Genomic DNA, 242,465 nt, shown 5'->3' on the forward strand with positions numbered 1-242,465 from the left:
CTAATAAATTTGAACTAATAAATAACAAAATATTGTATTATAACCCAAACTATAAAATAAGTATCCATGGACCCATACTGATGAAAATAAATGGTTGAAATAAATGGTTTATAAATAGGGAGAGGTACCTAGGTGACTCAGTGAGTTAAGACTCTGCCTTGGCTCAGGTCATGATCTCAGGGTATTGGGATCAAGCCCCACATTGGCCTTTCTGCTCAGTGGGGAGCCTGCTTCCCTGCCCTCCTCTCCTGCCTCTCTGCCTACTTGTGATCTCTGTCAAATAAGGAAATAAATAATAATCCTTAAAAAAACAATAGGGAGAAGAGACAAATCTCTTTTGTCTCTTTCAAATAATTTGTTGAAGAATTCCAAATAATTTGTTGATACTCCCCTCAAGAGGTAGAATTTAATTTTCCACCCTGGAAAATTAAAATTTCTCCACAGCGGAGATACCTGTCTACCTTGGCCAGGTGATGAAAATTAACATCAACATGATGAGTCATCTTTATATAGTATCATGAGAATGGCACTATGTGTAGTGGTCTTCTCCTAAAAACACATGACCTCTTTCTGATCATGAGAATTAAAGCAATCCAAAGTTGAGAGAATTCTGAAAACAAAAACTAAACGAACAGAAAAAAACCTGACTAGTATTTCTAAAACTGTAAGGTCATTAAGGCAAGGAAAGTTTGAGAAACTTTCAGAGACCAGGTGAGGCTAGAGAGGTATTATGATTAAATGTAGTATCTTGGGTGAGATCTCAGAACAATAACAACAAAGGAATTAGAGAAAAACCGGTAAAATCTGAATAAAGCATTATGTTATTTAATAATAATGTACCAATGTTTATTTTTAACTTGTGATAAATGTACATAGTGATACAGATTGCTAGCAATAGGGGAAACTGGGTGAGGAGTACACAGGAGTTTTTTGTACTTCCTTGCAACATTTCTGGAATCTAAAACTATTATAAAATTTTTTAAATTATTTAAAAAATAATAGATCAGTTCATATTCTAAAGAAAAGCCCCACTAAAAAGAATGATGTGGCTTCATCCATTTCAAAAACTTAACATCAAAAAGTATACTTTAGAAAAAATGGATTTTATGTAATTTCTTTATTTTCTATATAAAGTAACAAGCAGCTCAGTGTCATCATCTGGACAACTTCTCCCATTATAATTAATTGCAAGTTAGTTGTATTATAAGATTTGATTGGCCTACTTAGAATTTTGGTTCTTCCAATCATTAATTAAACTTACAAACTAATGCTTGTTCTTACATGTCTTGGCAGAACAAATTAATACTATCTGAACAAATTAATAGCTTAGGTTCCTAACTCCTGTGATTTTGGCAGGTTATACTTCACTTTCTAAAGCCTGTACATAAGGGAATCAGTAGGTAAGGATCTACTCTCCTATCAATCCACATACAGAGTTATCCTTAATGAGTGTTAGAAGAGGGCCCTGAGGAAGAGCAGACCTCATCATGTCTTCTTGTCAGAGCAATGAGAAGCTGGCCCAGTGCCCTAGTAAAAGACCTAGATGGAAACATCAAACACAAATCCTCACGATAAGGAAGCAACTCATTTACTCAACAACACTCTTAACACCTAAGCTAAGAATATATATAGAAACAACAGACACTGAAGTTTTCCATTCTTCAAGGGCAAAATAGCAATATGTTAAACAGAAGGTATAGAGATGCTAGAGATGAGTTCTTTAAATATGCATCTGGGTATTCAACTAGGACATCAGAGCAGTATGTAGTAGGAGTAAATATGAGTTTTATGAATAAACACTGATCACATGCTTTCCATTTATTGACTCTTCTAGGCTCTGCAAAGGACCTAAAAATGATCAGGACACAGTCCAGGCCCTCAAGGCACTTGCTGTCTGGTAAGTTAGATAAGGGAAGTATACCATTAGTTACAAGCATAAAGCTGAGGTTAATACGTGCCCCAAGAAAAGTACAAAATGCTCCTGGAAGTCATAGAGGAAGACATTAAATCTGGTTATGAATGGGGAAGTAGACAGCATTTTGAGATAGGTTTAAAATTGTGGCACAAACTAGAAAGCTTTGGATGGGGGTATTATAGGCAAAGGAATAGCCTCAGCAAAATCATTCAAGTTTGTTTGTTTATCTAGGGTATATGCAAATAAATCTTAGAAAATGTGATTTTTCAAATTTAAATTTGATTAATTAACATATAATGTATTATTGTTTTCAGAGTTAGAATTCAGTGATTCATCAGTCTTATATAATACCCAGTTCTCTTGATTTCATCTGCCCTCCTACATGTCTATCACCCAGTTACCCCAACCACCAACTCCCCTCCCCTCCAGCAACCCTCAGTTTGTTTCCTATGATTGACTAAGAGTGTCTCATGGCTTGTCTCCTTCTCTGATTTCATCTTGTTTTATTTTTTTCCCCTCTTTCCCTACAATCCTGTTTTGTTTCTTAAATTCCACATGAATCAGATCATATGATAATTGTCTTTCTCTGGTTGAGTTAATTCACTTAGCAGGGAAATGTGACTTTTAAAAGGAATTGAGATAGATTGCTAAGTCAAGGGAAAAGAGTGAGATGAGGAGCATTATGTTTATGTGCTCTTAACACATACCCCTTCAGTTATAAGAAGTAAAATAGTACTGTACTGTGGAGAGATCAGACAACACTTTAATCAAAGTGATCAATATTAACATGATGCCATACCCCCGAGAAGGGTATCACATTTCTATGTAGTTTTCTAGCTAGACATCTAGTCATGAAGAAATCTGAGTCTAATCATGAGGAAACATTAGACAAAACTAAACTGAGGAATGTAGTATAAAATAACTGACCCATGTTCTTCAAATACATCAGTTATAAATGACAAAAGTGGGGAGTTCTCCTGACTGAAGGAAATTAAAGAGACAAAGCTAAATGCAATATATATGGTCTTGGATTGGAACATGAACTGGAAGAAGAAATGCTAGAAAAAACAATCTTGAGACAACTGAAAAAATTAAAATATAAACTGTACATTTTAGAAAACAATCTTGATTCAACTGAAAAAATTGAAATATAAATTGTACATTTTAACTGTACATGTTAATTTTCCTGAATTTAATAACTCTTCTGTAATTATATAACAGAATATCCCTGTTTTTAGGGAAAATGCACTAAAGAATTAGGAAGTAAACAGGCATGATGCAAGCCATCTACTCTTACATAATTCAGAAAATATATGTGTATATATGCATATGGAAAGAAAGCAAGTGATAAATGTAGCAAAATGTTAAAAATCAGTGACTACAAGTAAAGGGTAGATGGGGTAAGGGGAAATTCTTGAAATCATTCTTGCACCTTTCTTGCAGTTTTAAATTATTTCACTTTAGTCAACCCGTGTTTTGATTGGAGTGTTTAGTCCATTTACATTCAAATTAATTATTGATGGGTATGTATTTATTGCCATTTTGTTATCTGCTTTACAGTTCTTTTTGTAATTCTTCTCTGTTCTTTTCTTCTTTTGCTCTCTTCCCTTGCAGTCTGATGACTTTCTTTGGTGATATGCTTGGATTCCTTCTCTTTATTTTTTGCGTATCTATTACCAGTTTTTGATTTGCAGTTACCATTAGGTTTATATATAACATCTTATGCATACAGCAGTTTATATTAAGTTGATGTTACTTAAGTTTGAACCCATTCTAAAAGCACTAAATTTTTACTCCCCTCCTCCCAATGTTTAAGGTATACGGTGTCATACTTTATATCCTTTTTTGAATCTCTTGACTATTTCTTATAAATATACTTGATTTTACTGCTTTTGTGCTTTCACCTCCATACTGGTTTTTTAAGTGATTAATCCACTATTTTGTCATGTTTATATAATTATGTGAAATTTTTCCCGTTCCCACTTTTCTTACTCCTGCTTATGGTCTTTCTTTTCCACTCAAAGAATCCCCTTTAACATTTCTTGTAAGATTGGTTTAGTGGTAATGAATTCCTTTAAGTTTTGTTTTCTTGCTATTTGCAATGGCATGGCTAGATCATAAGGATATACTGCTAAGTGAAATAAATCAGTCCAAAAAAGACAAATACCATGTGATTTCACACATATGTGGAATCTAAGAATCAAACAAATGAAAAAAGAAAAAAAAGAGAAAAACAAAACAAACTCTTAAACATAGAGAACAAACTGGTAGTTGCCAGAGGGGAGGTGGGTAGGGTGATGGGTGAAATAGGTGAAGGGGATTAAGAAAACACTTACTGTGATGAGCACTGAGTATTATATACAATTGCTGAATCACTACATTATACACATGAAACTAATATAACACTGTATTAATTTTACTGGAATTAAGATAAATATTTTTCATTAACAAGAACTAGTAATTTCAAAATAAGAACAGCTTTAGAGTAAAGACCCTATAAAACATTAAAATCAAAAGTATTTTCACCATAAAGTTTCATAACCTATTCCTACTAAGGTATACACATTTTTACACAGGTATAAATTATTATTTTATATAGAACTTAAAACTTTGGGATCTTCTTTTTCACTTAATATTGCCTTATTTAAACATTTCCATGTATCAACTTGATCGCATATCTATCATTTTTAATAACTATATAGTTCTTTATCAGGTAACCATTTTTCTATTAGACAGTATTGTTTCCAATTTTCATAATTATGGTATCACTCCTATGACAGTATCTATAGAAATTATTTCCTTTGGGAAAACTTCCTAGGGATTTTAGAATAATTCTGTAGAACAAAATCTTAAAAAAAAAACTGTACTGTTGTTTTTTTTTTTAGAAGATTTTATCTATCTATCTATCTATCTATCTATTTGACAGAGAGAGAGAGAGCAAAGGCAGAGATGGAGGGAGAAGTAGACTTCCCACTGACCAGGGAGCCTGACATAGGACTTGATCCCAGGAGTCCTGGGCTCATGATCTGAGCCAAAGGCAGACACCCAACTGACTGAGCCACCCAGGTGCCTCAAAACCATACTGTTTTAGATGTCAGACTTAAATGGATTGGTACCTACTCATGCCAAAGGACATTTCCATACTTCTTAATATGAAGTCAGTTTTGAAAATTGCTCATTAGCACATGGTACCATTGACAGATTACAGCTCACAGATACACACACATACACCATTCACCAAGCCTGCAGAGCAAAGCAAATGGAGAATAAGCTTTTCTAGTTGACACAAAGCAATGAAGACCAAACTTGTTTATGTTCAAATGCATAGGTTTTGGTAAATATGTCTTATTCTGATAGAACTCCCGGAATATTAATATAGGAACTGCTTAGTTAAAAAACAAATAAAAAAAGATACATACTTTGACTATAAAAGTGTTGAGAAAGCTTGAGCACCAAAAGAATAATAACTGTGTATGTAATGATAATTATGTCAGGCTAAAGATCAACTTGAGTGAATGACTGTAAACAAAGAACACCAGTTAGCAATTTCAGCAGTTAAGAACTGGTCTGTAAAGTGTTAAGAAAAGCATGGCACTTCATGGAAACCTACCAAGGAGGTATACAACATGGAGAAACACTAACCAAGAACTATAAAACGTGAGGATATATACAAAACGTAAGCACTTGAATTCTTACTAATACAAATGAACAAGAGTAAAGTTTTCAAAGAGATTCCTAGCACAATGGAAAGTTTAGGGATAATGGAAATAATGCATATCCCAGCTTTAAAATCAGTTACATGGGTACATATATTTGTTGAAACTCAAACTGTTCACTTAAGTTCTGTATGTTTCATTCCACATAAGGTAGGTCCCAAAAAAATGCAGTAGAAAGCACACAAAATTAGGTGCCAGAAGACCTGCTTGGCCATGAACTAATTCTGTGAGCTTAAATGTCATATAACCTCAGGTTCCTCATCTGAAAAACAAGGAGACTGTGTTAAATGATCTCTTTAACACAGTTCCTAAGTTCCCGACCAGAGAGTCTAATTGATAATTTCTTTAAAGTAGCAATGAATTTTTTGAAATTAATAGCCTGACTTAGGTCTTTAACAATTTTAACCTAAGCAGCTTCAATTATATTAAGTAATACATGAATATATTATCATTATAAATAGAAATTCAAGTGATATAGATAAAGCAAATGTTCCCTCTGGCCCCCTTCTCATAATCCTAGAGGGGAACGTCCTGCCAGGTTGTTGCATATTCATCTAGGCTGTTTTGTTGTTATGGCTAAAGAGGCAGTATTGTTCTGTGGCTAAGTATGAACACTGGAGTAATGCTGCCCAGGTCCACTGCCCAGTAGTACCATTGGCCAGTGTAGAACCTTGCTGAAGTCACCCCAACTCTCCATGCTTCAGTTTCCTCATCTAAAAACAGCAGCAAAAACAGCAACCATTCATGAGTTGTTGTGAGAACTTCTAGATATGACACACAAAAAACAGAAGAGAGCCCAGTACCCAGGAGTATCAGTTATTACTGATAAACTGTTCACGATTTCATAATAAAATATCTACACTTGCTTCTTTCAATACAATTGAACAATAAGTAATTTAAGCACCCTAACTCAAAAGAAGCCACTCAAAATGCCACATTAAATACAAAGGTACTCAGAAAAATCATTGCTCTTGAGCCAAAAAGTATTCAAATGGTACATCTTGCAAATGGAAATCAGGTCTATCAAAGTTCTATTACCAACAGTTCAGATTTTTACTTAATATGGGAAGTATTAAATGGGTGGGGGAGAAGGGAAAACTGAAATTCAAGAAAGCCACATTCCAGCCTTGTTTCTGTAGGTCTCTCCCAACAGTGAAAATCAACAAGCAGTCATGATACCTAAGGACCCAAGGACAGCAGGAAGCATAATTTGTCCTACAGGCTGATGAATGACTAGCTTTGTATCTAGGCTTATGGGCAGGGGTACAATGTGCTTGCTCTAATACTCATTCTGCATTTACTCTGTAAAAGATTTTCATTTCCTAAACCAGAATTCTTTAATGAAGAAAAAAGCCTACTAGCTGTTTATTATTTCAGTGACACAAAAATACACAGAAACTAAACTTTCAACTCATACAGGGAGAATGAAGTACCACCTTTTCTTCCAATCAATTTTTAACCTTTATACACAGTGATAACAGCCTGTGCCAAAGGTTCTTGATCCTGCCTACGTAAAAGGGCTTTAACTGATACCCAGTTAGTCCACAGGTCAATAGCCTTAAATAATGAAAATATGAGGACCCTGACTGCCGATTTATACGGTTCCTGGCTCCTGCTGGGGTGGACCCTGCACTAGCAGGTGATCCGTTTGTTCCCATGACAACCTACCCTGCACAGACTGCACCCATGTAGTGCCCTGCTGGAGATGAGAGACACCACAAGGGTAGGGAATAAGGCCTGGACTTGCCCTTTAACCCAACCCAAGCATGTTTCCCTGCCCTTCCTGGCTAAATACCATATCAACCTGTTTCCAAGAGCAACAGATGAACTTGGGTAGCAGAGTGAACTATGGTCCTTATGGTGTGATTTGAAGATCCCTCTGCCCCCAAATTACCCTTCTCCTTAAAAGTGACTGATAGCCTGTATTTGAAATGTATTCCTTTAGCTTAATAAGCATTATCTTAGGGGCACCTGGGTGGCTCAGTCAGTTAAGTGTCTGACTCTTGATTTCAGCTCAGGTCATGATCTCTGGGTTTTGGGATTGAACCCTGTGTCAGGCTCCATGCTGAGCACTGGGCCTGCTTGGAATTCTCTCTCTCCTCCCTCTGACCCTCCCTCTACCCTGCTCATGCTCTCTCTCTCTCTCTCTCTCTTTCTCTCTCTCGGAAAAAAAACAAAACAAAACAAAACCAAAAGCATTGCTTTAAAATGTAAATGTCCTTAGGATACTTTGTTAATATAGTAAGTCATCCAATCAGTCATTGTCACCATGGCATGAGTTCATTTCATCCACTTCTTTCTTTCTACCAGCTGGCCGAGATTGCCAAATCTAGGGGATGAGGGTTACTGGGTTATGCTTTATTGTTGTTATTCTATTTTTATCTTTGACTCAGAAGAACTTAAAAGGGAGGGAAAGATATTTTTGGAGCATGGGGCACTACCAGAGAAGGGATTTGAAGAGAGGGAGTACATAGAATGGGTAGCTCCAGAACAACAAGAGGGCCATGATCCCTCAGGGCAAGGAGAAGGAACCAGGAAATGAGTGCAAACTCAAAAAACACCATTACTTCCCAACTTTGGGACCAGCCTACTTCAGGGAATTCTACTCCAGATATAGGCAATGAATAGACTGCATAAACTTGGCTTAATTTTCAAATTAATAGCACTGAGATTAATAGAGGGGCAATTTTCAGGGCATAAACTGAATTTAAAATAACCCAATAACCACACAAAAAAAGCACAAGGAAAAACTCTAAAACCCACACACATGTATACATTCTATCATGTACATAACTATATTTCAGTGAGGAACAGAATTCTAAAGTTGCAAATGATACAGAGAAAATAACTTCATCTATATATTTCTCGTACTTCACTAAGGCAACTAAAGACTGTAGTAGTCCTGTATGATGACAGAGGGTGTGTATGGGGGAGGGGATTATCTTCCCACATTGGCCTGCTCTCCTGTGCAACATTTCTTATAGGCATGACCACAGCCATATATGGAGCGGAATAAGGACAGGACATGCACAGCTGTTTGTCTCCCAAGGATGGAATTGCTGGCCTCCTCTCTTTAAATGTGGGCTGAGCAAATGTGTGAGCCAGAAGCTATGAGCTAGCTTCAAATAAATGACTGCTTCCTAGATCTGCCTGGCTGGTAAAAATTACTGGGGTGCCTATTTAAAACAAGCCATCCCTCAGAATTCCAATCCAAAAGGTCTGAAAAGGGCCCGGGAAATTGTGTTTTTCACTGGTACTTCAGAGGATTTTTGAAATCAATCAAGTCTTGTAAACAGAAGTTTTGTAGTTTTGAAATCTGCCATTTAAGAAAGAAAACCATGCAGAGGGCAAGGCCAGTGGTGTTTCTTCTCTGAGTTTCGGAATATGCAATAGGAATATGACAACACAGATTATTACTTCAGGATCAATCCACTGCCTATCTTGAACAGAAAATTTCCACAATATCCACAGGAATCCAAGATAAAGAGGTATTTTAACTCTTATGTATAAAGGCTGATTAATACTCACAAACTCACTGCATTTAGTGAAACATACAATGAATATCTTAGTGTCACACAGCTATTCTTCCATGTGCTGGTGGTAAAGTCATAGCTCTACCACCAAAAAATAAAAAATAAATAAATGCATCTCAATACTATAATGGTACAGCCAGAGTTCTGAGATAATAGACTAAAGCTAGTTAATGCAGTAGATACTACTGAGAACATTTTTAATATAACCCTCAAACAGAATACAACTTTTCAAAAGAATTCCTATACCATACAAGTACATTAAGAATTCCAACCAGCAGCTTCACAAATACATGGTGTGGGCCTGGAAGGGAAAATAGGAAGATAAAAACAGCAGTAATGTAGATAATGGTTAGGATTATAAGTGAAGTTTTCTATATTATTTTCCTTTATTTTTATTTTAATATGGATGCAATAAGTAAGGAGTTAACTACTGTTAATGTATTACTTTCTATTTACCCATCATTATTTTGTCAAAAATAGTGATGGGTAAAAAAAAGCAAATTAAAATATTCCCTAATAACAACTGAGTCAGTTTACTAAAATTGTTTCTATTAATGCGATATCATAGCCCATCAACATATTTCTTTATAATAAACTTCATTTTTGACATGGAAATTCTATAAGAGGCACTGAGAGTCTTACTTTTTATTTTTTCTCTCTTTCTCAGAGAGAGAGAAAGCATGAGCAAGTGGAGGGGAGGGGAGGAGCAGAGGGAGAGGGAGAAAGAATCTTAAGCAGGCTCTCTGCTCAGCATGAAGTCCACCATGGGGCTCAATCCCATGACCCTGAGATCATGACCTGGGCCAAAATCAAGAGTCTGATGTTTAGGGGCTCCTGGGTGTCTCAGTTGGTTAAGTGTCCCACTCTTGGTTTCAACTTGGGTCATGATCTCAGGGTTGTGAGAGTGAGCCTTCTGTCTGGCTCTGCCCTCAGTGCAGAGTCTGCTCGAGATTCTCTATCTCTCCTCCTCTGCCCCTCCCCCTACCTGTGTGTATGCACAGGTGCTCTCTCTTGCTCTCTTTCTCTCACTCTTTCAAATGAATAAATACATAAAATCTTAAGTAAAAAGAGTCGGACTCTTAACCAACTTAGCCACCCAGGCACCCCAAGGCATTGAGCATTTTATCCCAATTTCTGAAAAAGTATTTTATACAGTATGAAAACAGAATTAAATGTTTACTAAATAGCACCAAACATTCTGAAAACATAAAATATGCAACAGAAGTCTCTAAAGCAGAGGGAAGAGAGAGGTTAAAGTCAAGGGACAAAGTACACAACACAGAGGAGTGGGCAGGACCTGCTGCATGGGAATTCACTGCATACACGTAGCCTGTGTCTTTGCTGCCACCTTTACTGCCTGAGGATGATGGCACCTGGGCCCCCAGAAAGTACACTGTGGTTAGTCCTACATACCTCCTTCCCAAAACAACAGGGCACACCGGCAGAAGTGTACTGCTGGTACCATCCCATCTGGGCCTCATGACCCTTTTATGTTTTGATCCAGAGGGAGGAAGAGAGAGTGCCTAAAGGTGGGACAGGAAGAATCTTCACAAAGAGGATCCCAGGTCCAGAAAGGAGAGCCTGGGGGTCTGACAATGAGTGAAAACAACTGTTATTAGTGGGAAAGGCCAGAATCCAGTCTTGTAATGGTGGGGAGAATCATGGCCAAGAGAGGGAAATAGAAAAAGAAAAAAGATAGAGAACCCAAAGAGAAACTGTGAGGACTTGCAGCCTTGCTGCTCTGCAGCTGAGTGCAGATAGATGGACAGATGCTGCTGCCTGCGGGTCTCTGATGACGCTATTCTCAGGCAGGTTGGATGAGCTCATGCTTTCCTGTCTGGTATACCTCATGAGGATTTTCTTGTTTGACCACGGCTGACTAAAGGATCTTTGCTTCCAGATCATTTGTTAATGGAAGTGTAACTTCACATAAGAAAGACAGGTGCTGAGTCCAGGCCAATGGGAAAAACTGAACTTACACATCTCACCCACAATTTAAAAATATAGTGTTTGAAATCTGTACTGAAATCAAAGATGGCTTCTCTTTTCACTTGGCTTTCCTACATGACAACTTTGCTGCTTAATATTTTCATTACAGGGGCACCTGGGTGGCTCAGTGGGTTAAGCCGCTGCCTTCGGCTCAGGTCATGATCTCAGGGTCCTGGGATCGAGTCCCGCATCGGGCTCTCTGCTCAGCAGGGAGCCTGCTTCCTCCTCTCTCTCTGCCTGCCTCTCTGCCTACTTGTGATCTCTCTCTGTCAAATAAATAAATAAAATTAAAAAAAATATATTTTCATTACAAAGATTTAAGTTGTAATCAATAAGAAATTTCTCTTCTTATACTTTGGTTTGAAGTTTGATATTCTTATTTTTGAGGATAATAATTGGGTCTTATCGTTACATCTAATGAAAATAAGGAAAACAAAAAATCTATTTTAAAAAGACGAGCAATAGGGGGCGCCTGGGTGGCTCAGTGGGTTAAGGCCTCTGCCTTCGGCTCGGGTCATGGTCCCGGGGTCCTGGGATCGAGCCCCGCATCGGGCTCTCTGCTCGGCAGGGAGCCTGCTTTCTCCTCTCTCTCTGCCTGCCTCTCTGCCTACTTGTGATTTCTGTCTGTCAAATAAATAAATAAAATCTTAAAAAAAAAAAAAAAAAAGAGAGAGAGACGAGCAATATGTGACAATGCACAATAATTAGTTTTTCTCTAAAAGTCTGGTTCTCCTGCCCCTAAGTTTCAGAGAGAGGTATGGCTCAGAAGAACCTTTTTGTCAAGTAAAAATGGCCCCAAAAGTGTTTACAATTCTCATTTGATTTTTTTCTGTAGAAAAACAGCAAAAATGGTTATGGGGACTTTAAATAAAACTTTCGTTATATGCAAAGGAAAAGATAAGGCTAAAATACACCCTTCCCACTGGGGATCTGCTATCCCTGATTAAAAAACTGTAATGAAGCCAATCCTGGCAAGGGCAAGGTGCTAGCAAAAGGAACCCTCTCCATTTCCTCTTACAAATACCCACAGCAGGACTTTCACAGTTGCTAGGTAGTTAGCTCTCTCTCTCTCTCTCCTTCTGTCTCTCTCTCACTGTTTCTCTGTGTGTCTCTTTGTCTCTGTTTCTAGATTCCTCTGTGTATGTCTCTCTTTCTCTAATCCCCACATCCTTCAAAAGACTGTGTGGAAGATAGTCACAATAGACATTGTGACATACACAAACCCTGTATATTCCAGAATTCATCAAAGTAGTATTTAATGTTTCCTAGAAATTACAAAGTATTATAACTCTTCTGGTAGTGCTATTCAGATGCATGACTGTTCCATTTTAAACTAAACTAGGGAGAATACTTGAAGAATTCTAACTTCTAGCTCCCCTAGTAATGTACATTCTTTACCATCCAAATCTGTCATAGCAGGAAGCCACTCCTATAAGAGCTAATCATATCAGCCTATACAGTATGAGTCAGGATGCTCATTCCAGTTCCAGACAACCAAAGTCCCTGTCACCTATCACCTGTACTAGGAACATCTGGACTCAGAGTATTCCCATGAAGCTTAGTGAGTGACAAGACAGGCCAGAGAGGGAAACCAGGAACTCCAGACAGAGCCCAGGAGTAGAGCTGGTGATGGTCGAGGGTCCCAATAGGCGTGACTGGTATTTGGCTTTCACAAGAGGCAAAGAGAAGGAAGCACACCACGCCAGGGAAAAGATTATCTGGGGCTTGGTCATAGGACATGACAAAACCAGTCACCGGCCATAATAAAGTGAGCCAAATCAGATCTTTTTAAGAATCACTGGTGGTAGGGATAAACAAATACATGTACATACATAAAACTATGCATGGGAGAAAAATTCTAGAAATTATCAGATTAAGTATCTAGTCTCATGTTTACTCCTTACAAACTGGGAGCCTTAGGCAAATCGCAAACTGGGAGCCTTAGGCAAATTGCTTAACCTCACTCAGCCTCTTTGGACAGCTCCAAAGGAGGTAATACCCCTCACATCTGCTGCAGAGGTTTAATGGACAGATGTGATAAAAGGATAAAAGGATAGGTGTGAAAGCAGTTTAAAAACCACAAAGTTCTGAAACACACATACACAGTGTTCTAGACCTGTGACATGGGCTTCTTTCCTCTTTGTTCCACACCTGAGGGACACTCTGGACTAATAAGAGGAACAGTGGTTTGTAATGCTTCAACTTTCACCATGGAGGGAAGTACAGAAGTATCTAGGCTGGGAAAGTATCAGAATCTATGAGCTTTTAAAAGCATCCTCCTGCTAGACTCCAATGCCCTGCTGTATCTCTCCCCCCAGCCCCAAGAACACAGAGTGAGAGTCATTCCTCCAGTCCAAGAGTATTTTCAGTTACTCATTGTCAACATGATATCTGATTTATGTTGTAAGTTGAAACTGGAGGACTGGAGACCACAAGGCCCACAGATATACTTCCTTTGGCTACAGTATGGCCTACATGAGTACCTCTCTGCTCCTCCTCCTCAAATTACACATGCCCTCTATAGTTCTTAACATTTAAAAATCTGTAGAGTTCCATAAAAAATTTAGTTTTCTAGAATCTCTTGAAAAATTTAAAAATCTAGCAACACTGGGTCCAAGTTCCCACAAGGCAACACTCAAATTTTGGGATCAGAATCACAGAGAGATTGTTAAAACAAGGCAGAGGATCATAGGGGAAAAGAGAAAAAAATGAAACAAGTCAAAACCAGAGAGGGAGACAAATTATAAGAGACTCTTAATCTTGGGAAACAAATTGAGAGTTTTTGGAGTGGAAGGGGGTAGGAGGGATAGGGTGTTTGGGTGATGGACAGTGGGGAAGGTATGTGCTATGGTGAGTGTTGTGAATTGTGTAAGCCTGATGATTCACAGACCTGTACCCCTGAAACAAACAATGCATTATATGTTAATTTTTAAAAAAATATGGAACACAGGACCACACTCTCAGAATTTCTGATTCCATAGGCCTGGGATACCCTGAAAACCTGCATTTCTAATAAGTTTCCAGGCAATTCTAATGCTACTGGTCTAGGAATCCTACTTTGAGAATTACTTTGCTAGATCACTGCATGGGCTGCTCCTGGTGAACAGAGACGCACACTCCAATTTGCCATAGCCCCCACCACCTCCTATTGCCAGAGACACATGTATCTGTTGTCATTCATCATGCTTTCTCTGGTGTTGTTCTTACACATACAAAACCACTTAACTAAATTAATGTGCCTGGCCTCCTAGGCATTTGAGTTAGCAACTTCTGCTACTTGAGAGCAATAACCCTGCCTTACTTCTATACCCACTTCTCCCTCTCCCTTACCCCTTTCTCTTTTTCTGTCTTTCTCATGCATATACACTCACCATCCCACAGTGTCTTTTTTTTTTTTTTAAAGATTTTATTTATTTTATTGGACAGACAGAGACCACAAGTAGGCAGAGAGGCAGGCAGAGAGAGAGAGAGGAGGAAGCAGGCTCCCTGCTGAACAAAGAGTCCGATGCGGGGCTCGATCCCAGAACCCTGGGATCATGACCTGAGCCGAAGGCAGAGGCTTTAACCCACTGAACCACCCAGGCGACCCCCAAACAGTGTCTTAACATATTATTCAAATAAATTAGTTGTTTCGACTTCCTGCATTAAGTCAGAACCCTTCCAGGCTTCAACTTGAAGGGCAGTGAGACTTTTAAGCTAGGAGCTGGTTTAGTCAGTCATCTTTTCCCTTGTCTTTTGGATCCAGACTTTAGAGCAGGTCTATACTGCCTCAAATGTGGATGTGGGAGCAAAGTAAAAAGCAGAACACTACACTGGGTCAGGCATTAAGTTCTCCTGAGACCCACTTCTGCTTATTTTGCTTCTCAGCCCCTGTACTTAGTCCCAAATCCTCTAAAACGAGCTACCATCCAGTGTGAAGGCAGGGGACAGGCATGGGTGATGACTCTAGGTCCCTTGTAACTTTCTTTTCTCTTTTAGGAACAGAGAGGAGCAGAGGGAGAGGGAGAGAATCTTAAGCAGGTTCCATGCCCGACTCAGGGCTTGATCTCACAACCCAGAGATCATGACCTTAGCAAAAATCAAGAATCAGACGCTTAACTACCCAAGCATCCCTGTAACTTTGGTGAGCCACCCAAGCATCCCTATAACTTTCTTTTCTTTCTTTCTTTCTTCTTTTTTTTTTTTTTTTTTTTAGATTTTATTTATCTATTATTTGAGAGAGAGAGAGAAAATGAGGTTGGCAGGAGAAGCAGACTCTGTGTCAAGCAGGGAGCCTAATGTGGGACTCCATCCTGGGTTCCAGGATCATGGCCTGAGCTGAAGGCAGTCGCTTAACCAACTGAGCCACCCAGGCGCCCTATAACTTTATTTTCTATGAACCCATTAATGAAGGCTTGGAACAAATTTTGTGCACATTTTGAAATCCATCAAAATGCAGGCCAGAATCTTCTCCCTAGTGTCCACCCCCTACCTGCACATGCTCTATCTTGGCTCTTTGGTCCTAAGCCATGGTTTATGTAAAATGGTCTCAAATTTAATTTTCACTAAGTTTAAAAGTTTCTCTTTTCAATAATGAAATATAGGCAGTTCATTCCAGATGCTCTGTAAAGGATTCCAGTCTTTAAGGCCAAGATATTTAATCTTTCTTTTATGGGCTGACAGCAAATGAAAGAGTCTGTTTTGCCAAAAGGGATACGAAAGTAATTTGTGAAGACCCAACCCCATTGAAATATTCTTGAAATATGACAAGAAAGAAACATCTAAATTAACTATTAGAGGCCTTTCTAGCACTGTCAAAAATAGCCTCCAAGTAGTATTATTATCACTTCCATTTTATGGAAAAGGGCTCTGAGGCTTATAACAACCTCTGGGGATTATACAGCTATCAGCAAAGACAGAATCAAACTTACTCTCAAGCCCATGACCTCCCCATTACCAATTCATCTTTACTATCCACAGGTCTTATACCAAGGGCATGTCCTCCCTCTACACTGACTCTAAGAAGCTTAAGAATTCAAGAGGCTGAATATGGCCCAAAATGTTAAAGCATAAAATAGAAGACCACATGGTGATTTCTTCTTAAAACAATGAGAGAAACAGAGAATCAGCACACAGTGAATCAAAGCAAAGATATGCAAACATGCTTTTATAACTGACAAATGACTCTAAGGGCAGAAAGGCTTTGCTTGAATGTAATAACAAATCTTTAAAAAGAACAGATCCCTCAGAAGGAGATAGAGAAGTAGCAACACAAGTAAAAGAACCTGAAACAAAAGCTATCAAAGCCCATTAAGCACTCTCCAAAGACTTTTGACCTTTGATGAAGAGATGCCTAAAACCATCAATTTCAGGAAGTCCAAAAGCCATGAAGGGAAAGACCAACAGATTTAACCACATAAAAAATTAAACATTTCTATAAGGTAAAGAATGCATTAGAAAAAATCAAGACTAGTGAACATAAAAGAGGAGAACCTATTTCAACACACTTTAGAAAAAGGGTTAAAATTACCACTCCCATGAATATCCCTCCACCAAAAAAATGATCAAGGACAAGCAACACAACCATAACAAAAAATGCATGGGAGAGGAAATGAATAGACAGATCATGGAACAGGTAATGCAAATATCTCAAAAACATACAGAAAAATTCTCTACCTCACCTGCAGTCTGGAAACATACCAAAGTAAAGGAACACTGTTTTTATCAAACACAGTGAAGAAAAACAAAAACAAAACAAAACAAAAAAACTAAAAATATCAGTACATCAGGAATAGGAAGGGTACAGGGAAACAGACACTATCCCACATTCCTTGGGCGGGGGGTATAAGAATGCTACACATACAGGAGCACCTGGGTGACTCAGTCATTAGGCGCCTGCCTTCGGCTCAGGTCATGATCCCAGGATCCTGGGATCATTGAGCCCTCCATCAGGCTCCCTGCTCAGTGGGAAGCCTGCTTCTCCCTCTCCCACTCCCCCTGCTTGTGTTCCCTCTCTTGTTGTGTCTCTCTCTGTCAAATAAATAAAATCTTTAAAAAAAAAAAAAAGGCTACACACATCATCCTTGAATCATAATGCAAACAGCTGTGTATAACAAAATAACTATGCCCCAAAATTCATGTATAAGTGGGCCCATGCAGTTCTAACCTGCGCTGCTCATGGGTCAACTGGGTTTCTTTGTAAACTTCCATTTAGCTTTCCAAGTGGTATAACACTTGAAACAAATTCATAGGTAAGATAATGACTCTTAAGTTATATACAATAAATATAGATGACAGGAGATAATGGTTTCAATTCATTAAAGTTACCGTGTTGACTAAAATAATGCTTATTTAATGATCCTATGAGCTGGGGGTAGTAAGTTTAGATGCCTTTTGTCTTTAAACCAAAGAAGAAAACAGCAAGACTCTTTTCCCACTTATTTTTTCACCCTGTAGTCAGAAAACAGTCTCCCAACATGCTAGAATGTAGATGTCCTTTGATCTTTACTTAAATTTTTGACATTTTTTACTTAATTTTTATTTTAAAAATATTGCACTAAAATATACCTTGATTATGGAGTTATTTGGCACCCTCTTAAATTCTGAGTAGGATATTAGTGTCTTGCTGCCCGAATTCCAGCCTGACTTGCATTTTTGGTGCATAAGCTCAGATAACGTAAAAATGTTCAATATTGAAATGAATCTAGACAACAAAACCTTCTTATAGTTGTTTTTCCATGGTAGTCTATAGGTTTAAAAAAATGTAGCACACAATGTCATTCATGGCGAGGATGTTCAAAGTTTTAGAACAAATTGATGATGATAATGTATATTTTTTATTTGTGCCATTTCAAACTTATTGTCTGCGATGGGCAGGAAAATATCAGCCAAGTTGCAGTATTAGTTGACAGACAATATTTTCTGAAATATCAAAGAAAACCATAGCTATGCCCTTTAGCATATCTATCTGGGTTACTCTTTAATCAACAAGAAAATAATTCAGAATTGATGACAGCCATTTATGAAAACAATATGATTAAATTCTCTTATTTGAACACACACATAAAGCTAAATGAAAATAAAATCTTCATAAACTAGGTTACTCTCTATAGGCAAAGAACATTCAATAATGTAAGAAAAATAAATATATTTAAAACAATAGTAATAACTTACTTATCAACTGTCATTAAGGGAGTACTTTGTGTTATATGAGATAATGACAAACCAAGATGTAAGCTGAAGGTACAATCAGGAGAAAAAAATCCACATAAGGAACAACCTCTGAATAAACTGCCATGCTGAATACTAGTGCCAGTCATAGTTTTTTAAAGTGTTGAAATGTGTTACATAATTATCGAGTAAGATTGGACACATTTGTTTCCAAAACAAAGTAAGCTAGCAAATAACCAGCATATTCACTTTGGTAACAGGGGTACAGTGATATGCATTTTTGGATGAAAATATAAATGATTAGCTAAGCTATATTTTACAGGTAGCTCAGCTTGTCAAAATTTAAAGTCTTAACAATGTACACAACAATGAAAGGCTGCTTATTTAAAACCTTTATATAATTAAAAAGTCATGATTTAAAGGCATTCACAGTTATCCTGATGATATGTTTTGTTTGGATTTTGTTTCAAAATGAATGAATGAGCAAATGAGCCTTCTAATCTCAAATCAAATCCTTCAACATTCACCAGTAGGGGATGACTGAATAAATTCTGAATATCCATATAAACACTGTATAGTTATTAAAAAGAATAAAAATAGCATTATTTGGGAGTTAGTAAAGGTAGTGGCTAGCCCTATGGACTCAAGAGCCACATTGCCCAAGTTCAAATTGCTGCTCCCACAATCAGAAGCTGTGCAACTGAGGACAAAATAATCACATCTCAGTTCCTCATCTACCCACCAAAGATACTAGTTCCTATCTCATATGGTAGTTGTAGAGTAAATGAGATAAAGCATAGGACCTGGCATCTAGCACATACTGGAATGATGTCCATACTTTCTGTGGGGTGGGGGCTAGAACTGTACACATTTGATAGCATAGGTCTATTTTAATTAAAAATACTTTACAGCACTGGGCACCTGGGTGACTCAGTTGGTTGAGCATCAAACTCTTGATTTTGGTTCAGGTCATGACTACATGGGTCAGGAGATAGAGTCCCATATCTGCCTCTGCACTCAGCAAGCAGGAAGTCAGCTTAAGGATTCTCTCCTCTGCCACCGGACTCCGCTCACACGCATCTGCGTGAGTGTGCTCACTTGCACGCGCTCTCTCACTCTAAAATTAATAAATAAATCTTTAAAAATATTTTAGAGCATTTATTAAATATAGTTGAGCTTTTAGAGCATAAAAATATTTTAAGCACACTGTATAGTGTATGTGTTTGGCGGTGAGAGGAAAGAACATTTTAACTTTTTCTTTGCACATTTCAGTCTTGTTTGGCTTGTTGCAAAGAACATGTATTGCTTTTACAGTTTAGAAGAATAATCCAGTAACTTTTTGGAAGTAGGGTGTGTGAGGGTACTAGCAGCAATGGAGGCTACAAAAGCATAATTAAAGATTGGAGAGTAAATCTGGAAACAGAAGTTTGGCAGTCTAGAGCACAGAATGCACAATGGAAAGCAGCAGGTATTGGGCTGATGGTGACCAGAGGAAGGGTCATCTGTGCAAGGAAAAGGAGTGTGGAGTTTATCCAGATGTACGTGGAAAATTATGTAGAAAAAAGAAATGCAAAGTATAGGCTGTACCCCAGCAATGTGAGAGATGAATTCCACCTCTTCACCAAAACACAAACTTTAATGTGGCTCCCTTTTACTCCTTATCAGGATAAAGTCCAAACCTAAGTCCATGGGTCTTATCACCAGCCTTCTCACTCCACCCTACTTCAACCTCAAACTCTACTCCACCGACAGTAAACCACTTGGGAATTTTTAGAAAGCTCTGCTTTCTCCAGGTTCTAAGACCTTTGCTTAGGCTGCAGCTTCTGCCAGCAGTGCCCATCCCCCATGCCATTCTTGTTCTGCCTGACTAACTCCTCAGAGCTCAGCTAAAACACTCCACTTCCTGGGAAACTCACCTCAGTCTCCCAAGGCTCAGTTTCCCTTCTAAGTACTCCCATATCACCCTGGAACTAACCTAAAAAGAGTAGTTTTGACATTTATTCGTAACCGTCCATTTATTGCCCACCTTGCCAACTAGACTGGAAATCCATTAAGGGCTGGTACTTGATATTATTCCTTGCTCATTCTTTGGTACCTAGCACAGAACACAAAACACAGATATCTATAAATAAAAAATAAAAATAAACAAATAAATGGATATCTTTAACTATATAAACCATCTAATCCCCTTTCTTATATTTCATGTTTTCCCAAAAAGTTTCTGCTTTAATTTCCTGTTTTCTATGTGTTAGCCCATAGGCAGAGAATCCTCAACAGGTTATACCAGTGCAAGACTGGATGCATATGACAGTCATATTGCTCACTGAAAACTAACAAATTGGCATCAGGATTTTATATGTCAATCTTGTATCCTGGTTAATTTAAGTTCCACCCTAGAGGAAAAAAACCTCCAGGTGCTGACAAAAGCAGATGTCTGAGCATTCAAAATGAAGGGCCACAAATCTAAACTATGGCAAATTACTACAGCAAAGGCCTTTTGGAAGGACTTTCCTGCTTACATCTGGACCTTGATTCATTCATTCATGCAGCAAATTTAATAACTCCCACCAAATGGCAACCTTCATTCTAAGCTATGATAATATTGCAGGAAATAGGATAGACAAGCTCTACATCATAGAATTGCATTCTACCGGGGATTAGCAGAGGGAAAGATAATAAACATGTAAAAATAAGATGATTTTAGGTAGTGCTAAATGCTGTAAGGAAAATTAAGCAGGATTAGAAATGATTAAAGTTGAGGGAGAAGGAGTGAACACTCCTTAGATATATGATCAGGTTAAGGCTTCTCTGAGGGGTGAACATTTGAGGAGAGTCTTAAGTGATGAGACTATTCTTAGTCGGGCATTAGAAAATCTGGGGACAGAGGATTCTAGTCCTACAGAAGAATAAATGCAAAATCTCTAAGATGGAAATGAGTTTGGAATATTCAAACAAGATAGAAAATCAGTATGGCTGGAGCATAATGAGCAAAAAATATGATATGAAAGCAACCAGAGGGTAGGTATAGAATAGATAATATAGGCTATGATAAGGAGTTTGAGTTTTACTCTAATGCAAAAGAAAGACATTGTGAAGTTAAGTAGAGAAGTAATGGAATCTGATTTATATTGTTAAATGGCAAATGACAAAGAATGAACTCTAAGAAGGCAAGAGTGGACAAAAAGGGGCTGTTGTCACAGTCCAAGTCCAACTTGGACTAATAGTTTGTCCTAGGATAGTAGCAGTAGACCTGATGAGAGAAGTGATTGATCAGGTTTTGGATAATATTTTGGAGACAGAGTCAATAGGATTTGAATTTAAATTAGATGTTTGAGGGAAGAGGAAAAAAAGAATCAAAATTGTGATCTTTTGGCTCCTGTCAGAAATTCCTGCACCCAGGGCTCCTGGGTGGCTCAGCTGGTTAAATGTCTGCCTTCAACCAGGTCATGATCCCAGGGTCCTGGGATCGAGTCCTGCATCAGGCTCTCTGCTCAGAGAAGTCTGCTTCTCCCTCTGCCCCTCCCTTCCACTCATGCTTGTGTGCTGGCATTCTCTCTCTCTCAAAAAATAAATAAGTAATCTTTAAAAAGAAATTCCTGAACCTGTTTGCTCTTAAAAATCAGCGTTCTGCTGGAAAACTTCCTTTAAATAACCACAACAAAAATTTCTGCTAGTGTATGACAATATTTGAATTACCCATATCAATTTATTGTAGAGAGTTCAAGAAGTTTATTTTGTGTTAAACTAAAGCTTTTCAGCTTCTGATTTTTTTTTTTGCAGTCTAGAACACAGCTCATTTTCTAGAGACCCAAATGCTTAGAGAACATAGGCTTGTATCCCTTTATAAAGTATAATTTCCTTGAAATACTATAGATCTTTATGCCCAGAGCTTCTATTAGTTATCACTTCCTTATTTTCCTTATGATCTTATTTTCTTATATCATGGCCATACTTTGTATCACTGTTTTATGAATGTTAAAACCAAGGCTTAGGAAGCCAGGTAAATTATAGGAGAAGAAACAGAATGGCAAGCCTGATTTCCTTAGTCAACCCCTTAATGTATTCATTCACCTTCTGTGAAACTCAGGAGATAGTATGTCTTTAAAGAACTGTTCAAGGCTACAGAGCGATTCTTTTTCTCCTGAACTTAACTCCTCTGATGTTTTATATATTGCCTGGTGATAGTCTCTCACAAAATAACACTTTAAAATGTTATGCTACACTTATTACTATGCACAAATCTATAATATATATGCAAAATGTTATTAGAAAAATAGCAAGCAGGAAAGACTATAACTTCATAGCTAAAAGAACTTAAAAAATTCACAGTACATATTTATTGTGTTAATAGAACACTGTTAAGGATGGAAAGTACTTAGGGGACACAATAAACCATACTCCTCTTCCTACCAAGTTGTGAGCCAACTGAAAAACAGACAAAAGAGTAAACAACTGAGAACTATCACTCTTATTGATAAAGCTGATGCTGGGAACAAGCAGCATCATGGGCCTCCCAACACTGAACTCTGGGACCCAGGCATACATATCACTGAGTCACAGACTAACAGAGCAGGACAAGGGAAACTCTCCCCTCCACCCATTTCAAAGACTTGCTCCTGTAAAATCTGCAATATAAAGAAACAGAGCAGAAGGCCTGATTCCTGATGGCAACCTCACAAGAGTGAGGCTGGCAAGGAGCTGAGCTTTCTCACCTAGTTTCTCACCATTCAGCATCTTACCAATGGGGAACACACCAAGATACCCAAGAGGCTAAGAGCATTAATAGAAACCCCTGCAACTATACCACATTGCCCACATAATTTTATTGTCTTAACCTTAGTAGTCTCCAAACTGGAGTCAGTCTACCATAGGATTCTACAAGTACTTCCAAGGACAACACCGATAATTTTTAGGAAATCAATTCCATTTATCCAACTTTTACCTACTCTTTCTTAAAACTGAGCTGCCTAAAATGTGACTGAGGTTGAAATGTCACAATAATTCTGTTTTTCCAACTCCCTTTAAAAACCATTCTTTTCCCACTTAAAAAAAACAAGCATCCTCTCACTCATCCCAGATCTTACCATGGCAAATGTTCCCATGCACAAAAAGCCTCTGAGTCACCAAAAGATTTTTTAAAACTTTTTAAAGATTTAAATAAAAGATAAAACATTATATTGACTTCTAATATCTATGTCAATATTTAATTTAATCGAGGCAGGATAAACCTATAGGAAGATTTCCTGATTTTCCTTATTTCCACATATTATGTTAAGAGAGAAGTATGGTGCTAGAATTGGGTATTTTGGTCGGTGTTGGGGTGTTCTGAGTTTTTTTTTTTTTTTTTAAAGATTTTACTTATTTGTTTATTTGAGAGACAAAGAGCATGCACAGGGCATAGGGAAAGGCAGAGAATCCCAAATAGACTCCACACTGAATCGGATGCAGGGCTTGATCTCATGACCCTGAGATCATAATTGGAGCTGAAACCAGGAGTCAGACACTCAACCAACTAAGCCACCCAGACTCCCCTGTGGTGTTCTAAGTTTTATCTACAGTGTAGAGTGGGATGGCAGGAGTTACAATTTTTGTCCACTGACCTTTCCTCTTCCATTTCCCGATAATGCCAAAGAAAACTGTTGAGATAGTCAAGAGAAATACTGACGGAGGTTGAGCCCTACTTCAACTGGGTAACAAACTCACAGCAAGATTTCATATATCTATCTGTGAAGTCAAGTATGGATGATTTGTGGAAAACATTCTGGTAAAATACCAGTCAACTACAAGACAGTAATGAGAAAGAATTTGATGTAAAGGCTCATTCTATGTCTCAGTTACATATTTCAGATGATTTCAAGGAAAAAGATGTTTAAAAATTCCAAATTTCCATCAACAGATCAATGTTACATGTAAAAGAAACATGTATCAGAGATAAGTCAATGTTTTGTATTTTCTTGAGAAAATATTTTCATTAGTCTTCACCTAACAATTATTGAATATAGTAATCTAAAATCATTATCCCACCGATGTCATTGTCACTTGTTAACCCTTTCACCTCATTATCCACCCCTATCTTTTATGTAGATTTAGATAGATAGTTTTCTATTATAAATAATGCATTTAAAAATAATTACTTAATCATTTTTGGTAAGCCCTATACCTAATAGTTTTATACCCAAAAAAATACCATTTTTTTTTTCTGTCATTTCCTATTCTGTCTCCTAACAAAAATTACATTCATGAACTAATGGTTGGTGGCGGTAGGGGAGGAAGGACCTCCAACCATTTCACAGAGAGACATATTTCCAATAAAATTTTAGTTCTCTTTAGTAATGATGTATAATTTATAATGTAGTTATGATCACTTACTTACTAATAATTGTAATTATAATTCAATCCAAAATAAATTTTTTAAAAAAGATTTTTATTTATTTATTTGACAGACAGAGATCACAAGTAGGCAGAGAGGCAGGCAGAGAGAGAGAGAGAGGAGGAAGCAGGCTCCCTGCTGAGCAGAGAGCCCGACGCGGGGCTCGATCCCAGAACCCTGGGATCATGACCTGAGCCGAAGGCAGAGGCTTTAACCCACTGAGCCACTCAGGCGCCCCCAAAATAAATTTTTGACAGAAGCTTTCGGTAATAGAAAATTGTTTAAATTATGAACAAATTTTTATTGCAGAAAATGATAAGGTAAGCAATAAAATATATCTGGACATAAAATACATTTTTTAAATTTTTGTGGGGAAGTAAAATGAAAATGCAAACTCAAAGAGAAAAAATAATGTAAATTTTTGTAAAAATGGATGATAGTGAGTATTTGATTTCTATGGAATTTCATTAAGTGTATTTCAACACTTTTTATTTTAAAATATTCGTGTTTACTTTAACCAGAAATTACATCTTTTGCAACTAAACTTGGGACAAAAAAAATTTTACAAGTCAACTTAAAAATTAATATTTAGGGGGTATGTCAGCAAACTGTATGGAGACCATTGCCTTAACCCCTTCAGCTAACCCTTTGAAATCCACTTGGGATATGATTATCCTCCATGGATAAAAAGTCAGCATCAGGGCAGTGCTGCTCCCCCCTTCATAAGGTCATTTCTCCAAATACAATGTTCACCTCTCTTTTGAGGTCTCCTGGGGTCACTGGTAAAGTGTAGATTTTGTTCCCAGAATACCCTGAACAGGACACAATAGCATAACCTTAAATCAACTCTAATGCTGTTCTGTGTCCAAGGCTATAACTGATAACCTATTCTAGTCCATCTCAAATTATGTCCCCTTACCTTTTTCAACATTAACAGAAGTTCTAAAAGAATGTCAAACAATAACATCAAAATATTCTCTAAAAATTAAGAACAAAAAAGATGTGTTCAGTTTGATTATGACCCTCCCCAGTACCAATTTTCCAGGGAGAAATGAAAAGTTTAGGTATTAAATTATGTTCTTCTAAGTCATAGCCCAAAATAATCTGTACCAACTTCCTATGAAATCTAAAATTACTGTCCCACACTGAACTTTCATGATCTTGTGAATTAAAGTTCAAACAAAAGGTTTTGTCACTCCCTAGCAATGAACTTAGCTCCCAAAATTGAAGCTCTCCTTCCCCCAAAGGGCCTATCTTGTTAAGCTCACCCCAAACATCCCCTGACATAGGCAGGCCCCTGTGAAACTTATGGTATTCTGAAGTAGCAGAGCAGAAAGCACACCTTCTGTGGGAGGCCTAGGAAAGGGGAAAGGGAGAAGTGGGCTGCACACACTAACACTAAACTTACACATCAGGAAACTTGCTACTGGCCTGGAATAGAGTATTGAGAGTTATGATAGTGGCACCCAATCCATACTTCAAGAGACATCTGATGTAGAAGTGTTTTCCCCTAAAATAAAGAAATAGAACAGAATTACAAGAGATGGGCTCCCTTATTTAAGAAATATTTATTGAGCACAAATTTCTGAGCTAGATTTGCTGAGAGATTCATAAGCAGGTCAGAGCTGGATGCTGACTAATGACCAACCACTAATATTTGTAACATATATGTATATGGATAGGTCACATATTTTAGGTTTTTGCTGCAGCAGCACCCTACTTCCAGTACCAATTTTTGTATTAGTGTAGATTACGTTTGTTTGCTAGCAAACAACTACGAAAATCTCAGTGGTTTAGAAAAGCAGAGATGTATTTCTCATTTATACTACTGCGTATGTTAGCTGAGGGCTCTTTTCCACTTTCTCCTGACTCTTGGCCCCCTCACTGATAGAAGCAACCCCCATCTGAAATATTGTTAGTGTGACAAATTAAAGAAGGCCACAAATTCTTTGTCACTCTTCTCCCCAGTCTCCATCAAGAGGTGGAGTTTGTTTACTCCACCCTTTGAAACTGAGCTGCCCCTGTGAATGCTTTAACCAACAGAATGTGTTATTTCTATGCCTAAGACTTACAAGACCTGGAAGCTTTTACACTTCTGAGACTCCTGAAGCACCATGAAGAAATCAGACTACTTTGCTGGAGAAGCCATGTGAAGCGAAGGCCCTGGGATAACAATGTAAAGAAGAAAGGCTTGGCCATTCTAGCATCCCATGCAAGCTCCTCAGTACTCCAGCCCCAGAAAATACCTGGCTGGAACCACAAGAGATCCCAAACAAGATCAGACAAATGCTCATGAGCCCATTCAATCCACAAAACCATGAGTAAAATATTAAAATAGTAAAAATATTTTTAAAAATATTAAAATAGTACTGTTTTAAGTCATCGAGATTTGGGGTGGTTTGCTATGCAGCACCAGATAACTACAACATCCCTTCACTGCACCAAAAGGAAAGAGCGTATGAGAAATTAGGCATTCTTAAAGCTTTTACTTGTGACACAGGCCACTTCTAATCAACATTGCACTGGCCACACTGAGTTCAATAGAGTAGGGAAATGTAAGTCTACTCTGTGTGTGGAAAAAGAAATGGAAATATTTGGTGGTTGGTAACTATTATCTCCCAGAGAAAAGTCAGGGCTGAAGAGGTACACGCTCCATAGAGAAGACAAGTAAATCAGTAAGTAGATAAAACGTCAAGAAAAAAGAGTAAGGAGAGAAGAAAAGAACATAGATAACAAGAGATCCTTGTAGATGACCTCTGGGCAAGGTAGGGATGAATATAAGGAAGAAAAGAAAGGTAGAAAAGATTTAGAAAAGAAACATCTACAGAGGCAAAAGGAGACATTTAGGGATCCAAAGGAGAGTTTCAAGAACAGAACAGTCAAAAAGAACATAAAATAAAATGGATGGTGTAGGCAAGGAATTTGTAGATATTCAGAGATCAGTGTGAGCTGATACAGTCACAGGCCTGGGACAGAGGCAGAATTAGAGAAGTAAATGAAAGATAATAGATAATAGAATTTGGATGGTTGGAAAGGAAAATGAAGGGCACTCTTACTGAGAAAGAGAGTAAAGTCTTGAAGTGGGGAATAAATTTAGCAAATGGGAGAACAGGACTAGATATTATAAAGGGAAACACATCAATGTAATAAAAGTTATGTGTAAAATAGATTAGGTTTGCTGCAGAAGGGGAAGACAGGGAAGCCATTTGTGGATTTACAGAGACCTTTGACTGCCAGCTGAGATTTCCAAGTGGTTTCCTTTAAATATCTGAGCACCACTGAAGACAGGGTGCCTAAATAAAGGAATTCAGTATACAGAACTAGTACCTTCATGTGGAATGAAGAAGGGAAAGACAGAGCAAGCCATCAGTGAGAAAATTACAGTATTCAAAGCAGGAGTAGGATACTCCTACTGGGAGAATTTGTTACCTGCTGCGGGCTAGGGTGAGAACTCCCTTAAAAATCAGTTCAGGAGGCTTAAAATAAGTTGCTCAGAGAACTGGGGGAAAAAAAAAAAGGTTGGAGGGGAGAGAGTTTCAAGTGTGGAGTTGAGATATTTATGTTATCAAGGATATTTAAAAAATGTTTTTTTTACTCCCGTGGCAGACAAGGTTGGGTAACTACCCAACATTCCCCACCCTTCTTTCTTGACAACAGAACTTCAGCGCTGCTCAATTCCTCTCTTCCCTCCAGACCATCAGGGAAAAGAAATCTACACATATATGATTGACCTCCAAAGTAAATCCTGATTGGTTTAAACCAACTGGTTTAACCACTCAGCTAGCATCATCTTTCTAGGGAGTGTGTGGGGTGGGAAGAGGGTTGTTTTTTTAGTGCCCCAATGCCAGAGGTGTGCTACTGACATTTAATGGGAAGAGACCAGAGATGCTAAATGTCCAGCAATGCATGACACAGTCCTGCATAAACACTGCCAAAAGCTAGATAAACTCTTACCAATCATGGTAGTCCCAAGCTCCTTGTCAGTTACTGTTTCAGGGAATAGTGACCCACTGGTGAATCACATATAAGTAGTAGCCTGCTATGAAATCTCTGAGGTAGTTTCTTCCTATTGCTGATGTCATCCCAACTGTGTGACACCTGCTACTGCTACAAGCATCCATCTTCTCCCCAAAACCAGTTTCTTCCCAATCATCCTGTTTCCATCATTGGCATTTCCTGTAAGTCCTCAAGCAGTTTTGGCTTTTAACCATTAACCTCAGGATGACTACTCACTCAGATCTGCCTGGGACAACTAATTTTAATCCTGTTCTCCAGGTGTAGAGTGCCCCCTTTCAGTTCTAGGAGTATTTTTAGATTGGATGCTAGATTATAGGGTCACTTACTTTTCCCAGCTAAACACTGTTCATTCTACCTCAGGAACGTAACTTTAAGGCAGGCGTAAGCCAAACTATGGCCTGTAAACTCTTCCAACACTTCTGGAGATTTAAAAAAAAAAAAAAAAATGTTGAAATGGTTGAAAAAAATCAGTATTTCATGACACCTAAAATCTCAGTATCCATAAATAAGTTTTATTGTAATACAATCATGCTTATTCCTTCAAGTATCTTTGTGGTTGCTTTATTATAACACAGAGGAATAATTATGAAAGTGCCTAAAATACTAATGTTTGGCCCTTTATAGAAAAGCTTGCAGACCACTGTTCTAATGCCACTTAGTTCTAAGTTTCCTAATTTCTTGCACAAATACCATAACCTATTAATTTCTTTTCCATTCTTTTCTCACTCCAATCCTTAATATCCCTGGTAATCTTTCTAGAGAAGTTTTCATCCTGTCCTTTGCCGCTGTAAAATCTTCGGTGGCGGGGAGTATTAAGTCGAAGCCTATCTGATCACTTAAGATTACTAACCTAGTCTTCCAAACTTCGCTCCTCCTGACTACTTAAAGCTTAAATGGACCACTTGCCCGTTTCCCTAATAAGTACTTCAGCTCCTATCACACGCCCCCCATTGCTTGCCCATGTCTCTCCATCGCACCGGTTCCTCAAGATAAAACCCAAACTGTCACGAATACACTTTCATTCACTCATCACACCCGTAGTTCACAGCAGGTTGTTCTTGAGGTGGGCGTTAGGGAACTCACTGACAACAAAGAAAACAGACTGGGGCAGGAAACAGCGAGTCAGAATTGAGGTAAGGGCCCCAGATGAGGCTTCAGAGGTGACATTCACACCAGATTTTTTAAGGCCTTGGGAGTCCTTAAACTGTAAATACAGCTGAATAAGAGAACAGAAGGGCCACCTCATTCTATGCACTTCCCTACCGCCACAGACTATGATTTAAGTTATAACACCTTTAGTCTTAAACCTGAAAGAAAATTCTACAAGAGCAGCCGTGACCAAAACCACCCGGGAGTGGTTGCTCGGTGCCAGCGCAGACAGCAAGTAGATTCCGGATGCCCAACAACCCCGGTGAGGGCTCTGTGACTTCATTCTCCGCCAGGAAGACTCCCGCCGGCAGCCAAAACTTTTGGGTGGTAGCTTTGTCTGCGCACCCACGCTCCAGGCTTCCCGACAGGCGCTACGGCACCCGAGTGAAAAAGAGACGCCCCTCAAAAGTTTGCGCCAGCAATTAAAACTACGTCGTGGCCTCCCACAACCTGCGCCTTCGAAAAGGCGACCAGACCAGACCCCGCCTCCGCTGCAGGCTAGGCGCACGTGAAATCCCCATGCGGAGCGACAGCGACGAAGCGGGAGTTCGCGGAGGCGAACTCAGGCCTGGGAAGGGAACGGATTGACCGCGCACGCGCATTGCGAGGGACCGGGCGGAGCCTGCCTTCCAGACTGGGTGCAAAGGAAAGGAGAGCGCGTGGCGCTCCGGAACCCGCGCACGCGCCCTAGTCTCACTCAGCCTTTGCGCGCGCGCGGCCGGCGCAGCATCTTTTCCTCAGGCCCGCCCCTCTCTTCTACTTCAGCAAGCCGAGGCGACGAGCGAAAGCAGGGAAGTGTGGGGCGAGGTGGGCGGGGCGTCGCACGCGAGCGCGGCCTGCTAAAGAAGGGAGGGGGAGGGAGAGATCCAAGACAACGTTACCCCGTCAACACCCAATGGAGAGCAGGCTTGACCCCGCCCCCTCTCCTCATGTTATTGGCTGCGAGGCCCCAGATGGGCGGGGTTGGTCGTGGGGTTGGGGAGGGCAGGGGGCGGGGAGGAGGAGGAAGGCGCTGGCGGGCAGTGATGGCGGCGGGTGATGGGGACGTGAAGCTAGGCACCCTGGGGAGTGGCAGTGAGAGCAGCAGCGACGGCAGCAGCGAGAGCCCCAGCGGCGCGGGAGCGGCAGCAGAAGGGGGCGGCTGGGCGGCAGCAGCGTTGGCGCTTTTGACGGGGGGCGGGGAGATGCTGCTGAACGTGGCGCTGGTGGCGCTGGTGCTGCTGGGGGCCTACCGGCTGTGGGTGCGCTGGGGGCGGCGGGGTCTGGGCGCCGGGGCCGGAGCGGGCGAGGAGAGTCCCGCTGCCTCTCTGCCTCGCATGAAGAAGCGGGACTTCAGCTTGGAGCAGCTGCGCCAGTACGACGGGTCCCGCACCCCGCGCATCCTGCTCGCGGTCAATGGGAAAGTCTTCGACGTGACCAAAGGCAGCAAGTTCTACGGCCCGGGTGAGGAGTTGGAAGGGGAGGGGGAGGACCTCCTACAGCTCAGGTGCGACCCCCTTATGATGGGGAGGCTCTGGGCTCTGGGTTAGTTTGCCAAGCCTTCTCGACGTCTGGACCCCTACGCCTTGGCTGCTGCACCTGGGACGGCCCGCCCCCCACACACCCCCATCCGCGGGCACCTCCAGCTTTAACCCCCTGAAGTCCGGGTTTCAGTGTCGCCCCAGGAACCAGCTCTCAGCTTTCATCTTTCTCCCATCCCGTTCTTCCACGAAGCTTTTTCTTGCGCTGAATTTTTCAAGATCGTTTCAGTTGTCGCCCATCGCGCTGGCCCACAACCTTCCCTGAGCTTTCTGATTCCTGGGATGGGTGGGGGCAAGAAGGACGGGAGATATTTCTAAAGTAGGAACCCAAAGCTGTAGGCCAGGTAATTCACAGCTTTCATTTATTTACTCTGTTTTACCACTGATCTCACTTTTCTCCCTACTATTCCCCGTAAGGCCACGTTTAGGTACACGTAGTTCCAAGTCCCCACCGTTTAGCTTGTGAAGTCTGGAAATATAAGCAACCCCTCAGACTTTTTTTTAAACCAGTTTTAGTATGGAGATGCTTTCCAAGATTAACAATGTATGTAGGATGAGGACAGACCAGAATGTAGATCTTAATAAAGACTGGCAAGGATAGTCTCCCTGAGTTTTGGGGGTGGAGCTCAATTACCGAGCAGGCGGGCCTGTCTGGTTTCTTTTTCTTTTTTCCTTTTCTTTCTTTTCTTTTCTTTCTTTCTTTCTTTCTTTTTTTTTTTTCTGATAGTGGGAAGGCAGGTATTGAAATAGACGCTGATAATGACTTACTGTGTTTTCACTGAGCAGAAAAAATTTAAAAGCTCTAAATCCACACCCCAGTACACCAGTTCTGCAAGTTAAAGATTTTTAGAACTTTACTCTCAGAGAACCCTGTGTGTAGGATGGTTGGTTAGAAACGCTTTTTCTACAATGTAGTTATAGCTTACATTTCAGATTATGCTAATAAACTTGAGTTCAGACTTATGGAATCTGCTAGTATACAATAAAATTGAGCAACATTGTATACATCTTGGTTATGTACTGATTAATTCTAAGCTTAAAAAAAGTAACTACAATAAAAAATAAGTAATAAAATTAGGGACTTAGAGTGACCTGGTGTTCAAAAGAGTACATCCAAGCCTTAAAGTCAAATGGGTTGGCAAGTCTAGAAAACAAGTTGGTTTTCTTCTTGATTTAATCTGTTAGTACATGAGAATTTACTGGCACTTGCAAATACGTACTTCTGACTTAAGTGCTTGGTGGCTAGAAGATATTTTAGAAGTGCTTTGGTTTGCTGTTAAGTGGTATAGAGATAAGAAATTGGAGATTTTATGTGTTGAACTGTTTAATTTCTTAGTTGCTTTTATTTTTGTGTGTAGATCTACATTCATTTTAACCAAGTCTTAGTGCTCTGGTTGTATAAATATGAAAAGCAGATGTCTACCTACTTAACTCTGCTGAAATGGTTAATACTTTTTTTATTTATTTGTTTACTTTAAAGTATATGGGACAAGAGAATAGGGAGTAGGCCCAAAGATAGTAATTAAATGGGCAAACCAAATTAAATAATTTTTTTAAGTCAAGAATTTACACAGTATTTTGTACCTGAAGTTTTTTTTCATTGATATTCAAATGTATGTGCAGAGATTAGAAATTGTGTACTGGTTTAGATTTTTAATATAGCACTTACCCAACTAAAAAATCTGCTTTTGTAACCCCTATTCAAAAGGACAATGAAACATACAAAGTATTAGTGCAAAGAAGCATATTAGTCCTTGCACATTATGCCTTGCTACTATCTGAAAATAGCTAGGAAAGGCTGTCATAGACACAGTTTAGCAGCCTCCAGTGGCAAATGTTCTGCAACAGAAATTAAAAATTAAGATGAGAGTCATAGATGTGATGTAAATAGCCTTTGTGTGGTTTGAGCATTGAGGGGGCTCCTCAGATAACAAGGGAGAAGTCAGTTTTAGGTTGGCTTCCACCAGTTCGCAGGTCTTAAAGAACAGGCTTAAAATAATATAATATATAATATTATTTTCTAAGTATTTATTGATCAACCTAATATAGGTGTTTGGAATGTTATATTATGGAAAGGAACTTGAAAGTGGCCAGATCATCTATGGGCTTGGAGTATGTTGATATTTCACATTAATAGAAGATGTAACACTTTTTCCAAAAGTCTTGAAGCCAAGTTTCTATGAAACGAATATAAGTTCAGTTTGGGTTTTAATTTTTATTTTCATCCTCAAGTCAGTTGAGCACTTTTTTTTTTTTAATTTTACTTATTTATTTGACAGAGAACCCAAGTAGGCAGAGAGGCAGGCAGAGTGAGAGAGGAGGAAGCAGGCTCCCCACTGAGCAGAGCGCCTGATGTGGGGCTTGATCCCTGGACGGTGAGATCATGACCTAAGCCTAAGGCAGAGGCTTAACCCACTGAGCCACCCAGGCACCCCTGGTGAGCACTTTGTAAGAGAATAATTCAGAAGCAGTGATCTTAGCCTGACAATCTTAATAGTTTGAAAGAATGAGGTAAGAAGTCAGAAAACCTCTTTTCTATGACTAGCCAATATCTACTCCCATTTCACAGTATTGGTTTTAGAGTTAATTATTTTGTGAGTCCTTTTTTCCTATGTCAGAAATACTGGTTTCTTTCTTCTTCTTCTTTTTTTTTTTTAATACTGTTTTCTTAGTAATTTTAAGGTTCAGGTTCTTAAAAAAATATTGACAATTTAGTGGAGTAAACACATGTTGGCAAACAGTTGGCATTAACTACATTTGTCATCATTAAATTTAGTAACACTTTGGGCACTTGGCCAGCATGTGAGGAAAGTGGTCATATAAGAAACAATGAATATGGGAGGAGAAAGGAAATAAGGTTTGTTAAGCACTTACTACATTAGATCCATTAGTCATCTCCACACTGCCTCAGGGAGGTTAGTAAGTATTCCTGCCCTCAGATGGGAGTCTGAAGTGTAGGTTTTTTGGGTAAATTGGCTTGGGTCATACTGGCATGGCATTCAAATCCAAATATATTTAACCCCAAAGCCTATTTGTACTTCAGGTAAACTATGTTCTGGGATAAGCTTTGGGAGAATCTTAACTGTTGTTTTTATACCCTCTCCTGGTTCCCATTAGGTTTTAAAGCCTCAGACATGCTTGCATGGCTGTATGTTGCACTGTCCAATACGGTATCCACAAATCCCATGTGGCTTTTTAAGTTAATTAAAATTAAATACAATTAAAATTGACTCCCTCCATCACACTAGCCACATTTCCACTACTCAGTAGCTACATGGCTACCATATTAGTGCACTTTATGTAGTATTTCCATCTTCCCAAAGAGTTCTATTTAACAGCATTGATTCTAGAGGTCAGGGTAGAAGGATGAGGAAACTCATCCTTCTATTTATTGAGCTATTATCTCATTTCATTTTCAAACAGCACTAAGAGATAAGTAATGTTTCCATTTTACAGATGTGGCAACACATCACATACTCCGTGGCAAAACTAAAAATCAAATAGTCTGTCTTCACAGGCCATCCATTCCCATTGTATCACTGCAAAAATAATTTTGTATGGTTCTAGAGTTCATAGAGTAGAAGACTGGAACAGATAGTGTAATTTTAAGTAACTTGATTTAATATTAGTACAATGAAATTGTACCAAAATAGTGGTGGTGGTGTTTTTTTTTTTTTTTTTTTAAAGATTTTATTTATTTGACAGGGAGTCAGCAAGAGGAAGAACACAAATGGGGAGTGGGAGAGGGAAGATCAGGCTCCCCGCTGAGCATGGAGCCCCGATGTGGGATCATGACCTGAGCCGAGGGTAGACGCTTAACAACTGAGTCACCTAGATGCCCCCACAATAGTGTTTTTACGTATTCTAATAGTTTATCCTGCATTTCTGAAATTTAAATATATTGCTTCCCCCTTATTCCAGGTAGCATACTCTTTGATACAGACCAAAGCAGTATTTACTCCAGCTTACCTTTTGAATTCTACTGGAAAAGAAAAAGTCATATATAAAAGAGGTACCCCATGAGATATAAAAGAGGTAATCTTTAGGAGGATGGGGAAAGGAGCACATCTGCTTTTCAAGTGTTTTTCCTCCTTTTTTTTAACTTTATCTTCAATATATTAACTTTTATTTATAGTTTGCAAAATTGCAGTTGATGCAAGAGTTGCAGCATATAGACTAGGCCCAGCCTGACCTCTTCCTTCATGGATGTACTATTGACACTACTCAGCTCTCATCCCAGCTACTTGCTTTGAGGCCAGCTGGATCTGTTTGGGCTAATGGCCATACACACCCATTAACTTTCAGTAAAATAAAAGGATCAGCTAAGTTTTCTGATGAGTTTTGATACTCTGCTCAAATTTATACTAGTTATTTCTATAATGCCTACTCTGAGTTCAGCATCATTTCATTGTTTTTAATCTTTAAGGGAATTGTATTTGTGTTAAATGCTAATGCTAAAGTATTAAAGGATAGCTGAAAGCATATATGAAACCAGAATATGTTATTCATGCTGGAAGAAAATAGGTTTAGCAACATCTGGAGTTAGCTATTCAAATTCTTTAAATAATTCTTTCAATAATTTATGACCCAGATGTCTCTTCCCCTCAGTACCCATGACAGACATCACTAAATAACTGCTATAGCCTTGGAACCTGCATTCTGTTTCAAGATCACTAACATGGGACTTCATCTCCATTTTAAATACAGAGAAGGAATTCCCTGGATTTCATTGCATTGTTGCTTAAATAAAATGAGTTAACTGAGTTTTCAAAACAGTTGGGGTCCTACCTGTATAGAGTTTATAGTATATTTGGGAAAACAGACAAGAAACAAGCATTCAGTGTATAATTATTATTTGTAATTAAGTGTCCTATGAAAGAAATGCATAGGATCTATAATAGAGGGTAACAAAGAACTTTAGATGGTCAAGAAAGGTGCTTTCCATTTATATTAGTTTATCAAGAAAAAGGGTTTGATATTTAAGCAAAAACCTAAAGGAGTGACCTATACAAAGATTGGGTGTGAGAATGTTCTGATGCCATCTAACACTCAATCTAGAACTGATCATATTGTGTTAATCAGCAGAGAAAGAAACATCCTTAACTTTATTAATTTTGAGAATTGACCTCAGTCTTCGTTTGATTAATATTAACACAGTGATTCTTTTTCTGCCCTGTTTTCCACTGATCTGTGGTTTATTATTCCTTTATAATATAGCTAGATTTTCTTTTCATTGAATCTAGTATCAACACTTCTTTAAGATTTTATTTATTTATTTGAGAGAGAGCACAAAGTGGGGGTGCAGTGGGGCAGAAGGAGAGAGAGAAGCAGACTCTCCGTGCATCAGGGAGCTGGACTCAGACTCCAGGCTCCATCCTAGGGCCTTGGGATCATGACCCAAGTGGAAGGTGAAGGCATACACTTACCCACTGAGCCACCCAGGTGCCCCTCAACACTGTTTTTAACAGCTTAATTGGTTTATGTTTTATTGTTACTTACACATTTAGATATATTTCTACCTTCTTATTTAGTAATTTAGCTTCATACTTCGCTTTTTTCTCCCTTTTTTCCTTCGCAGATTAATTTTTTTTAGTTCTTCCACTTTTTAATCCCTACTTATTTGGATATATCTGTTAACATTCTTTTAATGATACTCTTAAAGGTTTTGCTATAGAAGACCCTATTCTTCTACAGAATATAGGAATGTTAGCCAAACATATCTTTGTGAATTAAAAAACTCTCTTTAAAACACTTTACTGTGATTTAAGAGAATATTTCTTAATAAATACACAAAACTACCATGTATACAAATGTGGATGGTGTCCCTTGGAGTTGTATAGTATACAGCCATATGTTGTGGCCCTGGTTTAGAAAACTTTTACTCTAAGCCTTCTCTCACCTATTATCTATGGTATTGTATTACTCTTAGACTTGTAGTTCTACTCTATTTTTTCAAACTCCTCCTCCTAATTGATTTAAGTATTACCTTTTTTTATTATTAGCCCTCATTTAAATTTACCAACATAGTTGCCATTTTCTTTATTCACAGTCATTTCTTGCATCTCATTCCTTTGTTCAGGGTTCAGCTCTCATTTTAGTGAGGTGTGCTCTGTAGTTTTCTTATTGACATGCAAAAAAAAAAAAAAACTGTCTCCGTATGCCCTCATGCAGAAATAATAGTGTAGGTTTCGGATATAAAATTATAGGCTGGTTGTTTTATCTCAGATCTTCAATAGTAGTATGCCACTGTCTTCAAGTCTGCTTTTGGTTTATTTTCATTCATTAGATTAATCTGTTTTTCCTTTGTCTTTGGAATTTTACTAGGATTTGCCAAGGTGGGGATTTTTTTTTTTTTTTTTTAAACATGGGCCAGACTCTACTAAAATTTGAGAATGTGTGTCATCCATTTATTTTAAAAAATTTGAACCCATTACCTCTTCAATTATTGCCTCCCCTGTTGTCTTCTAATAGGTAAAGACCAGCTTTTCATTCTGTCCTTCATGTTTCTTAATCTTTCCTTAAGGTTCTATCTGTAATTACTTCAAAATTTTAAGCAAACATACTATAGTTTTTTAATCTGCTTGTATTATTCTGGGGATGCCAGTTCTCATCTGTTACATATGCTCACTCCATGGTGGTTTGTTTCTTCATGTAGTTTGTAATTTTTACTACAAAAACTTAAACCTTCAGCAATTACAGTCTTTTTTATTTCTTGGAGATTTTTTTTCTATGCGCTTCCTTAAGTCATAGGTTGTAGAAGTCTTCCTGTAGAGTAGTTTAGATATATTTCTAAATAGGGCCTCAGGAAGTTTTTTAAAAACTGTATTTTTATTAGATTATACATATTCAAAATAGAATGTTTTAAAGCATGTTCTGTAAAAAACAACCCAGTTACCACGTTCCCCTTCCTAGAAGTGAGGAACCAATCTGAGTATTGTTCTGGAGCAATCACCTGTAAGTATAAGCATGTGGATATGCACTCCCTAGGTACTCCCACCCCCCCCCACACACACACATTGTTGCATATTGTACAAACCTTTCATATCTGGAGAGCCTTTGATCTCAGCATAAAAAGAGTCATCTTATTCTTTTAAGTATATGCATATTCTGTTACATTAATATATCATAATTTAACTATTAACATTTGTTTCCAGTCTCTTACTAATAATATATAATAATATAGTGTTGCTATAAATATGCATGTACATGTCCTTTTATACATGTGAGTGAACTTTACAAATTCCTAGAAGTAAAAACACTGAGTCTTAGGGTATGGGACATTTTTTAATTTGGGTACTTATTTTTGGATTGCCTTCCAGAGAAATTGGAGCAATTCATACTTCATGAAAATGCCTACTTCTCACCCCTTTGCCAAAAGTATGATATTAAACTTCTTGGTCTTTGTCAATCTGAGAATTTAAAATGGTATCTCAATATTTTTAAATTCACATTTCTCTTTTTTAGTTTGGTTGGACACTTTCAGAATTTTGAGTCATTTATGTTATCTATAAATTATCTGTTCATACATTCTTTGCCACAGTTTTTCAATTATGGTATTGGTCTTAGAGGTTTTAGGTGTTCTTTAAAAAGTGAATCAACCTTAGCTGCAAACATTTTTTCCTAGTTTGTCTTTTTACTTTATTTATGGTGTTTTTGTAAACCATACGGAGATTTGGGGTTTTGTGTATTCAAATTTATCTTCTTTTTATGGGTGCTGAATTTTCTATCACAAGTAACTTAAAGATTTTTTTAACTAAAACGATTATTTTTAAAAATAGTATTTTTTAAAAATACTTTTATGATTTGGGTTTTTTAGTTCCATTTGGAATTTATTTTAAGATGTGAAATAAGGATTTTTTTTTCCTTTTTCCAATTTATTTATTTTCAGAAAAACAGTATTCATTATTTTTTTCACCACACCCAGTGCTCCATGCAAGCCGAGCCCTCTATAATACCCACCACCTGGTACCCCCAACCTCCCACCCCTCCGCCACTTCAAACCCCTCAGATTGTTTTTCAGAGTCCATAGTCTCTCATGGTTCACCACCCCTTCCAATTTACCCAAAAGCACATACCCTCCCCAGTGTCCATAACCCTACCCCCCTTCTCCCAACCCCCCTCCCCCCAGCAACCCACAGTTTGTTTCGTGAGATTAAGAGTCACTTATGGTTTGTCTCCCTCCCTATCCCATCTTGTTTCATGGATTCTTCTCCTACCCACTTAAGCCCCCATGTTGCATCACTACTTCCTCATATCAGGGAGATCATATGAAAGGATTTTTACAGGAAATTACTTAGTTACCCCAACACTATTTATAGAATAATTTTTCCCCGAGCACTTGCAGTATTACCTTTATTGTTCTCTAAATTCCAATAGATATTTAAGTCCACGCTATTTCTTTTTTTTCCCACATTAACATTCTTGATTATTAATCATCTCATGAAAAATCTGCACAGTAACCAGAGATAAACCTACTGCAGCATCTTTACTCTTTCTGTTATCCAACCTTCAGCTCACTTTTTGTCAGCACCAACATTGACTTTTTCAGTCCCTCTGACTTTCTTCATTCTGTTCTTGTGTTCCTTTCACTGTTTTCTTGATGTCTTTTTCTTCTCAAGACAGGCCATGTCTTGCAAGTCTATGTTTGGGTTCATTTTTCTTTGCATAATCCAAGGAATCATAAATCATCCCAAAGCCAGTTGTCCTACCACCACTAAAATGGGTTCTGAATCCCAAATACAAATATGACATCTGGTTTTATACATTTTGGTTAGTTTTTCCTGAATTTCTGTCTTAGCTGCTGTTGTCTTTGTGGAGTGAAGGACATCAATGTCCATCTGTTTCTGCTGAAATAGTCAGTTGGTCATGAACATCCTCAGATAGTTATTGTGTCGTTCATAATGGTGGCCAAGCTTCAAGCATCTGGGGAGGAAAAGAACAAGTCCATGCTATTTCTTCACCTTAGAATCCTCATTCTCTAGGGGTTGTGTAAACTCAGTTCCCACTCTCACATCTTCGCAGGCCTGGGATTTTTACTTCTCTGTCTTCCTGGTCTCCACCCTAGCTGTAAGCCCTGGGGCCAAGGCTGCTGAGGTGGCCCCACAGTATTGCTGACAGCTTTCTAGTTTGAATTTCAAAAACAAGATTGAGTTGAGGGAAGTATTTTAACTGCCTAAAGTTAGGGCCAAACTAGATAGATACTTTAACCATTTTATACCAGTGCTTCTAAGATTTGCCCAATGTTAAATGTTGGTTGAAGCCTCTAGAACCCAAGCATCTTGGCTCCTTGAGGAGTGTTCTTTCATTTTGACCACACTACCTTCTCTCTAAAAGTCTTTGGACTTCCTAAATTTAAATATAAAAAAATAATATTTATTACTTGGAATTCTTTTAATCACTTTTATATTACGGCTTCATTTATTCCAAAGCCATTGTGATCTTATTTGGAATAAATTACTCAATACCAAGTATAATTACGTTTTTTTTAAAAAGTTGTTTTAATAATCACAAAAGACTTGTCAAAATAGACCAGAAAACCAGGCTGTTTATAAACTTCAGTGGATTATAGTTTGTTCCTCAAAGCTATGGTTTTTATATCGTGGAAATAATTGAAATATTCATTCTGGAATTTTCTCATCATAAATACTAATGTAGGTACACAGCCATCCTAATAATCACAATATTATCAAACATATTTTAGATATTTTATTTGCTCCTGGAATTTTCTATTTATTAAATTACTCTTTAAAACATTTTATTACAGGGCGCCTGGGTGGCTCAGTGGGTTAAGCCGCTGCCTTCGGCTCAGGTCATGATCTCAGGGTCCTGGGATCGAGTCCCGCATCGGGCTCTCTGCTCAGCGGGGAGCCTGCTTCCCTTCCTCTCTCTTTGCCTGCCTCTCTGCTTACTTGTGATCTCTCTCTGTCAAATGAATAAATAAAATCTTAAAAAAAAAAAAAAACACTTTCTTACTGGCGCACCTGGGTGGCTCAGTGGGTTAAGCCTCTGCCTTAGCTCAGGTCATGGTCTCAGGGTCCTAGGATGGAGTCCTGCATCGGGTTCTCTGCTCAGCAGGGAGCATGCTTCCCCCTCTCTCTCTGCCTGCCTCTCTGCCTCCTTGTGATCTCTCTCTGTGTCAAATAAATAAATAAATAATCTCAAACATTTTCTTACAGTGACCATATGTTTTTGCCTTTTCAAAAATAACATTACCACATTCTACCTGATTATATTAAAGTAAGCAGTTTCAGGATTCACTAACTAGTAGATTTATTGAATTTTGAACTTTAAAAATCTATGTGACAGTTGTGTTAAGTCTTAGAGTCTTAATGAAATCTGAATTCTAGTATAATGTCATTTTGATGTATTTAACATTATTTTTGAAAGATTATTTTGGGGCGCCTGGGTGGCTCAGTCGGTTAAACATCTGCCTTCTGCCTAGGTCATGATCCCAGGGACATGGGATTAAGCCCACAGTGGACTCCCTGCTCAGTGAGGAGTCTGCCTCTCTTTGTCCCACTGCTCTCCTCCTTACCACCCCCAACTCATGCTTTCAAATAAATAAATAAAATCTTTTTGAAAAAAAGAAGACTTACTATTAAAATGATGCCTTAGAACATTTGTTATATAGGTATATTTAAGAGAAGCTGCTTTGGTTGAATAATTGTTCATTTTTTGTAGCAAGAATTTTCTTGAAATTATAAGTCCACCTTTATATCAGCAAATAGAGTCAAAATAACAGTTTATATAAGTACACTGGCTTTTTTTTTTTAATTACAGCAAAAGACTTCTTAACATTTAAAATTTGCTTTCCTTGGGTAGTTCTCTGTTATTTTAGTATTATAGATAGCCAAGTATGGTTATCAAAAATTGGAATCTGTAACATTAATGTTTGTTGGTAAGGAGTGTGGAATGGGGAGGTATTACTGGCTTCTCAGATAACACTTCTGGTTGAATCATGAATGCAAAGAAATGTACTTTATGTAGACCTCAGATCCTTCTTTCTCTGAGCACATCCATCTAGTTCCAATTCTAGTTGTTAATGTTATGTTCTTTATGATCTTACAGGAAAAAATAAAGAAAACTGTTCAAAAAGATCTTTTCAGAAGTTAAATGCTTCCTGAGGGGAATCTTAATGTGGAGAAGATAGCTTACATATAGTTTAGAGGGTGGGATAATATGTTAATCATGGAATCATTATTTTCTATTCAACAATTAATAAAGCATCATTTTTCCTAGAAATGGGGTTGGATTATTACCTGTTGACTCAAGTTCACGCTTACTAAATCAGCCATCTAAAACCAAAAAAAGAACCTGTTTTAGAAGTTTTGTTTTTACGTTTATTCAGTGTTGAGGTCTCCTTAGAGAAATTGGCAGAGAATTTTATTAGAGAATCCATTGGTACATGATTAATATACTCAAAGATGGAAGATTTTCTGGTCTCTGTTTTCTATAATGACCATTTTCTTCTCCCCTTTTTACCATTTAGATGTGTTTAGTGGTTTATACTCTGAAGTACCCTGAAGTAGATTGACTTTTGCAGACTAGGGAGGTAAATATAATAAAATGATAAGAAAAGCTGTCGATGTATACAGCCTTTTTGTTAATCCTCTTTCATTTTGATTTAACAGGTATTCCAAAGTATCTGTTCCCCAGAGATTTTGCAATTAATGAAATCCTCCAATTTCCAGGGTTGTCATTCCATCTTTGGGTTTGTAGATCCTGTGTGTTTTCTCAAGTTTATTGTGTTTGGGGTAGAAAAGTGGAGATAGTACTTCTGAAGTCTGTTGGTAATTTTAGGCAAGTCACTGAATCTCCCTGCTCCTGTTCATCTGCCAGGTGAGGAGGGCAAAAATTGTTCCTTCCACTTTGCAAGACTGTGAGAGAGGAAAGTCACATTGCTAGAAAATGTTTTAAAAAGTTGAAAACTATCGTTTTACATGTAGGTTTTTACAGCCCTGATCAATTTTATTTTTTATTTCGTGTGTATGACTCGTCGCTGTTTTGTCATCATTACTTTGTTTTGGAAAAAAAAAAAATCACACTAGTTCTATCTGTCTCTCTTATCTATCTATGGCCTCCATCTGGGGAAAAATAGCTATTGGCATAAAGCATGTGGAGTTATGCAGAAGAAAAAAAAAAAAAAACCCAAACTACTTTTCTTTTCCCTAGGGACTGTTTGTTCTTGCTTAATTTTCAAAGTTAATATTTCTCTAAAATAATTCCAATTTAAGGAATAATATTGAATTTCTTTCTCTTAAATGCTAAATACCCAGGGAGCCTGGGTGGCTCAGTGGGTTAGGCCTCTGTTTTCTGCTCAGGTCATGATCTCAGGGTCCTGGGATCCCCACATCGGGCTTTCTGCTCAGCAGGGAGCCTGCTTCCTCCTCTCTCTCTCCCTGCCTCTCTGCCTGCTTGTGATCTCTCTGTGTCAAATAAATAAATAAAATCTTTAAAAAAAAAAAAAGCTAAATACCCTCTGCAAAGTCAGTTGATACAATGGGCAATGGTTTGAAAGTTATAAATTTTGGCCGGTTATAATTAGTGTCCCAGTTTCTTATGTAGAAGCCAAATTTAAAAGTTTAAAATGGTAGCCTTAGTGTACACTGATAGGAAAGTGATTAAATTGTAGGTATGTATATTCATTCAGTATGAATGTGTATAACCATTAAATAGTACTTGCGAATGTCACCTAGGAGGTTGGGGTACCAGGTGGTGGGTATTATAGAGGGCACGGCTTGCATGGAGCACTGGGTGTGGTGAAAAAATAATGAATACTGTTTTTCTGAAAATAAATAAATTGGAAAAAAAAAGTAGCAATATGGAAAATACTTAAGAATAGAAAAAGCAGGATAAAAATGTACTTTACTGGAAAGAATTACCTTTATTTTTGTGTTAATGCATCAGTACCTAATAATGCTACTTTTTGGGGGGGAGGGCAGAGAGAGACAGCAGGAGAGAGAACATAAGCAGGGGAAGCAGGAGAGGAAGAAGCCGGCTTCCCACTGAGTAGGGAGACCAATGCAGGTCTCGATTCCAGGACCCTGGGACCATGACCCAAGCCAAAGGCAGACACTCAACCACTGAGCCACCTGGCGCCCCAATAATGCTGGTTTTTAAATTTATCAGAAATGCCACTTCTGGTTCCATGCCATAAACTTTGCAGAGAATGACTTTCTTACACCTCATGAACTTCATGGTGCAGTGTTTTCTGTAACTCAGATTAATGTTGATAAATGTTTAGATTATTGTCTATTTAAGTAGATTTTGAATTCTCATAAATGTACAACACATATCTTACTCAGATTCTGACACATAATCTTCAGTTTCCTAAATGTTTTCAAATACGAATATGGATATAATCATTACGCTGCTCATTTAAAAATTAAGGAATTTTCTTGTTTACTTATCCTTAGAAAGTATTTTATTTTTTTAACTGAACAATAAGCTCTCTTACTGACCACTCCATTGCTCATAATAGTATTTCTGGTTTTAAAATCATTTTCTCTAAATTACCTTTGTCATATACAGAAAACTGTAGCCTCAGGGAGAAAAAATGGTGGGGTTTTTTGTTTGTTTGTTTGTTTTTGGTAAAATTTGGTATTTTGGAAATCTTTTCTTTTTTTAAGTATGTATGTATTTACTTATTTATTTAAGTAATCTCGTCACCCAACATGGGGATTGAACTCATGAGCCTGAGATCAAGAGTTGCGTGGTCTTCCAACTGAGCCAACCAGACACAATTTTTTTTTTTAAGATTTTATTTATTTATTTGACAGAGATCACAAGTAGGCAGAAAGGCAGGCAGAGAGAGGAGGAAGCAGGCTCCCTGCTGAGCAGAGAGCCCGATGTGGGACTCGATCCCAGGACCCTGGGATCATGACCTGAACCGAAGACAGAGGCTTTAATACACTAGTCACCCAGGCGCCCAACACCACTTAATTTTTAAACCTACATTTTAAACAGAACAACTTAAATGATCTGCTGTGTGGCCTAATATGAAGGCAGAAATAACTCTTAAAAGATATTTATTACAAAAATAATTTTTTAACAAGTACACAACCAAAACCAGAAACAGACCCATAAATACCGAGAACAAACTGATAGTTGCCAGGGGGAAGGTGGTTGAGGGAAGGTTAGTGGGAGATATACAGGCTTCCAGTCATGGAATGAGTTAATCATAGGGATGAAAGGGACAGCATAGGGAATATAGTCAATGGTATTATAACAGTATTGTATGGTGACAGTGGTAGCTACACTTAACAGTAAGCAAAGCATACTGTTTAGAGTTGTCTTATCACTATATTATACACCTAAAACTAACATAACATTATGTGTCAACCATACTCAATTAATAATAATAAAGAAAAGTAGTAGTAAGAATAATAATTTTCTAAATAGCTGGACCTTACCAATTATATGAAGTAAATTTTTTTCTTTTCATTCCCCAGAAAAGGCTGCCACTGTTTGTATTCTGGTTTGTATTCTTCCTGGTGTTTTTCACACATATACAAACACATGTGTGTGTATTTTTTTAATTCAAAGCAAATCGTATTCTATATATACATACTCTTCTGAATTGCTCTTTTCAGTTTCTCTATTATGGACTTCTGTGTATACATATAGAAATACTTCATTCTTATTGATAGTTATGTACGTTATTCCAGTAAATTAATGTACTATAATTTAACCAGTTTCTTGATAGGGAAAAGTAAGTTTTTTCAGTTCTGTTTATTATATGTTTTAAAGAACTAAAGTGTCTTTTTTATCATGTATTTGGGTGGAGATTTTGCTCACCATAAGTGAATCTGCTCAAAGTAAAGGATGAAGATTGAGAGTTACTACTTATTTGAAATTGCAGCTAATATTTTAGAAGAAATTTATTATGTTTCTTTTTTTTTTTTTTTAAGGAGGGAGGGAAGGAGAGTGGGAGGACAAACAAGCAGGGAGAAGCATCAGAGAAAGGGAGAAGCAGACTCTTTGCTGAGCAGGAGCCTGATGTGGGGCTCCATCCCAGGACCCTGAGATCATGACCTGAGCCGAAAGCAGATACTTAACCAACTGAGCCGCCTAGGCACCCCCAGTTTTACTCTTTTTCTACTTTATGCCAGGCACGTGGTAGGCATTGAGCACTGACGTGAGTAAGACAACTGCTGCTCTCAAGCACAAACTTTAGGAATGGCTCATTTCTGTCGGCATAAACATTGTGCCATTCCTCCCTAGAGAGGGTAGTTACTAATTCCTTGGAAAAAATCCTATTCATTTTGCGTCAGTCAGAGCTGTTGGTGCGCCTGGGTGGCTCAGTTGGTTAAGCGTCCAATTCTTTTTTTTTTTCTTTTTTTTCTTTTTTTAAAGATTTTATTTATTTATTTGAGAGAGAGAGACAGTGAGAGAGAGCATGAGCGAGGAGAAGGTCAGAGAGCGAAGCAGACTCCCCATGGAGCTGGGAGCCTGATGTGGGACTCGATCCCGGGACTCCAGGATCACGCCCTGAGCCGAAGGCAGTCGTCCAACCAGCTGAGCCACCCAGGCATCCCTAAGCGTCCAATTCTTGATTTCTGCTCAGGTCATGATCTCAGGGTCATGAAATCAAGACCCACTCGGACTCCGTGCTGGGTTTGAAACATGCTTAGGATTCTCTAGCTCTCCCCTCTGTCCCTTCCCACACTACTCCTCACACTCTACCCCCCCAAAATAAAAATAATAAAAACTTAAGAAAAAAAAACAAAAAACCTGTTCCTTAATAGGCACATCTCCTATTTCCCAAGAGCTGTGACAAATAAAAACCATTGTTTAATGACTTTTCATTGTTTAATGGTAATTGTGAATATATTCTGGTAGTCAGGTGATACTTATTTTGAAAATGGGTCATATTTCTGATAAAATCATTCAGCAAAGACCTGTTGAGCATCTATATGTGCTATACGTTGAACTAGTCACTGGGAGTACAAAGATGATAGTCTCTGGTTTCATATGACCTACTTTGAAAAAGAGAAAGAAGAGAATATTTTAGATCCATGGTTGACTTGAATCTTTAACAAATGCTCATCTAGTGGATGTTCTTTTGATTATTTTTAGATGGCCACAATTAATTAACAGCAATCGGTGAAACATTATCTCCCCTCAAACAAACCAGCTTCCAAACCTAACTGCTTAAGTTTCCTCTTCTCCCTAATATGTTATACAAGTATACATTATACAAACACAAGTTTTGAGGTATCTGAAATTTAAATTTTAAATTTAAAAAGTGAAAAATTTAAAAAGTGAAAAACTTTATTTTGATCTACAGGCAGATTTCCAAGAAGTTTCTTCTCATTATCCCTTTTAGTATCTGTCATGTTTTGAAATTAAGGCTATGTACCAAGTATGAGTCATTATGAGGTTTCCTTTATTTGGCTTTTTCCTTTGAGGCATTAAATAATGTTAAGGTAATGTCAATAATTTTTTTTTTCCTCCCCACCCCCTCAGCCGGTCCATATGGAATATTTGCTGGTAGGGATGCCTCCAGAGGACTGGCGACATTTTGCCTAGATAAAGATGCACTTAAAGATGAGTATGATGATCTCTCAGACTTGAATGCTGTACAAATGGAGAGTGTTCGAGAATGGGAAATGCAATTTAAAGGTACCTTTATTTTGTCGGGTTCTTTGAAAAGAAAGTGTGTATTATTTCACATTCCTTAAGAGTCTAAGGAGATCTGTTTCCATCTCCATCATTATTTGATGATACAAAGCTAAATAAGAAAATGATTGTTACATATTATTTAAAAATCCATATTTAAAAGTTGATTTGTTACAAACTATAACAAAACTGTGATTCCTTTAGTCTTATAAGACTTTTTAATTAAGATATAGTATTTTTAAATAATAAGCTTCTATTTAAAACTGAATTTTATTTTGGATATTGATACTATAATTTATTCCAAAATGATTTCATTGATTTTACTCACAAATCATAATGAAAAAATGTCTTTCCCCTTTATTATGCCCTTGAGGCATCCAGTAGTACCTCCTGTGTGACAATCCAGATAGCTATTTATGTGACCTGTGCATCCCTTGGAAACACTTCTTCTGACTTCTTGGCATTTGAACCAGTTCTACTGTAGGAAGCAGTCCTCCTATCTTACCCTGCTGTTTTGTCAGTTAATTCACTTAACCTAGGTTCAAATTCCCAACCAAGAAATAAGTAAATATGGATCACCTTGGACACCACAGTGTTCTAAATTAATACCTGACAACATAAAACAAGCAATATTAACAGAGATGTAAGAAAGGAGTTTAATAGGAGAAAGAATAATGCTATGACTGGAGCCACACACTAGCTCTTAAAGAACACAGGATAATAAGTAACAAATGACTTTGTTTTTCATTTGGTTTATTTTCCTGGAGAGTACTAGCCTGTGTCACATTTTCTCTCTGAGAATATTTTCTGGTTGGATCTACTTACCATGATCTCTTAGTGATTCTGATGAAATGTCCGTTAAGAACTGGTATATATGGAGCACTCTCCTGCAAAGCATAGTCCCCATGCTTTGTAAATTCCTTATTCCCATTTTCTTTTGTTCAAGCCTTACATGAATGCAAAGACCAGCCAAGGTGAGCAATAGGAACAACTTAGCCTATTGTATGTAATTCTAAAAGAGGCAAACACCTTCCGCATTGTATGATGGCATAGAGCAACAAATTTGATCACTACTGATTTTCTTTTGATGTATTTTTCAGAAAAATATGATTATGTAGGCAGACTCCTAAAACCAGGGGAAGAACCATCAGAATATACAGATGAAGAAGATACCAAGGATCACAATAAACAGGATTGAACTTTGTAAACAACCAAAGTCAGGGGCCTTCAGAACTGCAATTCTTATTACTCCCTTTCACAGAATGTCCGGCGTCTTTGGGTTTGGTTCACCTGCTGCAAAAAACATTCAACAGATTCTATACAAGCTAAATGAGTCTCACTATGAAGATTTGAATACTAGACATTATTTATGCTGCCAAACTCATTTGTTGCAGTTGTTTGTAATGTCTGGTGGGGCATCATCATCCTGAAAAGGAGGAAACGGACTTTTTTTTAAAGAGCAAGAAAGTTACAAGGTTACTCCTTCCTCCCTTCCTTCCTTCCTTTCTTCTTTCCTTCCTTCTTCCTCCCTCCCTCTCCCTCCCTCATTCCCTCCCAGCCTTCTTCTTCTTTTTTTTTTTAATCAAAGACAACCAGATATGTATTTGCTACTTAAATGTACAAATCTCCTTAAAATCAGCAAGGGATTCATGTGCTGTGTTCTTGTTTAAGCTTTGAGGGAAGAGACCTGGGCAGGAGAGGTTGGGGTACCCATCAATTTGAGTAGTTTAGGTTACTGAAACATTAAAATGTGAATTCCCAAACTTCTCTTTTTGGGTTTTGTCAGGGAAGAGAAAAAAACCTTTATTTCTAAGAAATTAGGAGAAGGGGTTTCAAGTGGATCTAAGTCAAAGCTAATTCCCCAGTAGTAATATCATTTGCAACTAGTGTTTATCCCTTCCCTTCCCCTAGATCAAATCAATATTAATTGTGCCTTATTTCACTTACATAGACTTGAATTATTTTAGGGAAAGCCCCTATGTGAATTCAGAAGTCACTACAAGCAGCATTGAGACTGAAGTTGGGATATTCTGTTGACTGCAAAACCTTGATGTCATTCTGTGTATATAGAATGTAAAAGGAATATTCAGTGTTACTGCCACATATGTTAATATACACAAACTTAATTAGCATTGTAATGGCCAAATGCATTCCCTCCTGCTTTTTCTCTTTAAAAAAAAAAAAATTGAAAAACAAATCAACTCTGTCCCCCAACAGCTGCCTAATTTTAGGAGTCTGACCCTCACATCTCATTGGTGTGGGTGCATGGGGCCGTAGTATGGGTGTTGTATGGGTGTGTCCGAATGTGTGTGAGAGCGCCTTGGAAGGGACTCTGCAGATACTGTAAATATCAGTACCGTTTTAATAAAGCATGTACAATAAACCAAAATAAGCTTGAGTTGGACTTTATATACAAAATGTAAGCCAGTGCATTATGATATCGTAGTCAGGATTGTGCATTTGATTCAAGATAAGGAAAAATCTTGGAAATGAAAAGCAGGCACTGGTTAAACAAGTCGTACACATTGTACCACATTCACTGTAACTTTAGGAAGAAATTCCACTTTGTGGAACATTCTCAAGAGATCTGAGATTATTCAGGTAAGAATTGATAAATAAAAATGTACATATTTTTACTTTATATTTTGATGCCAACTGATTATACTAGAAGTAATAGCACCAGATGGTAGTTACTGAACACAAAATAATAAAGGATATTCTACTGATAGGTACTGAATCCTTCTATTATTCATTTATAAAAACCCTATGTATGTCAGGTACTTGATTTCATCAGAACTACTTAGGTTCTTTGTTGGGGACAAGTTACACCAAAAACGATAATTTTATTTAACAAGTCACCAGTTAAAGAAAAGACTTAGTCTTAAGCATAATATATGCAGAAGCCATCAGAGAAAGGGGAAATTTAAACTGCAATAATAAGCTAAAGTATGTAAAATACTACATTCTATTATCTTTGGTCTTGGGATGTTTTGTAGAAAATGATGAACTTCAGCCAAATCTTTGCTGAAGACTGGTTGTAAAGACTGAAGAGTGTTGGTAAATGCTTTGTGTGTTTTTATGTAAAATATTTTCTAAACAAATTTGTAAAAGTACATATCCTCTGTAGTAAACATATAAATATATATATGAATCATTTGAGCCTAAAGTTCATAAGTAAATCTACACTTGTGAATAGAGAAACCCTAAGTATCCATGCAGTAAAAATTATGCAGTCTGTTAAGAAAAATGAGTAATTTTGTGTTTTGGACTTGAAATAAACCGTGTTCTACAGACAATTCCTCAATTTTAATTGAGTGTTTCTCATTCTCAGGTAGTTTGCTGGGTAGGCTTGGAGTAAGGGGATGGGAGCTGTGGTGTTATTTTTGCTGATTTCCCCCTTAACCTCTATTTTCCTAACTTTCCTGATGATCAGAACCACTTTAAGTGCTTTATATATAAATCCTTGGTCCCCAGTCCAAACCTACCACACACTGAATTAGAAGAGAATGGTTTTCAGACTCTATTTGTAAGAAGTGCCATGGTAATTCTAGTGGTCAGGCACATTTGAGAAACCATTCTAATCTTTTCAAGTTATATTGTCCATCTTTGTCATCCACTTGAAATGGAACTTACTCTTGGGTAATTTTAGTCTAATTTCCTGTATTTGGTTTCATCATTCCCTAAACTCCTCAGAGTTAGTTTATCTGGAGATTGCACATAAAAAATTTTAATTTGATTTTTTAAAACAATTTCTTTACTCAGATTTTTATCTTTTGGTACCCTCTCAAAGTTGACATGTTTTTCAAATCTATACTGTTTGTACTAGTCACTTTCTCTCCATTAAGAAATGGGCACATTCAAATACAGATCAAGTTTTTAAAAACTTGACTGTGATATGAAGGCTTAATATTTTCCTGACAGTAATCAGTAATTCTACCTGCCTTTTTTTGAAATCTGTAAAATCCAACACTATACTTACCTCTATCTATAATCTGGAAAGCTAAAGTTTATATATTGAACTAGGACTGAAAAAAACTTTTCTAGAAAACAATCAGACTCCTTATCTGATTATTCCATTTACTTATTAGTAACTGGGAGTGCAGCAAACTGCTAGAAATGTATGTCGTTGGCATGTTAACGCAGTGTAAAACCTTACAGAGTTTTTATGGATCAGAATAAGCTGGTACTAAATATATAAACATACATATAAAGTTTGTAAGTTGCTTTGAGCATAATGGAAGTGAGTCATCAAATATTATAGTGATGGTTCTTTTCCTCTGAGTTAAGAGCAAATACTTGGGGCACCCTGGGTGGCTCAGTCAGTTAAGCATCCAACTTGATTTCAGTTATGGGATCGAGAGCCCCATTGGGCTCCGTGGTTGGCGGGGCATTTGCTTCTCTCTCTCTCCACCTCCAGATCATTTCCCGCAAGCTCGCATGTGTTAGCGTGTGCTCTCTCAAATACATATTTTTTTAAAGTATCAAATGCTCAAAGATAGCTTTTGAGTATGTGTGTCCCACTAAAGTCAGCTCTCAATTTGGTAAATTCTGATAACAGATTATGACCTATTTGTTGTGGCAAGAAAGTTCAAATAAAGACCATCTAATTTTACTATTTTTAGGCAAGAATCATCATTCCCAGGCAGTATCAGAAAAGGCTATATCTCCTTACCACACTTCTGTGAGTCAGACTTTGAGGAGAGCGGAGCTAGATTTCAGCTTCACATTTATTATACCATCACTAATGACAGAGAGCTTACTCCATTCAAGGGCGTACTTGACATGCTGTAAACATGCTGGTTCGTTCTCAAGACTTTTCTATCACTGTATCTGCATAGGACCCAACTAAATTAACCAAATCATGAAGTTTGGTGTAAGAAGACTGGTAAATATTTGTGTATTTATTTTAGAAGCATGATTTTAATGGCTGCATAGTATCATTTCCAAATAGAATTTTCAGTGAAAATGCAGGATATTCCATATACGGTATGGTACCAACTTGATTAAAGAAAATAACAAAGTTGGGAAGCTACATCAGCAATTTAAAAACTAAACTATGCTTTTCCCTGATTATAAAAGTAATATATGCTCAGTGTATAGAAAAGGATTAAGATAATAACCAAGAGTTAACCAAACAACCTTTCCTACATCTCTCCAGTTCCTTTCTATGCATAGGATCACAGTGTTCTTCAAGGCTTCAGACAAGAGGTATCCATCCAGTCATACTGGACGTCTGTACCTCGACCCTCAAAATGAATACATCATTTTCCCCCTAAACTTGCTCTTATTCTTATGTTCTCTGTCAGGGAACCACTGCTATAATCTCCTGATTTACCTTCCAACCTCCCTTGTTCTCATCAGATTCATAGTCCCTGTTGGCAATCTAAAATGTAAATTTGACCTCATTTCCTTAAGGCCTTCAGTGGCTCCCTATTTTCTAAAGAATCAAGACAAGGCTTATGCCCTCTTCATCAATTCCCACAGCACATTCTGTTACATAAAACAACTTGTATCTTCCAGAATATGCCCCTAGCGACTTAACCTGCTCCATTCTTCAGTCTGAATTATACTGTCCTCCGCACCTTCCCAAATTAACTGCCCTTCTAGATGATTTGTTCCATCTTAGAGACTCAGGCTCCGACTCAACTCCATGCCCTAGAATGAATGAAGGAGCCCTCCATTCCACGCCTCCATAATATCATATATACCTTTGTTTCAGTGATTTATTATTGTGTTGTAATCATCTGTCTCCCCTGATGAGCCAGGGACCAGAACGTACTCCTATTTGAGGCCCAGTTTTTCCCAAACTTAGTACACTGCTGGACACACAATATTTGCTCAAAATGTTTTTTGTTAAAGAAATTTATAAAATGAGAGAGTAGACAGACTAACAGTTTTAAAATGGGGGCTCCAAGGAAGCATTTTTAAAGGCTCAGAAAAGAGCCTAGGAACTGCATGAGAGCAGCACCTCCACTTGGCTTTGCCTCCTGGGCCTGCAAGTAGGAATTTATAGTCTGTCCTACAGAAAAAACATTCAGAAACCACTGGTCTAGATGATGTCTAGTACCCTTTCAGTTTGTGAATATATCTCAAGAGCTATGCAATCAAAAACATCTAGCAATACTTACTCTACGGCAGCAAAATACAGATTTATCTTCGTGGAACAAGTAGATGAAGGCGTAAGCCCACAGTGCAACCCTGACCTGAGTGCCTATCTAATTAAAATTGTTTTGCACCAGCTGCAGTGTACAGGCTGCATCAAATGGGTGACCAAAGAAGAAACAGAGAAAAGGAGAGGACTTCCCTTTTCCCCCTTTATAACTAAAAACATTCATCAGTGCCTTCAAAGTCCCACCCAAGGAGTTCTTTGCCCCCTCCACTGTGGCCCCTCCAACCCCCACCTGTATCCCCACTACTCCCATCACAGAGGTACTCATCGCAGTTGCTAGTCTATTCCAGTGGTAATTTAGAAAGAGACAAGTTGAATTGATCTTGCCCAAAATAAACTGCGATGTAATAAAAATACAATGAAAACAGTCCAACGTGCTGCACTTGCCTAGGAAGAAATGCCATACGTGTAGAGGAAGACCTTAGCCCTTAAAACCTGTGCCAACAGTGAAAAAGGAGACAAAAGCAAGGTAACATAGGAATAAATCACCTTTCTTATGTAAGAAATGCAGGAGCGAGCATTTTAATTCCTTCTGTGTTTCAGCTGTGTCTGGTGGAATGAGTTTAGGCCTCGAAGGAGGTCTGCTGCTTTGTGGTGACCTTGAGCAAATTTCTGAACTTGTCTGAGCCTAATTTTCCTCATTTGTAAAAGGAACCAATAACGCCTACCTCAAAGGTAAAAAATAAGATAAAGGCCACCACTGACCGCATGACATGCACTACACATTATCCCTTCTTCCTCTGCTTTGCAGTGGTAGAAAACCATTTGAAGTATCTTTTTAGGTGGTATATAATTTTCTTTAAAGTGGAAATATGAATAACCTTTTGTTATTCCTAAACCTATATTCCTAAACCTATAGTCCTAAATCAGAAAAATGTTTACTAGTTTACTAGTATGTTTACTACTATCTATCAGTAACAAAATACTCTCTTTAGTAATTTAAACTTGTGAGATGGAGGTTATCCTGAAATCATTTGTATAAATTAATCTGTAGGTGAGCTATAAGAGACAGAACTAAGTGATTATAGTAAGTTGAAAACCCCTCATTGCCGACTACCGTCACTGGAGAACAGAGAGCACGCTATGCATAAGTTAACTCTCTTTAGGAGCAAAATTGCAAATGCTGGATTGCAATGAGGTTACCAGTGTATTTGCTGTTTAGCGTCACAAATTTGTGTGCATTTTTCAGTTAGCCTTATCTCAACTGCTACCCAGTAACTCAGGATCATCTCATGACTCAACTTGTGTTAAGCAAAACTAGTGACTGGAACAGCTTTAATACATTGCAAATGTACTGTCCAAAGATTTTCCTCAAATGACCGAGTCTCCTAAAGTAAATTCAAACCTCAATCATCCTAAATGAAATAAAAAATCACAAGACCCACATTCTCTCTAACATATATATTCTTGAGCTGTCAGAATTCAGCTCAAATTGGAATTCATTCATAATGGCTCTGTGTCAACTTGAGGAGTTGTCTGGTGAAACACTAGTCTAGATGTTGCAGTGAAGGTATTTGTGTGATTAGTATCTATAGTCAGTTGACTTTCAGTAAATAAGTAAAATCTTTTAAAGTGGGGAGTGGGGGGACTGGGTGGTTCATTCAGTTAAGCATCTGCCTTCAGCTCAGGTCATTATCCCAGGATCCTGAGATGGAGCCCCGCATTGGGCTCCTTGCTCAGCGGGAAGGCCTGCTTCTCCCTCTCCCTTGGCCTGCCACTCTGCTTGCTTGTGCATTCTCTCTCTCTCTCTCTCTCTCTCTCTATATATATATATATATATATATATATTGGTTCCTTTTACAAATGAGGGGCACCTGGGTGGCTCAAATTGTTAAACATCTGCCTTTGGCTCAGGCCATGATCGCAGGGTCCTGTGGTCAAGCCCCTCATCAGGCTCCCTGCTCAGTAGAGAGCCTACCTCACCCTCTCCCTCTGTTACTCCCCCTGCTTGTGTTCTCTTGCTCTTTCTGCCAAACAAATAAAAAATAAGTAAGTAAATAAATAAATGAATAAAATCTTTCATCAGTTGACTTTAATTAAAAACAGATTCCCTCATAATGTGAGTGGCTTTTATCCAGTTAGTTGAAGACCTTAACAGCAAAGACTGAGATTTCCAAAAAAAGAAGTAATCTGCCTCCAGACTACAACAGAGAAACCCTGCCAGAGTTTTCGGCATGTTGACCTGCACTGTAGATATTGGGCTCAAGACTTCAACATCAACTCTTACCTGAATTTCCAGCACACCAGCCCTAATGACAGACTTGCCAGCCCCAACAATTGTTTAATCCAAGTTCTTAAAATAAATTATTCTCTCATTGTCTGTCTACCTATCTTCTATAGAGACAAATCTCTCTCCATATAGATATTTAATTTCTAGACATCCAGAGATTTAGATATATCTATATTTATATCTTATGTTCAAAGATTTAGATATATCTCTGTCTGTCTCCTGTTGGTCTGGAGAAGCTAACTAATACACTACTATTTCCTAATTATTGATATACATGAACCTTTAAAATTTTTCATTTTTGTAATTAAATGACAAATCCCCTCTTAACTTGGTTCAATACCTAATGCTTGATCTGACGGGGTCACCTGGACTTCAGTTTCTGAACTTGAAAAATATTTTAGCCATGAAATTACCAATATGTCTCCCATTGTTCCATATACAATCTGAAATAACTTTTCATCTATGAAATAAGATTTCATCAGAAGTCATGACACAGGTGCTTGGGTGGCCCAGTCAGTTAAGTGCTTGCCTTCAGCTCAGGTCATGATCTCAGGGTCCTAGGATTGAGTCCCACGTCAGGCTCCCTGCTCAGCAGGGAGTCTGCTTCTCCCTCTCCCTCTGCTACTGCCCTTGGTTTTGCTCTATCTCAAATAAATAAAATCTTAAAAAATAAAATCATGAGACAGACCAAGAGGAAAGATGAACACAATTCTTCTGCTCTCAACAATACCAAAATCAATGTGAAATTTAGGAAAAGAACATACTCTAATAATTTTGGTCAAAATCACTTACACTGACCCCAAGATTGATTTTTTTAAAATATTTAAACAATAATTTAGAAATTTAACAGAAGTAACATGAAATCACTTTCTTTTTTGAGGGGGTGAGGGAACTTCAAACATTTCAGCTAAGAGAATGTCTAAAATGACCCTGGCCCACCTTCCATTCTTGGTTCCTCTCCAAAGACTACTATGATTTTCCACTCAGTGTGTATCTTCTTCTTCTTCTTTTTTTTTTTTTTTGAAGCCTTTGTTTTTGTATGACTGTGCCTGTAGAAATATTGCAAAGCTTTGGTTCCAGAATCTGCAGACTAACTGCCTCAGTTTAAATCCTAGCTGCGTGACATTAGGCAAGACATTCAACTTCTCCATGCCCTCATTTTCAAATCTCTATGATGGAAATAGTAACAATACTTAATTCCTGGGGTCATTTTGAGGATCAGCAAAGCACTGAGAACAGTGTCTGGCACAGAGTAAGCATTATAAAATATTAGCCATTATCATTGTCCCCTTCCCTGTTTTTTTAAAAACATAAATGATATCCATCCTATACTATGTTATTTTGCAAACTTGTTTGTCTAACCCATTTATGTACTTTTGGAAATATTTTCGTATTACAGATAAAATCTACCTTTTTTTTCCCAACTACTTCAAGTCTCATTTTCCATCTAATGATTTCAAACAGTTCCTTCATACCTAGAAGAAATATCTATGTTTATGCAAAGAGTTTATCACTTTTTCTACATGATTCAGTAAACTAAAGTATTGGGGAGAGAACCCTACTTGGTAAAAAGCATTATGGGACTATTTGTACAGATATCATCACTGAGTATCAGATGGGGAAGGAGATAAGACCCTGCCATTGCCTGGGCCAGACCTCTCACCACTTTTGGTATCCTCCATTCATTTTTGAGCCTTGGCTTGCATTTACTAAAGAAGATGACCCAACAGAGATACAAGCAATAGGCCATTAGCAAAGTTACCATATTCTGGCTGTCCTATTTATCCCTTCTTCTTCCAGTGCTGCCTCACTGCCATGAGTAAACTTGTGTGTTTATTCAAAGAAAGGCCAGGGGAAACAAATGATTGGCATGGTTGAAGGTGATGTTTACGTTGTCCATCTGATTACTTCTGAAGTTCCTTTTTGAGGAAATATCCTCCTGTGGACCCAGAAAGGATTAGAAATTGTTGCTGCCTCATCTTGTGATGTTGGCATCCATCCCCAGAGGAGGCGTTGAGAGCACATCGGAAAAGGGTGAAGACAGAATAGGTAGAGTGCTTCTCTGATCTTCCCAACATTATCCTCAGGTTGTTCCTTAAATGGATTCCCTTACAGTCCTAGCACCTGGAACAGGGCCTGGCACAAAGAAGCATTCAACAAATGCTTGCTGATTAAATGAAAGATTCAATTAGACCTTTTCTTTCCATAGCAGATCAAAGAATATTTCACATTTTTTAAAAAAAGGGGAAGGAGTTCTTGTAATTATCAGCATCTCTGTGTCTCTCTCCTACCCTTTCCTAGATCCTCACCCTACTACATGACCTGGTAGGGGCAGAAACTGAGTCTTATCTGTCTCTGCCTCCTTAGCCTTAGGACAATATCTGCTCATAAATATTAATAAGTGAATGAATGGCTTTTAACTAATTTAGGTCTGTCCAAAACCACACTTAATCATTAGGTCACCTCCAGAAATACGAAAGCCCCTGAAGTTGCTCCGAAAGGATCACTCCAGCCTCTCCCCAGAACTTTCTCAGGCTGGATCAGAACTTTCTGAGACTGGATCAGAACTCCTCAGCTTGTGAATCTTTTAGGAATGGGGGACCAAGGCAGAAGTGTCTGCGACATTTTGGCACTTTGCCGTCTGCCAACCTGAAAAGTACTCCTCATTCTTAACCAGATGGTTTTTGAGCTGATACTTCTTCCCAATCACATGCCTGTACTGATGCAATTGTGTTCCAGAGGTTATAAGAGGAAAGTTGCTGGCGATCATATCTAAATGAGCCAATGCCTTGTTTCTGTTTATGTGGCAAAGGTTTTCACAACAATCAGCCTTCTCAAGAAGTATACACACAGCTTGTCTGACCAGGCTGCGGTGAGAAACAAAGCACAGCAATGGTCAGGTCGAAAACACTCTTAGTACTGGGAAAGAATAACATCACCGTCAGCATACTCACCAGGGGTCTCCAAGGATGACAAACCTGCGCCTTATAAGACAAAGCAGGAATTTGAGTACTGGTGAGACTTTTCAAGTGAATCCTGAGACTTGATGAACGGTGCATCGCTTCATCTTCAGAATGCAACATTCCAGTGAACCCAGCGATAGTACTGAACTTTTCATCTTTACAAGTAGGACTGCGAAGGTGTCAGCTGACAAGCAGGATGAAGGTTAGAATGGTGAACTGTCAAATAATCACTTTTTTTGCCTACTGCGCTTCCCGGCGCTCCCATTGTCTAACTCAGTTGTCAGAAAGGAGGCCAGCAGCAGATTAGGGGCTCCAATCCATTCCAGACACCAGATGTAAGTCCCCCAAGAATCCTGGGGAGGAGAGGGCTGATCTGATTTGTTAGGCAAGAAAATGAGGCAACTCCAAAAGAGGACAAGGCCAAAACAGCATTTTTCAAATGGGGAAATCTTCCCCTGCCTTCATTCCTAGGAGCATAGACTTTTACTTTCCTGGTGAGATCACAAGAACTAAGTCTGTCAACTCCAAACACCTAGGTATGGACTTTTCAGAGAATGTTATAACTCCAACTTCACCCTGTCCCATTCCATTCTGGATATGGTATTTAAAGTAAGAGAATTCAAAATTCTCCTCCAAACTGGCTTCATTTCTGAAAATTAACTTTGCAGTCACCAGGAACTCTCTCGCAGTGAAGTTCAGCCAAGGCCTTATCTTGCAGAAATAAGCATGTACCATGAACTTCACATAAGGAAGCGATAATTTCACATAAGTCTTACCCATGGGCCTTAGATAAATTATGGCTGTAGTCTATTCAAAAGTCACACTCTTTATGTGTCTCCTTATCGAAACAGGACCTAAGTTTATGGAGCTCTAAAAATGAATTTCTTACCTGGCATCCACCAGGATATTGCAGTGGCCTAGAAATAACTCACTGGAAAGAGTCAGGCAGACATCCTCTCTGGAAGCTCTCAATCCTTCTGGAATATCTGTCACATGAAAATTTTGTTCCTAGCCCCTTTGCAACCATATGGAGCAGGTATATATTCAAACCATGTGCTCAAGAATATACAGAATTTCCCTTTCTTATAACCCAGCTCAAATCTCTATTTTGAATTTGCATTTCCCTTTGTGATCGACGTAAAATGGCCTCCAATTCTTTGCAACTCACATCAAGAGGTGAAATTTATTTCCCCATCCCTTGAATCTGGACAGGCCCTGTGACTTGCTTGGGCCAACAGAATGTGGTAGAAGATCGTGTGATTTCTGAGCCTGGATTCAAGGGGTGTCACAGCTTCTTATCTTATCCTCTTGGAAAGCTTCCACCGTCATACGAAGACCAGGATGAAAGACTTGTGGAAAGAGGCTCAGCCGTCCCCTAAGGTCACCAGACAAGTGAGTGAAGCCATTTTGGCCGGTCCAGCCCCAGGCAATCCCCAGATTACTGCAGCTGCTTAAGCAACACTAGGCAATAATGGCAGAAGAACCACTGCAGGTAAACCTTGCCCATTGCCAACCCATAGAAACTGAACAAAGAAAGAAGGATGTTTTTGAGCAATTAACTTTTGGGGTGATTTATTATGCAGCAAAAGATAACTGGTACATCCCCGGTGGTTGAAACCATAATCTTGGTCAATTCCAGGAAAGTAAGTTTGGTTTAATTCAAACAATTCAGAACGTCCTCATCCACAGCTTTCTCCCTGAAGAGGATACTAAAGCTCTACACAGCTCCTATATCTAAAACCTGAACAATGCATTTAATATGGTCAAGCCATTGTATAAAACTCTATATCCAACAGATAATACACTTTCTTTTTAAGACATGAAAAATTTACAAAGAACATTTCATGTATAAGGTCAAAGGGAAATCTAAATAATTCTGAGGGCTTGCCATGCAGTAAATTATCTTACCATAATACAATAAACTTAGAAGTTAACAACCAAAGGATACCTTTTGAAATTTTTATATATTTAGAAATTTAAAAATATTACTAAATATAAGGGTTTCAAGTGATAATGGAAACACTATATATCCAGATTAAGATATTCACCTGTATAGTACTTAGAATGAAATATAGCTTTAAATGAATTTTTAGGAAATAAGAAATATTAAAATAAATTCTCTAGGTCTTTAAGCTATTTTGGTTTTTTGGGTTTTCTGGAAGTTGTAATAAAAAATATGCTCATGCGGTATTGTAATAGTGTTGTATGACAGATGGTAGCTTCACTTGTGGTGAGCATAGCATAAGGTAAAGAGAAGTTGAATCACTATGTTGTATACCTGATACTAACATCACATTGTGTATAAACTATACTTTAGTAATAAAAAAACAAATATGTTCATGGTACTGGGCCTTCAGTTTTTCTAAAGGTTGCCACCCCTTTCATTTCTTGATTGACTTTGAAAGTCTCTAGGTCTTCTCTACTACTACAGAGAATATCTGAACGTCAGGCCATGTAAAATTTTCTGTATTAAGTTCTGGCCTGCTCAACTTCTTAAAAAAAATTCATCTTTACTGAGGAATAATTGACATGTAAAACTGTAAGATATTTAAAAGCTTCATCGGGATGATTTGATATATGTTTACATTGTGAAGGAGTTTCCTCATCCAGTTAATTTCCACATCCATCAGGTTCCTGCTCAACTTTTATCAAAAGTCCAATCGAAAGAAATATGCAAGAAGTACATCTTAAAAAGATTTTGTTTATTCATTATTCATTGGAGAGAGGAGAGCACAGTGGAGGGGAGAGGCAGAGGGAAAGAGAGAAGCAGACTTCCCACTGAGCAGGGAGCCCAGTGTGGCACTCAATCCCAGGACCTGGAGATCATGACCCGAGCCAAAGGCAGATGCTTAACCAACTAAGCCACCCAGGTATCCCAAAAAGTACATCTGAAAGAACAAATAGTTACTCCACTACTTTAAGCTATTTCATTTTTATTCCCTGGATCATCACAGAACTGCATATGGAATCTATCATCTTCCTTCAGATCACCTTTTTGAATTATGCATACTGTTACTCCTTTGTCTGACATAGAAAAATGGTGGAAGAAACTACAGACAGAACCTGCTACTGTATTTATTGGAGAATATTGTTAAGGATATTCATGTATCACATAATGCCCATATGTGAAAACCTACATAAATGCCTTATAGAACTAAATAGCAGAATACAGAATAACAGAAATTGAATTTCATTTTAATAGTATGTAAAGTTTTAAATTATCATGTTTGTCTTTATACCTTGGTTATTAAGCACCTCAAAAAATTTTGCAATCCAATTTTAATAACTATGTATTACTTTATGACCTATTAGTCTGCATGTTATCCTAGCTTTACACCTTTTTAAAAATTTCCATATTGTATGCGGTTAAAATTTTTTCAATTACCTCAATTCCTTTATAGAATGAAGAGAAATAAATCTTTAAATATATATATTGAAGTTTTGAGGAGTCATTGAACTAGAGTGTAATCTTCATATAAATGTATATGTATGGGGGCGCCTGGGTAGCTCAGTGGGTTAAGCTGCTGCCTTCGGCTCAGGTCATGATCTCAGGGTCCTGGGATTGAGCCCCGCATCGGGCTCTCTGCTCAGCGGGGAGCCTGCTTCCCTCTCTCTCTCTCTGCCTGCCTCTCCATCTACTTGTGATTTCTCTCTGTCAAATAAATAAATAAAATCTTCCTGGGTGGCTCAGTTGGTTAAGCAGTTACCTTCAGCTCAGGTCATGATCCCAGCGTTCTGGGATCAGGTCCCACATCCGGCTCCTTGCTCGGCAGGGAGCCTGCTTCTCCCTTTGCCTCTGCCTGCCATTCTGTCTGCCTGTGCTCGCTCGCTCTCCCTCTCTCTCTCTGATAAATAAATAAAATCTTTAAAAAAAATGTATATGTATGGACTTCCAAGCTAGTGAGTTATATCTAAGATATCATTTCACTCCATTTAGCACTTTTCAGTTTTCAGGACAAGAATATTATCCACAGAAATGGATTTTCTTACCAGTCTCAGGCTCTCTAGAGGTTATCAGTTGGGTGACAGACATCTTAATATCAGATGTTTCTTGTAACCTCTGTTAACCATTGGTCAGGGGTAACCTGAGGGACAGCCAGGAAGGAAGACGGGAGCCATGACCCTCTCCCGCTTTCACTGGACAGCTCTTTTGTACATAGTAATCCTCCTTCTCAGGGTGCCAGAATATTCTTGATTCTATGAATCAGATAATTCTGTTTCTAAGAGTCAGATAATATTGATAGCTGCTTCTCCCAAGGGAAATGGGATTCATCAAATAGGGTCAGACAAATCAAACTGAAATTACTCCTGAGCAGACACCTTTTTTTGAGGAATCCATCCTATTTCCTGACTTAATAGGTTTAAAGTAGGGAGAGGAGGGCATCAGCTAGAAGAAGATCAACAAAGGCATATTTGGAGACTTAGGATGATCCACTGGGAAAATGGTGCTTGTGGTGTGGGGAAGAGTAGAAAAGCATGGTTAGCAAACTGACACAATATTGAGGCACCACAACACACCCATTAGAATGAGAGACACACTACACACTATCAAAATGCAGAACACTGTCAGCACCAGATACTTTTGAGGAGGTAAAGCAACAGGATCTCTCATTTGTTGCTGATGGGAATGCAAAATGCTACAGCCACATTGAGAGATAGTTTGGAATTTTCATAGAAAACTAAACATACTCTAACCATCACATCCTTTGGTACTTAGAGTTGAAAGCTTATGTCCACACAAAAACCTGCACATGGACATTTATCACAGCTTTATTCACACTTGCAAAACATGGAGGTAACTGTGATCTCCTTCGGTAGGTGAGTGAATAAATAAACTGTGGTATGCCCAGGCAGTGGAATATTTATCAGTGGTAAAAATAAATGAGCTCTCAAGTCATGGAAAAACACAGAGGAAATTTAAATGTATATTATTACAAGAGAAAAGCCAATCTGTAAAGGCTACATACTGTATGATTCAACTATATGACATTCTGGAAAAGGCAAAACTACAGAGACAATAAAAAGATCAGTGGTTGTCAGGATGGGGGGTGAGGAATGAATAGGCAGGGTACAAAGAATTTTCAGGCAATGAAAACACTCTATATGATACTATAATGATGTATGCATGTCATTATACATTTGTCCAAACCAGAGAACATACAAAACCAACAGTAAACACTGAAGTCAACTGACTTTGGGTTAATATGATGTGTCAATGTAGGTTCAACCTTGGTTAAAAAAATGTACCATTGTGGTTAGTGATGTTGATGTCACCTGATGCATGTGTGGGGGCAGGAGGGCATATGAGAAATCTCTGTACTTTCCTTTTATTTTATTGTGAACCTAAAGCTGCTCTAGAAAAAATAAAATCCTTGTATTTTTTTTAAAGCATTTATAGAAATGCTTTGGGAAACCCTCTGAAAGGGTACACAAGAAATAAATGGAGGAAGTGGGAGAAACATGTGAGAAGGAAGATTTTTCTTCACGTAACTGAAATAAATTTTGAGCCATGTGAAGGTAATATCTATTCTAAAAAGAAATAAAAATATTTTTAAAATATATTGAGAAGGGTGCCTGGAAAGCTCAGTTGGTTAAGCATCCAACTCTTGGTTTTGGCTCAGGTCATGATCTCAAGGTCAAGGTCTCAAGCCACCCCTGAGTTGGGCTCCATGCTCAGCATGGAGTCTACTTGAAATTCTCTCTCTCCCTCTGCCCCTCCTCCCACTCATGCACTCTCTCTCTCTCTTACAAATAAAATAAATAAAAATCTTTAAATTTAAAAAAAAATCCCAAAATAAAATTTGAAAGGCATAAATGCTAGGGAGTTTCTTTTAACATGATTAAAGTGTCATTTACAAAAGGAGAGTTTGGCATCAGAGAACAGGATAGAGAAGGATAGGAGGAACTAATGGCTTTGCTAGACACTTTGAAAGCAGAGTCTTAAGCTTTTATCTGTAGCCCTGGCTAGTGGCTTGTACCTGGTAGGCTCTGATAACATAACTGTTGCAACTATGGTGGTTATTGCTGTGGTTAATGATGATTATAATGTTGATGATGGTGAGGACATTGAGAGTGATAATACCATATGGTATAGTGGGGATTCAGGAAGCTTTTGAAGTAATCTACACAGAGATGATGTTTTATGCATATCTTACCTACTCCTCTAAATTGTGTCGTCCTTTCTGATAATATTGCTCTAGTTCACAGTGCTTATCATGCTGCCAATTTTCATTCTTTCCCATCAAAAGGATTCTTTATACAGTGAGGTCAGCCATGTTGTTCAAAAATCCATCTCCTTCCCAGTATCCCACAATGAATTCCAAAGGCTGCTCAAATCAAAACTTCTCACTGGTTGTTTTTCCTGCCTAAATACTTTTCCCTCCCTTAATCCAATATGACAGCACTTGTCTTCCACTCCAACAGAAAACCTGCCTTTTCCTTAAATGTAGTTGCTATAGGAATCTTTGTCCTTTCTTTCTGCCATATTTTCATCTCAAAATTCTGTTCAAGCAGCACCTTCACTCAAGAAACATTCAGTATAACATATTTTTAAAAATCCTGCCAAGAGAGTTAAGATGGCAGAGTAGTAGGACCACCCTACGCTCACCTAGTCCCTCAAACACAGTTAGAGAAACATCAAATCATTCTAAACAACCAAAAAATATGCAGACTGACAGAACAAACTTCACAACTCGAGGAAGAGAAGAGGCCTCATCATGGAAGGTTGGAGGTGTGGAGACATGATTTGGGTGAAAAGGATCATAGGTGCCACAGGAGGCAGAGAATCCTGATCATGGAGAGAGGTGAGAGAGGAAGAGAAACAGAGATGGAGGGAGAGAGAGAGCAAGAGCAGTGCACTGGGAATCACACGGGAAAACATTTCCCCAAAACCACTGGCTGGGAAGACTAGAGGGTCCTGGGATCAAGCCCTGCATTGGGCTCCCTGCTCAGCAGGAAGCCCGCTTCTCTGTCTGCCACTCTGCCTGCTTGTGTTCCTGCTGTCACTGTCTCTCTCTCTCTGTATCAATTAGCAATAATCGCGCCTCGGATAAACCTCATTGGCTACGATACTGCCACTGCGCTAAGCTGAAAAACTACTACACGCTCTCTCTCTCTGTATCAAATACATAAAATCCCTTAAAAAATAATAATATTAGGGGAATTTAGCACCCCACTCACAGCAATAAGTAAATCATCACAGCAGAAAATCAGCAAGGAAACAGTGGCTTTGAATGGACTTAATAGATATATTAAGAACATTTCATTAAAGCAGCAGAATACACGTTCTTTATGAGTTCACACGGAATATTCTCCAGAACAGATCACATACTGGGTCACAAACCAGACCTTAACAAATACAAAAAGGTTGAGATCATACCATGCATATTTTCTGACCACAATGCTATGAAACTTGAAGTCAACCACAAGAAAAAATTTGGAAAGACCACAGATACATGGAGGTTAAAGAACATCCTACTGAAGAATGAACGGGTTAACCAGGAAATTAAAGAAGAAATTTTAGAAATACACAGAAAATGAAAACATGAGAGTCCAAAACCTCTGGGATGCTGCAAAGGTAGTCATAAGAGGGAAGTACATAGCAATACAGGCCTACCTCAAGAATCAAAAAAAGTCTCAAATGTACAACCTTACACTTAAAGGAGCTTGAAAAAGAACAGCACACGAAGCCAAAAGCCAGCAAAAGAAGGGAAATAATAAACATTAGAGCAGAAATAAATGATATAGAAACAAACAAAACAAAAAACCCCCAGAAAAACAGATCAATAAAACTAGATCAAAGAAATTGAAGGACAAAAAGAAATGGAAAAAACTAGATCAAAGAAATTGAAGGACAAAAAGAAATGGAAAAACATTCCATGTTCATGTACTAGAAGACCAAATATTTTAACAATATTTTAACAATATTGGTCTTCTAGTACATGAACATGGAATGTTTTTCTAGTACATGAACATGGAATATTTTAACAATATTTGGTCTTCTAGTACCAAATATTGTTAAAAATTTTTCCCTTACCTCTGGTGACATGTCACTAGAAGAGCAAATATTGTTAAAATTTCTACATTACCCAAATACAATACTTAATCCCAAAACCAGACATAGAGCCCACTAAAAAAGAGGATTACAATATCCCTGATGAACATGCATGCAAAATTCTCAACAAGATACTAGCTACATTAAAATAGCCATTCACCATGATCACGTGGGATTTATTCCTAGGCTGCAAGTGTGGTTCAATACTTACAAATCAATCAGTGTGATACACCACATTAATAAAATAAAGGTTAAGAACCATATGATCATCTCAATAGATGCAGAAAAATTCTAGAAAGTACAGCATCCTTTCTTGATAAAAACCCTCAAGAAAACCCTCATGAAATTAGGGATAGACAGAACATACTCAATATCATAAAGGCCAAATAAGAAAGACCCATTGTTGATATCATCTTCAATGGGGAAAAACTGAGAGCTTTTCTTCCAGTGCCAGGAATAAGACACTCCCGCCTTTGTTTTTTTAACATAGTACTGGAAATCCTAGCCTTAGCAATCAGACAAGGCAAAGAAATAAAAGGCATCCAAGAGTCAGCAAAGAAGAAGACAAACTTTCATTCTTTGCAGACAACATGATACTCTCTGTAAAAAACCCAAAATACTCCACAAAAAAATTGCTAGAAATTATACACAAATTCAGTAAAGTTGCAAGATACATAATCAATATACATAAATTTATTTCTATACACCAATAATGAAGCAGCAGAAAGAGAAATCAAGGAATCAACTCCATTTACAATTGCACCAAAACCCATAAGATGCCCAGGAATAAACCTAACCAAGGAGGTAAAGGATCTGTACTCTGAAAACTAGAGAGCACTTATGAAAGAAATTGAAGGATAAAAAGAAATGGAAAAACATTCCATGTTCATGTCCTAGAAGACCAAATATTGTTAAAATATTTGGTCTTCTAGGACATGAACATGGAATGTTTTTCTAGTACATGAACATGGAATATTTTAACAATATTTGGTCTTCTAGTACCAAATATTGTTAAAAATTTTTCCCTTACCTCTGGTGACATGTCACTAGAAGAGAAAATATTGTTAAAATTTCTACATTACCCAAAGCAATCTATACATTTAATGCAATCCCTATGAAAATACAAATAGCATTTTTCACAAAGCTAGACAAACAATCTTAAAATGTGTATGGGACTATAAAAGACCCTGAATAGTCAAAGTAATATTGAAAAAGAAACATAAAACTAGAGGCATCACAATTCCAGACTTTAAGCTATGTTACAAAGCTGTAGTCATCAAAACAGTATGATACTGGCACAAAGACAGACACATAGATCAATGGAACAGAATAGAAAACTTAGAAATGGACCCCAAAACTCTATGGTCAACTAATCTTGGACAAAGCAGGAAAGAATATCCAACAAGGAAAAAAAAAAACAACAACAATCTCTTCAAGAAATGGTTTTTGGGAAACGGAACAGCAACATATAGCAGAATGGACCATTTCCTTAAAACACATACAAAAATAGACTCAAAATGGATGAAATACCTAAATGTGAGCCAGGAGTCCCTCAAAACCCTAGAGGAAAACACAGACAGCAACCTTTGTGACCTCAGCCATAGCAACTTCTTGCTTGATATGTCACCAGAGGTAAGGGAAACAAAAACAAAAATGAACTATTGGGACTTCCTCAATATAAAAAGCTTTTGCACAGCAAAGGAAACAGTCACCAAAACTAAAAGGCAACTGTGGAATGGGAGAACATATTTGCAAATGATATATCTGATAAAGGAATAATCCAGTTAAGAAATGGCCAGAAGACATGAATAGCCATTTTTTCCAAAGAAGACATACAGATGGCCAAAAGACACATGAAAAGATGCTGAACATCACTCATCAACCATGGAAATATAAATCAAAACCATGATGATATACCACCTCACAACATTATAAATTTAATAAACATAATAAAATTAACAACACAGGAAACAACAGATGTTGGTGAGGATATAGAGAAAGGGGAACCCTCTTACACTGTTTGTGGGAAGCAAACTGATGCAGCCACTTGGAAAACAGTATGGGTTTTCCTCAAAACATTAAAAATAGAACTACTCTCTGATCCAGCAATTGAGCTACTAGATATTTACCCAATGGGTACAAAGATACTGACTCAAATGGACACATGCATCTCCATCTTTATAGCAACATTATAAGCATACCCAAATTATGGAAATTATGGAAAGAGCCCAAATGTCCATCGACTAATGAATGCATAAAGAAGATGTGGTGTGTGCATATACATGGTCTATATATGGACATATGTATATATAATAAACTATTAGCCACAAAAAAGAATGAAACATCTTGCCATTTGCAATGATGTAGATGGAGCTAGGAGAAATAAGTCAGTCAGAAGAAGACATATCATATGATTTCACTCATATGTGGAATCTAAGAAGCAAAACAGATGAACATAAGGGAAAGAAAATAAAGAGGGAGGCAATCCATAAGAGATGCTTAACTATAGAGAACAAACTGAGAGTTGCTGGGGGGAGATGGGTTGGGAGATGGGTGGAATAGGTGATGGGGATTAAGGCAGGCACTTGTGAGGAGCACTTGGTTTTGTTGTAAGTAATGAATCCCTAACTTCTTTTTTTTTTCTTAAGATTTTATTTATTTATTTGACAGACAGAGATCACAAGTAGGCAGAGAAGCAGGCAGAGAGGAGGAAGCAGGTTCCCTGCTGAGCAGAAAGCCCAATGTGGGGCTCAATCCCTGGACCCTGGGATCATGACCTTAGCCAAAGGCAGAGGCTTTAACCCACTGAGCCACCCAGACACCCTGAATCTCTAACTTCTACTCCTGAAACTAATATTACACTACATATTAACTAACTGGAATTTATATAAAAACTCAAAACATTGAAAAAATGAATTGAACCCTCTAAAAATAAATAAGATAAAGTATTTGCAATTAAGAAATTTACAAATGGTGGAAGGATATGAGAACATTCTAATCAACTATGGTACACAGTGCTTTTTTTTTTTTCCCCAGAGTGCTTTAAAAGAGGTCTCAGCTTCCTGTGGGAATATAGAGGGCAACACAATCAAAGAATAATACAGAATCCTTAGGTATCTTCAGAACGTTCCAGTTAAAAAATGTTTCTTATTTAACCCTCACAATAAGCCTTTCAGGTGGTTCTGTTTTTCTAGTTCTTAACCTAAAAAGTTGACATCAATAAAATAACAAAACAGAGTACGAGTTCTGGAGGTAACAAAATGGGTTTTAAGTTCTGGCTCTGCCACTCATTAGGCAAGTCCTTGAGCAAGTTATTAACCTAAGATGCAGTTTCCTCACACAAACATTAGGTTAATAACAGTACCTACCACACAGGTTTGCTCTACAGATGAAATGAAAAAAAGTATATAAAAGCCTTCTCATGGAGTGTGATAAACAAGAAGCTCAATACTCTTGTGCTCTTTCAACCCTTTTCTTATTCCACAACCTTCTCTGTAAGGCTGCCTCCAACTCACTCCTCTTGGTTTCAGCCACTCAAGACCCACTCCCCTCTTTCAAGCTAGATAATATTTTCCAACTGATTGTGAGCTTTTGCTTCTCTGTCTCTATAAACTACATAGTCCATACTTTGTTTTACATTCAAATCTTTTTTATAGTGGTAAAATATAAGTAACAAAAAATTTATCATTTTGACCATTTCTAAATGTATAATTCAGTGGTATTAAGGATAGGCACAACATTGTGCAACTATTTCCAAAATTTTTTCATCAACCCAGAGACCCTATTCCCATTGAGCAATAACTCCTCATTACCCCCACACCTCTAATTCCTAGAAACCCTTATTTTAGTATGTTTCTATGAATTTGCCTAATATGAAATATTTTCCTATTTTGAAATAATACAGTATTTGTCCTTTCATATCTGGCTTCTTTCACATAGCAAAATGTTTTCAAGATTTATCCATACTGCAGCTTTTATCAGAATTCAATTCTCTGGGGGAGGGAGGAGCAAGATGATGGAGAAGCAGGAGATGTAAGTTTTGTCTGATCCCAGGAGTTCAGCTAGATAGTTATCAAACCATTCTGAACCCCTACAAAGTCAACAGGAGATTGAAGAAAAGAATAACAACAATTCTAGGAACAGAAAACAACCACTTTCTGGAAGATAGGATATGTGGAGAAGTGAATCTGAGGCTATATATGGGAAGACAGACCATGGGGAGAAGGGCCAGCTCCTGGCAAGTGGTAGAGAAGAAGAGCACAAAATCGGAACTCTTAGAAGTCTGCTACACTGAGGAACCTAGCTCCAGAGGCTAAGCAGTGGGTGGAGCCCTTGCAGGGAGAGTGTGTTCTCAGGACATGTGGGAACACAAAAAGACCAGGAGTGTCTGAGGGTGGCAGAGCTCCCAGGTATTGGATCAGGGAAGCCAGCTGTAGAGATGGAGCTGAGCACTGGGCTCTCAGCTCAGGGTTACCATAAACTGTGATCCAAGGCACTTTTGGGCTATATGTCTTAGAACAGGAAACCCCACAAGTGGCAGATTCTGGAAGACCCCCTACTTCCTCCTCCAGGAGGAGTGGCATGGGAGTATGCTGTAGGAATTGGCTGGGTTTGGCTACTCCAAACAGGGCCATGTGCCAGAGATAGAAATGCTTGGTCACAGGCTGGGTGAGCATGGAGTGCAACCGGAGACCAGAGAGACAGGAGGGATTGATTGCTTTTCTCTGAGGGTGCACTGAGGAGTGGGTCCCTGAACTCTTGGATCCTCTGGGTGGGAGATTGGGAGATGGCCATCTTCATTCCCATCCCCCAAAGCTGTATGGAAATCATTCAGGGAAAAAAAGCTATGGAGAGCAAGCCAAGCAGATTATTGATACTGGCCCCTGGCAAAGGCAATGCAATTCCACCTAAGGCAAAGGCATTTGAGAATCCCTGCAGCAGGTGCCTCCCCTAGAAGAATGGCAAGAACATCCAGCCAAGACCAAGTTCACTGATCAATGAGAACTGTGGAACTCTAGAGCTAGGGGAATGCAGTGCATAGAATTCGTGGCTTTTTTTCCCATGATTCTTTAGTCTTTCAAAGTTAATTTATTTTATTTTATTTTTTCTTATTCTATTATTTTTTAATTTTCCTTTCCTATTTTAACTTAAAACTATTTTTTCTTATCAATACCTTTTAAAAAATCTTTTTAAATTTTAATTGTTATAGTCATAGTCTATTCCTTCTTGTATTTAACCTTATTCTTTGTATACATATAAGTTTTTCTTTATTTAAAATTTTGGGATACAGTTTCTTCTAATAGATCAAAATATATCCTAAATCTAGCATATGGCTTTGTTCTAGTCTCTAGCCTAATCAAATTCTCCCTTTTTTTCCTTTTTTCAACCAACCTCTTATCAATTCCTTTTTTAGAATCTTTTTAAATTTTCATCTTTACAGTCATATTCCAGCCCTTCATCGTGTTTGCCCTTACGTGTGTGTGTGTGTGTGTGTGTGTGTGTGTGTCCTTCTTTAAAATTTTGGGAGAAGGTTTCTTCTAACAGACCAAAATACACCCCAAATCAAGTGTGTAGCTCTGTTCACCAATCTATATATTTTTTCCCCTCCCCCTTTCTTCTCCCCTGGTTTGTGTCGTTTCTGATCTTCTGATTTGGTTAGTGTATAATTTTCTGGGTTCATTGCTACCCTTTTAGCATTTTGTTCTCTCATTCTTCTGTTCTTACCTGGATAAAATGACAAGGCAGAAAAACTCACCTCAAAAAAAAGAATAAGAGGCAGTACCAATGGTAGGGATCTAATCAATACAGACATTAGTAAGATGTCAGAAATAGAATTCAAAGTGATGATTATCAAGATGCTAGCTAGGTTTGAAAAAGGCATAGAAGATTCTAGAGAAAACTTTCTGGAAAAATAAACTCCCTTTCTGGAGAAATAAAAGAACTAAAATCTAACCAAGTTGAAATTTAAAAAGGCATTAATGAGGTGCAATAAAAAATGGAGACTTTTACTGCAAGGATAGGTGAGGCAAAAGAGAGAATTAGTGATATAGAAGACCAAATAATAGAGAATAAAGAAGCTGAGAAAAAGAGAGATAAATAGCTACTAGACCACGAAAGGAAAATGCAAGAGATAAGACACCCTAAGACGAAACAATATTAGAATAATTGGGATCCCAGAAGAAGAAGAAAGAGAGAGAGGCAGAAGGTATATTGAAGCAAATTATAGCAGAGAACTTCCCTAATTTGGGGACAGGAACAAGCATCAAAATCCAGGAGACACAAAGAACCCCCCCTCAAAATCAATAAAAATAGGTCATCATCATCTAATAGTAGAACCGCCATCTAATAGTAAAACTTACATCATCAAAACCCCATCATCTAATAGTAAAACTTACAAGTCTCAGTGAAAGAGAAAATCCTGAAAGCAGCTTGGGAGAAGAGGTCTGTGACATGGAATTGTAGAAATATTAGATTGTCAGCAGACCTATCTGTAGAGACCTAGCAGGCCAGAAAGGACTGGCATGATATATTCAGACCACTAAATGAGAAAAAAAATATGCAACCAAGAATACTATATCTAGCTAGGCTGTTATTGAAAATAGAAGGAGAGATAAAAAGCTTCCAAGACAAACAGAAAACTAAAAGAATTTTCAAACACCAAACCAGCCCTACAGGAAATATTGAAAGGGGTCCTCTAAGCAAAGAGAGAGTCTAAAGGTAACAGACCAGAAAGGAACAGACAATAAAAAGTAACAGTCATCTTACAGCCAGTACAATGGTAAATTCATATCTTTCAATAGTTACCCTCAGTGTAAATGGGCTAAATGCCTCAATCAAAAGACACAAGGTATCAGAATGGATTAAAAAACAAGACAACCCATTTATATGCTATCTACAAGAAACTCACTTAAGACCCAAAGACACCTCCAGATTTAAAGTGAGGGGTGGAAAAAAATTTACCATGCTAATGAACATCAAAAGAAAGCTGGGGTGGCAATCCTTATATCAGGTAAATTAGATTTTAAGCCAAAGACTGTAATAAGAGATGAGGAAGGACACTATATCATACTTAAAGGGTCTGCCCAACAAGAAGATCTAATCATTTTAATATCTATGTTCAACATGAGAGCAGCCAATTATATAAAGCAATTAATAACTAGAAGTGCTTGGGTGGCTCAGTGGGTTAAACCAATTAATAACTAAATCAAAGAAACACATTGACAATAATGCAATAATAGTAGGAGACTTTAAAACCCCCCTCACTGAAATGGACAGATCATCTAAGCAAAAGATGAACAAGGAAATAAAGACTTTAAATGACACACTGGACCAGATGGACATCAGATATATTCGGAACATTCCATCCCAAAGCAACAGAATACATTCTCTAGTGCGCATGGAACATTCACCAGAATAGATCACTTCCTGGGTCACAAATCAGGTCTCAACTGATACCAAAAGATTGAGATCATTTCCTGCATATTTTCAGACCACAATGCTTTGAAACTAGAACTTAACCACAAGAGGAAAGTTGGAAAGAGCTCAAGTACATGGAGGGTACAGAACATTAAAGAATGAGTGGGTCAACCAGGATATTAAAGAATTAAAAAAATTCATGGAAACAAATGAAAATGAAAACACCATTGTTCAAGATCTTTGAGATAAAGCTAAAGCGGTCCTCAGAGGAAAGTATATAGCAATACAAGCCCTTCTCAAGAAACAAGTAAGGTGTCAAGTATGCAACATAACCTTATACCTAAAAAAGCTGGAGAAAGAATAGCAAATAAAGCCTAAACCAAGCAGGAGAAGAGAAATAATAAAGATTAGAGAAGAAGTCAATGAAATAGAAACCAAAAGAACAGTATAACAGATCAACAAAACTAGGAGCTTATTCTTTGAGAGAATTAATAAGACTGATAAACCCCTGGCCAGACTCATCAAAAAGAAAAAAGAAAGGACCAAAATTAATAAAATCATGAATAAAAGAGGAGATATCACAACTAACACCAAACAAATACAAACAATTACAAAAACATATTATGAACAACTATACAACAGCAAATTTGACAATCTGGAGGAAATGGATGCATTCCTACAGACAATAAACTACCAAAATGGAACCAGAAATGGAAAACCTGAAGAGACCCATAACCAGTAAAGAGATTTAAGCAGTCATCAAAATCTCCCAAAAACAAGAGCCCAGGGCCAGATGGCTTCCCAGGGGATTTCTACCAAACATTTAAAGAATTAATATCTATTCTCCTGAAACTCTTCCAAATGAAAGAAAACTTCCAAACTCTTTCCAAACTTTTATGAGGCCAGCATTACCTTGATCCCAAAACCAAAGACCCCATCAAAAAGGAGAATTACAGACCAATATCCCTGAAGAACATGGATGCAAAAGTTCTCACCAAAATACTAGCTAATAGGATCCAACAGTACATTAAAAGGATAATTCACCACAACCAAGTGGGATTTATTCCTGGGCTGCAACTTTGGTTCAACATCCACAAATCAGTCAATGTGATACAATACATTAATAAAAGAAAGACAAGAACCAAATGATACCCTCAATAGATGCTGAAAAAGCATTTGACAAAGTACAGCATCTTTTCTTAATCAAAACTCTTCACAGTGTAAGGATAGAGGGTACATACCTCAATATCATAAAAGCCATCTGTGAAAAACCCACGATGAATATCATTCTCAATGGAGAAAAACTGAGAGCTTTTCTGCTAAGATTAGGAACATAGCAGGGCTGTCCACTATCACGACGGCTATTCAGCATAATACTAGAAGTCCTAGCCTCAGTAATCACACAACAGAAATAAAAGGCATCTGAATCTGCAAAGAAGTAGTAAAACTCTACTCTTTGCAGATGAAATGATACTTTTTGTGGAAAACCCAAAAGACTCCACTCCAAAACGGCTAGAACTCACACAGGGAATCAGTAAAGTGCCAGGATATAAAATCAATGCACAGAAATCAGCCGCATTTCTATACACCAACAGCAAGACAGAAGAAAGAGAAATTAAGGAGTCAATCCCATTTATAATTGCACCCAAAACCATAAGATACCCAGGAATAAACCTAACCAAAGAGGCAAAAAATCTACTCAAAAAAGTATAAAGTACACATGAAAGAAATTGAGGAAGACACAAAGAAATGGAAAAACATTCTGTGCTCATGGATTGGAAGAACAAATATTGTGAAAATGTCTGTTACCTAGAGTAATCTACACATTTAATTCAATCCTTATCAAAATACCATCAACTTTTCTCAAAGAAATGGAACAAATAATCCTAAAACTTATATGGAACCAGTAGTGACCCCGAACAGCCAGAGGAATGTTGACAAAGAAAACCGAAGTTGGCGTCATCACAGTTCCAGACTTCAAGCTCTATGACAAAGCTGTAATCATCAAGACAATATGGTACTGGCACAAAAACAGACAAATAGATCAATGGAACAGAACAGAGAGTCCAGAAATGAACCCTCAACTCTATGGTCAACTAATCTTTGACAAAGCAGGAAAAAATATCTAATGGAAAAAGACAGTCTCTTCAACAAATGGTATTGGGAAAAGTTGACAGTCACATGCAGGAGAATGAAACTGGACCATTTCCTTACACCACACACAAAAATACTCAAAATAGATGAAAGACCTCAATGTGAGACAGGAATCCATCAAAATCCCTGAGAAGAACACAGACAGCAACCTCTTTGACCTCAGCTGCTGCAAATTCTTCCTAGAATCATCGCCAAAGGCAAGGGAAGCAAGGGCAAAAATGAACTATTGGGACTTCATCAAGATCAAAAGCTTTTGCACAGCAAAGGAAACAGTTAACAAAACCAAAGACAACCAACAGAATGGGAGAAGATATTAACCAATGACATATCAGATAAAGGGCTAGTATCCAAAATCTATGAAGAACTTATCAAACTCAACACCCAAAGAACAAATAATCCAATCAAGAAATGGGCAGAAGACATGAACAGATATTTCTGTAAAGAAGACATTCAAATGTCCAACAGACACATGAAAAAGTGCTCCACATCACTCAGCATCAGGGAAATACAAATCAAAACCACAGTGAGACATGACCTCATACCAGTCAGAGTGGCTAACTTTAACCAGTCGGGAAGCAACAGGTGTTGGAGAGGAAGGGAACCTTTCTACACTGTTGATGGGAATGCAAGGTGGTGCAGCCACTCTGGAAAAACTATGGAGGTTCCTCAGAAGGTTGAAAATAGAGCTACCCTATGACCCAGCAATCACACTACTTGGAATTTACCTTAAAAATACAAGTGTAGTGATCTGAAGGGACATATGCATCTGAATGTTTATAGCAGCAATGTCCATACTAGTAAAACAATGGAAAAAGCCTAGACGTCCATCAACAGATGAATGGGTAAAGAAGATGTAGATATATACAATGGAATGCTATGCAGCCATCAAAAAACCCTGAAATCTTGCCATTTGCAAGGATGTGGATGGAACTAGAGGGTACTGTGCTAAGCAAAATAAGTTAATCAGAGAAAGATAATTATCACATGCTCTCTCTGATGTGAGGAATTTGAGAGGCAGGGTGGGTGCCCATGGGGGGAAGGGAGGGAATAATAAAACAAGATGGGACCGGGGAGGGAGACAAACCATAAGAGACTCTTAATCTCAGGAAACAAACTGAGGGTTGCTGGAGTGGAGGTGGGCAAAAGGGATCAGGTGTCTGGGTTATGGACACTGGAGAGGGTAAGTGCTAAGATGAATGCTGTGAATTGTGTAAAACTGATGATTCAGAGACCTATACCCCCCAAACAAATAATACATTATATGTTATTTTAGAAAAAGAATTAGATTCCTTTTTATGCTGAGTATTATTCTACTATATGGATAAAACACATTTTGTTTATCTATTTAACTGTCAATGGACATTTAGATTATTTACACCTTTTGGTAACTGTGAATAAGCTTCTATGAACATTGGTATGCAAATATTTCTTTGAACCCATTTTTCATTCTTTTAGGTATATACCCACAAGTTGAATAGGTAGATCAATGAAAATTCTGTTTACCATTTTAAGGAAACGCCAAACTGTTTTCTACAGAGATTGCTTTGTTTCTACCAGCAATGCATAAGAGTTTAAATTTTTCCACAACCTCACCAACAACTTGTTATTTTGGTTTTTGTTTTTATAATAGTCATCCTCGTGTGTATGAAGTGGTGTCTCATTGTGGTTTTGATTTGCACATTTCTAATGGCTAATGATGTTGACCATCTCTTCATGTGTTTACTGGCTGGTTATATATTATTTTTAGTGAAATGTCTCTTCATGTCTTTTGCCTATTTTTGAATTGGGTTGTCCTTTTGTTGTTGAGTTGTAGAAGTTCTTTACATACTCTGGATATCACTCCCTTTTCAGATATATGACTTACAAATATTTTCTCCTGTTTTGTAGGTTATCTTTCCACTCTATAGTATCGTTTGATGACACAAGTTCTTAATTTTGATGAAGTCCAATTTATCTTGTGCTTTTGGTATAATACTCAAGAAACCATTGTCTTCTAATTCAAAGGCATGAAAAATTTCCCCTATATCTTCTTCTAAGAGTATTATACTTTAGGTCTTAAATTTAGATCTTTGATCCATTCTGAGGAGATTTTTTTTGTGTATATATATATACAAAAAATATATATCATCTTTTCAACAAATGATGCTCGCAAAGCTGGATATTCACATCTGAAAGAATGAAGTTGGACCTCTCTCTATACATATAGATGTATATGTATCTATGTATAGAGAGAGGTCCAACTTCATTCTTTCAGATGTGAATATCCAGCTTTGCCAGCATCATTTGTTGAAAAGATGATCCTTTCCCCATTGAATGGTCTTGGCACACTTGCTGATAACTAATTGACTATATATTTCTAGGTTTATTTCTAGACTCTCTATCCTATTTCATTGGTCTATACATTTTGATTACTGTAGCTTGTAGTACTTTTTGAAATTGTCTTCCTACTTTGTTCTTCTTTTTCAAGGTTGTTTTGATTGCCCATCATTTTTATACAGGTGAACTTGAATATGTGGCAGATGCATTCAAGAAAAAAAAGCAGAAAACTCAAAACTCATCCTATCTCATAGTTCTTCAACTTTGGCAAGGTCCCAGTCAATGTCTTTTTAGTCGGAGTGGTTCACTTTTTACTCATAGAGATATAATACAGCTGTGATCACAAGTATAAATAAATGGTCAAGGCATACAGTATTGCAATAAAGGGATTTATGGAAACTCCATCAGGGTACTCTATTGGAAAGAGCACTTAATAAGGAGACCAGAATCAGGGTTTTAGTTCCAACTCTGTACTTCAAAGCAATGATACTTTAACAACGTAACTCACTTTTCTAGGGCTCTTTAATTATTTTCATTGATCTATAAACTGATGATCATACCCCTGCCTGGTGTAACTCACAGTGATATACTGTGATATCACTTGAAATGATATCTTGAGCCTCAAGAGATATAAAGCATATGGTCCTATACAGCTGGGCATTCTAACATGGAAGCGATTATGCTTCACATGACTGGTCATTCATCTCGCCAGAGCCCTGAAGGTCTTCATTTGGTCAGGTCCTTAATAACTGTTAAATAAAAGTTTCTCATCATAAAAGTTCACAGATACTCCAAAGTTTCAACTTCACAATACCAATAGGAGTTTGTCTAGTTTTATTTTTATTATTTTTAAAAAGATTTTTTTTTCAATTTATTTATTTTCAGAAAAACAGTATTATTTTTTCACCACACCCAGTGCTCCATGCAATCTGTGCCCTCTATAATACCCACCACCTGGTACCCCAACCTCCCACCCACCCCCCCCCGCCACTTCAAACTCCTCAGATTGTTTTTCAGAGTCCATAGTCTCTCGTCTTTTATTTTTAAGTGATCTCTGCACCCACCACGGGGCTCAAACTCACAGCCCTGAGATCAAGAGTTGCATGCTCTACAGACTGAGCCAGCCAAATGCTACAGGGTTTGTCTGGTTCTAGGTGACAGCTTTTAGCCCATCACATCTCATGTTGACAACCAAGAGGAAGTAGTGCTCAGTAAGACTACGTTAGTCCATCTATTTCGAATGTGAGGACCCTGTGAGAAATGTGGAAGCCTGTGGAAGCCTATGGAGATGGAACTCAAACACATCTGGGAAAATCTCCCATTCTATCTCCTAAAGTAAAACAAATATACTATTGCTTATTCATTTATGAGATTGCCTTTGGCTGGTGAAATTTCAAGAGCTAGTCACAACAGGAGGCCTTTTTGAAAGACAAAACAAGCAAAAACAACAAAAGCTCTCCCTGTTAGTTGTTGGTTTCACTTATAAGCATTTGCCAGGACCCTGGCAGCAAGTCATTTGGGGGCCCTCTTGACAAGATTCACACATGATCCACAGAAGGTAGAGAGAAATCTCCTCATCTCTGCATGGTAATTAAGGAGGACAGATGGCCCTGTGATTATTCAACCATATGTAGGTCAAGACTAAATGAATTAATAAGCAACTTAATTCTCAGCCGCCTCCAAGAGCTTATGGGGCATCTATGAACAAACAATTGCCATACTATCCTGGGAAACAAGAGCTAGGAACAGAGAGAGATTACATTTCCCTTATGGTACACTAGGTTCCACAGCCTGGGAAGGGATGTCTCAGTTCATCTACCACACATGTCTTCTATACTGTATCTGGGTTGTTAAAATGAGTCAAAAGTTATCAATCTTAGTTTCCCATGTATAAATTATATAACTGCAGCCTATAGGGTCTCTTTCTCTCTCTCTCTCTTTTTTGAAGTTAGGCTTTCCTTAATCAATCACTATAGGACTGAGAAGCTAAGGTATTAGAGTGTAGAGCCATCAGGAGAAATGTAACAAGATAGGAAACACATGCTGGGGGCCAACGGAGGGATCAGGGAACAAGTTCTGAAAGGGCTCTGAGAAGCAAGGGTCTGCCAAGGCAGAGATTAAGCGGGACCTGAGAAGAAAAACGGGAACCAACTGAGGGGAAGAAAAGGCCAGGAAAACTGTGTGCAAAAGGCAGGAAGCAGTGCAAGGCACACACGGGATGGTAATCAAACCAGTATGACCAGATATTGCAGGGGTATTAGCAGAGATCAGCTGGTACAGGCGATTAGCAGCAGAGCCCTGGATGGCAGCAATGCTGCATGCTTATAGGAAAACCAGTCTGCTTTTCTGAGTGATCCTCCCTGAGTCCACAGAAAAGACACTAAAAACCTTGCAGGAGTGTATCCTGGGAAAAGTAGTTTCCTCCCTCCTCTTTGCTCTCCACTCCCCCAGGGGGAGTAAGTGGTGAGACAGGCAAAGGAACTGAGCTACCCTGCTCAGCTTCCCTCGCCCTTCCTCCTACCCAGCCAAACTCCCTAGAACTGACCAGTTTTCCCTTTTCATCTCCTTGTCCTCTTCTAAATGCTGAGCTACTTTCCTCTGAGGAGAGGCCTCCATTTGTCCAGCTGTCTATGGATGGGCATGTTTAATTTTCTGAGCAAAAGGGTATTAAACCCAGGTGTCAAACCCAGCATTATTGATGGTAAATAGATATTTTGCTCCTTTTTTCTCACTCCGGGGTGTATCTGAGTTGGTTTGGAGGACTGCAGGAGAAGGAGCATAATTTGCCTCCTGCTTAAAACCCCAACATCCCAAAGTCTGGAAGACACAGATAGAATAGATGTACAGGTACAGATATAGATCTAGATATATAGATACAGTTTCTAGTACTATTTGTCTTTACAGAAAAACATAAAGGGGATGTCACAATGAGTCAATAGTAATAAATCTTAATTTCTTAGCTACATGAAGCTTAGAAACTTAAATTTTTCTTTTTAGTAACATACATATAGCACAAAATTGGAAAGGAATACAATAGGGTAAAAAGTCTTCCTCCTCTCTAACCCTCCAGCTACCCAGTTCTCCTCCCCATAGGCAACCTTTATTAAACACTTTCTTACTTATCCTTCCAGGGTTACTCAATTTGTATTCAAGCAGATATGCGTATTATTTTTTAATCAAATGGTGGTGCTGTGAGCCTTGCTTTTTTTCATTTCATCTGTCTTGTAGATTATTCCTTAAGGAATATCCCATTATTCTTTATCAAATGCTGAGTTGTACTACCCAATTGTATCCCATTATATGGCCGCACTATATAACAATCAACTCCCTTATTGTTGGACATTCATTTTTAACTTTATGCTATTAAAAATCATGCTTTAGTGACTAGTAGGTACATCTTTGCAAACATGTGCAAAGTAACAAAGGTCACTATTTACCTTATTTACCAGGCATGACCTTTGCTATCCCTTCCCAGCTTCTGTTCTAGCCACAGCCGCTAGCATTTATCTGCTATCTTACTACTAAGGTACCAACTATAATCAGATATTAGAAGTTGCCGTATTTAATGTCTTGAATTCTCTCAGAGATTTAAAAGAATTGTAAAGGAAACAAACACAGGTGGCAGTTGACCTACTTAACTCTTTGATACCACTCTGGAGCTACTTAAAATAGAGGTGACATGGAACACAAGGGAAGAGATTCATAAAATACATGTTGTATATGGTCCATATAAAATAATTATACCAACTTCAAAGCAATCTTTAGAGCAATTTTAAAATTTGAGAGCTATTTTAATTGCATGGTAGATTAAAACCAACATAAGTTAAAGCAAATTTATGCTTCCTTTTACATTTTTCCTTTAGTTATAGCCTTGCTATCCTTCCTAGTGTCTTCCCAAATAAAGGCCCTTCCAGTACCCTTTCATCACACTAGCAGAGTTTCTTATTTTGATTCATGCTTATGTCTCCAAATTATCCCTTCTCTCCCAAATAAATTTCATTCTCCTCTGCACCTAATTTTTCATTCACTCTCAGAAATAAAGGATTTGATGAATTAATTTTCACCTGAGTGGCTAATTTTTTTACCTCCTAGAAATACTTAAGATTTTTAATAGTAAGAGCAGGTTAGTACTAGAGAGTAATTTACAGGCATTTTCATTTAAATATTGGAAGTAGAATAAGGGCCCATAGATCAACATAACATGCCCAGTGATAAGCAGAACCAGAGTTTGAATGCAGACCTACTTAAGTCTGAAGTCTGTACTTGCCTACCTCTCATCAATGTTCAAACATTTTTGGTTGAAAAACCTTGAAAAAAAATTTTTTGCTTGAAAAAAATTTTCAAAACATTTAATTTTTTCATTTTAATAGTTGCAAAGGTCATAATTTCCAGCATATTATAAATACTGAATTTATAATTACAAATATCACCTTTTAAGTGAATCCAGTGAAACCCAAATACTATATTTATATCCGTTTTTTAAAAGATTTATATATTTGAGAAAGAGAGAGAGAATCATCAAGCAGATTCCTTGCTGAGTGCGGAATCCCATATGGGACTCAATCTCAGGGTCATGAACTCAAGCCCCAAGTTGGGCTCTGTTCTCAGTGTGCAACCTGCCCTCTGACCCCCCCACTCATGCTCGCTTGCTCTCTCTCTCTCTCTCTCTCTCTCTCTAAATAAAATAAAATGTATGAGCAAGCTCTTAACATTTAGAAAAGGTATACCTTCCTCTTTTCTCCTTGAGCTTGTATTTCCATTCCATTTCCTCCGTATTTTTATCATCATATATGTTAATGTTTGAAAGTCTTTATTTTTATTTCAAGTTTTTATTTAAATCCTAGTTAGTTAACATATATGGTAAAAGTGGTTTCAGGTGTAGAATTTAGTGATTCATCACTTACATATAACACCCATGGCTTATTTATCACCAGATATATATCTATAACAAAAATATGTATATATTTTAAAATTTCATTTACTTTCTTCTGACTTAAGTAGTTTTAATTGATAAAATTTTTTTCCTCTGGATTACAAATATACATAATTGATGAAGACAACATATAGATACACAATTTGGTAATTATTAAACATAGGTAGTAAATTTTGTGTTATTAGTTAAGGTAATACAAGATACTGCAATAAACTTCAAATTCTTGATGACTTAATACAGAAGACCACTGCTTGATAATACAGAGTCCCCAAAGGGATTAGGTGGTGAAACAGATACATAGGCTCCTCCCCTCTTGGGGTTCTTCCCATTGCCCAAAAAGGAAAAAATGAGCATGGCGATCTCATGTAGGCAACTTTAGAATTGGTGCCCCTCACTTCCTCTACCTTCCAAAACCCAGAACCAGTTTTATTGGCAAACCAGAAACATCAGGAAGATGGGCTTGCACCAGGGAAAGGAGAAATGGGTTGTAAACAACTTGACATCTCTGCCACACAGTTTATTGGAAATAATTGTCTTGAGAAGAATTGTGATCCACCTTTTTAAAGAAACCTAATGAAAGAGAATGTTTTCATCTGCTAAGAACAAATTTCTCTGGCAGCTATCTTTAAAATATTTCTTGTAGAGGTGCCTGGGTGACTCAGTCGTTAAGCGTTTGCCTTCAGCTCAGGTCATGATACCGGGGTCCTGGGATGGAGCCCTGTGTTGGGCTCCCTGCTCTGCTCAGTGGAGAGCCGGCTTCTCTCTCTCCCACTCCCCTTGCTTGTGTTCCCTCTCTCACTGTCTCTTTGTCAAATAAATAGAATCTTTAAAAAAAATAGGAAATTTTAAACTTTTTATCAGATGAAATAAGATGAGGACAGTAATTAGATTTTGTATGACTTGATAAAAACATGTTCTTTCATTAACAAACTGATCACCAAGCAAAATAAACAAAGCCTTTCTCTTAACAAATACTTTTAAAGATAAATTCAGCAAATCTTGAATTTATGAGAGTTCAATGAATCATTAAAGATTTCACTGATGTTTGGGATTGGTAAGGCCTTTTCTTATAAAGTGGGAGGGTCTATCAGTAACTCAAGCATATTATTAGAGAAATCAATTTTAAATCTTTTTTAAAAACCACTCTGAGAAAGGTATTCAATTTTGTAGAGCTTGAATACTACCTGGAAGAAACCAAAATTAAAACAAAAAGAGCACATCCTGCTTTTTTACTGAGCAAATATGTACAATATACTGGTAGAAACCATTCTGTTAACCAAATCATATATTAATTGGTCAAGTTTAAAAAAAGACACATTGTACACAATTCAGAAAACTGGTAAAGTAAAAAGCCAGAGGTGCTTCCTGTTAATTGTGTGGCATATTTCCTTCAAGCTTTTTTGGTACTAATATGCCATTATTTATGAATACTATAGTATTGTTAGTTGACAATAATAATCTCAAGGTAATACAAAATTTATAATCATGTTCTAGATAAAATGTTCAGCTTAGTTTTTATTTACCATACCCCATTCTGGGAAAACATTTAAATGCATAAATTATATTGTTCCATAATCATAATGTTCCTCCAAAAGAGGATTTACCATATCGCACTCAATGTGTATATTTATTCTACTAGACCATCCATTACTACAGAGAATATCCATGATACAAAAAGCTTACAGTCTTAACCAGAAGAATCTAATCTTGCTTTTTTAATAGTTAAGAATTATTGCAGTTGACTTTTAGAGTCAGTGTCCATACATTTCAATATTTCAGACTGTTGTTAAAGAACGCTATGGGTAAGATGAAGAGCTTGGGGTCTAGAACTCAAAACTACTTGGAATTCAAATTCTTGCTTTGCCATTCAACTAACTGTGTGATAACAATTTGCTCTAATTATAAGAGTAACATCTAATTATAAGTTTCTCATGTTTCAGGCAGAATCCATTGACTTGTGTGATTTAACTGTACAGCTTAGGTTAGCCAGACATTTAAACAGACTTATCTTACAATTTTCTTGTTTACAAATAGAGATTTAATCACAAATAATGCTAATTAAGTATGTCAAACCTTAAAAGGACCAAAAAACAAACAAACAAACCCAAAGCAATAGTATTTTTATCTTTAACCACACACAAATCTTAATGCTGTTACTATATTTACTAATAACTAAGAACAGTTTGGCATTGCCTAACGAGGTAATCATGAGTTGTTGAGACACATATGACTATTAGGAATGCAAGAGTAAATGATTTAATTATATGTCACCGCAAGATGGAGTGAGAGTTCAACACACACACACACACACACACACACACACACACACACACTCTGTCAAAAGACTACAGATTTGACTTATTCCATTCTGCCATCTAGTGGTGATACAATTAGGTATTACACACTATTGGATCAGTCTTGTGCAAGAATAAAATAAAAATAAGCAATTTCATAAGAACTAAAAAAATAATTGAAAGACAAGATTAAAGCATTAAAAAGAAAATGGTAACATCACTTAGTACAGTGGCAAGAATAGGAAGTCAAGGAGAGTCTGTCAGAGTGGAGAGACGGCCAGCTTTCCCAAGCTGGCAAAACAAGTTTAAAACAAAAAAATCTATTTTAAAACTAAAGAATTCTAAATATGGCCTCACCTATTTCTTAAAAAGTAAGTAGTTTGGATTTAAATAATATTAATGCTGCTTTTTTTCCTTATAAAATTGAAAACTGCAAAATCATAAGGAAGGATCTAAGGTCTCTAGGCACTTACAAAAATTTTGGGTAGGGCTATTTAGATTTATAGTCAATAATGTTTTTATTTTCATTGAATAACAATGCTTTTATTTGCTTGAACTTTTACACTTAAAATTTCAGGAGTAAATCTTTTTTTTAATTTACCAAAAAAATATACATACTTTGTAAAACATACAGAAACAAAATTAAAAAGCGAAAGGTTTATGTTCTTGATAAGTAAAAGAGCCCTATAAATCAATCAGAAAAAGATAGTCACAAAAGGAAGATAAAGGATATGACTAAGCCATCTACAAATAATGTAGTTTATAAATAATAAAATTATCACTCACTAGTAACCTCATTAAAATAATATTTTTTGTTTCTCAGTCTATCAAAGAGAAAGAGTTATAATAACCAGTGTTGGTGAGGATATAGGAAAGCAGATTCTGTTGGTGAAATATAAACTGTGCAACCATTCTAGAGTGTGTTAAATGGGAATACATGTTTACCTGGAATTTCAGCTCCTGAGAATTTATCCTCGTATTACAGGTTTCTCCTGTTATCTGAAAGTAGTGTGTTCTTAGGAAAGCTTTAATAAGCTGAAATCATGTAAAGAGAAGTATCCTTTCCACTTTCCTCAAGTTCTCATTGTACCACTTTTCTTTTACAAAAGGCCTACCTTAGTACAGGTTTTTGATAACTGAAAGAAATCCAAGGCAGATTTTTCCCTTTTATGACAAAAACCATTACTATACTAAGGTAAGTCTTTCATAAATGTGAACTTCCCTGCAACTCCAATTTGATATATACACAAAGATTTATCTATAGGGATGTGATTAAATTGTCGTTTATAACAGCTCAAACCTCACCACATTAACATTCAACAGGAGATTAAATAAACATAAACTATGATATAACATGAAGTATATGTTGGAATTTTATGTGACTTGTTAAAGTCATGGTGTAGAAATAATGACATCAATAAGTGCTCACCTCTAATATGTGGAAAATCAAGTTATAACACTATGCGTATAACATGATACTGATGGGTTTTTTTTTTCTTTTTTGAAAAGGTACTTTATTTTCTTCTTTGTGCTTTTCTAAATTTCCCAATTACATGTATCACTTTTATTTATAATCAAAATAATGATAAAATTTCTAAGTACACATCATAAAACTCTTGATTACTATATTTTCATATAAAATATACAATTTTCCAATCAAATTTACATTTGGATATTTAGGTGAGTAGAAATAATCTTAAATACAGGTTTCAGATGTATGGGTTCAATACAAAAAGGATACCGAGAAAATTTTTTCGATCTTTTCAAGAGACCCCCTTAAAGCTAGTAAGTATGATCTGGAAATTTCTCAGTGAAAAGCAAGAACTACATATCTACTTAAGAAAACATTTAGAAATTTATTATTCTAATCCTTTAGTTGTTTTGCTCCCTTTCCAACATCTCTAAGTAAAATTTATTTTCTGAATATTCAAGTTTGACTGTTTCTTAAAATTAACACAACAAATGACCCCCAAAAATTAAATACAAAATTATCATTTATGCATGGGTAATAACTACTGAAAATCTCTTAGTTCCTGATGAATAGCCCATTTATCCAAAGATTATATGTATCTCAATGTTGTCATTCTATAAGAAAAAGACATCAAAAAGAAAATAATAATTTAGTTTTATTGAACTAGCTGCTCTGCCAAGAAAATATACGTGGTAAATAAAAATGTATAAGTTTATAGCTGAAACTCTATTCACAAAATACAATGGTCCTCTACTAGCAGAATTTGAATATTAAAGCTTTTTAATTATATTCTAAACAAAATAATTAAAAATCAATTCCAATAACTTAGAATAAGTGCTTTATTTTTTTTTAATTCCCACAAAAACTGAAACTATCATTTACATCAGTTGCAAGAGCAATAAAAATTAGAAATCAATTTGCTATAACTCTCGAAAACATGAGCATAAAACAAAACTAAAAGAAACAAAAAGGAAAAACTAAGTACTTCTTTTAAATTGAAGATAATCTGACTGCCTGTGACATACTGACCTGTAGATGTACAAACAGCAGATGTTTTCAAAGCAGGACAAGATTTAATTGATTTAGAACAATATTCCAAACAATCCCAAATAAGTTTTCAATTGCTTGTTCTGGTTTATTATAGAGTCACAAAAAGTAAATCTCTTCTAATAGGTAACCAGCTGATGCCAGTTCAGAACACTCCACACCAACACAGCATTAACTATGGAAATTATGAGGTATGACTACAGGAAAAAAAAAAAAAAGGAAAACCCAGCACCCAAAATGCACATATTTTATACTTCAATATAACTGCAGTATAATTGTATTTTGGTTAAAAAAAAAAAAAGGTTTCCTTAAACTATATGTCAAAAAGAAAAGCAAATGTATCACTTTATATTCTTTTTTTGAATTCAAAAAATATATACGTAATCTTCCTTTGTTTTTGATAAGTTCAAATATGAATTGATAGCAGGGTAATTGGATTCTTTAGGAAAGCTCTATAGAAGAGATGAATACAACATACTGTATCTTCTTTAAGAAGTATGAGCTGAAACCTTAGGCATTCCTTGTATTTTTTTGTATATATTTAAGGAATGCTGTCCTTGTAAACAATTACTTTGAAAAAGAAATACTGAGACCAAAATACATTACTAGAGGATCTCTATAAAAGGTCACCAAAACTATCCTTGCTCATGACATCAGGGAAAATGTTTTTAGAATTTATCTTGTTAGAAAAAAAAAATGCTACCACTTTCTTCCTTTTTCTTTTTTGTGATTATCACAATTAAACATCAGAAGATTTTTCCCAAATAAATGCTGATGCAAATGTTGATTTCAAGGGCAAACAACTTTCATAAGAGTCTATTTCTCAGGCATTTCACCATCTGTTGAGACTGAGGCAGCACTGTTCTGGTGTGAATTGTCACTGGACTCCTGTGAAGTATTCCTTCTGGAACAGCTTATTGGGACCTGAAGCTGATTAACAGATGTAGGCTTAGCAGCACTTGGTGGCTTTGTAGAGGAATTAGATGGAAGTCTATGACGACTACTGTCCTCACCAGAAGTAGATGAATGTCTTTTTCTTCCAAATTCCTCACTAATAGGGGGCTGCAAATTATGAAAGAGAGTTTAGTGAAAATTTTACCGTTTTTCCTCCTTCCTGATCTAAGGTCAGACTTTTTCAACAAAAAAGGAAACTATGTTGGCATTTCAGTAGATTTTATTAGAATAACAAAAACTTTACAGCAATTTAAGGTATTCAATTTAAATTTCCTCCTTATATAACTCAATCTACCAGTATTTGTTCATTCTTTCACTCAACATATATTTATTAAGACTTTCGTATGTTTTAGGACTTGACCTACATTGCAGGGCATACATATAAGGCTTGATTCCCTGCCTCCAAGAAAATGTTTCAAAGAGGCTATTTTCCTTCTTTTTTCAACTTCTGTCAACTGCAAAGCATTTATAACTCTAGTCCCTTCCAACCCTAAACTCCTATGCTAGGCTTGTTTGAATGATAATGTTTAACAGATGAAAGAAAGCAGCAGGGGGAGAAAAGAGATACCAAATCAAATAATCTTCAGTGAGTCTGAAGGTTTATCCAGGATTTCTAGGATAAGGAAACCGGACAGCATTATTGATGGTACTAATTTTAAACATTTTCAAACATTAATATCCATTAAGCTCCCAAATCCCCTCAGACTGTAAGGGGGGGTTAGGCAATAAAAAGTTATTCTGCATTTAAAAAACATCAGCATTTAAGACCTTTCCAGTTACAAAGATTTGGGAGCCCAGAACTATACACCACCAGCCTAATATTTTCCTTTGGAGACAAGTTAAGACCATAACCTCCTTCTCCAATTTTCCATTATATTTAAAAGCAGAAGCCTGAATTCTTAGTTTCTGTTCAGATAGGGCAAAAGTCACTATCACAGAGCAAGGATGTCTTTGTGACAGAACTGGCTAGGCCACTCTAGATACACCTTAATTCCAGAGACAGGCACTTCTATTAATTTCGTCCCTGGGCCATGAAACCTATTTACACAAAATATAAAACAAACATATTACAATATAAGCAGAGATGGACCTAGAATGCCTTTCACCTCTCTCTCCTCTGTTCTTTTGATTCTTATTTCTTTTTCCTCCTTTTCCTTTATCTTATTTTCTTCTCATTTTTTAATGCTTTCCTTTTCCTCTTGATATCAAATGTTTAAGGCTTTCTCTTCTGTCTTTATATATGTATGTAACATTCTTGTCTTAATTTTATTATGTGGGGAAACTTAAATCCATGTTATATCAGCATATATTATGAAAAGTATAGAATAAAATTATAAAGAAAGTGAAAAATTTCCAAACTGCTAGTGAGAAATTAGTAACATATCCATATAAAAGTTACTAAATCTATAAAATGTTTAATTACAGGGGCATATCAAAATTAAAGGGAACTGACAATTGTGCTGTGCTTACTTAAGATGTTACCTAAGATGTTAACATTTGGGAAATCTGGATAAACAGAGTATATGGGAGTTCTCTGTACTATATTTACACCTGTTTTAAAGTTTGATTTCAAAACTAGAAAATGACCATTTCAAAATAAAAAGTTAAAAAAATAAAAATTGTAAAACCAAAGTTAAGAAGTCACTGATAGCTCAAAACATGAAGGTAATAAAAAGACTACAGAAGTAAGGACTTAAAACTTATGGGACGCCTGGGCAGCTCAGTGGGTTAAGCCTCTGACTTTGGCTCAGGTCATGATCTCCGGGTCCTAGGATGGAGCCCCCACATCGGGCTCTCTCTGAGCGAGGAGTCTGCTTTCCCCCTCTCTCTGCCTGCCTCTCTGCCTACTTGTGATCTCGCTGTCAAATAAAGAAATAAAAATCTTAAAAAAAAAAAAAAACTTACATCAACGCGGAAGTCTTCTAACCTCTTAAAGCTACAGAGGTATTCCTGAAGTTTTGGGTCAATAGACTGTGTCTTAGATTGAGAATATTTTAGATAAGCCCAAAACTTTTCCAATCCATATAGCTGACCTAATAACAAAAAAATATACACAATTAATTATATAGAATTTAAAAAACGATTCATATTAAACATGACCCCATCAGCAACTAACCATTTATCTTCCAGCATATACTTTATCTAGATCTTGAGAATAAGACATTGTAATAATAATGGCAGCTAACATTTAGTAAGCATTTGTTATACAACAGGTATTATTTAAGTGGTTTTTATGTATTAAACTATTTTGAACCATATAAAAACCTGTAATATAGGTGCTCTTATGTATATTACTGATGAGTAAAATAAGGCTAACAAAGTTAAGTAACTTAACCAAAGTCACACAGCTATCAGGTGGTGAAAATGGGATTCAGATCTACGTATGAATCTAGCCCAAAATTTGCACTGTTACCCACCGTGCTAGTCCATCTTTCCAAGTATATGTGCTGATATTACAAAGAATTTTCATGTAATGGAACATCAGTGAGTATTATCTTCATGTTTGTCAAGAGAAGAATGGTAAAATACTACTCCATAAAGGAAACACTTGGGCGTAGTGATTTTCCAACACCTCATAGGAATGACCTTCTTATTATACTTTACCCCATAACCTTCAAGAACCGTAATAGTGGCCTGAAGCTCTTAAATGTCCTACTCTGAAGAAAATAGTTATGAACGCCTTCCCTTTTTATTGACTCAGGTTTACAATTTGCAAATAAAATAAGATTATTGCAGTTTTTTGTTTTGTTGTTTTACCAGATTCGTAGTCTTTTTTGGTTTCTTCTTGGAAATCCTTAAAAATTTCTTGTCTGAATTTTTTTTCCAGTCCATAACTATAAAATCTGAACAGACACTCTAATCCATACCTGTGGAAAGGAAATAAAAGGTTTATAATAAAAATTTTGCCATGACAATGTAAACATCTATGAGATAGAAGCAAACATGACAAAAATTGCCCAAGCAAAAAAATAAAGGCTTAAAGTTGTATAATTTTTAGTATGCAGTTTTTTTTTAGCTGAAGTGGTTATTTAGTAATCCATATATGGTTTTGGTATTTTTGTTCACTCAGCCATAGCACCTCATGGACATATACTGGGAACCTGCAAAATGAAGCAGCCCGTGGACAACTATCGTGTGGCTTTGGACAGACAGAGGATCTCTCCTTGATATTTCTGGAGACATGGTCAAAAGATTTAGAGACATTGGGAATGCTTTAGATTTTTTCCAAATCAAGGTTATAATGCATGGTGTTAAATCCTTCTGAACATAATCTTTACTAAAGAGAGAGAAGACTATACTCTTGAGCCCTAGACCTTATGTTAATTGATCCATTCAACTATAAGTGACAAAGATAATTAAATGGCTCCTACCAGATCTTCCCTGCTTTAGTTATAAAGTACATTTCATAAAAGATATTCTGCTAAAATAATTGTAATCACTACAAAAATCAGAAAACAAATTTCCTTGTATTCTTCTATAACTACCTAAAGAACCCAAGACAAATTTTGGACTGTGTTAAGCAAACTACATGGGCTCAACCTTTAATTAATGGTGATGAGTAGAACCCATAAGAATGAACAAAGTCAGCAAGATAACAGTAAAAGGACCAAGTCTAGCTTATTCCACTAAAACATGTCACAATTAAAAGATCCCTCAGTTAGGATCCTTAAGTTGTTCTAAGTACCTTAGTGGAATAAAGACTACAATTTCTTCATTACCGGTAACATAATTTTGCCTAGCTTTTATTCACAATAAGGGGTGTGTGTATGTGTGTGTGTGTGTGTGTGTCTTTTGTAACTACTAGCTTATTTTCAAGATGGAAAGTGATAGTCTGTCCAGAATAAATAAGTTTCTTGGCAAGCCACCAAGAGAAATGTAGGACTACCAATTGTACACCCACCCACTGACCTGAGCTCTTTGCTTTGGTAGCCTTAAGTGATGCTCTTCTTTGAGCTTGTATGACTGAAGGCTAAGGACTAAGGACTAAAGAACCACCATCTCAGAAATGACAAATCTTCCTTGATACCTCTTTTATGGGAAATTATATTGATATTTGTTAAACATTAGTTTATCTTGGTAAAGGCCAATAGACTATTACAATATTTGGATTTTGAGTCTTATTTTTTATTTTTATTAATCTTTATTATTTATTTTTATTAATCTTATTTTAACCAATTCCAAAGACCAAAACTATGACATTAATAACAGCCCAACTATGCAGCATAACTGCTGGAGTGAAGAGCAGGGGCAAATGGCCAGCCTCTTGGTTGTTATTTACTCATTTACTCCTCATTATGAGACAGCTTAGATGGAAAACATAAAGGTTGAGAAGCAGAAAGAGCTACATTTGCATTCTAGGCCTGTAATTATATCCCTAAAAATGGGGATAACAATATCCTACTTTTTAAGAATAGATGACATAATGTTTGTAAAGCACTTAGACCAGAGCTGGCACATGCCTTATTGAAATCATCTTACTGCTAAATTTAGTCAATGGATAGATTAAGTATTGATCTTTCTAATAACAGTAAAATTTATTAAGCACTTACTGTGTATCATATGTTAAGACCTTTACATGTTCTGTTTTGCTTAATCTTCACAATAACCCTCTGAGTGTATCTACCATAATTTCCCCTACTTTATAGATAAAGAACCTAAATCTCACTGGGAATAATAACTTGTCAAGCTCACAGTAATTAATAGGCTGGGATTCAAATTTAGGTCTGATTTCAAAGCCTTCAGACACTTAACCACTATATTATACTTCCTACAGAAGAGCTAATCCAGGCTAGTCACGAACATTGCAGAAACAGACCCAAAATGATGTGTTAAAAAGCTACTAGAAAAATACATGGACAACTATAGGAACACAGAAGAACTCCCAACCTAGCCTTGGATGGTCACAGGCATATCAGAAGAGTTATTAGAAAGTCCTGAAGACCAAACAAAGTATTTGCAAAAAGAGCAAAATATCCTGAGATTAATTATAACAGTGAACGGGGTGCCTGGGTTACTCAGTCGGTTAAGCAACTGCTTTGGCTCAGGTCATGATCCCAGGGTCCTGGGATCAGTCCCAAATCAGGCTCCTTGCTCAGCGGGGAGCCTGCTTCTCCCTCTGCCTGCTCTGCCTGCCATCCTCCCTGCTTGTGCTCTCTCTCTGATAAATAAATAAATAAAATCTTTTATTTATAAAAAATATAAATATTTTATATTTAAAAATTAAATAAAAATTATTTTATAATTATAACAATGACTTTCAAACTTTCCTATATCCAATATTAAGAAAAATATTTTATCTGGTGACTAAGTTAACACAACACTCACACATATAATGTGTGCACTTAAAAACATAGATAAGTTTTGCAACAATTCTTAAATTTGCATGTATGTATAAATTGTGAAAAAATTTAGCCTTACTATGTTCAGTGCAGTCTGATATTTTTCAAACCAGTAAACTGACTTTGCAACCCATTAACGGGTAGCACATCACTGTTTCAATGAGAACATCAAAATCAGAAATAGCAAATTTTGCCCCTTTGCCAATTCAGGTAAACTGGCAGTAGCTATCAAAAGTTTGATAAGACTGTAGATCTGAATTCAAGAATAACATTAAACAGTGCTGGGTTTGAATAGGGATGTCAGTAATAACAGAAGAGAGAAACAGAGGTAAACATACTATGTATCTGTCATTCCTGATCAAGATAAAGATTCTGGGAGAAAACTAAATAGTCTTTATTTTTATGTATGTCAGGGCAAATGTAATTTATTCCAGAAAAATTTATTTGCAGCATCTTGTATTCCTCTGAAAGATTACAATAACTGATTGACAATATATTCTTATTTAAGACTTATAAGTAGAACGTGAAGAATGCTAAATTTGCGTAAACAGTGAGTGTAAAATCCTTTTTTCCTCTTTCCATCTCTTCTTCCTCCTACCATTTTCCAGGAATAGTGTACAAGAGCCTACTTCATGTTTCTTTTCACCCTTTTAGTCTGGTATAAACACTCTCAAAACTTATTCTGAACATTTCTCAAAGAAACAAGGTCTAACCTGGATGAAAAGAATGAGATAGCAAAGCAGAGGGAGGAAGAAGAGAATATATATAGACATCTAGAGACTAGAGTTTGGGTCATTCAGAGAACACATTCTGTACCACTGTTGCCTAGAGAACTAGAGCACTAGCAGGAAAAAGTGAGATTTGATAGATGAGTCTAGTCATATCATAAGAGGCCTTATTTTTTCTTGGCTCAAGTCATCTTCACAACTAGTTTGGCTCTAAGTATTTATCAATTTGGGGTGTATATGCATATGCAAGGGAAGTCTCCAGTGGCTCTTTCAAATTTCATTTGGCCTTTGTGCCAGCCCCTAAGATGGCTCCAAATGATCCTACCTCCAGATATTCACAACCTTGGGTAGTCTCCTCCTACTAGACATGGTACCAGGGTCTGTGTGAACAATATAACATGGCAGAAGTGATAGTATGTCACTTTCAAGCATAGGTTATACAAGACACCAAGGCTTCCATCTTGGAAGTTCTAAATCTTTCTTAGACTATTTGCTCTGGATGAAGTCACGATGCCCACTGAGAGAGAGGCCTATGTGGTGAAGAACTAAAACTTCCTGCCAACAGCCATGTGAATAAGCTTGACTCCTCCAGCCTGAGTCAAGTCTTCAGAGACGGCATCCTGGTCTAACACCTTAACTGCAAATGAGACATCTAAGTCAGAACCACCCAGCTAAGCTGTTCTTAAGGTCTTGACCCTTAGGAACTGTAAACTAATAAATACTTGTTGTTTAATCTTCTGAGTTTTGGGATAATCTGCAATGCAGCAATAGGAAACTAATATTGCCCTCTCTTTAGTTATGTTGTGCTACATTCATAGTTCAAACAGGGCTACTTCAGTACTAGCTTTTGTGTCCTTTTTTTGAAAACTCCCTTTAACTGTAAAAATGTGAGAAAATATTTGACCTGTAATTTTCTTTAGCATCTTCCCAAGCAAGTTGTCTAAATTCCTCATACATTTTTTTATTGAAGTGATCTCTGAGGAAAAAGGACCAGAAACGAAAGAGGGTATTCATTTCTTGGGACTGGCCAATTCCCAAGCGTTTTCTCTCTGGAAAAAGTTAAAATAATAAAACATTTTTTTGTTAAAGAAACTTATTAAAGTCAAAACAGCAGACATTTTACATAACCTAAAACAAGGAACGTTAAAACACATTAATCTCCAAAATGTATTTGGGTTTCTTCTAAATAAGGGACAGATATTAATCCATTTCCTGACTCATTGCTCAAATCTAAGCATTCGTCAATACTAATAAAAATATGCTAAACTTTATTTCTTAATGAGTTAAGCTACAAAACACATGAATACTTACTTAAGGTAATTAAAACAAAATAAAAGAATATCTTAACCTGATATTAAATGTCACATTTAAAAATATATTTTAGTTTTAAACATAGCTACATAAAGGACAAGCATCTTACCACTTAGACATCTTCGACGATACTTGTGGTACACTTGTTGGGTAAAGCCATTTTCCTTCAAAAGTTCATGAGAAGGGTGCTGGAACTTTGGGAATGATTGAGGAGTACATCCATAACTTCCTACTAGTGGTGCACCTTCTGAAGGTGAAGCATTTGAACTGCTGTTTGAGGAGGGGGGAAAAAAGCCTTCAAACTGAAATATCAAGAACCAAGTGTTTAAACCAAGTGTTTAAACAATTTGTGCTATTTGTTCGTTAATTGCATCTGAACAGTGAAAAGACATTAGTCCCTAACACTAAACTAATGACATAAAAATCTAATTGCTATTTATGTTTAAATAGCATATTTAACAGGTATATTCAGAAGATGATAAAGAACATGGTTATAAATTCTCAAATTAAAGCAGTAAGTAGAAGCAGATACCTGAATAGCTAGCTTACTCCTCTTCCAGATCTATTATTAATTTCTTATGTAGGGGAGAAATTTTTAATTTTCATGAATAATTAAGTAAATGAAGTAAGTTGGATAAATGAAAATGAGAAATAATATCTGGTACAAAGATAACAATTTCATGAGTCCAGAGACATACTTGCAATTCTGTACATCAATTTCATTTCTGAAATATCTCTGGAATTGGTCTTTTCCTTTTTGTCTGCATTCCATTATTCAAATTCAGTCTTCCTTCCTCTTTCACTCAAACTAACTGGTCTCCTAATTTTTCCAATCTCCCTCCTCTATCCTACCACCAAAGTGATCTTCCTGTGTTTTGTTTTTTGTTTTTGCTTCAAAGTGATCTTCCTAAAACTGTGATCTAAATCAGTGGTTTTCAATGTGTTGTCTGTGGATGCTTGAAGGGGTTCCCAGGAACTCTTCAGAAAGTTTGTTACACAAGACCATTTTTCACAATAACACTAAGGTATTATTTGCCCTTTTCACTGTGTTCACATTTGTACTGAATAGTTACTAAAGCAATGGTGTAGAAAACCACTGATGAAAATTGAGGCAGTGGCACAAACTTTACATACTAGTGATTGTATTATTCACTGATGCCAGTTTCAACTTAAGATTCCTTGATGGAGCAAAAAAAAATTAACTATGTGAAATCTCAAGCCTTGAGTACCTGTCTTACTGCATGTGACAAAATGGAACAAAAGCTTTAGTTTTATAGACCGTTCTGGAAATGTTTCACAACAATGTGAAGATACTTAACATTCCTGATCTGTACACTTAAAAATGATTAAAATAGTAAATTTTTATGTAGTTTTAAATCACAATTAGAAAAAAATGGGGGGCACCTAGGTGGCTAATTGGTTAAGTGTCCCAACTCCTGGTTTCAGCTTGGGTTATAGCCTCAGGGTCCTGGGATCGAGCCCCAAGTCAGGCTCTATTCTCAGCTCAGAGTCTGTTTGTCCCTCTCCTTCTGCTCTCCCCCATCCCCCACCACTGTCCACTCTCTAAAAAGAGAAATAAAATCTTTTTTTTTAAAGGGATGAAAGCATAAAGCACCTTTGCAGCATTATCAAAGTATAATGGCTATTTTTATGGACTGAATGTGTCTTGAATTCCTAGCTCCTAATATGAAGGTATTAGGAGGTAATTAAGTCATGAGGGTAGAGTTCTATTGAGTGGAGTACGTGCCCTTATAAAAAGAAACACAAGATAGCTTGCTTCCTTTCTTTCTGCTACTTGCCATGTGAGGATACAAGAAGATAGCCATCTGCAAAGCAGGCCCTCACCAATACCAGATCTGTTGGCACCTTCATCCTGAAACTGTGAGAAATAAACTTAAGCTACCCAGTCCATGCCATATGTGTTAGAGCAGCTCAAACTGAGACAGTTGTCTTAAGTCAAAGCACTTGTGTGATAAAGTTGTGAGCTGACCTAATTGATTTTTTCATGGAACACCATTTCTAACTAGAAAACAAACAAATTATGGTTATTCAGACTTCATTTTGTGTCAGATATTTCCTGGAAAATGAACAAAATGAATCTGTAATGTCATGGAAAACTGAGCTTTAAAGCAAATGTTAGATTTTTGAAACCTTGTATTTGTCACCAGGAGCCTGATAGTTTCCACTAATATTTAGACTTTTCTAATGAAATCAGTGGTGATTTTTTTTAGGAGTTTGTATATGCATGTCTGCGTGTATGGTAAAATATACACAACATTTAATTTTAATCATTCTTTTTTTTTCCCAATTTATTTATTTTCAGAAAAACAGTATTCATTATTTTTTCACCACACCCAGTGCTCCATGCAAGCTGTGCCCTCTATATTACCCACCACCTGGTACCCCAACCTCCCACCCCCCCGCCACTTCAAACCCCTCAGATTGTTTTTCAGAGTCCATAGTCTCTCATGGTTCATCTCCCCTTCCAATTTACCCAAAAGCACATACCCTCCTTGGGGAGGGTAATTTTAATCATTCTTAAACATGCTTACTATTCATCAGCATTAAATATTCTCAATGTTATATAACCACAACCACCTCTACCTAAAACTTCTATATCATCCCTAACAAAAACTCTATTAAACAAAATTAGCCCTTCTTCCTACCTTCAGCTCCCAATATCTTCTATTCTACTTTCTCTCTTTTAATTTGATTATTCAGCATACCTCACATACAAGTGAGAAGATACTCTACTCACCCTGAGTCTGACTTATTTCACTAAGCATGTTTTCAAGGTCTATCTATGTTTTTGTTGCAATAAGTTAAACCTTCATTCTTTTATATGGTTGAATAATATTCCATTATATGTATATACCATATTGTGTTTATGCAGTAATCTGCTAAAGGACATGTGTTGTTTACATCTTTTGGCTGTTATGAATAATATTTGTATAAACATGGACTTAAAAATGTTTGTTCAACTCCCTGTTTTCAATTCTTTTGGATATAACCCTCAGGAGAGCAATAGCTGGAACATATGGTAATTATATGTTTTAACCTTTTGAGAAAATGACGAACTGTTTTGCAGTGGCTGTGGCAGTTAATATCTTCACAAACAATGTTCAAGAGTTCCAATTTCTCCACATCTTCACAAACATTTATTTTCAGGTGTAAACATATGTATTTATTTAAGTATGCCCATGGGGCCTAAACTCATGACCCTGAGGATCAAGACCTGAGCTGAAATAAAGAGTTGGGTGCTTAACCAACCAAGCCTCCCAAATGCCCCATATTTTCAGCATTTTAAAAAATTATACATATTAGATAACTCAGGCTGCCATAACAAGATACCACAGGCTGGATGGCTTAAACAACAGAACTTTATGGTCTCACAATTCTGGGGGTCAGAAGTCTATTAGAAGGTGGAAGAGGGGCAATAAAACATCCTCTGGACTGAAAAGGTACCTTGAGACCAAAAAACAAACCAAGCAACTCCAAACTGTTTAGCTTTTTATTTAGGGCAACTTACTGACAGGAGGATCGGGTGGACAGATGATCTTAGCACTATAGCAGCTATTTTCCACAACGTCTAGAACTTAATCTATAGAAATTATAGGGCAGGGGGATCATTGTGGGGAGGTTGAAGGGCAGTTATCTAAAGTAGCACTATATGTGTGCCAGAGGGATCTCTACTATTCATCTGAAGTGGTACAATCTGTACACCTTCCCTCATTCCAGCTAGAGAACACATTAACCTCCAACAGGCCTGGAACATGTGGCCCTGTGGAAGGTCACTGTGCAGACAAGAACAAGATAAAAAGCAAAAGATGGAGTCACTATTGTCAGCACTCCTACAAAGTCCAACATTAAAGTGGCAGCAGCATTGGTTTCTTGTGAGGCTTCTCTTTCTTGCTTACAGCCAGCCACTTTCTCTATGTGTCTTCACATGGCTTTTCCTCTGTGTATATATAGAAAGAGATCTCTCGTGTTTCTTCCTCTTCTTAAAAAGACACCAGTCCTAATAAATTAGGGGCCACTTCTATGACTTCATTTAACTTTACCTTTAATGGGTCTCCCTGTACTATCTCCAAGTATAATCACACTGGGGGTTAAGACTTCAACATTTTAAGGAGAAACCATAATACCATGCTAGTAGGTATGAGGAGGTATCTCACTGTGGTTTTTTATTTGTCTCTAATGACTAATGATATTGAGCATCTTATCATGGGCTTATTGGCCACTTGTATATCTTCTTTGAAGAAATTTCTATCGAAATTCTTTGCCTATTTTTGAATTAGGTTTTTTTAGTTGTCAAGTTTTTGAAGTACATTATATATTCTAAATATTAATCCCTTAACAGATACTTGATTTGCAAACTTGATTTTCTCCTATTGAATAGGTTGTCTTTTGACTCTGATACATAAAAGTTCTTAATTATAAGGGGTACCTGGGTGGCTCAGTGGGTTAAGCCTCTGCCTTCAGCTCAGGTCATGATCTCAGGGTCCTGGGATCAAGCCCCACTTCGGTCTCTCTGCTCAGCAGGGAGCCTGCTTCCCCCCTCTCTGCCTGCCTCTCTGCCTATTTGTGATCTCTGTCTGTCAAATGAATAAATAAAATCTTTAAAAAGAAGTTCTTAATTATAATGAAGTATAATTTATTTTTTTCTTTTGTTACCTGTGCTTTTGGTGTCATAGAAGAAACCAATGTCAAATCCAGGGTGATGAAGATTTTCCCTTATGCTTTTTTCTAACAATTTTATAGTTTTTTTTAATTTATTTATTAAATAAATAAATTATTTATTTATATAGTCCCAGATGTGGGACTCGATCCCAGGACCCTGAGATCATGACCTGAGCCGAAGGCAGCAGCTTAACCCACCGAGCCACCCAGGCGCCCCCAATTTTATAGCTTTAACTCTTAAGTTTAGGTCTTTGATCAATTTTGAGTTAATTTTTTTATACAGGGTATAAGGTCTGGATCCATCCTTATCCATCCTTTTCCATGTTGGATATTCAATTTTCCCAGTAGCATTTGTTGACAAGATGGGCTTTTTCTTTACTGAACAGTTCTAGCACCCATTTTGAAAATAAACTGACCAGACATATGAGGGTTTGTTTCTAGGCTCTCTGTTCTATTCCATTGGTCCACTTGCCTGTCCTTATGCCAGGACCATAATATATTTTTTTTATTTTTAATTTTTTTCTTTTTTGTTTACAATTTCTTTTTTTAAAGATTTTGTTTATTTATTTGATGGGGGGAGGTAGGGGAGAGAAAGCAAGCACAAGCAGGGGGAGCGACAGGTACAGGGAGAAGCAGGTTTCCCGCTGAGCAAGGAGCCTAATGTGAGGCTCAATCCCAGGACCCTGCAATCATGACCTGAGCTGAAGGCAGCCACTAAACTGACTGAGCCACCCGGTGCTTTAGTTTAATACTGTAGCTTTGTAGTAGTTAGGAAGTGTTAGTCCTCCAATTTTATTCTTCCTCTCTAAGACTGTTTTGGCTTCTCAGGACTCCTTGCAGTTTCCTATGAATTTGAGAATAAGGTTTTCCATTTCTGTGAAAATCATTGCCAGACACACAGAACAATGGAAGAGAATAGAAAACCCAGAAATGAATCTTTTTTATGGTCAACTAATCTTTGACAAAGCAAGAAAGAACATCCAATGTAAAAAATGTAAATGTAAAAATCTAATATAAATGTAAAAAATGTAATGTAAAAAAAACAGTCTCTTAAACAAATGGGGTGGGAAAACTGGGCAGCGACATGTAAAAGAATAGAACTGGACAACTTTCTTATACCATACACAAAAATAAATTCAAAATGAATGAGAGACCTAAATATGAGACAGGAAACCATCAAAATCCTAGAGGAGAACACAGGCAGTAACCTCTCTGACATCGGCCATAGCAACTTCTTACTGGACAGGTCTTCAGAGGCAAGGGAAACAAAAGCAAAAATGAACTACTGGGACTTCATCAAGATAACAGACTTCTGCACAGTGAAGGAAACAATCATCAAAATTAAAAGACAACCTTTGGAGTCGGAGAAGATATTTGCAAATGACATATCAGATAATGGGTTAGTATCTAAAATCTATAAAGTACTTATTGAATTCAACACCAAAAACAAATAATCCAGTTAACAAATAGGCAGAAAACATAGACATTTTTCCAAAGAAAACATCCAGATGGCTAACAGACATCACCAGCAAAATACAAATCAAAATGAGATAACATCTCACACCTATCAGAAAGGCTAAAATAATAACATAGGAAACAATAGGTGTTGGTGAAGATGTGGAGAAAAGGGAAACTCTCTTACACTGTTGGTGGGAATGCAAATTGGTATAGCCACTCTGGAAAACAGTATGGAGGTTTCTCAGAAAGTTATAATAGAGAACTACCCTCTGACCCAGCAATTGCACTACTAGGAATTTACCCAAAGGATACAAAAATACTGATTCAAAGGGGCACATGTGTCCCAATGTTCATAGGAGCATTATTAATAATAGCAAAATTATGAAAAAAGCCCAAATGTCCATTGACTGATGGATAAAGAATGTATGGTATGTAAGTATGTATGTGCATATACATATATATGTATATACATATATATATGCAATGCAATATTACTCAACTATAAAAAAGAATGAAATCTTGCCATTTGCAACAACATGGATGAAGATAGAGAGTATTATGCTAAGCAAAATAAGTCAATCACAGAAAGACAAATACCATATGACTTCAATCAGGTGTGGAATTTAAGAAACAAAACAGATGAACACAGGGGGATATTTAAAAAAAAGAGAGAGAGGCAAGTCATAAAACAGACTTTTAACTATAGAAGACAAATAGAGAATTACTGGAAGGGAGGCTGGTGGGAGTATGGGTTAAATGGGTGACAGGTATTAAGGAAGGCTCTTGTGATGAGCACTAGGTGTTATATGTGAGTGATGAATCATCAAATCCTACCCATGAAAGTAAAATTACACTGTGTGTTAGCTAACTAGTATTTAAATAAAAATTTGGAAGGAAAAAAAATTTTGGAAGGAAAAGGCTGTTGGAATTCTGATAAGGATTTTGTTGAAGCTATAGATCACTTTAGATAGCACTAATATCTTAACAATGTTGAGTCTTCCTATCCATGAATATGAAATGTCTCTCCATTTATTTAGGCCTGCTGTAATTTTTTCAGCAATGTTTTGTAGTTTTCAGCATACAAAACTTTCACCTCTTTGGTTAGATTTTTTTTTTCCCCTAAGTATCTAATTCTTTTAGGTGCTAATGTAAATAGAATTGCTTTCTTAATTTCCTTTTCAAATTGCTCAAATGCTGGCATATAGAAACACAACTGATTTGTGTTTTGTACCCTGCAACTTTGCCAAATTTGTTTATTAGTTTTAATATCTTTCTCATTGATCCTCTGAGGTTTTCTATATATGAAATCACACTACCTGTGACTAGAGATAATCTTACCCCTTCCTTTTTTTTTTCTTGGTTTAGTTGTTTTTTTAGATTTTTTTTTTTAATTCATTTGAGAGAGAGAGCATGCACAAGCAACGGGAGAGGCAGAAGCTGGGGAAGAGGCAGAAGCAGACTCCCAGCTGAGCTAGGAGCCTGACATGGGGCATGATCCCAGGACCTGGAGATCATGACCTGAACTAAAGGCAGATGCTTAACCATCTGAGCCACTCAGGCAACACTTACTCCCTCGTTTTTAATTTGATGTCTTTCTTCTCCTTCTCTACTAGCTCTGGCTAAAACTTTCAGTACAACTTTGAATACCAACAGTGAAATCAAATATCCTTCTTATTTATTTATTTATTTGACAGGGAGACAAAGAGCACAAGCAGGCAAAATGGCAGGCAGTGGGAGAGGGAGAAGCAGGCAGTGCTGAGCAGGGAGCCTGACACGAGGCTTGATCCCAGGACCCTGAAATCACGACCCAAGATAAAGGCAGAGCCTTGTCTTGTTTCTGATTTTAGGAGAAACAAATTTCAGTTTTTCACCATTGAGAATGATGTTAGCTGTGGGTTTCTCATAAATACTATTTACCATGTTGAGGGATTTTCCTTCTATTCTTAGTTTTCAGACTTTTTAATCATAAAAAGATGTTGGATTTTGTCAATGTTTTTTCTATGTCAACTGAGATGATCACGTAGTCATTTCCTTAATTCTTTTTTTAAAAAATCTTAAAATAAATTAAGAAATAAATAATTTTTATTATTTAATAATATATAATTATATAATAATTTTATTATAAATTTAATTTTTATTTTAGAGAGAGTCAGTGTGTGCAAGCGTGGGCAGGGGGAGAGGGAGAGAGAGAATCCTTAAGCAGACTCCCCTCTGAGCTCGGTGCTTGATGTGGGGCTTAATCCCAGGACCCTGAGATCATGACCTGAGCTGAGATCAAGGTCGGCTGCCTAATCAACTGGGCCACCCAGGTGCCCAGTCATTTCCTTAGGTCTATTAATATGAGTATTACACTGATTTTCTTAGTTGAACCACTCTTGCATTACTGGGATAAATTCCACTTGGTCATGGTGAATAATCTTTTCAACATACTAACGGACTTTTTAAAAATTTATTTTTATTTATTTATTTTTTTAAGTAGGCTCCAGGCTCAACATGGAGCTCGAATTCACAACCCTCAGATTAAGAGTCACATGCTCTACTTCTGCATCTTTATTCATAATTCACTTCTGCATCATTCACTTCTGCATCATATATTCATACTTTTATTTTCTTGTGATGTCTTTATCTGGTTTTGGTATCAGCATAATGTAGGCCTCATAGAGTAAGCATTCCCTTCTCTTCAAATTTTTGGAAGAATTTTAAAGAGATTAGTGTTAATTCTTTATCTGGTAGAATTCACTTCAAGTGGAGCCATTGGTCTGGAATTTTCTTTGTTAGGGGAAGTCTTTGATTACTGATTTGATCTCTTTTATGCATGGGTTCAGATTGTCTATTTCTTCTTCAATCAGTTTAATTTGTATGTTTTGAGGAATCTGTTCATTTCTTCCAGGTTGTCTTATCTGTTTATGTATATTGTTCACACTAATCTCTTCTAATCCTCTTACCTCTGTAAAATTGGTTAGTTATGTTTCCATCTCTATTTCTGATTTTAGTTATTTGCATCTTCTCTTTTTGCTCTGGCAGTCAGCTAAAGAAGCTTTGTTAGTTTTGTTGATCTTCTCAAAGAACCAACATTTGTTTTTACTGATTTTCTCTTCTCTTTATTGTTTCTTTTTGCTCTCATTTTCAACATTTCCTTCCTCCCTTCTGCTAGCTTTGGGTTTATTTTGCTCTTCATTTTCAAGTTTCTTAAAATATAATGTTAGGTTACTGATTTGTGAACTCTTTTCTTTTTAAATGTAGGCATTTATAGCTATAAATTTCTCTCTGAGCACTGCTCTCCTTGCATTCCTTTAAGATTTGGTATGCTGTTTTCACTTTCATATCTCTCTCAGTATTTTCTAATTTCCTTTATGATGTCTTCTTTGACTCATGGGTTAAAAGTGTGTTGTTTATCGAGTCCCACATCGGGCTCCTTGCTCCGCAGGGAGCCTGCTTCTCCCTCTGACTCTACCTGCCACTCTGTCTGCCTGTGCTCACTCTCTCTCTCTCTCTCTGACAAATAAATAAATAAAATCTTTTAAAAAAAAAAAAGGGACGCCTGGGTGGCTCAGTTGGTTAAAAGTGTGTTGTTTAACTGCCACATACTTGTGAATTTTCCAGTTTTACTTCTGTTATAGATTTCTACTACCTTCATTCCACTGCAATCAGAGAAGATATCTTGTATGGTATCACATTTAAAGTCTACTGAAGCTTTTGTTTTGGCCTAACACATGGTCTATTGTACAAAACGTCCTGTGTATACTTAAGAATGTATATTCTGTGCTGTTGTTGGGTAGACTATATTATACGTATATACATATAATCTGCTAGGTCTAATTGGTTTATTGCATTGTTAAGGTTCTCTATTTTGTTACTCATCTTATGTCAACTTGATTTATGCATTATTGAAAGTAGTGTATTGAAATCTCCAACTATTCTTGTAGAAATGTTTATTTCTCCCTCTAATTTTTTTCAATTTTTGCATCATACATTTTTTTTTTAAAAAAGATTTATTTATTTGAGAGAGAGTGGTGGGAAGGGCAGAGGGAGAGAATCTCAAGCAGACTTCCTGCTAAGATGGAACCTGACAAGGTGCCTAGATTTCACAACCTTGAGGTCATGAGCTGAGCTGAAATTAAGAAATGGATGCTCAACTGAGTAAACTACCCAGATGCCCCGATTTTTGTTTCATAGACTATGAGGGGCTGTTAATAGTTACATATACGTTTATACAATTAACCCTTGAACAGTGCAGGAGTTAGGGGTGCTGACACTCTACACTAGTCAAATATCTACATGTAAATTTTGACTCCCTAAAAACTTAACTAATAGCCTACTGTTGAAGCCTTGCTGTCAGAAGCCTTGCTGATAACATACACAGTTAATTAACACATACTTTGTATGTCATGTGTATTAAACACTATACTCTTATAGTATGTAAAGAAAAGAAAATGTTATTTAAAAATCACAGGAGGGGCGCCTGGGTGGCTCAGTGGGTTAAGCCTCTGCCTTTGGCTCAGGTCATGATCTCAGGATCCTGGGACCGAGCCCTGCATTGGGCTCTCTGCTCAGCAGGGAGCTTGCTTCCCCCTCTCTCTCTGCCTGCCTCTCTGCCTACTTGTGGTCTCCCTCTCTCTGTCAAATGAATAAATAAAATCTTTTAAAAAATCATAGGAGAGGGGCACCTGGGTGGCTCAGTGGGTTGAAGCCTCTGCCTTGGGCTCAGGTCATGATCCCAGGGTCCTGGGATCCAGCCCCACAGCAAGCTCTCTGCTCAGCGGGGAGCCTGCTTCCCCTCCCCCCTCTCTCTGCCTGCCTCTCTGCCTACTTGTGATATCCATCCATCAAATAAATAAATAAATAAATCTTTTAAAAAATCATAGGAGAAAAGAATATTTATAGTACTCTAGTGGGGATGTACGTATAGCTGGATTATATGAAACTGTATTCATATCAGTCAGCCTAGGATTTATTTTAGCTAAATTCTGCAGATTAGGAACAAATAAAATGGAAAGAAATGAGAGTTTACTCAGCTTGAGATTTGGAGATATTGGAGGTATAAAATAAGTCTAAGAGCAAGAATCTAGAATTCAATAAAAATTTATAAGACACAAACTAACAAGAAAATTAAAAATTTTAATAAAAAAAATAATGCAAAAAAACCCCCAAAACAAACAGAAGGATATATACATCAGATGACCCACCTATTGGCATGATTACACAATGGACTTTAAAATAACCATGATTAGATTATTATGTTGAAGGAATTCATGGAAAGGAGAACATGCATGATAAAAAACTTCAGCAGGAAAAAGAACTATTAATAAGAAGTCAAATGGTAATACAAAATATATAAAGCACAATTATCAGAAATGGAAAATTTCTGTGATGAGCTTATCAGGAGACTGGACACAACTAAAAATGAACAAGGGTCAATCAAAATTATCCAACATGAATTACAAAGAGAAAAAGTAAAAAAAAAAAATCAGATCATCTAAGAGCTGTGAGATATTAACAAATGATCTAATATACATGTAATTGGATCCCAGAAGTAGGAACAAACAAGAACACAGGGCAAAAAATACTTGAAGAGATAAGAGATGAAAATTTTCCTAACTGAATAAAAGACAACAAACAATGAATCCAAAAACTTCAGAGAACCACAAGCAGGATAAATACCTTGTGTGTCACACATATATATACACATATAACCATACCCATATCTAGATCCATCAAAGAATTTTATACTCAATAAGAATATCTTTCAAAATAGAAAAAGACAAACTTCTCCTGATAAACAGAAGTAGATAGAATCTACTCCTAACAGACCTGTACAATGAGAAATTTAAAAAAAATAAAGAACATTACAAATGGTAAAAGTGAGAGCAAATGTTTGAAAAATTTCTCACATTGGGGCGCCTGGGTGGCTCAGTGAGTTAAATGTCTGCTTTCAGTTCAGGTCATGGTCTCAGGCTTCTGGGACTGAGCCCAGGGATCGTCTACTCATCTAGCTTCCTGCTCAGAGGGGAGTCTGCCTCTCCCTCCTCACCCTCCCCAATGCACTCTCTCTCTCTCTCTCTCTCTCTCTCTCTCAAATAAAAACTCTATAAATAGATAGATAGATAGATGATAGATAAAATAAAAATTTCTCATGTTTTTAAAAGATAACTGTCTAAAGAAAAGTAATAATAAAGCTATATCACAGAGGATGGGAGGAAATGGAACTTTATGGTATTAAGATTCTTATGCTATACATGTAGTGGTATAATATTATTTGAAAGTAGACTAAGTTGAAATGTATATTATGAACAGTAGAAGACCAGTAAAAAATAAGAGATATAAGTGAGAAGCCAATGGTAGAGATAAAATAGAATTATTATAAAAACTCAGCCAATCCAAAATATGGAAGAAAAAAGAACAAAGAAGAGATGAAAAAAGTAGAATACAAAATTTAAAAAAAATTAAAATTAAAATGGCAGATTTAAATCCAACCATATCCAAAATTACATTAAGGTAGATGATCTAAAGATATGAATGTTTACAAGAATGTTGATAGTGAGGTGAGGCTGTGTGTGGAAGGCAGGGAATGCAGGGTGTCTAAGGGAACTCTCAGTACCTTCCACTCAATTTCTGCTGTGAACCTAGAACTACCCTAAAAAGTAGGTCAATTTAAAAAAATATACAGTCTTTTTTTTTTTAGATTTTATTTATTTATTTATTTGACAGAGAGAGAGATCACAAGCAGGCAGAGAGGCATAGAGAGAGAGAGGAGGAAGCAGGCTCACTGCTGAGTGGAGAGCCCGATGCGGGGCTCGATCCCAGTACTCTGAGATCAAGAACTGAGCCGAAGGCAGAGGCTTTAACCCACTGAGCCACCCAGGCGCCCCAACAGTCATTTTTATAAATACTTGTCTGTCATCCCTGAATTAAGCTCCAGAAAGGCAAGGTCTCTAATTATCTTGCTCCCTGCTATATACTCAGTGCCTAGGAAAGTGTCCAACACAACGTTAAGCCCCTGCTTTCCTGATACATTTTACTTGTGGAAGAACATGGAGTGGTGCCTGGGAATGAATAAATCACTATATAGATGAATTATTAATAATGAAAAATATAATAAAGAAATGAATTGTAAGGAACACATTCCTAACTAAACGTTCCATTAAATGTTCTAACTAAACTAAATATTACTGACTAAAATTTTTCACCATTATTTGTTGATCTCTAAATATATTGCTCTGATTAAGAAAAACAACAACAACAACCCCCCACACTGGAGGGGTGCCTAGGTGGCTCGTTGGTTAAGCGTCTGACTTCAGCTCAGATCATGATACCAGGGTCCTGGGATCAAGCCCTACGTTGTTGGGCTGTTGGGCTCCCTGCTCAATAGGAAGCCTGCTTCTCTCTCTGTCTTTTCCCTGGCTCGTGCTTTCTCTTTCTCTCTAATAAATAAAAATCTTAAAAAAAATATATCCTGGAAAATAAACTCTCAAAATCACTTAGAACACAATAACCCTAAGTATACAATAGGTGTGCAAAAAGCATATACACATTTTATATTTTACGGACAATATATCTAATGAGAACAAAATGTAAAAGTACCAAATTAATATCACTGGAAATACAGAGGTGGAGATTTTCAGATCGTGATAAATTCACTAGCTTTTCTTTGAATGAAACTATTTAATCCTCCCCTCTTAGTAACTAAAGAATACTTTTTCCTAAGCTAAATCTTCATTTAGAAAGTTGGTCAGATAATTATTCTGAAAATATCTACACAAACAGAAGTTTACAAGAAACACACAGCAAATAGCCGCAAATCACCTCTGCATCCACTGTATAAGATAAAACATACCATGTTATATTGCACAACTGGCACTATCAAAGGTTTGCTCTATCATCTCTTTCGAGGTAAATAAGTCTTTAAAAAAAATAAAGCTAAAACAAAAACCACTTACTACTAATAGTCAACTAATCTAAGTTATTTTCCCTCAAAAGGAAAAACTTCAAAATAACAAGGTGTTTTATTTCCATAGTCATTTTATAGTTTGAGTAGTTTGTTTAGCACATTAATTCACTAAGAACCCGCTATGCCACTGAGAATCTGGAATCTCTCATAAACTTAAATATTTTCTTATCTAAGAGTACACATTTGTGGAAACTAGTTTAAATGGAAAAAAAATTGTCCTATTCAACTATTCCTTAATGTATTTATTGGAAAATTGTCCCATTTATTTCCCTTTCTTCTGTTTCTTTTTAAAAACTATTTTCATTGTTCCATATTTTGCTAACATATAAATTTTTAAATATTCCAAATGTCTAATTAGTAACTATTTTCAACAAACTTAAAATAAAAAACAAAGCAATGTTTGACAAATACAGTACCTGACAGCAGATGTTCTTGGCCCATGATCTCTGGAATCCATTACCCAACCAACATGACACTCTAGAGGGGGATTTGTACTATGTCTTGTTTTTCTCTTTCTTGGACTCTAAAGAAAAAGAAGTCAAACATTGCAATTATTTCAGTAGTGTGAACTTCACAAGTAAATTGAAACCCTCTGACTGTAAACTAGCTCAAACATTTACATACTGTGGATGACACATTATGAAATCACATGAAGTCACAAAACTTAAACATCTCACATACAAGTTACAAAACTTAACAAAGAAGGTCCTTTGCTAGGATTCAACCCAAGGATAAAAGGAAATACAATTTAGTGTGAGTCTTCATTATACCTTCTGATCAACATTAATTATGCTACAAATTTTAAGGAAGTTATTCCTTGACCTGAGAAAACATCACTGGTAAAATACCATTTTTAAGTGAGTTCTTACAATCTAAAATATATATTTTAAAAAATATGATAGAAACTAAAAAGTCTCATTTTGGAATGTTAAAGGATATAAAATGCAGCCTTTATATTCCTGGTAGTTTTGTATACCTTTACATCAATTGCTTTTGGTTCTTTAACAACAGGATAAAATCTTGGTGTTTTACTTGGATCTTGTAACCTAGGTGTTCGAGGTGTTTTAGGTGTTCTTGCAGGATAAATTCTAGGAGAATCTGGAACTGCCGTGGGCAATGAACGGGCCATTGTTATTGAAGATATTTCTGAAACATCAAATAGCTTCGGGGCTAATTCATCACTCAAATCTGCAAAGCAAAAAAGTAGATAAATGTATTTAGATGCTAAGAAAGGGGGCACCTGGTTGGCTAATGGGTTAAGCCTCTGTCTTCAGCTCAGGTCATGATCTCAGGATCCTGGGATCAGCCCGCATCAGTCTCTCTGCTCAGTGGTGAGCATGCTTCCCCCTCTCTCTGTGCCTGCCTCTCTGCCGTCAAATAAATAATTTGACGTCAAATAAATAAAATCTTTAAAAAAAATCTTGTGATTTCTCTGTGTCAAATAAATAAATAAAACCTTTTTAAAAAAAGATGCTAAGAAAGTATTTTACTTGAGATCAAAAGTAATTCTGAAATTTTCCACTCTCAAAAGACTTTTTCATTAGAAACATTTAAATATGTAAGAATAAAAAATAAACACTGTCTGCACATTACCTACTTTACAAAATTTTAATTTTGCTCTGTTTCTGACTTTTGTAAAAAGAAAAATAGGCTGAAGCCCACTATATAACCTATCCCAACCCTATTTCACTTCTCCTCAGAGACAACCAGGCTTTGAAATTTGGTATTTTTATCTATTATTATATACATATATGTAATAACATTATTTTGTATAATTAACCTCACATAAATGACATCATACTATATGTATCATTTTATTAGCTTTTACAGTCATATTTTGAGAATTGATTATTCAAATTCTATTCATATCACTTTGGTTTACTCATTTCTATTGTAAGAGATTATGCTGTTATACAAATATATTAAAATTTCCATTCTCCTGAAGCTACACATTTATGTTATTTCTAAATTTTTGGTATAATCAAAGATGCTACAGTGAACATTGTTAAATATGTCTTTCTTTACAGGTATGAGCGTGTCTCTAAGGTTCATATGTGAAATAGAAATGTTGACTAAAATGACATATGTATCTTCTGACTGATTACTGATTGTCAATGTGATTTCTATAATGAATGGTTTCACCAGTTTATACTCCCAGCAGCAGCATGAAAAGTCTCAGCAATTTAATACCCTGGCTAAGATTAGGTTTTGTTTAGATGTTTAAATATTTTTCTATCTCATGGGATTTAAATGGTATTTATAATTTTTGGTTCTAGTGAGTCTATTTTTATATGTATAGTCATCATTCAGATTTCCCTATCATGAGCTTACCATTCATATCCTGACCATATTACTATTGGGTTGCTTTGCTTATTAATTAATTAGTTTGTGAAAATATCATGGTAATTAGATACTAATAAGTAAGCAAGCAGAATACAGACTCTGTTTCTTTTTCTATATGGTTTTTCTTCAGAATTATCAATTTGATCATCAATTCAATTTTTGTTCATCATTCAACAAATATTAAGTGCCTACTATATGCCAAGCACTATTCTAAACACAAGGCTATAAATTCAAAAGTGAACTTACCTACTCTATTGCCTAATTTCCCTAACTTCCCCCTTTCTCCTCCCATTCTAAATGGGAGGATATCAGAACATTTTTTGAGGAACAAATGAGGTGATTTCATGTATGTACTTACCCATCAGTGTTTTTCTTCTGCCTGCAGGAGAAGTCTAGTCTCTTTATCATGTCATATTAAGACTTTACTGATTTTGACTCCTCAACTGTCTTTTACCACTTCAGTTTTGGTGCCCCAGATAGCAACCTACTTGATCCTGTTTTCTTGCTTGATATCTTTTCATATGCTTTTTCCTCTCTCTGTAAGTCCATTTCCCTTATCTTTTCACACCCAATTGAACTCATATCCTTCCTTTAATACCCAGCACAGATGATACTTTCCCTGGGAACTTGAAGCATTACTTGAATATCTCTGCCAATAAAATTAATCAATTCTTCTTTTGTGCCACCTCTGCATTTTCTTATTGTTTGATTTATTAAATTAAAATTTAGTTTTTATATATTATCCCATTAGCCAGTAAAAACAAGTCCCAGTGTTTCCCTAAAAGCAAGGGCCACAATCTTATATTTGTATACCACTGCCTACAGTAGTGTTAAACATACACCCACCAAATGACTGATAACTGAATTGTGTTAATACAGATTTTCCTTGGATCAAAAAGCTATAAATCACAAGGATAAAACTATGATTATAAACTGAAAAATATGTTCAATTTAAAATTTAAATATTTAAAGATCTAGGGACAATAATAGTAACCTTTCTAACATCCAGATTATGGTTTTCAAATTCCATTTCCCACTGATTTGGTCCTCTAAAAGAAATAAAGTCTGGAGCACAAAGTATAATAAGAACCTGAATTCAGTCAGAAAGCACTGAAATTAAAAAAGAAAAAAAAACCACAAAAACAAAAACTAGAATAGCTCATGAGGATACAGCAGCAAACTTCAGTGGACCCCACCAGCCAAAAATGAAGTACTCTAAACACTAAAAATAATGACTGAAATTGATTAAAGATGTCAAATAAGAAAGTTCTATGAATTCATAATGGTACCTTAAAACTTAATCACATGTGTAGGTTGCTAGGGCACAAAACTCATTGTTCTAAAAATTGATAAACTGAACACAGAGAAAAAACAAGCATTTATCCTTCTTTTCCTGGAAAAATTGAAATTCAGAGTAACAAAAGAGTTGATAAAAGAACACTCTTCTTTACAGAAGTCTAGGTAAGAAACACAGAAGGAATGATAGAATTAAAAGATGACTTAAAAAAAGAGATCATTTTGCAAAATAAATAAATAAATAAAGATCATTTTGCAACTCTAATGAAATAGAAAATCTAGGGAATTTCCACTAATAACTCTTTTTTTTTTAATTTATTTATTTTCAGAAAAACAGTGTTCATTATTTTTTCACCACACCCAGTGCTCCATGCAAGCCATGCCCTCTATAATACCCACCACCTGGTACCCCAACCTCCCACCCCCCGCCACTTCAAACCCCTCAGACTGTTTTTCAGAGTCCATAGTCTCTCATGGTTCACCTCCCCTTCCAATTTACCCAAATTTCCTACTCCTCTCTAACGCCCCTTGTCCTCCATGCTATTTGTTATGCTCCACAAATAAGTGAAACCATATGATAATTGACTCTCTCTGCTTGACTTATTTCACTCAGCATAATCTCTTCCAGTCCCGTCCATGTTGCTACAAAAGTTGGGTATTCATCCTTTCTGATGGAGGCATAATACTCCATAGTGTATATGGACCACATCTTCCTTATCCATTCATCCGTTGAAGGGCATCTTGGTTCTTTCCATAGTTTGGCGACTGTGGCCATTGCTGCTATAAACATTGGGGTACAGATGGCCCTTCTTTTCACGACATCTGTGTCTTTGGGGTAAATACCTAGGAGTGCAATTGCAGGGTCATAGGGAAGCTCTATTTTTAATTTCTTGAGGAATCTCCACACTGTTCTCCAAAGAGGCTGCACCAACTTGCATTCCCACCAACAGTGGAAGAGGGTTCCCCTTTCTCCACATCCTCTCCAACACACGTTGTTTCCTGTTTTGTTAATTTTGGCCATTCTAACTGGTGTAAGGTGATATCTCAATGTGGTTTTAATTTGAATCTCCCTGAGGGCTAATGATGATGAGCATTTTTTTATGTGTCTGATAGCCATTTGTATGTCTTGATTGGAGAAGTGACTGTTCATATCTTCTGCCCATTTTTTGATGTGTTTGCCTGTTTCGTGTGGGTTGAGTTTGAGGAGTTCATTATAGATCCTGGATATCAACCTTTTGTCTGTACTGTCATTTGCAAATATCTTCTCCCATTCCGTGGGTTGCCTCTTTGTTTTTTTTGACTGTTTCCTTTGCTGTGCAGAAGCTTTTGATTTTGATGAAGTCCCAGAAGTTTATTTTCGCTTTTGTTTCCTTTGCCTTTGGAGACGTATCTTGAAAGAAGTTGCTGTGGCTGATATCAAAGAGATTACTGCCTATGTTCTCCTCTAAGATTCTGATGGATTCCTGTCTCACGTTGAGGTCTTTTATCCATTTTGAGTTGATCTTTGTGTACGGTGTAAGAGAATGGTCGAGTTTCATTCTTCTACATATAGCTGTCCAGTTTTCCCAGCTCCATTTATTGAAGAGACTGTCTTTTTTCCAGTGTATATTTTTTCCTGTTTAGTCAAAGATTAATTGACCAATGAGTTCAGGGTCCATATCTGGACTCTCTACTCTGTTCCACTGGTCTATGTGTCTGTTTTTATGCCAGTACCATGCTGTCTTAGTGATCATAGCTTTGTAATAAAGCTTGAATTCAGGTAAGGTGAGGCCGCCAGCTTTATTTTTGTTTTTCAACATTTCCTTAGCGATTCGGGGTCTCTTCTGATTCCATACAAATTTTAGGATTATTTGCTCCAGCTCTTTGAAGAATGCCGGTGGAATTTTGATCAGAATGGCATTAAAAGTATAGATTGCTCTAGACAGTATAGACATTTTAACAATGTTTATTCTTCCGATCCAAGAGCATGGAATGGTCTTCCATCTATTTGTGTCTTCTTCAATTTCTTTCATGAGTGTTCTGTAGTTCCTCAAGTACAGATCCTTTACCTCTTTAGTTAGGTTTATTCCCAGGTATCTTATGGTTCTTGGTGCTATAGTAACTGGAATCGATTCTCTAATTTCCCTTTCTGTATTTTCATTGTTAGTGTATAAGAAAGCCACTGATTTCTGCACATTGACTTTGTATCCTGCCACGTTGCTGAATTGCTGTATGAGTTCTAGTAGTTTGGGGGTGGAGTCTTTTGGGTTTTCCATATAAAGAATCATGTCATCTGCGAAGAGAGAGAGTTTGACTTCTTCATTACCAATTTGGATACCTTTTATTTCTCTCTGTTGTCTGATTGCTGTTGCTAGGACTTCTAATACTATGTTGAACAAGAGTGGTGAAAGTGGGCATCCTTGTCTTGTTCCTGATCTCAATGGGAAGGCTGCAAGCTTTTTCCCATTGAGGATGATATTTGCTGTGGGTCTTTCATAGATAGATTTGATGAGGTTCAGGAATGTTCCCTCTATCCCTATACTTTGAAGCGTTTTAATCAGGAACGGATGTTGGATTTTGTCAAATGCTTTTTCTGCATCAATTGAGAGGACCATGTGGTTCTTCTCTCTTCTCATATTAATTTGTTGTATCACATTGATTGATTTGCAAATGTTGAACCATCCTTGTAGCCCAGGGATGAATCCCACCTGATCATGGTGGATAATCTTTTTAATGTGCTGTTGGATCCTGTTGGCTAGGATCTTGTTGAGAATCCTTGCATCCATATTCATCAGTGATATTGGTCTGAAATTCTCCTTTTGGTAGGGTCCTTGCCTGGTTTGGGGATCAGGGTAATGCTGGCTTCATAGAGTCTGGAAGTTTTCCTTCTGCTTCAATTTTTTGATACAGCTTCAGGAGAATAGGTGTTATTTCTTCTTTGAAGGTTTGGTAGAATTCCCCAGGGAATCCATCAGGTCCGGGCTCTTGTTTTTTGGGAGGTTTTTGATCACTGATTCAATCTCATTATTAGATATCGGTCTATTCAGATTGTCGATTTCTTCCTGGCTCAATGTTGGTAGTTTATATTTTTCCAGGAATGCATCCATTTCATCTAGGTTGCTAAGCTTATTGGCATATAACTGTTTGTAATAACTTCTGATGATTGTTTCTACTTCCTTGGTGTTAGTTGTGATCTCTCCCTTTTCATTCATAATTTTATGAATTTGGGCTTTCTCTCTTTTCTTTTGGATTAGTGTAGCCATTGGCTTATCGATCTTATTGATTCTTTCAAAAAACCAGCTTCTAGTTTCATTGATACGTTCTACTGTATCTCTGGTTTCTCCCTCATTGATCTCAGCTCTAATCTTGATGATTTCCCTTCTTATGTGTGGAGTTGGTTTGATTTGTTGTTGATCCTCCAGTTCTTTAAGGTGTTGAGACAGCTGGTATATTCTGGATTTTTCAATTTTTTTGAGCAAGGCTTGGATGGCTATATATTTTCCCCTTAGGACCGCCTTTGCTGTATCCCATAGGTTTTGGACCGAAGTGTCTTCATTCTCATTGGCTTCCATGAATTGTTTCAGTTATTCTTTGATCTCCTGGTTGATCCAAGCATTCTTAAGCAAGGTGGTCTTTAGCTTCCAGGTGTTTGAGTTCCTTCTGAACTTTTCCTTGTGATTGAGCTCCAGTTTCAAAGCATTGTGATCTGAGAATATGCAGGGAATAATCTCAGTCTTTTGGTATCGGTTGAGTCCTGATTTGTGACCCAGTATGTGCTCTATTCTGGAGAAGGTTCCATGTGCACTTGAGAAGAATGAGTATTCTATTGTTTTAGGGTGGAATGTTCTGTATATATCTATGAGGTCCATCTGGTCCAATGTGTCATTCAATGCTCTTGTTTCTTTATTGATTTTCTGCTTCGATGATCTGTCTAATTCTGAAAGAGGCGTGTTAAGATCTCCTACGATTAGTGTATTCATATCAGTATGACTCTTTATCTTGATTAACAGTTTTCTTAAGTAATTGGCTGCTCCCATATTGGGAGCATAGATATTTACAATTCTTAGATCATCTTGGTGGATAGTCCCTTTAAGGATTATGTAGTGTCCTTCTGTATCTCTGACTACAGTCTTTAGTTTGAAGTCTAATTTATCTGATATGAGAATCGCTACCCCAGCCTTCTTTTGAGTCCCATTGGCATGAAAGATGCTTCTCCACCCCTTCACTTTCAGTCTGCGTGTATCTTTAGGTTCAAAATGGGTCTCTTGTAGACAGCATATGGATGGGTCCTGTCGTTTTATCCAATCTGCAACCCTGTGCCATTTTATGGGTGCATTTAGGCCATTCACATTGAGAGTGATTATTGATAGATACGTTTTTATTGACATCGAGTTACCTTTGAAGTCTTTCTTTCTGTAGACTGTCTCTATATTTCTGTTCAATGCTATTCTTGGGATTTTTCCTCTTTTATAGAACCCCCCTTAATATTTCCTGCAGTGTCGGCTTGGTGGTTGCATAGTCTTTTAAGCCTTGCCGGTCTTGGAAACTCTTTATCTCTCCATCCATTTTGAATGTCAGTCTTGCTGGATAAAGTATTCTTGGCTGCATGTTGTTCTCATTTAGTACCCTGAATATATCTTGCCAGCCTCTTCTGGCTTGCCAGGTCTCTGTGGACAGGTCTGACGTTATTCTGATGGGCTTCCCTCTGTAAGTAAGGAGCCTCTTTGCCCTGGCGGCTTTCAAGAGATTATACCTAAAATTATAATTCCTCAATTTGACTATCAGGTGCCTTGATGTTTTTTTAGAGTGTATAATCTTGGGTGGAGACCGTTCAGCCTCTAGTACATGAACGCTGGTTTCATTCGCGAGATTCGGAAAATTTTCATAAAGGACTTGTTCCACGATATCTTCTAGACTTCTTTCTTTCTCCTCCCCTTCAGGGATTCCAATAATTCTGACATTGGAACGCTTCATGGCATCATTTATTTCCCTGATTCTGCTTTCGTGGGATCTAAGCTGTTTGTTCCAGGCTTCCTCCTGATCCTTTCTCTCTATCTGTTTGTCTTCCAGATCACTAATTCTATCTTCTGTCTCAGTACCCTAGCTTTGAGAGAGTTTAGATTAGATTGGAACTCATTGAGAGCATTGTGGACCTCCTCCCTGGTAGCTTTAAGCTCCGCCCTAACATTGTGAACATCCTGTCTGGTCGCTTTCAGTTCGGCCCTAATCAATTCTGTTTGGTCATCCATGGCTTTCTCCAACCTAGCTGTTGCCTGGATAATTGTTAGCCTGAATTCTCTTTCCGACATATTGTCTATGTTGATAGCCGTTAGCTCTGTTGCAGAAGGTCCATCCTCTGTATTTTTCTTCTGTCGGGCATTCCTCCTCCTAGTCATTTTGGTGGGAGAAGACTGAACAGATGTAGCTGGATGTATCAACTCTGGTGCAGTCAAGGTGCACCCTGGAACACTTCTGAGCAATCAGGATTCCCCACCCGAACGAGAGACAGAAGAAAAGGAAAAGGAAAAGAAGAAAAAGAAAAAGAAAAAGAAAAAAAAGAGAGAGAGAGAGAGACAGGAAAGAAAGGGAAGATGAAAGAGAAGGTTCAGCCCAGATGGGCCCCAAGGTAAGATTTATGAAGTAGACAAACAAAAAGAGATAAAAAGACTGATACAATTATACAGCAAGAGAAAAAAAAAATATATATATATATATATGCAAATAAAGAAAGAACCTCGTCAAAAAGAACCACAAGTGTAAAATTTATATGCTATCAGGACAAACTCAAAAAACACAGAAACACTGGTGGAAGAAGATGGGAGAGTTCTTATAAATTCTCAGTGTGTGCGAGGAAGGTTGTTTTGCTTCTTCCTGGATGTATCTTGATATCTTTGTTAAAGGACTCAACTTTCCTAAGATAAAGGGGATTAAAAATTGGTTTACCAATAGGCGTAGTATTGATTGGGGAAAGGGGATTACTTTGAAGTTAACTCTATATGAATATTAGAGGATAAAAATAAAAAGGAATATACTAGACTAAACTAAACTAAAATTTTTTAAAAAAGGAATTCAAAAAATAAAAATGCAAAAGAAAAACATAGGTGTATGTATCAAAAAGTTCAGGTTAGAAAGGTATTATGGAATTTGATGTACTGTACAGCTCGCTGTGATGGTAAATAGGTTAAAAAAATTACCTATGTGTAAAAAAAAAAAATATATGAACCGGAATAGTGGAAACGAGTAATAATACAAGTTTTCCTATGAAGTAGTGGTGGTTCTCTTGTAGTCCTTTTTTTTTCTTTCTTGGTTTGTTTTCTGGGGGAGGGGCCTGCCACGTGGGTTGTCAGTCAATAATGTTTCCTGAGTTGAGTCCCCCCGCCCCCCTCAAGGGGGTGGGCTCTAGGGAAACTGGTTTTTTTCAGGCTTTTGTTCACTGGCGGGTTTTTTTTGGCTTGTTCGCTTCTTTCCCTCTCACCTTGACCGCCTTTGATGGTTTTTGTAGTATTAGAAGAAATCAAACTGCACCCTGATCTCCGTCTCAGAGAGAAGCCTCAGTCTGGGTGCAGAAGCTGAATAAATTCCCCCTTGGCCGCTGGCAGTGCAGGTTCCAAGTTGCAGACCCTGGGGGCGCAGGATCTTTTGCTCGTCCCCAAAGCCAAGGCAGTGGCGGCTGTCTGGGAGCTCCCGACTGCCAGAGAGGTTCCAAGCAGCGATCGCACACTGAGATTTTGCTGCGGCCCGGGCTGGGAGTGCCCGGCTTGCGCACACCTCATTTCAGAGACGGCTGTGGGTCGGGCGCGCGTCTGGGGCACTGGGAATGGGGCGCTGGTCCGTAAGCCCCAGGCTGGGCTTTTGCGCGCCTCTGTCTGGGGAAGAGTTTTGCGCGCGCGGCTTAGGCTTTGAAACAATGGCGCGGGTCAAGGAGCGCCCGCCGGGCCTCAGTAACCCAGGGGGCAGACCGGCGCGGCTCCCATCCCCTCACAGGAGCCAGAACCCACGCGCTCTGCGGTGCGCTGGCGGCTTAGGGACCAGGAGCTGGTTTCTGCACCACACTCTCTCTGCCTCCGCGCCGGGGAGGCCGTCTGGGACCGGGGACTTAAGCCCCTGTCCCTAGCCGCCCCGATTCCCACAATTTCCCCCCGCAATCCTTTGCTCTTTTGGAGTGCTTTCAACCAGTCTCCGAGTTAATGCTGGTCCCCAGACGCAGGGCACTCTCGCTCGTATTGGGGTATTACTTTCCCACCGGTCACCACTGGTGGCTCCCTCCCCCTTTTGTTTATCTTCCGATATCAGTCCGCTGTTGCCATTCCACTTTACCTGCTCACTGGCGTCTTCTGCCCCTGTAGAGATCCAGATGTGTATAATTCTGATCTCAGGCTGATTTCATGGGTGATTGGAGTTCTTTGGTAGGTAATCAGCTCACTTTGGGGTACCAGCTGAAAAGACGCCTCTTCCTACTACCCCGCCATCTTGTCCCCCCCCTCCACTAATAACTCTTAAAACCATTTAGTAAAATGTTGAAAGGAGATTCAACATCAAAGATATGATCCCTGAAAGTAATAATTGACAAAGTGGACTTCGCTAAAATGATAAAAAAAATCTGATACACGAAAGACATTGTCAAGAGAATAAGAAAAGTCACAGGCTGAAAATATTTGCAAAAGACACATCTGATAGAGGACTTTTACACAAAATATATAAAGAACTCTTAAAATTCAACAATAAGAAAACAAACCAATTAATAAATCTCAACAGATACATTAAAGAAGTGATATATGTGGCAAATAGTCATAGGCAAAGATGTTCCACATCAGATGTCATTGGGGAAATATAAATGAAAGTCAAATACGACTATACGCCTATGAGAATGGCCAAAATCCAGAATACTGGCAACACCGAATGCTGGCAAGGATATGAAGCAAGAGGATCTCTTATTCATTAGTGGTGGAAATGCAAAATGGTATGGTCACTTTGGAAGACAGTTTGGTGGTTTCGTACAAAGCTAAACATATCTTACTATATGACCTAGGAGTCATCCTCTTTGGTACATACTCAAAGGAGCTGAAAAGTTATGTCTACACAAAAACTTGCACATGGATGTCTAGGTAACTTTATTCATAACTGCCAAAACTTGGGACCAATGAAGATGTCCTTCAGTAGGTGAATGGACAAACTATGGTATATATTATAGACAATGGAATATTATGCAGTGCCTAATTCTTTCATGAACCATGAAAAGACACAGATGAACTTTAAATGCACATTACTAAGTGAGAGAAACCAATGTGAAAAGGCTACTTACTGTAGAATTCCAACTATTCAATATTCTGGGAACAGAAAACTATGGAAACAGTGGAAAGGTTAATGGCTGCCAGGGGTTGGAGGTATAGTGGGGGAAAGTGATAGGTGAAATACAGAGGATTTTTACTTTGTATGATACTATAGTGATGGATACATGTCTATATACATTTGTCAAAACCCAAAGAATGTACAACGCCAGGAGTGAACCCTAATGTAAACTATGGACTTTGGGTTATTATGATGTGTTTGTGTAGGTTCATCCATTGTAACAAATGCATCACTCTGATGTGGGATATTGCTATGAGGAAGCAGCAACTTTCACCAAATGGGTGATGGTCATGTAAGCTCAGGGCAGGGAGAAAAATGGGAAATCTTTGTATCTTACCCTTAATTTTACTGTGACCCTAGAACTGTTCTAAAAGAAAAGTCTTTAGAAAAAAGAAGTTGAAGGGAAACTTTATGATGAATGGGATCAGGCCAATAACATTTTTTTTAAGATTTTATTTAATTTTTTGACAAACAGAGATCATAAGTAGGCAGAGAAGCAAGGAAGGGAGAGAGAGGAGTTTCATTTATATGAAAGTTTCATTATATGAATCATTATATATAAGTTTCATTTATATGAAACTTCCAACAAAAAGCAGATCACTCACTTATCAGAGAGAGGAGGAAGCAGGCTCCCCGCTGAGCAGAGAGCCTGATGTGGGTCTCCATCCCAGGATCCTAGGATCATGACCTGAGCTGAAGGTAGAGGCTTTAAACCACTGAGCCACCCAGGTGCCGCAGGCCAGTAACATTTAAATCCAATGATCAATAATAGCAGCAGTAAGACAGGCTAAAAGACACTGTATGAAGTAATTGGAAGTAAATAGCTCCATCGAAGAAAAAGTCTTGCCACCAGAAAATTAAAATCCTGAATATACTTAATCTTCTATACCTAAGTACTAATTCATAGGTAATAGAGGAGATAAAGGAATACACTGATTGATATGAAGATAGAAACATGTAAATCTGGATTGTAAGAAATCTTAAGACAATTTAACCAGTTTTTTCAATGAGTCATTGGCAAGGAAAAATAAGAGAAGAGGAATGCTTACAGATTAAGAGTAACTTAATTGTCCTATCGATCAAATGGAATGTATGTTTCTTTGTTCCTGATTCAAACAACCAACTTGAAAAAGATATATACCAGACATCACGGAAAACCAAACATAAACTGCACGTATACATGTTTGTGATATAAAATGAGGTACTTGCAGAAGTAATGGTATTTATTTGAATGAATGAGATTCAACATGAAATACCAAAAACATATAGGGAACAAGGTATGGATGAAAAAAAATGCCAAACTATTAACAATTGTTAAAATTAGGTAAGAAAATTACATGGGGTTCATTAAACAGTTCTCCCTTCTTTTGATTTTACCTGAACATTTCCATATTAGAAATTAAAGTTTTATATTTATTTTATTTTATTTAATTACATGTAAATTTTACCCATGAATAAGAGCAGATAGGTCAATTTTGTGAAGACTAGGATCTATAGAGGGTTATCTCGAAACATTTTACAAAATCTTTACAGTGTATCTATACCAATTTGCAATATTATACCATTTATATCAAAAATGGTTAAGATAACTGCAAATAGCTAAAATATTTACAGTAGATATAGAATTGTATTATTAGAAATATAAATCATTAGGTAACAAGACATATATTAAAGTTATTTTTTAGACAATTATAAGCCCAGGATGCTATATGAATATCATCTAGATATCATACCTTCTTAATCAAAATGATAGGGCATCTTTTGTGCAAGAATGTCCAAAAATAGCATTTTTCATAATAGCAATAACTGGAAAAAATCAAAATATCAGCTACCAACTGGATAAACAAAATGTAGTATGTCTGTAGTATAGAATATTACTTAGCAATAAAAACATCAATATCAGCAATGACATAGATTAATCTCAAATATACTATATTAGTTGAAAAAAGCCAGATACATGAAAACATATCATATGGTTCCATTTATATGACACTTCCAACAAAAAGCAGATCACTGGTAACCTCAAAGACTGAAATTAAATGTAGAGACTGACTGCAAATGATCATGAGGGAGCTCTCTAGTGTGATAAACTGTTCTAAAACTGAATTCTGGTGCTACTGGACAACTATACAAAATCTCTGAAAGTCATGAAACAGTACACAAATGGGTTAGTTTTAGGGTATGTAAACCACACCTCAAAAAAGCTATAACAAAACAAAACCAAAGACCACTCTTCAGGGAACCTCATTTGTGACTGTCAATCATACAGTTTCTGCTACAAGTTTATCAAAGAAGACTGATTTTAGAGAACTAAGATAAAGTACTGATTTTCAAAGTATAGGTCTAACCAGCATCATCAGCATGACATGAGAACTTGTTAGAAGTGTACATGCTCAGGTCCCACCTCCATTTACTAAACCAAAAACTCTGGGTATGCAGTAGTTTAATTTGTTTTAACAAGCCTTCTAGGTGAATGTGATACTTGCTGAAGTTTAAAAACCAATGGAGGAAGGAGTATGCTAACTATTCTTCTACTTAAGATTTTCCAAATTTTATAACTGTCTAATCAAATCTTGGGACAGTTGCATACCTGAACCATCTGAACCTTGTCCCTAGCCCTCATTGTCTTTATAGGTAGGAACTGCCTTTATAAAACCAGAATAATATCATGCTGTTGGTGTTCAACGAAGATTGACAGTAAAAAAAAAAATTCTGCACGAGGACTGGCAATTTAGTTTTCTTTTCAAAATAAAATGCCTTTGAAGCAGGACTAAGCAACTGTTTTCTGTAAATTAAAGACAGTATATATTTTTGGCTTTTCAGGTTATAAAGTCACTGATGAAACTAATCAATCCTGCCATTGTAACATAGCCACAGATCACATGTAAGTAAAGGTGTGGCCAGATTAGGCCATGGCAAGTCAGTTTTGATTTATCATATACTCACTGTATCAGAGCAGTTAGATATAAATCCAAATACTGGATTTACACTTTGCTTACAAAAGAAGTCATTACAACTCTATTTCATATATTAAGTAAGGTAGAGGAATGTATAAACATATCAAAAAGAGATAAAGATGATAATAACTAAACTTCTAGAGAAGAAAAACATAAAAGCTGAGCTTAAAAATGCACTGAATGGGTATAAAAATATATTAGAGATTAGAAAAGAAAAGACTGATGAAGACATAGGAATAGAAATAACCTAAACAAAACAGAAAGAAAAAGAAATTGGGGAAGAAAAAAAAAGAGAGAGAGAGCATTAGTGAGGTATGGAACAACTTCAAGTAGTCTAATATACATGTAATTGAGTTCTTGTAGTTGAAAAGGAAACAGAAAAGAAGTACAGAAAAAAACAAGTTTTTACAATGTAAAATGTTGGGGCACCCAGGTGGCTCAGTCAGTTAAGTGTCTGCTTTCATCTCAGGCCATTGATCCCAGCCCCACAGGGAGCCTGCTTCTCCCTCTGTGGGTGCTCTCTCATCCCTCTCTTTCTTTCCCAAATAAATGAATAAAATCTTTTTAAAAATAATAAAGTGTAAAATTTTAATTTAAAATAATGGCTGAAATTTTTCCAAATTTGATTAAAAATATATACACACACACATATATCTAAAAACTCAAAAAGCCTCAAGCACAGGAACATGAAGAAAATTATACCAAGACAATCATAATTAAATTGCTTACCACAAGGGATAAAGAGAAAATATTAAAAGTTGCCAGAAGGGGAATGAAAGCTGGTGCAGTCACTCTGGAAAACAAGATAGAGGTTTCTCAAAAAGTTGAAAATAGAACTACCCTCCGACTCAGAAATTGCACTACTGGCTCCTTATCCCAAAGATACAAAGGTAGTGATCTGAAGGGGCCCGTGAACCACAATGTTTATAGCAGCAATGTTCACAATAGTCAAACGATGGGAAGAGCTTAGATGTCCATCAACACATGAATGGATAAAGAAGATGTGGTATACATATACAATGGAATATTACACAGCCATAAAAATGAAATATTGCCATTTATAAGAATGTGGACAGAACTAAAGAGTATTATGCTAAGTGAAATAAGTCAATCCAGAGAAAGACAATTATCATATGATCTCATTCATATGTGGAGTTTAAGAAACAAGGCAAAAGACCATAGGGGAAGAGAAGAAAAATGAAATAAGAGGAAATCAGAGAGGGAAACAAACCATAAGAGACTCATAATCAAAGGAAACAAACTGAGGGTTGCTAGAGGGAAGGGTGGTGGAAGGATGGGATGGCTGGGTGATGGATACTGGGGAGTGTGTGTGTTATAATGAGCCCTGGATATTATATAAGACTGATGAATCATAGACCTGTACCCTGGAAACAAATAATGCTTTATATGTTATTTAGCTGAATGGGTTCCTGTGAGTGTCAACCACTCTGAAAATTGGCCAGATAAAACTTGGAGAAAGAGGGACATAGTTTCTGTAAGCTTGGAGAGAGAAAGTAGCAGAGGAAGTAGAAGGAAGAGATGGGAGTGTGACAGAGCCAATGACAATTGGCTCACATACCCAGATGGATATCTTTATTGGATATTCAAGGCCTTATATTGGGCTTGTTGGGCTCTCTGTATTTATCCACTCTCTTTTTCTTTTTTTTTTAAGAAATTTAGTTATTTAATTAGAGAGCGTGTTTGCAAGCGGGAGGAGGGGCAGAACGGGAGAGAGAATCTGAAGCAGACTGTGCATTGAACACAGAGCCAAGGCAGGGCTCAATCTCGTGATCCTGAGATCATGACCTGAATGAAATCAAGAGCTGGGCACTGAACTGACTGAGCCACCACCCAAGCACCCATATCCTCTTTCTTTCTTGCTTGCTTGCTTGCTTTTTTAAGATTTTATTTATTTATTTGACAAAGAGAGACACATAGAGAGAGGGAACACAAACAGGGGCAGTGGGAAAGGGAGAAGTAGGTTTCCTGCCAAGCAGAGAGCCCAACGTCGGGCTCATCCGAGGACCCTGGGACCATGACTGGAGCTGAAGGCAGAGGCCAACTGACTAAGCCACCCAGGAGCCCCTCCACTTTCTTTCTTAATATTTTATTTTATTATTCCTACAGTTAGCAAGGCTGAGTTCCTTGCCAAAGCCTTCATAAATCTTGATTATTCCTACTTTCAATGTGGAATGATAATATCACACATGTAGTAAAGTAGGAAGAAAATATTCCTTACCAGCCCAATACAGATTTATGCCTGCAATAGCCTGCAAACTACACAAAGCACAATTTTTCCTCAAACTTGCATTCAGTTTTCATAAATATTGAAGTTTTTTATAACATACAGACTAATATTTCAAAATCTGATGAGAGTTAACAAAAAGTCATTTAAGACCACTATTGGTCAGTTACCCCCTGGTTGGAAACGTTGGAAACTTCCATTCAGATATTCAGGGGTCTTCCCTGAAAGCCACACAACAAAAACATTGTAAATTAATTAAACAATGAAGCCACTGGACGCAGGTGGCCTAATGCCATGTTGGTTTATGTAAGCAAACCAAAATCTGAGACTGTAAATACCCAAGGTTATGAAATTGAAACATAAGGAAAACCAATCACAAACAGCGAACTAGGCTATAAGCTATAGCCAGTGTATAATTTCCTTACTTTGTCTTCACCATTTCTCCATAAAAGTCTTTCCCTTAATTCCTGTCCATGAAGTGCTCCTGACTACTTCTGCTCTGGTACCACCCTCTTCCAACCAATTTTTGTTCAGCTCTTAAAATGTTCTATTCAGGCCCTTAATGGGTTGGATGACTCCTACCCACATTGGGGAAGGAAATCTACTTAACTAAGCCAATTAAAATACTAATTTCATCCAGAAACAGCCTCAGTGATAAACCCAGAAATATTGTTTAACCAAATATTTGGGAAACTTCTGATCCAGTTGACACATAAAATTAACATCACAAAGGATAATATAGGAAAATCAATCATATTTCTATATAATAGCAATAAACAATTGGAAACTAAAGATTTTAAAGCACCATTTACAATAGCACCAAACCATAAAATACAGATATGGCTAACAATATATGTGCACCCAAACTTGTATCAAGAATAGAGAAGTCTCAAAGTTAAATAAGAAAATAATTGACTATATACTTCAATAAAAAATTAAAAACAGGGGCACGTGGGTGGTTCAGTTGGTTAAGCCTCTGCCTTTGGGCATGATCTCAGGGTCCTGGGATTAAGCCCCAGATTGAGCTCCTTGCTCAGCAGGGAGCCTACTTCTCCCTCTCCCTCTGTCTACTGCTCCCCCTGCTTGTTCTCTCTCTCAAAACATGCTCTTGTTAAATAAATATATAAAATGTTAAAAAAAATTAAAAACATAAAATAAGTTAAAAAATAAAAAGAAGGGCACCTGGATGGCTCAGTTGTTAAGTGTTTGCTTTCAACTCAGGTCATAATCCCAGAGTCCTGTTCAGCAGGAAGCATAACACTGAGGTCATGAGACCTGAGCCAAAATCGAGAGTCCACACTCAAACAACTAAGCCACCCAGGCACCCTTCCCCCCCTTACTTTTCACCTGTCAATCTTTTGGTATACTTTATTCAGCAGAGAGCTGATTTTTCTTTAAATCACCCATAATTGTTTTTCAAACTGAAAGTTAATCTATGCAACATTTTTTTCGACTTTATTTTTTCAGTGTTCCAAGATTCATTGTTTATGCATCACACCTAGTGCTCCATGCAATACATGCCCTCCTTAATATCCACAACCAGGCTCACCCAACCCTCATCCCCTTCCCCTCCAAAACCCTCAGTTTGTTTCTAGAGTCCTCAGTCTCTCATGGTTCGTCTCCTCCTGGGATTTCTCCCAACACCCTTCTCCTCACCTTCTCCCAATGTCTCCATGTTATTCCTTATGCTCCACAAGTAAGTGAAACCATATGATACTTGACTCCTCTGCTTGACTTATTTTACTCAGCATAATCTCCTCCTGTCCACGTTGATAAAAAAGTGGGTATTCATCCTTTCTGATGGAGACATAATATTCCATTATATATATGGACCATATCTTCTTTATCCATCCATCTGTTGAAGGGCATCTTGGCTCTTCACACTTTGGTGACTATGGCCATTGCTGCTATGAACATTGAGGTAAAGATGGTCTTCTTCTCACTGTATGTGTATCTTTGGGGTAAATACCCCGTAGTGCAATTGCAGGGTCATAGGGTAGCTCTATTTTTAATTTCTTAAGGAATCTCCACACTGTTTTCCAAAGTGGCTGCACCAACTTGCATTCTCACCAATAGTGTAAGAGGGTTCCCCTTTCTCCACATCCTCTCCAACCAACACTGTTGTTTTCTGTCTTATTAATTTTGGCCATTCTAACTGGTACCTCGATGTGGTTTTGATTTGAATCTCCCTGATGACTAATGATGATGAACATTTTTCCATGTGTCTGTTAGCCATTTGTATGTCTTCTTTGGAGAAGTGTCTGTTCATGTCTTCTTTCCATTTTTTGATGTGATTATCTGTTTTGTGTGTGTTGAGTTGGAAGAATTCTTTATAGTTCTTGGATATCAGCCCTTTGTCTGTACTGTCATCTGCGAATATCTTCTCCCATTCCATGGGTTGCCTCTTTGTTTTGTTGACGATTTCCTTTGCTGTGCAGAAGCTTTTGATCTTGACGAAGTCCCAAAAGTTCATTTTTGCTTTTGTTTCCTTTGCCTTTGGAGACATGTCTTAAAAGAGGTTGCTGTGGCCAATGTTGAAGAGGTTACTGCCTATGTTCTCCTCTAGGATTTTTGATAGATTCGTGCCTCACACTGAAATCTTTTATCCATTTCAAGTTTATCTTTGTGTATGGTGTAAAAGAATGGTCAAGCTTCATTCTTCTACACATAGCTGTCCTATTTTCCCAGCACCATTTATTGAAGAAACCGTCTTTTTTCCACTGTATATTTTTTCCTGCTTTGTCAAAGATTATTTGACCACAGAGTTGCAGGTCCATATCTGGGCTCTCTACTCTGTTCCACTGGTCTATGTGTCTGTTTTTGTGCCAGTACCATGTTGTCTTGGTAATCACAGCTTTCTAGTAAAGCTTGAAATCAGGCAATGTGGTGCTCCCAGTTTTGTGTTTCCTTTTCAACATTTCCTTAGCAATTCGGGGTCTCTTCTGGTTCCATACAAATTTAGGATTGTTTGTTTCAGCGCTTTGAAAAATGCCAGTGAAATTTTGATTGGGATGGCACTGAAAGTATAGATGGCTCTAGGCAGTATAGACATTTTGACAATGTTTATTCTTCTAATCCATGAGCATGGAATGCTTTTCCATCTTTTTGTGTCTTCTTTAGTTTCTTTCATGAGTTTTCTGTGGTTCCTTGAGTACAGATCCTTTACCTCTTTGGTAGGTTTATTCCCAGGTACCTCATGGTTCTTGGTGCTATAGTAAATGGAACTGATTCTCTAATTTCCCTTTCTATATTTTCATTGTTAGTGTATAAGAAAGCATTTTTATGATTTTTATACATTGATTTTGTAGTCTGCCACATTACTGAATTGTTATATGAGTTCTAGTAGTTTAGGGGTGGAGTCTTTGGGGTTTTCCATATAAAGTATCATGTAATCTGTGGAGAGAGTGAGTTTGACTTCTTCTTTGCCAATGTGAACACCTTTTATTTCTTTTTATTGTCTGATTGCTATTGCTAGGACTTCTAGTACTATGTTGAACAACAGTGGCAAGAGTGGGCATTCTTGTCATGTTTCTGATCTCAAAGGGATAGCTGTCAGCTTTTCCTCACTGAGAATGATATTCCTGTGGGTTTTTCATAGATAGATTTTATTAAGTTGAGGAATATTCCCTCTATCCCTATACTGTGAAGCATTTTAATCAGGAATGGATGTATTCAACATTTTTTTATCATAGAAATATTGGATTGACTCTATCTTCTTAATTTTTGCTAATTTTTTGTTCCTATTTTTTAAAATTGGAAGTTGTAGTACACTAATAAAGATTAATAAATGTGTATCTAAATTTAAAAATAGAGAAGACTGGAACTGAGAACAAGAAATTAAGTACGGAAGAAATTCAAGCTTTCAAGAGCACTTTATTAAAAAAAAAATCCCTGGTGCAAATAATGAGATTTAACCTAAAGACCTTACTTTACCTAGGAAGGCAAACATGGAGTTGATACCACATACCCACCAATTAGAAAAACACATAAATTCCAGATGCAGGCAAGCCTATATGCAGACCTTCTGAATGGGATTCTCCCCTTCTCTCAGGAGTAAATAATCATATTAAAATTTTGTATTAACAATTCCCCTTGTTGTTCATGGTTCCCATGTGCTATGCATGTACCATGAATTTTATGTTTTATATGATATTAAATTGAGTGAACTCCTTTGTGTCTAGCTTATTTTATACATCTTCTATTTTTAAGATTAACCCATTTTTTCACATGTAGCTTTAATTCTTTCATTTCCACTACTGTGTATTTCCCTTTTACATGACTATAGCACATTTTACAATATAGTGTACTATAAATGGGCATTTTAAAATTTTCACTTGTTTTTTTCTATTATGAACAATGTTACTGTAAGTGGTCTTTTGGTAAACATTTACAAGAATATCTCTTAAAGTGAAACTGTTGGGTTATAATAGGATATGTCACTGTGATTTCAATTGGCAAATGCAACAAAGTAAAGATGAGAGCATCTTTGCAAATTTACTGGCCATTCAGTTTTTCTCTGTATGAATTTCTACTTAATGTTTCATTTACTACTTTTTCTGTTGATATTACCTTTTTATGTTGATTTTTACAATTTAAGATTTTTATTATACCAATTTTTTATTACTTTTATCACTATAAAATTCATCTCCTAATTTGGGACTTCCATTCTCTCCACAATGTACCGAGGAGCATAAATGATCAATTTTAATGTACTCAGATTAAACAAGGCAAAAAAAAAATCTTATAATTAGCCTGAACATACTTAGTGGAATACTCTAAGAATAGTTAAAAAAAATTTTTTTGGCAGGAAGTCTGCTTCTTCCTCTCCCTCTGCCCCTACCCCAAGCTTGTGCCCTCTGCTCACTCTCTCTCAAATAAAAAAATAAAAGTTTAAAGAGATTTAAAAGAAGTAACCTTTCAGTATTCATAGTAATAGTAGTATTTAATGTTACTATTCTAAAACTATTTTATCAAAGGATAAATATGTAAATAATCCTGCTACTGTGGTTAGGAACAAAGATTTTCTTTTCATGTAAGTAAAAAGCAGTACAAATACAAAAATCAAACAAATTAAAATTAAAACCTTTAATCCTAAAGTTGAACAGAAAATATCAACATGAGTTTATAATGTACTTTCCTCTTTTTTTTTTTTTTTTTTAAGATTTTTACTTATTTACTTGAGAGAGAAAGAGAGATAGCAAGAGAGAGCATGAACAGGGGTAAAAGGGAGATGGGGCTTGATCCTCGTACCCCGGAATCACAACCCAAGCAAAAGTCAGACGCTCAACCAACTGAGCCACCTAGGCTCCCCTAGTGTATTTTTCTTTAAAAAGAAAATCTCGGGGCGCCTGGGTGGCTCAGTGGGTTAAGCCGCTGCCTTCGGCTCAGGTCATGATCTCAGGGTCCTGGGATCGAGTCCCGCATCGGGCTTTCTGCTCAGCAGGGAGCCTGCTTCCTCCTCTCTCTCTCTGCCTGCCTCTCTGCCTACTTGTAATCTCTCTCTGTCAAATAAATAAATAAAATCTTTAAAAAAAAAGAAAATCTCTAAACTCTTTAAATCAAAAAAAACCCAGAAACAATAAACAACTCAGTAGCAACTCAAGCACTGACAAAACATTTATCATGCCTGCTAGCAAACAAAACAGTTAAACAGCCCAATTCCACCTATCACAGAAGAAAGCAATGCAAGATGGACTTGGAGCTAAAAGCCAGTAACTGATGAATGGCGAAAGGATCAATAACTACAACAGGGGCACCTGGGTGGCTCAGTCGGTAAAGCATCTGCCCGCAGCTCAAGTTATTATCTAGGGATTCCGGAATCAAGTCCCATGTTGGTTCCCTGCTCAATGAGGAGTCTGCTTCTCTCTCTTCCTTTGTTCTTCTTCCACCCCTGCTTGTGCTCTCTCCCTTTCTCTCAAATAAAATCTTTTTAAAAATTAACTATAATACAGTGAAACACATCTAATACATTTATGAAACCATAAGGATAATTTAAAACGAACACAAAAATTAAATGTCATTGGTCATCAATGAAAGATGTTAGGGAACCAGCTCATTACTTTGAAAACTAGTGACCAAAGAGAAAAAAATGAGCACTTATTCTCTTTTCTGTAAGAACTCTATCTGAGGGTAAACAAATAGCCAATTAGGGGGAATTTCTCTTTATGGAAGTATTTACTAAATTTAAGAAGCAATGATAAAAACATAATTATCACCACTTTGCAGCCCCTTGCGACATAAAAGCTCCAAGCAATGATTATCAATGGCTATTAAGGCCACAATGAGACAGACAATTGAGCATTATGTGCCTCTTGGTAGAAATATTCAATAATTACTTATGACATATTCTCACAAAAATTTAAGCCTCTATCTGATGAAGCCTCTATATCAAAATAATAGTTACAAAAAATTCAGGACCAGAAAACAGACTGAATGAAACTGAGGTGATGCAATCAGCAAAACCCAGAATGTGAGAAATTCTACAGGACAACCCAGTTCCTTCAACAGTAAGTTGCAAGGAAAAAAATTATTTTGAACCTATAGATTAAACAAGACATCAATCTTGGAATGTTCAAATTCATATGGATCCCAATTTTTTTAAGTGATAATTGAGGAAACGTAAGTACGAACTAGATATTTGATATTAAGAAATTAATATTAATTTTAGCTGTGATAATGACATATATTATTTATTGTTTAAAAGAGTTATTTTTAAGGACACATACATAAATATGTAGGAATGAAAAAATATTAATAATAATCAGAAGTTTGCTTCAAAATTATCTAGTGGGAGTAAAGACAATGAGTGGAGCTAAGATGAAACAAAATTGGCTATGAAATTAGTAGCAAAAGGGTACATGGGGGTTTCATTATATTACACAATTTGTTTTATTTTGGCATATACTTGAAGCTTTCCAAATTAAAAGTTTTTCTTTAACCTGCCTTCATGAAAAACTATAACAAAACCACTTACACTTGCCTGAAAATGTCGGATTCAATTTATGTATCTCCCAAATGTATTTATATGTTCACACTAAGCTAAGGCCTTAGGACAAAAGAATGATGTTAGGGCGCCTGGGTGGCTCAGTGGGTTAAGCCGCTGCCTTCGGCTCAGGTCATGATCTCAGAGTCCTGGGATGGAGTCCCGCATCGGGCTCTCTGCTCAGCAGGGAGCCTGCTTCCCTCTCTCTCTCTCTGCCTGCCTCTCTGTCTACTTGTGATTTCTCTCTGTCAAATAAATAAATAAAATCTTTAAAAAAAAAAAAAGAATGGTGTTAGTTGTATATTTTAGGAATCAGCAAGTCAGTGAAAAATTTTATTTCAAAAAGAGAAACATTTCTAGCAACCTCAAAATCAAATGAGACACATAAAGAACCAACCAATCCTGTTTGCTTTTCAGTAAGCATCTGGGTTTGAGCATGATGTGGTGTTACAACAGATGACTCCTACATCACCTATGTGATCACCTGCCTGTTCAACAGAAGTTAAGGTGGGATTATACTGTAAGGCTGACTTACCAAATTTACAGTCTGTACTGTCTGCCAAAGGATAAGTAACAGTTGAGTTTTAAAATTCTAGTCTTTTACCAGATACCTAAACGTTTTCCACAGATAGAAAAGCAGCAAACTTTGAAAACAATTTAGAAGTGCTTTAATACTATTCAGAAACTATTACACACAAAAGCAGATTTACATACCTTGCCTGGACTGTGAAGGTGCTACACGAGCTTCTTGGTTTGGCTCAAAAGGAAGTTCAGGTGTTAGGTTTTCGAACTGCTCTTTGCTAATAAGATTTAGCTTCTTAAAGTTCTCAACTTCTTGCTGAAGTAGAATGGAGGAATCTAATTACTCAACTGGCTAGGAGAGTGACCAACAAACAATAATTGTTACCAATCTCAAAAACTGAGTTCAACTATAACAGAAAAAAATGTCCTAATAAAGAATCTAGCATTATACTTATTAACGATTAATGTTTAGTATCTAAAAGAGGCACAGAGAACCCCCCAAATATTATGAATATTATATAATTAAAATACATTATAAGAGCACACATTCTAAATCATTATTTGTTGAGCATTTACACACAAGTTCACTAGTGTATTATAGAGGTTACAAAGTAATCTAATAATGTATGTTCCCTACACTTAAGGAATTTACAAGTTAGATGGAAAAAAAGAAAGGTACACAAAATTAGCAATATTTAGGCAGCATATGAAAAATGGTAATATTTGGTATAAGAATTGAGATCATCAGGGAGGCATTACAGAAGAGATGGGACAAGAATGAGAAATTCAGATGAGAAGCTTAGAATAAACAATCATTTATTAGAAAATAATTCAGTTAATGAGAAAATCTATATAGAATCAGTGGCAAAAAGGCCTGATATGGAAATGTGAGAAAGCTATGAGAAGACCTTTATACCAGGCAAAGAAGTTTTCACTTCATTTTCTAGTAATAGGAAACATGTGATGAAAAATAAATCTAGATGGCCCTGGAGGTTCATTTCTAACCCCCATTTATAAGGTTAGCAGCAAGAAGGCTTAGTGTGGGTCTGAGTGTTTTGAGCTTGAAGGAAGAACAGGCCATCCCTGCCTCTTGGGCTGCTGAAGCTTCCCCTTTCTAACGACTGTTACATAGTCACTTAGATGTTCTCTGCCCTGACCTACATATTAGAGAGGATTAGAGAGGCCAGTCTTTAATGCAACGTCATTTGGCCATGGTGCATGAGGACCATTCATGCCTGTCCTAAGCTGTGAAAGAAAAAGGGAGTTTGAGAGATTCCCTGCACTCTACTACTTTTTGTTACGTTTCTGCCAATAAACCCTGTATCACACCTACATCACTCAGTGTGAATGGGTCCATGACCCATTAGAGAACAACATCCAGAGAGGGTCTTAGCAGGTAAAAAAAAATAATAATAACAAAACTGTCAGATGGACAAACTAAATATCATCCTCACAAAACAGTCACAGTACCTTGCTCTTAACAGCTAACCAAACAATCTTTCCCTTCTGCCTTCAAACATGAACAGTTGTTAGCTTAGCTCACACCATTCATTAGATCCTGCAAGCCTTTTAAACTAGAATCTATCATGTTTTCATGAGAATACATTAAGTGATTACTTCAGGGGCGCCTGGGTGACTCAGTCAGTTAGGATCTGCCTTAGTCTCAGGTCATGATCCTGGGGTGCTGGGATCAAGTTCCACATGGGACTCTCTGCTCAGCGGGGAGTCTGCTTCTCCCTCTCCCTCTGCCTGCCTCTTCCCCTGCTTGTGCTTCCTATCTCTCTCTCTGTGTCAAATAAATAAATAAAATCTTTCAAAAAAAATGATTATTTTGGTTTGTCCTATACCAATCCTGCTCTCCCAAAACTCTTCAATAAGCTCTTTAAGCTAATTCAGAGTCATTACTCATCACTGTCCCTTATCTTGTTATTACCAATTCCTACTAAAAAAAAAAACTTACTACTATGATTATCATATGTCAGAAATAAATATATTTCTAACCTGATGGGAACAAAAGTAATATGTTTCTGTTTTCACTTTTTAAATTAATTCATTAAGACATCACACACATATATGCATATACACACTAGAGAAGTGCATAAATCATAAGTATACATCTTAATGAGTAATCAAAAGTGAACAGATCTGTGTTACCACCATTCAGGTAAAGACATCACCGCACCCTAGAAGTAACTTTCATGTTCCTTCCCGTCACTACCCACTTCCTCTTCCTAAAGACAATCAATTAGCTGACTTTAATACTATAGGTATTTTGCCCAGTTTTGAACTTGATAAAAATATAATCATAATGTATGGTTTCTTATATGCAAAATTATCTTTATGAGATTCATTGATAGTTTGTAACACTACAGCAGAGGTCCCCAAACTACAGCCCCCAAAGGCCAAACAGGTTTTTGTAAATAGTTACACTGGACCACCTCCACACCCATTTGCTTAACTTCATGTCTGGCTTCATTGCTACAACTCAGAGTAGTTGGCACAATGTATCACCTATAAAGACTAAAATATTTACTATGTAGCTCTTCACACAAAAAATTTCCTCATCCCTGCTCTATGGTATTCTATTGTATGATCACACCGTAATTTTAAAAAATCCATGTTGGTAAGCATTCAATTCCTTTCCAGATTATAGCAATCACAAATAATGTTGCTATAAATATATTTTTATAAAACACTTCTCTTGCCAACAGAGATATACATTTTTTTAAAGATTCTATATATTTTAGAGAGAGCAGGGAGGGGGAAGGGAGAGGGAGAATTTCAGGCAGACTCTGGTGCTGATGTGGGACTTGATCTCATGACCCAGAGATCATGACCTGAGCTAAAACCAAGAGATAGGATGCTCAACTGACTGAGGTACCCAGGCACCCCAAAGAACAACATTTTATTGAATGTTTACTAGAATTGGAATTGTTGAAAAGGGTGATATGCTTCAATTTTCACACAAAATGCCAAATAATGTTTTCACAGTGGTTGTACCTATTTCTGTTCCCACTAGCAGTATATATTGCTCTACATCCTCACCAACATTTGGTATTGTCAGTTTAAAAACTACGTAGTCATTCTAAAAAGGACCAAACTATGAATATACATACACAACAACCTGATGGACCTCAAGGGCATTATGATTAAAAAACATCAATCCCAGGGTGCCTGGGTGGCTCAGTTGAGAGTCTGCTTCAGCTCAGGTCATGATCCCAGGGTACTATGATGGAGTCCAGCATCAGGCTCCCTGCTCGGCGGGGAGTCTGCTTCTCCCTCTGCCCCTCCCCCTGCTTGCACTCTCTCCTCTCTCTCTCAACATGGACAGGATTGGAGAAGATTATGCTGAGTGAAGTAAGTCAAGCAGAGAAAGTCAATTATCATATGGTTTCACTTACTTGTGGAGCATAAAGAATAACACTGAGAACATTAGGAGAAGGAAAGGAAAAGTGAATTGGGGTAAATTGGTGGGGGAGATGCAGCATTAGAGACTGTGGACTCTGAGAAACAAACTGAGAGTTTTGGAAAAGAGGGGTTGGGGGTTCGGTGGGCCTGGTGGTGGGTATTAAGGAGGGCATGTATTACATGGAGCACTGGGTGTGATGCATAAACAATGAATCCTGGAACACTGAAAAAATAAAATAAAATTTAAAAATAAATAAAATCTTATAAAAAATACATCAATCTCAAAAGATCACATGCTCTATGATTCTATTTATAGAACATTAAAAAATGACAAAATTATAGGGATGGAGAACAGATTAGTGGTGACCAGAGGTTAGGAACAATGAAGGAGAGACCCATGAATATGAGTCTTACAGCTCAAGGGAGATCCATGTGGTGATAAAATAGTTCAGTGTCTTGACTGTGATGGTAATTACATACATCTACACATGTGATAAAGTGACATAAAACTAGACACAGATGAGGCACTTGGGTGGCTCAGTTAAGCATCTGCCTTAGGCTCAGGTCATGATCCCAGAGTCCTGGAATCAAGCCCGCATCAGGCTCTCTGCTTGGTAGAAGGCAGCCTGCTTCTCCTTCTCCTCCCTGCTGTGATCTCTCTCATTCTCTCTCTTGAATAATAAAATCTTTAAAAAAAGATTATACACACACATTTGTGATAAGAAATGTCAATATCCTGGTTTTAATATTGTGCTTCAATTATGTAAGATATAAACTTTGGAGGGAACCAGGTGAAGCATACACTGGACCTCTCTGTACCATATTTCCAACATCCTGGAACTCAATATCTCAAAATATTCAAAACTTTAAATATATAGCCTCTCTGGTAGATCTATGTGTAATCACATTATGGTTTTAATTTGCATCTTTCTGATTACTTAATACTGCTAAGAAAATTTAATATATTTTATTTGGACTATTCAATTCTATTACTCATTTTTTTTAAAGATTTTATTTATTTGAGAGAAAGATATAGAGACACCACAAATGGGGGCAGGCAGGGAGAAGGAGAAAAAAGCTCTCCACTGAGCAGGGAGCCCAGCGCAGGGCTCCATCCCAGGACCCTGCACTCCTCAGGACCAGGAGCCACCCAGATGCCCCCAATTTTATTACTCATTTTTCTGCAGATTTCTTTCTCTTAATGATTTATGAGACCTCTTTATAAAATGTTGAAAATGTCTTCCTCCACTCTGTGAAAGAAGGAATTTGCCTTTTCACTCTTTCATGGTGTCTTTTGGTGAAGAAAATTTTTAATGTAGTGCATTTTATAAGTCATTTCCTTCATTCTGTAATTTCCTTCTTAAGAAACCTTTCCCCTTTTGGACTCCTCTTCTACTGTTGCTGGGAATGAAACTGGTGCAACTCTGGAAAACAGTATGGAGGTTCCTCAAAAAGTTAAACCTGGAACTACCCTATGATCCAGAAATTCCCCTGGGTATTTACCCAAAGGATACAAAAATACAGATTTGAAGGCGTACATGCAACCCGATGTTTACAGCAGCATTATCAACAATAGCCAAACTATGGAAAAAGCCCAAACATTCATCAAGTGATGAATGCATAAAGAAAAGGTGGTAAATATACATACAATGGACTACTACTCAGCCATAAAAAAAAAAGAATGAAATCTTGCTATTTGCAATAAGATGGATGGAGCTGGAGTGTAGAATGCTAAGCGAAATAAGTCAGAGAAAGACAAATATCATATACTTTCACTCATATGCAGAATTTAAGAAACAAAACAGATGAACATAGGGGAAGGAGGAAAAAAGGAGAAAAAAAAAGAAAAAGAAGAAGAAGAAGAGGGAAACAAACCACCAGAGACTCCTAATGATAGTGAACAAACTGACGGTTGAGGGAGGGAGGTGATTGGGGGTGGGCTGGATGAGTGATGTGTATTAAGGAAGGCACTTTCCATAGTTTGGCGACTGTGGCCATTGCTGCTATAAACATTGGGGTAGAGATGGCCCTTCTTTTCACGACATCTGTATCTTTGGGGTAAATACCAAGGAGTGCAAGATGCCCTTCAACGGATGAATGGATAAGGAAGATGTGGTCCATATACACTATGGAGTATTATGCCTCCATCAGAAAGGATGAATACCCAACTTTTGTAGCAACATGGACGGGACTGGAAGAGATTATGCTGAGTGAAATAAGTCAAGCAGAGAGAGTCAATTATCATATGGTTTCACTTATTTGTGGAGCATAACAAATAGCATGGAGGACAAGGGGCGTTAGAGAGGAGTAGGGAATTTGGGTAAATTGGAAGGGGAGGTGAATCATGAGAGACTATGGACTCTGAGAAACAATCTGAGGGGTTTGAAGTGGCAGGGGGGTGGAAGGTTGGGGTACCAGGTGGTGGGTATTATAGAGGGCACGGCTTGCATGGAGCACTGGGTGTGGTGAAAAAATAATGAATAATGTTTTTCTGAAAATAAATAAATTGAAAAAAAAAAAAAAAAGGAAGGCACTTTGATGAGCACTGGGTATTATATGTAAGTGATGAATCACTGAATTCTCCTGAAACCAATATTGCATTGCATGTAACTAACTAGAATTTAAATAAAAATTTCTAAATAAATTAAAATTTTTAAAAAGGAAATCTTTCCCCTTTCTACAAATGCTATATATAATTTTTATAATTCTCTTTATAATTTTTTATCTGATTATGAAATTAACATATTCTCTATTTAAAAGTTTGAGCAGCACAAGGGAATAAAAGCAAAAAGCAACACACACACACACACACACACACACACATACACACAGCTTTCCCGACTCAAATATCATATAGTATCTCATCTTCTAGAATATTATTTTGCCTTTCACATTTAGAATCACAATATATGTAGAATTGATTCTTTGCATATGGTAGGAGATAAGGGTCAATGTGCATTTGAAAAAAATGTGTATTCTGCAGATGTTGATGCAGTATTTCATCAGTTAAACAGTTTCTTAACTGTATTATTTGCATTTTCTATATTCTGATTTTTTTTATCTTCATGCTAGATCTTGCACCTTTCTTAATAAGAAAGTTGTTTCAAAGTCTCCCATTATGTTTATAAATTTGATTTTTTTGTACCTGCCAATTTTCATCTTACGTATTTTGATGCCACATTATTAGATGCATACACTTTTAGAAGTATTATATTTTCTGTGGCAACTAAACCTTTTATACTTATGAAGTGTCCCTTTTTATCTTGAATAATTCTTTTTGCTTTAAAAAATCCACTATCAATAGAGTTACATCAGCTTTGTTATGTTTATTGTCAATAATTTATTCAAATCTACAAACACGTTTATCCTTTACATTGTTCTTCATTCTTTTCTATATCTTCAAGCTTCCTTATGGAATCATTTTGAAATCACTTTCAAAATCTTTTGACTGTATCTCCTATGCCTAAAATAGTCCTTTTAATATTTTCTTTAAAGCTGATCTTCTGAAAACAAACTTTCTCAGTTTTCACATGGCTGAAATAATTTTACCTTCATTTTTAAACAAATTCATTGAGATATAACTCATATACCATAAAATTTGCCTATTTTAAGTATATGTTCAATGATTTATTTACTTTATTCCTGAACACTAATTCCCTTCCAGTACTGCGATTATATCATTGCACTGTCTCCTGGATTCCATTATTTCTGCTGAGAAATTAGCTGTAAGGCTTATTTAAAAACAAAAACAAAAAACAAAAAACTGTATCTTTGGGGTGCCTGGGTGCCTCAGTTGGTTAAATGTCTGACTCTGGTTTCAGCTCAGGTCATGATCTCAGGGTCGTGGGATTAAGCCATGTCAGGCTCTGCACTCAGTGCAAAATCTGCTTGAGATTATCTTCCTCTTCCCCTGCCCTTCCACGCTTGTGCATACACTCTCTCTCTCTCTCTCTCCCCCTCTCTAAAATAAATAAATAAATTTAAAAAATTTTTTAAATGTAGCTTCTAAAGTAATCTGTTTTTTTCCTCTGGCTCTTACTGTTTTCAGCACTTTTACAATGATGGCCTTGATATGGTTTTCCTTGAATTTATACTTTGTGGAGTTCTTAGGACTTCTTAAATTACCCCTCAGCAGTTTTGGTAAAATGCCACCCATAGTCTCTACAAATATTACTTCTGCCTTGTTCTCTCCTCTCTCTTCTGATAATGCAAGTATATGTTAGACCTTTTGACTGGATATCCTATGCCTTATACTAATTTCTGTATTATCTACCTTTTTATGCTTCATGCTTCACTCTGGAGTCTTTCGACCTATCTTATAGTTTAGTAATTCTGCATTTAGCTACACTTATCTACTGTTAAGGCAACTCCCTGTGCTCAGTTATTGCACTTTTCATTTCTGGAATGTCCATTTGATTTTTTTTTTTTTAAGATTACAGTTCTCTGCTGAAATTCTCCAACTTTCTTTTTTTAAAATCATATTAACAATAGCTAACTTAAAATGTTTGATAACTCTGTTATCTGCATCCCTATGGGTCATTTCTTGTTTCTTTTTTATTTTTCCATCACATCACCTTGTCTTCTTATATGCCTGACTATTTTTTGAGAGGCAGACATTATTATTAAAAATTTGAGGCCTAGGATACTACTTTCCTCCAGAAAGGATTTGTTTCAGTTAAGTGGCTAGAGGCATCAGAATGTTAACTCAATAAAAGATTAAAATTATTAGAAACTGACCACTGAAAGCAGATCTTTTCCAGTTTACCCTACTTCCTAAAATGTAGCCCTTCCGAGTTCCCAAAGCCTGGAAGGTTTACTGGAGGTTCTCTTCCCTCTAGTTATGAATTCCAATTTTTGTCACCCTTGCCCCGTGATTTTTTTTTTAACTCTTTTCTGTCTCTCAGTTGCTTTTTCTGGAACTGACAGATGCCTCTAAGGAAATGCAGACACTGATGCCTGTGTTATTTAGATTTCCTACTTCCAGATTTTGACCACACAATTCTTGACTATATTATTAGTTCTTCCCTCACAAAAGTTTTTTTTTTTTTATCAACTTTCCTAGCTATTCTCAGCAGGAAGACTCACGTGAATTAATTAATCTACCAAAACTAAATATACACTCAAATCTAATTTTTTAATAAATGTATAACTTGTCTTGCTCTAACAGGGGTCAAAGAGTCTTAATAATCAAATGTATAAGAAATACTTATAAACGCATGAATTACATTTCAGTATGAGAGTAAAAAACAGGCATGTATGAGGTACAAGAGTAGAAGAGAAGAGTGATTTATTTGGAATAGAGAACAATAAATGCTATCAAAGAATTATTTCCTGAGGGGATAATATTTGAACTAGATTTGCAATCTAAAGGATGAAAAGGAGTTTGGCAAGCAAACCATATTGAAAAGATACTGCAGGCAGAGGGAAGAAAACATGCAATGTGGTAATGATGGAGTATAAAATTTAAGTCTGAAAGCAGTGGCATAATGAAGATAGACATATATGAAAGAGCCAAATCATGAATTACTATTTGCCAAGGAATTTGCACTTTATTTTGGAGGGGTGAGTAAAGAAGCACCAATTAGAATTAAGAAAAATATAAAAATGGCTAAATCTATACCTTAGAAATTTGAGGGGTTACATTCTTTTCCTTGGGATCATTTACTTTGAAAATAATAAAAGCCTGAAACTGTATCCATCATTGCAAGCACATGGAGCAAGCCTGATTGAAAATGAAATGTTAACACAGAAGAAAGCACATCAAAGATAGGGAGCAGAGAGATGCAAAATCATACTCTTAAGTTTCAGATAAAGACTCACCTAAAAGCAACAACTGCTTCTTGGACTTCTGGTGATAAAGTCCCTTACTTGCTGGGAGGAAAGGAGAAAGGAAGCAAAAGACTACTCTGACAAGAGGAAAGCTGGAAAGGGAATAAACTAGAGCCAAGAACCTAGAGTATAAACTACATGGAAAGATGATGCAGTCCAGAACTATTGCAAGGCTGTAGGAATGGATAGGAAAGTATGGATAGGACTTAGTGACAAACTGCATGTTGGAAGTTAGAAGTTGATAAAGAGTCCTGAGGTACCCAACCTACATTTAAAAATACAGGAGACAAATTGGGGATAGGTTCCTCTAATTTCTTTAAATGGAGATAACACAAAATGAGATACCTTAGGAACAAGAGAGATAGCTGGAAAATCTGACTGGTTATATATTGCTAGATACCCACAGACACAGGAATGTCATTAGCCATACAGTTAACGACAAAGACCTGAGAGCAGAGTCCCTTACTTGTGGAAAAGATAATACAAGATAACAAAGTAATAAGGGAAGAGATTAAGGACAGAAGCAGGGAAGACCATATTTAAAAAGCAAGCAAAAACTGTACACTTAAAAATGGTTGAAACAGTGAAATATATATATGCTTATACATACATCTACAATAAAAAGTAGCCATCCAAGAAAAAAGAGAGGGGAAAGTAGACAGTCTTGTTGTGTCACAAAGTATGAAAAGTGCTAAACAAATAGGGACATATCAGTTGTATACAAGTCATCTTGAGAAAGCTCTAGCCTGACCATATTTGAGACATTCTGAACATCAAAATGAATAATTCAAGTAGCACCTGGCTGGCTCAGTTGGTTAACCATCCAACACTTTGTTTTGGCTCAGGTCATGATCTCAGAGTCATGGGATCAAGCCCTACACAGGGCCCTGCACTCAGTGGGGAGTCTACTTGAGGTTCTCTCTCTCCCTCTTCCTCTAACCCTCCCCCACATGCTCTAAAATAAATATTTTTTTAAAAAAGAATAATGACAGGAATGAAAAGGAACCCATTCTAAAGTCCATACTGACCCTACAAATAAATAATTTAATTAATTAATAATAAATAAAATGGAGTTCTTTTTTTTTTTACAGAAGAATGCAAAGTAATTAACATAAAGAGAACAAATAAAAAAAATTACCATCATATAATCACCATAGTAGTAATATATTCAGGAAAAATCATCAGTAAAGGCTAAAACATTGAGTGGAGACTGCTGGGGAGCAATTTCAAATTGTCACTCCAGAGATAACTAATTAATTACAAAGGGGAAAAGGTACCTTTACAATGAATAAATCTGGTACACATCTTGATAACCAAATGACCAATTCTAGACCTGACATCATTATGTCTCCTGAGGTAATGTACTGAACAGTGCACAACATCACCCAAATAATGTTCCTGCCAAAATATTTAACCTGAAATTAATCATGTGGAAATGTCAGGCAAACCTAAACTAAGGGAAATTTTACACAATCACTAAACTGGATGCTTCAAAAATGTCCATGTCATGGGGAAAAAAAAAAAGGCTGAAGAACTCATCTAAATAAAAGAACATTAAAAAATATAATTCTAGGGGCACCTAGGTGGCTCAGTGGGTTAAACCTCTGCCTTCAGCCCAGGTCATGATCTCAGGGTCCTGGGATCGAGCCCCGCATTGGGTTCTCTGCTTAACAGGGAGCCTGCTTCTCCCCTCTCTCTGCCTGTCTCTCTGCCTACTTGTGATCTCTCTCTCTGTCAAATAAATAAATAAAATCTGTAAAAATACATATAATTCTAAAAGCAATGGTTGGTATCAAAAAAATGTTTTGAAGGAATTATGATAATTGTGAGAAATCAAAACATGGACTGTATATTAGATAATAGCATTCTATCAATGCTAAACTTCCTGTGTTTGATAGTTATGGTTGCACAGGAGAATGCACTTGTTTTTAGGAGATACAGGATAAGAGATGTAATGATGAAGTGGTGTAATGTCTATAACTAACTCTGAAATGGTTCAGGAAAAGGCATGTATTTTACATATATCTATAAAAGTATAAAATAAAGAGAAAAAAAGCAAATGTGGTTAAGATGTTAACAATTGTTGAATCTAGGTGAAAGATATACTGGTGTTCATTATATTATTCTTGAAACTTTTCTAAAGATTTAAACTCTCCGAAACAGGGACTTGGAATAAATGCAGATATGTATTACAGATAGAGAAACATGTCTGTAATATATATAAAAAACTAACACACTTTAATAATGTCTTTCCAAAGTATACATTTATCTACAATTCATATTGTCAAGAATAAGGATTCTCTTCAGCCAAGTTTCTGGAAAGAACCCTTGGTACTGCAACTATATCACCTCCTATTTATATCAATATGAACTGCAGTCTGGGTGGCAGAAGTAGGTGAACAGTTAAGATTTTTTTTTTTTTTAAGAATGACCATGACCTTAGAAAAAGTAAGAAGCCCGTAGAAGCAAAAATTAAAGTTGAGAATACGTCCCTTTGTGAGTCATGATCCTAGAAACCATTTATTTTCCTGACTTCTTCAAGTGAAGCTTTTATATAACTACACCTATTTTTTCTCCTAATAAGTACTAATGGGCATTCTTTTCTCTTTTGTTCCCCTCTTGTTTTTCTATACCTTAATAATTCAATAATTTTTCCAGCTTTAATTCTCTCTTCTACACTAAATACCTTAAAATCTCTATCACTGGCTTTCTTACCATGTCCAGGATTTAGAGAGAGGATTAAAGACATTTTACATGAAGAGACACCATAACACCAATAAGTGATCCCAGTATTATTCCCTTTCAGTTTTTCCTTGTTAATGTTCCTATTTCTATCACACTGATACTCTGAACTGTTTCTTTCTCTCTCTCTTTCTTTCTTTCTTTTTTTAAGATTTTATTTATTTGAGAGAGAGAGAGAGAGCACAAGAGGAGAGGGAGAGGGAGAAGCAGACTCTCTACCAAGCACAGAGCCTAATGTGGGGCTTGATTCCAGAACCCTAAAATCATGACCTGAGCCAAAGGCAGCTGCTTAAGTGACTGAGCCACCCATGTGCCCCTATGAACTATTTCTTTAAAACCTTTTCCCATAAAAAAAAATAATAAAATAAAAATAAAACCTCTTCCCAATTTGACACTTTTTCATTCTCACAAAGCCTAGAACATAATCAGTTGTTAATGAATGTTGAAAAAAATATATCCCTTTGGCTCAACATTTCATTTCACCTTTATTATGAATGAGTATGTTAACTCAATTTTTGCCCTCTCCAACTCTGAGCTAGGCTGTGTCAAATTAAACCATATTCATTCATATTTAGATCACACCACGTTATAAGAACTACAACTGCTCCTGATTCTAAATTCCCACATAACTTTCAAGATACTTCACAGTCTGACCCTGTCACACCTACCCAAACAATGTTCAATTTCAGCAAAGTATCATTGTTAACATGTAACTTATAGAAATCTGATTTAGGGGCACATGGGTGGCTTAGCTGATTAAGCATCTGACTCTTGGTTTCCATTCAGGTAATGACCTCACACTCTGTGTCAGGACCATGCTTAGTGAGCAGTCTACCTGAGATTTTCTCACCCTCTCATCTCCCCCTCCCCCTGCTCTCTGTCTCAAATAGACATTTAAAAAATTTTTGATTTATACTTGTGTAGCAGTAACAATAACGGTAGTTTTCCAGGAATGCAACTGCCATTCTATTCAATGAACAAATGTACTAACATAATCAAACCCTAAAATGCTAAGTCACATAAGGAAAAAAAAAAAAGGATATATACATTTTAATAATGTTCTGATCACTAGAAAGTAAAGTGTTCAAACAAGTATAGTTACACCCAGTCCTAAAGGACCTAATTTTATAATTAAGGGTTTTTTTAAGTTTCCATGCTACTGTGGAGTGCAAGGCACCACTTGAACTCATGGCCCTGAGATCAAGACATGAGCTGAGATCAAGAGTCAATTAACTGACTAAGCCACCCAAGCACCCAAAGGGCTTTAATGCTTTAAAAATAAAGTCGAGAACCATAAAGAAACAGCATTTGCATTATTTTAAAAATTAGTCTCTAAGAAGAAAGATGACCATGAGCATAAAGAGCCACCAAGTTAGGATCCTCATAAATTTTCTCAAGTGCTTCAAAGAGTGAAACATTTGATCTAATCCTGCTATATTATTATATACATGATAAATTTACATATGCACATTATGATATGGGGCTGTACTAAGCCATATACATATCTGATGGGTGGTTTAAATACTTTGGCTATACTCAACTTACAACTTAAAAGGACTGTAGAATCAATTCCCAAATAATACTTAACTCTACTGTATTAGAGAATTCACATAGTTAGGTCTTCTTAGACCAATCAATACTAAGCAAACTTTCTTTGCTCAACAGACAATACAAAAAAATTGCAAGCTATGTTTTTCATGAATTCAATCATTATTAGGATATTAGTAAGTATATCTGATACCAGCCTAAGTGTCCTAGTGAAAATAACAACAAACTGATACAAAGTACCTATTTCTAGCAAGACTGTGATTTCTGAGAGGAGAAATTTACAAGGTGGATTCCACCATCATCTGAGCTCTCTTTATGGATACAATTTCCTAACCATGGCATAGGAAGCTTCAGCCCAAGGAAAGAATGGCTATCCTGCTGAGCTGAGAAGGTAGTACTTAGCATTCCAGGAAGCTGCAGCAATGCAATCTGTGAAAAGAACACTGAAGAAGAGGCAGCTATGACGGGTAAGGTGGCAGTAAGTTTGAGTAAGGTTCAGACCCCCTAATGGCTAAACTACGTACATGGAGGACAAAACTCCCTGAGACATATCCAAAAGTAGCTGCTATGGGGTTGAGCTAAATAGATATACTAAAGGTTCACAGTGTTAGGAAATGACAAGCACTCAAATCCAGTTGAGAATGGAAGCCCCTGTTAACCACTCAGTAATACCCACGGCACCCAGGTGAGATACATTTTAAAAATTAGGCCTTGCTATAAATCAAAGCTCACACCCTAAAGAAAGATCTACTCTAGGCCCCCAGCATAGTTTAACACAAAATTTGGCAATACATTGGGTAAGACAGAGTTTAGAGGTTAAGTTCTGTCAAGCTCAAGGCTTTCCACAAATCTGACCAAACAAAGAGGAAATCAAGCCCATGCAATTCCAAGCTGGCCAGCCAACTGAACAAAAAAAACCCAACATTCATCAACAGAAGATGACATAATCTATAACCTCTAAAGTAAAGTATTTACATGTTCCATAAAATATTTTTTTAGATTATTAGATGTGAAAGAAAGGAATATATAACCCTCAGTCAAGGAAAAAAAAAAAAAAGCAGTCAATAGGAACGACAGTTCCTTTTCTTTGAAAAAGAAAAAAAAAAAAAACAGACGGAGGGGCGGGGGCGGGGAACACTTTATATACAAGGGAACAACAATACAGATAAAGGTTCATTTCTCATGAGAAACAGTTTAAGGCCTTAACAGAGTATCTTTCAGATGTTGGAAATTCAAATTCAAATGTTGGACTTTAAGACTAGGACTTTAAAGCAAATATTACATATTTATGTCTGATGAACTGAAGGAAAAGATAGCCTTAATGAGTGAACAGGTAAGGAATCTCAGCAGGAAAAAAGTAAACTACAAAGAACAGAAACTCTAAAACTAAAAAGCTTGTATTGGGTGAGCTTAAAAATAGAGGGGAGATAGGGGAGATGGCAGACAAAAGATAGTGAAATTAAATACAAATTAGAAGATATAATCCAATCAGGTAAGAAAACAAGAACTTCAGGATCTTTGAAACTATGAAATGGTGTAACATACATATAATTGAAATCACAAAATTAAAAAATGAATAAGAAAGAGTAGGAAGAAATAATAGCTGAAATTCTCTTCAGTTTTGAAGAAAACCTTCAAATTATTGGTCCAAGAATTTCAGTTAACCCTAAACTGAATGAATTCAAAGAAAACCAGTAAGAGACAGATCATAGTAAAATAGCTGAAAATCAGTGTTAAAGTGGAAATCCTGAAAGCAGCCACACAGCGGGGGGAAACACTTTATATACATGGGAACAACAATACAGATAATGGTTCATTTCTCATGAGAAACAGTTTAAGGCCTTAACAGAGTATCATCATTAAAATGCAAAACAACAACAACAAAAATAATCTTTCAATCCAGATTCTGTATCTAGTAAAGATATTATCCAAAAATTAGTGTGAAATAAAGATATAAAGGCATTATCAGGTAAACAAAAACTAGGATGATTTGTCAGCAGACCTGCACTACAAGAAATGGTAGAAAGTGCTCACAGGCTGAAAGGGAAATGATAGCAGATAGAAACATAACAGAGAAAGGAATTAAAAAGATTGATATAAAATACTATTATACTAAGTGAAATAAGTTAGAGAAATACAAATACCATATAATTTCACTTACATGAGGAATCTAAAAAAACAAAAAAAATTAATAAACCAAAAGCAGAATCAGATCTATAAATACAGAGAACAAACTGATGGCTGCCACAGGGATAGGGGAATGGGCAAAATGGGTGAAGGGGACTGAGAGATACAAGAATCTACAAGAATCCAGTTAAGGAGTGAATAAGTCATGGGGATAAAAGGTTTTGCACTATAGAGAATTTGTCTATGGTATTGTAATAGTGTTGTATGACAACTGACTGTAGCTACACTTGTGGTGAGAACAAACTGTGAGGTATAGACATGGATCAGTATGTTATACACCTGAAACTAATGTAACATTTTATGTCAACTATACTTGAATTTTAAAAATTTAGGTAATTTAAAAATAAATAAATTTTTAAAATAAAAATAAATTTAGTACTGATGGGAAAAAAAGACTTGTTTTCTTTTCACAATTTCTTTAAAAGACAGCTGATACCTTTTGTTTTTTTAAGACAACTGATACTTTAAAGCATTAAAATATTATTATTTTAACATGGGACTTAGAATACATGTAAAAGAATATAACAACAATAGCACAAAGGTAATGGAGTTATATTTTTGTAATTACATATTACATACTTACTTGTAAGCCTAAAAGTATTAAAATTAGGTGAGAGGTTAAAAATATAAAGTGGTACAATAATGGCTCTAAATAAATTTTGAAGTTAAGAGTTAACCACTAAAATAAAAACTATAAATACATAACTAACATTCAAAAGAGGAAATGAAATATTATAAAATGTTTATCCCAAGAGGATCTAATACTTAAAGGACTCTAATACTTAAAAATTGTAAATCACATTTCTTTTTTTTTTTTTAAAGATTTTATTTATTTATTTGACAGAGAGAAACCACAAGTAGACGGAGAGGCAGGCAGAGAGAGAGCGAGAGAAGCAGGCTCCCCGCTGAGCAGAGAGCCCCATGCGGGACTCGATCCCAGGACCCAGGGATCATGACCTGAGCCGAAGGCAGCGGCTTAACCCACTGAGCCACCCAGGCGCCCCTCACATTTCTAAATAATCTATGAACAAGAGAAGAAATCACAATGAAAATTATAAAATATTTCAACTATATGATTAACAACACAGCAGATCAAAATTTGCCAGAAGTAAAACCAAAGCTTAGAGAAATTTGTAGCTTTAAATGACTATAAAAGGAAAAAGGTTTACTAGTGAATATGTTTCAACCTTAGGAAGCTAGAAAATAAGAGCAAATTAAATCCAAAGTAAACAAAAATAAATTACAGTAAAAATCAATGATACAGAAACAACACACTGAGAACATAAAACAGTATTCTATCAAACAATTTTTGCTGTGGTTTTAACTATATCTTCCCAATTAAAAATAAGGTTAAGCAATTTTTTCATTTGTTTATTTGTCATTTGGTTTCCTCTTTCCCAAAAACCACATCCTTGGCTTTTGGTGATTTTTAAAAAGGGCTTTCTTTTCCTATTGAGTCTTAAGAATTCTACCACACTCTGGATAATCATTTGGGACCATTTATATTCTAAAATATATTCTCTCAATTTGAAAATTATCTATTTTCCATAGTCTAGTCTTTAAAAAACATACTTTTTTGGTTGTTATTTTTAAAAATTTGTTTTATTAAGGTATAATTTGTAGTTTCAGGTGTACAATATAGTAATTCATTATTCACTGCTCATAATGATGTATACTCTTACCCTCCATTATTTCACCCATCCCTTTACCCACTTCCCTCTGACAACCACAAGTTTTTTCTCTGTATTTAAGTCTGTTTTTTAGGGGTTTAATTCATTTATTTTGTTTCATATGTGTATAAATTCCACATGAAAAGCATATGGTATTTGTCTTTCTCTGACTGACTTACTGCACTTGGCATTGTACCTTCTAGGTCCATGCATGTGGTTGCAAATGGTAAGAGCTCATCCATCCCTTTTTATGGTTGGGTAATATTCCAGTGTGTGTGTATGGAATAAAATAAACATTTTATTTATATTCATACATTGTATTATAATTAAATATAAATTATAAATATATATTTACTTGTGTTTATTTTATATATATAGTGGAATAAAACACAAACACACACACATATATAAAATACTTGTTTATACATTAATCAATCAATGCACACTTCAGCTTCTTTCATACCATGGCTATGGCAAATAATGCTGTAATAAACATATGGGTATATGTATCTTTTTGAATTATTGTGTTTGTTTTCTTTTGGTAAATACCCAGTAGTGGAATTACTGGGTCATATGGTAATTCTACTCGAAATTTTTTGAGGAACCTCCATATTATTTTCCACAGTGGCTGCACCAGCTTCCATTCCCACCAACAATGCACAAGGGTTCCTTTCTTTCTTCATCCTTGCCAACATTTGTTTTTTCTTGTTTTTTATTTTAGCCATTCTGAAAGATGTAAGGTGATCTCTCACTGTGGCTTTAATTTGAATTTCCTTGATGGTTAGTGAGGTTGGGCATCTTTCATGTGTCTGTTGGTCATATGTATGCCTATTCAAGCCTTTTGCCTATCTTTGGATTATTTGCTTTTTGGTGTTGAATAGTGTACATTCTCTATACATTTTTGAATACTAGTCCCTTATTGGGTACATCATTCGCAAATATTTTCTCCCATTCAGTAGATTGCCTTGTTTTTTTCATGGTTTCCTTGCTATGCAAAAACCTTTTATTTTTGTGTAGTTCCAATAGTTTAATTTTGCTTTTGTTTCCCTTGCCTGAAAAGACACATCTGAAAAGAGACTGCCATTGCTGATGTCAAAGATACTACTGCTTATGTTTTAGGAGTTCTATGGTTTCAAGACTTACATTTAAGGTCTTTAATCCATTTTGAGTTTACTTTGGTATATTATGTAAAAAGTGGTCCATTTTTACTCTTTTACATGTAACTGTTCAGTTTTCCTAACACCATCAGCTAAAGAGATTGTCTTTCCCCCATTATATATCCTTGCTTCCTTGGTTGTAGACTGATCATATATGTGTGGGTTTATTGATAGGCCCTCTCTTCTGCTCTATTAATCTTTGTGCCAGTATCATATTGTTTTGATTACTATAATTTTGTTACATACCGTGAAATTTGAGATTGTGACACCTCCAGCTTTGTTCTTCTTTCTTAAGATGCTTTTCAATTTGGAGTCTTTGTGGTTCCATACATGTTTTAGGATTATTTGTTCTAGTTCTGTGGAAAATGTTGTTTTTATAAAAATTACATTTCTTTATTACAAATAGAGCTTCCCTATGACCCTGCAATTGCACTACTGGGTATTTACCCCAAAGATACAGATGTAGTGAAAAGAAGGGCCATCTGTACACCAATGTTTATAGGAGCAATGGCCACAGTCGCCAAACTGTGGAAAGAACCAAGATGCCCTTCAACAGATGAATGGATAAGGAAGATGTGGTCCATACACACTATGGAGTATTATGCCTCCATCAGAAAGGATGAATGCCCAACTTTTGTAGCAACATGGATGGGACTGGAAGAGATTATGCTGAGTGAAATAAGTCAAGCAGAGAGAGTCAATTGTCATATGGTTTCACTTATTTGTGGAGCATAACAAATAGCATGGAGGACAAGGGGAGATGGAGAGGAGAAGGGAGTTGAGGTAAATTGGAAGGGGAGGTGAACCAAGAGAGACTATGGACTCTGAAAAACAATCTGATGGGTTGGAAGCGGTGGGGGGTGGGAGGTTGGGGAAACCAGGTGGTGGGTATTAGAGAGGGCATGGACTGCATGGAGCACTGGGTGTGGTGCAAAACTAATGAACACTGTTATGCTGAAAATAAATTTTTAAAAAATCTTTGCAGTAGTACATTTCATTTGTATTGTATGGACATTTTAGCAATATTGATTCTTCCAATCCATAAGCACAGTATACCTTTTCATGTTTCATCTTCAGTTCCTTTCATCAATGTTTAATAGTTTTAAGAGTATAGGTCTTTCACGTGCTAGGTTAAGTTTATTCTTTTTTTTTCTTAATTTTTATTTTTTTTCCAATTTATTTATTTTCAGAAAAACAGTATTCATTATTTTTTCACCACACCCAGTGCCCATGCAAGCCGTGCCCTCTATAATACCCACCACCTGGTACCACAACCTCCCACACCCCCACCACTTCAAACCCCTCAGACTGTTTTTCAGAGTCCATAGTCTCTCATGGTTAAGTTTATTCTTATGTATTTATTCTTATGTATTTATTCTTTTTGGTGAAATTGTAAGTGGGATTATTTACTTAATTTCTCTTTTTGATACTCCTTATTAGTGTAAAGGAACTCAACAGATTTCTGTATATTAATTTTGTATTCTGTGACTTTACTGAATTCATTTTTCAGTAGTTTTCATCAGTCATTTCTGATAGTTTTTTGGTGGATTCTTCAGGGTTTTCTATATATAGTATCATGTTACCTGCCACTAATGAAAATTTTACTTCTTTACAAATTGGGAAGACTTTTCTTTCTTTTTTCTGATTGCTGTAGCTAGGACTTCCAGTACTAGCCTGAATAGGAATGGTGTTAGATCATCCTTGCCTTGTTCCTGACCTAGCTAAAAGTTAATTTCATTCATCTTAAAGAACCACTCAGGAGTGGCTCATTAATCTATTTTTTTTTTAGTCTCTATTTATTTCTGCTCTGATCTTTATTACTTCTTTCCTTCTACTTCTTTTTCAAGCCCCTGCAGGTGTGAAGTCAGGTTGGTTGAGATTTTTTCCTTCCTGTGGTAGGCCTGTATCAATACAATCTTTCCTCTTAGAACACCTTTTACTAAGTAACCCAAAGTTTTTGGACCACTGTGTTTTCATTCTCATTTGTCTCCATGTATTTTTTTTTTATTTTCTCTTTGATTTCTTGGTTGACCCATTCATTGTTTGGTAGCATGTTATTTAGCATCCATGTATTTGTGTTTTTCCCAAGTTTTTTTTTTTTAAGATTTTATTTATTTGAAAGAGAGAAAGCCTGAGAGAGCACAAGCAGTAGGAAGGGCCAAAGGAGAGGGAGAAGCAAGCTCCCTGCTAAGCATGGAGCGGGACAACATGGGGCTCAATCAAATGACCCTGAGATCAGGACCTGAGTGGAATACAGACACTTAACTGACAGAGCTACCCAGGTGCCTCTCAAGCTTTTTATTGTGATTAATCGATACCCAGTTTCATATTGCTGTGGTTAGAAAAGATGTTTTTAAATTTTTTAATTTTATTGAGAATTGTTTTTTTGGCCTAATGTCATCTATTCTGGAGAATGTTCCATGTGCACTTAAGAATGTGTATTCAGGGGCACCTGGGTGACTCAGTTGGTTAAGCAGCCAATTCCTAATTTTGGCTGAGGTCATGATATCAGGGTCATGGGACTGAGCCCCACATAAGGCTCCATGCTCAGCACAGAATGCTTGGGATTCTCTCTCCTTCTTCCCTTCCCCCTGCTCACTTGAGCAGTCATTCTCAATAGATAAAATCTCAGGGAAAAATGTGTATTTTATTTTTTTGGATGAAACCTTATATCTAATAGGTCCATTTGGGCCACACGTCATTCAAAGCCACCATTTCCTTGATTTTCTATCTGAAAGACCTACCCACTGATGTAAATAGGGTTAATGCCCCCTACTATTGTGTTACTATCAGTTTCTTCCTTTATTTCCATTAATAGTTGGTTTATGTATTTAGGTGCTTCCATGCTGGATGCATAAATATTTACAATCATTTTATCATCTTGTTGGATTATTCCCTTCATTATGTAGTGTCCTTCTTTTTCTCTTATTACAGTCTTTGTTTTTAAGGCTCTTTTGTCCAACAATATATATTGCTACTCCAGCTTTCTTTTCACTTTCATTTGCATAGTAAGTGTTTCAATATTCCATCACTTTCACTCAGAACTTCTTTAGGTATGAAGTAAGTCTCAGAAGTCATGTATAGATAGGTCTTTTTAAAAACTAATCAGTTATCCTATATCTTCTGATTGGATCATTTAGTCCATTTATATTTAAATAATTGGTAAGTACATACTTACTGCCATTTTACAACTTGTTTTATGGTTGTTTTGGTAGTTTTTCTGCATACCTTTCTTCTCTTGCTCTCATCCTTGTGGTCTGACAGCTTTCTTTAGTGCTTCGCTTGGATTCTTTTATTTTTTGTGTATCTATTATAGGTTTTTGATTTGTGGTTACCTTAGGTTAATATATAACATCTTATGCATACTGCAATTTATATTAAACTAATGGTTACTTAAGTTTCAACCCATTCTAAATGCATTAAAATATTATGTCATTTTTTACATCCTTTTATTTCATGCATCCCTTGACTGATTTTTGTAGAAATAACTGAATTTCCTGCTTTGTGCTTTAACCTCCATACTGGGTATACAGAAATAAAAATCAGTATACTAAAGGGATCAGTGGCAGATTAGAAGAGACAGAAGAATGAAACAGCAACCTGGAAGACAGGGTAATACAAAGCAACCAAGCTGACCAGGCAAAAGGAAAAACTATAAAAAATGAGAAGAGATTAAGGGAACTCAGTAACATCATCAAGTGTAATACTGTTTCCATTAACAGAATCCCAGAAAAAGAAGAAATAAAAAAGGGTCAGGAAATTGATTTAACGAAGTAACAGCTGAAAACTTCCCTAATCTGGAAAAAGAAAGAGAAATCCAGATCCAGAAAGAGAGAGCTCCCAACAAAATTAACCCAAGAAGGTTCACACCAAGACACTATAAATAAAACACATATAAGTAGCTTTAAAGAGAGAATTTTAAAAGGAGCAAGAGAAAAGAAAACAGTTATATACAATGGAAACTCTGTAAGGCTATCAGCTGACTTTTCAGGAGAAACTTTGTAGACCAGTAGAGAGTGCACTGATATACTCAAAGTACTGAAAGGAAAAAACTCTGCAACCAAGAATACTTTACCCAGCAAGGTTATGACTCAGAATAAAAGAACAGAGAGAGTTTCCCACACAAACAAAAGTTAAGGAGCTCATTATCACTAAACAAACTTTATAAGAAACAATAAAGTGAATTCTTTGTGTGGAAAGAAAAAGCCATAATCAGGAGTAAGAAAATTATGACAGGAAAAAATTTCACAAGTAAATGCAAATATATAATAAAAATAATAATTTATGAATATACTTATTTTTAATAATATAAAATGCACGAATAACTTTGTATATTTATGAAAAAAAGCCTTCCTTCACCTTCCCCCACAAGTAGTTGAGATATTTTCTAAGAAAATGTTTACTGTTTTGTCTTTCACATTTAGATTCCTAATCCACTTAAAAGTAATGTAAATGTAGTTTGAGGCAGGGTTCAAATTTTATTTTTTTCCCCCATGAATTGACTCATTGATAAGTAGTGCATTCTTTCTCCATTGCTCTGCAATATAACCACCTGTGTTATATATCCTGTGTCTATATTTAAATAAAACATTCCTGGTTCCTGGTTCTCTATTCTCTCAAATTATTTATATGTGCATTACCAACATTTCATCATTTTAATTATTACAGCTTTATTAAAAGTCTTAATATCTGGTAGGACAAGTTAACTCTGCACTTTTTCTTTAAGTGTCTTTTAGCCCCCCCTTTTTTAAAGAGATGGAGTGGGGGGGGGAGAAAGAGTAGAGGGGGGAAGGGAGAAGGACACAGGAAGAGAGAGAATCCCAAGAAGGCTCCACACCCAGCAGAGCTTGCCCAGTACAGAGCATGACGTGTGGCTCAATCCCACGACCCTCAAATCATGATCCCATCTAAAATCAAGAATCAGACATCTAACCAACTGACACACCCAGGCATCCTGAAGGTGTCTTTAATACTTCTACATCTTTTTTTTTTTTAAAAGATTTTATTTATTTATTTGATAGACAGAGATCACAAGTAGGCAGAGATGCAGGCGGGGGGTGGGGGGGAGCAGGCTCTCTGCTGAGCAGAGAGCCCGACGCTTGGCTCGATCCCAGGACTCTGGGATCATAACCTGAGCTGAAGGCAGAGGCTTTAACCAACTGAGCCATCCAGGTGCCCCAATACCTTTAATATTTTATACTTGCATATAAATTCTGGAATCAACTCCTCCTAATAGGAAAGGAGTAAAGGAAAGAATGAGGGGAAAACTTGAGGGACTGCGATGAATATATAAATCAAGATGCTGAGGACCATTTCTACTATATTAATTCTTGCAGTCTGTGAAGATAGCATCTCTATTTAAATCTCTTAGTATTTTTTTTAAAGATTTTATTTATTTATTTGACAGACAGAGATCACAAGTAGGCAGAGAGGCAGGCAGAGAGAGGGGGATGCAGGCTCCACGCTGAGCAGAGAGCCCGATGCGGGGCTCGATCCCAGGACCCTGAGATCACGACCCAAGCCGAAGGCAGAGGCCTTAACCCACTGAGCCACCCAGGTGCCCCAAAATCTCTTAGTATTTTTTAATAAAATGTATAATGTTCTCCGCAAAAATCTTGCACATTTTTAGTTACAATTATCCTAGTTACTTCTTATTTCTTTAAAACTTTATTTATTCATTTGAGAGGGAGGAGAGCATAACCAGGGGGAGAGGCAGAGGGAGAAGGAGAAGCAGACTCTGCTGAGCTGGGAGCCCAATGACACTGGGCCTGGTCCCAGGAATTTAAGATCATGACCTGAGCTAAAGGCAGACACTCAACCATCTGAGCCACCCAAGCACCCCCTGCTTCTTACTTCTTGCTATTATAAACAGTAGCTTTTTTTTTTTTTTTTCGTTTTTCTGGTTGCTAGAAAAAATGCAAAAAGACATTTATATATTGATCTTTATATCTAGGAATCTTGTTGCAGACTAATAATTCTAACAATTTATCTTTAAATTTCTAAGATTTCTAAAATAGCTATTAACTTCATCCTACTCTTTAAATGAATGCTTTAAATTTTTTACCATGTATAATGTTAAATGTAGGTTCCTGTACAGATAGATATTTTTATTTGGGTTATAGAAACTTACATCTATTTTGCAAATTCTTTTCCAAAATCATAAATAAATATAAACTTATCAAATGCTATTGCTACTACTATTAAGTTTATATTTTTCTCTTCTAACCTCTAAATGTCGCAAATTGGTATCCTAATGTTAAATTAGTTTGATTCTGAAACAAACTCAATTTATTAAACTTATATTCCATGAGTTCTAGAAAATTCTTAGCCCTATATCTTCATATATTCCCTCAGCACCCCCTTTCTCCCTCCTCTTTCTGGAACTAGTTAGATCTAGTTTCTGAATGTCTTTCATACTTGGTCTCTCACTCTGTTTTACTGTGGGTAATTTTTGTTGACCTCTCTTCCTTGGAATAATTCCTTCCTTACTAATTCTCAGTTGAGTGTCTCATCAGCTTTGTCTCACCTGCTATTAAATCCAACCATGAATTCTTAATTTTAAACGAACATTCGCTTATAGGAATTCTATTCCTTTTTTCAAATCTTTTTATTTTCCCCTTCTCATATTTTGAACCTCATCATTTATTAATTGAACTACATAAAACATTTATTTTATATACTATGGCTGCTATTCTGTGACTGGGTAATTCCAACATTCAAAGTATATGTGGGTTTCTTTTTGCTGTTATTTCAGCTGTAGAATGCATGTGGTATCTTATTTCCATGAATGTTTATTAATTTTTTTCTCTGAGCTACTTATTTTCTTCAGAAAATATTTTATGGAAATTATTTTGAGGCTTGGAATGAAGTCAGTCTAGGAAGCAAAATACAACTAATGGGCCAAAATATTTGGCAAAGTCAAATATATTTACTATCCAGCCTGATACAGAAGAGTCTGCCATCCTCTGAAGAAAGTTCCTCCAAAGACAATGTAGGTTTGGTGATGCCAGGCACCTATGACTATTAGCAGCTAGAATTACTTTATATTGTTTGTTTTAACTTATGTCATTCTAATAAAATGTATTACAAATTTGAACTGCATATCCCTAAATGACTATCAGTACATAGTTATTTCTCAGAGCACTTTCTACCTGCCTCTATTCAGAACCAAGACCCAGGTATGCAATTTTTCTTACAGTTTCTTCTCTTCATGCCTCAAGTGAGTGGTGAGTTTATTTCCAGTTCACTGTCACACTTGAAGATATAGCCTTATCTCCTATTTTACTTCCTCACTTGAGTAGATCCTATGGTTTATCACCTGTACCATGTTCAAGTGAGTGGTGAGTTTATTTCCAGTTCACTGTCACACTTGAAGATATAGCCTTGTCTCCTATTTTACTTCCTCACTTGAATAGATCCTATGGTTTATCACCTGTACCATGTTCATAAGGTTATGAATTTCAAAATGAAGTTCACCTTATTTAGTACATGCCTTCAGAGTGAACACCTGTTCTTGAACTCAGTTTCTTTCTCTAGATTCTCACATTTAATCTGTGAAATTAGTGAGCTATACCTTATTTTTTGTAATTTTTTTCAATAATTTTATCTAGGTTTTTACTTATTCTCCACAGAAGGATCACCTGGAATTTATCCTTACAAATAATCATATCCAGAAAACTTGAATCAACCTCCTTCACTTGTATTCTGCTAAAACAGAGGTTTATATAAGGTGCTGTGGAAAGAGCAGGAAGTGGAGACCAGGAAAGGATGCTCAAAGAAGCTGATGTCCAGTCAAGCTTGAAAAATGAATAGGAGTTTGTCTAACAAAGATGATGGGCAAGAGCATTTGAAGACTTTGAAGAAATACATGGAAAAGCCAGTGATGAGAAGAGTATCTTTGGGAAACAGTATTTTGGTGTGCAATAAGGGTGGAAAAGTGGAAAGAAAGAGGTATGGAAGAATTCATGAAATACAAGAGTACAAAGGAGGCCTACTGACTAATGTGAGGCAAGGGGGCTATACCCATGACAAAGTTCAGGGATCATAGAGCCAATTACCAAGATAGGAATCATAGAGCAATATGATACATAATATTTGTAATACATACAAAATATTAATGTAATACATACATAATATTGTAATACATACAAATATATTTTGTATATAATACATACAAAAATATTTTGTTTGGGGAAGAAAAGGAGCTTGCAGGGGGCATGGTTTGAACTATGAAATAATAAATTCAGTTTGGGGCATGTTGATTATTTTGAAGTTCTCTAGGACAAATATGATGAAATGTCCCAGGAAACACCTAGATATACTGTACCTGCAATTTAGGATCAAAATCCAGTCTAGACATAAAAGAACTGGGATTAAAAAACAGTCATGAATGAAGCCATGAATAGAAAGACTGCCTAAAGACAATAGTAAGAGTTTTAAGTCATAAGTCTAAGAATCGCTGGCATTTAAGGAACAAAGAAAAGCATGTAAATCAAATTGAAAAAAAAAAAGTTTCTCTATAGAAGTAGGAAGAAAAGCAAAAGAATACTGTCTAATGGGAAAGCCAAATGCTCAAGATCAAGTAAGATCTAGATAGTTTTATCCATCAGTTTTAGAAATAAGTCAGTAACAATCTCAGTACTATCCTCTATTTCCCTCTGTCTGGTCTCTTTGGTCTAAAGCCTCTACAGTAAAACTTCCTCCAAAAGAAATAGCCTCTAGTCTCCTACTGCTCAGTAGGAATCTCTGATTTTTCTAAGAACTTTAGTCTCTCATTCTACAAAAATGACTTTTTGTCTTCATCACAACACTTTTCACAAGTCCCATAAGCTTGACCCAGTTCACTGAGAAAGGTTAAATGATGAGAAGGAACTCACTCCCTCATATTTCCACCACCAAATCTACAAGCTCTCCCACACCCTTGTTTTACTTCTCTCCAGATAAAGACAGGATCACTTTGAAGGCCACTACCTCTGTATAAACCCTTCTCAAGTAGAGGTGATTTTTCCCACAACTCCCCCTCTACTAAAGGTACTTTTTCTTTTCTTTTTTTTTCTTTTTTTTTTGGTGCGGGTAGGGTTCTATTGACAATCTGAAGAGTAAAGGCCGGGGCTAGTGCTAACCATCCAGTGTTGCACAAGACAGTACCCACAAAAGAACTATCTGATTCACAATGTCAATAGTTCTGAGGCTGACAAACCCTGCTCCACATACTCTGAATCCTTTCCAGTCTTTGGGAACATAGCCCCATTCTTCTACTCCCTTCTGTATTTTCAATTCTCCCTTTCCACTCAATCATTCCCAAAACTATGTAAATGTTCTGGTATTTTCCATTCTTTAAAAATATAGTAGTACATACACACACATACCACACTCTCTCACTGGTTATGTTCCCTTAAGTACTATTTCTCCAATACCTTATACCAAAGTTCAATCAATACTCATATTATTCAATATAATAATACTCACATACATTTGAATGTATTATACTCATATTTCCACTAGTCATTTCTTCATTCAGACTTTTCCCCCAACTGTTCCACTTAGGTAACTCAGCAAGTTTCTTCTTTCCTGTTTATGAAGAGGCTCATAACCAAATTCAATGGTCAATTATGGTAGTTATCTATTGCATAGATTTTCTAGTCTAATTATCTGCATCTACCCATCCTCCTCCCAATGACACCATCATTATAAATTACTAGAAGATTGTATTTTCAGTAGTCAGTCATGTTCACTACCACATTCCCAGTTCCCAGCACCATCTGGCACACAGCAGGCACTCAAATATATGTTAATGATTGAATCCCTGGCAAAGAGTTAAATTTATTATACAGCTACCATAGTTGAAGTATATATGTCAAAATAAGACACTAACATATGCAAGGGATTATGGCTGGAATTTAAATAATGGGGCAAAACCTGAAATCAGGTCTCCTGATTCACCTGTCTTCCAGCTGGAAGTCAATTCAAAAAATTTTCCAAAACAAGATTTTATTTTTTTTTTTAAAGATTTTTTATTTATTTGTCAGAGAGAGAGGGAGAGCGAGCGAGCACAGGCAGACAGAATGGCAGGCAGAGGCAGAAGCAGGCTCCCCGCCGAGCAAGGAGCCCGATGTGGGACTCGATCCCAGGACGCTGGGATCATGACCTGGGCCGAAGGCAGCTGCTCAACCAACTGAGCCACCCAGGCGTCCCCAAGATTTTATTTTTAAGTAATGCTCTACACCCAGCATTGGGCTTAAACTCACAACCTTGAGAGTGTCACATGCTCTACCAACAAAGTCAGCCAGGCACCCCTCAAAACTTTTTTCTTTAAAGATTTTATTTGAGAGAGAGACAGTGAGAGAGAGCATGAGAGAGAAGGTCAGAACCCGCTGAGCTGGGAGCCTCTTGCAGAACCCGATCCTGGGACTCTAGAATCATGACCCAAGCCAAAAGCAGTCATCCAACCAACTGAGCCACCCAGGCGCTCCCTCAAAGCATTTCTAAAAAGAGAATGATTATACTTGATTTGGGGCCTCATGTTACGCATGAGAGGAAAGTGATCTGAGAGTTCTTCAGATTAAGGTATTAGGAGGAAAAAGTAAAAATTTCACATTTTAGGGCACTCGGTTGGCTCAGTCAGTTTAGTCTGCCTTCGGCTCAGGCCATGTTCTCAGGGTCCTGGGATCGAGTCCCACACATTGGGCTTCTTGCTGAGTAGGGAGCCTGCTTCTCCATCCCCCTCTGCCTGCCACTCCCCCTGCTTATGATCTCTCACTCTCTCAAATAAATAAAATCTTTTTAAAAAAAGAATTTTACATTTTCAAATACACAAAAGGATTAATCATGGTAATGTCTAACATTGTGGCACCCAGGAAGAACTCCACAGACTATATTTTGATGTCACAATTTCTATGTAAAGCCTGAAACTTCTGCATTCTTTAAATTCCTGGTCTCCCCTGCATTGGTTATTATTAATTATTACTGGTCCCACATAACTATACGGCCTTTGTTCTTTCTAATACATGACCAGTCCTTACAGTTCCCAAGTCTTTACAACCCTATGAGGCAGAGAACAATCCCCATCTGAGATACATAAAAGTTGGTTTTTGGTCCAAAACTGTACTCCGTGAACCTGCACAGAGGTTGATTCTTGGTCAGGAATAGGCCTCAGTTTTGCCAGAGAGGTTCTCAACTTGGTGTTCTTCTCTAGTGAGAAGAGGAACAGCTCAACTGATGATGAGGGGAAATTTAGATGACTCTCTTCTTGCCAAATCAATATGATGCCAGATGCCCATATGATGTCTGCCAGGTGATGATGTGGTAACTCCAGGTGTATTTGTACACCATTTCCAGCAATATACCAAAGACTTAACCACAGCTGAAGTTCCTCTCCCTACCTGCAACAAATACAGACCAGGGCCTACTTGCATTTGTAAGGGGAATGTGGTAAGAGACAGTGGAGTAGTCAGCAAAATCAAGAGCAGCCACTGGGTATCCACAATCCAGATATTTTATGGGTCAAGGTAGAAGAGAGAGCCCCCACTCAGTATACTCTCTCAATGTCTCTGCAATGGTCTTGGGTCATTCAGCAATTAGAAGTGTTTTCTTATACAACACAAAGCCAGTAACTCCAAGACCACCTCTGGAAATTGACACTTCAGCCACCAGTGATAACTTCACATAATATTCCAGGAAGTACTAGACAAAGCTGGCATACTGTACAACAGCAAATGTAGGGAGCCTAAGGATGAGATAAGCAGGCTGACTGATGTAATTCAGAAGCTTTCAATTTGAAGGTTCTTCTTGAAATGCTGGAAACAAAGGTATGAGTATATTTAGGTTTCCACATAAACAACTTGGACAGAGTACGATGATTGAGGAACTGGTTATAATGGTTTCTCTCCCTTGTTCTGCAGATTCAAACTACAGATTTTTAATTAGGTGGGGGTGGTATCATAAGAGATAGTAGACTGGGCAATTCCTATCTGTATCTCTTCTATTAATAGTGCCTTTAACACTGTCCAAGTTTCCACCATAACCCCAACCAGACCACTGGATAAGAAGAATACTTAGATGCAAGAAAACAAAGACAGGCTCAACCTACCTTGAGTTTTAACTCAAGGACCCTGCAGCTCCAAGAAGTGAGTGAGTCAGCTCTGACTTGCCTCTTGTCCTACACATCCCAATTCATGTTAGCCTCATTTTATGTATTGTTAGTAAATATGCCATACAGAAGAATTTATTAAATATACATGTGAAACTTATCCAGAAAACATTCTTAGAGCACGTACAAAAACAACACTGTTAATACATTAGAACCCATATATCCTAGTCCCTTTCCCCCCAAATCACCTACATTTTGACCTGAAATCTGGTCAATCATTCCTGGCTTTTCTTTATATGACCTTCTATGTATACATACATTTCTGAAAGACACATGTTTGACTTGAACTGCCCCTGAGCTTTATGGAATCATACACTGTATACAACCTTTCTTAATTCTTACACTTAGCTATTTTCTTTTTTTTTTTTTAAGATTTTATTTATTTATTTGACAGAGAGAAATCACAAGTAGACGGAGAGGCAGGCAGAAAGAGAGAGGGAAGCAGGCTCCCTGCTGAGCAGAGAGCCCGATGTGGGACTCGATCCCAGGACCCTGAGATCATGACCTGAGCAGAAGGCAGCGGCTTAACCCACTGAGCCACCCAGGCGCCCACACTTAGCTATTTTCAAGATTCATTCATAAAGATGTTTATAGCTGTCAATCATTTTCATTACTATATAATTTATACCTTGTACACTATATCATACCATGTCCAGTCATTAGCTGATAGGTATTTTGGTTATTTCCAATCTGTGACTATAATGAACAATTCTGCTATACTGTTATGTACTGTTCCTGATGAACACTTTTAAGTTCCTCTAGAGCAATGCTGTCCAATATACACACCATGAAAACCACAAATAACTTTATTTTCAGTAGCTACATTAAAAACATTTTTAAAACAGTGAAATTTTAATATTTAACCCATTACTTTATTGTGCAATAATTATAAAAATCATTGAGATATTTTATATCCTTGCTAACTAAGCCTTCAAAATCCAATATTGTACATTTAAAGCAAATCTCCTTTTGGACTAATCACATTGTGAAAACTCAGTAACCACAGGTGGTTAATATTGGATAATTGGAACAATGCAACTCAAGAGCATTTTTTTTTTAAGATTTTATTTATTTACTTGACGGAGAGCATAAGCAGGGGGAATGGCAGACAGAGGGAGAGAGAGGGAAAAGCAGCCTCCCCACTGAGCAAGAAGCCCAATGTGGGGCTTGATCACAGGGCCCTGGGATCATGACCCAAGCAGAAAGCAAATGTTTAATTGACTGAGCCACCCAGGCACCCCTCAGGAGCATAATCTTATGTACAGATGGTGAGCATAAGATAGGGTTTTACATTTTTTATTTCCACACATGAATAAAGTTCTTGTTCCAAATACTCACAAACATTTGTCTGTTGTTTTAATTCTGCTCACGTGGGTTTCATGAAATATTTCCCTGACATTTTAATTTGCATCTTCTTGATTAATAATGTGGAACACTTTTTCATGATTTCAGTCATTTGGGCTTCATCTCCTGTGAAATGCTGGTTCATGTCTTATAATCAGTTTCTACTACATCTTTTATTGATTTGTACTCTACATTTTTAAAAAATTTTCCTGAAGAAATCTCTGTGCCCAATGTGGGGCCTGAACTCATGGCCCTGAGATCAAGAGCTGCATGCTCTATCAATTTGTCCTTTATGGTTGTGTATTTTGTGTCCACTTAAGAAACCTTTCCTCGCTGTGAGATCAGGAAGATCTTTTACTATTATCCCTTCACAGCTTTTTGCTTTTGCCTTTCACTGGAATAGATCTGAATGACACTAGAAAGCAGAAGTCTATATTTTCACTTTTTTCCCCACACAATTTTCCCAGAACGGCATATTAGAAATCGGATTTTCTCCTTGATTTGTAATCCTGTCATTTACCAAGTGTGCATATATGCATGCAACTCTTTTGGGACCTCCTATTCCATTTCTATGGTCGTATCTTTAATTTTCTAAAACGAGTTGTCCTGCTTTTAGGAGTGTGAGGAGTTTATCGTCCTTTCCATTTTCATATAAATTTTAGAATCAGCTTATCAAATTCCTTTGAAAAAAATCTGTTGAAATACTTACTGGTATTTAGTTGACTTTTGAATTGATTTTGGGAAAATTACCCTCTTTACCACAATGGCTCTTTCAAACATGAACTTGACAGTTCTCTCGCTACTTATGTCTTTACTAACACCTTTAATTATTATAATAATCTCCTTAAAAGTCTGGCTAAAACTTTTACCTTTTCAAAGATCTACCTTCTAAAAGATCTAGCCCATGGGAGGCAGAAGGGTCCTTCAACCATATCCAGATTCCAATCCCTGTAATATGTGATTATGTTAAATAAATGCAAAAAGGAATTTGCACAAGTATTTCAGATTTCTAATAAGTGACCTTAAAATTGGGAGCTTACTCTGGATTAAGCAAATAACTTTCTCCAACTAGATAAGAGATGTGGCAAAAAACAACAACAACAAAAAAAAAAAAACCTCAGACCAAAAGCAGGGCTCCACCAGCTGCTACTAATTTGAAGGCTGATACTGCAATCTAACCTAGAACACAGGTGATCTAAAGGAGTCAAGAGGCTCTAGATAATCAAAAAGGAAATGAGGGACCTCAAGACTACATGTAGCCACAAAGAACTGAATTCTGTAAGCAATCTGAATGAACTTGGAAGTGATTCTCACATAAAACCCACAGATAAGGGACGCCTGGGTGGCGCAGTTGGTTGGACGACTGCCTTCGGCTCAGGGCGTGATCCTGGAGTCCCGGGATCGAGTCCCGCATCAGGCTCCCAGCTCCATGGGGAGTCTGCTTCGCTCTCTGACCTTCTCCTCGCTCATGCTCTCTCTCACTGTCTCTCTCTCTCTCTCAAATAAATAAATAAAATCTTTAAAAAAAAAAAAAAAAAAAAAACCCACAGATAAGAGCTCAGGCAGGAACACCTGGATTTCAGTCTTGTACACCTGGAGTAGAGAAGCCAGATGACTTCGCCTGTAATAATCACCTACAAAATTATATAATAAATTCACGTTAGTTCAAGCTGCCAAATATGTGATAATCTGTTATGGTAGTCATAGAAAATAAACAGATTCTTCATGACTGTTCTATACAATTAAATAAAATCTTAAAAGTCACTAAAGATTAAAAAAAAAAAAACAACCTGGGATTATATAAAACTCAAAAGCTTTTTTGTTTTGTTTTGTTTTTTGAGAGAGAGAGAGAGAGCGCACATGTTTGCACAAGAGTATGTGGGGGTGGGCAGAGGGAGAGGAAGGGAGAGAATCTTAAGCAGGCTCCATGGCCAGGAATGAGACCAACATAGGACTGGATCTCACAACCCTGAGATCATGACACAAGCCAAATCAAGTTATATACTTAACTGAGTCATCCAGGTCCCCACACTAAAAAGCTTTTATACAGCAAAGAAAACCATCAAAAAACAAAACAAAACAAAACAAAAGGGCAATCTACTAAAATGGGAGAAAATATTTGCAAATGACAAACCAGATAAAGGGTTAATATCCAAACTGTATCAAGAACTCCTACAACCCAACACCAAAAAACCCAAACAATATGATTTAAAAATTGGCAGATCTAAATAGACATTTTTCCAAAGAAGATATTCAGAAGGCCAACAGACATATGAAAAGATGCTCAATGTCTCTAATCATCAGGGAAATGCCAAGCAAAATCACGATGAAATATCACCTCATACCAGTGAGAATATCTAGTACAAAAAGACAAAAAAAAACAAGTGTTAGCAAGGATGTGGAGAAACGGGAGCTCTCATACACTATTGTTAAAAATGTAAATTGGTGGGACGCCTGGGTGGCGCAGTTGGTTAAACGACTGCCTCCGGCTCAGGGCGTGATCCTGGAGTCCCGGGATCGAGTCCCATCGGGCTCCCAGCTCCATGGGGAGTCTGCTTCTCCCTCTGACCTTCTCCTCGCTCATGCTCTCTCTCACTGTCTCTCTCTCTCAAATAAATAAAATAAAATCTTAAAAAAAAAAATGTAAATTGGTGTAGCCACTGCGGAAAACAGTATAGAGCTTCCTGAAAAAATTAAAACCAAAAATACTAATATAATCCAATAATTCCACTTCTGGGTATTTACCCAAAGAAAAGGAAAACACTAATTTGGAAAGATACATATTTATTATAGTATCATTTACAGTAGACAAGATATGGCAGCAACTTAAGTGTCCATCAATAGATGCATGGATAAGACATAAGAGATATAGATATATATACAAACACACACATATATACACACACACATATGAGATGGGTTATTACTTCATAAAAAATAATGAGGTCTTTGCCATTTGCAATAACATTATACTAAGTGAAATAGGTCAGAGAAAGAAATATACAAACTTAACAAACTCAACACCCAAAGAACAAATAATCCAATCAAGAAATGGGCAGAGGATGGGGCGCCTGGGTGGCTCAGTGGGTTAAGCCGCTGCCTTCGGCTCAGGTCATGATCTCAGGGTCCTGGGATCGAGTCCCGCATCGGGCTCTCTGCTCAGCAGGGAGCCTGCTTCCTCCTCTCTCTCTCTGCCTGCCTCTCTGCCTACTTGTAATCTCTCTCTGTCAAATAAATAAATAAAATCTTTAAAAAAAAAAAAGAAAAAAGAAATGGGCAGAGGACATGAACAGACGTTTCTGCAAAGAAGACATCCAGATGGCCAACAGACACATGAAAAAGTGCTCCATATCACTCGGCATCAGGGAAATACAAATCAAAACCACAATGAGATATCACCTCACACCAGTCAGAATGGCTAAAATCAACAAGTCAGGAAATGACAGATGCTGGCGAGGATGCGGAGAAAGGGGAACCCTCCTACACTGTTGGTGGGAATGCAAGCTGGTGCAACCACTCTGGAAAACAACATGGAGGTTCCTCAAAATGTTGAAAATAGAACTGCCCTATGACCCAGCAATTGCACTACTGGGAATTTACCCTAAAGATACAAACGTAGTGATCCAAAGGGGCACGTGCACCCGAATGTTTATAGCAGCAATGTCCACAATAGCCAAACTATGGAAAGAACCTAGATGTCCATCAACAGATGAGTGGATCAAGAAGATGTGGTATATATACACAATGGAATACTATGCAGCCATCAAAAGAAACGAAATCTTGCCATTTGCGACAACATGGATGGAACTAGAGCGTATCATGCTTAGCGAAATAAGTCAAGCGGAGAAAGACAAATATCGTATGATCTCCCTGATATGAGGAAGTGGTGATGCAACAGGGGGGCTTAAGTGGGTAGGAGAAGAATCCATGAAACAAGATGGGATAGGGAGGGAGACAAACCATAAGTGACTCTTAATCTCACAAAACAAACTGTGGGTTGCTGGGGGGAGGGGGGTTGGGAGAAGGGAGGTAGGGTTATGGACATTGGGGAGGGTATGTGCTTTTGGGTAAATTGGAAGGGGAGATGAACCATGAGAGACTATGGACTCTGAAAAACAATCTGAGGGGTTTGAAGTGGCGGGGGGGTGGGAGGTTGGGGTACCAGGTGGTGGGTATTATAGAGGGCACGGCTTGCATGGAGCACTGGGTGTGGTGAAAAAATAATGAATACTGTTTTTCTGAAAATAAATAAATTGGAAAAAAAAAAAAAGAAATATACCATGTGATTTCACTTACATGTGAAATCTAAAAAACAGAAACAGAAATAGACTCATCAACAGAACTAGTGGTTACCACAGGGGAGGGGATGAAGGGGATTAAGAGGAGCAAACTTCCAATTAATTATAAATTACAGAAATGAAAAGTATAGCAAGGAATATACTCAATATTGTAATAACATTGTATGGTAGATGGTAAATACACTTATTGTGGTAAACATTTCATAATGTATATGATTGCCAAATCACTATGTTGTACACCTAAAACTAGTATTTTATGTTTACCATAGTTCAATTTTTTAAAAAGTTACTATTTCCAACTAACCACTGTTATGTAAGAAAATCTCTGGATTTTATTTTCTTTTTTTCTAAGATTTTATGTCTTAGAAAGCAAGCGAGGATGCACCATGAACAGGGAGAAGGGGCAGAGGGAGAAGCAGACCCTACTGAGCAGGGAGCCAGACCCTTGGCTTGATGCAGGAGCCTGGGACCACGATCTGAGCCTAAAACAGACCTTAACAAACTCAGCCACCCAGGTGCTCAAAGATTTTTAAAATCTCTGGATTTTAAAAAATTACCTAGAAAACTTTAAGCAATTACTATTTCTGATCACTCAACCATAAAATACTTTTGGATTTTCTACTACAATAATCGGGTTTTTTAAAATTTAATTTTATTTTTTCAGTGTGCCAAGATTCATTGTTTATGCACAACACCTAGTGCTCCATATAATAATCATTTTTATTTTTTCCTTATAACCCTTATCCTTATTTTGGTTGTTTTTCCTTACTGGTCTAACAAAGACATCCAATATACTTGATAGATTTAACTGTGAGCATCTCTGTTTTACTCTGATTACAAGAGATTAGCTTCCACATTTCACCTTTCAGAATGTTTGTTTTGTAGGTTTTGCAAACTTTATGAGACTACAGATATTTTATTTCTCTGTTGCAAAAATAGTTCATGGATGTATGTTGACTTTATCAAATGTATTTTTTGCATTTTTTAAGGTGATCACAATCTTTTAATCTATTCATGAGAAGTACTCTGAATTCTCAACTTTACAAGTTGATTTACAATCAATCTGCACTACTGAAATGAAAATTTGGTTATCTTCTTTTTAAAAAATGAATTTGATTTGCTTAAAGTTTACTATATTTATACCTAGAAAACCTATAATGCTGGATTCTCATTCATATTCTCATGAATTTCTCATTAGTGTTCTCTTCAGATTATCAGTATCAATGTTATGCTCTTCTCATAAGATACATGAAATATTTATTTTTCGCTTACTCATTTAACAAGTATCTGAGTACTTACTACTAGCTGATTTCACTGGAAATACTTGTGCATGACTAGAATTATTCCAATTTTAGAAAAACATGCTAATAAAGCCAAGTTTTCTCCAAGTTTGAAGAGTTATAAGAAAGGTTTCTATCAACTTCCTTTTCCAACAAATTTTGGCTAAGTTACCTATTTTTCTAGAAATTTTTCCGTAACTGAGTGTTCAGATTATTGGTCAAAATTCCTTCTTAACTTTTTCCATAATCAGCAATTACATCCCCATTTTTTACTGCAGTGAAAATAAGTACATTTTCCTCTTATTTTTCTTCATTAACCTTAGTCTTTCCAAAGAATTAAGTGTTAGTATGATTAATTCTCTTGTGTGAGATCTAATTATTATTTACTTTCACACACTTTTATGGGGATTTATTTTGTTCATTCCTTTTTAAACTTCTATCTTCTTGGAAGCTATAGCAGATTCTACTATTGTTCAAAGCCTGCATCCCCTAGATTAAGAGATTTTGCATATCCACCTTTCACGCATTTTGAAAATATAACATTTCCAGCCCTGTAAATTTAGCCACATCATTTGCTTTAGCCAACTGAACGTGAGGAAATCACATAAAGAACATCTAAGCAGCAACTTTTAATACATTTATACACTTTAGCTCAGACTCTTGTTCATCCCCTATTATACGAATGAATAAGCAAGTGCTATATAACAGCTGCTCTTTCAGCATTAATCCCCTAAAATAATCTCCCCAAAATTCCTGATAGATTCTTCACTTATAATCATTACAAAAGAACTCTTTAGTACTAGTAGTGCTGTTTTCTTTTTTCTTTCTTTCTTTCTTTAATTATTTGACACAGCACGTGAGAACACAAGTAGGCAGAGAGAAGGGGGAAGCAGACTCCCCGCTGAGCAGAGAGCCCAACGCGGGACTCAATCCCAGGACCCCGAGATCATGACCTGAGCTGAAGGCAGAGGCTTAACCCACTGAGCTACCCAGGCATCCCAGTAGTGCTGTTTTCAAGTCTACTTTGTAAATATATTGTTATATCAATATGTAAAAAGGCTTTTTTTTAGTTATTTTTTCTTTGGGAGGTAGGTGGATAATCTTTTATAATTTTTACTGTTAATTGGAATTTAAAAACCATAACATAAAACTCACCATCCAAACCATCTTTTAAGTGTACAGTTCGGTACTGCTAAGCATATTCACTGTTGTGCAACAGACAGCCCAACTTTTTTCATTTAGACAAACTAAAACTGTACACCAATTAACTCCCCATTTCTCCCTCTCTGGCAGCACCACCAATCTGCTTTGCTTCTATGAATTTGACCTCTTTAGTATCTTATTTATCAGTGAGATCCCACAGTGTGTCTTTGTGGTTTATTTCACTTAGTATGTCCTCAAAGACCATCCATATTGTATTATGTGACAGATTTCCTTCCTTTTTAAAAGCAGAATAATATTCCATTAAATGTATATACCACATTTTGTTTATCCATTCACCTGATGGACATTTCACTTGCTTTTTGGCTATTGTGAATAATACTGCTAAGAACATGACTGTGCAAATATCCTTTGTTTTTTAAGAGCAGCCATACTGTTTTCAATAGCAGTTATATCATTTTGCGTTCCTACAAACAACACATAAGGGTTCCAATTTCCCCACATCATCTACAACAACTGTTATTTTTTGGTTTTTACTTTTTATTTTGAAAGTAGCCATTCTAAAGAGTGGGAAGTGATACTTACGATTTTGCTTTGCATTTCTCTAATGAACAGTGATGGTGAGCATATTCTCATGTGTTCGTTGGACATGTGTAGATCATCTTTCGAGCAAAGTCTATTCAAGCCCTTTGTCCATTTTTTAAATGGAGTTTCTTATTGAGTTGTTGGATTTATTTATGTATTCAAAAATATTAACTCTATCAGATGATATGCAAATATTTTCTTCTTTCCTGTAGGTGACTTTTTCATTCTGTTGTAAGTTAATATACATAAATTTTGGATTTTCACAAATCCCAAACTGTTTTTAAAACAATCCCAATTGCTTTAATCCCAAACAATTTTTATTGGTGTCATATCCAAGAAATCATTGCCAAATCAAATATGAAGCTTCACCCTATATTTTCTTCTAGTTTTAGTCTTTAAATCTTTAAAATTTTTTTACATGTGATATTAAGGGAAGGATCCAATTTTACTCTTTTCCATGTGGCTAACCAGTTTCCCCAACACAATTTTTGAAATTGTCTTCCCATCTAGTGATCTTGGCACACGAATTAAAAATCATTTTTAATGATTTCAAATGATTTAAACATACTCTATATTCTACTTCATTGTTCTAGGCCTGTCTGAATGCTCATAACAGAGTTTTGATTACTATAGTTTTATAATGTTTTGAAATTAAGAAACTTGTATTTCCAACTGTATTATTTTTAGGAAAAAAAAATTTTTTTTTGGCTCTTCAGGGTCCCGTAAGATTCTGTATCAATTTTAGCACGAATTTGCCTAATTCTGTAAAAGATGCCATTAGGATCTTTGGATTATACTGAATCTGTAGATCACTTTGGATAGCACTGACTTAAAAAAATTTATGAAGATATAATTCACATATGTATATCTAATCCAGTGTATGATTCAACTGGTTTTTACTCTACATAATTTTGCAATCATCATCACAATCAGTATTAAGACATTTTCATCACTCCAAAAAAGAAACACAGTATCCATTAGCAATCACTCTTTACTTCCTCCCAAGGAAATTTCCACCCAACCTAATTAAGCCCCACCCTATACAATCACCAATCTAATTTCTGTCTTCTGGACATTTCATTCTAACAGAATCATACAGTATGTGGTATTTAAGCATAATGCTTTCAAAATGTTGCAGCACGAATCAGTGCTTTCTTTCTATGCTAAGTAATAATTTTATATGCTTATACCACTTTTCATTTATCCATTCATCAGCTGATAATAATTTGGGTTCTTCCCACTTTCATAATGTTACATTTAACATTGGTGTACAGGTTTTTGTGTAGACATATGTTACTCTTCTTTTGTGCATATAGCTAGGAGTGGAATTCCTAGGTCATAAGACAAATCTATGTTTAACTTACTGAGAACTGCCACACTACTTTCCAAAGCAGTTGGGACCATTTTACATTCTAACCGGTAGTAGTCTATGAGGATTTTAATTTCTCTCCATCATTACCAAAACTGTGAATATGTATCTTTTTTATTATAGTCATCCTACTAGGTAGGAGGTGGGATCTCATAGTGATTTTGATTCTTCATTCCTCTAGTAGCTAATGAGATCAACAAATTTTCCATGGACTTCTTAGCCAATTGTGTATCTTCTCTGGAAAAGAAGTCTATTCAGATTCTGTGCTCATTTTCTATCTTTTTATTATTGAGTTAAGAGAGTTCTGTATTACAAATACAAGTCCTTTATTAAAAACATGATCCACAATCATTTTCTCCTAATCTTGTTTTTCAGTGTTTTTATAGCACTTTTAGCTTCACAGCAAAATTATGTGAAAAGTACAGACTCCCCACTATCAACATTCTGCACCAACTGTTTGTTGGTGATTACTAGATAGAATGATAAGAGTATGTTTAGTTTTTCAAGAAACAAACTGTCTCCCAAAGTGGCTATACAATTTTGCATTCCCAACCGGAATGAGAGTGCCTATTGTTCCACATCCTCATCAGCATTTGATATTTCCAGGATTGTGGATTTTGAATATTATAACGTGTGTGTTGTAGTACCTCATTGTTTAACTTGCATTTCTGAGTATATGTTTATTCACTAACTATCTAACTTTCTTTGGTAAGGTGCCTGTTCGATCTTTGGCCCATTTTTTAATCAGGTTCTTTTCACATTAAGTTTTAAGATTTCTTTTAATATTTTAGACAACAGTCCATTATGTGTCTTCTTTATAAGATTTTAATAATTTGACATACAGTGAGAGAGGGAATACAAGCAGGAGGAACAGGAGAGGGAAAAGCAGGTTTCCCACTGAGCAGGGAGGGACCCCAATGCTTAATCCCAGGACCCCAGGATCACAACCCGAGCCAAAGACAAATGCCTAATGACTGAGCCAGTCACCCAGGCACCCCAGTCCATTTTGTGTCTTTAACAGGTATTTTCTTCCAGCATGTGGTATGTCTTCTCATTGCGGGCAATGTTTCCAGAACAGAAGTTTTTCATTTTAAAGAAGTCTAACTTAGTTTCTTCCTTCATGGATCATGCTTTTGGACTTGTATCTAAAAAGGTATCAACAAGGGGCATCTGGGTGGCTCCACTGGTTGAGGGTATGACTCCTGATTTCAGCTCAGCCTGTGATCTCAGAGTAGTGGGATTGAGCCCCACCTCAGGCTCAGCACAGGGTCGGCTTGGGATTTTTCTCTCTCCCTCTACTTCTGTTCCTTTCCCAGCTCACATGTGCATGCACTCTCTCGCACTCAAAAATAAAATTTTATTTCTTTTAAAGATTTTATTTTTTTAAAACAAAATTTTATGGCAGAGAAGTAGCAGGCTAAGACTACTTCAGCTAGCAGGAGATCAGCTAGATAGCTTTTTTTTTTAAGATTTTATTTATGAGACAAAGAGTGAGCGAGAGAGATAACATGAGTGGGAGGAGGAACAGAAGAAGAGGGAGAAGCAGACTCCAGGCTGAACAGGAAGCCCAATGTGGGGCTAGATCCCCGGTCTCCGGGATCATGACCCGAGCCAAAGGCAGCCACTTAACTGATGAGCCACCCAGGTGCCCCTATTTTATTTATTGAGAAAAAGGGAGAGAGAGAAAGAGTACAAGGAGGGGGTAAAGGCAGAGGAGAGGGAGAAGCAGGCTCCCCACTGAACATGGAGCCCACTGTGGAGCTCGATCCCACAGGATCTGAGCCAAAGAAAGATACTTAACCAACTGAGCCACTCAAATGCCCCAACATTAAATAAAAATTTTTTAAAAAGTCATCAACCAACCCAAGATCAAATACATTTTTCTCTATTTTCTAGAAGTTTCAGGTCTGATCCACTTGGATGTACTTTTTGTGAAAACATATAGGATCTGTGCCTAGAATCATTTTTTTGCATGTGGGTGTCAAGTTGTTCCATCACCATTTGTTAAAAAGACTGTATTTTCTCCCTTGTATTGCCTTTGCTCCTTTGTCAGTTTACTGAATTACTGAAAGTCTTTTTCTGGGCTCTCTGTTGTGTTCCATTGATCTATTTGTCTATTCTTTTACCACTAACACATTGTCTCGATCACTGTAGTTTTATAGTACTCTTGAAGTCAAGAAACCTCAGTTCTCTGATTATTCCCCTTCAATATTATGCTGGCAACCCTGGTGTTCTGACTCTATATAAATTTTACAACCAGTTGGTTAATGCCACCAGGATTGTGGATTTTGAATATTATAACGTGTGTGTTGTAGTACCTCATTGTTTAACTTGCATTTCTGAGTATATGTTTATTCACCAACTATCTAACTTTCTTTCGTAAGGTGCCTGTTCGATCTTTGGCCCATTTTTTAATCAGGTTCTTTTCACATTAAGTTTTAAGATTTCTTTTAATATTTTAGACAACAGTCCATTATATTCTTTTGCATATGGATATCCACTTGTCTTGTCCCAAGACAACTTCTTAAGAAGACTATTCTTTCCCTATTGAATGACTACTTTAGGCACTTTTGCCAGAAGTCAGTTGAACATAGACAGATGTGTTTATTTCTTGACTTTCAAATCTCTTCCACTGACCTGTTTGTCTATGCTTTCCCTATAGCAACACTGTTTTAACATAAGGACTGTATATGAATTCTTCAACTTTGTTCTTTTTCAAGATTGTTTTGGCTATTCTGGGTCCCTTGAATTTCATATGAATTTTATATCATCTCATCAATTTATGCAAAGAAGCCAGTTAGGATATTGATAAGGATTATGTTGAATCTACAAATTGATTTTGGTTGCTTACTACTTTATGGAGTATGCTCCCTTATCTTTTTGACATCACATGTAAATAACAAAACTGATTTTATTTACACAAAGTCTGATGATATTTATTATTTTTGCTATCTAAACATTTAGGTTGAAATCTACCACTTTAGGGGTGCCTGGGTGACTGTCAGTTAAGCGTCTGACTCGGTTTTAGCTCAGGTCATGATCTCAGAGTCATGAGATCAGGCCCCACATTGGGCTTCACACTCAGCATGGAGTCTGCTTGAGATTCTCTCCCTTTGCCTTCTTTCTGGCCCTTCCCCCAGCTTGCTGCTCCCACATTCTCTCTCAGATAGGTAGATAGATAGATGGATAAATAAATAAATAAATAAACAAACAAACCTACCACTTTATCTTTGTGCTGGGAGCCCCTTTCTTATTCTATATTTTCCTTTCTTCCAGTTTCACAGTTATTTACTCTAATTTTATTTCTGAATAGGTATCCTTCACACTGCAACATGAAAACTTTAAAAACTAATCAGTATCTTTTCCCTAGATACAAAAGTACCCTTAAATATTAATTTAATTGCTCTCACCAAGTTTGTATTGTTATGTTTAATCCATAAGACACTATTTTATACAGTTAATATTTAGATTTATTCACACCTCTCTCACTTTGCTCTGCAGTCCTTTCTATATACTTGGCATCAGAAATCATTTATTTCACCTTTGCAATTTCCTTTAATGAGGCTTTCCTAAGTTACAATTTCTCTCATTATATTTCACCCTTTACACTTTTGCAAGGCATACAATTATAGGTTGACAGTTATTTTCCTTTTTTATAGTAATACTACCATTCCAGTGTCTGTTGCAGTCAACTGTTTACTGTTGGAAAGTCAGCTGTTCACTCACCTACCTTTAAATGAAATCTGCCTTTTTTCCCCTGGCTGCTCTACTCTTATCTCTCTCCTCAATTCAGAAAAAGTCCCAGCTTTTACCTCTTAAAATAATGATTTGCCCCATTTTTCCTAACCTTTCCTTCTGAAATTCTTATTAAATGTCTATTTTAGGCCATTTTTATCACTCAGTATTCCACATTTCCTGCTTTTTTAAACTCTTCAGAAATGAAAAGCTATAAAATAAAATCCAGATGTTAATTCTACAACTTGATTTGAAATGTAGTAAATAATAGCAAAGACTCTCCAGAACATCATTACATATACTTTCATAAAATATTCTCTTTGCCTCTCTGTGCTGATTTCTGAGTAATTTCTTGTAAACTCTTCCTATTTACTGATTCTCTAATTGTATCTGCTATTAATCCCCTTAATTGATTGTTAATTTTAACCTTAACTGTTTTTACTTGCAAAAATTAGAGGACTGTTGCTGTTTAGTCTTCTTCCCTGCACAAATTATTTCTTTAAACACAGTAACAGTTACTCCACATTCTATTTAGTAATTCCATTATCTAAACTATTTTAGGGTATGGTCTTGCTCATTCTCACATGTGGTAGCACATTTCCTTGTTTGATTATTAATTCTGTGAGTTACTCACATTCCTTTTAAGAAAATTTGAATAAATTATTCAAGGTGTAGATTAAAAGTGAATGTCCTCAAAAAGGAGCTATGTTGGCTTCTGCTATGTTTCTGAGAAGTTAACAGGTCATGACCACTTTAAATTCATGACCAGTGCTTCACATCTAGATGCTAGCAATTTAAGTTGCATGATTATAAATTCCAAGCCATATTTTTTTTCTTCTTAGTCTATTCAGCACAACTAGGGAAATTTCTTTGTAGTCCTCTAGAGCAGTAGGTAAGAAAGCAAGTTAAGTTTTCTTTCACTGTACTTCTTTTAGGCACCAATTTAATAAACTTCCTAGAATCCCCAACTTTACTGAGCTCTAGTTTTATCTTCTTCCCCTTTATTTTAGGGGGCTTTTGGACACTGAATTCCTCAAATTCCAATGGTCTCCAGGGCAACACTGGGTTCAATACTCCACACTTCTTTTGATTTTATTCTGATAATAACTTACTTTGCCAATCTTCAGGATTTTAAGATGTTTTCTCATCTACTAAAAGGCCATTTGCGTTGTTTTCAACAGTAAGAACATGGGAGAAAGAGAAAGCCTATATACTAAGTCTAGTGCAGTTCAATAAAACTTCTGGATCCAGCAAAAAATCCTTTTTTGCAAAGTCACAAAAGATCATTAAACTACCCTATCAATTTGGCATTCTTTTCATTTACACCTAACTCAATCTGTCCAGTTCCTCTTGAAGTTGGTTTTGGGCTTCTACAGCATCACTTCTTTAATAAATTTTTAAAGATTTTATATGTTTATTTGACAGACAGAGATCACAAGTAGGCAGAAAGGCAGGCCAAGAGAGAGGAGGAAGCAGGCTCCCTGCTGAGCAGAGAGCCTGATGCAAGTCGATCCCAGGACCCTGGGATCATGACCTGAGCCAAAGGCAGAGGCTTTAACCCACTGAGCCACCTAGGCGCCCCTACAGCACCACTTCTTATTACAACTCCTAAATGATGATTCCTCAGGGCTCAGATCTGGGTTTTCTTAGTTCAACAATTCCTCTGCTACCAAGTTACCTAATTATCAATACCCATCTCCTAGACTACTTTAATAGCTTTCCAAGTGGATTTCTTCTGCCACTCTTGTACCTATCTAATCCATTCTCCACCATTATAACTAGAGTTATATTTTAAAAGTAAAAATTAGGGTGGCTCAGTTGGTTAAGCAACTGACTCTTGGTTTTGGCTCAAGTCATGATTTCAGCATCATGAGATCGAGCCCCATGTCTGGCTCCACACTCAGCACTGAGTCTGCTGGAGATTCTCTTTCCCTCCCTCCCTCTGCTCCTCACCCTGCTTACTCTTCAAAATAACATCTTAAAAAATAAATAAATAAAAATAAAAATTAGATTTAGCCCTTTTGCTTATGTAAAACCTCCAAGGTACTTTATTTGAACTTTAGATAAATTCCAGACTATTTAACATCGCCCAGAAAACAATGTATGATTAGACTTCTGCCTATATACTGCCATAACTGTCCTCTTATATAATACTATAAACAAATGGACTTGTTTTTCAGTTCTTAAAATACACCAAATTCTTTCTTCCTCAGATCCTTGCCACTTATTGTTTCTTCTTCCTAGAATATGGTTTACCTGGTCTTTGCAGGGTTTAATTTTCCTCATATTTCAGATCACACTGTAACTGTGACTTTCCTCACAGGCATTCATTCCCTGACAACCCAACCCAGTAGCGTCCTGTTCCTTTCCTTTAGCACATTTATTATAATTTGTGATTTGTGATTAAGTATTTATTGTGGGTTTATTTTAATGTCTGTCCTCCCAATTATTTGTAAGAACCAGGCAGGCAGAGACCCTATTGTTATCTTCCCATTCCATGCCCAGGACCTAGCACAGTGTCTGGCTCACAGTAGGAGTTTAACAAATATACATTAAATCATTGTTTCCTTTCCCTTTAAGCAGACCCACAGGAAAAGTACAATTCTAATCAGAAATTACATGTTGAGCACAGAATTAGAAACAAGGGAAATAAGTCAGGTGATAAGAATGTACATATAGATCAGGGGCGCCTGGGTGGCTCAGTGGGTTAAAGCCTCTGCCTTCGGCTCAGGTCATGATCCTAGGGTCCTGGGATCGAGCCCCGCATCGGGCTCTCTGCTCAGAAGGGAGCCTGCTTCCTCCTCTCTCTCTGCCTGCCTCTCTGCCCACTTGTGATCTCTGTCTATCAAATAAATAAATAAAATCTTAAAAAAAAAAAAGAATGTACATATGGATTAGGTTAAAATACAACAACTTATGAACAGACCATATGCTTAAGAGTCATATAGCAAAGATTACTTTACCCTAATACTTCATGGTTAAGTGGGCAGATGCTGGTTTTTTGTTTTGTTTTGTTTTAAGATTTTATTTATTTATATGACAGATAGAGATCACAAGTAGGCAGAGAGGCAGGCAGAGAGAGAGGAGGAAGCAGGCTCCCTGCTGAGCAGAGAGCCCAACAGAGGTCCCCACCCTAGGACCCTGGGATCATGCCCTGAGCTGAAGGCAGAGGTTTTAACCCACTGAGCCACCCAGGCGCCCCCAGATGCTGGTTTTAATTAACACAATACATGGCTTTCCTTATTCTTGTCTACATTTTATTTAAAGCAAATAATCACCTACAAATACGTTTCTCAAGATGACCTGAAAGTTCATTATTTGAATGAACTTTTAGAAGCAATATTATATAAAGTGGTTAACTTTTCTTTGGTTAGTTCATAATGTTTAATCCAGAATCATTTATCCATTTACCAAATATGAATTGAACACTACTATGTGCCAGGAACTGTTATAGCAGTGGAGATACAGTAGTGTACAAAATTAGGCAAAAATTACTATCTTTGTAGATATTATATCCATGTGATCAAAACAGAAAAGAAGTGCAATATACAGAATGGTAGATGGTGAAGAACAAAGCAGGGTAGAGAGACAGGAAATGTAAGGAATGTAATTTTAACATATTATTAATTAAATTTATTTCTAGCTCTTTCTGTTTCAAAAGGATTTAAGGTAGAGATTACTTATAGAACCTAAGAATCACAAACAAAGTAACAAAGCTTAGACAAGGAAGATTTTAAACCTAGAAACTATAAAAACACACTTCCTTTTCACAGTAGGACAAAGAGAACTATTTAGGCTCTTAAGTCACAGATAAGTTACAATAACCTGATGCATGATTTCCAAAAAGGCAATGGCTCGAGAAGGTAAGGGGTTGAATACCCTGATGGAAATACCAGAAAGAAAAAGAAATGAAGAGCCAAGAAGGAAAGTACACTTCTTGTTAATGATACGAACCTCCATGAACAGCTAGTCCCTTCTATTCAATCACTAGCTGGCAGACTTTTCTTCCTACAACTATAAATATTTCTGACCAAGATCATTCTCCTATTTGGCATAGTATAGTTATGCAACTTTTCCCTCATTATTCTATTCAAAAACAACATGTAACTTTTTTATGGCAGAAAAAGATCCCTTTAATCCCTATCTTTATCATTAAAATTCCTATCAAAGGAATGCAGATAGCCAGTAGATCACTGGTTCTCTCATATTTTACCTTAATAACTAGGATAGGTATCAGGGTGTGGGGTGAAATTCAAGAAGATAAAAAATTGGGAACAAGGTTTCAAAGAGCACCCCTAGTACCACAACAATGATTAGATAAGGAAAGACAATCAGTCATTTTAATCTTCTATCCTTGTCCACAACCAGTTCTACTACCATAAAGCATGCACCACAGACTGAAAGAACAATGGAATGGAGCAACAAAAGCCACACTTCTCTAAAGCCCTACTCATTTAGCTGGGGTGATTATAGGCCAGGGTAAGGAATGAGCATATAAACTAAGCTTATCCATAACATCAGGTTTTTTTTCTTATTTTTAGAAAGATCCTCCTTATTATTTTCACCGAAAAAAAGGGTTTTAGTAAATGAGTGCTAATATTTTGTAATTATTCATTGCATTGTCATTTTAATAAAATTATTTCTCAGGTTGTTAATATCAGACATTTTCTGGGAATTTTTCAAAATTAAATTTATTTATATCAAAATTTAATAAAAATAAAGCCTCAAATTTAAGAAAATACAAGGAGCAACATATACTAAAAAAACAGTATCAGCAGAAATGTTAGCCAGAAAATATTACCTTTATGGCTGTGTGTTTGTTTTCATCTTCCTCCATCCACAGATCCTGTTCATAGTAATATAAGCCATCATTAATTACTTTAGCAAGTTCAGATGTAATTTTTGCCCGCGACATGTGGTTTCCTGTTCGATCTCCTCCAGGATGTTTTCTCATGTAAGGTGGTGTCTGAGTTACAATCAAAATCTTGTTTAAATCCTGGTCATCAATTTCATAATCTGAATCATTATCAGACCAATCAGTAAATGTGTTTTTTCGCCCTTCCATTTGTTCTATCTCTTCATCAAATAAAAAATCAAGTTCTTCTTGCTCTTGTTCATCTGAAGGATACAGCTGATTTGATGCCTCTCCAGGTAGAGATGATGATTCCTGAAGGAAGAAATGGTATTTTGTATACAAACTTTTGTATCATTTAAAAAATAAAAATCACATAATAATGTTACAAGTTAGTAATATGAAGCCTATATGCTCAGCAACTAGTTAGCAAGCAAATAATAAAAGAAAATCAAGCTAGCATTATTCTGGTCCAATAAATAGATGAATTTGCTAAACACTAAGTTTAATGTTAAACAAAAACACAAAATTGAGTAAAAGGAGGGTTAAAGACTCCTATAGAGTAAGACTGGTGCCCAGCTCATCCATTATAGAATACCAACTCATTTTACAGATGAGGGGAAAAAAGGCTTAGAGATATGAAGTTAATTTGTCCAGAATTTCAGAATTCGTCAAGACTAGAACAATCAAGGTTTTCTGACTTCCAAAATCAGTGATCTTCCTAGCTTAAATCCTTGCAATATTAATGCCATTAGCTAGGTTTTGTAGCTAATTCATTCTTCACCCTCACTCACTATGGCCAAGTTTTCTTATTAAATTTACCCTAACATGCACTAAACTATTGAACTTTGCCCTCCCTGAAAAAAAATTAAGAGTGCTTCCTATTAGGTGACATAACAAGTACAAAACTTTAGATCCTAGATCTTCTAAAATCTAACTTAGTCTAGATTTCCAAAACTCTCAACACAATGACTGTGTCAATGTCATTTTCCAATGTCAACCTTTGACCAATCCTTATCATTCAGCAAATGCTAACTCTCCTCTGCCTAGAATTAAAAAATCCCTCTCTCGAGTCAATTATCATATGGTTTCACTTATTTGTGGAGCATAACAAATAGCATGGAAGACAAGGGGTGTTAGAGAGGAGTAGGGAATTTGGGTAAATTGGAAGGGGAGGTGAACCATGAGAGACTATGGACTCTGAAAAACAATCTGAGGGGTTTGAAGTGGCAGGGGGGTGGGAGGTTGGGGTACCAGGTGGTAGGTATTATAGAGGGCACGGCTTGCATGGGGCACTGGGTGTGGTGAAAAAATAATGAATATTGTTTTTCTGAAAATAAATAAATTGAAAAAAAAATCCCTCTCTCTCAGAATTCCTATTAATGTAGTACATATTTATTCAATCAATAATTAATCTGGGTCCTCACTGTGAGCCAGGCACTGTTCAAGGAAAGGATATACAATAATAATCACTCTGTCCGGACACAGCTAAAATTCTACTAAATAGAAGGCATTCCATGATGTTTTTACTAAAAAAGTAAATAAAAATAAGTTTTACTACACTGTGAATATATTTTAAAATGAAAACTATATACCTTATTATTCACATCTGCAATTACATGAAAAAAGTCTGAGAATAAACACCAAACTGTTAATAATGGTAAAACCAGGAGAGAGTCTCTTACTTTTTACTTTATGTCAGTTATATTTAAATTTGTTTTAAACATAAAATGTTTTAATTTGTAAGGAAGAGAGAAGAGATTTGGGGTTGAAGAGGACTTGACTGAGCATACTTACTTGTAGTAATGATTTGCAGTAATGAAAAAAATTAATTCATGCCAATATGAAAGTTTTATACTACCAGAGAATCGGAAATTGTTCTGACTTTCTGGAAAGCAGAAAGCAAATGGGATTGCATTGATAATAAACAAGACTAGAGGAAACAGCAACCTAGAACCTATATAAAGACTAACCACTGGTTCCACTGGCATCCTAAAAAGTTTTGAGATGGTAAGCACAATGAGCAGGAAAGGACTATGTGACAGCCATCAAAAGGGGTATTTGGAAACAAACTACAGGATACAGATAGAACAGTCAGTCCCACACTCTACCTGAGAATATGAAGCTATAAAATCTGTTCCCAACTTAAAGCCCAAGAATTGCTTTCTAAACAAAATGAAAGATTTGCCAAGAGAGGGCCCATGTCCATGGAGCTGGAGAGAGGATGAACATATCCCAGTATTATTATTATTCTAAATGTCTAACAAAAAAAAAAAAAAAAAAGCTGGAGGAAGAAAGAGAAGGTAATTTTGCCAAAGAATAAAGTATACTAAGAAACTCTACTTCCCAGAGAAAAGTACTGATTTTATCAACTCTGAAGACCCAGAACTAGCATGACTATCCTCTGTCAAGAAGGTCTAAAAATCTGGTAGGACCCTCACACTTAACCAAGAGTGTGCACAATCATACCTCATGTTCAGGAGAAAGTCTTTCTGGATGAGCAGATATACAAGGCCACAAAAGAAGTCCATAACAACTTATCAATAACTAATATAAACCATCAACTAAAGATCACATTTAAGAAATAATCATCACCCTAAAAGAGAAGGACTTAAAAAAAAATGGTGGAAATAACAGAAACAGACTCTTTTTTAAATCCCCAATTCCAGAAAAAACAGTAGCCAGATGATCAATTCAGAGGTCCCCAGAGGGCCCAACATTTGATAAAAAGGAATACCAGAAGTTGAAAAAAAAGAGAAACATGAATTTTCCCAAAATAATAGACATGAATACACAGCACAGTAAATAAAAGCAGACCAACTCCAGGGTATATCATCTGAAATTTCAATGGTGGGGATTAAGAAATAATCTTAAAACCTCAACAAAAACAAAATAACTTGATACAAAAAATCTAAAGGGACTAAGTTTCATAAGGAAAAAACCTGACCAAAATGACAGTGGAAAAAAATGCTTTTAGATTTCTAAAGAAATTTATCTCTGAACAAGCCATACCCACTCTAAAATGTATATTTTTAAAAGTTCATTTTTTTAAAAAAGTATGTTGGTAATGCTGTCATTAAATAACCTACCTCAGGAGGTATCAAAGAAATATCTAGGCCCCCAGAACCTACAGTCAGCTTTCCTCCAAGCCAGATCCTCACTCTGTAATATCAGAATACATTTCAGATCTTACTAATGGCACCAAGATTCTTTGGCCATAAAACTGAAGGCCCTAGATTTTACACCATTCCTTTTCCACTATTAAAACCAGATTCCAGGGGCGCCTGGGTGGCTCAGTGGGTTAAGCCGCTGCCTTCGGCTCAGGTCATGATCTCAGGGTCCTGGGATCGAGTCCCACATCGGGCTCTCTGCTCAGCGGGGAGCCTGCTTCCTCCTCTCTCTCTCTGCTTGCCTCTCTGCCTACTTGTGATCTCTCTCTGTCAAATAAATAAATAAATAAAAATCTTTAAAATAAAAATTAAAAAATAAAAATTAAAAAAAAAAACAGATTCCATTACCAACTTGCTGGCCCTATACATCAGAATCTAGTACTTACCTTTCCAAAATTTCTTTTTTTAAACCAACTCATAAAGATGCCATTTTAAAATCCTGTTAAGATTTTAACAGGAACCATTATTTTTATTTTATTTTTTAAAATTAGCAAAATTTTGCTTTATTCATTAGCATATTTTCTGAATTTAAGCCCCTTTAAGAAAAATAAATCCATTTTAGAGAGTTTTAAGTTGCTTGGCACCTCCGTAACTAGTCTTTGCAGTAGTTTCTGGCACATATAAGAAACGTGCCAGTTCCTATAAGGCAAAATTTTTCTTTTTTTTTTTTAATTTGGGTAAAGTTGACACACAATGTTGCATTAGTTTCAGGTGTACAGCATATCCATTCAAGTTTTATGTTATGCTATGCTCCCAAGTGTAGCAACCATGTGTCACCATACAATGCTATTACAATATCACTGGCTATATTCTCCATGCTGTGCTTTTTATTACTGTGATTTATTCATTGCATAACTGGAAGCCTGTATCTCCTTCCCCCTTCACCCACTTGTGTCTTACTCCCGCCCCGCCTTCCCTCTGGCAACCACTAGTTTTTTTTCTCTGTATTTACAGGTCTTTTTTTTTTGTTTGCTCATTTTCTTTTTTAGATTCCACATCAGTGAAATCCTATAGTACTTGCCTTTTTAATTCTGACTTATGTCACTTAGCATAATAACCTCTAGTCCGACCCATGTTGTCACAAATGGCACAATCTCATCCTGTTTTATGGGCAATAATCCACTGTATATGTATACAACATCGTGGTTGCTCCCACATCTTGGCTATTGTAAATAATACTTCAACAGACATAGAAGTGGATATCTTTTTGAATTAGCATTTTCATTTTCTTTAGATAAATATTCACTAGTGGAATTATTGGATCATATCATCATTTCTATTTTTAAATTTTCAAGGAAACTCTATCTCCCACAGTGGCTGTTATCAGTTTACTTCCCCACCAACAGCATACAAGGGAAGAACCATTATTTTAAAAGAAATAGTGAAATGTGGAGATATTTTAAAGTGCAGGAAAAAATTTAGATCTTAGAATAAATAAAATACTACACAAATCTTTGTCAGTGATCTAGGGTACTATCCTTTTATGTGGTTTTGTTTTGTGTGTCTGTGTGTTTTCAAGAGACTATCCTTATCCACCCTACCTGTACAAGGATGTTATTTGCCATGATAAATATAGAAATTAATCAGGAAGTTTAGAAAATCTTGTCTTGAGAAGGCAAGTTTAGAAATTTTTTTTTAAGATTTTTTTTTTTTTTTTTAGAGAGTGTGCGAGCATGTGCAAGCACACAATCTGGGGGAGAAGCAGAGAGGGAGTGAGAGGGAAGCAGAGATAATCTCAAGCAGACTCTGTGCTGAACATAGAGCCCCATATGGGGCTGGGTCTGCCACCGTGAGTCAAAACCAAGAGTTGGATGCTAAACCAACTGAACCACCCAGACACCCCTAGAAAGCCACTTTAGGTTTTTGGGTTTTTTTCCCCGAAGATTTTATTTATTTATTTGACAGACAGAGACCACAAGTATGCAGAGAGGCAAGTAGAGACAGAGAGGAGGAAGCAGGCTCCCCGCTGAGCAGAGAGCCCGATGCAGGGCTAGATCCCAGGACCCCGAGATCACGACCCAAACCGAAGGCAGAGGCTCAACCCACTGAGCCACCCAGGCGCCCCAACTTTAGGTTTTTAATATATGTGCTACTGAAGCGAGCACTGCTTTAGGCTTTTAAGATGTCCCCTGAGGCGGGTGGGGGCAGAACCACCTCTTTCAACATTTAAATATGCTATGTTTAACCCTCACGGCTAATTAAAAAGTTTCTCTTGATGAGGGTTTTCAAACTCAACACTATTGACATGTAGGCTCGATAATTTTTTGGATTTTTTTTTGCGGGGGGGGGGGTTGCACTGGGATGTTTAGCAGCATCTTTAGCCTCCACTCACAAGATGTAATAGTGTAATAGCAGTCTCCCAATTTTAACCAAAAATGTCTCCAGACATTGCTAAATATCCCGATGAAACAAAATTTCATCACTCCCTCATTCCCCCAATGGAGAACCACTCTTAAATCCCTTCATGCTTCTTCATACCTTGATGGTAAGGATAAAGAGCCTCGTTCATAATAATCTTCAATACGACAGCCTTTTTTATCCTTCCCCATTCTAGGTCCTATTATTTTTAATGACCTTCTCCTTACAGAACTTACCTTCAATATTTGAATCATTTGAGTAACATTTGAGATAATTATACATTCACATACGGTTACAAGAAAAAGAAATCTTATGTATTTTTTTTTTACTTTTTACTTTTTCTCCCAATAGTAACATCTTGTGAAAAGTATAGCAAAATATCACAAACAAGATATACACTGAAATAACCTATTAATCTTACTCAGATTTCCCCAGCTTTATTTGTACTCATTTTATTTATGGCTTAAAAATTAGAACAATTTTTATCACTATTGAAATTTTTTGTATCCAACCATGAGTCAAAACTATAGTAGCACTTCTAACATTAAGGATCTCTTCTGCGGTTTCATAACCACACATCCCACTCCCTCATGTGCCCAAAGAAATCAATTCTCTTTTCCTTTTTTACTATACACAAAATCACCAAAAACACATATATACCTAATCTGTACCCTTTATAAATAATTATAGGTCATAAATAATCTAATAAGGTTAAAATATAATTCACAGTTTAGAAAAATTCTGTCAACTTTAAAAAAAATTATTCAAATTCAGTCACAAGTAAAAAGACCACATCAAAATATTCCTAATCACATTTAGAAAGAGAAGCCAAGTTTTTAAAATTGACACAATATAACTTATTTCCAACTACTGAGTAAGCCTTAAGTTTTTACTTATAGCCAAATTTTATAATTTTTTAAACTTTTCCAAATTTTACATATTTACTTGACAAACAAAATATACTGGCCTTACAATCAACCCAGGGATGTACTACACTTCACTTGGGTTTATAACAATTTACCTTCAATTTCACTGGAGATGGACGATGTCTCTTTTTAACTTCTATCCAAGGTTCTGAGTCCAAGTCAGGCAAACTGGTAGACAAACCTCTAGACATTGCTTGAAGATTACTTGTTTCAGTATTTTTCTTTGGGTTCAGTGGATTTCCAATTCTTGGAGAATTTGGGGCAGACTCTAAAATTTTAAGTTGGTACTTAATTAAAATAATGGTTTTCTTAATTATAAAACACTTCTTTTTCTTTACTTGGGCTGGATTTTTTTTTCCACAAAAACATGGTAAATCAAATCTCAATTACAATTTTTCCAATGACTGATTTTCAAACCTGAAAAGATGTAAAATGTATTTGAGTGAAGCCAATGAATAGATAAAAGAAATGTCACCAACCCTTACACAAATCACATTCATTCAAACATCTCAAGCATATCAGTTGAGTTACCAATTGTGATAATTCATTTAATTTAGGGATCAATTCCCAGTGCAATCTTAAAATCTATCAATTATGAAATGAAATTATGGAATCTCAAATGCTATTAAGCTGGAGTAAATGCATATTTTATTCAAGGCAGTATCAGTCCTTCACTATTCTGCTATAATCTATAGCAAGGGAGTCATTATTCACACTTCACATTTCCTTTGCTTAATGAATTTTACCTAAATGCAGTGTGCCCACTTAGCTCATATAGGATACTGTAAGGAGTAGAATGTCACATCATTAAAGTGCAAATTTAAAACATTTTAAAACTCTGTTGTAATTAAAAATACTTTCTTCCACACTATCCCTTAATCAAAATAATCACGTGCTTTATAAAAAAAAATCCTAATCGATACCTTTACAAATCTTTTTCTAAAAATTCAAAAGAATGCTTATTTTAAGTTATAATGCAATATGTATTTCCTTTGGACAAAGAGTTTTACATATAAATTTATACTCTAAAATTCTAAATATCATTTAATTTAGTCCCCAAAAGCCAATTACTTGAAAATATTGCAGAGCTGAATATTACATGGAGAAAGCTGAAATAAATGAACAGCAACAATTCTTTTATTTACTAACGAAAATGCAAAGGCACATTCCAGGACTTTGGGTTTGAGAAGAATATTCCAAGATTTTACTTTCATCTACTACATGCTAGACTCAAATAAGAGTTATTATCCTCTCCATGAACACTTATTAGATCCAGGATTCAAATATCAAATTATATTACTTTTTTTTAGAAGTACATTCCTTCATAATGGAAAAGGCTCTAAAACTGCATTGTTGAGTATATAGCCACTAGTCATATGGAGCTACTGAGCACTTAAAACATGGGTAGTCCTAGAATGTGCTAATAAGTGTAAGGTCCATACCAGATTTCAAAGTCTTGGTACAAAATATTCAAAAAGGTAAAATGGATCTGTAGTTTTTATATTAATGTTATAATATTTAGGTATATTAAAATATTTTAAATGTTATTAAAATTAATTTCATTTTTTAGGCTATTAAAATTATTAGGATTACATGTATAGCAAACATTATATTTCTATTTGATATTGATGCTTACAACTTTAATTAATGGTACATATATCACCAATTGATCCATAGAGGTAGTATAGATGAAATGCTACATTTGGACTGCAAGTATTGATATTAAAGTTATAGGAACGGGAACACATTTTATAGCAAAGAATCTTATTTCTAATACTATAAATCACCTATGCTCATGCAGTGAATAAAGCTTTAAAAACAGACTAAGAACCACCACCCTAGCAACTGTGAGAAATAACTAAATTACTATCATGTATAAATGATTAGAATAGCACCTGGCACATGGTAAGGAAATCAGTTAACTACTATTTTTAACACAGAAATATATTTAAACACCTACTTAAGTTTATTATATAATCATCTCTAAATGCTCGCTAAGCTTGAATGTTTCTATCATGAAGTAAAGTGGTTCATTATACCCATAACACATACTTACAAATTAAATACCAAAATACCAAAGAATCTGGGTAAGAAAATTTAGAATAGTCTGAGTTGTTAAAGGGAAATGTTCACCTTATAATTACCTACACATATGCTTTATGTGATTTGTTTTCTTTTACAATGAAAAGATTTCAAACATTATGTAGGTAAATTTTAAAGGTAATGGTATGCTGAGTGAAATCAGTCAAGCAGAGAGAGTCAATTATCATATGGTTTCACTCATTTGTGGAGCATAACAAATAGCATGGAGGACAAGGGGCGTTAGAGAGTAGTAGGGAATTTGGGTAAATTGGAAGGGGAGGTGAACCATGAGAGACTATGGACTCTGAAAAACAGTCTGAGGGGTTTGAAGTGGCGGGGGGGTGGGAGGTTGGGGTACCAGGTGGTGGGTATTATAGAGGGCACAGCTTGCATGGAGCACTGGGTGTGGTGAAAAAATAATGAATACTGTTTTTCTGAAAATAAATAAATTGGGAAAAAAAAAAAAAAAAGGTAATGGTAAAGCCCTCATCTTTCAAGAACCAATAAGTCTGAATATTACTTGGATGATTTGACATTAAACTTATAGAGATAAAAAATCAGACACATACTTTGACACTTTATAGGTTCTAATTTGTAAGAACAGAGAAAAAAATTCATCTTTGCTCTTTTAATTGAAAAATTATCAACATCACTCTCCAGAGGTAAATCACCCTATATATTCCATGATTATCTAGTTAACTTCTTTATCCACTCTGCATCTGGGTTGTTATATAGATTGCTTTAAAGGGGTTATATACTTTTAAAAGGGTTATATACTTTATGTAGCTCATTCAGGAATACTTCTGCAACTTTCCAAAGGAAATCCCACAGCTTATTCAAAAATCATTAGAGATCCTCCTACACATTTTTCAAAAAGCCAAAACAACAATAAAAACCCCCAAGATGGTCAGGTACCCAACCCTCTCAATTTTGATGAATGAAATCTTTTACTTAAGAGTTGATAGTGCAATACTATATCCATTGAACTGCAAAACCTAAATTTTAAAATTAACATCTTACCATTCCCATAATCAACATTTTCTGGTGCATTGAGGTCCTCTGTTCAGTGCAAAGGTGAACTCATGTTACACAATTCAACCTCCATAGAGGGAAAAATAGACATTTTAATTTCTTTGATAAAAAAAAACAAAAATGTTTAAATATTTTACAATAAAAATCCCTCAGGAAGTATACATCAATGATTATGTTTTTGAAATTTAAAGTCTTCTTTTTAGAGATAAAAAGGATATAGATAAAAGTTTCTTCACCTATAGGTTCAGATAAACACAATCTACTTTTCCTATTCCTATATCCATTTCACATTTTTCGTGACATACTACTCTCTCTTGAATTTAAGACCTAAGCCTTTCTCATCAGAGGATATTTATTAAGGTCAGAAATATGGGGATTCATGAAAAAGGCTGAATTTATGTACCTATTCCTATGATGTAATATAAATCTGCATAACTCTAAGAATATTCTATATGCCTTCATTATCCATGTGGTTACAGATGTGTAATTTAAAGAACCTAAAATTTTGGACATTTAAATATAGAGTGATCTGTTTTGGCAATATGTATGAGATGTAAATGAGTGTGTATTTAAAAAACACAAAAATTTACAAGACATTGTGATTTTATTCTTGTAATTTTATTAATAACGCATAAATGGTTAAATGAACAGGCATCACCAACTTGACTGACCTATCTTATTAGCTACCCTGAGGAAAAAGTATTTCTATTTTTATCTAACTCACCTAATGCCTGTTCATAAGCAGATTAAAAATGTCATCTTGGACCCAAAGTTTACACAAATAATCTAATTTATACAATCAGACATTAAGTCTTTTTTTAAGAAAACCTAAAAAATATCACTTTTCTTCAACTTTTAAAACATCTGCCCAAGTTGCTTGCTAGGGTTAGAGGCACAGAGGGCTGACAATCAAAGAAACACTAAGTAAAAATATCTGTGAGTCTGTTCATCGGTACTTTATTGATGGCAGGTCTCACATACTGGTGTATAAAAAATATATTTTGAAGAGTTTAGAAAAAAATATTCTTGTTCATTTCTCATATTTCTTATCCCCCCCATGTCCACATTAACACATCTCATAGTCCATGTGAAATACTATGGTGACATGTGAGTTATACACTGTACACTGTACTGAAGGGCAAATCAAATAGCAAAGGACCTAACAATCTGGGAAATGCCACTCAAGCCTCTCTATTTTTGTTTTATTGATCTGGACACAGTACATAAGTCTGGGAAAAAAGACAGAATTTTGCAATATTTCCAGAATAATTAACTTTCCCACCGTAAATAAAAGTAGCACATGCAGCTCAGGCTAATTACACACAAATGGGTGGCTCCTATAAAAACAACAGCAGTCCTCTGGTCTCTCTCTCTCATTATCATCACAAAGGTGTTTATCTCCATTGTAGTGGTGGCCCAACCTCCTCCACAAGGAGTCGGGAGTAGGCATTCTTGCATAGAAGTCTGGTCGCTTTCATTTCTGCAGCACGATTTGTTCCAATGTTTATAATATTTCAGTGAATCACCTATTCCTCTGCATGTTCGATCAAATGACATCCAAGCATCAGTAGATCATCACCCTGACTGAAAAAAGTTTAAGCACACACATTTTTTCCCAAGAGGGAATGTCTTAAAAATGATCCAGGAAAAAATTCTTAATATTAAAGCAGTTTTTGGAAATTCTAATTACCATCAATTCTTTAATCTATAATCATAATAATTTCATAACAGTACCCCAATGCTGCTTTTGAATATAGGCCATCCCATCTTTACAAGATGGGACTGAAGCACACTAGTAACAAAACTAGTCAGCCCCACTCTTTAGTATAAGACTTTTAAACTACTTCATCCTACTAGACTAGTCCAATGTTATAAGAGGAAACTAGCACAACTTATCTATAATCATTTAGTAAAATTAAGATAGGTAGAAATTCCATACATGACAAAGTACACAATCTAAGAATGGAGCAGAGGTTTACCCATAATTCTTAAATCCATTCTTAATTTATGGCTGGGTGGAGGGGCACAAAATGAATAGAATTTAGAGCATCAAAGTTATTCAGTTTTCATTAATTTTCCTAAACAATTTAAATAAACTTTTTTTTAAAGGATAGGTAAATGGGACCAGATAGCCCACCGTTACACTGGTTGCTCTAGAAGAAAAGCTGTTACCTGTATGTGAACAAAAGGCTTGGCCTGGTACAAACTCGGGGCAATCAATCAGTTGAGAGAAGTCTGTCTGTGGCACACTTCGTGGAGGAGGGCCTGGAATTGGCCATTTTTCTGGTTCTATCTTTTTTCTCATTTTCTCATCCACAATTTCCACTTCAGTGCTATCTTTCAGTGCCTATAAATAGGTATTTTAAGCTATTAAAGAATTTTCATTCAAAAAACTGTAATTGCACATCCTATACTTCAAATAACCTAAAAAAATTTTAAAATCTGAAATTAGCAGACATTACAGTAAACATTTCGAAAAATATCAATGAATTAACTACTTAAAACAAATTTTTAAATAATTTGCCCCTGTGATAGGTAACAGATATCCTACATAACATGCAGCAAATAATTTGGTTTTCACAACAGAATTAGCACTTAAGGATTATTACATCAACTATAATCAAACTACTTTTACCATAATTAAATTTTATTTTCAGGTTTTTTCTCTCATATTTCCTTTTATCTTACCTTAATAATAAACCACTAAATAAAATTTAAGCAACATTTTATTAACTACCATCATTAATTAAATGGTAAGAAGCACACATACACATGCCTCACAATACCTGTAATGTACACTGGTGAGGAAACTGAAGCTCAAAGAAATAACTTGATAAAGACCATAGACTTAGTATGAGGCAATACTAGGATCAAATAATTTATTAGCTATCCACCACCGAATCTTAGTTACTAGGCTATAGAGCTTTGCAAAAATAACATACGCAATTCAATGATAAAATAAAACTAGAACAAAAATTCCTCAAAATAAAAGACTTAGTGAACTGAATTTTATCTGAAATTCAAGGGTACTTACCTTTTAGAAATAAAATCAGGAAAAATACAAATATAATATAAAAACTGAACATATATACTTGTTATTTTATAAAAGTTAAAACTCACTATCTTTTAGCAGAAGAACATATCATATGTATTACTTTTATATTTGTATGCCCTTAGTATAATACTTTTTAAAGTTATATTTTCAAAACTGGACAGTACTTTAAATTATTAAAAATTATTTATAAACAAACTTTTTTGATGGGACTCAGGATATTCTCTGAAAAAACAGAGTATGAAATACAGAATAAAGGAAATAAGGAAGAAGCCTATGATAAGGGGTTTGAATTGATGATAGCTATATTTTCTTTTAACATGTATTTTCCTAGTTTTATCTATTGAACATTCTAGAAGCAATGACACTCTAGTAGCAAACACCAGCATACCCAGCATCCACATCCTGCAACATAGATGAATTTCAAAAACTACGAATGGAAGAGCCAAGACACAGAAAAATCCCACTTACACAAATGTGTATAAATAAACAGACAAAATTAATCTATGCTTATATAATCAGAAAAGTGGTTTGGGATGCAGCAGAGGATTTGGCGGGGGACTGACCATGACTGGAAAGGACCATGAAGGACGTTCTTAGAGGAATGGGCTCTATCTTTTTGAGGGCAGGCTTATACAATTTCAAAACTCAAAATGAACACCTAAGACCTCTGCATTTTACAGCATGCTATTTAGACCTGAATTTTAAAAAAAAATCTTTGAAACTTTCCTATTGGTTTAAATTTTTAAGTAGAAAAAGACTACCAATATGTTGATAGAATACGGAGCAAATGAAATTGTGAATGGTGGTAGTGTTAATTGGTTTAATAATTTGGAAAAAATGTTTAGCAGTATCTACAAAAGCTAAGTGTGTGTGCGTGTGTGTGTTTATCTCATGTTACAGGAAAATAAATGCATATGACTATCAAAAAATATGTATGATAATGTTCACAACAGTACCACTGATTCAAACTGGAAAGAACCCACGCATCTATAAACCACAGCATGGAAAAATACATTGTGTTTTATTCCTAGAATGAAATACTACCCCAAAATGGATAATCAACAACTGCTACACACCAGCAACGTGGGTAAACCTCACAGAAATGATAAGTAAAAGTCAGATATAAAAGAGCACACATACCTCTGATTAGGTGAAATTAAAAAACAAATGAGAGAGCTATGAGAGATAATGAGACCACCAAATTGACCTTTGAGGAGACCAGTGTACAGGCTAGGAGGACAGCACAAGGGAGCTTCTTGGGATGCTGAAAATGTTTTATATCTTAATCTGGGGGGGCAATTACACAATGATATACACTGAGAAAAGTTGTATGTAATCCTATGATTTCTAATATACAGTGTATAACTTGTGCCTCAATTTATTTTTTTTTTAAGATTTTATTTATTTGAGAGAGAGAGACACAGTGAAAGAGGGAACACAAGCAGGGGGAATGGGAGAAGGAGAAGCAGGCTTCCAGCCGAGCAGGGAGCCTGATGCAGGGCTCCCTGATCCCAAGACTGTGGGATCATGACCCAAGCTGAAGGCAGACCCTTAATGGCTGAGCAACCCAGGCACCCCAATTATGCCTCAGTTTAAAAGAAAAAATCTGAGTGGGAAAAAACCCAAAGTTATTTATACACAACCCTGAATAATCTAATATATGCTGTTTTTTTAAAAAGGGCATAACAATATATGTAGTATAATATGTAGTATCTTGGGAAAAATACACGAAAAATAAGTAACACTGACTGTCACCAAGAAAGGTTTAACTAGTTGACGATTAGTAAAAGATAGGAAGGAAATTGTTCACTACATATCCTTTGAATCTTAAATCACAGGAAATTTATTCCCTATTGAAAAAGTTAAGAAAATAAAGAGAACAAGTGAATGTTGTGATTTAGAACTTACAAACATCATATAAAAATTGTGTTTTATACAAAATTAAGGAAAAGATCTAGACAAGAGTTTTATTAAAACCAAACCATGATTACCTTGAAGTCCTAAACAATGAGTTAGAGTGTGCTGTTAATATTTTTGGATCTCTGATGGCTTTTCTAACTACTAATTTTAGTCCTTTCTTAAATGGACCAAATATTATTATGAATAATTACCAACATTAGAATACATAGATAATGTATTCCTAGTTCCTGGTCCTGGTACCAAGAGAAAAGATCTGCATGTGCAAAAACTTAAAAGGTAAGACAGCAGCACACATTCTGAGGAACCACAGTCAGCCAATTTAGAAAACAGTTTCAGATGGGAGCAGCAAGAATAGTTCAAGGACATTACAAATACATTAATTATTTCTCTTAAGTCCTTATACTCTGTGATAGTTTAAGTATTATTTGCCCTATTTTAACAATGAGAAAACAAGCATGAAGAGGTTAAGGTTAAGTAACTTGAATAGTCATACAACTGATTAGCTAATGATCAAGGATTAATTGAACTAAAAAAAAAGATATCACAAATAGCTCTCTGTTCACTGCAATCAAGAATGCAGTGAACTGGATCTACCATATGATCCAGGAATTCCACTTCTGGGCATATACCCAAAGAAAATGAAAATAGGATTCTGAAAAGATACCTGCACACCCCTGTTTATTACAGCATTATTCACAGTAGCTAAGATGTGGAAACAAACTAAGAAACAAACTAAACAATCAACAGATGAAGAGATAAAGAAAATGTAGCGTGTGCACACACACACACACATATATATCAAACATATATATCAAATGCATACGTATCAAATATATATCAGAATATTATTCAGCCATGAGCATGGATGGATCTTCCGGACATTAGGCAAAATGAGCTAAGTCAGAGAAAGACAAGTACTGTATGATATCATTTATATGTGGAATATAAAAAAGTGAAACTTATTTTAAAAAAAGAGTAAAATGGTGGTTATCAGGAAACAGCAGGTGGGGGAATAAGACTGGTGTTGTTTAAGAGTACTAACTGGCAACAAGTAGTAAATAATCCACAGAGATTTTATGCACAGTATAATGACTACAGACAATACTGCACTATAATTATGTGATAAATATCACTATAATACCAATCTTATTATAATATATATATATCAAGTAAAAAAATATAATAAGCTAAAATGAATGGGAGGAAATAGATTCAGTAAGACTGGCTATGTAGAAAACCTCAACTGGGACAGACAGGGGTGTGAACTAAGGTATATTTTGCTTTTCATAGTTCTTCAGGAAAGAAAGCTTGAGCATATCAAAATACATATAACAAAATGTTGATGTTGATGTATTGAAATGAAGATCCAAAAAAAGGAGCGAACAATAGAAGGGCATCCTTGAAGACTAACAATAATAGAAAATTCTTATTTAGGGCTGTTTGTGCCAGAAACTGTCATTAAACATTTCATCCTCAACACAACCCTATGAAGTACGTATTGTTATCATTTCCACTTTGCAGAAGTCTCCAGACATTGCCCAAGATCACAAAAGTACAAGGATATATATGCTGGTTCTCAAGTCTGTACTCTAAATCAGTTTACGTTTATATTGCAAAGCCCAATGAAATTCTACATTCTTAACAGAAAACCGACGACTTTCCCACTGTAACCAATGGTAGGTGCATAACGAATGTTAAGTGAATGCAGCCTATGCTGTTCTAAATCACTGTGCTTATATGTCAATTCATAACAGTAAAGCAAAAGCCCTTTTAACTATTCCTTCCCTACTGCTGTAAATTATAAGGAAACAGACTGATAATCAATAAGCTAAAAATTATGTGGGCAGACTTAATGGGAACATCAAGAGACCAAAAAAACCATACAATAATGAAATTATAACCAGATTCCTACAGAATTACAGAGAGTGGGGGAAATCAATAACAAATTCACTGAAAAGGACTATATATATATAAAATAAATTTATATATATTTTATATATATATATATAAAATGACAGATATATCTTTGCTTTAGCACAAGTGATGGCAGTAGTTAATAAACTCACTCTACTATGAATATAATCATAATATTTTTCTGAAGACTAGGCTTTGCAGGAAAAAACTAAGTTTTCTTCAAATTATCATGTATAGAAACTATTTAGATGGTATATAAACAAATGTAATAGTGGTAGTACTTGAAATAATTTCTTTCATAAAACAAAGACTCAGTAATTACATATCAACAAATAACAAATCATTAGTTTTTATTGTTTTTGAAATCTTAAATCTTCCTGTAGCTAGTTTTTAAAGCCCAGAGCACTCATGTTTACAAAAATTTGCTAAAGAAGTCTGTTAAGAAAATAAAAAGATGAGCCAAAGATTGGGAAAAAATATTTGTAAAACACAAAGGATTTATATTCAGAAGAACTCTTACTCCATTAAAAACTGGCAAAATAAGGATGCCTGGGTAGCTCAGTTCATTGAGCAGACATCTGCCTTCAGCTCATGTCATCATCCCAGGGTCCTGGAATCGAGTCCCATATCAGGCTCCCTGCTCAGTGGGGAGCCTGCTTCTCCCTCTGACTGCCTCTGCCCTGCTTGTGCTCACTCTCTCTGATTAAAAAAAAAAAAAAAAAAAAAAAAAAGGCAAAATATCTGAACAGGCATTTCAACCAAAAGTACAACTGATGGCAAATAAATACTGATGAGGCTACAGAACAAATGGAACTTTCATACAAAATGGTGGAATGCAAAATGGTCAAACCCACTTTAGACATACTTCTTACAGTTAATACACTTACAATACATACCAGCAATCACAATCCTCAATATTTATCCAACAGAAATGAAAACATATATCCACACAAAGACCTTTCTGCTTTACTCATGATCAAAAACCTGAAACAATCTAAGTGTCTACCAACAAGTGAATGGATAAACTGTGGTACATCCACACTATGGAATACTAATCAAGAATAAGAACAAACTACTGATAAGGTACAACAGAAATAAATCTCAAAAGCACTATGCTGAGTGAAAGAAATCAGAAATAAAGGGCTATAAACTACATACAAACATGTAACTTACTTATATATTCTGGGAAAGGCAAAACTAAAGGGACAAAAATCCAATCAATGGTTCCAGGGCCTGTGTATGGGAAAAGGGACTGGCTACACAGGGGCACAAGAAAGCAAGTCTGGCAAAACTACAGCAAAAGGGCAAATTTGTTTACATGTATATAGGGAACAGAAAACCAAAAATGTTCAAGCATTTCTAGAACAGGACAGACAAAAAATTTAATGAAAGCATTAAGAATACAAGTGAAATAATTATATAATTATTATTATAATTATATAATATATTATTATTTACATCATTAATTATATCAATAATATAATTATTATATATTATATATGATATGTAAATTATATATCATTACATTATTATTATAATTTAAAACAGTTTCAAATTATAGCACAGGAAAAATCCTCAAAATTTTAATAAATAGAAATACATTTTATTTTGCAGCAATCTGAGAAGACTAGAGGACCAAGCACAATCAAGAAGGTCCAAGTTTGAAGGATCAGGTTAGAAATACGTGGAAACATCATTAGTAAACCCCATTTGAGGGGTTTCCAAGATTAAGCACTTATTTGGATTTTACAAAATTAAAACAGGCCATGAGATGCAGTCTACGCCTTAGGCAACTAAAGATTATTCTTGTGTTTTTTCCTTAAGGTGTTTAATATTACTTTTTAGAGCACTTTTAGGTTCACATATTACTTTTAGAGCACTTCTAGGAAAGTATAGACTGTTTTGTAACTGTTTTGTAAATGAATAATTACCTCTAAAATGAGATTAAGGTTTGTAGTGAGAGCCTGAACACGGTGGAAACCAGCAATCAGGGAAATAGGCAAGAAACCTTGTTCGTCCATCTTTCTCCTAAGAAAGAAGTCCCGTTCTAAATTTTCTATACTGAAGTAATATTCACTGAAAAAAAGAAACATAAACAAAAAGAAATAAAGATTATCTTTATCTCATGTATTCAACAGGAAATAAAAATATCTATGGCTTATTTATAAACAGCTTTAAAATGATTTTATTAATAACAAATAGATTTAATACAACTTAGATATAGGGTAAATACAAGAAAGAGCAAAACCCTACTGAGGTTATAATATCTTATCCATGAGTGGAAAGACTTTTAGAATACTGATTCACTCCCAAAAACCTAATAATAATAATAATAATAATAACCTAAACGTCTACTTAGGTCAGCTTTATCTAAGCATAAAGAATTAACCAGCTTTCTACTTTAAAATAGTTCAATAACTGATTTTGTAAAATGAGTCAATTAAGTGAAAATTTTCATTAAAACCTATTTTAACTTGCTTCATTTAGCTGACTAAATACAGGTCAACAGATTGCCTTCAACTTTTTCCCCATTACTGAGAAGAACATTATTTTTGGAAGTATTCTTTGTTAACTTTACAGAGTAGATTACAGTTTTTGTTTTGTTTTCTAAATTGACAAGGTACTGACATTGTTTAGTATTTCTGAATCCTAGCAATCAGCACAAAGCTGAGTAAAAATTTAGTGAATATATGAGCACAGGTGTACACACACACACAAAATTACGTATTTGTAAGATCTCCCTCTTTCTTTGATGGAGAGAACTATAAAAGACATTAAGAGTGAACAGAATATATAGCTAAACAAGAAATATCTATGATACTATGAGATACATGGGGGTAAAAATACAAAAAAACTTAAATACCTTAATCTTCTCTAGGAAAGTATAGAGAGAAATTTAAGTGGACAAACTGTATAATCAATAAGTAGAAGTTCCAAGATACAAAGATAATATAGATATATTTCATAATGGCATTTGAGAAACACATTTAAAATTACAGCCTCCATACAGAAAAGTAAGAAAAGAATTATAAAGCAACCAAGAGGATAATGGAGGGAAATACACAAAAGAATACAAAAGAAATACATGACATCAATGATAATATGGCCTACAGGTTAATAATCCTATAATGTTTCCAAATCAGAGATCAGTTTTCAAAGATCAGTGGCAAATTATGAGAAAGGATACTAAATCATATACTTTGGTGTAACACTGGGTGACTAAAGATACCCCTGAAATATTTAGGTCAAATTCTAACTCTGAAGAAATAATCACCCATAAATGAGGAATGGCTTTGAGCTACTTTTCACTGGGAGGAAAAAAAAAATCTTTAGAAATGTAAATACTCAAGTTGTTTCTTTATACTCAGAGATTTATCCAACTATTGAAGAGCAAAACTCCCCTAGAGATCAGTGAAATACACCTGACATTTCAGTAACACCAGTAAATCATTTACTCATCTTAAACACTGAAGAAAAAAATCTTAGTCTTAAAGAAATAAACATTCAGATTTTGTTACACCTCAAAAAAGCCCTTTTCACAGTGCCTGGCATGTGGTGGGCACATAACACATGTGTTCTAATTTTTGTTACACATCAAAAGTCCCTTTCACAGTGCCAGACGTGGTAGGCACAAAATACACATGCTTAGATTCTAAATTTTCACAAATGAGGACATCTGATTTAGTCACAAGTTAAAACTGTTCTTAGACAAAAACTTCTCTGAATCATTAATAAGATGGCTTTTTATTCTACTACTTTGTGAAAACCTTAGTATCTGAATAAATTCATAAATCACCCTATTACCTATAGGATATACTTTTTTAAACTTCTAATGGGCTACAAACTACTCATCTCTAAATCTGAATGCCAGATTCAGAAGCTAGAAATAATCAAGATCTTAAATTTTTAATATTCTGACACAAAAATGACAAATTATTAATATTTTTTCAGTTAAAATTATTTTAAAAATTTGATCATCCATAATATAGTTAAGCTTCTTACTTCAAAATACATTTAGCACACTTTTCCACAAATCCAACAAAGTTTTTCAGTAACTTCTCAAAGGGAAAATGTAAACCCTGAGCCTACCTATGAGAAATCTCAAGGAAAACAAAGTCAATAGCATGACTCCTCAAAGCAGGACTCACTAATCAAAGAACAATAACTACAGTAAAGAGCCATTCTAAACCTAGTGCTCTACCATCTGCCAAAATCCTACTGCTAAAACAGTAACAACAAAAAAGAGGAGTCATGCCCAATGCTGTGTCTGACATTTGTTCAGTGTCCTAGGGGACATTATCATGTCCTACCTTGGAAGCTCTGGATTCTACACTGCATGATCAGAAATTTTGTCAACACTGATGTAGCTCTGCTCCTCCCTCACTTGTATGAGCACATTGGAGGCCGATTATCCTGACATGGAGTTGCATATCCACTGTCAGGTCTCAGAAGGGACCTGGCAGCAAGAGTTACAAAAAAGACAGGAATAGTGGTTTGAAGTTGATAGCCACATGCCAGGCACTTTCTGCCCATAAAAAGGCCCTTTTCTTCAGTGTTTGCGTCAACTGTAACAGAAGAAGCAAGAACAAAATAAACAAGTTGCCTCATATTGTATGTAAGCCAATCAAATCCACCATGAAGGCATCCCAGGAAGATGCCTGGATGATGCTGATGAGGAAATTATTTTCTAGTAACAGTAAATTTTCTTTCTTAAAGGAAGATGTTTTTAAGATGCTTCTACCCTTCCAAAAATAGCCTTCTCCTGCACATTGTAAGAACAAAAAATAATCAAATTTCAGCAAACTGGTTATGCAAATCACTTGGGGACATTTTTCTCACCAATAAATACATTACATAAATATGCAAAACATCCTATAGTACTAATATGTACTAGGGTTTTTCCTTCTTAAAGACAAGAAAATATTCTAACTTCAGCTTCAGTATTCAGAAGGCAATTATGAGAACTAGAATAAAAAGTCTGAACTAAAAAAGATGAGGTAGTTCCCCTTCAATATGTGTCACAAAGAACGAGAACTTAAAAGTTAAAAAAAATAAACTTAGAATTCTGAAATCGTTTGCTAAGAAAGTAAAAAAATATCTATCACCATGTTTTGCTATTTATGTTCATTTGCAAATTTCAATATAAAAATATATTTGCAAATAATAAGTCAGGCTTTGCTCAACTTCATGTATATACACAGCAGTTTTATATTTATATTTAATCATGCATTATACCCTGACAATACTCTTTCAACTAATACCCTTTAAACAGAGAAATACCTGAACAGTAGACAAAGCAGGAGTCTTATATAACACAATATAAGCCAAATGTAAGTTTAAAAAAAAAACAAACTTCAAGTTGTATTAACATTTTCTAGAAAAAAAAAAACCACTAAAATCCTACAATTTTACTAATAAACAGCTTAGAAAATGTGTTATAATGTATTCACTATCAATAATGTTAAGGTTTGATGTTACTATGTCCGACTTACATTTGGCGTTTAATATACTCTTTAAGCAATGCTTCTTCCACAGGATACACCTGTACACCTGTACCATCATCATAGTAATACATCATACTGGTATTAAGTTCTGTTTGAAATGGCTGATCAGTCCTTTCACCATGTTCTCGATAACCATATGAATAATCGAAGTTCACTTGATGTGAATAAAGAAAAAGAAATGTGATTACAAATTTTTCTTAAAGAGAAATAGTCACCATAAGGAACAATCCAAAGTGAAGTATTCCAAGGGATACCAAATATAAGACCACTTTATCATCAGACCAAAAAAAAATTAGTTAAAACACTGTACAGGATAGTGGGGGGAAAAGGGCTTGCACACTTTTTTTAAACCATCAAATTTTAAGAAATAAAAATTCATGTCCTACATCGAGGATTTCCTCTTCCTCGTCCTCTTCCCCGTCCTCGGCCTCTTCCTCGACCTCTAAAGGAACCTCGGATATTACCACCCTCACTTCTCACACTGGAAACTTCATCTTGATCGTCTCTCTTTTCTCTATCACGCCTCCAACCTTTTAAAAACAAAAATATTTTTATACATTCCAATTTGCAATGGTTAATAATGTGATTATTTTTATGAATGCATAGTAACTACCCCCTCCCCCACCTTCTTCTTCGGATAGTTAAAAATTTAGGAGATCTCAACGGAATCTGTCAAAATGTCCCTGGCATAAAAGAGGGCCTGCAGAAGTACTGACATATAAAGAAGACGTTCTAATAAGCAAAGTAACATACTAAAAAGATAAAGAGGTCCTTTGTTAAGATGGTACTACTGAGGGGCCCTGGGTGGCTCAGTGGGTTAGAGCCTCTGCCTTTAGCTCGGGTCGTGGTCTCAGGGTCCTGGGGTCGGATCCCACATCAGGCTCTCTGCTCAGCGGGGAGCCTGCTTCCTCCTCTCTCTCTCTCTCTCTCTCTGCCTGCCTCTCTGCCTACTTGTGATCTTTGTCTGTCAAATAAATAAATAAAAATCTTAAAAAAAAAAAATAAAAAGATGATACTATTGAAGATTCTGGAAGTTCCAAGATGACTGAGTTTGCATTATATAAAACTTAAAAACAACTTTTCACAAAATGTTAAGGAAAGGTTGTCTCAATTTAAGTAAAGACATTCCTTTAAAGAAAAAAAGGAAATGAAAACACAAAACAAACTAGAAGAGAGGCACCTGGGTGGCTCAGTGGATTAAGCATGTGTCTTCAGCTCAGATCATAATCTCAGGGTCCTGGAATCGAGCACCACCATCCCACACCCCCAAACCCCTGTGCTGGACTCCCTGATCAGTGGAGAGTTGGCCTCTCCCCCTTTTTCCATTCGTGATTTCTATTTCCCTCTCAAATAAATAAATAAAATCTTAAAAAAAAAAAAGAAACTGGAAGTTATCTGCAGTACAAAATAGGAATTATACTCAATATAGAATGCATTAGTGCCTATGCACTGTACACACACATAGTAACTCAATGGGAAAAATGGCTAAAAGACAGGTAGGCAAACAGGTGCAAAGGGACCATAAATATAGAAAGTGGCATTCAGCCTCACCAGTCATGAGAAACGCAAATTAAGACAGAGTATTTGATCTACCAGAGGCTGACAAAATTTTAAGGCCTTAAAATTTCAAACATTGACCAAGACAGAAAAAAGAACACTATATACCATTAGTGAGAGCAAAGCTAGGCACATCCACTTTGAAAAACAATTCAGAATAATCAAATAAATTCAAAGATATCTATATATATATCCTACAGATCAAGGTTTTTCAACCTTGGCACTACTGATATTTTGAGCCAGACAGCTCTCTAGTATAGGGGGCTGGGGGATGATCCATGATCTCAATCTACTAGATGCCAGTAGCAGGCACTAAACCCCCCATTCCCCAGTTGTGAAAACCAGTATTATCTCCAGACAAAGCCAAATTCCCCCTTAGGGATAGGGGAAAATCACTTCCATTGAGAATCACTGCCCTAAATGCTGCAATTCCTCCTTAATGCTTATCTTAATATATTCTTTTTCAAACACATCTGCCTCAATCCACAGTAAGCCTTACTATACATTACACCCTAGAATACACAAATTTTTTTTGTAATTTAAATACAATTGTTGGGACACATGGTGGCTCAGTCGGTTGGGTGTCTACCTTCAGTTAAGGTCATGATCTCTGGGTCCTGGGATGAAGCCTCACATCTGGCTTTCTGATCAGCAGGGAGTCTGCTTCTCTCTCTCCCCCTCTGCCCCTGCCCACCACTCATTCTCTCAAATAAATACATAAAATCCTAGAAACACACACACACACACAATTGTCATGAAAAATATATTTTGAGTGAAGCACTCTAGAGTCTATCCATTTTTCGAAAAACCTGATCATGACCCAGTACACCAATTTCATAACACACTCATGGGCTGCAGTCTGAATAAATTACCCCAAGAACCTCTTGTACATGTTTACAGGAAAACATGCATTAAAATGTACATGGTAGCACTTTAATATCAAAAAACTGAAACAATCCAAAGGTCTATCAACAGATTTTATCAAATAGTGAAATACCCTTTGACAAGGAAAAGGACTCACAGCAATATAACCTAAGAAAATCAGACTAAAGCAAAAAAAAATTGGTTCCAAAGAATATATTAATGGAGTCATATTGAATGTCAATATCACATAAAAAATACTGAAAAAACAAACATTCAGGCCTTCTTTTCTGAGAAGAGAAGCAATGGAATGAAACTGCCGGGGGCACACAAAGAAGTTCAAAGGTAATGATAATGTATGCATTTCTAAACTTGGTGCTGACTTCGCAGTGTTGCTTATATATTGTTGTTCTTTAAAACCCTCATGTCTTCTTATGGGAACAATATTTAGTAAGAAAAAAACATTAATTTTGAATATATATTACTTTTTTAACATTAAAGTAATATATTTGAGAATAAACAATACAAAGGCAAAAATGTCTTTTTGTAGACAAGTTTCATAATTTTAGAGTCATATTTTGAGGACAGCTGAGTAAATATAACTAGATTCCAGATGATATTAGAGAATTACTGTCGATTCCTAGATGTTCCATTTTTTTAGGACATCAGTGCTGAAGTTTCATGATTACCTACAAGTTAACTTTCAAATAATTCAATAGAAAGGTGAGTAAAATATAGGAAAATTACTAAATCTAGGACCTGGTTAGACAGATATTCATTGTATAATTCTTTCAACTTTTTGTGTGTTTAAGGTTTTTCATAATATAAGTGGAAAGTCTTAACTGTATAAGTTTTGTAAAAGGTTTGTAAAATTTTCTTAAGCCTTCTCCACTCACAGGACAACATTTATGCTTTGGAAATTATCAGACTAGAAAAAAAAATTATCAGCCTTAAGATTTCAGCAGAGACCTATAAAACCAAAGGTTCCTCTAATTGTCTCATATCTCCTACTGTTCTATACTTTCTGAAATGTGGGAAATCCTGTTGAAATAATGTATCTGGGAAATGACCTTTAAGTAACAACATTATATGTGAATGTATTTTATACATGTATAATTCATAGCTCAGTAAAGTTGACTTTTTAAAAAAAAGAGCCAGAAATCACCCGTAAGAGGAACCTGAATCTGGGACAATCTAAGCATCAAACTAAAAAATTACAGTAATGGATCATAATCCCCCCCCAAAATTTAGCCCTAAACCCACATGGATAATAACAGAAGTCATTCCTTATAGTGGAATACAACTAATATATATATAGAAGTAATAATATAGTAAGAAAAATCAGCATTTGCAATGATTATGGTAATAACTGAATCAGGCAAGAATCATCAATGCAAACTAAAGCTCATGTGAAAAGTCTGATGAAAAACTGGTTATTTCCAAAATTTACATATTAATTATGAAGGAGAAAAAAGTATCTCTATAATAAAGAAACCTGGGGTGCCTGGGTGGCTCAGTCAGTTGAGGGCCTACCTTGGGCTCAGGTCATGATCCCAGGGTTCTGGGATCCAGCCGAGCCCCACATCAGGACTTCCTGCTCACTCCCTGGTGAGTCTGCTTCTCCCTCTCCCTCTGCTACTGTCTCTCTATCAAGTAAATAAATAAAATCCTTAAAAAAAAAAAAAGAAAGAAAGAAAAAGAAAAGAAACCTGGAGCACATCACCTTAACCAAGTGTTCAAAGTTAATTAATATCAACAATAATAAGATAAACCAACATCATGTGTGTTTCCATGCACTGAGAAGAAAACCCTTTAACTTCTGCAGTATTCCTACCAAAGATTCATAACCCAAATCTAATCTAATCTAATCTAATCATGGAAACACCAGAAAACCCAAAGTGAGATATCTGCCACCTAACTGACCCAAAATCTTCAGGTTAAAAAAAAAAAAAAAAAGTCATCAAGGACAAAAGCAGAACTGCTCTAGATTAATGGGGACCAAACAGAAGAGACGATTAAAAAGCAATGCATGAGGACGCCTGGGTGGCTCAGTTGGTTGGACGACTGCCTTCGGCTCAGGGCGTGATCCTGGAGTCCCGGGATCAAGTCCCGCATCAGGCTCCCAGCTCCATGGGGAGTCTGCTTCGCTCTCTGACCTTCTCCTCGCTCGTGCTCTGTCTCACTGTCTCTCTCTCTCAAATAAATAAATAAATAAAATTTAAAAAAAAACAAAAAACAAAAAACAAGCACTTTTAAAAAAAAAGCAATGCATGATCTCAGATTAAATCCTGGAAAGGAGAAAAAATATTGAAAAGGACATTATGGGGAAAATCTGCCTGTGTACAGTCATACCACATTACTGTTCTTATGATACATACTCTGAAGGTATTTAGTGTTAAAAGGGGCACAATGTCTGCAACTTATTCTCAAATAGTTTATTCTAAACATAATTACTAAAATTATGAAAATTAACACTAAGCTCTTTAGTGTCATTTTTCTCTTAGAATGTAACTTACTTCGGGTATCATTTCTCCTATTGTTATGTGATGATTTATTTGCTTCAGGTTGACATCTTGAACTGTTCCGGGATCCTGGTCTTTCTTGACTGTCTGGTCTTACATCATCTAAGTGGAGTGGTACCCACTTGTGCTTATTGGCTTGAAGAAAACCAAATAAAATCATTTAATGACACTGTATAATTTTCATTAAAGCTTTGCAATTTTGAGAGGATGCTAGATTTTAATCAAATGTGAGACTTAGTTTATCCTTAAAGTTTCTTGTAAAGAACTAATTTTCTTTTCACAGAGCTCCTTGATAAACTTACCTGTGCAAATATTTCTAAAATTCATGTGAAGAGCCAGCTGATGGAATACCATTGGTTTTCTTTACTTTCAAGAAAAATGTCCACTCTTTTGTTTAATTCTGATGAATAAGCAGTACATGTAATACACTGCTCCTAATAACTGACTCTCGCTTTACAATGGGGTATCTGATAAGACATTATAAAGTACACACTGAAAGTCTGGCTGAGGATTCAAAAGACTTTTAGTTTCAGGTTACTGTCCAAAATAGTCGTTTACCCAGCATTACTAATAATGAAATAGGTTTCTCAAAATTAGGGTATAAAATTTATCTAAATGCATTTGATAAATCTCTTTATAGCTACTACACACTTTCTTGAGATGAGATACAAGGAATTTAACTTCTCTTGCTGACTAAATGATAGTGTAAATTGTTATACTATAGTGAAATTCTGAAGATTACTTAATTTGTGGAATCCATAGGTAAAGTTTCAAAATATTTAGTGTTCTATTCAGTATATATTTTTTATTAAAACAGCAAGACTCATGTGCAAAGGAAAAACTACCACGGTAATTAAGGGAAAGGGAATTACCAGTATGCAACTACAATACTGATTTCCTATAAATCCTGCAAACTACTCACAGACAAGGAAGAGAATATGAAAGAATCAAAAAATTCTTTAAATTTCATACTATACATTCTATCAGTGAGATTCTCTGGTATAAACAAGCCTTTCCTTAAAGGCTTTTTTTGTTTTGTTTTGTTTTTAAAGAGTGCTCCAAGGAGAGTCAATTCATAACTCTTGTATGAGTTTATCTATAAAAACCTGGATTTTAGTGTTGTCTGATCACTTTTAATTATAGCAACTAACACAGAAGACAAATTTTAAAGCAGAATGACATACCTATCATCTGTATAAATTCTAGACAGTCAAAAAAGACTTAATGTATCTAAGCAGCATGAAAAAGCTAAGTGATAAATATGTTTAAGGAATGGGGAAATTTTTGACTAACAACCACATGGTTGTCCTGTTGCAAACCACTTTTGAGCAATTAGCCTTGGCTCATTGTATCAAGTGAGCCTAATATGCTTGCCCTAAAGCTAAGAATTAAATATTTTTTAAAAATCATGTAAGTGCTCAATATAGAGTACACTATTAGTTCCATTATTAAAGAAGTTGGCTGGAAAATACACCTCATTATAAAATGTCCCTGCCCATATCACATCACTTCCATGAATTAAAATGCTTTAATGGCTTCCAATGGCACTCAAAATGCTAATTCCACACTACTGAAGCCCTGCACAACATGAACTTGCTGACTTCTCCCACAGCATCTCTAGAACTTCTCCCAATGTTCACCTTGTCTCAGCTACTGACCTTCCAACAGTTTTAAAGAACTTTTCTGCCTAAGGGTCCCTGAAAACACTTTAACCTAGGATCAGAACACTGAATGAGTATATGCTTTTACAAAGCAGTTAAATCATAATTTGTCCCTAGAGACACATAAGTTGTATAAAATATATGGAAAAGGATACAAAGACTATTTTTTCTTCAATGGGTAATTTAATGGAGAAATGCTATGGAAAAAAAAAGTTGGCCCAAACTTTTCTCTTAAAAAATATTTTCTCAGAACTCCCTGAAAGGGGCACCTCAGTGGCTCAGTCATTAAGTGTCTACCTTCGGCTCAGGTCATGATCCCAGCATCCTGGGATGGAGCCCTGCACTGGGCTCCCTGCTCAGCAGAACCTGTTTTTCCCTCTCCCTCTGCCTGCTGTTCCCCCTGCTGTGCTCTCTGTCAAATAAATAAATAAAATCTTTAAAAAGAAAAAAAAAAAAAAGGTACTCCCAGGGAACAGTTCCACTGCAGATTTCAAAAATAATTACCATACTTTTCAAGACTATATTAAATTCAAGAATATATTTTTTAAAAAAAGAATTTATCCATGCCAAGCTCTATAACTTCATTATATACTACATAGAGTATAGGTCAAAAGAAATAAAGAAAAACCTAATAGTTCAAGAATGTTACAAAACCAAATCAGCTACCACTGCAGCTAGAATCCTGAAGAAATCTAAAATACCCATTGGTGACTACTAGGAATCAACTAATTAAATACAATTCATTACTACGACTTTCTTCAAAAAATTAAAATCAAAATGAAGATATAGTTAAATTAACCTCTTTCATTAATTACTTGACTGAGCCTCATCTTCAGTGACATTTTCACCAGGACCATCTAACCAAGACTTGGAAACAACCGAAGTGTCAATTGGCAAATGAATGGATAAAGAAAATATGATGTATAAATATATAATGGAATACTATTGAGAAAGAAGGAAAGAAGGTCATGAGAAAGAAGGAAATCCTCCCATTTGCAATAACACGAATGGACCTTGCAGGTATTATGGTAAGTGAAATAAGCCAGAAAGATAAATACAGTATGATCTTTATTACATGTAGAATCTAAAATGGTTGAATTCACAGTAACTGAGAACAAACTGGTGGTTGCTGGTATGAGGAAATGAGTGAAAGTGGTCAAAAGGTACAAACTTCCAGTTATAAGACAAGTAAGTTCTGGAGATGTAATATTACAGCATGGTGACTACAGTAATCAATACTGTACTATGTATCTGAAAGTTGCTAAGAAACTAGATCTTAAAAGTTCTCATCATAAGAAAATTGTGACTCAGGGAAAATAGATATTAACTAAAATTGTGGGAATCACTTCACAATATAACCACTGTGTTGTATACTTTAAGCTACACAATGTTATATATCAATTATATCAATAAAACTGATGGAAAAATGAGGTTATAGATGAACTAACCTCTCTTTCGTTGATTACTTGACTGAATCTCATCCTCACTGGCATTTTCACAAGGACCATCTAATTTTGTTTCCCGGCTTTCTTTGCTCTCACTGCTAATTCTCTTTTCAACCTTGTCTTCTCTCTCTTTTCTATTTTGTGGCTTCTTATTTCCTTGGCTGATGACACTCTGGCACTGCAAAAAGTTTTTCTGAATGAAACAATTTCCATGAACATTGATAGAGTATCTCAGAACCATCTCTTTGTTTCTTTCATAGTTTAAATTAAAAAATCAGGGGTTGGAGAAGGACCTGGGTGGCTCAATCGATTAAGTATCTGTCTTCAACATGAGTCATGACCTCAGAGTCCTGGGATCAAGTCCCACATTGGCTCCTTGTTCAGCAGCAAGCCTGCTTCTCCCTCTGTCTGCCACTCCCCCTGCTTGTGCACTCTCTCTCTCTCTCTCTCCCCCTCTCTCTCTGATAAATAAATAAAATCATTAAAAAATCTGCCTTCAGCTCAGGTCATGATCTTGGGGTCCTGGGATTGTGCCCCATGTCAAGTAAGTTCTCAGTGAGGAGTATGCTTCTCCCTTTGCCTTCTGCCCCAACCCACTTGTGCCTCCCTGCCTCTCTCAAACAAATAAATAAAATCTTTAAAAATCCATTCACTGAACACTTGATTTGATATGCTATTCATAAATGCATACATGTGTGTATATATAATTAGCACTTTAAAACATATTGAAAAGATTATGTATCAAAAAATGTAACAAATTCTTGGGCACCTGGGTGGCTCAGTGGGTTAAGCCGCTGCCTTCGGCTCAGGTCATGATCTCAGGGTCCTGGATCGAGTCCCACATCGGGCTCTCTGCTTAGCAGGGGCCTGCTTCCCTTCCCCTCTATCTGCCTGCTTCTCTGCCTACTTGTGATCTCTGTCTGTCAAATAAATAAATAAAATCTTCAAAATAAATAAATAAATAATGTAACAAATTCTGAAATAAAATGGGCTTCAAATTAGACTCATATTAAAAATTAATCTCTTTTGGAGCACCTGGGTGGCTAAGCCTGTTGAGTAGCAGACTCCTCCATGATCTCAGGGTCCTGGGATGGACCCCTGCCTAGGCTCTGAGCTCAGCAGAGTCTGCTTGAGATTCTCTTCCTCTCCCACTCCTGTGCATGAGGTTCTCTATCTCTCTCAAGTAAGTAAATCGTTTAAAAAAAAAAGTTTTTAATCTTTTTAATTGTAGGCATTATATGAAGATAACAGCAGGTTAACCACCCCTTCCAAATAAATGTAGGATTACTTCTTGAGAATACAATGAGATGAAGACAACATGATGAATAAAATCAGGTTCTGAAAAGTGGGTTAGACTATAAAAAGGATAGCTCTTAAGTTTTCAGCACTTCTTTATTAATGTAATTCTCTAAATATGAAATTAAATAAATTTTGCATGTTAAAATGAGACTATTTTCTCTTCATTAAGAAAAAGCCTTAAAACAATACTCACCCCAGTGTTCACTAATTCACTTGGTGTTGGCCAATTCGCCATATCGCTGAAATCACTAGCCTAAGAAGTAATAAATAAGTGTTATATCTGCAAATTAGAAATCTTAAATAGAAAAAATATTTTCTAAAAGTGAAAGCAATTTTAAAAATCACCTACATACAATTATATGTAGGTATTTGCCAAATTAACTCAAAAATCTCTGCAAACAACAGAACACTAAAATAATAATGCATTGGTCTTATGATCCACCTTCTGGAACTATTTAATGACACTAAATTGATTTACATAAGATAATAGAATAAATTAATACAAGCAGGATTTGGACAAAGGCTACAGTTCTCTAGTATATTAGCTTTAACCTAACATCATTGATACAACTAGAAGAAAAGTACACAATAATCTAACAGTTTCTAACACACCAATTTTCAAAATCAACACAGCTAAGAAGAATACAGCTAAAAACACACCTTGTTGGATTTCTTTGTCTTGAGTTTTCCCGCTTTTATAATTTTGGGGGAACTGAGCTCTAAAAAACAAAACAGAACAAAAAACAAAAAAAAATAAAATTAGGGTTTTTTTTTTTAAGAATTGGTTTTACAATCACTTAATTCAATATACTTAACAAATTAGCTATTGTATCAATTTTAGTAAGCCAGTGTCCTCACCATTTCCAACAGAAGCCAAAGTTCTGAAACTCAAATTCCTAGTAAGAGAACAACTACAGTTCCAACATAGATTCAGACTGGTCTTCAGTACTCAAATCAATACCGAGAAGTATCGGTTAACTTAAACTAAACTGACAGACCAATCCTTTCTCTGAGAGAATACGACAGGAAAAATTAGAAATAGTAACATGTTTTAATATAGTAAAGTTAGAAACTCACTTCCCAAAGGGATACATTTTGCTACATAATTCATACACTGATGTCATCAAGGACTATCCAGAAAATGAATCAGAAGACTTCAAACTATTTGTCCTTGAAAACAAGTTTGACAACCACAATAGGTTTTATATAGATGAAGTCATTAAAAAAAAAAAATAGAAGTTTGTACCTGTCATGGTATTCCCACTTGTCCCATTTTGAGTAAGTTAACAATAAAAATAGATAGGTAAAGACACAGAGAGAGACTCTCTGAATGAAACTTTACATTGTCTTTTGGTTGGTTCGTTACTTAGCAAGATGACCAAATGGTATATCACCGACCTAAACATGATCTAAAGTAAATATTGAAAAGCAGAATAAACTTGGGATCTGTATTTACAGGAAAACTAATAATCCAGCAAAACATAAACCCATAAAAACATGGCAATGACCAATTCATAGAATAAAGTAATCCTTGAGTTAAAACTCAGAAGCAGATTTTAAAAAGACATAGAGAACTTATCAAAGGAAGAGAGACGAAGGATTAAGATGTCACCAGGGATGGACATAAAAGAATCTTGAATATTATAGTAATTTTATTCCTAAAGCAGAATAACGGGTACACAGGTATTTCTTTTATTCTTTTTTAGGTATACATATACATATGAATGTGTATACATGTATAAATATGCATAAGGCTAAAACATTTCATTAAGAAAAATTGGATTAAAAGATATGGGTAAAAAGGACCAAAAAATGGGTACAGGAAACTGGGTGTGGTGCATAAACAATGAATCTTGGAACACTGAAAAGGAAAATTAAATTAAAAAAATAAAGATAAGTTATTAAATCTTGGGGAAAAAAAAGAAAAAATCTAATTTAATAAAGAACAGTATTTGCCTGAACATTATCTAGAATTTGACTGTAGTATGTTCTATATATACTATGTATGTTTTATGAAAGTTATACAATATAGAACATTGGAGAACAACAAAATGGAGAACATGTCCCTGCTAAGTCCAACAAGGTAGGTGTCTGGTAGTTACAAAATAAAGCCTTACACAAAATATTTGATGTAATGGAAAATAATAAGGGAGAGGGGCACAAAAGCAAGTTTTATTTAGCTTTATTACAAATCAATTAGACATCAATAATCACAAAATTAAGGTCATAAAATAAAGATAAAAATTATTCTGAGCACATAAAAATAAACTTTTTAACTTCATTACTAAATGGCACAATTAAGTTATTAACAAAATTTTTAAAGATAACTGAACATGACAAAAAATTAATAATCTGTTGATTTAAAGACCAGTACACTGGGGGCTAGGTGTGGGAGTGCCTGGGTGGCTCAGTGGGTTAAGTCTCTGCCTTCAGCTCAGGTCATGATCTCAGGGTCCTGGGATCAAGCCCCACATGGTGGGGGGGTGGGGGGTGAGGCTTGATCCCAGGACCATATGTGGGGCTTGATCCCAGGACCCTGGGGGTCTCGGCTCAGCAGGGGGCCTACTTCCCCCCTCTCCCTCTGTCTGCCTCTCTGCCTACTTGTAATCTCTCTGTCAAATAAATAAATAAAATCTTTAAAACAAGAACAAAAATACAGTTCCATACTCTACTCAGACACTGAGTATCATCTCTAGGAAAAAATGGAGAGATAAGTTGGGAAGGAATATTTATTTCTTTGCACATTTAGGAAGACATTTTGACTTCAGCGTTTTTAAAATAATTTATATGCACATAGAGAGAACAGGTAAAACAAGCCTAGGAAAGGTAATTTTAACTAAAATGAATGAAATTGCTCTGCATGTTTTTAGAGAAAACCTAAGACTAAAAAAGCAAGCCAGTCTAGAAAATTAAAAAAATTAAAAAATATTATGTATAAATTTTTTTCCCAAGCAGGTGAAACATAAGAAAAGGCCACTAGTGGCTTCAAACATATATATAAATACACACGAACAGTGTGGGATCTTCTTATCTCTGTTTTTCTAAGTATCACTGGTAAAACACTATACTACTGCAACTTTTTGAGTAATATTCCAGTACCTTAAACTGTTATTCTTTAACCCTGCGAATCTATAAACTATAATCTGTAATTCTAAATTGATAAGAAAAACAATCCATTTTAAGGGCGTGGACACAGAAAACAAAAAGTGCCACACTATTACCTAGTGAGGTAGATGCAACATTATTAATTGTTAACAGTGATTTATTGTGCATTATTAGGATTGAAATCCCTTGTTATTCAAACTGTGATATATGAATCAGCATCACTGACATCATGTGGGAACTTAACTAATTATACAGAATATCAAGTCCTACAGAATCAGATCTGCATTTGAACACCCATAGTGGATTCCTAAACATGTTAAAATTTTAGAGTCACTAGTACAATCTGTTCTTTAAATAATGACTCTGTGGTTAACCCCCCAAGAAAGATGTCTATAGCAGCATGATTGCATTTAATCATAATTTTAAAAACTCAGATTTCTTTTCAATTAATAAAGTCCACAAATTGAGCACCATTTGAATGAAAGTCATTGTTGTGGGCAATACACAAACATCAAGAAGAGAGACTTTGCCTCAAAGAACATTATAAAATAAAACAAAGAGATAAAACATGCGAATATGTAATCCCAGTACAAGGCACTGAGGGATAATTTCTATTAAGAGAGCTATAAACTATTAAGGGAGAGCAGCTCAGAGAGGCCAAGAAAACTACATACAAGAGTCACCATTTGTAATTGTTTTTCAAGGTAAGTAGAACTAAAACAAAAGGAAGGATGATGAGCAAAACCTTAAGTCAGGAACACCTAACACATTTATCCAAAACACAGGGTACACAGAAGGGAACATAAACAAAAAGCTAGAAAGGTAGGATAAGACCAGACACCTTATAGTTCCCTTCCAAATTAAGAACTCTCTTCTCTTGTTAACAAACAATATACCAATGTGTGGGATATTTAAGTAGGCTTGGCGGGGGTGGGAATGCAATGTCACAAGGTCAATTCTACTCAGTTTAATTTTTATGGCCACAATCTTTAGCAAAGTTTTAATTAAGAAAATGCACTGATAATTACCAACATTTCACATAATTTTGTATTTAAAGGAGAAATGTAGTAAAATGCCACTTTGCTACAGTGAGTGCTTTAAAAAAAAAAACACTTAAAAAACTACTTAATTCTTGTACTCTAAAAGTGGGAGTATCAATTTGTACAGTCACTTTAGAGAGCACCTTGTCAACTAACCTACACCGTGTGACCTAACAATTCCAGTGCTCATCATCTATCCTAGAGAAAGTCAGACATATATACAAGAAGTATGTAATTTTTTAAGTAGGCCCCATGCTCAATGGGGGGGCTTGAACTCACTACCCCAAGATCTACCAACTGTGCCAGCCAGATGCCCCCACACTCACTTATTGTAAAGAGAAAAAATAAAAAGGGTCAATCAACTTTAAATGAAAAATGGAAGATGACATTATGTTCTAAACACATATGCAAAACACTATAGTAAGAAACATCTGAAAGGATATTCAGTAAACAAGTAGCATGATTATCTCTTTTCTTGGAGATGTCAAAATTTCTGTTTTTACAAGGAGAATGTATTTATATATCATTTATATAATTTACTTAAAATGTTTTAGGGTAATAATAAGCTTAATTGAGGTTTTTGAGAAACAGACATTAAGAAAAAGGAGAATTGATGAGGTTAGATTAGACTAAGGGTGAAAAAGATGGAAAAATCAGTATTTTTATATACCACGTTTTCATTGAGTAAAAGAACCAAAATTATATTAGAAAGCTGATATTTGATACGCAGAAAACAGCCACAGATACAAATAAGAAATTAGCAAATCCCATACTCTGATTTTAATACAGCTCTCCAGAATAAATGTATTTTAAACAAGGTTAGGACAGACTGGGGGACAATCCTTTCTGGTCTCCTGACTGAACTCAAAAATGCTGTGACACTATCCCAGGCCTCTTGGAAGAGACAGACTTTGGTTGAAATGAAGGCCTTATCTAGATTAAGAGAAACAGTGATACACAAGCCAAAACCATCCTAAAAGTGGTATGAAGTGTCTCACAAGGACTGAAGAAGCAAGAATGATTCACCTGCCGTTCAATTAGAACAGCACATTCTAACAGAGAAAATTCAGGATTATCTGTCCCAAAATAATCCCCTTCATTTTCTATAATGTTTCCATCTCTGATAATAAACTCTCTGGCAAAATTTTGTGGATGTAATTTCTGTACCTTATTAAGAGAGTGACAGAAGATCCAGGTAAGGCCAGGACAAGCATGGTTTAAGTCTCTTATTCCAGTATAATTAATATCCTTCTCTTTGCCTCTCTACAGTATCCTGGTTTGTAGGATAAATTGCACAGCCCCCTCCACACCTCCCACTAATAGATTATCACTGGTTTGCACCTACTCTGAACCTTAAAGGTCCTCTGCTATTTCACTGTTCTTAAAGTTGCAAATTTGCTTAGGAAAACAGGAAGCCAGGACACCCCAGGTTATAGATGGCACTCTGGTATTGACTTGAAGAGATGAATATACCCATTTCATTCATTTACAAGGCCCAGAAAAATTGTCAGAAGTCAACTAGCTAGTTAGGAACAATATCTGCACTAGAACCTAAGTCTCTAAGAACACTGCATTTCTACACCATTATCTCTAAATTACCCAACTACAGACAGAAGTTGTGGTAGAACAGTCAATACTATGGAGAGTTTAGAAGTTACTACACTACTCCAAGTAGTGAAGAACAGTATTTGTCTAAGCACAGAATGGGTTCCAGAATAAAAAGAATTGTGTACAGAGAGACATCAACAAAATCCAAACTCTCATGAACCACAACATAGCTCAAGTATTACCTCGTTCTTAACCTCCAACAAAGATTAAGATCCCCAGGGAAGGCACCTGAGGTTAATTGAACTGTTAAATACTTTTCAAAAGGACATTTCCAATTAAGATTCCTGAGTCTTACCTTGAAAGTCTGAAAACCTGTCAACTTTACAATCAAAAGACAGTTCATTTTTTCGGTAGTTCACAGAATATAAATTATAATTGTGTGTAAATCTACAAGTAGGGAGGTTGGACAGCCCATTAAGGTTCATTAAGGGCATTCCTTTTCTTTGCTAAATTTATGGAGATAAATTCATCCTTCAGTTAGTGACAGTAGTAAACAAATCTTTGTAGCTAGAAGAGAATGATGGTAATATTAAATTTAGAGCAAACTTCTAAGTAATTTTTTCTGCAAGTGTCAAAATTTATCAAAAATAATGAGTATTACCATGCAAAAACTAAAGAAATCAATTAACACTTGTTTCACTCTATTGGAGTTCCTTTAAAGAAATGTTAATATACCTGCAATATAATGTATTTATACCAATCACCTTACAGTTACACCACATCCTTTAAATCACTTGATCCTCACAACCCTGTAAACATGCTCATATTTTCCCCATTTTACTGGTAACCTTTAATTTTTAAGAGAAAGTGAAGATATGCGAGGAAGCAGCTGTAATTTCTATTAAAAAGTTCGATTAACTTACTAAAGCTTAATTTAGAAAATAAGACTAGGAGATACTACTTCTTGTTATTTAGTATTTCCATTTAAACTTAAAACCAAAAACTACAACCAAAATAAAGCACCCAGGGTCATACTGTATAGGTCAGCTTTCAAATGCTGTGGCATAATCTAACCTCCCTAAAGAGGATCGCTAACCTAATGTTAAGACTATCACTTACCTAATGTGCAATTCACTCTCCTGTCAACTTTCTTGTTTAATTATTTTCCACCACAATCCTAATTCCAAGCATTTTATTAGCAACTACGGTACAGTTGCATTTTTAATATGACTATTTGTTTACAAAACAGATTTTCAGTTTGTCAATTACTTCAAAACGAAGAAAATTACAATCGCGCTTCCACTTATGAATAAATCCCCATGCTCCGACTTGCTTCACCGCCCCCCCCGCGTTTTTTCTTACAAATCCACAAAAACTTTCTATAGGACGAACAGCACTACCTACCTAAAGTTAGCTTTCCCAAGTGACTACCACGTTTGGCGGGGGGGGGGGGGCGGGGGGGGGGCAAATCTCAATGGAGGCGGCTCCAGCCGAGCGGCTCGGCTAGGTTACTCCCGCAGTGGCCCCACCAGCCAAGGAGAACCCGAGGTCCCACCTCTTCCTGCCGCTCCCTTCCCAGATGTCCATTTATGTAAATAGGCAGAGTGAATGACACCTTGGAACAAAATACCTCCGACTGTCAGGGAAAGGAAGCCTGCCCCTCCCCCAGTCCCACCACAGCCTCTACAGCCAAACGAATCACCCCTGCACACACCCTCCCACTGCCCACCGCAAAAACCACAGACCTGCCTCGAGGGTTTCCAATGGGGACGGTGTCGGTCCCATCCCAGCAGGGGACAGGTGCTGGAGAGGCTTTTTGGTCCAGGGGTTCTCCTTAGGCGGCGGCGGCGGCGGCGGCTGCAGCTTTTCCTCAGGGCCAGTCGCCGCCTCATCCACTAGGGCGTCCTCGACCCGCGGGTCCCTTGGCAGGGGTGGCAGGGGTTCCCCGCCAAAGGGACCCCCGGGCCCGCGCGCCTTGTGCGCCAGGTGCAGCGCCAGGGGTCTCACGGGCACGGCCGCCTGGGGCACGCTGTGCCCTAGCACCAGCGCCGGCGACGGCTCTCCTCGCGCACCCGCGATGATGGCTGTCGCGGCCCTCTCTTCACTCGCCGCCTCCTTGCCCTCCCGTTCGGGCGGGGACAGCCTCTCGGCCTGCCGACTTGCCGTTACCAACAGCGACTCCTCAGCAGCCACCGCGGGTGGCTCCTCCCGAGAGTGAGCGGCAGGCACCGCGGCGCGAGTAGACATCGTCCCCTTGCCCCAGCCGCCCCCGCCGGGGGGGGCCCGGGGCCAGGGAGCCCGACTGCCCGTCTCTCCGCCGGGGAACCGACTGGCTCCGGCCTGGGACAGAAAACCCGAAAGCCCGGCCGCCGCCGCCGCCGCCGCCACCGCCGCCCGCGTCGGCCGACGCCGTGCAGCGCCCGGCGTGCCGCCCCTCCCCGCGTGGAACGGAGCGCTAACCGCCCGCCGGCCCAGCCCGCCTCACAGGCGCACGCCCAGAGCCAGCCAACAAGCGCCGGGCGCCGCAGAGGGAAGCCGCAGCCGGGAGCCGCAGCCGGGAGCCGCGAGCCCTCACCTGGCGCGGGCAGCCGCGTAGGCGCTACAAGTAAGGGCTGGAGGACCTCTAGCGGAGTGGAGTCAAGGAGGCGCGTGCCCCCAGAGCCGGTAACTGCTCGCGGGGGCGGAGGCGGGGGCGTGGAAGGGGCGGTCCCAGAAGGCAGGCGGGGGCGGGGCCTCGCGAAGGAGCGTGACGTGGCTACTCACCCGCTCTTGCCCTCGCCAGGCCGCCGCCCGCGGTGGTTGACTGACTAGCCCGTCCGGGTGCCGCCCGGCTTAAGGGCCGGGCCCGCCCCAGACGCCAGCCGAGGGGGAGAGAGGAAGAGCTGGACGATTCCGCGGCTCGCGGGCTACCGCAGCCGGACTGCGGCGAGCAGAGGCGGGTCGCTCACGGGGCCTCTGTGACTCGCAGCGCAGTGGCGCTGTGCCCTGCCGGGTGCGAGCGAGGGGTGGGGCGGGCAGGGGCGGTCGCTTTGCCCCACGCCAGGACGCGAAATTAACTCCAGAAGGGGTGGTCTCTGCCGACAACCTTGGGCCGCTTGGTTAACGAGCCGGGGTCCCGGACGGGGCCGTTCTGTCCTCTGTGTCAGTTGCTTCGCCCGGTGAAAAAGTTTCCACCTGAGATTTTTGAGGCACCTTAATCATTTGTAGTCCTGAGCCACATCCAGAATGGAAATTGTGTAATTTTAGGTGACTGTTTATGAAACCTTTGCCCAGGCAATTGGTTTAGTGTATTTCCCTCCTTCATTTCTACCCTCGAACCGAAATAATTTTTATAAAGTGCTTTTGAGTAAAACAAATGGTTAATATTTCGCCGACTTGTTGTTAAATTTTCCTTTAATTTGTAGAGATAACCCCTGTTTACAAATTAACCATGTTTCCTAGTATTTTTTCCTGGAATGGATATGTTTAAAAGGTACAAATATGTTTTAACTCCAGTAGGAGCTATTTGGCTCTGAAATTCAGTGAGTGATAATATTGATTTCATGGGCGTGGATTTATAAGTCACTAAATGTTTATGTTCTTATGCAAGGTCGCTTAAAATGGGTTTGACCCAGTGAAAATTTTTTTCATCAAGGGACACCCCTCAGAAAATAAATGTGTTCACCATTTGTATGTACTTGGCAGTGGATCCTTCCTGGCCTCATTTAGGGCTGCCAAAGTAGGCAGAGAGCTTATACATGACTCTTCTCCCAGGGATCTCACTTCAGTCACATTAAACTTGAGATTAATGTTTCTGTTTACTCAGAAGCTGTACTAGGCATAATTTTTTAATTCCCTAAGGTTAGTAAGCTACTCATACACTACTTGTAAATAAGACCTTTCTTGTTCTCCATATCACTGGTTTCCAATTCATCTGACCCTAAGGAAATTTCGGAACACATTACCATTTAAATAAGTAATTGTACTTACCTACATTCCCAAGGAGGCGCCATCTTTACTAGCCTCCTTATTGGTAAAGCTTTGTTTTGTTAATTTATCAACTAGCTGCTCTTCTTGTTACAATCAGCCTTTTGGAGTCCTGCCAGGTAATGCTGGTTTTTGTTTACAGAAGCTCAGCAGGCTGCCTGCTGAGCAAGGATTCCCGACTTAGGACTCTATCTCAGGACCCTGGGATCATGACCTGAGCTGAAGGCAGCTGCTTAACCGAATGAGACAGCTAGGCATCTCTTTACTATTTAAATACAGGTGAATTAAAGACTGATTTTTTAAAAAGATATTATTTATTCATGAGGGACAGGAGAGAGAGAGGCAGAGGAAGAAGCAGGCCCCCCTACCTGATCAGGGAGCCCGATGTAGGACTCCATCCCAGGACTCCAGGATCATGACCTGAATCGGAGGCAGACGCTTAACCATCCAAGCTACCCAGGTGCCCAAGGCTGACTCTGTTGAAGAAGAGGTTATGGAATGGATTTCCAAAGTTTGATTCATATGGGCTACCTAACCATGGTTGGTGGTTTTGTTTGTTGCTTACTATTTTGTTTTGTTTTGAAGTAAAGTATTGTAAAGGTGCTTTATTGAAGAAACACAGAGGACCTTTTTGGAAATAGGTCGTGTTTGCAGGAAGAGAACTGGTACTCTAAAGAATTCAACAGTTGTGGGGCATCTGGGTGGCTCAGTTGGTTAAGTGTCTGCCTTTAGCTCAGGGTCCTGGGATCCAACCTGGAATCCAGTCAGGCTCCCTGCTCAGCAGGTTGCCTACTTCTCCCTCTCCCTCTGCTACTCTGCCTGCCTGGGTGTGCATGCATGCGCTCTCTCTCTCTCTCTCTCTAATACAAAAAATCTTTAAAAAATAAAAAGAATTTAATAGTTGGTATTTGGGGATCATCACTGTAATGCAGTACCACTAATGTCAGTGAAGGGCAATTTGTTGTCCCTCTTTTAAATACATATTAATAACTCCTATTTCCACATAACTGCCTCTTGGAAACAACTTCACCTATCTTCTATTTGCCTCTCCACCCTTTTCCTGCCCTTGTGCCAGCCAGAGCTGACCTGTCCAGACTGCACCAATGGATTCCTTCATAGTCCTTGGTATCTCAGTGGGTTCAGGCATAAGTATCCACAAGAGATAGAAGGACGGAAGATAGTGAGATCAAAGTCCATATTCCCCAAGCTCATGAATTCCATGTTCACCCGGGATTAATCGCAGAACCCTCCTTTCAGTTAATCTCTCCAGTTCTTCCCTTTGTCCCTTCCAGCCTAGTAATAACTTCCAGTCCTTGGGATATTGCATTATCTCTTGCTGGTTTCCCTGACTCTTGGGCTGCACCTCTGTAAGTCAATATTTATTAACTCTAGTCTAAAAATTATGCAGTTTAAATTTCCATTAGATTTTTTTAAGCTTTTATTTTTAAACAGTCTCTACACCCGTTGTGAGACTCAAACCTACAATCCTGAGATCAAGAGTCACACACCCCACCGACAGCCAGCCAGGTGCTCCTGTCCAGTTTTCAATGGGACTTTGACCTAGTTTGCCTTGGCTGAAACTCCATTATGTTAAGTCATTTGGCCTCTGCTTCTTAGTTCAAAACCAGGGAAGAAAGATGGATTGGCTCAATGTATTTTTTGTAGCCAAATCCTTACCCATCTTCCTATGGATTATTTCCCTTGAATAGGGTCCCCATCTATCCTGGAGGAACAAATTATTTGGTTCAAAACACTACCCTCAAAACAATTAGGTTGGGAGAGCTAGTTAATAGGAATGTGAGAGAGATACCTCCCTTAACCAAGTTTTCTTCCTTTTCCCTATTTTAGTGAATGGCACTACATTCTAATCCCTATAACCCAGGAGTCATCCTTTCACCTCACCTTCACTCTCCGTAATTCATTCCTTTACAAATATTTCTCAAGCATCTGCCAGGCAGTGTTTTAGGCACTCACCAAGACCAGTACCTCCTCAGTGTCAAGTCCTGCTTTCTCCACTGCCACCATCCTACTCCAGGATGCCGCCATGCTTGTGTAATATTGTCACACCCTCTTAATTGGCCTCGCTGCCTTCATTTAGATCTATTTGATAAAACTGTAAAGGTTACATGAGATACCAACTGCAAAATGCCTACCAAAAACCTTGGCTCAGTGAGACTACCTATTTTTACTGCTTTTAAATTCACAGACTTAACCAGGGTAAATGACCTTAATTTTACTGAACCATTGAGAAGCCTGGCTTATTTATTTATTTATTTATTTATTTATTTATTTATTTATTTATTTTTGGTAATGGGAAACTGGTATAAGGCTGTCTTTTCAAAGAAGGGATAATGGTTCTCTGGACCCTCAGAAGTTGTAAAACACCTAAAGTAACTATCCATACACAAACTTGGTGATCCCGTTCAAATGAGCCTTTAAAGGATGAATCTTGTTTTTCCTGTTTAGAGTATGCTTCTATATTGTCAGATGATTGAACCCACTCCTTCTCCTCCTCTCCCTGCTGTCTTAGGAAATTAAAGTCCCATGAGAACATCAAGATCTTTGTTATTATTACCAGTGCAATTTAGGTTCAAGCTGGTAAAAACCCAATGTACAAATAGCTGTACTGTATGCTAGAGAAGGTTCAAAGAATGTATTAGATATAAATCATTTCAAAATCCCGCAGTCCATTTCAAAATCCAGCATACTCCTGTATGCTAGAGAAGGTTCAAAGAATGTATTAGATATAAATCATTTCAAAATCCCGCAGAAGATAAAACTGAACTCAGAGATTTTTTTTGAACTACTTATAAAGTAGCCACTTTTTAAAAGATTGATTTAAAAAATATTTTATTTTTGTATTATTATTATTTTATTTATTTAATTTCTTTTCAATGTAACAGAATTCATTGTTTATGCAGCACACCCAGTGCTCCATGCAATACGTACCCTCCATAATACCCACCACCAGGCTCCGCCACCCTCCCACCCCCCGCACCTTCAAAACCCTCAGATTGTTTTTCAGAGTCCATAGTCTCTCATGGTTCATCTCCCCTTCCGATTTCCCTCAACTCCCTTCTCCTCTCCATCTCCCCATGTCCTCCATGTTATTTTTTATGCTCCACAAATAAGCGAAACCATATGATAATTGACTCTCTCTGCTTGACTTATTTCATTTTTTGAGAGAAAGAACAAGCTGAGTGCGGTGCGGGGGAGTGGAGGGGTGGAGGGAGATACAGAGGGAGAGGGAGAAGTAGTCTCCCTCTGAAGCAGGGATCCTGATGCAGGGCTCAGGTCTCTGTTCCAGGACCCTGGGATCTTGACCGGTGCCAAAGACAGCCGCTTAAGCAACTGAGCCACCCATAAGTATTGCATACTTCCAATTATGTTTAGCCTTCAAAGCAGGGTCAATACTAATGTGTGTTTGAAAGGCATTGTACCTTCTTTTCAGTAAACAAATATCAATCAAAGTAAATAAATATCAAGTTACAGTGAAAATTACCTTTAGAAATTGTTTAAGTTTTGCTCTATTTTTACTTAACTGTATCATACAGGTAGGTAAAAACACTGCGCTTGCTATGCAAACATAGGTTCAAAACAAATCTAGGCTACCTTTCAACCAGATTGCTGTTCCTAAGCGGGTTGCTCTCTACTTTTTAGGTAGGTTTTAATAGACTAGTGTAACAGAAGTAGAAACTCTAAAAAGAAGTGTCTTGTCTAAGAACTCTCAGCCAATAATGGCTAAGGTTGATATTCTAAACTCTGTCTTTATTGTCACACTATTTAGTCTTCTTTCTTTTACAATAACTTGTAATGATATAAGTAATAGGAAGTAATATTAATCTTTTAAAAAATATTCTAAAAATAAACTATAAACTGAAGGAAGCATAACTTTTTCTTCCCCACTTTGCAAAGAACAACTTTCAAACATTAAGGTTAGTAATCTGTCTGAATTCTTCCTACTATCCAGTTATATTTAATATTAGTATAGCCTTATAAATACTAGTGATAAAGGGTAGGTGGAAGAAAGGCAGGCAGGGACAAAGGGGCCCCTCCACCATAAGAGGGAACCATATTTTTTTTTTTTTAAGATCATATTTGTTTATTTGAGACAGAGAGAACATGAGAGGGGGGAAGTTCGAGGGAAAAGCAGACTACCCCCTGAGCAGGGAACCTGATTCAGGATTTGATTCTGGGACTCCAGGATCATGACCTGAGCCAAAGTCAGTCGCTTAACCAACTGAGCCACCCAGGTACCCATGTTGGGAACTACCCTTAAAAAGATTTTACACCACCCGGAAGGATCACTCTACCCTTCTCCATGTGATAGATAGATGACAAAAACTGATTAGATGATAGGCACAGGCTAATTAGATTAAAACAGCCTCCAACAAGCCCTTAAAAACCCCTTACATTTAGAAACTCTAAGGGCAAAAGAAAAGAAAAAAGCAAAGAGAAAAGAAAAAAAAAAGGGAGGAACTCTGATGGCAACCCTCTAGGGTCCCCTCCCACTTAGGGAGCTTTGTACTCTATCATTCAATAAACTTTATTATCATTCAATAAACCCTGCTTTGCTGCCCACCATTCTTCGTCTGGTCTACCTTTTTATTCTTTAAAGTGGAGTGACCAAGAACCATGGGCGCTAATGGAGAAGAAATCTTCTAACGCTAGCACACAACAAAGATGAGATCTTTAAATTCAAATTCAGATGCACTTCAGTGGTTGACATCAGAAAAAATAAGCTTTCAGGGCACCTGGGTGGCTCGGTTAAGTGTCTGCCTTTGGCTCAGGTCATGATCCTGAAGTCCAAGGATCGAATCCTGCATTTGGGCCTCTTGCTGGGGGTGGGGGCAGTGCTTCTCCCTCTGACCCTCCCCTGTGACATGTTTTCTCTCTCCCACTCTCTCAAATAAATAAAATCTTTTTAGAAAAAAGAAAGAAGAAAAGCTTTGTGTAGAAACTAAGAAAAAGTTCTTTTCAGCTTCTTAATACTTCTGACTTATTTTAATCAATTAAATAAAGGTTCACTGAAAACTAGGCTGGGCCCTAGGGACACACTGGTGAACTGGTCTACTTAGGTACTTAGAGAGGCAGAATGCATTGTGCAGTGGTTTTCATACCTCATGAGTTGATCTGTACAATTGAACCAGAGGTTTTATAAAGCTCAACTTATCCTTACTAAATGAACACATTCTTATGTGATCTATTCTGTTCCATTTCACTTTTTTTTTAAAGCGCTAAATTAAGGGTGCCTGGGTGGCTCAGTCCATTGGGCATCTGCCTCTGGCTCAGGTTATGATCCCAGATTCCTGGGATCGAGCCCCACATCACGCTCCTCGCTCAGTGAGGAGCCGCCTTCCCCCTCTGCCTGCCATTCCTCCTCTTTGTGCATTCGTGCGTGCGCTCTCTCTCTCTGACAAATTAAAAAAATAAAATCTTGGGGTGCCTAGGTGGCTCAGTGGGTTAAGCCTCTGCCTTCAGCTCCGGTCATGACCCCAGGGTCCTGGGATCGAGCCCCGCATGGCGGTGGAGTGGGGAGGGGTGGTTGCCTCTGCTCAGCAGGGAGCCTGCTTCCCCTCCTCTCTCTCTGCCTACTTGTGATTTCTGGCTGTCAAATAAATAAATGAAATCTTTAAAAAAAAAAACAACCTTACCTATAGATAAAGAATATGTAGATCAATGAAGACCAGAATCTAATTCACTTAACAGTGACGTTATTCATTAAAGAACAGTAACTCGTATTTGATATTTAATGCATTAATTTCTTTAAGTTCATCACTGAAGAGAAAATATATTCTTTTATTTTCTCATTTAGTTTTCAAATATAAACACAAGTAGAAAGAATATTGTAATGAACTCTCATTTACCTATTATCCAACTTTAACAATTAACCACATTTTACCATTTTTGTTTTGTTTATATACACCCCTGTATTAGTTTTCTATTGCTACCATAACAAATTCATACAAATTTAGTGACTTTAAACAACACAAATTTATTATTTTATAGTTCTGTAGGTTAGAAGTTCAACATGGGTCTCATTGGGCTAAAATCAAGGTAATGTCAGGGCTACGTTCCTTTATGTAGCCTCTAGGAAGGGACTCCCATTTTCTTGTTTGTTCGAACTTCTACAGTCTGCCCACATACCTTGGCCAGAGGTCCCTTCCTGCATCTTCAAGGGCAATGTTGGTGGGTTAGGTCTTTCCACATCACATTTCTCTGACTTCCTCTATGGTCAGATCTCCCTTTGCCTCTCTCCTATGCCTCCATCTTCAGAATACCATTAGATTAGAACCATCTGTCTCCTGTAATCCAGGATAATCTCTCCATCTAAAGATCCTCAATATAATCACATCTACAAAATCCCTTTTGCCTTTTAAGGTAACACATTCACTAGTTCAAAAGATTAGAACATATTTAGGGGAACTGTTATTTTCTGCCTACTACAACTTCCAAACACACACACACACACACACACACACACACGTATTAGTTTTTTTCCTGGAATATTTTAAAGTAAATCCTAGAATCACAAAGTTTTCCTATAAATACTTAAGTATGTATCTGTTTCTTTTGTTTGTTTTCAGACTAGCTTCTGGCTCCATATTCAACCATATCATTAAAAGTATCTGGGTGCCTGGGTGGCTCAGTGGGTTAGGCCTCTGCCTTCAGCTCAGGTCATGATCCTGGGGTCCTGGGATCAAGCCCCGCATTGGGCTCTCTGCTCACCAGGGAGCCTACTTAACCCCTCTCTCTGCCTACTTGTGATCTCTCTCTGTCAAAAGCATAGATAAAATCTTAAAAAAAGAAAAAGTACCAATGACCTATGACCTACATATTAATAAATCCATTGGATGATTTTCAGTCTTCATCTTTCTTTTCTTCCAACTTCATTTATCAAAATTAAGTACTGAATGGTAGCTAGTAATTAAGAATATACATACACTAAACACTATTTTAAGTGCTTTGCATATGTTAACTCAGTCCTCAAAACATCGATATAAAATAGAGATGATTATTTCCTCCATTTTCAGATGACAAAATGGAGACAAAGTACGTAAATGGCTTGTCCAGGATCATACAGTTAGAAAGTGCTAGAACAAAAATTTAAACCCAACCAATCTTGCTCTATAGTTCTCTGTATTCTCTGTATTTCATATTCTTAACTACTATACTATACTGCTTTTCATTTTCCTTAAACTTGTACAGCAATACTAAAAAGTAGCTTGTGGCAATTTGCTTTTTATAATCCAGTTAATCTGTGTATATGTTAAATCCAGATGGTACAACATTGTTTGTTTGGTGGGAAAAAATTTATACCTTACTGAGTCCTAATCCCTAAAGTCAGTTCTTTGACCTTTTGACCTGCCACTATAAAACATGAAGATTTAACACACTTACATGAGCCCATCCTCCATTCCCTTTCTATTTTTGATGTTTGTGGATTTTTTCTGTTGTTTACTTTAAATAATATACTTGACTGTTTACTTGAGTATTCTATCAATTTTATTTTTTTAATATTTTGTTTATTTATTTGTCAGAGAGAGCACACACAAGCAGGGGGAACAGCAGGCAGAGCCTTAAGTAGGACTCGATCCCAGGACCCAGGACTATTCTATCAAGTTTAGATAGAATCTCTTGTATCCTTGCTCTGCAGAGTAAGAATATATGACCCAACCCTTTGTTCTAGAATCTAGTTTTTGTTTTCTTTGTATTAACATCTTAACCATTTTTATTGTGAAATAAAGCATACACAGAAAAGTGCCCCCCAAAGGTAAAAATCCACAAATATACAAGTTAATGGGTAAAGTGGACAACCATGTAATGGCTACCCCAGTTAAGAATTAGAACCCCCAGAGGGAGGAGTCAAGATGGCTGAAAAGTAGCAGGCTGAGACTACTTCAGCTAGCAGGAGATCAGATAGAAAACTTATCTAAAGATTGCAAACACCTGCAAATCCATCGGCAGATCGAAGAGAAGAAGAACAGCAATTCTAGAAACCGAAAAACAACCACTTTCTGAAAGGTAGGACTGGCGGAGAAATGAATCCAAAGCTACGGGAAGATAGACTCCGGGGGGAGGGGCCGGCTCCCGGCAAGTGGCGGAGCAACGGAGCACAAAATTGGGACTTTTAAAAGTCTGTTCCGCTGAGGGACATCGCTCCAGAGGCTAAACCGGGGAGAAGCCCACGCAGGTTCCGCGTGGCCTCAGGTCCCGCAAGGTCACAGAAGGATCGGGGGTGTCTGAGTGTCGCAGAGCTTGCGGGTATTGGAGCGAGAAAGCTGGCTGCAGAGACAGAGCCGACAGTAAGCTCGCAGTTCGGGGTTACCTTGAACCAGTCTCAGACTCGGTGGGCTCGGAGCGCAGTCGGAGGTCAGGCAGATGGGAGTTGCTGGGTGCTGTTCTCTGAGGGCACACTGAGGAGTGGGGCCCCGGGCTCTTGGCTCCTCCCGGCCGGAGACCAGGAGGCCGCCATTTGTATTCCCGTCCTCCGGAACTCTACGGAAAGCGCTCAGGGAACAAAAGCTCCTGAAAGCAAACCCCAGCAGATTACTCAGCCCTGCCCCTGGTAAGAGCAGTGCAATTCCACCTGGGGCAAAGACACTTGAGAATCACTACACTAGGCCCCTCCCCCAGAAGATCAACAAGAAATCCAGCCAAGACCAAGTTCACCTACCAAGGAGTGCGGTTTCAATACCAAGGAGAGCAGCAGAATTCCAGAGGAGGAGAAAGCAAAGCACGGAACTCATGGCTTTCTCCCTGTGATTTTTTAGTCTTGCAGTTAAAGTAATTTTTTTCTTTTTCATTTTTTTCTCTACTTTTGCTAAATTTTTTAATTTTTTTAAAATTTTTTAAATTTTTTTAACTTTTACCCTTTTCATTTTTAACGTTTTTTAACTAGTTTATCTAATATATATATATTTTTTCTTTTTCATACTTTTCTTTCTTCGTTTTCTTTTTCCAATTCCCTTTTTTTTTCTTTCTTTTTTTTGAACCTCTTTTTATCCCCTTTCTCTCCCCTCACAATTTGGGATCTCTTCTGATTTGGTTAAAGCATATTTTCCTGGGGTTGTTGCCACCCTTTTAGTATTTTACTTGCTCCTTCATATACTCTTATCTGGACAAAATGACAAGGCAGAAAAATTCACCACAAAAAAAAGAACAAGAGGCAGTACCGAAGGCTAGGAACCTAATCAATACAGACATTGGTAATATGTCAGATCTAGAATTCAGAATGACAATTCTCAAGGTTCTAGCCGGGCTTGAAAAAGGCATGGAAGATATTAGAGAAACCCTCTCGGGAGATATAAAAGCCCTTGCTGGAGAAATAAAAGAACTAAAATCTAACCAAGTTGAAATAAAAAAAGCTATTAAGGAGGTGCAATCAAAAATGTAGGCTCTCACTGCTAGGATAAATGAGGCAGAAGAAAGAATTAGCGATATAGAAGACCAAATGACAGAGAATAAAGAAGCTGAGCAAAAGAGGGACAAACAGCTACTGGACCACAAGGGGAGAATTCGAGAGCTAAGTGACACCATAAGATGAAACAAGATTAGAATAATTGGGATTCCAGAAGAAGAAGAAAGAGAGAGGGGAGCAGAAGGTATACTGGAGAGAATTATTGGGGAGAATTTCCCCAATATGGCAAAGGGAACGAGCATCAAAATTCAGGAGGTTCAGAGAACGCCCCTCAAAATCAATAAGAATAGGCCCACACCACGTCACCTAATGGTAAAATTTACAAGTCTTAGTGACAAAGAGAAAATCCTGAAAGCAGCCCGGGAAAAGAAGTCTGTAACATACAATGGTAAAAATATTAGATTGGCAGCTGACTTATCCTCAGAGACCTAGCAGGCCAGAAAGAGCTGGCATGATATTTTCAGAGCACTAAATGAGAAAAACATGCAGCCAAGAATACTATATTCAGCTAGGCTATCATTGAAAATAGAAGGAGAGATTAAAAGCTTCCAGGACAAACAAAAACTGAAAGAATTTGCAAACAACAAACCAGCTCTACAGGAAATATTGAAAGGGGTCCTCTAAGCAAAGAGAGAGCCTACAAGTGGTAGATCAGAAAGGAACAGAAACAATATACAGTAACAGTCACCTTACAGGCAATACAATGGCACTAAATTCATATCTTTCAATAGTTACCCTGAATGTTAATGGGCTAAATGCCCCAATCAAAAGACACAGGGTATCAGAATGGATAAAAAAACAAAACCCATCTATATGTTGCCTCCAAGAAACTCATTTTAAGCCCAAAGACACCTCCAGATTTAAAGTGAGGGGGTGGAAAATAATTTACCATGCTAATGGACATCAGAAGAAAGTAGGAGTGGCAATCCTTATATCAGATCAATTAGATTTTAAGCCAAAGACTATAATAAGAGATGAGGAAGGACACTATATCATACTCAAAGGGTCTGTCCAACAAGAAGATCTAACAATTTTAAATATCTATGCCCCCAATATGGGAGAAGCCAACTATATAAACCAATTAATAACAAAATCAAAGAAACACATCAACAATAATACAGTAATAGTAGGGGACTTTAACACTCCCCTCACTGAAATGGACAGATCATCCAAGCAAAAGATCAGCAAGGAAACAAGGGCCTAAACGACACACTGGACCAGATGGACATCACAGATATATTCAGAACATTTCATCCCAAAGCAACAGAATATACATTCTTCTCTAGTGCACATGGAACATTCTCCAGAATAGATCACATCCTTGGTCCTAAATCAGGACTCAACTGGTATCAAAAGATTGGGATCATTCCCTGCATATTTTCAGACCACAATGCTCTGAAGCTAGAACTCAACCATAAGAGGAGGTTTGGAAAGAACCCAAATACATGGAGACTAACAGCATCCTTCTAAAGAATGAATGGGTCAACCGGGAAATTAAAGAAGAATTGAAAAAAATCATGGAAACAAATGATAATGAAAACACAACGGTTCAAAATCTGTGGGACACAACAAAGGCAGTCCTGAGAGGAAAATATAGAGCGGTACAAGCCTTTCTCAAGAAACAAGAAAGTTCTCAGGTACGCAACCTAACCCTACACCTAAAGGAGCTGGAGAAAGAACAAGAAAGAAATCCTAAGCCCAACAGGAGAAGAGAAATCATAAAGATCAGAGCAGAAATCAATGAAATAGAAACCAAAAAAACAATAGAACAAATCAACAAAACTAGGAGCTGGTTCTTTGAAGGAATTAATAAAATTGATAAACCCCTGGCAAGACTTATCAAAAAGAAAAGAGAAAGGACCCAAATAAATAAAATCATGAATGAAAGAGGAGAGATCACAATTAACACCAAAGAAATACAAAGTATTATAAGAAATACTATGAGCAACTCTACGCCAACAAATTTGACAATTTGGAAGAAATGGATGCATTCCTAGAAACATATAAACTGCCACAACTGAACCAGGAAGAAATAGAAAGCCTGAACAGACCCATAAACAGTAAGGAGATTGAAACAGTCATTAAAAATCTCCAAAAAAAAAAAAAAAATCTCCAAACAAACAAAAGCCCAGGGCCAGACAGCTTCCCGGGGGAATTCTACCAAACATTTAAAGAAGAACTAATTCCTATTCTCCTGAAACTGTTCCAAAAAATAGAAATGGAAGGAAAACTTCCAAACTCATTTTATGAGGCCAACATCACCTTGATCCCAAAACCAGACAAGGATCCCATCAAAAAAGAGAGCTATAGACCAATATCCTTGATGAACACAGATGCGAAAATTCTCACCAAAGTACTAGCCAATAGGATTCAACAGTACATTAAAAGGATTATTCACCATGACCAAGTGGGATTTATTCCAGGGCTGCAAGGTTGGTTCAACATCCGCAAATCAGTCAATGTGATACAACACATCAATAAAAGAAAGAACAAGAACCATATGATACTCTCAATAGATGCTGAAAAAGCATTTGACAAAGTACAGCATCCCTTCCTGATCAAAACCCTTCAAAGTGTAGGGATAGAGGGCACATACCTCAATATCATCAAAGCCATCTATGAAAAACCCACCGCAAATATCATTCTCAATGGAGAAAAACTGAAAGCTTTTCCGCTAAGGTCAGGAACACGGCAGGGATGTCCATTATCACCACTGCTATTCAACATAGTACTAGAAGTCCTAGCCTCAGCAATCAGACAACAAAAGGAAATTAAAGGCATCCAAATCGGCAAAGAAGAAGTCAAACTATCACTCTTCGCAGATGATATGATACTCTATGTGGAAAACCCAAAAGACTCCACTCCAAAACTGCTAGAACTTGTACAGGAATTCAGTAAAGTGTCAGGATATAAAATCAGTGCACAGAAATCAGTTGCATTTCTCTACACCAACAACAAGACAGAAGAAAGAGAAATTAAGGAGTCAATCCCATTTACAATTGCACCCCAAACCATAAGATACCTAGGAATAAACCTAACCAAAGAGGCTAAGAATCTATACTCAGAAAACTATAAAGTACTCATGAAAGAAATTGAGGAAGACACAAAGAAATGGAAAAATGTTCCATGCTCCTGGATTGGAAGAATAAATATTGTGAAAATGTCTATGCTACCTAAAGCAATCTACACATTTAATGCAATTCCTATCAAAGTACCATCCATCTTTTTCAAAGAAATGGAACAAATAATTTTAAAATTTATATGGAACCAGAAAAGACCTCGAATAGCCAAAGGGATATTGAAAAACAAAGCCAAAGTTGGTGGCATCACAATTCCGGACTTCAAGCTCTATTACAAAGCTCTCATCATCAAGACAGCATGGTATTGGCACAAAAACAGACACATAGACCAATGGAACAGAATAGAGAGCCCAGAAATAGACCCTCAACTCTATGGTCAACTAATCTTCGACAAAGCAGGAAAGAATGTCCAATGGAAAAAAGACAGCCTCTTCAATAAATGGTGTTGGGAAAATTGGACAGCCACGTGCAGAAAAATGAAATTGGACCATTTCCTTACACCACACACAAAAATAGACTCAATGGATGAAGGACCTCAATGTGAGAAAGGAATACATCAAAATCCTTGAGGAGAACACAGGCAGCAACCTCTTCGACCTCAGCCGCAGCAACATCTTCCTAGGAACATCGCCAAAGGCAAAGGAAGCAAGGGCAAAAATGAACTATTGGGATTTCATCAAGATGAAAAGCTTTTGCACAGCAAAGGAAACAGTTAACAAAATCAAAAGACAACTGACAGAATGGGAGAAGATATTTGCAAACGACATATCAGATAAAGGACTAGTGTCCAAAATCTATAAAGAACTTAGCAAACTCAACACCCAAAGAACAAATAATCCAATCAAGAAATGGGCAGAAGACATGAACAGACATTTCTGCAAAGAAGACATCCAAATGGCCAACAGACACATGAAAAAGTGCTCCGTATCACTCGGCATCAGGGAAATACAAATCAAAACCACAATGAGATATCACCTCACACCAGTCAGAATGGCTAAAATCAACAAGTCAGGAAATGACAGATGCAGGCGAGGTTGTAGAGAAAGGGGACCCCTCCTACACTGTTGGTGGGAATGCAAGCTGGTGCAACCACTAGGAAAACAGCGTGGAGGCTCCTCAAAATGTTGAAAATAGAACTGCCCTATGACCCAGCAATTGCACTACTGGGAATTTACCCTAAAGATACAAACGTAGTGATCCAAAGGGGCACGTGCACCCGAATGTTTATAGCAGCAATGTCCACAATAGCCAAACTATGGAAAGAACCTAGATGTCCATCAACAGATGAATGGATCAAGAAGATGTGGTATATGTACACAATGGAATACTATGCAGCCATCAAAAGAAACGAAATCTTGCCATTTGCGACAACATGGATGGAACTAGAGCGTATCATGCTCAGCGAAATAAGTCAAGCGGAGAAAGACAGCTATCATATGATCTCCCTGATATGAGGAAGTGGTGATGCAACATGGGGGCTTAAGTGGGTAGGAGAAGAATAAATGAAACAAGATGGGATTGGGAGGGAGACAAACCATAAGTGACTCTTAATTTCACAAAACAAACTGAGGGTTGCTAGGGGAGGGGGGTTGGGAGAAGGGGGGTGGGGTTATGGACACTGGGGAGGGTATGTGCCTTGGTGAGTGCTGTGTAGTGTGTAAACCTGACGATTCACAGACCTGTACCCCTGGGGATAAAAATATATGTTTATAAAAAATTAAAAAAATTATTAAAAAAAAAAAGAAGAATTAGAACCCCCAGGTGCACCTGGGTGGCTCAGTTGGTTTGACATCTAACTCTTGATTTCAGCTCAGGTTTTGATCTTGGGGTCTTGGGAGCAAGCCCATATGGGGTTCTGCGCTCCAAGGATTATCTGCTTGAGATTCTTTCTTTCATCCTCTGCCCCTCTCCCCACTTGCATGCATGACTTCTCTCTCTGTCTCTCTCAAATAAATAAATCTTTTAAGAAAACAGGATTAGAACTCCCATGTGTCCCTTCCTATAAACAACACTGTTCCCCCTCCCCTAAAGGAGAAAATCATTTTCTTACTTCTCTTTATGGTTTATCACCTAATAATGTGTTCCATAGATTTGCCTAGTTTTTTAAACTATATATAAATGAAATCATACTGTAAGTACTATATCATTTTGAATTTCTGAATCATAGAGTACATATGTCTTAATCCATTCTAGATATTGCCCAGCCATTTTCCAAACTTTTGTACTAATTTACACTAACGCTGGCAGTGTTTGAGAGTATGACATATTATGGACAATATTTTTTCCTTTCATTTACATTATCAAGAATGATCATTATGTCTATTATGTAACCATAATGTCTTCTTTATGCTTTGTTCATAGATTGGTTCTAAAATTTAAGAATCCATAAACAGCTTTATTTTATGGGTGTATAGATATTCCTTGCTGCATAACAATATGGGGTGCTAGAATTGCATTTCCTTCTCTATGGTTTTAGTATCATTATCCCCTAGAAACAAGATCAAATGGATTCATATTTTATATTCCATCAGTGTAAGATAATCAATAAATTCCCACTGCATTTGAGTGAGATTCATATATACATAGCTACTGATTTTTGTGGTACAGTTTCTGTTTTGTCATCAGTTCCTGATTGTTCCTCTTCTCCTGGTCTCCATGATATCACATTCTCATTGTTCAATTCCTGCCTTTCTGGCCACTTCTCAGTCTACCTCTTTAATTCTTCTTTGCCTAAACATTAACTGTTGGTAGAGATACCTAAAACTTTGTCTTAAGTTAGCAGATTTCCAATCTGTGCTCCCTAAACCCTTAGAATGTTGGACACTCTTTTAGGGAATCTTTAAGGTCAAGGTCAAAGCTATTTTCATAGTAATATTAGGATATTATTTGCCTTTTCCCTTGTTGATATCTGTACAGCTGGCACAAAAGCAATGGTGGATAATTCTGCCAACAACTCAGCACAAATCAAGCCAATGGCACCAAACCACACTACCAGTCATTGTATTCTTCTATCACACATTTGTAGTCAAAAAAAACAAAAATTGCAAGTTTCACCTAAGAACATCCTTGGTGGAACAATAAAAATTATTAATGTGATTAAAGCTTAACCATGTGAGTCTTTTAATATTGTGTGATGAAATAGGAAGTATACATAACTCATTTCTGCTGTATATTAAAGTATGATGGTTGTCTTGAAGAAAAGCACTGAGATTGAGTTGTAAGTGGACTAGCTCCTTTCTTCATGGAACCCATTTGTACTTGAAAGAACACCTGACAACAGACCAGGTTTATTCATGCTTAGATAACCTGGCAGACATTTTCCTAGAAATGAATGAAGCGAACCTGTCATTTCAATGGCAACTACTGATGATATTTGTTCTAGTGATAAAATTCAAGCTATCAAGAGAAAATTGGAATTGGAAAACATGTAATTACAGCATGAGCTCAACAGCTTCCCAGAGGTTAAAGACTTTTTTTTCTGATGAGTGATTTTAATAATATAACTTGATGTTGTGTAATGAAATATGTCAATATTTGGAAGTTCTGCATAACTAAGGCAGTATTTTTTCAA

The 242,465-nt window shown here is 36.7% G+C and overlaps 2 protein-coding genes and 1 pseudogene across 9 annotated transcripts; 1 reads left to right on the forward strand and 2 right to left on the reverse strand.

Moving 5' to 3' along the window:
* The first annotated feature begins 30,848 nt into the window (after nt 1-30,848).
* Nucleotides 30,849-49,497, forward strand: PGRMC2 (progesterone receptor membrane component 2). The gene is made up of 3 exons (XM_044223992.1): nt 30,849-31,281; nt 47,826-47,981; nt 49,079-49,497. The coding sequence occupies exons 1-3, from the start codon at nt 30,864-30,866 to the stop codon at nt 49,174-49,176; spliced, it is 672 nt and encodes a 223-aa protein (XP_044079927.1). The 5' UTR covers nt 30,849-30,863; the 3' UTR covers nt 49,177-49,497.
* Nucleotides 49,498-66,252: 16,755 nt separating this feature from the next.
* LOC122890636 lies at nt 66,253-66,428 on the reverse strand (annotated as a pseudogene).
* Nucleotides 66,429-88,802: 22,374 nt separating this feature from the next.
* LARP1B (La ribonucleoprotein 1B) lies at nt 88,803-225,089 on the reverse strand. Of its 8 annotated transcripts, none has more exons than XM_044223997.1 (19): nt 225,003-225,089; nt 217,395-217,453; nt 216,928-216,987; nt 215,439-215,628; nt 212,324-212,464; nt 207,776-207,919; nt 207,378-207,543; nt 203,817-203,961; nt 197,169-197,343; nt 191,978-192,150; nt 185,378-185,743; nt 136,308-136,431; nt 112,419-112,630; nt 111,859-111,965; nt 97,466-97,626; nt 96,950-97,094; nt 92,736-92,845; nt 91,884-92,011; nt 88,803-90,086 (listed from the first exon to the last, which is right to left on the reverse strand). In XM_044223997.1, exons 3-19 carry the CDS (start codon nt 216,967-216,969, stop codon nt 89,841-89,843), a joined length of 2,775 nt encoding a protein of 924 aa, XP_044079932.1. In that variant the 5' UTR covers nt 216,970-216,987; nt 217,395-217,453; nt 225,003-225,089; the 3' UTR covers nt 88,803-89,840. The 8 variants fall into 8 exon arrangements, 7 of the variants coding, with proteins under 7 accessions (XP_044079932.1, XP_044079931.1, XP_044079930.1 ...); XM_044223996.1 differs by lacking the exon at nt 225,003-225,089 and adding an exon at nt 224,173-224,796 and having other exon boundaries at nt 215,439-215,613; XM_044223995.1 differs by lacking the exon at nt 225,003-225,089 and adding an exon at nt 224,173-224,796.
* Between the last annotated feature and the right edge of the window lie 17,376 nt (nt 225,090-242,465).

This window comes from Neovison vison, chromosome 11, assembly GCF_020171115.1.
Source record: "Neovison vison isolate M4711 chromosome 11, ASM_NN_V1, whole genome shotgun sequence".
Taxonomy (NCBI): domain Eukaryota; kingdom Metazoa; phylum Chordata; class Mammalia; order Carnivora; family Mustelidae; genus Neogale; species Neogale vison.

Excerpts from the sequence above, each read along its gene's own strand:
- LARP1B (XM_044223995.1), bottom strand. The coding sequence starts at position 224,674 with ATGTCTACTCGCGCCGCGGTGCCTGCCGCTCACTCTCGGGAGGAGCCA. Across the intron at positions 216,988-217,394 it reads AGACAAAGAAATCCAACAAG|GCTAGTGATTTCAGCGATAT; the intron begins GTGTGTTTTTAG and ends ATTACTTCTTAG. Across the intron at positions 192,151-197,168 it reads AGCCTTTTGTTCACATACAG|AGTCTGCCCCAAATTCTCCA; the intron begins GTAACAGCTTTT and ends TTAAAATTTTAG.
- PGRMC2 (XM_044223992.1), top strand. The coding sequence starts at position 30,864 with ATGGCGGCGGGTGATGGGGACGTGAAGCTAGGCACCCTGGGGAGTGGC. Across the intron at positions 31,282-47,825 it reads CAGCAAGTTCTACGGCCCGG|CCGGTCCATATGGAATATTT; the intron begins GTGAGGAGTTGG and ends CCACCCCCTCAG. Across the intron at positions 47,982-49,078 it reads ATGGGAAATGCAATTTAAAG|AAAAATATGATTATGTAGGC; the intron begins GTACCTTTATTT and ends TGTATTTTTCAG.